This window comes from Rhineura floridana, chromosome 8 (assembly GCF_030035675.1).
Source record: "Rhineura floridana isolate rRhiFlo1 chromosome 8, rRhiFlo1.hap2, whole genome shotgun sequence".
Lineage (NCBI taxonomy): Eukaryota > Metazoa > Chordata > Lepidosauria > Squamata > Rhineuridae > Rhineura > Rhineura floridana.
Window position 1 is genome coordinate 3,916,357 of NC_084487.1, and position 286,919 is coordinate 4,203,275.

General features: G+C 46.8%; 5 protein-coding genes, 1 long non-coding RNA gene and 2 pseudogenes across 11 annotated transcripts in view; 5 read left to right on the forward strand and 3 right to left on the reverse strand.

The window, feature by feature from the left end:
• Window positions 1-25,422: 25,422 nt before the first annotated feature.
• Window positions 25,423-35,103, reverse strand: LOC133390101 (uncharacterized). The gene is made up of 4 exons (XR_009764305.1): window positions 34,520-35,103; window positions 34,182-34,259; window positions 30,081-30,167; window positions 25,423-25,468 (listed from the first exon to the last, which is right to left on the reverse strand). It is a non-coding gene; the product is annotated as an uncharacterized LOC133390101 (long non-coding RNA).
• IRF5 (interferon regulatory factor 5) lies at window positions 34,630-94,582 on the forward strand. 3 transcript variants are annotated; one of them, XM_061638012.1, is made up of 10 exons: window positions 35,015-35,099; window positions 38,014-38,235; window positions 75,002-75,206; window positions 82,187-82,376; window positions 84,241-84,287; window positions 85,528-85,561; window positions 86,440-86,778; window positions 87,550-87,939; window positions 89,936-90,054; window positions 91,660-94,582. In XM_061638012.1, exons 3-10 carry the CDS (start codon window positions 75,033-75,035, stop codon window positions 91,897-91,899), a joined length of 1,533 nt encoding a protein of 510 aa, XP_061493996.1. In that variant the 5' UTR covers window positions 35,015-35,099; window positions 38,014-38,235; window positions 75,002-75,032; the 3' UTR covers window positions 91,900-94,582. The 3 variants fall into 3 exon arrangements, with proteins under 3 accessions (XP_061493997.1, XP_061493995.1, XP_061493996.1); XM_061638013.1 differs by lacking the exons at window positions 35,015-35,099; window positions 38,014-38,235 and adding an exon at window positions 34,630-34,677; XM_061638011.1 differs by lacking the exon at window positions 38,014-38,235 and having other exon boundaries at window positions 34,641-35,099.
• Window positions 94,583-95,428: 846 nt separating this feature from the next.
• On the reverse strand, window positions 95,429-147,779 carry TNPO3 (transportin 3). Its single transcript, XM_061638014.1, has 23 exons — window positions 147,206-147,779; window positions 131,241-131,441; window positions 129,927-130,000; window positions 128,485-128,641; window positions 125,115-125,258; window positions 124,227-124,402; window positions 120,118-120,256; window positions 119,823-119,969; window positions 118,593-118,700; window positions 117,625-117,716; window positions 116,225-116,364; window positions 113,982-114,173; window positions 112,347-112,438; window positions 111,101-111,177; window positions 109,951-110,011; window positions 108,718-108,858; window positions 106,613-106,729; window positions 104,504-104,598; window positions 103,847-104,003; window positions 102,786-102,953; window positions 101,410-101,522; window positions 97,506-97,598; window positions 95,429-96,485 (listed from the first exon to the last, which is right to left on the reverse strand). The coding sequence occupies exons 1-22, from the start codon at window positions 147,380-147,382 to the stop codon at window positions 97,538-97,540; spliced, it is 2,829 nt and encodes a 942-aa protein (XP_061493998.1). The 5' UTR covers window positions 147,383-147,779; the 3' UTR covers window positions 95,429-96,485; window positions 97,506-97,537.
• Window positions 147,780-166,271: 18,492 nt separating this feature from the next.
• Window positions 166,272-203,792, forward strand: TSPAN33 (tetraspanin 33). 4 transcript variants are annotated; one of them, XR_009757641.1, is made up of 9 exons: window positions 166,272-166,489; window positions 179,505-179,562; window positions 182,709-182,836; window positions 186,361-186,435; window positions 188,446-188,541; window positions 190,888-191,016; window positions 194,915-195,076; window positions 200,924-201,373; window positions 202,434-203,792. XR_009757641.1 is itself a non-coding variant. In XM_061582650.1 (9 exons), the coding sequence occupies exons 1-8, from the start codon at window positions 166,382-166,384 to the stop codon at window positions 201,023-201,025; spliced, it is 858 nt and encodes a 285-aa protein (XP_061438634.1). In that variant the 5' UTR covers window positions 166,272-166,381; the 3' UTR covers window positions 201,026-201,057; window positions 201,839-202,291. The 4 variants fall into 4 exon arrangements, 2 of the variants coding, with proteins under 2 accessions (XP_061438634.1, XP_061438633.1); XR_009757640.1 differs by lacking the exon at window positions 202,434-203,792 and adding an exon at window positions 201,839-202,291; XM_061582650.1 differs by lacking the exon at window positions 202,434-203,792 and adding an exon at window positions 201,839-202,291 and having other exon boundaries at window positions 200,924-201,057.
• Window positions 173,291-173,407, forward strand: LOC133363463 (5S ribosomal RNA; annotated as a pseudogene).
• LOC133363474 (5S ribosomal RNA) lies at window positions 184,994-185,111 on the reverse strand (annotated as a pseudogene).
• Window positions 203,793-225,998: 22,206 nt separating the features above from the next.
• SMO (smoothened, frizzled class receptor) lies at window positions 225,999-258,708 on the forward strand. Its single transcript, XM_061638016.1, has 12 exons — window positions 225,999-227,025; window positions 240,421-240,626; window positions 241,401-241,610; window positions 242,254-242,426; window positions 244,295-244,514; window positions 246,100-246,223; window positions 247,344-247,436; window positions 248,503-248,611; window positions 249,728-249,913; window positions 250,085-250,233; window positions 252,730-252,864; window positions 255,008-258,708. The coding sequence occupies exons 1-12, from the start codon at window positions 226,749-226,751 to the stop codon at window positions 255,658-255,660; spliced, it is 2,535 nt and encodes an 844-aa protein (XP_061494000.1). The 5' UTR covers window positions 225,999-226,748; the 3' UTR covers window positions 255,661-258,708.
• A 14,155-nt stretch (window positions 258,709-272,863) lies between these two features.
• The window catches only part of AHCYL2 (adenosylhomocysteinase like 2), a 148,413-nt gene continuing 134,357 nt past the window's right edge, over window positions 272,864-286,919 (forward strand). The window contains exon 1 of the mRNA XM_061638017.1: window positions 272,864-273,458. Within this exon, the coding sequence (XP_061494001.1) occupies window positions 273,036-273,458 (423 nt within the window). The 5' untranslated portion in view covers window positions 272,864-273,035. The remainder of the gene's footprint in view (window positions 273,459-286,919) is intronic.

Sequence of the window (286,919 nt, forward strand, 5' to 3'; positions counted from 1 at the left end):
GCAGTCTAGAAACGGTCTTACAGTGCAATGCAGTGATCTACTCAAAAGCAAATCCCACTGATCTCAGTAGAACTTACCCTTTAGTAAGAGCATTTAGGATTACAGCCTTAAACAAAGAGCTCATCTACACAGCGGTTTACTGTGTGTTTGGTACTATTCACATCTCCTTTAAATTTGCATGGTTCATGCGGTTTCCCCCTTGTAAATCCGTACTAACCCAATCCACTGATCATACGAAAAGAGGAGGAAAAACCGTCTCCACTCCACGTACAATTGTAAATACGGTTCCATGGCAAGCAACTCCAATCAGAAAAAGAGTCCAAGATGGGTGGGAGTTTCTAAAAAAGGAAATTCTAAAAGCGCAATGGCGAGCAATTCCAACAAGGAAAAAAGGGGGGAAACAGCAGAAGAAGCCAATGTGGCTTCACAAAAAGCTTAGAGATGACCTGAAAACAAAAAAGGACACATACAGGATGTGGAAGGAAGGCCAGGCCACAAAAGAAGAGTGCAGGCAGGTATCACGGAATTGCAGGGATGGCATCAGGAAGGCTAAAGCTGAGAATGAGCTGAGGTTAGCAAGAGATGCTAAAAGCAACAAAAAAGCTTTCTTCAGGTACGTCCATAGTAAAGACAGAGAAAAGAAACAGTGGCACAGCTACCCAATGAGGATGGCAAAATGATGGAAAAATGAAATGGACTGCCTTAAAGTTGATCCCGACTTACAGCTACCCTATGAATAAGGTTTTCATGGTAAGTGGTATTCAGAGGGGGGTTACCATTGCCTCCCTCTGAGGCTAGTCCTCCCCAGCTGGCTAGGGCCTGCTCAGCTTGCCACAGCTGCACAAGCCAGCCCCTTCCTTGTCCGCAACTGCCAGCTGGGGGGCAACTGGGCTCCTTGGGACTATGTAGCTTGCCCACAGCTGCACAGGTGGCAGGGCACGTCATCCCTGAGCCACTCACTGTAGGGGTGACCTTCAGCTGGCCCTTGACACCCAGGAGACATGAGTGGGAATTTGAATTCACAGACTCTGGACTCTCAGCCAGGCTCTCCTCCCCACTATGCTATACCAGCGGTCTTGCAAAATGATAACAGATGACAAAGAAAAGGCAGAAGTGCTCAATTCCTACTTTGGCTCAGTCTTCTCCCAAAAAAGGGTCTATGGCCCTCCCCGGAAACATGAAGTAGAAGGGGCAGGATTGGAGCTTGAGATTGATAGACAAATGGTCAAGGAATACCTAATCACTTTGAACGAGTTCAGATTTCAGGGACCAATGATCTGTATCTCAGAGGATTGAAAGAACTGGCTGAAGAGCTCTCAGAACAGCTGTCCATTATCTTTGCAAAATCATGGAGGACCAGTGAAGTGCCAGATGACTGGAGGAGAGCTAATGTTGTCCCTATCTTCAAAAAGGGCAAAGAGGAGGAACCGGGGAATTACAGACCAGTCAGCCTAACATCAATCCCTGGAAAAACTCTGGAGCAGATTATAAAGCAGTCTATCTGTAAGCACCTTGAAAACAATGCAGTGATTACTAGGAGCCAACATGGATTTATGAAGAACAAATCCTGCTAAACTAATCTTATCTCATTTTTTTATCATCTCCGCACTTCAAGAAGGATGCAGACAAACTGGAACGGGTTCAGAGGAGGGCAACAAGGATGATCAGGGAATTGGAAACAAAGCCCTATGAGGAGAGATTGAAAGAACTGGGCATGTTTAGCCTGGAGAAGACTGAGGGGAGATATGATAGCACTCTTCAAATACATGAAAGGTTGTCACACAGAGGAGGGCCGGGTTCTCTTCTCAATCGTCCCAGAGTGAAGGACAAGGAATAATGGGCTCAAGTTGCAGGAAGCCAGATTTCAACTGAACATCAGGAAAAACTGCCTAACTGTTAGAGGCATAGGACAATGGAACCAATTACCTAGAGAGGTAGTGGGCTCTCGAACACTGGAGGCATTCAAGAGGCAGCTGGATAGCCATCTGTCGTGCCCAAGTTTGCTGATGACACTAAATTGTTCAGGGTTGTTAAAACAAAAAGGGATTGCGAAGAGCTCCAAAAAGACCTCTCCAAACTGAGTGAATGGGCAGAAAAATGGCAAATGCAATTCAATATAAACAAGTGTAAAATTATGCATATTGGAGCAAAAAATCTGAATTTCACATATACGCTCATGGGGTCTGAACTGGCGGTGACCGACCAGGAGAGAGACCTCGGGGTTGTAGTGGACAGCACGATGAAAATGTCGACCCAGTGTGTGGCAGCTGTGAAAAAGGCAAATTCCATGCTAGGGATAATTAGGAAAGGTATTGAAAATAAAACAGCCGATATCATAATGCCGTTGTATAAATCTATGGTGAGGCCGCATTTGGAATACTGTGTACAGTTCTGGTCGCCTCATCTCAAAAAGGATATTATAGAGTTGGAAAAGGTTCAGAAGAGGGCAACCAGAATGATCAAGGGGATGGAGCGACTCCCTTACGAGGAAAGGTTGCAGCATTTGGGGCTTTTTAGTTTAGAGAAAAGGCGGGTCAGAGGAGACATGATAGAAGTGTATAAAATTATGCATGGCATTGAGAAAGTGGATAGAGAAAAGTTCTTCTCCCTCTCTCATAATACTAGAACTCGTGGACATTCAAAGAAGCTGAATGTTGGAAGATTCAGGATAGACAAAAGGAAGTACTTCTTTACTCAGCGCATAGTTAAACTATGGAATTTGCTCCCACAAGATGCAGTAATGGCCACCAGCTTGGATGGCTTTAAAAGAAGATTAGACAAATTCATGGAGGACAGGGCCATCAATGGCTACTAGCTGTGATGGCTGTGCTCTGCCACCCTAGTCAGAGGCAGCATGCTTCTGAAAACCAGTTGCTGGAAGCCTCAGGAGGGGAGAGTGTTCTTGCACTCTGGTCCTGCTTGCGGGCTTCCCCCAGGCACCTGGTTGGCCACTGTGAGAACAGGATGCTGGACTAGATGGGCCACTGGCCTGATCCAGCAGGCTCTTCTTATGTTCTTATGTTCTTATGAATGCTTTGATTTGGATTCCTGCATTGAGCAGGGGGTTGGTGGCCTTATAGGCCCCTTCCAACTCTACTATTCTATGATTCCATTTCTCTACTGCTTGCAGATGCTTTGCTCTGACGCTTTTAGGTGGGTGTGTCAATCGTTCCCCTCTCCATGCCCACTGTCTCCTCCTCCCTTCTTTCACTTTGTTTCCTGTAGGCTGACAAGCAACTTTCATCTGCTCTCCTCTGCTGGCCTTTTTTATGTTGCTTCAAACGGTGCCTTTATTTTCTTTTTCCCCTAACTTGTGTGCAAAAGCATAACACTGCTCAAAGAAAGATTGTATTTCAGCTGTATCCAGGGAAAACAGATATTTGCACTTCTGTTTTTTTAAAGGAACCTACTGCAGCTGGTAGAACAGACTGAGCGTCCTTGGCCACCTAGCAGCCAGAGGGAGTGAAAATGTATAATTAGAGAGCCTGGCCACAAGGAAACAGCAAGACTAATCTTCTCCAGAGGAACGCGTACTTGTGTGAATGGGAAAAACCAATTGGCAGCTAACATTGAGCAGGAAGTGCGGATGGTGCAAATCTATTACGAAGGCAAATGCAGTGTATTTCCTATGAAGAAATGCTCCCATGTAGATGAGCCCTAATTTATTCCCTGGAAACTGTGGGTGGTGTTCAATGTTAATCCTACTCACAGTGGACCCATTAAAACTCATAGACATTACTAACTTAGGTTCATTTATTTCAATGGGTCTACTACTCTGAGTAGAACTTACAGTAGTGGAATACAACCCTGACGTTCTGTAAAGGGGCGTAATGGATCTGACTTCAGGGCATTCCTCCAAATACCAGTTGCTGCATAACACAAGTGGGAGAGTGTTGTGCTCTGGTATTGCTTGTGGGCTTTCCATAAACACCTGGTTGGCTACTGTGAGAACAGGATGCTAGACTTGATAGGTCACTGGCCTGCTCTATCAGGGTCTCATCTCTCAGTGTGCCCTCACTAAAAAAAGCATACTACCCCTCCCATTTTTGGAGATTCCCAACCCACCCTAATCTGTTTCTTTATTTCTTCCATCCCACCTTTTTTTGGTTGTTTAGAAACCTTTCCTATTTTTTATGTTTAGAAAACCAAGGGAACAAACATTTGAAGCCTACAGGCCCATCCATACGTACCCTCAAAATCCACGTTTTCCATATTCAGTTGGTGTACTCGAGATCCATTCAAGTTCTGTTTGTGCTTGGATTTATTTTTTAAAACCCAAACTTTCACATCCACACATGCAGGCGTTAATTTTTTTTTGGTCTAATTTGTGTCACAAATTAGTCACACCCCAAGTACACCCCTTTACTGTGATTGGGCCAGAACAGTACTTTGCTTTTCCCACGCTTTTCTGGAAGAGCGCCAGAAACATATATCTGACTTAAATTAGTGCACATGCACAGATTTCCCATGTTTTCAATGAAATCTATTGGCCTTTGCTTGCATAATATCACAAAATAGCTTTTAAGTGGAAATGTGATTGAATAAACATTTGATTTTATGGTTGATTGCAAAAGAGTAGTTTAAAACAAAAAGCAATGTGATACAGCTACAGAAGTCAGAAGTAGGAAGTGCCCCAGTTCAGTACTGGAAGCAGGAATGAACTGAAGGGGGGAGGAGGAGGTGTAGACAAAAGAGTGAGATCTAATATCATCTGCCTATAATACAAAAAAGTGGGGAAAGATGTCCACATTACAGAGGTTAGAGCGGTTAATAATCAGGACAGAACAAATAATTGGTTTATTGCAGGGCAGGGGAAGTGCAGATTTAACTAGGAGAAAGTCTGAAATGGTGGGGAACATCATATGGACGTGTTGGGTATGGAAATATTACTGACTTGATATAAAGTAGATATCGGTTTATTTCCCGATGACCTGACCCTAAACATTCCAGCGGCTAAGTGAATAAAAGCCTGATTGAACTGGAAATGTTCTCCCCTCCCATTTCCTTGTGCATATCTATACTCAATGTCTTGTACGATGTTACCAACTGTATCACAAAAGAATGCCTGTGCTTCATTTACATGGTTGTAGACCTTGACACGCATACTCTTACAAATGTAGAAAATGTAATCTGAGCGTATTCTTAGTTTAATGATCCCACTTGTAACTGAACCTCCCCTGCTCCTATCTATCCTTTGTTCCTCTGACTCTGAGTGCTTATCTCAAGGTCGTATAAACTATGCAAGCCTATGTCTGAAAGAAGGCAAGATGTTCCTGGCTTTGTTATCCTGAGCACCCCTTTTTCCATATCTAAGATGTTACTATGTCTAGCAATGTTTTTCTATTCTTTATGATGTCTGCTCCCCATTTTGTAACCGTTGGGGAAACTATATAAATCTTGTGTGTATCAATAAACGGGGTTCTCACTTCTGAAAGGCAATTCGCTCGCAGGTCTTGGGACCCCTTTGCAAAGGTAATATCGTGTATTATTTCCTGGCCTCTGGCAATAGATTTTTGCTCTCAACTCCGCACCTTCCTGGGTGTGTGTGAGCTGGGTAGACAGTGACAGCTTGCGTGTTGGGTTTGGACCTAACAATTGGGGGCTCATCCAGGATCTCCTGTGCGAACCTCGTGCTGCCGGTGTGTTTCTCCCCTCTTGACAACAGGTGCCACGATATTCTCTTGGTTGTCGTTGGAGGCGAATCGGTTGACAGCACGTGGGTAAAGCAGCAGTTGACAAATCATTGCCAGACGCTATGGGGCAAAAAGGGAGCGTTCCGGTAGAGGACGGTCCTTTGGGAGTAATGTGTAAATTGTGGGAGGAGAAAAAGTTGCCGGTGTTGAAGGGCATGAAAAAGAAAAGGATGATTGAGCTCCAAGCGGAGGTGTGGCTGCGGACAACTGCAGTTTCGGCCCCAGGTGAAAGGTGGCCGAGAGGTGGTTCCTTTGAAGCCGCTCCATTACGGGGAGTTAGGAGGCGGATTGAGGTAAACCACCCAGATCAAATAGATTTCTGGCTCCTGTGGCAAATGGGAGCGCAGAAATGGAAAGGGTTTACAGTTATGGCAGTAAGATCTCTGACCAGTGAGGACCCCCCTCCCAGTTATTTTGCTGATGATGAATCAGATAGAGGAATGATTTTAAGTCATTATACCTTCTGCTCCGCTTCCACCTCACAACCCCAGAGGTGGAACTCCTCAGGCGAGGCACGAAGACTTCTCTCCTGACTCAGATGATGAGCTAGGAGAGAAGGAAAAGGAGGAGGGGGCCTCAGGGGGAATGGTCACGCGCAAGCGAAAAGAAGAGGAAGAGAGAAAAAGGAAGGAGAAGGAACGGGAATTAGATCTGCTCCTAACCACGGAGCTGCCTTTGATTGTGCGCGACCAACCGTATCTAGATACTGCTGGACAGGTCCAGCATACGGAGGTGGTCGAGCACAAAACTTGGCTTGAATGGGATCTCAAGGAATGGAGCAAGTTAGCTGGAACTTTTGGAGAACAACCCAGAAGAATAAGGGACTTGCTAAGCAGATTGTTTGAGAGCCACAATCCCACGTACGGGGATGTGGAGCATCTGCTTAGGAGAGTTTTAACTGGAGAAGAGCGTAGTAGATTGTGGGCATTGGAGGCTGCATGGGCGCAGAATCTTTGGCACGAACAGCCTGGGTGACCAGAGCACAAGCGGCAGCGGCTTGGAGTGCGGGGGACTGGACGCAGCCCCGCCACACTCAGTTGCAGGGCGATAGGGAAAGGATTTTGGGATATCTGAGACAAATGTCACAGAAGCCCCCCAACCAAGCAAAATTCATGGCCATTAAGCAAGAAGCTAGCGAATCCCCAAGGTAATTTTGGACGCGCCTGTTGGAGGGAGCGCATAGCTTCACTAATTTGGATCTGGATAAAGTACAAGATCATCCTACCTTGCACATTGCTAAGAACGTAAAAACCAACAACAAAAAATTCTATAAATACATTCAAAGCAGGAGACCATCTAGGGAGGCGATTGGACCCTTGGATGATAAGGGAGTCAAAGGTGTACTAAAGAACGATAAGGAGATTGCAGAGAAGCTAAATGAATTCTTTGCATCTGTCTTCACAGTGGAAGATATAGGGCAGATCCCTGAACCTGAACTAACATTTGCAGGAAGGGATTCTGAGGAACTGAGACAAATAGTGGTAACGAGAGAGGAAGTTCTAGGCTTAATGGACAATATAAAAACTGACAAACCACCGGGCCCGGATGGCATCCACCCGAGAGTTCTCAAAGAACTCAAAGGTGAAATTGCTGATCTGCTAACTAAAATATGTAACTTGTCCCTCGGGTCCTCCTCCGTGCCTGAGGACTGGAAAGTGGCAAATATAACGCCAATCTTCAAAAAGGGATCCAGAGGGGATCCCGGAAATTACAGGCCAGTTAGCTTAACTTCTGTCCCTGGAAAACTGGTAGAAAGTATTATTAAAGCTAGATTAACTAAGCACATAGAAGAACAAGCCTTGCTGAAGCAGAGCCAGCATGGCTTCTGCAAGGGAAAGTCCTGTCTCAGTAACCTATTAGAATTCTTTGAGAGTGTCAACAAGCATATAGATAGAGGTGATCCAGTGGACATAGTGTACTTAGACTTTCAAAAAGCGTTTGACAAGGTACCTCACCAAAGACTTCTGAGGAAGCTTAGCAGTCATGGAATAAGAGGAGAGGTCCTCTTGTGGATAAGGAATTGGTTAAGAAGCAGAAAGCAGAGAGTAGGAATAAACGGACAGTTCTCCCAGTGGAGGGCTGTAGAAAGTGGAGTCCCTCAAGGATCGGTATTGGGACCTGTACTTTTCAACTTGTTCATTAATGACCTAGAATTAGGAGTGAGCAGTGAAGTGGCCAAGTTTGCTGACGACACTAAATTGTTCAGGGTTGTTAAAACAAAAAGGGATTGCGAAGAGCTCCAAAAAGACCTCTCCAAACTGAGTGAATGGGCGGAAAAATGGCAAATGCAATTCAATATAAACAAGTGTAAAATTATGCATATTGGAGCAAAAAATCTTAATTTCACATATACGCTCATGGGGTCTGAACTGGCGGTGACCGACCAGGAGAGAGATCTCGGGGTTGTAGTGGACTGCACGATGAAAATGTCGACCCAGTGTGCGGCAGCTGTGAAAAAGGCAAATTCCATGCTAGGGATAATTAGGAAAGGTATTGAAAATAAAACAGCCGATATCATAATGCCGTTGTATAAATCTATGGTGCGGCCGCATTTGGAATACTGTGTACAGTTCTGATCGCCTCATCTCAAAAAGGATATTATAGAGTTGGAAAAGGTTCAGAAGAGGGCAACCAGAATGATCAAGGGGATGGAGCGACTCCCTTACGAGGAAAGGTTGCAGCATTTGGGGCTTTTTAGTTTAGAGAAAAGGCGGGTCAGAGGAGACATGATAGAAGTGTATAAAATTATGCATGGCATTGAGAAAGTGGATAGAGAAAAGTTCTTCTCCCTCTCTCATAATACTAGAACTCGTGGACATTCAAAGAAGCTGAATGTTGGAAGATTCAGGACAGACAAAAGGAAGTACTTCTTTACTCAGCGCATAGTTAAACTATGGAATTTGCTCCCACAAGATGCAGTAATGGCCACCAGCTTGGACGGCTTTAAAAGAAGATTAGACAAATTCATGGAGGACAGGGCTATCAATGGCTACTAGCCATGATGGCTGTGCTCTGCCACCCTAGTCAGAGGCAGCATGCTTCTGAAAACCAGTTGCCGGAAGCCTCAGGAGAGGAGAGTGTTCTTGCACTCGGGTCCTGCTTGCGGGCTTCCCCCAGGCACCTGGTTGGCCACTGTGAGAACAGGATGCTGGACTAGATGGGCCACTGGCTTGATCCAGCAGGCTCTTCTTATGTTCTTATGTTCTTCGTTTGTCCATCAGGCGCAACCACCTATTCGTGACTATTTTTTAAATTACCGGCCAGGATGGGGGGTGGTGGAAGCTGTGACAGTGATGTTAGAGGTAGCGGATTTCATTTGGGATAAGGAGAAAGAATGAAGTAAGAAAAAGGAGGATTTTCAAATGTTGGCACTGGCAATTCGAGGCCAGCCGCCGGGTAGAGGTTTCCGAGGCAGAGGAAGAGGATTCCCGAGAAGACCTCGGGCAGGAGATCAAAGAGGAAGGGGACAGTCGCGCCAGTCCTGGCAAGGGGATAGGGCTTGTTATCAATGTGGAGATTTTACTCATTTTAAACGGGATTGCCCGTGGAGATCGGGAAACTCTGATCAATCTCAACAATATTCTAATACTTCATATTCAGATTTTTCAGGTGCGCCTGCGGATTTTCCTCCTCCGCCACCTCCAGTGCAGCAGCAGGCAGCACAGCAGCAGATGCCGGCTGCGTGGGCGCAGTGTAATCGCCAGCCGCCTGCCTCTCAATGACTAAGCGTGGAGGATGGCAATGCACATATTTCAGGATTAATGAATCTTATGTCTTTAGCTGGTCTTTTTCTTTCCTTGTCTTCCCCCACCTCGGAACCACGACTTTCTCTTAATATACAGGGTATCAACATGTCTTTCTTGATCGATACAGGAGCCACCTACTCCCTGGTTAATATCACGCTGCCAGAATGGCTGAGTAAGGACGTGAAGCTAACCATGGGAGTGGATGGAAATCCTACTTCAATGTGTCTCACCTCTCCCTTGACTGTTACTTACAAAAACAGAACTTTTAACCATGTCTTTTTGTATTCTGCTTCTTGCCCCATTCCCTTGATGGGGGGTGATATGTTATGTAAACTTGAGGCCACTTTAACCTGCACTCCTGCGGGGGTGGGGTTGTTAATGAATGTGTTAGGATCATCTGATAGTCAAGTAAGGGAAAGAGTTATAGGATACCAACTGCCGGAAGATCTAGCTGGACTGCCAGTGGAACTTTGGGGGACGGAGGAAACCGATGTAGGATTACTTCGGTCAGCGCATCCGGTAAGGATACAAGTAAAACCCTTTCTTCCCCTGCCACGGATTGCACAGTACCCATTATCGTTGGAAGCAAGAGAAGGCATAAGACCCATAATAGAGGGCTTTATAGAGAAGGACATTATCCGGCCTCAAAGGACTCCATGCAACACGCCTATCCTACCAATAAAGAAACCCCCAAAGAAACCAGGGGATCCGATTCGCTGGAGATTTTGCCAAGATTTGAGGGCTGTGAACAGGTATGTAGTCCCCTTGCATACAATTGTACCCGACCCGGTGACTATCATCAGCCAGATACCATGGAATGCCAAATGGTTTACTGTTATTGATTTGAAAAATGCTTTTTTTAGTATTCCTTTGCACCCAGACTCTCAGTTTCTTTTTGGCTTCGAATGGGACCAAAAATCTTTCGTCTGGACCCGAATTCCACAGGGCTATTGCGATTCACCCGGAATATTCAGTCAGTGCCTTCGAGAGGATCTTGAGGGGTTTATTCCAGAACAGGGTTCGACCCTTGTTTTATACATGGATGATATTTTGATGGCTAATGAACAACAAGAAGGTTTGCGACAGGATGGTAAGACCTTTTTGCTTTATTTGCACTCAAGGGGCCATAAAATTGGCCCGAAGAAAATACAGTGGCTGTCACAAAGAGTTAAGTATCTGGGCTTTATTCTAACTCCAGATGGACGACAAATGGACCCAGGGTGAGTAGCCACAATTCAGAACAGTCCGATTCCGCAGACAAAGCGCCAGCTCAGAGGCTTTCTGGGGCTTATTGGGTTTTGCAGGCCTTGGCTGCCCTCCTGTGGTGAGTTGAGCAAACCACTCCATGTGTTAACTACAAACAAAGCACCAGATCACATAAAATGGGACCGGGACACTGAAAGGGCTTTCCAGTTGCTTAAACAGAGTGTAGCTACATCTATGTCTCTGAAGCCCCCGAATTATAACAAACCCTTCCATCTGTTTGTACATGAGAGGGCGGGGGTTACAAGTGGAGTTTTGACTCAGTTGTACGGCCCTAGCCATTTCCCGGTAGCCTTTTATTCACAACAGATTGACAATGTTGCATGAGGTACACCTACTTGCACGCACACATTAACGGCAGCAGCTTTGCTTCTGACTAAAGTAAACGGACTTACACTTGGACATTTTACGACTGTTTGGACCTCGCATGCTCTGTTGGCATTATTGTGTAAAGGCACTACGCAAGTTTTCTCCACGCAGAGACAACAACAGCTGGAAGTAGAACTCCTGGAGGATCCGAATTTGTGTTTTGAGCGCTGTGGCCCATTGAATCCTGCCACACTCCTGCCTGATTTACCCACTCCGCTTCCTGATCATGATTGCGTGCAAGTTATGCAGTCAACGTTGCAGATCAGACCGGACCTTCCTGATGAACCGTTGCCCAACTCCGAACTCATTTTGTTTACTGATGGCAGCTCTTACTACCAAGATGGGGTAAGATACATGGGCTTTGCCATAATGACCCAATGGGAGACCTTGGAGGCGGCTGCACTGCCTGGGAAGTGGGGTGCACAAGCAGCAGAGATATATGCCCTTGCGCGGGCTTGTCAGCTTGCTTCAGGAAAAAAGGTGACTATTTACACGGACAGCAGGTATGCTTTTGGGGTCATCCATTGCCACATACACCTATGGCGATATAGAGGGTTTACTACAGCGGGGGGGAAACCGATTCAAGATTTACAGTTGGTGCAGAAGTTGTTATATGCTATTCTCAAACCCCTGGCAATAGCTGTAGTACATTGTAAAGCACATACTAAGGAACAAGATCTAGTGACTTTGGGAAAAGCCTTGGCTGATCAGATTGCGAGACAAGCTGCTCTTTTGCCTCTAGCATTACCTACATTGGTGCTAGCCACAACCGCTTTTGTGCCACCTCTAACTGTTTCAGTTCCCCCACTGGAAACCAATCGATGGGCTGCCCTAGCAGCAATATTGCAACAAGGGCTCTGGACCATGCTGGATGGCAGAGCGTGTCTACCGCGTTCGTTATACCAAGTGGCGTCTGGATGGCACCATGCTCATGGAGGACATTATGGCACGCATGCCTTAGTGGAAGCGGTAACTCGGTCCTGGTATGCTCCGGGGATTCAGCCTATTTGCACAGCAATAGTGAAATCATGCCACACTTGCCAGGCAAACGGCCCTGCTCTTCCGAATAGGGCCCCCCAAGGGGGTAGACCGATGCCCGCTGCTCCATTTCTTCATATCCAAATAGACTTTGTTGATTTGCCAAAAGCGGAAGGAAAACACCATTTACTCGTGTTGGTCTGCCCGCTTACAGCTTGGATAGAAGCTTTTCCTACAGCAAATGCAACAGCAACTACAGTAGCACGGATATTACTGAAAGAAATTATTCCTCGATTCGGTGTTCCAGCAGTAATGATTCGGATCGAGGAACACATTTTACGGGACAGGTTTTGGCTAAAATCAAAGAAAGTTTGGGCATTAAACATTTATTTCATACTCCGTACCACCCACATTCATCCGGAACGACGGAGAGATATAACGAGAAATTAAATCGGCTTTGGCTAAGTATGTTTTAAAAGAGCATTACATTCCGCAAAGAAAGTCTTCAAAAGATTCAATTCGTCGAGAACCATTAAAAATGGACCAAGGGGAGAAACAAGAGCGGAAGTTATTGTAGAGTCGTCAGTCATCGTGCTCTTGTTACAGGGAGGAAGCAGAGTTGGTATCAACGAGGAAACAGAAATAGTTTTGAGGCAAGATTGTGGAGGCTGTGCAGGGAGTCTGGAATTGTTTGTAATCCATCTGGATGGAGTGTCAGCAGCTGCCAGCTCCACACTTAAAGGGGTTGAATAGGAGTCATCTCTCCTGGAGGTAAGATCGTTGATGTGATTTAATGACCAGTCCATAATAAGTGGTGTCGATGTAGAAGAAGAAACAGTCTGAGATCTTAATGAGTCGCCTGAAACGAGGGCTGGTTTGTGCAAGAAGAATGATGTAATTTTCATTTGTAATCCGCTTTTAGATGAAGGGGGGGAGTGTGATTGAGTGCTTTCAGCCAACTCCCTGCATCTTTGCCTAGTCAGGACCATTATGCTAGAGCGAGTTACGTAGCAAAACCAGAAGTTTAAATTAAAATTGAGGTCTAATCTTTAATAGATTCAAGTTAGCTTTTCCCAGGGCTAATAAAATAGAACCAATCTTCATTCCAGAGTTCAGAGGGAAAGGAAAGGAAAACATACACCGAAGATAAATTATAGGAGTTAGTTTGTAAACTACGGCCGCAACCACGGAGGCGGCAAAAAGGAAAGTAAATCAAGCTTATCTGGCTGTAAGGTATAAAAACTGAAACCACAGGAAGATAGCAGTCTCAGGAATTGACTATTTACTTAGAATAGGCCCATTTATAGAGCAACTTGATTGGCAAAAAGAGCAATTAAAAACTTCTTACAGGAGGTAGCTTTGTAACGCAGGGAGCACAGCCGCCATCTTCCCATGTGTTTCTCGGCTGTTCTTATGTTTGTATGGTCATGATTGGCTGGTGAGATGGGGCTGTGTTACTGGGTCAGGAGTTCACGAGCTTGTCTTCCTGGGGATCCAGAATTTATCACAAAGAATTTATCACTTTAAGTTGCTCAGATGAAACACGAATCAGCAATATGACATTGTTTTAAAGAAAGCTATCAGTATCAGCAGAAGCCTCCAAGTAGCTTACAGGATCCAGAGAGTAATATTGCTCTTGGCACTGTTAAGACCTCGGCTTTGGCTTATACACAGGAAACAGGGTTAAGATGGCCTCAGGTGCTTCCTATAGTTTTGTTCCATTTGCGTACGCGTCCTACGCGGGCTTTCGGGCTTTCCCCGTTTGAGTTAATGTATGGGAGACCCCCTGTGAAAGGCGGTTCCCTGCCAAGCGTGGATATTTCACTATTGGGGGGGATCATATAACTGTATCCCAGTATCTTTCATTACAGCAAAAGCTGCGAGAATTGTGGAGAACCGCCCGATATTCAAAGACGGTGCCTCTCGAGGACCAGGTGCACCCGTACCAACCGGGAGACTTTGTGTGGCCTAAGAAGTTCATGAGACGCAATCCACAACAGCCGCGATATACTGGACCATATCAGGTCCTGTTATCCACACAGACGGCCATCTTCCTAGAGGGAAGGAAATCATGGATTCATCATTCTCATTTGAAACCGGCAGTAGTAACAGCTTCACCGCCACCGCTAGTTCCTAAACTCCGTTTACGAAGAAGTGGAGGCACAGGACAGTGGCATACGGACCAGTTCCCGTTCCAAGACGCTGATATCAACTGAATTATTTTAGCTTCCATAAGACTTTACCATGCTACAACTTGTTTTTTACTATATTTCAGTTTTATGTATTGTTTTTCTTCTTCTCCTATGTAAGGTGTCTGTGCTGCCCTCCAGACATTAAGATCTGTGATGTTTCAGATTATCATAAATTTGTGGACTGGGGACGAACAGTCCCAAAGACACTTAAATGTCCGGACCCCTTTTGGTATGATGTAAGTATGATACCTGAAGGTTTGGTAAAGGCAGAAATAGCAGGCCGCTTGTGTAAAGCAGCAGTGGTATTGCAACACAATCACACAGGAAAAATGGCCACACATTGTATACAGGTAGAGATAGAATGGCCAATCCGATTGGCGCTGAATTGCAAGAAACCACGTATGCCACCTAACCAGCAGGGTTGCCTCCCTGATGTGGATGAAACCACCATAATGAGGGAATATAATATGATTTCTTAAAGGTCTAAAAGAAACAAGGCTGTGAAAGTTTGTATAGGCATTGGTGATTTAACATGTTATAATGAGTTAAAAGATAAGCTTGAACAGCGAGACAAGGTTACGTCCTTGTCAGATCCAGCCCGGTTGAATACAAACCTTAAAATATTGCAAAATACAAAAACAGTTACAGGATGGGGTGGAAATACTTTTGTGGCACTGTTGGAAGCAACAGCACCAAAGCAAGGCACTTGTTATGTCTGTGCTCATACTCCACCACACGGGCAGGCGGGAGTCCCCCTAACAGGGGCCCCTCTGCCGCTCAAGGAGTACGTTTCCTTTGCCTCCCACTCTAGTTCTCAGGTACTAGAGGGGGGCCTGGTCATTAGTGGGTCTGTGAACAGTGAAGTTTGTGTGAGCAGTAAAAGGCAAGTACAAGGGGGAATGGTGTGTGATAATGTTATATTTCCGCTTGGTAACGGCAATTGGACTTTGATAAATGGAACACGTTCAGTAGGTAATATGACGTGGCTTTCGATTTGGCAGCTTTTATTACGGTTAACATTTGCCGATCACCATGCGGTTCCTTTTTTGCTTGATTTAGCAGACCAGCAAACACCAGCTGGCCTTTGGTGGCTTTGCGGGCATTCCGCATTACGAAAACTACCGGAATATGGCTCATGGACATGTACGCTGGGAAGGGTGGTCCCAGGGCTCCGAGTGACTCCCCTACTCCCGGTAGCTCGCCACAGGAGCTGTAGGGGAACAGGGGAAGCCATAGCAAGAGGAGCCTTCCCTAATTATGGTGCAGCCCAGAATTACCAAGAATTAGTACAACTTTCTCAATCCTTTGAGCGGTTTATGAACGAATCTGCTATTTCTTTTTCGGATCTAACAAATGAACAAGGCCAAATAAGAACTGTAGTTTTACAAAATCGATTAGCCTTGGATTTTTTATTAAGCTCCCACGGCGGTGTATGCGCGTTAATTGGCAATGAGTGCTGCACCCATATCACAGATAATAAGGCTGATGTTTTAAAACATTTAAACAACATTGGGAAAATTTATCACGACGTAGACGGTATCGAGAAGTTTTCCCTATTTTCAAGTGTGTCTGACTGGTTTTCCAGCTGGCCTAGTTGGCATAAAATAGTGTTTTATGTAGTTTTTGTAGTTGTTATGCTTATATTAGGCTGTTGCTGTCTTCAATGTATTCCAAACATAATTCAGCTAGTGTCTACTTGCTTGCACAGGTCTTTGGCTTCATTCTCTAGAAGACCGAAGCCGACCTTAATGGAAATGGCGTTAAGACATCTTTGGGAACAGAAGTAAGGTGTGCAGCTTACTGAGTGAATACAGGTTCACTCAGTGCTGAGAGGGGGGACTGTTGGGTATGGAAATATTACTGACTTGATATAAAGTAGATATCGGTTTATTTCCCGATGACCTGACCCTAAACATTCCAGCGGCTAAGTGAATAAAAGCCTGATTGAACTGGAAATGTTCTCCCCTCCCATTTTCTTGTGCATATCTATACTCAATGTCTTGTACGATGTTACCAACTGTATCACAAAAGAATGCCTGTGCTTCATTTACATGGTTGTAGACCTTGACACGCATACTCTTACAAATGTAGAAAATGTAACCTGAGCGTATTCTTAGTTTAATGATCCCACTTGTAACTGAACCTCCCCTGCTCCTATCTATCCTTTGTTCCTCTGACTCTGAGTGCTTATTTCAAGGTCGTATAAACTATGCAAGCCTATGTCTGAAAGAAGGCAAGATGTTCCTGGCTTTGTTATCCTGAGCACCCCTTTTTCCATATCTAAGATGTTACTATGTCTAGCAATGTTTTTCTATTCTTTATGATGTCTGCTCCCCATTTTGTAACCGTTGGGGAAACTACATAAATCTTGTGTGTATCAATAAACGGGGTTCTCACTTCTGAAAGGCAATTCGCTCGCAGGTCTTGGGACCCCTTTGCAAAGGTAATATCGTGTATTATTTCCTGGCCTCTGGCAATAGATTTTTGCTCTCAACTCCGCACCTTCCTGGGTGTGTGTGAGCTGGGTAGACAGTGACAGCTTGCGTGTTGGGTTTGGACCTAACAGACGCCAGCAAATTAATGGGTATACAAGGGGGTTAAATCACAGATTAAAAAGAGATATGGATGGGCCCTCAGTTAACTTGTTCATTTCTGCCAATTGCAAGCATTTTATTAACCAACTTCTAATCTGTTGGTACCAGAAGGGATATATCCAGAAGGATATATACTAACATTTTCAGATCCATAGCTACAGTACATCACCTTGATTTTATTAAAGAAAATCAACATTGGGGTGGATCTCAATGTGGCCCCTCTTGATTCAGAGATAGCCTGCACTATTTGCCTCCAACAATTAACTGCAATTGGGCATTCCGTCCACATACAGTAATTCCTCAGTTAACAAATCCTCCAGGAAAGCAGCTCCTTTTTAACAAAATCTTTGGGGGGGGGATGAGGAGGCACACACTCTGACATAGTCAGAATGTGACTCCTTGTCTACTGGATTGCAGCTTCTGCAGGCTGTTCTCTCACACGTGGCTGGAATGACGCTTCTTGCCGGGTGGAGCAAGCACCTCCGCAGTAAACAGTGTGTCTGCTCGAGTGTAGGGGAGGAGGGCAGAGAGAGAGAGCAAGCACAGTGGCTGCCCCTCGCCTGCCTCCTTGAGTGTACGGAGAGGAGAACTGGTCTCAAAGCTTTGGATTGCTATAGCAAGACGCTACTTGATGAAAGACAAAAACCAAGGCAGGCATCCCTGGATGCATTTTGGAAGAAGCCTTCAAGTGGTCTGTATGCAAGGCTTACCTGACCTAGTTGTTTCATTTCAGACATGCATACTGTTAGTTCTGAATAAAAAGTATGCTGAACTACGTTGAACTGCTCTTTTCTGTGGTGTAGGAACCTAGCCCTATTATTTCCATGCTATTCCTACCTCTGGTACCAAAGCTTCTGTCAAAGAAGTGATGTTCAGGAACACACGCACTTCAAGTGTGCATCTCCAGCTTGTATTTCCAACATTTAAAACCATTTGCCAAATAAATTATGTTTAGTCTTGCAGGTGTTAGATACCACTTCCGTAGTCATTTATCTTGCGCCTCCCTAACCGATCAACTTAATGAAGATCTTTCTACCCGACTCCAAATCTGATTCCCCTGCTGATCAAAAATGGATCGTCCCAGATCTCTTTCCCCCCTCATTCTGTTCTTGGACCCGGCACTGAGCTAGATGGGTCAGTGTCCTCCTGGGTGCGTATAAGGCAGCTTCCAGTGTCCCATGAGGGAAGCAAGGATCAGAACAGACACAGAGAAGCAAGCAGGGAAAAGCAGACACAGCAGGAAGAAAGATCCAAAGCTTTAGTTTGTTGGCTCTCATCCAGGCCATTAGTGAGGCAAGACACAAATCTAGCACATCCACTGCCACACCTTCAGATGAAAAGGAGAAGCAGAGCTATGTGTCATCAGCATATTGCTGACAAACTCCAAATCTTCAGATGACCCCACTCAGCAGTTTCATGTAGATGTTAAACAGCATGGGGAATAAAATTGAACCCTGCAGAACCCCACACTAAAGGTTCCATGGAACCGAACAATACTCCCCAAACACCACCCTCTGAGACATACCATCAAGTAGGACCAGGACCACCACAGAGCAGCGCCATCCATCCCCAACTTGGACAGCCGCTCCAGAAGAATACCATGGTGGATGGTATCGAAAGCTGCTGGGAGATCAAGGAGGATTAATAGAGACACACTCCCCCATCTCTCTCCTGACAGAGGTAATCACACAGGGCGACCAAGGCAGGGCAATGGCAGGGCAGTGGGATATTTCCATGCAAATGGGCAAAAGGAATGAGGATTCACTTGTCACCAGAGCGTTGTACGAAGAAGAAAAGCTGCATTTCATACAGCCGCAAGTTCCTGGCTGTGCATAAGAAGCGCCAGAAGGTGGCCTGTAGATCAGAGGTCGCCTGGTGCCCTGGAGATACCAACCGGGTGCCCTGGAGATGTTTTGGACTACAGTTCCCAACAGAGCTTGGAAAAGTTACTTTTTTGAACTACAACTCCCATCAGCCCCAGCCAGCATGGCCACTGGATTGGGCTGATGGGAGTTGTAGTTCAAAAAAGTAACTTTTCCAAGCTCTGGTTCCCAATAGCCTCAGCCAGCCTGCTGATCTAGATCCACTCCGAGTCACCTGTCAGACGAATAAGGGCAGACAGAGATTACTGTACCTCTGAACCAGAACAGGTGCTGGGTTTTCAGCTTCTGGGCGAACTCCGCTCCCCCCACCATGGTATTTCCAATCTCTATGTATGGATGTGAAAGTTGGACAGTGAAAAAAGCAGATAAGAGAAAAATCAACTCTTTAGAAATGTGGTGCTGGAGGGGAGCTTTGCGCATACCATGGACTGCGAAAAAGACAAATAATTGGGTGTTAGAACAAATTAAACCAGAACTATCACTAGAAACTAAAATGATGAAACTGAGGTTATCATACTTTGGACACATAATGAGAAGACATGATTCACTAGAAAAGATAATAATGCTTGGAAAAACAGAAGGAAGTAGAAAAAGAGGAAGGCCAAACAAGAGATGGGTTGATTCCATCAAGGAAGCCACAGACCTGAACTTACAAGATGTGAACAGGGTGGTTCATGACAGATGCTCTTGGAGGTCATTGATTCATAGGGTCGCCATAAGTCGTAGTCGACTTGGAGGCACATAACAACAACAACAATCTATATACGACACATTTTTCAAAGGTGGGGAGTCAGGCAGGAGGAATAAGGCAGGTTAGGGGGCCCGTGCAGGAGTGTGACAATCAGGGACCTGATCCCCACAGACGGGGAGACTGGAGGCCAAAGGGAGATGGGCCCAACCCCTTGGAGGTCTTGCAATGACAAGTATGGAGGAATACCATATATTTACAGCACATTCTTTCCCCCAAAGAATCCTGGGAATTGTAGTTTACCCCTCCCAGAGCTACAATTCCCAGCATCCTTAACAAACCACAGTTCCTAGGATTCTTTGGGGGAAATAATGTGCATTAAATGTATGGGGTGTGCACAGAGAATGGGGTAAAAAGAGCAGAATCTTGTGGCATCTGAAAGGTGAGGAGCCCCAGCAGCCCCAGAGGTGCCCCTCCAGGCCTCTCTTTTTGGCTCATGACTCTCTCTAGGCCACATCTCTTTTCCAGCCCTACTTTGTGCCCTCCAGTGCTTTTGAATGGCTGGATTGCATCCCTGAGCTCGCCTGGGGAGGGAAAGGTGCCTCTGCCTCGTCGACTTATTTCATTATGTTTTTATTTAGGAAGCTGCCTTCTACTGAGTTAGACCATTGCTTCATCTAGCTCAGTAGCTAGCAGAGGCTCTTCAGGGTTTCAGGCAGGAAGTTGTCCCAGCTCTACCTGGAGATGCCTTTGGGGATTGAAACTGGGACCTTTTACATGCGAAGCAGATGTTCTGCCACTGAGCTACGGCCCTTGTTGGAACAAAGTGGATCCAACCAGCCTGCCCACCCCTGGTCTACACGGGAGACCTTTAAGTGCACCATCCCACAGGTCCTGTCTTCTGGTCATCATATTTTGTCTAACGTTGAATCCAAACTCTAGAACGTGATTACTAACTTCAAGAGAACCAGACGAAAAGAACAACTTCTTGCATTCTTCCCAGATACAAAACAAGTATGTGATGCCTGGTAATGGGATCTGTCAAGCCTACGCAGCAGCAGTTCTTTGGAGAGATAAGTCTGATGAATATCCAAAAAGTGATGACCCTTGCGCCATATGCAGTTATGCTAATTTACTTAGGAGTAATTCCACTGATCTCCTGAGTCTTACCTGCTCTAGTTATTTATTTGCCTCTGGCACACCCACTACTGGCATGCGGCCCCTGGAAGGGGTGCTCATGAGGCAATGTGGCCCTCAGCCTAAAAAAGGTTCACCACCCTTGTAAAAGATTAACTGATTGCTTGTGGCATAATTTGAGGATAACGCTTCACGCATCCGATGAAATGAGCTATCTGAAGTTCACAAAAGCTAGTATGTCATAATAAATCTACCAGTCTTTCAATTGCCACAAAGTCTTTTGTTCTTTCTCCATGAGCAACACACCTTGGCCTTAACAATATATAGCAGGGGGGGGGGGATATTGAAAGCAATTCACGTATGTTCTCTCAAACTCCAGAAAGGGCAACTGTATTAGCCTGTTACAAAGATTGCAACAGACAGTCTTGCCGTATCTTAAAGACTGACAGATGTTATCATGGCAGAAACTTAAGATAAGACTTCCGGGCATTTGACAACGCAAAACTAGTCCACAAAAGACTGCAGTCCTAAACATACTTACTAGCAAGTAAGCCCCATTTAAAACACCGAGATTTAACTGCATAAATAAACATGCATAGGCTTGCACTGAATGTCGGTTAGTCTTTTAAAGTGCTGCAAGACTCTTGTTTCATTTCATAAGCCAATTAGAGAATCTAATTGGTAGGTGGCCATATAAACAATTAATTTAATAGTAATAATTTTACTGCAACAGTCAACCACATCTACTTTTTTGCTAATTTATTTACAATATTTATTTATAAATATATTTATATACTGTTATTTCATTAAAAACATCAATACTGTTTATAACACTAAGAAAAACAACCACCATACAATAAAAGCATTAAAAATACAATAAAAACAAAGGTCAGCTGTTGCGAAAAGTCATATTCTTAACTGCCTGCACAAGCCTAATGAGGTGAATCATGTCCCTAATGACCCTGCCGCCATCTTAGTTGACAGCAGGTATGCACAAGCAATGCACACAGTATTTACAGCAACAGGAGAGGTAGGTGGGGCATGCGGATGGGTGTACAGGCCTGCGTAGTCTGGAGGGGGGCTAGGAGCTCCCTACCTGAGATCTGCAGCAGGGTTGGGAGTCGACGCTGCTGTGGATTGTGGAACAGGAGTGCTACCCTCCCACCCTAAGCAGGGGCCCTTCAGGGACCCCTCTAGGCCACCAGGGCCCAACCTGGATGTCCTCTGGCGCCGGCCCTGGTGGGGGGTGGGGAGAAGTCAGACTGGATTGCTGAAGGGCAAGAATCTTTTGGCAATGCTAGGCTTCTCAAAATTGTCCCCTCCCTAATCTGCTTTCCCACATATGGGAATCCCCATATTTCTCCCCCACCTGCAGAGGTGCACTAGCAGCTTAGATGGACAATATAAAACAGCCTGCAGGGAAAAGAGTAAATAACCACACACCCCATCCCAAGCACCATTGTTGCAATCAGCTGTGCAGCCCCCCCAAGTCTGAATCCCCCCCCCAGAGTGTGTAGTTTGAGCCTCAAGGTTAGGGACATTAAAAGCTGCTTTCAGCCAACTCTGATCATCCCACCCAGGACCTGCCTGCTCTGACTGGCAGCCGATCTCCTGGGCCTCAGGCAGAGAAAAAGGGGCTTTCCCATCACCTGCTACCGGAGGCGCTTCTAAGGGGACTGGTCGTGCCAGGGATTGAACCTGGGACCTTCTGCATGCAAAGCGGATGCTCTGCCACTGACCTGTGGTCAGGGATGTAGTCGTCTGAGGTCTCGGGGGGGGGGGGACTCAGACCCCTTACTTTTTTGGGAGCTGTTTCCCAATAGGGCCCCTATGTTTCCAGTATCCTACAAACCAATCAGCATGAAAGGATGAAAGAGTGTTAGCCACTGAGAAGAGTCTTCTAACATGCTTCCTTGTCCTTTCCTGCTGATTGGAGCCAATCAGAGTGAAAGGAGATGAGTCAGCAACTGAGAAGACTCTTCTTAGTAGCTAACACTCTCTCCTCTTTCATGTTTATTGGCTCCTAGGGATGCCCATTGTTGTGAAAGAAGGCATTAGCAAGGATCTCATTCTCAAACCCACAACAAAAAAGGGAAGGCATGGCTGTGACTAAATTGAAGAGACTCTGCACTTCTGAATATGCCGCTACACTACTTTCTGTGGTTAAGCAAAGCTTCCAAATGCAAAGTGACATCCCTTGTCCTGCCTCACGGCTTGACAGTCCTTTAAAAGAAGAAAGGAATCCCCTCCACAGAACATAAATCCGGCTGCTTGCAGCAAAGGTCAATCCACTGCCCCTTTCAATCCAGGGCACAATGGCGCTTGGCACTCCTTTCACCCCACCCAGTCCCCACGCCTGCCATAAAACTCACTTGGGCCAGCCACACTCTCGTAGCCTAACCTAATCTACCTCATAGGGGTTGTTGTGAGGATATAAGACGGAAAGGAGGGAACCATGCACACTGCCCTGAGCTCTCCGAACGAAAGGGAGGAACAACAACAACAACAATACTAATTGGTTCACTGGCGTGCAGGAGCGGCAAACGAAGAGCCCTAATCAGAAACCGCTCAGCGCGTGGCACTCTACTTTTTTCCTACGTCTGCGGGCCAGGCCGAGTGGAGCGCGGAACTGCGGGAGACGCAGCTGCGCTTTTGTTTCTGATTCGTTGGTTGCGGCTCAGTGCCCGCCCTCCTCGGCTTTTAAAATAAACCCACTAACGGCTCCTTAGTCCTCACTAGGTCCGCAGTGACCAATCACTAGGAAGGTACGGGGCGGTGGGCGGAGGGCGGAGGCAAGGGCGTGGCCAGCCCATAAAGGGGAACAGCTCTCACTGGGATTCCCAGGCTTGGGAAAGCGGGGAAAAGGGTCGGGATAGCAAGGCAGGCTTGACATCAGAACAGCGTGGGCCCTCCTGCTTGCCCTTTCTTTCCTTCTTTCTTTAGAAATGCTGCGGTGTCTGGAATAAGCCAGAGGGTTGCCACCTTTATTCTGACTCTGTTCTGCATAGCAGGCAAAAATCCAACAGGTGCTGCATCTCCCACCATGATTATCTATTTTATTTATTAAATTTATATCCTGCCCTTCCTCCCAGTAGGAGCCCAGGGCAAAAATAAAACATCATAAAATGTCACCCCGCGACAGAAAAAATTGCACTAGCTACCCATGTGCTACCGGGCCAAGTTCAAGGTTCTAGTTTTGGTGTACAAAGCCCTGTACAGCTTGGGACCAGGATACCTGAAAGACCGCCTTACCCCTTATATGCACAGTCGATCACTGCGCTGTGCAGGTGAGGGCCTCCTGCAGATACCATCTTATCAGGAAGTTCGTTCTGCACAACATAGGAAATGGACCTTTAGTGTGGCGGCACCTACCCTGTGGAATTCCCTCCCCTTAAATATTAGACAGGTGCCATCTCTGTTATCTTTTTGGCACCTATTGAAGACCTTCCTCTTTCAACAAGCCTTTTAAGTTGAGACCTTATCCCAGTCTGCGTCTGTGTTGGAATTGCTTTTTAATATGTTTTTTTTTTAAACAATCTGTTTTTAACCCTTTTTTAAAGATGTTTTTAAAGCTTTTTTAAAAGAAATGTTTTTGGCGTTGTTTTGTTTTGATGTATTTTAAAGTCTGTTTTTATGATGTTTTGAAGTGTTTTTGGCGCTTTGTTTGCCGCCCGGGGCTCCTGCTGGAAGGAAGGGCGGGATATAAATAAAATAATTAATAAAATAAATAAAAACAGACTTTAAAATATATTAAAACAAAACGTCTTTAAAAGTATTTTTTTTAAAAGCTTTAAAAACACCTGAAAAAGCAATTCCAACACAGAAGCAGATTTGGTAAGGTCTCAATTTAAAAGTCTTGTTGAAAGAGGAAGGTCTTCAGTAGGCACCAAAAAGATAACAGAGATGGAAGTATAAGGATAAAAATGATGACTATGTTGTAGCCTTTTTGATTTATGGGTTACATTTATATCCCACCTTTCCTAATGGGAGTTAAATGCCACCCACCTTCCTCCACAATTTTCATGAATTTTCCATTAAAGTTAATGACACAGGACCCAACCAGGGGATCTGAAAAATGTCCTTCCCCTGAATAGGCCTGTTTAACCCCTTAGCTCAGCCTTCACCAGCTTGGAAGCCTCCAGATGTTTTTGGAGGACAACTCCCATCAGCCTCAGCCAGCCCTGCAGATGTGTAGAAACACTGTTCTAAATCAACATTCTCATTAGAGGTTTTGCATCATCATCACTTCATTTGCAAGCCCCTCTCTGGGGCTCATCCCGGCTCTTGGAACTCCTGGTGGATGAGGATGTTGGAGGCCGGGGGTGGTGGGAGGAAGGAATACGGCAGGGCAGGGCATCTTGTTGCTGTGGTTGCCTGGCTGGGCCTGCCACCGGCTGCAAGGAAATAGCACAACCACCCTGGAATTGTGTAACTGTAAAACAAGGATGGCAGCGCCCATAGGCAGAGGTGGCCCAAGACATTTAGGGTATGTCCACATTACAGGCTTAAAACACAAGCAAGGGTGCTTTTTCCTTGCTGTGTTTCAAGCTGATTTTGCAAATCTCAGTACATATCACTGTGACTTTCATGTGTTTCCACTCCCCCCCCCGTTTCCTCCCCCTCCAGCTACCTCAACTCCCATTCCTCCCTCCAACACCACCCCACTGGTAATCATCTTCCCATCTGCAGCCACGATCCTATACATCTTCCAGATGCAATGGGATTTACTCCCAAGTAAGAGTGGGGAAAATCCAACACATCACAGAGTTGAAGTTGAAACTCTTCCTTAGCATTTTGACTTTGACTGACACACACATATGCCTTCCCCCCCCCCATCACCTTTTCTAAAGCCAGCAAACATTTTTACCTGGTGCTCCTCCCCCAAGTCAAGGTGCATCATACCTGGCTGCGGAGGGTGGCCATTTCTGCATTGCCAAATAAAAATGGGAAACATGTCACTGAAAACATGGACAAAAGAAGGTACATATTTGCATTAAATATTTGCATGTGCTAATTGATATGTATAGATGCAGATGTAGAAATAATTACTATAATGTAAACAGTGGAGAGAACTTGGGGCATTTGTTCAGTCTGCTCTCTAGGTGCTAACAGTTGGTGGGCAACTTCAAGGCCATCTTGTCTTTCTCTGTAAGCCAAAACTGAACCAGATAAGCTCTTCAGATAAAGGGCTTTTTTAAATAGAGGACTGACAGCCCTTTAAGTAGAGGGTTGTCATTTGTAAAAATAGGAGGGTGAGAACCAGTACACCACCATGAGTTCCTTGGAGAAAAAGTGGATGTATAAATGTAATAATAAAACACACATTTTACTACATTTGCTCCTTCCATTACTGTTTTTAAATCTCAGCTTAAAACTTGTCTTTTTCCCCAAAGTCTTTGAATCTCGGTCTAGGTTTTACCTTTATAATTTTGCATATCCAAAGTACGTGAACCTGACGTGTTTGTCTTGATCCTTACCTGTTTTAGTTCTTTTCCTTCCTTCCATGTTCCCCTTTTAGTTTTAGTTAGATTGTGTGCCTTTGTGGTAGGGACATGTTTTTATTCATTTTTTTTCTGTACAGTGCCATGTGCATTGATGGCCCTATATCAACAACAACAATAATAATTAATAAAAATGTGGCCCACCCCAGGCAACAACCTGGTAGAAGTACTTTGGACTCCCTGAAGTGTTAGAGCGGTATGACAATGGAACCCATGACCTAGGGAGGTGGTGGGCTCTGCAACACTGGAGGCCTTCAAGAGGCAGCTGCACAGCCACCTGTTGGGGATGCTTGGATTTCTGCATTGGGCAGGGGGTCAGACTGGATGGCCTTAGAGGTCCCTGCCAACTCTACTGTTCTATGATTCTAAGTCTTCAAGGGTAGCCCCACATTCAGCTCATTGCACTGGTCTGCACTCCATATTAACAGAGCATGGATGACGGTCGTGATCAGTCTCTCTCTTGAATAAAGAAAAGCATCAGTCTGAGTTACTGGAAGGTGATACATGCCACAGATGCCGCTTATGTACAGCGTGTTGCCAAATCTACAAGCCTGATTCTTCAGAGCGAGCACCATACCACCCCCATCCAGAACAGGCTGGTCACTACACCTGCCCGGTTCACCAGACCACCCACCCACCAACAGTACTTTCATCTTCTCCTCCCCATTGATCAGCGCTCATGCAGTCTATTATTGATTCAGCCTTTCTGTCGCCTTGCCTGACATCAGATGAAAAGAAGATGCAGAACTAGGTGTCATGAGTATACTAATGACTCCTTACTCCAAGTCTCCAGATGACGACACTCAATAGTTTCACAAATACTGAAAATGTGTCTTTAGTTGTTTTGAATAGTGTTTTAATTATGTTGTGCAATTAATAATGTTGTATGGCCACGCTGCGCTCCTTTGGGAGGGGGATAAAAATCAAACAAATGTTGTTGTTGCATATATATCCAAGGAGGTTTTATCCAAGGAGCTCAAGGTAGCATACGTGGTTCATGTTTATTTATTTATTTTACTTCACCAGATCAGTAACAGGGTGGGCCACAACAAACGTATTACATAACATAATCCAACCCATCCAAAGACAACTCAAAATCTAATGCAAATGTTCGCCCGTTTGTAAATAAAGAAATAAAATCTTAATCAGCAGACTGAACTTCAAAAGGCCTGACAAACAATAAGTTTCTAAAAGTTCATCATTGTCGGTGCCAGCATAACCTTCTGGGGGAAAGTATTCTACAGTTGGGGCACCACTCCCAATAAGGCCCTGTTCCAAGTTCTGGTCATAAGGTATGGCCAGATGGGCCTTTCTGTTAGATCTCAAGCCATGGGCAGGGCAGTATAGGGGGAGGCATACCTTCAGCTAACTGAGTCCCAAGCTGTTTAAGGCTTTATAATCCAACACTAAGAATTGGGCTCCGTTGTGAATAGGCAGCCATTGCAGTTATTTCAGCACCATTATTATGTAGTCTCACACTGCTGCACCAGTTAACACTCTCACAGCTGAATTCTGCACTAACTGCAATCTCTGAGCCATCTTCAAGGGTAGCCCCATGTACAGAGCATTGCAGTAGTCAAGCCTGGAGTTTACTAGGGCATGGATCACTGTGGCCAAGTTACGCTAGACAACATGGGAGACAAAATCAAACCCAACAGAACCCCACAACATGGGCCAGAGCACTAGTCAGCTCTATCTCTCTGTTCCATCTGAATCAGGAGAAACGGTTTAGGTGATGGACCAGTGCTTAGAGGCGGTGGTTGAGGCCAAGTCCTGAAAACTCTCAGGTGTTCTATGTCCCACATTCTCACACCCAGGAGGTGGGGAGAGGGCCTGTTCTAGATGGGGTTGCACTCCCATGGCAGGAGAGGTTTAGAGGTGCTCCTGGATTCAACACTGTCACTGCAAGCTCAGGTGGCCCCAGTGGCCAGGAATGCCTTTTTCCAGCTACATGCATCTGGACAGAAATGACTTAGCCACCGTACACCATGCTCTGGTAACTTCCAGATTGGATTATTGCAATGTGTTCTATATGGAGCTGCCTTTGAAGACAACTGGGAAACTTCAACTGGTCCAAAATGCAGCAGCCAGATTACTGTCTGGGGCTCCATTTAGTGTTAGTGTTTAAAGTCCTAAATAACTCAGACTCTAAATATCTGAGAGACCGCCTCCTTCCCTATAGACCCTTTGGGTGTTAAGAACAGCAGAGGGGGCCCCTCTTGGTAGTTCCATCACCCTCAGGCCCGGTGCCAGCAGGTGGCCAGGTTGGGGACTGGCCGAGGGGCCCTAGTGCTGAGAGGGGGCCCTGCTACTGGGGCTGGGTGCATGTAGCTCACATACTGACATGGATTTCAGAGCAGCAGCCATCCTCCCAGGCACCTCCTGCCACGGATATGGGCTGGCAACACAACTTCTTGTGGCACTGTGACGCTGTGTCAGCATGCTGCATGTGTCAACACGCCTCCCACCATCTTGGGTGATGGCAGGCATGTGCACGCAGTGTGCTAATCCATAAAGCAGCTGGGCCTATTTCAGCCAATGCTTGTGGCGGTAGTGCTGCTACCCTTGCAGTCTTCCGGCTCTGGCCACCCTCAGAAGTTGGGGGGAGGTAGCCCAGGAGAGGGCATTCTCTGTAGCAGCAGCCCCTAAATTATGGAACTCCCTCTCCACAGAAGTGTGACTGGCACCTTAATTTTCCAGTTTCTGGCGATTGCTGAAGATGCACCTCTTTACCCTGGCCTTTGACACAGGCAATGTTTATTTTTAGGACCCATGATATTGTGATTGTAAGCAGTTTATTTTGTGTTTAGGGATGTATTTTAAATTGTTGCAACTCACCCTGGAACCTCAGGGTAAAGGGTAGGTAATAAATTAAAATCATCCTCACCCTCATTTCCAGTTACCACCTTCTGGAAGCAAGCATCGAGGTAAGTAAGAAAGGAAGCACTGAAGCGCACTGCCTACAAAAGCTGCTCCAGATGGCCAATACGGAAGGATATCAGGACGGATGGCGTCAAAAGCTGCTGAGAGGGTCTGGCAAATTCACATGGTCACATTTCCCCTGGTGTGAGTAATCCATTAGGGCGGGGATGGGGAACTTCAGCCCCGGGAGTCAAATGCAGCCCTGCAAGCCTCTGTGTCTGTCTGCCCTTCGGGACTCTCACCAGGCTGTAACCCCTCCCCAGTCACACACTCTCCCCCAGGCCGGAACCCTGCCTGCCCTTACTTCACCCCTGGCTGAAATATGGCCTTGACCTTTAACCATGACTCTTGTGTGCCTAGATGGAGGACTGAGAGGGGTGGGAGAGAGTGCGTAGAAACAAGCCTAAAATTCACATGGGTCACCTGTGATGTTCCTATATTAATGTATATATGGTAAGTGTTGTTGTTTTAGAAGATACATGGTAAGTGGAGTGAAAGACGGGGAGTGAATGGGCAGTAGAATGCGAGATGATTGGCTGAGTGTTTAAAATGGCTGAACGTATAAAAGGAAGAGTGAGAGTGGAATCTGGGGGGGAGAAGAGAAAGAGTGGATTGCTTGGTGGGGTTTAGAGAGTTGTTTGCCAGGAGAGAGTGAAGAAGGAGGGGGGTGGAGTTCAGATTAGTATTGAGTAAAACCATATGCTTATGTGCCTTAAGAAGAAATCTTGTTAATCTTGTTAGCTTTGTTATCTGTAATAAATACTTAATTTGGTTTACCAAAGGCCTGATCCTTGGCTGGGGTTTCACAGACCAGAAGGGAGGGTAAGGTAATGACCAAGGCTGAAGGGGAACTGTAACAAATGGTGGCAGCGGTGAAGAGAGTAACAATACCAGTATTCAGAGTCTCTGGGAATACTAGTATTGGGACGTGACTGGTGGTTGCCTAGCAGGGGGATCTGTTGAGATCTGTGCTAGAGCGGGGAGAGAAACCATAAGAGAGAGCGGTCCGGACTGGTGGAGTCCCTGGTGGTGCCTAGTGACAGGCAGTAGCCACGCGCAGGTAGGAACCTGACAGGGAGAGCCAGGGAAGGACGCATCACATCACCCCACTCACTTTTGCCTCTGGAGCCACTGGCATGTGGCCCTTTGGAGGTTGTCCAGAAGGGAATGCGGCCCTCAAGTTGAAAAAGGTTCTCCAGGCCTGCATTATAATAATAATAATAATAAAATTTTATTTAGCAGACGCCCATCTGTCCAACCGAACGGACACTCTGGGCGACGTACAATATAAAATACAATCTGCTCATATACACAATCATCACATTATTAATATCATAACATCTCATCTGAAGACCATCTTACATTAATACAGTGTAAAACCTAACCCACCCCAGAGATCCCATAGGCCTGCCTGAAGAGCCAGGTCTTCAAGGCTCGGCGAAAAGTCAGTAGGGAGGGGGCATGCCGAAGGTCAAAGGGAAGTAAGTTCCAGAGGGTGGGGGCCACGATCGAAAAAGCCCTCTCCCTGGTCCGCACCAACCTAGCTGTCTTAGTCGGTGGGACCGAGAGAAGGTCCTGTGAGGCTGATCTTGTTTGGCGGCATATTTGGTGATACTGGAGGCGCTCCTTCAGATAAACTGGGCCGGAACCGTATAGAGTTTTAAAGGTTAAAACCAACACCTTGAATTGGGCCCGGTATACAACTGGCAACCAGTGTATTAGGATAACTAGAACAGTTTCCGTTCCAAATCCAAGTACTAAAAATGAAAGACTCTGTTAAGTGGAGACAGCAGGGTTTGTGCCCTCTGAATATATGTTACCAGTCTTTGTGCCCTATGTTACCAGTATTTTCTTGTCCTGCTCATTATTATTGTTGTTGTTTGTTGTTAATGTATTTCTTAAATTTATGTCCTGTCCTTCCTCCCAGAAGGAGCCCAGGACGGCAAATGAAACATTAAAAACACTCCAAAACTTCTTAAATTTCAGAGGGTGCTACCATAATATTTATTTATTTATTTACATTTCTATACCGCCCCGTAGCCAAAGCTCTCTGGGCGGTTAACAAAAACAGAATTGCTCTGTGGGTTGGGTGGAGAAATGTGCCTGCTACAAGGAAGGGGAAATCACTGGTGGCATGATAAGACATCTTCCTCCAATTATCAGTGACATCAGGAGTTTTGCTGATCAGTCGGCTTAGCTATTGCACATTGCTTTGCTGTGTTTCAGAAACTCTTAAGGTAGAAACACACTCACTGCTCTGCCAGTTCTTCTGAAAACGGGGGCACAGGGTGCTAGTCAAACCCTGCCCTTTTTTACTGTAATACCTGGCTTGAGTGTGTGTTTTTTTGAAAAAGAAACTCAGCTTCAAAGAGATTTCGCCACTGATCGGCAGATCAACCCGTTCCCCCTCCAGGCGTGGCTAATGGAAACATTTTTGTTTGGGCGACTGGTGTGTTCTCAGCCTTAGTCACAACAGTGACACCTTTCTAGGGGAATCCCCGATGATGCTGGCAAAGGGTTCTGGAGGATTCTGGCGATGTCTAGCTGAGAAATAGTCAAGCCATCCATTTTGTGCCCAGGGAACTTGGCTCTTCCTCCTAAGCTTCTGGAGTGGGACTTCTGGAGATTCGGCACAAATGATGTCAGTCACAAGGTATCTAAACCAGAGACAATGCTCACGACAGGCCAGAAGTCAACATGGGCAAGGTATTGGCTGCTGCTAATATGGGCTGAAGTGGTTGTGAGAACAGGCACTCAGTGTGTTCCAATGGTGGGACATTTGGACACTCTCAAACAAGCCATTGTGCGCTGGAAGAGGAAAGCTGTAGTTATTATTATTATTATTATTTATTACATTTGTATACCGCCCCATAGCCGAAGCTTGTTACCCAAAGGTCTCCAAGCAATAAAATGTAAATAAACAAGTAAATGTATTATACCATACAACAGAGACAAAAAATACCCCCAAAACCCTTAACAGCAACATAAAACTTTGGCAGCAGGTTAATAACAAGCAATACCATCTTAGTCTGTCAAGAGCCTGCAGACAACAAGGTACTTTTTTTTGTTACCTGGCACCAAAAAGATGCCAACGTAGGCGCCTCGCTGGGGGGTGCAATTAGCTGCACCAAAACCAAAAGAAAGGGCAATATTCCCCACCCCACCCAAATGCTTACAAGAGAGTAAGTGCAAGGGTATGACGGAAGAATTGTGAAATAACTGGCCTTTTGAGAACAGCTTGGAGACGCTTCAGGCAGTTATCCCAACTGCCGTGTGGCACGTAGAGGCAGAGTAAGATTGGGGCTGGCATGGTAAGCAGCATTGTGGGGAAAGGGGGGGCAAACAGACCGGGCTCATGAGAAGTTTTGTGCAAGAGCACTACTTGCAATGTGCCCCATGGTGGCCTGTGGGAGGGGGGTGTCAATGGATTGTCCATCTGATGGTGTCACTATCTTTGGACAGTCCCGGATTTTGTTTTGGATCCTGGATTAAATGATCTGCTGGGTCACTTTTGTCAAGTGTCCAAGAGGCCAAAAGATTTGCAACACAGGGCTGGCTGCTGGATACTGGAGGCTCCTCAGGGCAAGGACCTCTCCTGCCATGTGTTGATGGTAATAATGACGAGGATGATGATGATGATGCAAGGACCTTCTTTGCTTTGATGAAACAGTAATAATGAGGAAGTAATGTTTGGAAGCCTCCTCTTCAGATGCACACCTTAACGTGGTGAGGGGGTTTGAGTGTGTTGAAGGAGCTGAGAGCAATGCCGTCAGGAGTCTAGACCAAGAGGCTAGACTCCTAGCAGGGGCACCCAAGGCGGAATGGTCAAAGCTGAGACACCAGACTAAGATGCATCCAAACTCAAAGGAAGGCAATGGTAAACCACCTTTGAATATCTCTTACCATGAAAACCCTACGAACAGAGTATCCAAAATGCAACACAAGATAGTGCTGGAAGATGAGACCCCCAGGTCAGAAGGCACTCACCAAGCTACTGGGGAAGAACAAAGGACAAGTACGAGTAGCGCTGTGACTAATGACGCAGCTGGATCAAAGCCGAAAGGAAGCCCAGAGGCTGATGCGCACAGATGCGAAAGGAGAGTCCGGAGTTGTACGACGCACACAATAGGAACATGGAATATGAGAAGCATGAACCAGGGAAAGTTAGAAATTGTCAAGCAAGAAATGGAACGCATCACATTACAGTACTTGGTGTGAGCTTACAAGACTTACAAGACCTGAGCAGGGGGGTTCAGGACAGATGCTCTTGGAGGTCACTGATTCATAGGGTCGCCATAAGTCGTAGTCGACTTGCAGGCACATAACAACAACAACAATGTTTGGAAGACAAAGGACATGCACAGGGATAAATCACACCTCGCTAATTTTGCTTGGCAAAAGAGAGGCTGGCAGAGATCTGCAGAGTGCCCAGCTGCCATTGGCTATTGGGGAGACACAGCTGGTATAGCACAGTGGGGAGGAGAGCCTGGCTGGGAGTCCACAGTCTGTGAGTTCAAATCCCCACTTGTGTCTCCTGGGTGTCAAGGGCCAGCTAAAGATCACCCCACTGTGAGTGACTCAGGGATTACGTGCCCTGCCACCTGTGCAGCCGTGGGCAAGCTGCCTAGTCCCAAGGAGCTCAGTTGCCCCCCAGCTGGCAGTTGCGGACAAGGAAGGGGCTGGCTTGTGCAGCGGTGCCAAGCTGAGCAGGCCCTAGCCAGCTGGGGAGGACTAGCCTCAGAGGGAGGCAATGGTAAACCCCCTCTGAATACCGCTTAACATGAAAGCCCTATTCATAGGGTAGCCATAAGTTGACTTGAAGGCAGTCCATTTCCAGAGGGGAGACATACAGCCTGGTTCAAGGGAAAGCCAGGCACAGACGAAGTTGGCAAAACTGCCCAACTAGGCAAGAGCCCAAACAGGGCTGGATTTAAGCAGGTGAGGAAAGAAGACCTCTGATGAGATACGCCTGGTGCCTTCTTTATTATCTTTTCGGCGCCAGGTAAAGACCTACCTCTTTGCCCAGGCATTTTAATTTAATTTAATTTTAATTTGTCTTTGTCTTGATTTTGTTTCTATATTTTACAGTGTATTGTTATCATGTTTACTGTATTTTAATCTGTTTTTACCTTTTGTACACCGCCCTGAGAGCTAGAAAGCTATAGGGCGGTTTAAAAAATCTAATAAAAAAAAATGTATTTCTAGGATTTCTTACCAGCTTTTCATCCTGAGATGCCAGGGTGGGATACGAAGGCGTGATGCACAATTAGACAAACAGAACAAAACGTTAAACCTGTAAAAAGCAAGGAAAGAGGTTGCTGCAAGGGCAGAAGTATAAATTCAGCAAAAAGAGTTGGGCCTTTCAAAACTAAATACTTGAACTGTCAAAGACCAAAATGGGAGGGGGAATAGCGGGCTCTCACCCTTAAAAAAGGATGCCGGCGAGGATGGCATGAGCACAGCTAGCCCCCAAGAGGTCTAGATCTGGGCACGGGTGGGCAAGGAGCTGGTGGGTTTGGGCAACAACCAGCGAAGGGGCCCGGAGGAGCGCACCTTGGAGCTGGGAAGAGCTGCAGCCGAGGAAGGTCTCTCCAGAGGAGGCAGCACGTGGGTCTGCCCAGGCGTTCCTTCGCAGGGCAGCGTGCGTCGGTAGGTGTGAGCAGCAGGGCCCGAGGGGCGTGGCCTAGTCCAGGTGAGCGCCGCCCGGCCAGGTAAGCGGCTGTCTCCTTGTTCTCGGCCGGGAGGCGGCCCCTCCCAGGTGGGGGGCCCGTCGAGGGGGCCAGCTCTCCTTCCCGGTTTGGCAGCAGCAGCGCATGCCACAGCAGCCCTGGGGCGTCCCGGGCTGGCAACGGCCCGGAAGGGAGGCACCTGCTTGGTCTCCCGCGGGCCGTCGGGGGCGGGCCGGCTCCTCCCCGCGGAAGCTGCGCGGCGGCTCGGAGCTGAGCGGCGGGGCTCGCTTGGCTAGCGGCGGCTCGGAGCCTCTCTCGAGAGGGCAGCCCCCGAAGAGGACGAGGCAGGGGCTTCCCCGCGGCCTGGACAGCGCCTGGCCCCCTGTGCCCCTCTCGGCCGCCGCTGCCGCAGCGAGGGGAGACCTGCTTCCTCCCCCGACGGCTCCAAGGTTCTCCTTGCTCAGGTGGGCGTCTCGCCTCTTCGGATCGGGCCCCTGGGCTTGGGGGCGGCGGGATAATCGTGGCCCCTCCACCCCTCCCGACGGCCCCCTTTCCCCCTCATGCCACGACGCGTCGATGATTGAGAAGCGATTTCCCGTGCAATGGTTTTCTTAAAATATCCCCCGGGCTGCGGCTCCTCGAGGGCGGCGGGCTTTGCCGTGAGAGCGGCCTCTTTTGCGGGGAACTCAGCTGCCTTCGAGCCGCGGCCCCCCGGCTGGTGCGCCCCGGAGCGAGCGAAAGCAAGGCGCGCGTCCGAGTAGTTCGGAGCAATTGCTGTAAACCGCCCAGAGAGCTTCGGCTATGGGGTTGGTATATAAATGTAATAAATAGATAAATAGCAAAGCGCATCCTGCCGTCGCGTCAACCTCGTCGCTGTGTCGGGCCTCCTCTGGAGGAAGCCCCGAGTTCAAGGGGACTTTCCCCAAGATGAAAGTGACCAGTCGGATCACCGCCTACAATCTTTAAAACATCTCCCCTCTCCCCCTTTGGTGAGCTGGATGGAGCTCCGAGGTGAGGCTGTTTGGAAAAGGGTTTGTTAGCTGTTTTTATGGTCCGTTTGTAAATCGTCGCGAGACAAAGGTAAAAAGAGATTGATTGAGTGACTGATTGATTAACCAACCCACCACCACCACCACCACCAGGAGAGCACAGGACTGAGGATGTGAGAGCAGGGGAGAAGGGGGGAGAGGGGCCCTTCGGGTCTAACTGGGCTCCTGAAGTGTCCGAAGGGCGATTGCGCAGCATCCTGAGCCGTTCCGAGGCATTTTCGGGGCAGGCAGTTCAGAAAGACCCTGTCAGTCTAAGAGGCAAAGGAAGGATTCCTGGGCTGCGGGATGGATTGGGGGGGGGACCCTGGCCTCCCTTCCCAGACGGCCTTTCCAGTGGTCCCTGGCCAGATCCAGGCCCCACTGTGAATTAAAGGGCTTTGGCCTCTTGTGGGGTGTCCTGGCTGGCACCATCTGGCTTTTCTGTTCTCTCAGCTGCGCAGAAGAGTTTTTGCTTTGCAATGGCTTTCCCTGTGATTTCGAAGCAGAAGTTAAAAAGGCGCCAACATCCCGATGTTTAGAAGCCAGAGCCTTGCTTCTTTTCGCAGGCATTTTAAGTATTGTATTCTGGGTCTTGGTCTGCCGCGGTGATGTTGGCCGATTATTTTATCTGGTTCCTGTTTGAATTTCTGTAAACCTCCCTGAGATCTGGTTTGTGGTAGGGTGGTAAGCTAACCTTTTAAAAATAAATGAATATGTAGCAGCAGGAGCAAGTTCACCTCGGGATCGAGATTGTGTTTTTTTAAATTATCTGTAAGCATATATTGTTTTCTGTTTTTCAGTCTGGGGGGCCCTCTGAGTAGTTATATATATATATATATATAAAATAGTAGTGCATGTGATGCTTTTAAGATGCAAAGTGCTTCAGAACAGTTGTATTATTAGCTCTTAAACAGCCCCCCTTGGAAGGCAGGTCAGTAGGATTCCTGTTTTATGGATGGGAAACAGGCAGAGGGAGGGATTGGCCAAGCCACTGTAAATAGACCTGGAATGGGCTCTGGAGCTCCTGTCTCAAATTCAGTTATCAGTTGGGCCCGAAAACTAGGCTAAATCTGCTCTCATCTACCTGCTGCTTCACACCCCAGTGCCTCTCTTTGTGGTGTGTGTGTGTTAATAATTATCGATTTCTTGATCCAGTCTACCTCGTGCTTAATCTGGAGATTTAGACAAGAGCAAAGGAGTCTTATCTCTTAAAAGCTGGAAAGGCAAACTTTGGAAAGGGGGGGAATCACTTGTGGTTTCAGTCAATTGTTTTACCAGTTTTGATAATCCAGGCCCAGTTAACTGGCCAACTAGGGGCAAAGGATGGAAGATGAATGTTCTGCATGCCTTTTGTCCGTTTGGACCACGTATCCATGCCGTCGTGCGCTGGGTCCAACTGGACCTTCATGCGTCATATAATGGATTTGTGGAGTTCACAGCCACGTGGTCAGGCGGTGGCCACTAGTTTATATGGCTTTAAAGAGGATTAGACAAATTAAGGGAGGATAAGACTACTGACAACTGTTAGTTGTGGAACCCATGTTCAAGGGTAGTGTACCTCTGGATGTTAGTTGTAGGGGGATCTGGGGGGGAGCTCTTGCCTTCATTCCTTGCTTGTGGGCTTGCCAAAGGCGTGTGGCTAGTTATTGTTGTCAACAGGGTACTGGACTCCATCATGTCTTGATGTGATCCTGTGCTGTGCAGGATTGAATGCTTGGGATGGGTGAACTGGTCCAGTTTTGGTTTCTTATTTTTTCTAATCTTCAGTTCTCCACATTTCCACATCAGCTTTCAATCTTTTTTTAAAGAAAAGTCCTTGTGCAAATTGAACAACATTTTAGTGCTAATTTTTCTTAACATACACATTTCTGCAAGCAATCATTCATAATATAATGCTTGTTTGTATGTTATTTTCATGGCTATGTGCATCGTTATGCACATTTTACTCTACCATGTGCATATTACCCTAATATTGGTACACATTCCTGGGCTGGAAAATTGCACTGTCACATTTGGAGAAACGCAAACGTTGCAGGATGGCTGTGTTTCAGTTTGTTGTTTCACAAAGCATGAATTGCATTAGGGTCGTCTTTAAATTTTTTTAAATGTATTTCTTACATTTATATACAGTACTACCTTTTTCATTCAAGGAGCTCAAGGTGGTATACATGGTTCCTCCCCCTCCCCATTTTATCCTCACAACAACCCTGTGAGGTGGTTAGGCTGAAATGAATTTGTCCCCCCACCCCAACAGTTAATACTACAGTGGATGTTTTTGCTCAAGCTATTTAGATTTGCAGATGTGGACAGGAAGAAGAAGTGAGTGGGTTCTTTTCTTTTTTTAATGCAGGGCCAATAATGAGATGCAAAAAGGGAGGGGCAATTTGGAATAGCAGAAGAGAAACTCTCTTGCAGCTGACAGCAAAATGGGAAGACGAGGACCACAGGGCTGATGGAAAGTCTTGTTGTAACTTAGATCAAGGGATATGGAGGGAGATCCTTGCCTGTTCACCAGTCACTGAACTGTAGTAGGACTGGAGGGGAAGTATATCTCAAATGTCTCTTTGCTAAGGTATGTTCCTTTTCTGAAATAAGATTGGAGGCTTGTTTGCTCTCAAAATGTTTTTGCTATAAAGCGGAAGAATTGCCTGCTTTTAGAGGAATCTTTTTCCTGTTATGTTTTTCCATGAGTCCCTGTTCTGGGCTTGCCTCTCCTATTTGGAAGGAGGCCCACACAGAGTCACATTGGGCTTTCTCTGAGGATAGGAAAGCCTGCTGTCTCTGCATCAGGAGTGATTGAAGATGCAATTACCCCCATGAAGAGGTGTCCAGGTAGAGGAGGTTTGGAAGGGGGCAAGATCAGAGTGATGAACTGTGCAGAGATACAACAGCAACCTCTTCTTGGGATGGGTGAGCGAATAATTTAGATTCAAAGGAGATGTATGTCCACAATCTTATTGTGATGCCATATTTGTGTTGTGGTTTTTTGTGTGTTTGTTTGTTTTGTGGCCAGGCATGCATTTTTACCCCTTTCCAAAAATCTCAAGACTATTTGGTACTGCTATATAATTAGAAGCTAAAATGATGAAACTGAGGTTATCATACTTTGGACACATAATGAGAAGACAGGATTCACTAGAAAAGACAATAATTATGCTGGGAAAAACAGAAGGGAGTAGAAAAAGAGGAAGGCCAAACAAGAGATGGATTGATTTCATAAAGGAAGCCACAGACCCGAACTTACAAGATCTGGACAGGGCGGTTCATGACAGATGCTCTTTGAGGTCACTGATTCATAGAGTCGCCATAAGTCATGGTCGACTTGGAGGCACATAACAACAACAAACATAATTTGGATGTAAACCCACCAGCACGTTTTATTTTTAGATGGTCTTTATATTGCAATAGCTGGGCTATATATTATAGTCTGGAAGGGCTTAATTTAAACTGGGATAAGACCTAGAATTAAATAGCCAGGGCTGAGTCCCAGACAACAAAGAGCATGTACAGAGCTCTTGCCCCTTGCTGAGTCACTAAACTGGTCCTCTCCTTCCCCCATGTGAACTGAGGGTGTCCTGATCGGTTTCCTTGAAGAGTTTGACCTCCAGGACTGATCTTGGTGCCAGAGCTGTGAGATACAGGTGAGCCACTCCCTCCTTTTAACACAGTCCACTGGGAGAGTCACAGAGCAGACTGACCAGCTGCCTTTAAGACTTGCTCAAAACCTGCCACCCCCCAAAAGCTTTAGTGTCCCTTTGCTGAAACCTGACATGCCTCTTTTTAAAGACATTCATTGCAGGATTCTGGGTCGAAACCAGGGGTGACTAAGCCGTAGCTTGGGGGCCTAATTCCCCCCCCGCTGCAAATGTTTCTCTTTTCCCCTTGAAGTCTAATTTTGGCGGAGGTGGCACGAATGAAAAGTAGACCCAGTACATGGGTGGGTGGAGATCTCTCTGCCAAGCCCAGCGATCTGATGAGGATGCAAATAGCACCCCACCCCTGGTTCATTAGATCATTCGTTTTGATGAGCTGGGAAGGGACCCTCCTTGGTTGGTCTGTATGGATTAACTGAGAAGGGGATGCTGTTTGCCCGTGCAACCTGACCGTGCCCAACATCCCCTGGGAGCGGGGGGGGGGGGGCTGAGGGTGAATGAGGCCCTCTGGTCAAAACGATTTAGTGGTCAGTTCCCCTGTTTGGGAAGTTAAGGGAAGAATTTCCTTCTCTCCAACTGGATCAGCTGGTTATCTGTTGTGGCATGCAGCCAAGCTTGCTCACTCAAGACCTGATTCTGCCTTGTTGTGGTGCTACTAGTTCCCATCTGCTTTTTGCTTGTGTCCAGGGGTGTAGTCATCCAAGGTCATGGGGGCTCTTAAGATCCCTTACTTTTGGGGGAGCAGGGTCCCTATGTCTCCAGCATCCTATGAGCCAATCAGCATGAAAGGGGATTGTGGTGGCCACTGAGAAGAGTCTTCTAACACGTTTCCTTGTCCTTTCCTACTGATTGGAGCCAATCAATGTGAAAGATCCTCCGTGGCGCAGAGTGGTAAGCGGCAGTAACGCAGCCGAAGCTCTGCTCACGGCCGGAGTTCGATTCCAACGAAAGGAGGAAGTCTAATCTCCAGTAAAAGGGGTCGAGGTCTGCTGTCCGGATTGTGTGGAATAATGTGAGGTTGTGTTGATACACGGTGGTGGCAGGTGATGCTGGGCTTGAGGACATGATGGTCTCTGGCAGCCGAATGATTCTATGATGTTTGCTTGAAATATTGTGCCTCCGAACCACCTGTGCATTGAAATACTTTGGAAAGAAGGGTGAGTTAGAAAATAAACAATAAAAAATTGCTTCTGCCTGATGCATGGGCCTTCTGCCAACTCTTGGACAGGAGGGACATTAATTTAAAAAATTAATGGATGCCTCTGCACAGACCTTTGTGCTGTGTGTGAAGACACCAGAGACAGGGCTGCTTGGCGTGTAGGATGTTGGGATGGAGGCAGTTGCTGCAGCCCTGCACCCCTCTAGCGTATCAGTCCGGTGGGTGAGGGATACTTCTGAACCAGGCTTATGTTTTTCTGGTATCTTGCAATAAGATCATAAGGAGTTGTATTCTACTGAGTCAGACCTGGGTACATCTAGCTCAGTCCTGTCCACACCGTGACTTGCGGCAGCTTCTCTCCAGGGTTTCAGGTGTGATGGGGTCTATCCTAACCCTACCTGTAGATACCTTTGGGGATTGAACCTGGGACCGTCTGCATGCAAACCAGATGCGCTGCCACTAAACTGTGGCCCTTTCCCTGAGCTGTACAGCACATCCGGAATGGTTTCAAAAGCCAAGATTGCACTTTTATTTTGCTTAAAAGCAATACAGCTGGTATAGCACAATGGGGAGGAGAGCCTGGCTGGGAGTCCAGAGTCTGTGAGTTCAAATCCCTGCTTGTGTCTCCTGGGTGTCAAAGGCCAGCTAAAGATCCCCCCACAGTGGGTGGCTCAGGGGTTATGTGCCCTGCCACCTGTGCAGTTGTGGGCAAGCTGCAGAGTCCCAAGGAGCCTAGTTGCCCCTCAGCTGGCAGTTGCAGACAAGGAAGGGGCTGGCTTGTGCAGCTGTGGCAAGCTGAGCAGGCCCTAGCCAGCTGGGGAGGACTAGCCTCAGAGGGAGGTAATGGTAAACCCTCTCTGAATACCGCTTACCATGAAATCCCTATTCATAGGGTAGCCATAAGTCGGGATCGACTTGAAGGCAGCCCATTTCCATTTTTGCTTAAAGCTCTATCAAAGATACATAATTATCTGACAGTACGCTATTATTTATTTTTTATTTATTTATTACATTTATACTCCGCCTTTCTTTTCATCATAGAAACCCAAGGCAGCTTACATATGGTTCCCAGGCGGTCTCCCATCCAGGCACTGACCAGACCTGAGCTGGCCTCATGTGCCTTCAGACTATAGCCTGGGACCAATGCAGAATGTGTGTAAAACGGCAGGCTTGGCAAATGCAAATATACAGATTGCTATTTTTGCACTGCCTTGATGTATAACTGTTCTTGGAGTCCATCGTGCGCTAGGGATCTCTTCTTTTTCAGCCTGAGGGCCATATTCCCTTGTGGACAGTCTTCTGAGTGACACATTCCAGTGGTGGGTGGGGTGAGCAGCAAAAGTGGGCAGAGCAACAGATGTGAATCTTACCTTTGACCAGTAGACTGCACACCAGCTGCACCGAAGCCAGAGGTTTGCATGCACACACATCTCCAGGCAAGCAGGAGGCATTTATTACAGTTCAAGGACACATGCAAGCAAAGCAAAAGCATTTGAGGAGGGTGCAAAGCAGGGCCAGATAAAGCCCTGGAGGGCCACATTTGGCCCCTCGGCCAGAGGTTCCACACCCCTCCCTTCAGTAGAAAGCAGTGAAAGTTTTCAGCCCACCCATTCTGACTTCTCGTCATGCTATCCCCGGACAAGGACCACTGACACAGCTGGAAGCCAGCGCCTGGCTGACTCACCGGTGCCGAGACCTGACAGGGCTGTTGAGGAAGGCCTCCAGCCGGTTTAGCTGCTTTGCTTCTGAAATGGCATCCTGCAGGTTTGGGGCTGGAAGCTGACTTGGAAAAGGTCATCTTCCAGCATAGTGCCCTCCTGCCCCCAGGGAGTAGAGATTACTGGCAAAGGATTCCTGAGCCATCACTGGGAGATGTTTATCTATTTAAACTTTTAAAATTTTTTATGATGCTTAGAATGAAACTTTGGGGAGAGGGCGGGAAAGAAAGGAGGTAAGCCTTGGTTTGGAGAGAAGATAACTGCGCCGATTTCAGGAGTGTTTGTTCAAGTTACAACCACACAACCAAGTTACGATCAACCAAAGTGTGGGGCGGGCTTTGCCCAGAGCCTCTTGTAATGAATGAGAGGACCCTTACATAAGGGAAGAAGGTGAAATGGTGGCAGCTTACGTTATTTGCCTCACCTGTTATTTGCTGCCCTGGGCTCCTGCTGGGAGGAAGGGCGGGATATTTATTTATTTAATTTATTTATTTATTACATTTCTATACCGCCCCATAGCCGAAGCTCTCTGGGCGGTTTACAGCAATTAAAAACATTAAAAACAAATATACAAATTTTAAAACAATTTAAAAAAAATTAAAAACAATTTAAAAACACGTGCTAAAATGCCTGGGAGAAGAGGAAATAATAATAAAATCAATAAATAAATCTGGTTTGTATCTTTCTTTTGAGACTGACGAGGCTACTGCTTCCTGCTGCAGTCTCGCCCAACCTGGCACCCTCCAGATGTTTCGGACCACAGTTTCCATTAGCTCCAGCCAGCGCAACTGGGACTGATGGGCATTGTAGTCCAAAACATCTGGAGGGCACCAGATTGGGGAAGGCTGGTCTGTGGAGCCAAGGAGTGTGAAGACAGAAGTAGGCCCCCTCCAGGCATCCCTTTTGCTGTGCAATCATGATGATTTGTGCTCAGGATGATGTCAGGGTGGTTATATGAAATCATGCTTTCAATACTCTTTGCACCTGCAAACGTTTCAGGGTGGGCCGAGATACCGCTCCACTTCCAGTCTGTATTTCAGCTTCCTGCTGAAATCCTGTGACTTTTTAGTACCCCAAATGTTTCTGGGTTTGTTTTTGGTCGAACCTCTGTTGTGCTATAGTGCATAATTGCCCTTCTGGATGGCAACAGTCTGGTAATATCGGGGAAGCATTGCAAAACTACTAATTAAGTGGAATGATGTGTAGACAGTCCAGTATAAATCCTCCACTAATGGGCTATTATTAAATAAGTAACGTGTTGCAGGATACACCTACAAACAAAAAAAACCCCCACCAGTCTGGAGGGACCCATAAAATAAAGCCAGTCATGGTTCCTCCATCAGCTGTGGGGGTATGTGGTGAGCTTCTCTTTGGTTTCAGAACCTGAAATGAAAAGATGGGCATGCTAGCTGGGCTTCTTTTGGGAGAAAGGGTGAGATATAAATTTAATAAATAATAATAATAAACAAGAGGCAGGAGGTTACTCTTGTCCCATCCTCCGTGCTTCAGGAAAGTCACCTGCCTTTGCAAGTTTTGTAAAAATGTCACATAAACAATCCGTTCATTTGTCATGGGATTAATTTTTTAAAAGCGAACTGCTTTTAAAAGTGCAAAACTGCTCTGGAGATTGGAAGTTTTCTGCTTGACACAGAATTCCCACCCCCCACAAACAAAGGATTGACCCTGGAGAGGAAAGGGTACATTTGGACGGTGTGGGTGGGTGGGTGTGCATGCACTTTTCCCATTGCTCTGGGACATTTCCATGTGTCTTCATTTACCTAGTGAATGTTTCTTTTGCTAGGTGTTTATTGAAGCTTGCCCTGATGCCCTAGATAAGGAGTAAGTAAGGAGTAAGCAAGGAAAAGAAAATGAAAGGAGATTTTGGAATGGAAGAGGAAAGGAGTGTACTGGGGCTGGCTTTGCCTCTGCATTGGATCCATGCCCAGGGCATGTTGCTGTCTCCCAGCCTCCGTTCCCCATCTGTAAAACAGGGACATTGTCAGCTTCCTTGGTGAAATGGTAAATATTGTAAAGCACTTAGAGTTACAAGTGGTTGCCAAAGCAATTAATAGTGGTGCATGGCGGACTCGGATACACCAGCCAGATCACTGCGGTCATTTGGAAAAGCTCTCCTGGTTGTTCCACAGTTATCTCTTAACCATTTAGTTTCTGTGTTGGCGGTTCCCAAACGTTTCCCCCCACAGAACAGTTGAAAAGTGTCGAGGGTCTTGGCAGACCACTTAACAATTTTTCTGCCTGTTGTAGTGTTTGTAATGCGCTGCACTAGTTGCTGCATGAATTTTAATTGTATTTTGTAGACATGCTGCAGAATACCTGAGTGAAGCTTGGTGGAGCCCCTGTTCTATGGGAATTGGGGTTTTTAGCATCATGCACCAATAATTTGACACACTGTTGTTACTGAAATCAGACAGGCACCTACAATCCAGGTATTCCTTTACCTGCTGAAAATGTTTTTCATCTGCCAATTGTAGTTAGTGAATCAATTTGATTCAGTGTTTGTTTTGTATCTTATTATTTTTGATTTTATTGTACCCCAGCATGATACTTTTTATGAGTTGACAGTTTATAAATAAAATAATGAGTAGAAGGTGCAGCAAACTAGGGCTTGCATCCAGTGGTGCCGTTCGACTTGCACAATAGGCTTCTGCTTGTGCAATGGAACATCCCGTCTGTTCCCCGGTGCACCCTCAAAATAGGCCCCAGAGGACTGGGGGACCTTCCAGAGCAGATGCTGGCTGTGCACAGCAAGAAGAGAGAGAAAGGGGAAGTCCCTTCATTCATGCAACTTTGGATACAACCCTAGGCATAGACTGGTGGTTCTGATGTCAGTGGGGCAGTAAATCCACTCCAGGTTTTAGTCTGATCTTTCAAGGAGTTGTCCAAGGTGCTGGAGGTTTTGTCACTCTATACATGAAAGAGGGCATTGAATCCAGCAAGCTAGAAACCCAACAGAGGCAGACTCCTCCACAGAATCTTTGTGGGTAGTGATACCGGGCCCCAAGTTAGCTCTGGGGATGTTCTATTGTCCCTCTGATCAAAATGCTGAGGGAGATCTTGAGATGAAAAATGAAGTCAAGGAAGTGTCCAAAAGAGGAAATGTTGCAGTAATGAGTGACTTCAACTACCCAGACATAGACTGGCTACATATGTGTGTTCCAGTCATGACAAAGAGGTAACATTTCTAGATACCCTAAATGACTGTGGTCATGGAACTGACCAGAGGATGGCGACCCTGGACTTAGTCTTAAGTGGGGCCCAGAACCTGGTGCGAGATGTAAGTGTAGTCAAACTGATTGGGAGCAGTGACCATAATGCTATTAAATTAAACATGCATGCAAGTGGCCAATTGCCAAGAAAATCCAACACAGTCGCATGTCACTTCAAAAGAGGAAACTTCCCATAAATGAGAGGATTGGTTAAAATAAAGGTGAAAGGCAAAGTCCAGAGGGTCAAATCACTTAAAAACACTTAGGAGTTGTTTAAAAATGCAATATCAGAAGCGCAACTGGAATGTATACCACAGATCAGGAAAGGTACCACCAGGGCCAAGAGGATGCCAGCGTGGCTAACAAGCGGAGTCAAAGAAGCTATTCAAGGCAAGAAGGCTTCCTTCAGAAAATGGAAGTCTTTTCCAAATGAGGAGAATAAAAAGGAACACCAGCTCTGGCAAAAGAAATGCAAGAAGACAATAAGGGATGCTAAAAAAGAATTTGAGGAGCCCATTGCCAAAAACATAAAAAACAACAAATTATTTAAATACATTCCAAGCAGGAGACCATCCAGGGAGGTTGTTAGACCCTTGGATGACAAGGGAGGCAAAGGTGTGCTAAAGCAGGACAAGGAGATTGCAGAGAAGCTAAATGAATTCTTTGTATCTGTCTTCACAGTGGAGGATATAGGGCAGATCCCTGTGCCTGAACTAACCTTTGCGGCTAAGAAGGGAGCCTGAGGAACTGAGGCAAATAGTGGTGATGAGATATGAAGTTCTAGGCTTAAGAGACAAAATAAAAACTGACAAATTGCAAGGTCTGGATGGCATCCACCCAAGAGTTCTCAAAGAACTCAAACGTGAGATTGCTGATCTTCTGGCAAAAGTATGTAACTTGCCCCTCAGATCCACCTCCAAATCTGAGGACTGGAAAGTGGCCAATGTAACACCAATCTTTAAAAAGGGATCTGGGGGGGATCACGGAAGTTACAGGCCAGTTAGCTTAATGTCTGTCCTGGGAAAACTGATAGAAAGTATTAACGATAAAATAACCAAGCATATAGAAGAACAAGCCTTGCTAAAGCAGAGTCAGCGTGGCTTTTGCAAGGATAAATCTTGTCTCATCAACCCATTGGAGTTCTTTGAGAGTGTCAGTAAGCATATAGATGAAGGTGATCGAGTTGACGTAGTGTACTTGGACTTTCAAAAAGCTTTCAACAAGGTACTTCATCAAAGACCCCTGAGTAAGCTAAGCATGGAATAAGCGGAGGTGCCCTCTTGTGGAACAGGAACTGGCTAGGAAACAGAAAGCAGAGAGTAGGAATCAATGGACAGTTTTCCCAATGGAAGGCTGTAGAAAGTGGAGTTCCCCAAGGATCAGTATTGGGACCTGTGCTTTTTAACTTGTTCATAAACCATCTAGAGTTAGGAGTGAACAGTGAGATAGGCAAATTTGCTGATGATACTAAATTGTTCAGGGTTGTTAAAAAGGGATTGCAAAGGACCTCTCCAAACTGACTGAATGGGTGGTAAAATGGCAAATTCAATTTAAGGTGAGCAAGTGTTGGGGGAAAAAAATCTTAATTTCACATGTACCCTCAAGGTGTCTGAACTGGCGGTGACTGACTAGGAATGAGACCTTGGTGTTGTAGTGGAGAGCTTGATGAAGATGTTAACCCAGTGTGCGGCAGCTGTGAAAAAGGCAAATTCCTTGTTAGAGATCATTAGAAAAGAGATTGAAAATAAAAGTGGTAATACCATAATGCAGTTATACAAATCTATGTTGCATTTGCATTTGAAATACTGTGCATAGTTCTGGATGCCTCACCTCAAAAAAGGATATTGTAGAATTGGAAAAGGTTCAGAAAAGGACAACCAGAATGATCAAGGGGATGGAGTGACTCCCCTACGAGGAAAGGGTTGCAGCAAAGGTTGCAGTTAGAGAAAAATTAAATTATGCACGGTACGGAGAGAGAAGTTTTTCTCCGTTTCTTATGCAACGCTAGAACTTGTAGGCATCCAATGAAGCTGAATGCTGGACGATTTAGGACAGATAAAAGAAAGGACTTCTTCACACAGAGTCACAGAAGAGGTAGTGATGGCCACCAGCTTGTTTAGCTTTCAAAGAGGATTGGACAGATTTGTGGAAGATAACGGGCTCCTCTTATGCAGTTCTTACGGGTGTGAAAGTAGGCTTGAAAACGTGTGGTTGTCTTCTGCTTTCTGCTTCTTGTTCAAAATAAAACTATTTCCATCTCAGATGGCAGGGGAGAGACTGCTGTGGAATTGAAAATGTTAATATTAAGTGAAGGTAACTTCACGTGATCTAAAACAAATAGTTTCCAGTCAACAAAGCAGCAAGGTCAGAGTGTTTTGGTACTAAAAACAACAACCAAAAACTAAGTAATGCTGGCTAAACTGGTTAGGGGGATAAGGGCCTGAGGCTTGTTGTAAAGTTAAACTTTGGAATCTGTTGAAGAGAGTCAGAGAGACTATAATTTAAAGTTTTGCACTGAGGTGAATGTGATGTTCCTATATTAATGTATATATGGTAAGTGTTGTTGTTTTAGAAGATACATGGTAAGTGGAGTGAAAGAGGAGGGGGAGTGAATGGGCAATAGAATGCTTGATGATTGGCTGAATGTTTAAAATGGCTGACAGTATAAATGAAAGGATGACAGGTAAATCTGGGTGAATGTGAGGTGGTGAATTGTGGAATCTGGTGGGAGAAGAGAAAGAGTGGGTTGCTTGGTGGGGTTTGAGAGAGTTGTTTGCCAGGAGAGAGTGAAGAAGGAGGGAGGTGGAGTTCGGATTAGTATTGAGTAAAACCATATGCTTATGTGCCTTAAGAAGAAATCTTGTTAATCTTGTTAGCTTTGTTATCTGTAATAAATACTTAATTTGGTTTACCAAAGGCCTGATCCTTGGCTGGGGTTTCACAGACCAGAAGGGGAGGGTAAGGTAATGACCAAGGCTGAAGGGGAACTGTAACAAATGGTGGCAGCGGTGAAGAGAATAACAATACGAGTATTCAGAGTCTCTGGGAATACTAGTATTGGGATGTTACTGGTGGTTGCCTAGCAGGGGGATCTGTTGAGATCTGTGCTAGAGCGGGGAGAGAAACCATAAGAGAGTGCGGTCCGGACTGGTGGAGTCCCTGGTGGTGCCTAGAGACAGGCAGTAACCACGAGCAGGTAGGAACCTGACAGGGAGAGCCAGGGAAGGACGCATCACAGTGAACTCCCAAGAATGCAAAGAGATTTCAAGAAGGTCACTGGCACATATCGTCTAATTTTGATGGCAACTTGAATTACGGTGTTGCAAAGCAATATGGTTCAGTTTAGTCTTGGCAGGAAAATGCTCCTATTTATATAGCTAAAATGGTATTGGCCTTTCGTGCTGTAGGATCACAATACTGGATCAATTTGTTTTCCATTGTAACGTAAACTTTCTCACTTTCTGAGCAGAAAATGAAAAGCAGACTTTTGCTTTTTACAGATTTCCACCACCTGCAATTCATAGGTCATTTGTCAGAATTGGGAATGATTTGACCAAAAGAACCATGGAATATATAAGAACCATGGAATATATATATTTACTGGAGTATGTTTCAAAAGGCCCAACATATACATCAATCTTAGCTTCATTTTATACCAGTTTACACAAACGATTTTAGCAGTTGCTGAGAACTCTTAACCAGTGCTTTTCTAGCTTCCCCTTTGTAGAACTACAGTTCTCAGGATTCCTTGGGAAAAAGGAATTATTATTAAACTACTTTGGTGGCCATGTTTCCTCTGTGTGGCTAGTGCAGGACAAAAGCCACACAACCACATTCTGGACCAGCTGTGGTTAACGTAACAACATCAGTAGACAGATCAGGCTACAGGCCCGTCTAGTCCAGAGCTTGGAAAAGTTACTTTTTTGAACTATAACTCCCATCAGCCCCAGCCAGCATGGCCACTGGATTGGACTGGTGGGAGTTGTAGTTCAAAAAAGTAACTTTTCCAAGCACTCTAGTCCAACAACCTGTTCTCACAGTGGCCAACCAGATATCCCAAGAAGAACATAAGTGCGACAGCAACCATCCCCACTGGTGATTCCTAGACACTGGTATTCAGAAGTATACTGTTTGTCTCTGACACTGAAGGTAGAACCAACCTAGCTGTTTTGGCTAGTAGCTATTGATAGCCTTTGTCTAATTCCCTGTGGCCATTGCTTCTTCTTGTGGGAGCAAATTCCATAGTTTAGCTATGCACTGTGTAAAGTACATTTTTTTAGCTATCTTCAAAGCGCATGATGTAGGTGATGTTCCTTTAAGAGTGTGTGTAGTCCCCCCCCTTTTTAAGAGAGATAGTTTCATTTCTGTGCAAGTTTGACTTTTTCCTCATTTCAAGAGCTAGACCCCATGCAATGAGTCATAGGGGGAACAATAATCAAAAGCATACACATCACACACAGTCGTGCTCTCAGTTCCTTTATTCTCCTTGGGAGGAAATCCCATGGGTCACATTGGAGGTCATAGACCCCCCCCCTTTTAATAGCTTCTGTCAGAAGCTCTCCCTACTTTAATTGCTGCATCTGCAAAGAAGGGAGTGAACAGGCAAAGGAATTTATGAAGTTGCATCCAACAGTGTCTGTGCGCAAGTGGAATGGACATCTGGTCATGCAGTGAGACCTCACCTTCCTTTCCACGCCTTGCACGTTCCCAAAATTTGCTCCAGAAGGTTGAGAGACCCTTCAGAGTAGATTTGGGGAGGGGGCTGCAGGGGTGGGAGAGGAAGGTGAAGTCGTATTTATGATTTCATTTCAAATTTATAACCCTCTTTTCCTCCCAGGAGGGGGCCCAGGGCAACTCACGATAATAAAATTGCATGAAAACAAGTTAAAAACAGGACACAAGATATTGCAGGCAGCAGTCGTAGCCGGCAGAGTAAAAAACTTCATAAAACTATCTGCCAAAAGGTTCAAGAAATAAGGAAGTCTTTACGTATTTCCTGAACGCAAATCAGGACCTGCGCTGCCTGATCTTCCTTGGGAGGTAGTTTCATAGCAGGTGGAAGTGTTTTGCATCCTGTTGGATCTTCCTCTTGGTGGCAGGGTGGGGAGGCATTTTGGGATGTATTTGAACTAACCATGGTTTTTATGGAGAATGCAGCTATGGTTTGCCTCCACTGTCAGAGGTAGCATGTCTGAAATGCCAGTTGCAGAGAGGAATCACAAGTGGGGAGAATGGTGTTTCACTCAAGTCCTGCATTTGGGCTTCCCACTGGGACATCTGGTTGGCAACTATGAAAACAGGATGTTGGACTAGATGGGCCCCCATTGGCTTGATCCAGCAGACAAGCTCTTCTGATGTTGTTGCCAGACAAATCTTTGGCTGCTACTTCCTTAAAACGCATTTAAATTTAAGACAAATTTCTGTAGGGGTGTGTGTCCAGCTGCTGGTCTTGTGGTTCTCCTACAAAAATGTAGTTATGGTAGCATGCACCATAATTAAGTCTCAAGGGCAGTAACTTTTAAAAGCATTAATATCCTGAGAGAGAGAAAATTATGTATATGCCTATAAACAAACCACTGTCTCTGTGTAACACATACTTACGTTGCGCCATTTCATTTTGTTTTTAAAAAATCGCATTACAAATGGGACTCAACCACAAAATGTAATGAGTAGTGTGACAGGAGAAGCCGCTGTTTGCAGAGGACTGTGGCAGAGTCAGTCGCCGGAATACGCTGGAGAGGGGCAATGCAGCAGGGCGGAAAGCCAGAAAAGAAATGGTTACGCTAGCTTGAAGGACAAAGCTCTGCTGAGCATGGAGAAGAGTGTTGAGAGGAAGATGCTGTGTGACTAGACATCCTCAGGGGTAGCTCTCTTGTCCCCGAGCAACTTATTTGCCTGCATCTTCCTGCTAAGTGCCAAGCAGAAGGTTAGAATCACAGAATAGTAGAATTGGAAGGGGCCTATAGGGCCATAAAGTCCAACCCCCTGCTCAATGCAGGAATCCAAATCAAAGCATTCCTGACAGATGGCTGTCCGGCTGCCTCCTGAATGCTTCCAGTGTTGGAGAGCCCACTACCTCTCTAGGTAATTGGCTCCATTGTCGTATGGCTCTAACAGGTAGGAGGTTTTTCCTGATGTCCAGTCAAAATCTGGCTTCCTGCGACTTGAGCCCATTATTCCGTGTCCTGCACTCTGGGACAATCGAGAAGAGATCCTGGCCCTCCTCTGTGACAACCTTTCATGTACTTGAAGAGTGCTATCATATCTCCCCTCAGTCTTCTCTTCTCCGGGCTAAACATGCCCAGTTCTTTCAGTCTCTCCTCATCAACTCTCCTCATCAGGTTGCTATGCATCTGGTCCAGGTGTGTGGTAGAATGGTCATCTGTCTGGACTCAGTCATTTGAAGTACTCACTAAGGCTTTGCCAACCTGGCGCCCTCTCGATGCTGTGGATGACAGTTCTTCTCAGCCCTAGCCAGCACAAAACATCTGGAAGACACCAGGGTGTGGTATAAGGTCTGGAAAGCAAACTGTATGCCAAAAAGGTTGAAGGAACAGTTTAGTTGAGCAAACATAGAATCGTAGAGTTGGAAGAGGCCTGTAAGGCCAGTGAGTCTAACCCCCTTCTCAGTGCAGGAATCCAACTTAAAGCATACAGTACCCGGCAGGTTGCCCAGGTGCCTAATGAATGTCTCCAGTGCTGGAGAGCCCACCACCTCCCTAGGTCATTGGTTCCATTTTTAAATGGAGAGGGATGCTGTGAACAAAACGAACACTCAACAGGGAGCTGGCATTGGATGCAATTCCCCACAGAGTGTACAACCCTAGGTTTGTCATTGCATAATGTGCAAAATGGCTGCCACGCACCTCCCTGACAGCTTTCAGGGTCACAGCTGAACAAGCTTTGGACCTGAGGGATCAATTCCAGAATCGTCTGTGTGAGGACCGTGGCTTAAAGATGGTCAACCCAGAGCAGGTCACCTGTGTCATGCCCCAGTGGGTGCCCTCAGAGGCTAGAGTCCCAATCCCAGGAGGTTTAAGCCTCTTAGCAAAATGCTCACCAACAGTGGCAGCCTTACAGATGCAGCACAGTTCAAACAAACCAAACCACACTTACTGTTCTGCCGGTTCCAGCGTGTCTCCACCTCTCTCTTCTGAAAATGACACATGACGCTAGTCAAACCCTGCCCCTTTTTTACTGTAAAACCTGGTGGGAGCAGCTCGAGTGCATTTTTTTCTTTTAAATCAGCTTCAAAGAGATTCCACAACTGATCTGCAGATTGACCCGTTCCTCCTCCAGGTGTGGCCAATGGAAATGCTCTGCTGTAGGCGCCTCGTGTCTTCGCAGCCTCAGGCTAGGTCCAAAAGGTGTACCAGAGGAAACATCATGCAACACTCCAAGGTCAATATCACAGGGAGTTTAGGCAATGTTCAGCACAGCAAGGCAGGGGAACTAAGTTCAAGCATCAGAGACTGGTATTGTTTCCAACCTCTGGAAGGCTCCAGAGGGAGACCTTATATACTCTGGCCTCCCAAACCGTACCCTGACCACAGCTGCTGGTTGTGAAGAAGATTCAGGGATTGCTTACTCAAAAGGAGACCCCTTACTTAATGCAGGAATCCAGCTTATAGCATACCCGACAGGTGGCTGCCCAGGTGTCTAATGAATGCCACCAGTGATGGAGAGCCGCGTGATGATCAGGTTCTATAGATGCATCACTTTTTGGCCCAGACCTGGATCTTTTGGCATTCTTGAGGACTTAGGGTGGTGGCGGCTGCATCTCCCCTTCTGACAGCTCCCAGGATTCTTCAGCAAGCGTTCCTCCACACACACACACACACACCCAAAAGGCTCCTTGGAAGAGGATCCTCAGCACTAGTTGCAGGGGACTCTGCCTGCTCCTAAGGCCCTTGACCTGTGGGGTGCCTGGTTCATCCTCTGAGGACTCCCACGTCTGACACCAGGCCAGGGCTCAGGTTGACACGCAGCAAACTTGAGGTTGGATTTGAACCGAGACCTGCCTCACAAGAGGACCGGCTGCCTCCCAGAATGTGGCTGTGGGATGTCAACAGATGTACAGGCCTCTTCGTTGGGGATTGTGTAATAGGGAGGGTGTCAAACGCCGAACACCTCCGCCTCTCCCAACAGGAGAAGGTGAAGGAAAAGGCCTCTCGGTACTGGTGACTCCTATGAAAAGTGGAGTCACACAGAGAGTGTCCAGAGTTGTCAGGTTGGCCTTCTCTGTTGCCTGAGGTGGCACCAAGAAGTCAAAAGGTGCACGTAACATGGGTGCTCTGTGTAAAATGTTGTCATAGATCATCATTTTTTAGTGGGATGCTGAACACAGGATACGGATGTTCACAAACACAGTTGCTCCGGTGTAGATCAGCTGAGGAGGGGGGTTCACATCTGGGGGCTTGTCCAGAGGGCCCGTTCATTGAGCATTCATCCTGATGTGCTTGCACAAAGTTTATGGGGCAGTTAGGCAATGCCTGCTTCTTATTGCTTATTTGTTCCAATTTGTTTATGAGGCAGTGAGACGGCAACGAACGCTTGTCCTGCTTTCATCCTGATTTGCTTTCAGAGGGTTTATACATCCTCTCGCTAAATATTTGTTCATCCCACACTTTTCAGTGCATTTCCCTGTCACTTTCCAATCCGCAAAAAGTCCAGTTTTTTTTAAACGTTGACTTAGGGCAAGAAAGTGCTTTAATTGCGCAAACCTAAAGGCGCGTTTGTTGCATTTGTTGAAAGCCAGTGTAGTGTAGTGGTTTGGAGTGTGCGACTATGACCTGGGAGACCAGGGTTCAAAGATCATCTCAGCCATGAAGCTCGCTGGGTGACCTGGGTGGCCAGTCACAGTCTCTTGCAGCCTAACCTACCTCACAGGGTTGTTGTGTGATGGTAAAATGGAGAGGGAAGAGAACCATGTCCTTGAAGTCCTTGGAGGAAAGGCGGGATATAAAAGTATAATAAATAAATATTTTCTGGCTCTAATGCCCATCCCCCAATCTGGAAGTGTGTTGTCATAGGTGCCTTTTCAGCATGTTCCAGGCTAGCTGCAGCTACTGCTGGGGGCTATAACAACAGCAGTGAAGGAAACACCCTCTGGTCTGCGTGTGTTTTTCCTTCCATTTGTCCTCTCAAGGAGGCCTGCCTGGGACGTCCAGCCCAGTGAGTGGCGGAGACTGTTGTGCCTGCCCCCGACCCCAAAGTCTGTCATCAGCACCTCTTGTGGGCCTGTCCTCGGCAGGCTAGGCTATAAAGCTGCAGCCTGTGGAAGAGGTGGGTCAGGCCCCACTGGTGGCATGCTCCAAAGAGAACTTGCGTAAGGGGTAGTGAGGGGGTAGGGCGGAGGCAATATGGCTCTGAATGCCAGTTGCCAGGAATCACAAATGATGAGAGTAATATGGTTTCTTTAATAATATGTTTTTAACCCTTTTTTTTTAAAAAAAGATGTTTTTAAAGCTTTTTAAAAAAATGTTTTTAATGTTTTGTTTTAATGTATTTTAAGGTCTTTTTATGAACTTGTCAAGGATTATCAATACCTTGGCACAATCATTAACCAAAATGGAGACCATAGTCAAGAAATCAGAAGGCGGCTAGGACTGGGGAGGGCAGCTATGATAGAACTAGAAAAGGTCCTCAAGTGCAAAGATGTATCACTGAACACCAAAGTCGGGATCATTCAGATCATGGTATTCCTGATCTCTATGTATGGATGTAAAAGTTGGACAGTGAAAAAAGCAGATAAGAGAAAAATCCACTCATTTGAAATGTGGTGTTGGAGGAGAGCTTTGCGCATACCATGGACTGTGAAAAAGACCAATGATTGGGTGTTAGAACAAATTAAACCAAAACCATTACTAGAAGCTAAAATGATGAAACGGAGGTTATCCTACTTTGGACACATAATGAGAAGACATGATTCATTAGAAAAGATAATAATGCTGGGAAAAACAGAGGGAAGTAGTAAAAGAGGAAGGCCAAACAAGAGATGGATTGATTCCATCAGGGAAGCCACAGACCTGAACTTACAAGATCTGAACAGGGTGATTCATGACAGATGCTCTTGGAGGTCCCTGATTCATAGGGTCGCCATAAGTCGTGGTCGACTTGGAGGCACGTAACAGTAACAACAAAATTTTAAGGTCTTTTATGATGTTTTAAAGTGTTTTTAGCATTTCTCTTTGCTGCCCTGGGCTCCCGCTGGGAGGAAGGGCAGGTTATAAATCAACTAATAAATAAAAATAATAAATAATAATGTTGCATTTGGAGGCTTCCCACTCAGGCATCTGGTTGGCCGCTGTGAGACCTTATCCAGTGGCCAGGCTGATCTGGCGTTTTTACGCCTTCTTTTTTGGCCTCTGTTCTTCCCTGTGGTAAAAGGGCAGATTTGCCATGAAAGCACAGCCCCCTGGGAAGCGAACGTATCTGGTTAAATGGGACTGTGCTCCCCGCCCCCCCAAACTTGCCATACTATAATTGTTAGTCTCTGCCACAAGACTCTTGATGTATTAATGGGTGTGTATGGAGGAAGGCAATGGTAAACCACCTCTGAATACTGCTTACCATGAAAACCGTATGTATAGAGTCGCCATAAGTGCAAGATGATGGAGGATCTTGTGATAGTCTGATCCAGCTCTTGTTAGCCACTTTATTATTGCAATGTTCGAAGTTTAGGGATGTTGTGATTCAATCAAATTTGTATGAATGTTCCACTATGATAATTGCATTGTCCAACATTTCCAGAAGGAATTCGACTGCATTTTATTGAAGGCGTCTTTAAAAAAAAGTTTAATTTTTTGTTGTTGTATCATTTATTTTGGTAAGCTGCCATTGGCCATTTTGGGCTTCTTTATTCATGCCTTTTGGACTTGTGCCTTCCTAGTTATACTTCTCCTTGTTGTGCAACATGAACAATAAATAAGTTTGTTAAAAGAATATGGAATGAAACGTGGAAAAGACAGAAGGAAATACATACATATATTTAGAGACCTTCTTGGCCAAAGGCCAAGAGATAGAGGAGAGGGCAGTGAGTGTTTCATTTTACTTTGCATAGCACAAATGCAGACAAAACACAGTCTGATGGTTGCGGGATCCAGTCCACATCGGTCTTGACTCTCCGTTTAGGTGATCATTGCATGCATCTGGTTAAATGGGCCTGATCGATCTGTGGAATACAGAGATGACCCGGGTGATCACAATTGAACCTGAGTGTCCTCTCCTAACTGGCAGAGCTCAGAAAGCACTGTGGTATATTCAAGAGCTAAGAGTGATGAAGTGAAAGTGGAGATGGCTAATGAATGTAATCGAGCACCGGTGCATACTCGCATTCACATCTGTTCAATGGCAGTGAAGGTGACAAAGAAAACTTCTCTGTCTCCTTCATGTCCTTGGATTGCTGTCCAGTAGAGCTGTTTAGAGTGACTGAATGATTATTAGATTCTGGCCCAAGGGAGGAGATAGAGCCATTCACAAAACCCACAGTGACATGTTTACTAAACATTGTGAGGATGCAATAGTTTCCATCTGCCAGGATTGGACTCCATCATTAATGCTGATGATCCTGGTAAGGTCTCTGGAGTGCTTTCCTGTCCGATGTCATTGGATGAACTTTAGTTGTTGCAGGCTGAGGATGTGGACAAAGTCCTTGAACAGGTCTGTACAACCAGTTGTGTCTTCGACTCTTGCTAGGGAGGTAATTAATACTTCAAGAAGGCCACTGGAAGCAGGTAAGATTATTCCTGAAGATCCCTTCCCTTGACCCAGAACATAAGAACATAAGAACAGCCTGCTGGATCAGGCCAGTGGCCCATCTAGTCCAGCATCCTGTTTTCACAGTGGCCAACCAGGTGCCTGGGGGAAGCCCGCAAGCAGGACCCAAGTGCAGGAACACTCTCCCCTCCTGAGGCTTCCGGCAACTGGTTTTCAGAAGCATGCTGCCTCTGACTAGGGTGGCACAGCACAGCCATCATGGCTAGTAGCCATTGATAGCCCTGTCCTCCATGAATTTGTCTAATCTTTTTTTAAAGCCATCCAAGCTGGTGACCATTACTGCATCTTGTGGGAGCAAATTCCATAGTTTTACTATGCGCTGAGTAAAGAAGTACTTCCTTTTGTCTGTCCTGAATCTTCCAACATTCAGCTTCTTTGAATGTCCACGACTTCTAGTATTATGAGAGAGGGAGAAAAACTTTTCTCTATCCACTTTCTCAATGCCATGCATAACTTTATACACTTCTATCATGTCTCCTCTGACCCGCCTTTTCTCTAAACTAAAAAGCCCCAAATGCTGCAACCTTTCCTCGTAAGGGAGTCGCTCCATCCCCTTGATCATTCTGGTTGCCCTCTTCTGAACCTTTTCCAACTCTATAATATCCTTTTTGAGATGAGGTGACCAGAACCGTACACAGTATTCCAAATGCGGCCACACCATAGATTTATACAACGGCGTTATGATATCGGCTGTTTTATTTTCAATACTTTTCCTAATTATCCCTAGCATGGAATTTGCCTTTTTCACAGCTGCACACTGGGTCGACATTTTCATTGTGCTCTCTACTACAACCCCGAGGTCTCTCTCCTGGTCGGTCACCGCCAGTTCAGACCCCATGAGCGTATATGTGAAATTCAGATTTTTTGCTCCAATATGCACAATTTTACACTTGTTTATATTGAACTGCATTTGCCATTTTTCCGTCCATTCACTCAGTTTGATCTTACTCAGAAGATCTTACTCAGATCTTACTCAGAAGATCTTAAGTTTAGCCCAGTAGTAAATGTCCCCTGTTCCAGATGGAGTCACACTCCCTTTGAAGGAGTGGGTTCATAGTTTGGGGGTTCTGGATCCAATCCTGTAATTTGAGGCACAGGTGGTCTCAGCAGCACAGAATGCCTTCCTTCAGCTTAGGCTGGTGGGCCAACTATACAACCCTATCTGGACAGGGATAACGTGGCTGCAGTAATCAATGCTCTGGTAACTTCAAGGTTGGACTACTGCAATGCGCTTTACATGGGGCTGCCTTTGAAAACAGTTTGGAAGCTTCAATTTAGTGCAGAATGCGGCTGCCCGAATGTTGACGGGTTCAAGGCAAACAGATCATGTAACACCAATTCTGTTCCAGCTACACTGGGTTCCCACAAGCTTCCGAGCCCGATTCAAACTGCTGGCTTTGACCTATAAAGCTCTTTACAGCTTGGGACCCCAATATCTTCTGGAACGCCTTTCCTGATATGAACCTACCTGGATCTTTAGATCTTCTTCTGAGGTCCTCCTCTAGGTCCCCCCTCTGAGGGAGGCTTGGAAGGTGGTGACAAGGGAAAGGCCTCCTCAGTTCTGGCTCCCCATCTGTGGAAAGTGCTCCCCAGTGAGGCCCACCTGGTGCCTTCATTGAAACGAGGCATTTGATAGACTGAGATTATGTTGTTTTGTTATTAGTGTGCTGTCAAGCTGCCTGTGGCTGTTATTGGGGAGGTGCTTGTTCTCTTTTATGGTATTTTGTATTTATGTTTATGTTTTTAATGCATTGTAAGTCTCTTGGAGACCTTTGGGTAACAAGCGACAAACAAGTCCATAACAACAGCAACAATATATGGAAAGGCTGCTTGCTGTATTCCTAATTGTTGAGTCTTTAGAATGCCACAGAACCCTTTGTTGAAATATATACAAAGGGTGTCAGGCAAATCCAGCAGTCGTGCACTGCCCAGAATAATTCTGATTAGGGGGATAGGGAACCTGTGTCCTTCCAGATGTTGCTGGATTACGCCTCCCATATGTTGACGTGTGTGCGTTGTTGCGTGAAACAGCATACGTTACGTTGGACTTAAGTTGCTCAAGAAACTTCTTCAGAGCATTAGAGCATGTTAAGAGTCTTTATTAAGACATTACGGCCAAAGGCTTAAGAGTAAATACATGTAGAGTTTCTTCAGTCACCCCCTTTCTGGTACCTCTCTCTCCAAAGGTAAACACAGAAGAGAACCTCTCAGTTCAGAGGCAATACGCAGAAGACCAGCCTCACAGTTCAGAGGCAATATTCAGAAGACACAGCTTAGCACAGATAGCTGCTAGAACTTTTCCCAGTCTATCGCGATGGTTACTATAGCAACGGCCTTGGCAGTCCGTTCCCAGACTAGGCAAAGACATAACTCCCCCTAGTTACAGTTTTTCAGACTTGATGGAAAACAGACTCAGTGACAGTGCGGTTCAATGGTCAACAATCCCCCCTTTTTTCCCATCATGTCTGGCTGTAGGTGGTGGGAGCTGGAGTCCAAGGACATTTGTAGGGCCATTGACTGAAAATCCCCCTGACCCACATCTGGCCCACCCCCACCCCCTTCTAGCCATTGCCTCACCCCCAGCCAGCTACCCAGGTCACCCCCTCCCGCCTTGCTGTCGTTTGCACTGAGAATTCTAAAATAAATGCAGATGCTTCTGCATTCCCAAAGGGGAGATTTCCAGAGCCTGTATTTTGACATATTTGATGTATTTTACTATTTTGGGAGTATTTCTGGATCAGGTGATGAAGAATAAAGCACTGGTCTATTGTGGACTTTCCCTTTATAAACCTGCCTGCTCTTTGGCTGTAACTGAGTTCTCAGTAGCCCAAGATTCCAATTTGCATAACAGATATTTAGAATACAATTTAGCAACAACACTGAGCAGGCTAATTGGTCTAAAAGATTTTGGATCTGCCTTAGAACCTCTTTTATGAATGAGGACAACTATACTTACTCTCCAACCCTGAGGGATTTTCCAATGATGGTTAATATATGTAAACATAGTAGCAAAAACTGGCCGCCACCAGGCAGGATTTGATTTAAACAATTCTGCAGGAAGCATGTCCTCCCTGGGGCTTTTTTTGGAGGCAGAGAGTTAATCAAGATATATATTTCATCTGGGGTTACAGGGTCTCATTCAGGGTGAGGGGAGAGCAGTCAAGAATCTACATCAGCATTTCCCAACCTTTTTCGACCCAACGCCCCTTTGCAAAATCTTTTTGTGCCCAACGCCCCCCTCAGGTTAAGTATATGCCAATGCTTCCTATTCTTCCCTTAAAATATGAGTAATTCATAAAAGGTATTTTCAATTATTATTACTGATTGTTTCTGTCATGCCTTTTTATTGCACTTAGATTGCACATTGAATTCTTAGTATGATTTATTAATATACAGTGTCCACACAGTATGAATCAATAGAATTCACTGTGTTACTTAACAACAAACTCATTCAGTTTACCGGCATTGTTTCGTTAAACAAGTTCATTTAAACATCACAGAAACAACGGGTAGCGAGTGTGTCCCATTCCTGAAGAAAACCAGTGAATAACTGACTGTCTACGTCACCCGTTTGCACACGGCACTCATCCATTGGAAGAATGCGCCCTCCACCAATACACCCAGTTTATCAAACACTCTCTTGTGATTGGTTCCAACATCCCTCAAGACAGCATCGGAACATTACCTAGTGCCGGGGCGTGGCTAATATCCCCATTTCTTGATATGACACTGGCTGCTATTCAGTTTAAAACAGTTTAAAAATTAATGATTTTTGTATTAAATAAAATTAAACTTAAATGCTTCAACTGTCGCATCAAACCACCAAATGTCAATGCCCCCCTAATGAATCCAAACGTCCCCCTAAAGTTTGTAGTCATGCCAACGCCCCCCTGAAAGGCTGTAACACCCCCCAGGGGGGCGCTACCGCCCATGTTGGGAATCACTGATCTATATTATGAGGAGTACCTAAAGGTACCCTGGATAGAGTGAGTAAAAAGGGAGGGAAAATGTATGTACCATTGTGATGAAGTAATTGGATTGTCAATGGAGCCTTTACCTCCTTTTGTCCCTCTTATTACCAAGGTCCAAAATCTAGCTAAATTCTTTTCTAAGGTTGCCAAACCTAACTCTGTCCACAACTGGTGTATGTGCTTATCCTTTTTATCACGCAGCACATTTTTATACTCTCTACGCAGTTGTATGTAGGAGTTAAAATTTTCTAGGGAATCCACTTTCCTTAATTTCCTTATAGCTTTTGCTAGGATGCGTTTGTGAGCAGCGCACTGCTCATCAAACCAACCGTGATTTGGCTGCCTAACTGAGTGGCTGGCTTTGGAGCCAATCACAAGAGGCCTGATTTCTTTCACTATTTTATCAAAATTTTCTAAGAGATCTGAAAAGGACAAAAGTTGATCCAGTAAAGTTAATATCCTAGGGGACATTAAAAATAGATTTATTCCTTCTTGTACCTTCCCACTCCAGCGGACCCTTTTGTCTCCTTGGACTGTCAGGTTTTCTGGAAGGGTTGGCACTGAAGGGATAAATCCAACTGGAAAGGAAAAAAGGGATTGAATTGGCACATGGTCACTCTTGGGCCTTGCAAGAACTTTAAAGGTCACAAGGTAAGGAACAAGTGGTTGAGACAGGATCATAAAATCTATAACGCTCTTACCCTTTGATCCAATATATGTGAATAATTCTGATTCTAGGCTTTATCTGTCCTATTACATGTATGCAGATGAAACTTGAAGACAAGAGCAAAAAGGGATTGGCCAGCTTTGTTGATACCTAGGTCTTTTGAATTTCTAATAGGGAAAGAGGTTAAGTATCCTGGAGAAACAGAAATCAGTCCTCCAGGTTTTTGAATTTTAGGGCAGCAGAGGAAGTGAGGGAGGAGGAGGGTAAAAAATTGCCCAGTCATTGAGAGTAAAATGGAGGATAAAACCTCTTCCCACATATTCATTCCCAATTGTCTGGGGTTATTTAAGGGGAGGGAATTCCAATGGCGCCTGTCTAATATTTAAGGGGAGGGAATTTCAAAGGGTCGGTACTGCCACGCTAAAGGTCCGTTTCCTGTGTTGTGCGGAATGGACCTCCTGATGAGATGCTATCTGCAGGAGGCCCTTCACTTGCAGAGTGCAGTGATCGACTGAGTATATCAGGGGTAAGATGATCTTTCACACAAACCTTGTTTCCATGCATTGTACATATATTTTCTCCCCACTCAGGCCTCTGGCTCACCCTCAAAGCAGATGCATAAGTTGTAAATAGCCCTGGCCCTCTTCATGAGAAGCTGAGGCTGAAAAAACAGTGGTGGTTCAACTTACGGCAGCATTCCCCAACAGGTGCTCCGCATCAGCCCTAGCCAGCATGGCAAATCGTAAGGGATAATGAGAGTTGCAGTCCAAAACATCTCGAGGGCACCAAGCTGGAGAAGGCTGCCCTAAGGATGCTTTCCGAGTTTTGTAGCTAAGATCTGAATGGGGAACTCTTCTGCTTCCTAAACTCCATTTTTGCTAGTAATAATAATAATAATAAAATTTTATTTTTAGGCTGCCTATCTGGCCGAATGAACGGCCACTCTAGGCGGCGTACATAGATTAAAATTAAGATACAACATATAAATACAATTATAACATCAGTCTTCAGATAATCAGCCCACCCACATTTGTCTCTTATAAAACTAAAATTACCTAGGAATCCTGTATGCCCGCTGAAACAGCCATGTTTTTAATCCTTGGCGAAAACCTACCAGGGAGGGGACATGGCGAAGATCATATGGGAGAGCGTTCCAGAGGGTGGGGGCCACAATCGAAAATGCCCCCTCTCTGGTCTGCAGCAGCCTAGCTGTTTTCACTGGTGGGACCGAGAGAAGGTCTTGTGAGGCCGATCTCGTCAGGCGGCATATTTGATGATGCTGGAGGCGCTCCTTTAGATAAGCTGCTCAAGCATAGTATGCTCAAACAGCACTCTCTTTCACACCTGACAAGGGTTTTTTTTTCCGGGGTTTGACAAGAGCTTTGTGGACTTCGGAGGCTAGGACTTCACCTTATGAGCTACTCACAAATATGAAGCATAACGGTAGCTTGTCTGAATATTTTTCAAGGTGGAAAAAGAAGGCTGGCTAATCAAGCTGCAAGGTGTTGTGGAGGGCAACTCCAGGGAAGGGGAAAGGGAGATCTGGTGCCAACTCCTGACTCAGGTCGCACCAGAGGATTTGTGTTCCTGTTGCGTGTGTTGCAGGCAGCTGATGAATTTCAGGGACTGCCCCGCTGCATATTTGGTGGTATGGTCACACCTGCGGAACCAGAATTGGGAGGTTTTGAGTCATCCAGGGAGGTTTTGAGTCATCTCTGAGTTTGTTTGTTTTTAAAAAGAGAGTAAAATGTGTGGGATGCATTAACAGCTTGCCACAACACAGACAGAGAGAAAAGGAACCATTTGGGGTTATCATTAAGTGAAGCATGAGGGAGGAATTGCATTGTTTTTATCTACTCTGGTAAGATTGTATTTTCTGGACCCAGCGCTTTTTTCAGGAAGGGTGACAGCAAGATACCAAGCCAACATTTATGGATTGGCTGCTGCAGTGCGAGCACACTTAGACTGCCGTTCAGGAGAAGGTGTTTCGTTGCGAGGGAACTGGCTAGGAAAGTGGGTGCAGGTTTGCAGAACGGCTTCGTAATGGTTCAGTTTGTTCAGATGATGGGATTGTTCTGCTTCCCGGCTGGAAGATTTTAAAGAGTTTAAGGGCAAGCGTCTAGACCGTCAGCATAAATTTAAGTGCCCTGGAACAGAAGCAGAACGCTTTCTTCCAAGTTGCCTTTGGCAGTGTTGGGGGAGGTTGTGGCACATAATGACTGCTTCTGCCTACCTGTACGTAGTGCCAACAGAGCCTGAGGCACTGAACAGCTGCAGAATTAAACATCCACTTATTTTTCAAACTAAAGTTTTGTTGGAAGTGGGGCAAGAGCAACTCCTGTTTTGTTCTTTTGTTTGTGCTCCAGAGGGAAGATAGAGCTAGGGTCCTCCAGATGGATAGGCTTGTTTACCTTTACCTGGGATGCTCTGACTGACTTCCTTCTGTCGCTAGACTGTGACGCCTTTAGGGAAGCTTACCTGCCCCTCCTCCTTCTGCCCTTTTCATTCCATTCTTCTCTGGCTGGCTGTGAGAGAGGAGCATCCCTTTGTCTCTCTCTCTCAGAGCATGGGGCTGACTCCTACACCTGGGAGTTATGCCTCCAACTTAGCTAGTTAGTTAGAACTAGGTATGCCTTTTCTATCTACTATGTATTTCTCTAAATAAAGTAGCTTTTCTTACTTTACTAAGTCTTCAGTCTCAGTGATGCCGATGCTGGGTAAAAGCCTGCTTTCTTAGGCAAACGCACACACACGCTGGCACATTCACATTTCAACATCTGCTGTTACTCTCTGCTGCTGTGGTGCAGCTTTTAAATGAAATTAAGCTACACAACTACACACAGCGCAACAAGTTTCTGGTTTGCATTCCACGGTTTGGGTCTTTAGCATTGAGATTGTGTGTGTGATACCTGGCGGAATATCTAAAAGTCTAGAAAGAGGGCAGGGTGAGGTGGAATTGAGGAAATTGGATTTGCTGTGGTTGGGCGTCGGATTTCTATGCCCTCTTTGCATCACTCCATAACTACAATGAACATAATCCCTGTTTTGAAACAGCTGCATTGGTTGCCTGCCAGTTTGTTTCTGCCAGTTCAAGGTGCTCGCTTGGTGTTTAAAGTCCTAAAAGACTTAGGCTCCAAGTATGTGAAAGACCACCTTTCCTACAGACCTTCTTGGGTGTTATGATTGGCAGAGAGGGCCCTCTTGGTAGTTCCACTGACCTTGGAGGATCAGGGCAGGGAGTGGGGTAGAGAAGGCTTTCTCTGTGGAGGCCCCTAAGCTGTGGAACTCCCTCCCCACAGAGGTGCGTTTGGCACCTTGATTGTATAGATTTTGCCATATGCTGAAGACGCACCTCTTTACCCTGGCCTTTGACATTTCTTGAGATATATATTTTAGGACTCACTCTATTTTTCTGACTGTTGTTTCGGTTTATGTTTTTTGATGTAAATTCTCTTAATTGATTTTAATGCTGTATTCATGTGATGTGGCAATCCGCCCTTGGACTTTTTGGTAAAGGGTTGCTAAGAAATTAAATTATTCGATCAAGTTATGCAAAATGAGCAAGCTTGTGCAAATTGACTTCATTAGAATAATTTATGTAGGTTGCAGAATTCTGTTTTTTTTCTTGGTGCAGAACATACATATTTTAAGAGTGTTCATATGAAATAAACAAGAAAGATACCAGGGTTTTTGGGGGGAGGGGTAATCTGGGTGTAAGACAGAGAAAGGTGGCAGTTAAGGAAGAACAGTTACATCTTTTCTCTTTAAGAGGTTTGCATCCTTGCCTTTGCATTAGTGGTTGTCACGACCCCTCCTGTGTGGTCTCCACCCCGTCTCGATCCCACCTCAGGGTCCTGGTCTCTTAACGGTTCTCCCACTGCTAGGCCACACCATCACCTGATACTCTGTAAACAATATTGTCTTGAGACTGTGCCATCGTCTCCTCCTGGCTTATTGCTACTTTGTGTCTGGGTGCACTTACAGGCCTCAAACCCCCTGTTTCTTTGTGCCTATAAAAATTACAGCCCTGGGTTGCTCCAGATACCTGATGATGTTACACTATCTCTGCACCACTGCCACCATTGATACTTTTTCCCAACCTTGGTATATGCCCTGCCCACCCTTCTGGTCTGTGTAAACCCAGCCAAGGATCAGGCATTAGGTAAACCAAGAAATATTTATTTATATATACAGGAATAACAAGATTACTTAAAGGTATAGTCAATAAGCATGTGCTTTCATAAGATGTGTTACTCTTTATATTTCTTAGTCATAGATAACCTGCCTCGTTACTCACCTAAATCCAATCCACCCAGCAACGCTCTCCAAAAACCCCTCTCAGAACTCCCACCCAGAACAACTGTCATCCTCTCATTTATACCTACCCAGATGCTCAGCCAATCATCATGCAACAGTCATCAACATTCCAACCCATGTGCTCCTCCCTCTCACTCAGTCTACTTACCACATATACTCTAATAAATACTTAACCATATTTATAGTATTACATTTACAGGAGCATCACAGTGGTCAACAAGGCGGTTTGCATAACCCAGATTAAAAACAAATGCAAAGATTAGACACAAAGCAATTGGAACTGACAGCAGTCCTGGCATCAGCATTCATATGCATTTTGCCATTTGAAAAATTCTAAGCAGTTCTGTATTTATATCACATCAGAAGCTTTGGGGGAATTGGAATGGCTTTCATCTGGCACCTATTATATTTTGTATTGTTTTTATGGTGTTTTATGTTCTGTTGCAAGTGTGGGGAACTTTTGTCACTGCAGATGTTGCTGAACTGCAACTCCAGTCAGTCCCAGCAAGCATGGCCAGTGGCCAGGGATGGTAGGAGCTGTAATTCAACAACAACTGGAGGGCCAAAGGATCCTCATGTCTGTTCTATTATATTTGCATTCATTGCTGTTCCCACCCCCTTGGTGTTTTATACCAGTAGCCAGTTTCCAAATATTTTTACAAATAAACGAATAAAAATCAGGGGCCATCACCACGCCAGAGGTCTCTGGTACCCTTGGATAGAGAGGTCACTTGAATCAAAGCCTCCACTGATGCTCACGGTGGTAGCCAAGCAAGTTTACGTGGAAGGAGACGTTTCCTTGAAGACTAGGCTGCCGCAGGGAAGAATTGGCTGAAGCTGTGGCTCCTGAGGAGAGAAAGGCATTTGCTTGAGGGGTAGGGAGCCATCCCAAAGCACCTGGCTTCATAGCTTTGTTGCTTTCACTGCGGTCGCAATCTTCTTTTTATTCATTTCTTGTTCTACGCGTTTGGCTTCAAGCTGTGCAGCTGGGCTTAGTCTCACTTGCACCAGCATTGAGTATGGAGCTGGCCTCCTACCAGACTAGGCTTAGACCTCTTTGTAGAGCTAGTGCCTGTTTTATACCGTGGCTTCCCCGTAAAGAATCCTGAGCGTGGTAAGTAAAAGTACTTAGTATTCTCCATTAATGATCCCCAATGCCTGCCTAGCGCTGGCTGGGGCCGATGGGAGTTGTAGTCCAAAACATCTGGAGGAAACCAGATTGGCGAAGGCTGGCCTCACTGTCTCCGAGTTATTAATTTGGGTGGGGGTATGTGTGGTGCTTCATTGTGTCATGATTTTTTTAGAGATTTCTTTTTTTGTAATTCTGAATTGCCTTGGACGACACAGTTGGAAAGACAATATATACAGTTTTTAGAATTAGTACATTTAGGAATGAGAAGATCTCTCTTATGGTAACTGGATTTCTATCCTTCCCAGGTCTACAACAAAGCTGTTGCCCTCCTTCCTCCTTAAGTTGGTGTCCCCTCTCTCCCCCCCCATGCCCCCCACCTTGTCCCTACTGTCTGTGGCATGAACCTGCACAGCCAGAGGCCTTGCAAAGATCCCTGAGGGTTGCATAAATGGCAGTCAGGCCAGAAGCCTCTCCTGGCAGAAGAACAGAAAAAAGCTCTTGCTTTGTATTTCATCTGACGCTTGGTGCTGTACAGTGAGTGGCTCTGGCAAAACCAACCAGTTGGGGAGGCATGCCATCAGGCTCTTAGAAGCTGAGAGACCCTCTAGATGTCCTTTTTTTGTGCATTCATGAGGATCTGTGCTGTTGATGATATTGGGGTGGCTGTATTATCCTGGTTTCAATGCTGTTTGCGTCTGCAAAAGTTTTGGGGTGGGCATACAGCTTCGTTTCCAACTGGTGCATGTCCTGGTTGCTGAAATCCTGTAACTTTTTCAAACAGAAATGTTGGGCCGGGGGGCGGGGGAAGGGGTTGTCCCATTTTTGTTGTTCTAAAACGCAAGACAGCAGTGATGCAGTAACACTGGGAAAGCATCGCAGAACAATTAATAATTTAACAATTAATTGTTGTAAACCACCTAGAGAGCTTCAGCTATGGGGTGGTATATAAATGCAATAAATAATAATAATAAAGTGAAATGGTGTGTGGATGGTCCAGTATAAACCCACCACTAATGCACTATAGTTGCATCTATGACAGGTTGCACAATACACTGGCCAATAAAATGGCAGTCTGGAGGTTCCTGAGAGTGAAGCGTAAGCCAGGAAGGAGAGGCTTCCGTAGTAAAGCAGATATTTTACATGCTGAAGATCCTCAGTTCAGTCCCTGGAATTGCCAGTTAAAAGAATCTCAGGTGTCATGGCTGGGAAAGTTATTCCTCTGCCAGAGATCCTGGGACTGGCTGCCAGCCAGACTCAAAATCATTGGACTAGGTGAACTGATATGCATTTATATCAAAATCTAAGGTTCCAGTAAACACTTCAGGTTATATTTCATTGGTTTGCTGGCATTGATTACACTCCATCCTATGCCGTTTCTGTCAATTTTGCTCCTATGGGCAATCCCAGTTTGTATTGTGATGGGTGATCCTCATGCATGCAAGTTTTTTTTTTTTGGCAGAGTCCAGTTCTCAGCATTAAAATACCAGTCTGTGTTTAATCCAGATTTACCCTTTCCAGGGGAAATCCAATGAGTTAAAACAACAAAAACACCCACCTTGTCAATTACCTGTTTGCAATATTTATTTGTTTGTTTACTTCCTACCTATCACCTGAAGGTCACAGTATGGGCCAGGACACAATACAATAAATAATACCACATATATAATTTAATGAAAAATGTGTTAAAATAGTAAAAATAATGTAATACACAATTACCTCTGACATCTGAAAATAAAACAATCCTAATCCCTCCATCGGGAGGCACCCTCAGTGAAAAGGGAGAGACGCACTCTCTTTTAAAGAACTGTGATTTGACTTGGTGTAAGGTGTCTTCATGTGTTCAGGCACATAATTTATTTTATTTATTTATTTATTTAATTTAATTTATATACCGCCATAAGCCCGAAGGCTCTCTGGGCGGTGTACATAAAAGATAAAACAAGCACAGTGTATAAGTACAATAAATACAATAAATCAAGAACCAAAAACAAACAAACACAATAAAAGAACCAAACAACGTCCAAAATACAAGATAATAGTGAAATACTGTTAAAATACACTTTAAAATGCCTGGGAGTATAAAAAGGTTTTCACCTGGCGCCGAAAAGATAGTAGCGTCGGCGCCAGGCGACCTCATCGGGAAGACTGTTCCACAGTTCGGGGGCCACCACTGAAAAGGCCCTAGTTCTAGTCACCACCCTCCGAGCTTCTCGATGGGATGGCACTCGGAGGAGGGCCTTAGATGTTGAGCGCAGTGTACGGGTAGGTTCATATTGGGAGACGTGTTCCACCAGGTATTGCGGTCCCATGCCGTGTAGGGCTTTATAGGTCAAAACCAGCACTTTGAATCTAGCCCGGAAACAAATAGGAAGCCAGTGCAGACGGGCCAGAACAGGTGTTATATGAGCGGACCTTCTGGTCCACGTCAGCAATCTGGCCGCTGCATTCTGGACTAGCTGTAGTTTCCGAACAGTCTTCAAGGGCAGCCCAACGTAGAGCGCATTGCAGTAGTCCAATCTAGAAGTTACCAGAGCATGAACAACTGAGGCGAGGTCATCACTGTCCAGATAGGGACGTAGCTGGGCTACCAATCGAAGATGGTAAAAAGCATTCCGTGCCACCGAGGCCACCTGGGCCTCAAGAGACAAGGAAGGATCGAAAAGAACTCCCAAGCTACGAACCTGTTCCTTCAAGGGGAGTGTAACCCCATCAAGAACAGGATGAACATCCACCATCTGGGCAGAGAAGGCACTCACCAACAGCGTCTCATTCTTGTCTGGATTGAGCTTCAGTCTGTTAGTTCCCATCCAGTCCATTATCGCGGCCAGGCAACAGTTTAGCACGTTAACAGCCTCACCTGAAGAAGATGAAAAGGAGAAACAGAGCTGCGTGTCATCAGCGTACTGATGACAACGCACCCCAAAACTCCTGATGACCGCACCCAGCGGCTTCATGTAGATGTTAAAAAGCATGTGGGACAGTACCGATCCCTGTGGGACTCCACAATGGAGGGTCCAGGGTATCGAGCAATGTTCCCCAAGCACTACCTTCTGGTGGCGACCCACCAAGTAGGAGCGGAGCCACTGCCAAGCAGTACCCCCAACTCCCAACTCCATGAGTCTTCCCAGAAGGATACCATGGTCGATGGTATCAAAAGCAGCTGAGAGATCAAGGAGAATCAACAGAGTCACACTCCCCCTGTCCCTCTCCCGACAAAGGTCCTCATACAGGGCAACCAAGGCTGTTTCAGTGCCAAAACCGGGCCTAAAACCGGATTGAAATGGATCAAGATAATCAGTGTCATCCAAGAGCCCCTGGAGCTGGCCGGCAACCACCCGTTCCAGCACCTTGCCCAAGAACGGAACATTCGCCACAGGTCTATAGTTGTTCAGGTTATCTGGGTCCAAAGAGGGTTTCTTCAGGAGCGGTCTCACTACCGCCTCTTTTAGGCAGTCAGGGACCACTCCCTCTCTCAAAGAGGCGTTTATTATCTCCTTGGCCCAGCTGGCGGTTCCGGTCCTGCCAGCTTTCACCAGCCAAGAGGGGCAAGGGTCCAGCACAGATGTGGTCGCCCGCACCAGTCCAAGGATCTTGTCAACATCCTCAAGCTGCACAGACTGAAACTCATCCAATAAATAAGGACAAGACCATGTTCTGGATGCTTCATTAGATCCCGCTGCCATAATATTGGAGTCTAAGTCCAGGCGAATGCATGCGATCTTATCCTGGAAGTGTCCAGCAAACTCTTCACAGCGGGCTACAGATGAATCCGTAATATCCCGAGGGCCAGAATGTAAAAGCCCTCGTACAATTTTAAAGAGCTCCGCCGGGCGGGAGAGAGATGCCTTAATTGTGGCAGCAAAATATCTCTTTTTTGCTGCCCTCACCACTACTATATACCGCTTAGAAGAAGCACTTACCAAAGCATAATTGCATCCGTCAGGAGTCTGCCTCCATCTGCACTCAAGCCGCCTCCTCTCTTGCTTCATCACTCTCAGCTCCGGGGTATACCATGGGGCTGCATGAGCTCTGCATAGGAGGGGGCGCATGGGAGCGATCGTGTCAACCGCCCGGGTCATCTCCGTATTCCACAATCCAACCAGGGCTTCGACAGGAGCGCCAGTCTTCTCAGTCGGAAAATCCCCCAGAGCCCTTTGGAAACCCTCAGGATCCATTAGTCTCCGGGGGCGGACCAATTTAATAGGTCCCCCACCCTTGCAGAGGGAAAGGGTCGCTGTGAGCCTAAACTTCGGCAAGCAGTGATCTGTCCATGACAATGGGGTAGATGAAAAACCCCCAACCACCAGATCACCATCTCCATGCCCAGTGGCGAAGATCAAATCAAGAGTATGTCCCGACACATGCGTTGGGCCGGTAACAACCTGAGACAGCCCCATGGTTGTCATGGAGGCCATGAAGTCCTGAGCCACCCCAGATAAAGCAGTCACGGCATGGATGTTGAAGTCCCCCAGTACCAATAGTCTAGGGGATCGCAACAATACCTCCGAGACTACCTCTGTCAGCTAATGGGAGCTCTGTAGCTGGGTCCTGCATCCTCTTCTCACAATGGCCAACTGGATGCCCAGATCGGAAGCCCCCAAGCAGGACCTCATTGCAACAGCACTCCTTTTCAAATCCTAAATAGGAATTTGCAAACAGGCCTATGGCAGCTCTACCTGGAGATGGATGTGAGAGCTCATCCAAGAGTTTACTAAATGACCTTAGGCAAACCACTATCTCTCGGAGCCTCCCATCCCCTTCAGTAATAGAGAGAAACTAACACTCACTTACTCCCATTCAGTTCAGCCTTCCTAATTCCCAGAGCGCAGTGGGCCAATGTGAATATACAGACTGATCCAGTACATAGGGCAGGGCACACCCTCGACTTGGTTTTTGCTCCAGATGGAGGAAGGGGTGGTCTGGAGATGGGGGTGGGTGGAGGTAACCCACTTCCTGGTGAACTTTAGACTTATGGCTCCAATCCTCCCCTGCAGGGGTGGTGGACAGATTAAGATGGTTTATCCCTGGAGACTAATGGAATCCACTGGATTCCTGAATGCCCTGGGGCAGTTCCCAGTAGATAGAGCAGGTGACTCTGTTGAAGCCCTTGTCATGCTGTGAAACTGTGAGGTGCATCGGGCTCTTGACACAGTTGCCCCCAAGCACCCTCTCCGGCATTGTGGAGCCTGGTTTGCAGCTTGGTACACCAGTGAACTAAGGGCAATGAAACAATTGGACGACGGCTAGAGCGCAAGTGGCGAAAGACATGCTGTGAGGCTGATCGGGCACGAGTAAAACATCATAACCGTGCCTACTGTGTGGTGGTGAGGGTGGCGAAGAAGGCCCACTTCTCTGCCTCCATCGCATCCTCAAGGAGCTGTCCAGTGGAGCCTTTCCATATTGTCAGGGGTCTGTTGACATCAAGTCCAGGAAATGGAGTTTTAGATCCTTCAGAGGCCCACAATGAATTGTTTGCAAGGCACTTTGAGGGTAAAGTTGCTTGTTTCCCTAGCAATCTTGATGCCCCCTCCACATCTACTGTAGTCCCCAATGAGGTGTCCAGTGCAACGTCTGCTGCAACTTCTTGGGAACGGTTTCAGTTGATGTGGGCTGATGACGTAGACAAGGTGCTTGCGTTGATGCGGCCAGCAATGTGTCCTCGCGACCCTTGCCCTTCGTGACTTATTAAAATTTTCCAAGGGGGTATGACTGAGTGGATCCAGGGTATGGTCAACAAATCATTGCAGGAGGGAGTGGTCCCAGCCACTCTGAAAGAGGCGGTCATCCAACCACTCCTGAAAAAGCCCACCCCTCCTCGTCACAAATACCCCCTTTTTAGGGAAGGTGATCAAGAGGGTTGTGGTGCAGCAGTTGGATGAAACAGATTTTCTCTTGGATGAAACAGATTTTCTCTTGGATGAAACAGATTTTCTTGACCCATCCCAGTCAGGGTTCAGGCCTGGTTATGGGACTGAATCGGCCTTGGTTGCCTTGATGGGTGAGCTTTATTGGGAGAAGGACAGGGGGAGTGCGACCCTGTTACTCTTACTTGATCTCTTAGCGGCTTTTGATACCATTGACCATGGTATCATTCTGGGCCAACTTGGTGAGATGGGTATTGGAGGCCCTGTTTTACAGTGGTTTCGATCCTATCTCGAAGGTCGTTCTCAGAGAATAGCATTGGGTGACTGTTTTTCGGCCCCCTGGCAGTTGTGCTGTGGGGTGCCGCAGGATGCCATCTTGTCCCCCATGCTGTTTAACATCTATATGAAGCCCTTGGGAGCAGTCATCAGGAGATTTGGAACGAGGTGTCAGCATTATGCTGATGGTACCCAGCTCTATTTCTCCATAACATCTGAATCAGGAGAGGCCGTGCAAGCCCTGGACTGGTGCCTGGACTTGGTGGTGGGCTGGATGAGGGCCAATAAACTGAGTCTGAATCCTAGCAAGACAGAAGCGCTGTGGGTTGGTGGTTCCCGAGTTCAGATAATTGGTCAGTTGCCTGCTTTGGATGGGGTCATACTCCCTCTGAAAGAGCCAGTTGATAGTCTGGGGGTGCTCCTGGATCCATATTTGTTGCTAGAGGCCTGGGTGACCTCAGTGGCTAGGAGTGTCTTTTTCCAGTTTTGCTGGTAAGACAGCTGCAGCCATTTCTGAACTGGGATAGCCTGACTACTGTTGTCCCTGCACTGGTAACTTCCAGGCTGGATTACTGTAATGTGTTCTCTGTGGGGCTGCCCTTGAGGTTGGTCCGGAAGCTGCAACTGGTGCAAAATGCAGTGGCACGACTGCTCACTGGGGCAGGGTATTGCCAACATGTCACCCAACTGTAGAAAGAATTGCACTGGCTGCCTATTTGCTACCGGGCCAAGTTCAAGTTCTGGATTTGGTGTACAAAGTCCTGTACAGGTTGGGACCAGGATACCGGAAATATTGTCTTACCCCTTACGTACCCAGTCGATCACTGCGCTCTACAGGTGAGGGCCTCCTGCAGATACCATCTTATCAGGAGGCCTGTTCCATACAACATAGGAAGTGGACCTTTAGTGTTGTGGCACCTACCCTTTGGAATTCCCTCCCCTTAAATATTAGACAGGTGCCATCTCTGTTATCTTTTTGGCGCCTTCTGAAGACCTTCCTCTTTCAACAAGCCTTTTAGGTAGAGACCTTATCCCAATCTGCGCCTGTGTTGGAATTGCTTTTCAATATCTTTTTAAAGCTTTTTTTAAAAGATGTTTTGTTTTAAAATGTTTTGTTTTATAATGTTTTTAAAGATGTTTAGTCTTAATATAGTTTAAAGTCTGTTTTTAAGATGTTTTAGAGTGTTTTCAATGTTTTTGTTTGCTGCCCTGGGCTCCTTCTGGGTGGAAGGGCAGGTTATAAGTTTAATAAATAACAATAATAATTAGGCCAGCGTTGCCTACTGCGGCTGGAAGCAGCCCTCCAAACTCAGAGGTAGGCCTTTGTCAAACATGCAGCCTAAGACTCGTTCAGCTGGAAATGCTGGAAATTGAAACTAGGGGCATGTGTGTATGTAGCTGCGCGTGATGCATGCAAAGATTGCGCTCTCCCACAACTAAGCTATGGAGCCCATCCCCAAGAGGTGCCAGAGGAGGGTGCAGCTGCACACAGAGAACATGCTCACCAACGAAACTCTGCTGGTGATTTCTGGCTAGTGTCTTCTGCTTCCTGACCACTTCTCGGTTCTCCTTTCAGGTTGGGGTTCCCTGCAGCCAGTGACTTCGCCATGAGCTCACATCCCCGCCGCATCCGCCTGAAACCCTGGCTGGTGGCCCAAGTGAACAGCGACCAGTATCTGGGCCTCCGCTGGGTGGATGCTGGGCGGAAGCGCTTCTGTATCCCCTGGCGCCATGCCACCCGCCACATCCCCAGCCAGGATGATGAGAACACCATATTCAAGGTGCGTGTCAGATGGAACGGGGTGGGGATGAGATCCGGGGAAGGCCACTGTAGTGTTTTTTGAAAGTAGGAATAAGGACTGCAGCCTTTAATTAGTTAATTAATTGATGAGGATGTTGTACTTGTGAAGGATTATCAATACCTTGGCACAGTCATTAACCAAAATGGAGACAATAGTCAAGAAATCAGAAGGCTAGGACTGGGGAGGGCAGCTGTGAGAGAAAGGTCCTCAAATGTAAAGATGAATCACTGAACACTAAAGTCAGGATCATTCAGACCATGGTATTCCCGATCTCTATGTATGGATGTGAAAGTTGGACAGTGAAAAAGGCAGATAAGAGAAAAATCAACTCATTTGAAATGTGGTTTTGGAGGAGAGCTTTGCTCATACCATGGACTGAGAAAAAGACAAATAATTGGGTGTTAGAACAAATTAAAGCAGAACTATCACTAGAAGCTAAAATGATGAAATTGAGGTTATCATACTTTGGACACATAATGAGAAGACATGATTCACTAGAAAAGATAATAATGCTGGGAAAAACAGAAGGGAGTAGAGAAAGAGGAAGGCCAAACAAGAGATGGATTGATTCCGCAAAGGAAGCCTGAACTTCCAAGATCTGAACAGGGTGGTTCATGACAGATGCTCTTGGAGGTCGCTGATTCATAGAGTTGCCATGAGTCGTAATTGACTTGAAGGCACGTAACAACAAACCACAATTGACTAAAAATTGCATCAACAATTGTTTGTTTATTTTTTAAAATTAAGTATTGATAAAGATTGACGGTGGGCACCATATTGAAAGCGGCACTTCATCTCTCAGATGAGATTTCTTCCCAGATGCTTTGATATATGAAAAAAAAGAAGGCACGTTTGCTTCCCAAACTGTTGTTTTAGTCCAGAGCTAGGGAACTTGTCGCCCTCCAGAGGTTGTTGGACTCCAACTCGCATCGGCATCAGCCACCATGGAATGCCAGGACAAGGCTGATGGGAGATTAAGGCCACATCCACACCATACATTTATTCCAGTTTAAACAGCTGTGGCTTCCCCCAAAGAATCCTGGGAAGTGTAGTTTGTGTAGGGTGCTGAGAGGTGTTTGGAGACTCTTCTCCTCACAGAGCTACATTCCCTGAGTGGTTTAACAGTCAGTCTCTCTTCCCAGAGAACTCTGAGGATTGTAACTCCATGAGGGGAACAGGGGGGTCTTCTCACAACTCTCAGCACTCTTCACACATGACACTTCCCAGAATTCTTTGAGGGAAGCAGAGATTGGAAAAGTTTCTTTTTTGAACTACAACTCCCATCAGCCCAATCCAGTGGCCATGCTGGCTGGGGCTGATGGGAGTTGTAGATAAACCTCAAACAAAACTATGCAGGTAAGAAGCCAGCAGGCGTGTGGGGGCTTTCCAGTGTTTTGCACCGCCTGCAGCATGTACGACTATCTGCCTGTTGGACAGCAGTCATGGGTGTGCTCTCGGTGCAATGAGCTCCTGGCTCTCCGGGAACGACTTCATTTCCTTGAGGCCAAGGTGGCAGACCTGGAAAAGCTGAGAGAGGCAGAGAGGTGTGTGGAGGAGGCCTTCAGGGACGTTATAGCTGTGTCCCACTCCAAGGATGATAGCTCTCCTGCTATCATGGAGAACGATGGTCTCGGGGAAGGACAGCATCCAGCTGAGGAAGAGGGAAACAATCCCTTAGAAGGGACCCATTCCTTGGGGGATGAGCAGCTATCCTCTCATGCCGAGGATATATCTCCAGGGGGTGGAGGGATCCTTGTAGTGGGTGATTCGATCATTAGGAACATAGACAGTGAGGTGTGTGATGGGCGTGTAGACCGCAAGGTGTTTTGCCTGCCTGGTGCGAAGGTTGCGGATATCGCCCGTCGTTTAGATAGTTTGGTAGACAGTGCTGGGGAGGAGTCAGTGGTCGTGGTGCACGTTGGCACCAACGTCATGGGGAAATGCAGCCGTGAGGTCCTGGAAGCAAAATTTAGGTTGCTAGGTAGGATGCTGAAAGCCAGGACCTCCAAGGTGGCTTTCTCTGAAATGCTACCGGTTCCACGCGCAGGACCAGCCAGACAGTCCCAGCTTCGCAGTCTCAATGTGTGGATGAGACGATGGTGTCGGGTGGAAGGGTTTGGATTTGTTAGGCACTGAGTAACATTTTGGGACAAGCCGGGCCTGTACAAAAGGGACGGGCTCCACTTGAACCAGAATGGAACCAGACTGCTGGCCCTTAAAATTAAAAAGGTAGCAGAGCAGCTTTTAAACTGACTGAGGGGGGAAACCCGACAGGAGCTGAGAAAGGTCCGGTTCGGTATAAACCTCCCCCCTGGGATAAAAACCAAAGAAATGATGAAATTTTAAAAGGGGTAGGTCTAGAAGTAGGCATTGTGAGAGCAGGGGCACAGGATATAAATTCAGAAGAGCAAAATTACCACAGGCCAAACCACAAGTGCCAAAGACACTTGAAGAGAGACACTGCTTACAAGTGCCTGTACGCTAATGCTAGGAGCCTGCGAACCAAGATGGGAGAACTGGAGTGCTTGGTCTTAGAGGAGAGCATTGATATAGTGAGCATAACGGAGACCTGGTGGAATGGAGAAAACCAGTGGGATACGGTTATCCCTGGATATAAACCATATCGGAAGGACAGGGAAGGACGTATTGGTGGCAGAGTCGCTCTATACATGAAAGAAGGCATTGAATCCAGCAAGCTCGAAACCCCAAAAGAGGCGGACTCCTCCACAGAATCGTTGTGGGGGGTGATACCATGCCCCAGGAGGGACTTAATACTGGGAACGATCTATCGTCCCCCTGATCAAAATGCTCAGGGAGACCTTGAGATGAGATATGAAATTGAGGAAGCATCCAAACTAGGAAATGTGGTAGTAATGGGTGACTTCAACTACCCGGACATAGACTGGCCGCATATGTGTTCCAGTCATGACAAAGAAGCAAAGTTTCTAGATATTCTAAATGACTATTCCCTAGACCAGTTGGTCATGGAACCGACCAGAGGGACGGCAACCCTGGACTTAATCCTCAGTGGGGACCGGGACCTGGTGCGAGATGTAAGTGTTGTTGAACCGATTGGGAGCAGTGACCACAGTGCTATTAAATTAAACATACATGAAAATGGCCAATTGCCAAGAAAATCCAACATGGTCACATTTGACTTCAAAAGAGGAAACTTCACAAAAATGAGGGGATTGGTAAAAAGAAAGCTGAAAAACAAAGTCCAGAGGGTCACATCACTCGAAAATGCTTGGAAGTTGTTTAAAAACACTATATTAGAAGCTCAACTGGAGTGCATACCGCAGATCAGAAAAGGTACCGCCAGGGCCAAGAAGATGCCAGCATGGTTAACGAGCAAAGTCAAGGAAGCTCTTAGAGGCAAAAAGTCTTCCTTCAGAAAATGGAAGTCTTGTCCGAATGAAGAAAATAAAAAAGAACACAAACTCTGGCAAAAGAAATGCAAGAAGACAATAAGGGATGCTAAAAAAGAATTTGAGGAGCACATTGCTAAGAACATAAAAACCAACAAATTCTATAAATACATTCAAAGCAGGAGACCATCTAGGGAGGCGATTGGACCCTTGGATGATAAGGGAGTCAAAGGTGTACTAAAGAACGATAAGGAGATTGCAGAGAAGCTAAATGAATTCTTTGCATCTGTCTTCACAGTGGAAGATATAGGGCAGATCCCTGAACCTGAGCTAACATTTGCAGGAAGGGATTCTGAGGAACTGAGACCAATAGTGGTAACGAGAGAGGAAGTTCTAGGCTTAATGGACAATATAAAAACTGACAAATCACCGGGCCCGGATGGCATCCACCCGAGAGTTCTCAAAGAACTCAAAGGTGAAATTGCTGATCTGCTAACTAAAATATGTAACTTGTCCCTCGGGTCCTCCTCCGTGCCTGAGGACTGGAAAGTGGCAAATGTAACGCCAATATTCAAAAAGGGATCCAGAGGGGATCCCGGAAATTACAGGCCAGTTAGCTTAACTTCTGTCTCTGGAAAACTGGTAGAAAGTATTATTAAAGCTAGATTAACTAAGCACATAGAAGAACAAGCCTTGCTGAAGCAGAGCCAGCATGGCTTCTGCAAGGGAAAGTCCTGTCTCAGTAACCTATTAGAATTCTTTGAGAGTGTCAACAAGCATATAGATAGAGGTGATCCAGTGGACATAGTGTACTTAGACTTTCAAAAAGCGTTTGACAAGGTACCTCACCAAAGGCTTCTGAGGAAGCTTAGCAGTCATGGAATAAGAGGAGAGGTCCTCTTGTGGATAAGGAATTGGTTAAGAAGCAGAAAGCAGAGAGTAGGAATAAACGGACAGTTCTCCCAATGGAGGGCTGTAGAAAGTGGAGTCCCTCAAGGATCGGTATTGGGACCTGTACTTTTCAACTTGTTCATTAATGACCTAGAATTAGGAGTGAGCAGTGAAGTGGCCAAGTTTGCTGACGACACTAAATTGTTCAGGGTTGTTAAAACAAAAAGGGATTGCGAAGAGCTCCAAAAAGATCTCTCCAAACTGAGTGAATGGGCGGAAAAATGGCAAATGCAATTCAATATAAATAAGTGTAAAATTATGCATATTGGAGCAAAAAAATCTTAATTTCACATATACGCTCATGGGGTCTGAACTGGCGGTGACCGACCAGGAGAGAGACCTCGGGGTTGTAGTGGACAGCACGATGAAAATGTCGACCCAGTGTGCGGCAGCTGTGAAAAAGGCAAATTCCATGCTAGCGATAATTAGGAAAGGTATTGAAAATAAAACAGACGATATCATCATGCCGTTGTATAAATCTATGGTGTGGCCGCATTTGGAATACTGTGTACAGTTCTGGTCGCCTCATCTCAAAAAGGATATTATAGAGTTGGAAAAGGTTCAGAAGAGGGCAACCAGAATGATCAAGGGGATGGAGCGACTCCCTTACGAGGAAAGGTTGCAGCATTTGGGGCTTTTTAGTTTAGAGAAGAGGCGGGTCAGAGGAGACATGATAGAAGTGTATAAAATTATGCATGGCATTGAGAAAGTGGATAGAGAAAAGTTCTTCTCCCTCTCTCATAATACTAGAAGTCGTGGACATTCAAAGAAGCTGAATGTTGGAAGATTCAGGACAGACAAAAGGAAGTACTTCTTTACTCAGCGCATAGTTAAACTATGGAATTTGCTCCCACAAGATGCAGTAATGGCCCCCAGCTTGGATGGCTTTAAAAGAAGATTAGACAAATTCATGGAGGACAGGGCTATCAATGGCTACTAGCCATGATGGCTGTGCTGTGCCACCCTAGTCAGAGGCAGCATGCTTCTGAAAACCAGTTGCCGGAAGCCTCAGGAGGGGAGAGTGTTCTTGCACTCGGGTCCTGCTTGCGGGCTTCCCCCAGGCACCTGGTTGGCCACTGTGAGAACAGGATGCTGGACTAGATGGGCCACTGGCCTGATCCAGCAGGCTCTTCTTATGTTCTTATGTTCTTAGATCAAAAAGTAACTTTTCCAAACTCTGCATTTGTTGTTGTTGTTATGTGCCTTCAAGTCCATTATGACTTAGGGAAGCGATGTCTGTTTAAAGTGGGATAATAGTGGAATGTGGCCGTAGTCTAAAACATCAGGAGGGTGCCAGGCTGGGGAATGTTGGACTACAGTTAGGCCAAAATAGTTGTCACGGTTACAAACATTAGGGTGTTTCTCTGGAGTGACGGCCATTTTGTAGAATTCTCTCCCTGAAACGGCTCGCCTGGCCAGTTCCCTTCAGGTTGCCAAAAGGGCACTAAAGATGCTCTGGAACTCCCTTCCTAGGGAGGTTAGACCGGCTGCCTCGCTGCTGTCCGTCATTCAGCAGGTGAAGAGTTTTCTGATACAACAGGCATTTGGCAACTCTCTGCAATGGTTATTAAACAACATACTGTTTCCTGATTTTTTATTTTGTGTTTTTTAATCACTATATTTTAAATGGTTTTAATTCTACAGAATTACATTTTAATTATAATTTTCTGTATATGTTTTTGACTGTATTTGTTTTAATCTTTGTAAGCCACCTTGAGTCCCAGTTCTGGGGGAAAGGCAGGATATAAATGACTAGAATAAAAGAGAGAGAGAGAGAGAGAGAGAGAGAGAGAGAGAGAGAGAGAGAGAGAGAGAGAGAGACAGATAGATGCTTTTGTCCCGTCTTTAGAGATAGCTGAGGGATGTGTTCATCAGGCTACTCTCTGTGATATTGCTGTTTCGATCTTGTTTTATCCTTTTACAGTGGAAGGTCTTTAAAAATATTTTAATATTTTTATGTACTTTTATTTTTCTGTTGGCAGCCCTGACAGGAATGGTGGTATGGATATCAAATTTTAAAATTAACAATGTTGTGGTGTGTGGTGGACGTTTTTAACATTTCATATACTTGCTTGTTTATACATTTTTATTACATGTAAAAATGCATTAACAAAACCTATTAACAATAATCAATAAAAGAGAAAAGAATATGTTAATCTACCCTTAATACACATTGCTAGAAAGGAAAACTATTTATTTATAAATATTTATGGATTGCCCCTCATATAAAATATCAGAGCAGCAAAATTTACAAGTGCAAACAGCATAAAATACCATAAAAACAATACAGAATGATCATAAAAATAAAATTAAAAAGGATTTAGTGGGTTGTATAGAACTAATTTTACTCAGAGTAGACCCACTGAAACGAATAGACCTAAGTTGGTCATGGTCATTAATTTCAGTGGTCTACTCTGACTAAAAGTTAGTTGAATACAACCCATTGTTGCTGATATTATCATAGTGGGGTGTGTATGTGTATATATCTATATCTATATCTCCACCCATCCCTGACAGGGTGGAAAGGTGGCACCAGATACCACTTTTAAAAATAAACACCATGTCGTTGCTGTTGCTGTTGCGTGTTTAAATGTTCTTCCCCCGTTCCCCCTCGCTGTGCCATCCTTCTGTCTTTTGCAGGCCTGGGCCAAAGAGACTGGCAAGTACAATGAAGGGGTAGATGAGCCGGACCCTGCCAAGTGGAAGGCTAACCTGCGCTGCGCCCTCAACAAGAGCCGTGAGTTTAGCCTGATCTACGACGGGACCAAGGACACTCCGATGCAGCCCTACAAGATCTACGAGGTTTGCGATGTGCCACAGCCCAATGGAGGTACCAGCTGGTCTGTGCAGTTGCAACCCAACTCAAGGGCTGCTTCTCACAACCTCTTTTCTCCGTTATGGAAAGCCAGCAAAATGTGACACTGCCTATTTGCTTGCTCCGGAGGACAAACAAGAGAGGGGCACTCCCCCACCCACCCCGAAGTGTATGGTTAGAGGTTCCTTTGCCTGGGATGTACACATGCTTGGTTTTTCTTGCCCCATTGTCATATCTGGGCAGGGTTCGGAAGCACTACAAATAGTGGGGCAATCGTGCCATGAGGATGTACACCACAGGCAGCTATTTTTATTTATTTATTTATTTATTTATTAAATTTATATACCGCCCGACTAGCGATAGCTCTCAGTCTTACCTCTCTCTATTCTTTGGAGAAAAAAGGGATAGTTTGTCTCTCCAGCTTCCGCAACCCCTAAGGAAGTGTAACCTCATCCTTACGGACTGCTCCTGCCAATACACTCCAGCATTTCACAGATTAAGACATTTACAGCTCTCTGCTCTAAGTTCACACGTTGCCAGAGGCTCCGCTTTGCTTTCTCCATGCTATATGCATTTGCTTTGTAATTGCTGGTGTCCTACAGATTTAAAAGCCAGGAGCCTTTTTTTGCTCTTGATTAGAGAGGTGCTAGGAAAAAAACCCCACACAATTGTTTTAGAGAAGGGTTGTCACAAAAAATACTCATGTAACTGTAGTGCATGAAATAGGAGGGTGCGCACTGTTTTGTTTGGGAGCTGAAGAGTGACAACTCTAGTCTAGGGGGCAGGGAAACCCCCAGGCCCAGGAGCCAAATGTGGCCCTCCAAGCCTCTCTGCGTGGCCCTTGGGACTCTCTGCAGCCACACCCCCTCCCAAGCCCTGATTCACAGCTTCTTTGAGCCTTTTTGCTTGGCCGAAATAAGTCCTTGAACTTGCCTGGATGGAGAATGGAGAGGGGTGTGTGAATGTGTGTAGGAACTAGCCTACAGTATGAAGGTAAAATATACATTGGTTTCTCCAGCCACTTTTTCATCTGGCCCTACCTACCACTGGCATATATGGCCCTCAGAAGGGAATGTGGCCCTCCCCTCCCCTGTCTCTAATAATTCATACTGCACATTTTCACTAGGAATCTCCAAACTGGAAACACAAAGGAAGTGTTTTACCAGGGAACAGGGCCAGAATAGTGGCTGTTCCTAGTAAACAGGGACTGCGGCATCTTTGCGCTCCAAGAGGCAGCTCTTTCGGTGCAGGCATGTGAGGTCTGCGACGGGTACTCAGGATGCCTTGCTGTGTCGCAATGAATTATGGGATGCAAGTTGTGAATTGCATGCGGAGCATCTGCTTTGGCACCAAAGTGACTTGACCTGGTCCCTCTCTTCTGCTTCGTTCGCCTTTCTCACCTCTACAGTCAAGTCAACCTTCTGCTGAAGTTACCTGAGCTGCCTCTCTGCAACTTGGGTTTCTGGCCTGCAATTTAAAAACTCCTCTCTGTCTCTGAGTTTGCCCAGTTTCCAGATGAATGTGCTTTTTGGCAAAATTCATTTTCTACAATTGTGTGCGTGGCGGGGTTTGAAATGTCTTTTGTAACACATTCCCCAATATATTCACCAGCTCCTCCTCCCCCTGGAAATACATGATCTTTAACAATTGTCCAGATAAGTCTCACGGTTGTGATCATGGATGCTGTGTGGAATGTAGGTGTGTAGTCACCTCTTGATGAAGTTGTCCCCCAAGAGCAAGATAAGTCCCCTCCTCTCCTCATGCCCCTGTGCCATTTTCTTTCCATGTTTATGTTTAATTTACGGGCAGGGGAGACCGTGTAAAGAGGGAATGTTACCAGGCTTTGGTGAACTGACAGTATTTGCTTTTTATCCTTCAGAGTCCTTTGCTGGAGATGAACATGCTGGCTGTGAAGAAGAGGAGGAGGTGAGGAAGAGCATCTTAATTAACTGCCTCTGTGCATTTGTGGTCACTTTTATCCATTGGGAAGATTGCCCTCTGCGTATGTGCCTGGACACAGCGCTGAGTCTTCTTGGTGATCCAGCAAAATCTATGGATTTGCATTGATTTTATGGAGAATGCTTTGCTACCAGAAGCCATGGGACTTTGTGGTTCTCTTTTTTTTAAAAGGATGGTTCCCCCTTACACTCCTTCAGCTTTGCATTCGTACATTCTGCAGATCAGGGGATTTCTCCCCTCTGAGCAGCCGTAATTGCAAACAATCCTTTAGCACAGGAGTGGGAAACCAGCAGCCCTCCAGATATTTGCTGGGCTACAACTGGCATCATCCCTGACTATTGGCCATGCTGGCTAGGGGTGATCACAGAATAGTAGAGTAGGAAGGTCATCAAGTCCAACCCCCTGCTCAGTGCAGGAATCCAAATTAAAGGATACCCAACAGGTGCCTGTCCAGTTGCCCCTTGAATGCCTCCAAGGTTGGAGAGCCCACCACCTCCCTAGGTAATTGGTTCCATTATTAAATGGCTCTAACAGGATGTTTTTCCTGACGTTCAGTCTAAATCTGTCTAAATGGGCAACTTCAGCCCATTATTCCGTGTCCTGCGCTCTGGGACGATTGATAGGAGTTGGAGTCCCACAACATCTGGAAGGCCACAAGCTAGCCGTCCCTGTTGTGTCGGGTTTTCAGACTCAAGATCCTTCCTAGTCCAGTACCTTGTCCTCAACCCCAGCTGAGGAAATACCTCAGAGAAATCCATAAACAGGAGACAAGGATGGAGCCTTCAGCCCTTCCGCTCACCACATTTTTCTGTGTGTATATATGTTTAAATTGTATTATATTACTGTGTTGTTTATTATGGGTTCTTATACTTCGCAAACCATTTAGTTTATTTATTTTGACATTAAGACGTATATAAAAGAACGGCAGTGGCAGTAATAATAGTAGTGTTTTTGCCTTGGGTGCTAAAGCCAGCCAGAAATGGTTGACGCCTGAGCCTTCTTGTGTCAGAGGTATCATGCCTTGGAACATGGAAGTTCCATTCCGTGGCTGATAAGCTACTATATGTAGGGAGTTGGCTTTGTACCCAAGGCAGAGCATTGATTCCTCCATCTCTGTGATCGTCTTTTGCAACCGGCGGCACTTCTCCAAGGTCTCAGCTTGAGGTCTTTCCATCAACATCACTAACACTGATTGCTTGATTTGCAGTTGCAGAAAATGATGCCTACGCTGCGGATTGCAGGTGGGTGCTGAAGAGCAGGAGGGGGTAGGCTGTGGCGTGGAGAGGGAGGCGGGACACAGCTGGCACTAGCCTGGCTGGGGTAGCGCTTGCTCTCTTGCACACTCCTATGTGGCCTTTTAATGTTCCCATAGCTAGAAATATCCAGAAATATTTGCAAAGGGTGGGAGACTTTGAGGAAGGGTTAGACCACCTTTCATAAAGAAGAATGGAGTGGAAGTAAAATGACTTACCTCTAAGATTATAACCAAAATCACATGGATATCTGTGCCTAAGTCCCATTGAAAGCAATGGAACGCGAGCTCTTGTGGCTAACTGAAGGCCCATTGTTTTTGATGGGACTGTCAGCAATTAGCCATAGCTGCATGGGAGCCCCCAAATTAAATATTATAAATACAGAAGTGAGACCTGTGGTGCAGTGTCATGAGGTCTCCTCGACTTCTAACCAGGATGTTCCTGTTCAAGGTGCTAGCCAGCCAGCCAAAACCTCCTCCAGGATACTCCATTCTATTCCTCCCCGCTGCAAAGTTCCTTTTCCAGCCGACTCTCAACATTCTGTGGCTCCAGAGCAGAGGGGCATTCTTCTGGTGTCTTACTGGCTCTGAGCCTAACATAGTAGAGTGCATTCAGCCGTCGAATATCAGTGGTGAGACGAAACTCAGAAAGCCAGCAAGTTTTTATTTTTGCAAAACATCTCTGAGCAGCAGCCGGCTGTCAGTGCAGTGAAGTGCTTTACAGTTTAGCACCCTCCCCCGATGTATGAATAGCAAAAGACAACCTGCTTGGCTTCTGCTGTGGTCTATATTGGGGAGAGGCCCTTTGGCATACCTGGCCTCGAGGTCCCTTTCTAACGTTTCGCATGTGGTCGACTCTTTTTGCAGATCCAGCCCACGGCGTGGAGCCTCTGCCCCCTTACCCGTGGCTAAAGCAGGAAGTCCTTTTCTCCAACGCTTGCGGCAATGGGTCCTTTCCTCACTTGGCCCACCCGGATGTCCCCGTCGGCCCCCCTCCGCCCCCTCCTGTCAGCGCTTTTGCGGTCGGAGGGGAGCCATCAGCACCAAACTTTCCCGAACCTGACAGCAGCATGCCGCTTGCCCCCCTCGTCCCCGGGACCCTGGCTATGCAAGCGGAGCTGGAGGCGCTGCCCCAGAGGGGCTGCCTGGTGACGCCCATGGAACAGTTCATCCCCGATTTGCTGATCAGCCCGCACATGCTGCCCTGTAAGGCTCGTTGCTGCAATGGGGTTGCCTCGTCTGGTTGGGGTGGGGGGAACTGGGAAACCCCTTGGGAAGTGAAAAGTGTTACAGATTAGCAGATTGTGATTCGGGGCTGCAAAGGAAAACACACACACACTCAATCACTCTCACTCTCTCTGTGCAGGCTGCCATCTTCTTTTGTTGCATGGCTTCACTTGCCACCCTTCCAATTCTCTTTGGTTTTATTAGTGCCCTGCTTGATAAGATTGTCATGCAGATAGGCATGATGATGATACTTTAACACATTGTCGGCTTCCCAAGAGCTTGTGTATGCGTTGTCCTTACAACAGCCCGTGTCACTTTGCCTGGTGTTCTTACCCCCATAGCGCAGAGGGGAACACTGAGGCCTACTGAGTTCATGACTGGGACAAAATTCAAAACTTTCCCAGCTCCCTCACCCAGCCACTCTGTGCTCCGCCAGCGCTCAAGAGGTGGGCATTAAACGTTTAACAGAAATGGCGATTCTTTAAACCGGGGTAGGGAGCCTGTGGCCCTCCAGATGTTCTTAAAACTACAACTCCTATCTTCACTGGCCAAGTACTGGACGATGGAGTCCAACAACACCTGCATTTTAAACTGTTGTAACCCACCCTGGGGCCTCGGGGTGAACGGCAGGTAATTAAAATCGTCGCTGTGAGCTGCACCTTCCCCACCCCCTGCTTTAAATACTAACCGTTCAGAGGATGGCATGATCTTCTCCCAACCCTCTTTCTCCCCCCCCCCCCCCCCGCGCAGTGACCGACTTGGAAATCAAGTTCCAGTACCGAGGCCGCTCCGTGGGGTCCCTGACCATCAGCAACCCCCATGGCTGCCGCCTCTTCTACAGCAACCTGAAGCCCACGCAGGAGCAAGTGGAGCTCTTTGGCCCGGTGACCCTGGAGCAGGTGCGCTTCCCCAGCACGGAGGCCGTGCCCAACGAGAAGCAGCGCTTCTACACCCACCAGCTGCTGGACGTCTTGGATCGGGGCCTCATCCTGGAGTTGCAGGGCCAGGATATCTACGCCATCCGCCTCTGCCAGTGCAAGGTCTTCTGGACGGGGCCCTGCGCCAGGGAGCTGTCGGGGCCCAACCCCATCGAGCGGGAGAAGAAGATCAAGCTCTTCAGCCTGGAGAGCTTCCTCAATGGTGAGAAAAGGGCCCTCCCCCCCATCTCCCCCCCCCATCTCCCCGAGCGCTTAATTCGTAGGCAGGAGGAGCGGTGGGGTGCCAGCCTCGCCTGGTGACGCAGCGGCCCACTTGATCCCAAAGGTCGGGTGGCAAAATCCAGCCACGTGGAGGAGTGAGAACAGGCCTCTGCACATGCTCAGAAGCTCCATTGCCCAGTTACCCTGCAGAGGCCAATGAACACGTGGGAAACCTCAAAAGCATCTAGGAGAGGGTCCTGAGAACTCACTAAACTGTGAATTCTGGTCTGTGGAAATGATGGCACCTTTGTCCCCAGGACATAATGGATGTTACTGTGCATTCTGTGTACCGTTGCCAACCTTTCCACATGCTGGCTGGGGCTGATAGTCAAAAACATCTAGAGGGCACCAGGTTGGGGAAGTCTGATTTACTTTATTTGCAGCAGTGGTTGTTGGCATTTGGAGACCAATTTAAAAGGTTCAGAAACATTTCACCTTCCTTCTCTTGGGGCCAAACAAAACATGACACGGAGAACTTACTAACCTTGATGGCAGTGTTTTCCCTCCACTGCTGGAGGCAGCATGCTTCTGAATTCCAGTTGCTGGAAACCAGAGAACCATACAATTGGAAGGGGTCTAAAAGGCCATCAAGTCCAACCCCCTGCTCAGTGCAGGAATCCAATTTCAAGCATACCCAATAGGTGCCTGTCAGTCTTCCTCTTGAATGCCTCCAGTGTCGGAGAGCCCACTACCTCCCTAGGTCATTGGTCCCATTTTCATACTGCTCGAACAGTTAGGAAGTTTTTCCTGATGTCCAGTCGAAATCTGGCTTCCTGCAACTTGAGCCCTTTATTCCGTGTCCTGCACTCTGGGACAATCGAGAAGAGATCCCGGTCCTTTTCTGTGTGGCAACCTTTCAAGTACTTGAAGAGTGCTCTCGTATCTTCTCCTCAGTCTTCTCAAGGATAAACATGCCCAGTTCTTTCACCCTCTCTTCATAGGGGTTTGTTTCCAGCCCTGATTATCCTCATTGCCCTGGTCTGAACCAGTTGGTCTGCATCCTTGTTTAAGTGCAGTGTCCAGAACTGGATGCAGTACTCAAGATGAGGCCTAACCAGTGCCAAATACAGGAGAACTAATACTCCTGCGATTTTGAAACTATATTTCTGTTAATGTAGCCTAATATAGCATTTTCCTTTTTTGCAGTCACATCATGTTGTTGGCTCATATTCAGCTTGTGAGCAGCGACAATTCCAAGATCCTTCTTGCTGAGTATTACTGAGCCAAGTATCCCCCATCTTATAACTGTGAAATTGCAGTTTACAAATATTTTTATAAATTAGAACGCATCAGGGCAGGTTTGGGGCATCTTTGGCCATCCACGTTGCTGACCTAAAACTCCCACCAGCCTTAGGCAGTATGGTCAATGATTAGGGATGATGGGAGTTTTAGTTCAGCAAGAGCTGAGGGGGGGGGGGCAAAGTTTCCCTACAACTGATCTGGAGGGTCACAGATTCTCAGCCCCTGCCTTTAAGGCAAGATGGTTAAACGGAGACTCTACCTTCCAAGGCAGTATGGCAGTTGGTGGGGGACAGAAAAAAGGGGAGGCAGGGTGGTTGCTTACATGCCTCGCTTTTGGGCTTCGCAGAAGCATTTGGCCACAGCCAGAACTAGGAGACTGGGGTAGATGGGCCAACTATAGGGCTGTCTTCTGCTGTCCAGTGCAATGAAAGAGACATCTTTACAGGCAGGGAGGACTCTGCCTCATCAGTGCCAGCCTTGTCTCACTTTGCAGCATCCACATCCTTCAACCATCGCTGGGTCAGGGATACCAGAATGCCCCCTTTTCAGTCCCCCTGTGGTTTTCTCCTCCCTCCTTCGTCCCGTTTCTGGGTCTCTGAACACCCCTTGCCCGTGTCTCCCCTCCAAAGGGTTGCCAGTCCTGTCCTTGCTCCTCCCGTCTTTGTAAAAACTCTCTTTTCTCCTCCTCGCTGTAGGCCTTATCATGTTTCAGAAGGGGCAGAGTGCCACACCACCCCCCTACGAGATTTTCTTCTGTTTTGGAGAAGAGTGGCCAGACCAGAAGCCTAAGGAGAAAAAGCTTATAACAGTCCAGGTAGGTAGGTGTGTCTGTCTGGCTCCTGGCCCTGGAGTAAATACAAGTCTAATACGAGTTTTGCCAAAAACATAGAGAGCCTGGTGGTTGTGGGAGTGTGATGGGAGATCTAGAGGATCAAACACCTTCCGCCTGCCACGGCGTACCGCTGCCATCCATTCCCTCCTGTCTGAATCTGTGCCTCGGAGCCTGAAAGTAAATTCCAGCAACAAACTTCTTCCAGGACATCTTATGAGCAGAAGAGGATGACAGTAGCCATTATTTAGAAGCACATGCATCTGTGTGTGTGCATGAGTGTACAAATGTACGTACACACACCCAAAATATAAACCCTTCAGAAGGTAAGGTATGGGAAGATCCTCCTCTGTTCACTGGTGCAGCCTCCCTTTTGGGCTGCCAGATTTACTAGGGCTGCAAACCTGAAGATGAAGTAAACCCAGTGAACATAGCGGGACTTGCTTCTGAGTAAGTATGCCAAGGATTGTGCTGCTCTTCAGTATATTTTATATTCCCTTTTGATGTGGATGGACTACTGTGGCATTTAAGTTCCATAGATTATGGGGTTGCCAATTTTAAAGTGTGTATTAGCTTAAAAAATGAACCACTATGCATTGTGAGACACCCTCCTCTAACCTCTAAAATGCTGCCCTTTTTTTATAGGGGTACCCCCTTGTTTTAATTAATAACTTGGATCTAAACCTCTCACGGTTATACACTGCTGTCCTTTTACTCTTAAAAGCTGCTGTCCTTTACAAACCTAGGAAGCTGCCTTGTATTGAGTCAGGCCATTGATCCATCTAGTTCAGTACTGTCTGCACTGACTGGCAGCAGCTCTCCATGATTTAAGACATGGAATCTCTCCCAGCCCTACCTGGAGATGCTGGGGGTTGAGCCTGGATCCTCCTGCATTCAAAGCAGCTGCTCTGGGATTCAGCTAGAGCACTTTTCCTTCTCAAATGGCAATTTGAGCTATCTATGCCTTTGCTCATTTTACAACTCAGTTATTTATTTATTATTTGATTTATATCCCACCTTTCCTCCCAGCAGGAGCCCAGTTCTGTAGATGTTTACTCAGCCGTAAGTCCTACTAAGTTGAATGGGTTCTTCTCCTAGCTAAGCATACATGGCTGAAAGTACATTTATTTATTATTTATTAGCTTTATATCCCGCCCTTCCTTCCAATAGGAGCCCATTTTGAATATGTATTTTTCTTCCACCTCTGCCCTATCCTTTGCTGGAGTGTGGGAGTGACCAGAACAGCAGGCAGTGATCCAGTGGTGCTCACATTTCAGCCTTTAATGTTTACAAATAAAAGATTAAGGGCATTTGTTGTGCTGTTGTCCCAGATTGCTCTTGCAAACATTAAAGAGACCCCGACTGTCAGCTATGCATGAATGCTGTATAGGTCTTCCATGTACAAAGGCAGCCTACCTCTGAACACAAATGGCTGGGGCAATATCAGGTGATGGCTGTTGCCCTTACGAGCTGCTTGTGGCCTTTCCTGAGGTGCCTGATTAGCCACTGTGCGAGAGAGGATGCTCAACGTAATTCGGTCTCATATGTTTTGGACCGTGCAGGAAATTATATACATCCTTTCCTTCCCAGGTGGTACCGGTAGCTGCCCGCCTCCTGCTGGAAATGTTCTCTGGGGAGCTATGCTGGTCAGCTGACAGTGTCCGTCTCCAGATCTCTCACCCGGATCTCAAGGACAAGATGGTAGAACAGTTCAAAGAACTGCACCAGCTCTGGCAGATGCAACAGAGTGTACAAGTCCAGAACCTCGAGCCAGCTGAGCCTGACAGCTGGCCAATGCAGACCAGCACCACCACCACCATGCAACAGTGAGGGTGGGCAGACGGATGCCACCCGAGTCGCTGGCTCTAGGGCGCTGGGAGGTCACTTTGCTATTGTGGGGCTATGACGGTGCAATAGGGACTGGTAGCTCTGGATTCCACCTCCAGGTCTGAGCCAGCTGTCAATATGCTCCAGGTGGAGTTGGCACTCATTCTGCTACCTGGCAGCTGTTCACTTAACAGAGAAAAGCCACATTGGCTCCTTGCAGGGAACAGTGCTGCTTCCAACTGCCGTAAAAGGACAAGCTGTCAAATGGAAAGGGAAGATTTCAACTGAACATCAGGGAAAACTTACTGTTAGAGCAGTATAATGGAACCAATGACCCAGAGAGGTGATGGAGACATTCAAGAGGCAGCTGGACACCACCTGTCAGATATGCTTTAACTTGGATTTCTGCACTGAGCCTTACAGGCCCCTTCCAACTCTACTATTCTATGCTTCTAAGAGAGCCATGAGGAACTTGCAAGGCAAGTGCTGGCTGTGAGTGCTTAGAGCAATGGGGGGAAATTCTGTTGACCAGGACATCCTAATGGCAGGTGGTATTACTTAAATGTGTCACAGCAGGAAAAGCCAGTCCCCTGCCCCTGGGAAGCTGAGAAGTAGGGCACAGTTGGAGAGACCCATGTGCTGCTGGGTAGGCCCCAGCACTATAGTTTTTGGGGCCAGGCCTGCCGTGTTTGGTGTAGAAAGCTTGTGTCCCAAGGATCAGATACTTGTCTGACTCTGGCACTGAAATTCTTAAAACAGGAAAGAGTGAAAGTCTTCAGCCGGTATGGCTGTGAAGGGATTTTGCAGGCACATGAACAATGCCTTGTGAACTCTCACAAGCCTGGGAAGTATCTGAAACAGATTCCTAGGGGTGGAAGCCACTGCTGCTTTGAGGGCCCTGCAGAGCCCAGCCTCCCCCTCGCCCCAGCTGTTTTGGACTCTCACTCCCATCAGCTGCCCAGCCGTTGGAAGGTTGACCCAACAGAACCAAATGGGTGTGGTTTTGCACAATCTGAACAGGCTGTGGATTTGAGTTTGCCTTGGCAGAGAATCTGTGTGTGTTGCAGTTTTCCTCAGCCTATGATGAAGTGTGGCCCCTCACAGTTCCATGGGCCCAGTACTTGTACTGCACTGTGCAGGCATGCCAACACTGTGAGCGCAGGATGTGGCTCTAGGCCACATAGCTCAGCAGCCAGACAGCATTCCTAACCTTCCTTAAAATAAAAAAAATAGAAGGCTGTAATCCTTATGCCTACAGCAGTATGTTTAAAAGTGGGGCAGGTAATTCTGCCACAGAGAATCACTGAAGGCAACAGTCAGGACTTTGGTGGTGGGGCTTCTTGCTTTTCCCCCGACCACAACCAAAATCTACGCAGCGCAGAGAACTCAGCCTTCCTCAGCAAAGCAGAAGAGAAGCCAGGGCAGGGAGAACCCCGTTCCGTGGAGAAAGCCTAAGCAAAAGACAGACAGCAGCCATTTGTATTAAATAAACTGCCCCAACAAAATGATCAGGTATGCTGTCCATCTTTGCCTTGCACCTCCCCCTCCAAAAAGATGGTGAGGTGGGAAAGGGCGCGTCCGACGGCAAGAGGTTCCTGAACGGGAAAGTGTGGGAGCTGTAGTCAGCCACTCCCACAGTGTAGGTGTACCTGGCCTTGGCCTTGTCTGTGAAATAAACATGTCTACAGCTGTCTGCAATGGCTGAATCGTAGTTAAGACGCTGTGAGAACATGGAGACCTCATCCAGGGCTCCTTCCGCAATCCTACACCCACAATTCAGCATCGGGTATAAGCGGGAGGGAAGGACCCTCTGGGTGGGAGACGAGACCTCCCTGCATCTTGCTTCACCCACAAGGCTACCAAGCAGTCATCAGGAGCACTTGCATCGAAGCTCTGTGGCTTCCCCAAAGGACCGCTGTGTCAAGGCACTTACATTCCAACACTAGTTGAAATACACAGTCCTCCTTCCTATGGAAGAGTTGGGCTTTCCTGTGGCAGCTGCTGGAACGCTTTCTGCATTGGAGGGTCTTTTCCAAATATCAGGAGCCATCTTGTTTGGCCGAGGAAGTGGCATAAAGAGATTGGAAGGGTTAATGAGCAAGGCTGACACAGTCCACAACTGAAGCAAGGTAGTTCCTTTGGTGTAAAAACACACCCATCCCAGGAGGAAGGTGATCTTTCACAGGCCTATTCCAGACAGCAGGTGTCAAGGCAAGGTCGGTGCCGAGGTCAGGCCCTTCAGAACCAGGGATGCACCCGGTTACTTCCAAGAGCGTTTCTGCTTTTTCTCAATTCAGACATAGGAGCCGACCGCTTCCTCAAATTCCTTGAGTTAGGAGTGCGCTGTCTATTTTAACTAACTGCTACCTGTATATAGCAACATGTTTTCTGAGACATTCACAGAGCGATTCCAATTAAATTTCCATCTGTCTATTAGGCACGTTAGTGCAGGCTTCGCCAAGCTGGTGTCACTCCAGATATCTTGGACTAGAACTCCCATCAGCTGTAGCCATGCTGTGAAATGCCTTGCAGTTTTTAAATAAAGAGCCGTATAAAACCAGTTTACATAATAGTACAAACTATTTGAGGAGGGGAACAGGTTGGTGAAGCCTGCTGTACATATGTACACATATACGCATCTCTCTTGACTAGGGTTGCCAGATTCTTGGCCTGAGACTGATCCTTTATCTTTAGGAGAAGTCAGACAAGGTCAGGTGTTCTTGTAACACTGTAATGGGAAAAACCACGAGGTGGAATTCCCCCTTCCACCTGCGCAACTTTTAAAGATACAGAAGACCTCTTGGTTGCGAGGCCCGGCCTCCCAGAGGTCTTCTGTATCTTTAAAAGTTGTGGAGGGGAGAGGGAGAATTCCACCATGTGGTTTTTCCCATTACAGTGTTACAAGAACACCTGCCCTTGTCTGACTTTCTCTTCTCCTAAAGATACAGGATCAGTCTCAGGCCAAGAACCTGGCAACTCTACTCTGGACTCACTATGGAGAGACAATTCACTTCACTTTTACTCTCCCCCCTTTCCCCGCCTACAAAATGCTCAATAGGTAGTGAAGTTCTCAACTCCACCTCCTTCCTTGGCTTTGCTAATTTTCTCTAGCAAACAGGTAGCTTAGTGGCGCAATCCCACTCCTATCAGACAGAGGTTCCATCGATACAGAACTGGAGCTTAAATCTCGGAAGTGCTGGCCCAGGGGATTCAAGTTGCCTGCACAGAATAACTGAGAACTGACTGAGCTGCTTTACCCAGGGTGGCTGGCTGCTAAAAGGACCCACCATGGCTGGCCACAGCAGAGCACTGGATTCCGCTAGTAAGACTGACAAGTACGCACCAATCTGCATCTTCCCATCCAAAACTAACAGTCAAGTAGGCGCCTCCCTGTCCTCGAATGCTCGCATACCCCCTACAGAGTACTGTGATTGTCAATTCAAGCTGCCTCTGGGAGAGGAGGCATCATGCAAACGGAAAACAGCAACCACTCAGCAATCCGTAGGCAAAAATGCTACTGGAACACCTGCAATTTAATCTTTTCGTCTGTTTTTATTTCTTTTTTTGTGCGTGTGGTTTTTTTCCTTGTTCTCGAGATGGCTACAACACCAGACGGAACAGCACCCCCTCCTGTCTTTAACGTCTGCACGGGTCCCGCGACTTTTTCTCCCACCTGAGTCGTTGCCAGATTGGTGTAACGAAATAGTCTGCCCGCCCCCTCCGTTCTCCAGAGCCCCTCCCCCCAGCTGTAAGAAAAATTCCAAACAAATTTAAACAATTTTTTTTTTTGAAAAACCCAAATCAACTTTTTAAAAAAGAAATATATATAATATATAACAGTTTATCAAAGTAAGCAAGACGCTGGTGGGAGCAGAGAGGCTCAAGTTCTCCTTCCCCTCTCTGCGGGCAGCGGGGGGAGGTTGGCCCGTTCCTGCCCCCCAAAGGTTCTGTGCCCCACGGCAGCTGCCCAGCGTCAAGCAATCTTCCCTTTTGCACTCAGGGAGGGGAGGCAGAGCTCTGGAAATCTAGAAGGCGACTTTACCAAAACAATGGACTATTCCCCCCCCCCCCCCGCGGGGCAGACTATTGGGTTTTCTTAGATTTTTAATCCCCATGAATCCTTAAGTAATTATTTTCATTTCACAGAAAGTTTACTACTTTGTTTTTTTTCCATCTTTTTTGCTGCCAGGCAAATTAGTTTTCTATTGTTTCATATTTTTGTTGTTTTTTAAAACATTTTATTACTATTTTCCTTCACGTGGTTTTTCTCGTCTGTTTCTCTCTCTCTCTCTTTTTAAAGCAAGTCCATCTGAAAAGCAGGCTCCCCCTCCCCCCGCGATGCCGTAGGTCAGTTGCAGCCATCGATAGTCGCGGATAAGTTGCGCGCCCCCCGGGATTTTTTTTTTCGCGTTTATCTCTCTCGCACTCACAAGCAGGAACTTCACCGACTCGTTCTTGCGGCAAAGTGTCTCTTCTGGATTGGCGGGACACAGCAGAGCAAGTCAGAGCCCTCAGCCGCAATGAAGTTTGCTGGTTGTGGGACACACTGTCTTGGTAGTTTTATTTCCTCTTCTGAAAATAAGACATTCCTGGAAAAGTTGGGAGGAGGCACAAAAAAATCAGCGTCACTTCCGCATGTTTCTTATATGAGCGGCCCGTTTAAAGATTAACAACTATTCCATGCAAACAGAGGCTTTTTAGAAAAGTTTTACAGAATTATTATTATTATTTCCATTTATAGACCGCTTACTATCTAGAAGATCTCAAAGCAGTTTACAATAGAATAGAGAAGGCACAATAAAAAAGCATGATCTTTTGCAGGTGCTTTCAGATCTGCTGTACATTTGGGAATCTGATCAAAGTAGAATTTTGTTTTCTATGCAATCGGTTACAAATGTTCTTCTGCTCAAGGCGTGCAGAACTGAACCAACAAAAGTCCCATTACACAATTTTTAGGCCACATTTGTAAATTGTCCCTTCGGCAAAAACTCAGGTTGGTGAACACAGGAGGCACTTTGCTGGTGCTGCTATATGTGAAACTCCCCTTTTGCAGGAGGCTACAGAAGCTCCAATGTGGACCTTGTGTGGATCTCACTGGTCATCAACCGATGGGTCAGGAGGACCCACAAGTGGGTCACTGACTGACCCAATACAGGGAATGGGGGGTGGAAGAGAGGGGGGAAGATGGTAATAAAGAGTATAGAGGACAAGAAAAACACAAGACATTTATTTCAGGAGTGATTTCTGGGGGTAAGGAAGGTTGAACTGTGTGCATTCCCCACTTCTGTGTTGTGGGTGAGGCCTGCCCGCCCCCCGGAGGCGTCAGAAGTGCCTCCCCCTTCTCCCTCCCAAAGGAATGGGTGGGTGGAAGTTCAGATTCAAGCTAATGGCAACCCCATCATCAGTTCAAATCCAGCACCCCAAAAGCCTGTCAGGAGAGAGAGGCTTTTACAAAAAGGCTTAACACAACCTGAAGGATGGCCTGATGAGCTTCTCTGGATAGCGAGTTCCAGAAGGCAGAGACCATCGTAGGAAAAAAGCCAGAATAGTCAGGTGCTTGGCATCCACCCCCAGGAAATCTGAGAACGAGGAGGGAGGGCTCTGCTTACCTGGGAGACAGGCAAAGTGAAGGAGGCGCACGCTACCGGAACAGTCTGGTGAAGTCCCTCAGAGCCCAGCAAACCTGTTTGCACTCCTCAGCACTGGGGGCGGGGCAGGGAAGAGAAGAGAAAGATGGTCATTATTTCAAGAGGGAAGGAAAGAGCACTTTGCACATGGCCAGAAAATGTACACCAAACCATCATGGGGCTGTGCACAACCCAGCAGCAGCAGCTCTGGACTCAAACCCCAGCTTTTGGAGAGCTAACAAACCAGTTTGGGACAGAGAAAAATAGATTAACAGAGGCCTGGAACTGGAGAAACAAATCCATGTTCAAATCGCCACTTGGCTGTGAAACAAACTGGGCAGTTTTTGGCATGCCGCTTGCATGCTAGCCTTCCTGGCAGGATCGTTGTGAGCTTAAAATAAAATGACAGTTGTACAAGGACTTTGTATGCTGGAGCTATAAAGAACAAGAATGCTATCCTTAGCATGTTCTGAAGTGTTTGCTCCCTGCAGGAAAGAGAAAGAAGAGGGGAATCCCACACCCTCCCTTCACTGCAATATGTTCAAGGGGTGGGTAATATATGGGGGGGGGCACGGCTGAGCAGTGTGGTGAGCACATGACTTGCATGCACAAGGGACTCTCAGGTTCAGCTCCGGGCATCTCCAATTAAAAGAGGTCAGGCTGGGAAAGACCCCTCTCCACTTGAGACTTTGAAGAGCTGCTGCCAGTCAGAGTATGCAATACTGGGCTACACAGACCAATGGCCTGACTCTGTATAGGCAGCTTCACATGTCCTTTTCACATGACAAGCAGCTGCCCTTTCAGTTTGGTTCATGCACAAGACTGTCTCCCATCAGCACTTGGGGCCATTTGGAGCCGAAGGGAGACTGAAGCCCTACGTGTCGCTCAGAACTCCTCAGCCTGAGATGGCTGCCAACTTGAAAAAAATGGAAATGGACGGCCTTCAAGTCAATTCCGACTTATGGGCGACCCTATGTATAGGGTGTTCACGGTAAGTGATATTCAGAGGGGGTTTCCCATTTCCTTCCTCTGAGGCTGAGAGGCAGTGACTGTCTCAAGGTCACCCAGTGAGCCTCATGGCTGTGTGGGGATTCCAATCCTGGTCTCCCAGGTTGTAGTCCAACACTCTAACCACTACACCACACTGGCTCTCGACTGCTAACTTAGATTAAGACAATTCCATGGCGCGGGTGAGGGAAAACGCAACATCTGTTAGCCATGACAGGGCTATGGAACCTCCTTGTAGAGAGGTAGTCTATCTCTAAAAACCAGAGGATTGAAACAAATCACAAGAGGTGGCTCTGTTTGTAAAGGCCAGATGGGAGTGGAATGCTAAGACTGGTGAGGTTCTTCTTGAGCATCTCAAGAAGAGAAACGAGGCCCTGCAGATGCTTTAGGGTTAAGCAGGTGGGGGAGAGCCTTTGCAACCACCCCTTTTGGGGAGAACGCCATCTCCTTATGGGCTGCCTTCCACTCCTTCCCTGGGAACTCAAACCAACACTGAGATGCGGCCACCAGCAGCACTCTCTTGCTCATCTAACCTCAAGGCTTGCCAAATGCAGGGACTCTCTGCAGACGCAGAAAGAGCAAAGTTCCTGGCCTGGGGTCAGGGGCGGACAGATGGGGATGCCCGAGGAAGAAAAAGGGAGAGCCTGACAAGAGCCTGTGCCCTCTAGCCGGAAGTCACGTCTTTGCACGCAGGCATGCCCACACAAGTTCCTCGCCACAAGATGCTGCCTCTAGGCAGCTCCTGCCTTTCAAACCAGAGGCAGGCAGCAACACCACACACAACTGGCTCAGCAGCTCTCTCAAGGTGTCTGCGCCATACGCTGCCTGGGGGCACAGATGCGCCACCTCCTGGACAGAGTCCCTGTCATGTTTTCTAGCACATTTACTCAAAACTGAGGACCAGAAACTTGAGAAAAACAGCCAGCCAGCAAGGGCAGCTGCAGATATTAGGGAACTGTTCATATAAATTGACGCTGAGGAACCTCATGGCCCACTGTGGCCCTCAGACCTCTCTCCAGACCACACCCCGCACAGGCCCTGCTTTGTACTCTCTTTGCATGCTTTTGCCTGCCTGGACTTTGCCCTGGAACTCAAATAATGGCTCCTGCTTGCCTGGATGGAGAGGGGTGCGCAAGTGTGTTTGTAGAAACCAGCCTACTTGCTGTACTACGGTAAAGTGCACTCGCTTTTGCCTCCAGCCCTGCCCCTGGCCAGATGCGCCCAGAGAAAACCTGGAAGTTCAGCGCCCCTAACCCTTTCAGCATCCATTTATCTTCCACCTCCGCTCCTTTACCGGCACGTGGTGGAAAGACTCACCTTGGGACTCTAAAGGATCCGAATGCCAGGCCCTCCACCCAGCAGGTCCTTGGTGAGCATGCAAGCACCAAGCAGTCTGGCGCGGAGTCTGCCCCAGCTGGAGGAACACCGTGGCATGGAAGCACGGGCAGGCTGCAGGCAACGCTGCCTGACAAGGTGAGGCACGGAGGAGCAGGCCAGGGCTTGCCTCAGCTCCTGGGAGGGGAAACAGAAGGAGCCTGGGATTGCCACCTGGCAGAGCTGCAGGGCCCCGGAAGTGGAGGGTATTGACAAGGCTAGGCACGGGCTTGCCCAAGCCAGTCACACTGTGCTGACAAGATGCCAAACAACTGTGTGGTTTCCCCTCCCAAAAGCTGCACAGTGCAGTCAGAGGCGGGACCAGAAAAACCTGACTGGCAGCAGAGAGGAGAGAGACCCCGGGTGAGGGATGGCGCGACCCAGTGACCCTTTGGCCCTGCAAGTGGAAGGGTCCCTCCACACACTGCAGAGGGTTTCCCTTGCCGCAGAGAGACAGGCAGCCAATCTGCAGCTCCCAGCATGTTCTGAAACGGAAAGGTTGCATTCTCGGCATGCTTGTTGCGTGCCCATCTTGCTCGCACAGGATGTGCGAACGCACACCAACACATCTTCCTGAGAGGAGGCCATGATCGGGGCTGGGAGGCTGGAAGCCGCCAGGAACGGTTGAACACGGAGCAAGGAGGAAGGAGGGGAGGCCGCCACTCAGCAGGACAGTCAAGGGGGCTGCCGCCTCTCATGAGGAACGCGGGATGTATGTCACAGTAGAGAAGGTGAAGCACAGATACTAGAACTGGGGCAGAGTAAAGCCATCAGCTAGAACCCAGGGGCAAGGAACTGGACCTAGCCGGCTTCATGCCCCTGCGGGCCCAGTGGGCAGGGCCGCCCGGCTGACATCAGATGGCTCATGCAGTGTGAAAGGAAACCATGTTGGCAAGGCATGGCCCACAAAGCACCGACAATCAGCTGACTGTTGGGGCTTGTGAAGCCTTGCCTACAGAACCCTTTGCAGGTGCCTGCAAAGCCCCTTTCGCCTCAGCCTTGCCTTTACTTGCCCAACACCTGGCATCGTATAGGAGCATCAGGCGTAGGGCTCAGCAGGCAAAGTAGGGGGTCTTGACAACCCTTTTCAGGCCTGCAGGCTGGAGACTCTCCACTGCTGCCAAGGCAGAAACATTTGGGCTGTTAATACGCGGGCTGGACCACCTTCTCTCGGCACGGGGGGCTCGGTTCGCATTTGCCTGTGTTTGGGTGCCCCTCACACACGCGCTGCTTCCCTCCCATCTGTCCCCCTGCCCCACACAGGGCAGAGGGCACCACTTTCCCAGTGGCTGTGGCAAAGGGTGGAGCCACACAAGGTGTGTTAGGCTGCGAGTTAAACCGGTTTCTTTAAGGAGGGCACAGTTAGAGAGGGGAAGGGAGTATGACAGCACCTGCTGCCAGCGATGACCCCCCCCCACGGTATCCCCTCTTCTTCTCTGCCACTTCAGCTTCCTGGCTGAGCCCACTCTTCTCCTAGCCATAACCATGAGGACCCTCTACTGACCTCGTGACCTGCTTGTGGAAGTCTGTCAGCTGCTTGTGCGTCACTTGCACGGCTCCCCCTGTTGTTTCCTTCGGCAAGCCCTTCAGCGAGTTCTCCAGCCAGCGGCAGAAGGTCTGCGGTTGCAGGGACAACGGGAGGAAAACCAAGAGAGAGAAGCCACTCCTAAGGTAACAATCGTCCAAGAGACTATCCCAAATAAGCCTCACAGCATGCTGCGCGTGCGGAAGGTGCCACATTCAATTCCCGGCATTTCAAGGTAGGGCTGGGAGGAGACCCCTGTCTGAAATCCCTGGAGAGCTGCCAGTCAGTGTAGACAGCACTGAGCTACATGGACCAAGGACCTGACTTCAGTAGAAGGTAGCTTCCAATTTATCCTGAGGCTTTTGAATATTGGATGGATTTTTTCAGCTAGACTATGACGATGCAGCCATGCAGATTCTCAGCGCTGATGGCTTCTCTCTCCCAGGTCAAGCTCTCATAAAAGTTACTTGAACTCCTGTTCCAAGAAGGCCAGGCCCTTAGCTCAGGAGTAGAGCCCCTGCATTGCAAGGTCCCAGGCTCAACCCCTGGCACCTCCAGTTAAAAGGAATCTTGGGCAGCAGGAAAGGCCTCTCTCCACTCCCACTGAGAAGAGAGAACACTGGGAGAGAGGCGCTGTGGCCTGACTCAGTTTTCAGGCATCTTTATAGGCTCATTATTAGAGAAAGCAAGTTTCATTTAGTACAGCAGCATCACAATGGCACCATCGCTGAGGCCTCTCAGCAGGTTACTGCCCACACATTTCCACACCTTCCTCTGTCACCCACGAAGCCTATAAACTGGTGGGGAGGGGGAAAGTTTTGAAATAAAAGCAGAGATTTCCAAAGATGCCCCACAGAGGGTGCAGCGATCTGGAGGTTGCTCCTATTAGCAAACATTAAGCTAGTGAGTTGGTTCAGTCAGCCTTAACTAGGGACTGATCCTTTAGTGTGGCAGGCCCTGCCCTTTGGAACTCACCATCAATAGAAGTTTGACAGACATTATCCCTGTCTTCTTTTGAGATGTCTCCTAAAAACGGGTGTTATTCAGACAGGTGTTTGAAATGTGAATTTCTTTTTACCAGCCAGTGTTTTCTGGATGCTTTTACTCATGTTTTATTACAGTTTTGCATGGCGTACACCGCCTTGTTGTGTTAAAAGTGTGGTTTATAAATATTTAAATAAAATCAATGAGGCGACTGGCCAAATGGGAATCCTCAAGGTGAAAGCATCAAGAGCGTTGGCCGCAGCTGTACTGATCAAGCCAAGCACTGCCCCACTGGAAGGCCCCAGACTGTGCCGCCCACAACCACTCTGAGCCTCTCCTGCCTGCCCCCCCCAGGCCCCCCATCTCCTTACCGGCCTGTCGACCTGCATGATCTCCCACAGCACTTCCGCCACGTCCGGCAGGGTGTACGGCGGCAGGCAGAAGCAGCTCGTCTGCAAGAGCTGGCTCACCAGCTGCTGACCGAGCTGCGTCGTCACCTGCGCTATGAGCTCTTTCCGGGCCTCAAAGTCTTCCTCGTGCTGCAGAAAGAAAAGACACCAGCAGAGCCGCCTCCGTCACCCTGTCGCAGAAGCCGGGGCATGGAGGAGAGAGGGGCATGGAGGAGAGAGGGGCATGGAGGAGAGAGGGGCATGGGGCGGGCAGCCCACCCGGACCACAGACCTTCCTTGACACGCCTGCCTCTCCCGTCTCCCCTTCCGTGAGGCAGGCAACCTTGGCGTGCCCCACCCACGGCGTTGTCTCTCAGCACCCTCCCCCAAAGACCATGTGTTCAACCATGCCCTTGCTCTGGTTACCCCTAAATTTGGGCTTCCCTGGTCAGGACAAGGCCTCCATCACTGTGATCATGCCGGCCTTTGAGGCCTCTGCTCCGAATCCCTCTCTCTCACTTGGCTCCAAGCCTTAAAGGTTCTATTCTTTGTTTTTTGAAGCCTTCTACACCCCTGGACCCCAGGCTTCTTGCATCTAATGTAGACCGAAAGCCCTCTGGGGCAGGGCCCTGTCATTCCCGGGTCTTGCACAGCGCCAAGCAAACAGCTAGCGTTAAAAAAAGGAGCAAAAGCAACAGCGTCTGTTGGCTCAACCACAGAACCTTGATTCAGCATCAGGGCTCTCCTTTGGAACGTGCAAAGAACATCTCTGAGCACATACAGAGTGCATTTCCCACACCACTGAGAAACAACAGCCAGCCTCTGCAAGCTGAGATTTACAGGTATGAATGTTCAAAGCAGGAGACTGACTTGACAGAAGGCTCAAAGACATTGCCCCTCCAAAAAAATATTTGGGATAAAAAGCTATGTCTTGCTGGGTCGCTGAGCCCATATATCTATAATATATATAAACATAAACAAAAGGTGGCAGGTTTAACACAAAAAACGCCCTTGCCAGTGCCCTCCTGGCACCTGCCACTCACGTCATTAGCCACTCCCGTGTGGACGAGGTCACGCAAGAACTTCATGACGCTGCAGTTGGCATCGCGGTGGTCCAGGGTGGTGGCAGCGATGGCCCACTGCAAGATGGGGAGGATCACCTGGCTGCGGAGCAGGGTGATGGGGCTGCGCTGGATGAACCTGGGCAGAGAGAGCCAGCATTGGCCCGTTAAGACGGCGCGGTTCACAGCAAGTCACCCTCCTCGCAGGCAACCGCAAACGGACTCAACCTGCGTGGCACCCCATTTGCATCTGGGCCACAACGTGAGCAGCCAGCATTGGCCTGAGCAGCTCTTCATAATCTGGGCCTTAGACACTCCAGAGTGCACCTCTGCCCCCAATTAAATCTACTGCTTAGGGTCCCCATGTTCAAAGGAAGCGCAGCCACAGCGCTGGGGGGTGGGAGACAAAGCAAGAGCAGCCCCTGTATTTTGCAACAGCCTGCCTTCCATGGCTCAGAAATACTGACCTCTCTAGGACAGACTACAAAGCGTTTTTGCTGCAGTGGGCCTTGCAAAGGGGATGGGATTGGTGTGCGGTCTCTGCTGGGATTGCAGCAGACCAGACAAACCCATTCGGACAGAAACTGTCTAGGCTGGCCTGGAACGAGCCACCCAAGAGCCAGCATAGGGCACAGATACCTGGTTGCCAGCCGGAAGAGGTCGTCCACGGTGTCCGGATGGTTCTGAAGGCCGTTTGGTTGCTCGATGAGTCTGAATGTGGGGACGCACAGAGCCTACGGCAAGAGTTACATGGAAGCCTTTAGCACCCTGGGGCAAGAACTAGCTAAGAATCTAAATCCACTCTGGTAATACATATTCCCAGAGAGTGGCTGCATTTGGAATACCGCGCCCAGTCTCTTCTGATGACCCATCTCAAAAAGGATAGCCTAGAGCTGGAAAAGGTGAACCTACACGACTCCACAGGTTGGAAGCATCTCGTAAGCATGCAAGAAGAGCCTGCTGGATTGGGACCAGTGGCCCACCTAGTCCAGCATCTTGTTCTCACAGAGGTCAACCATCTCCCCCCAGACAGTAAAACAGCAACCGGGGGGGACAGGAAGAGAGATACGATAAGAGGTTTACAAAAATTATGGCTGGCAGAGTAACTCTCTCTGCACTGCCATCGTTAGGAGAACATGTGCCGCCCACCAAGGCTGATGTGCAATTGAGTTGGGAACGCACGGACACGACTGAGTGCATGGCCACGAGCTCAGGTGCCTTTACAAAAGAGATCAGGCACATCTGCGGAGTCAAGGCAAGGCTATGCATGGCGATGCCGCAGAGTCCATTGGGTGCGTGCTGCGATCTACAGGTACGGAACAGCAGCAGCGTCTCCAGTTTTTAACACCTGGGTCACAGGAGAGTTGTTTCTTTCTTTTCTGTATCCAAATGGGAGATACACCTTCAACCTTTAAATTTGCAAAGACAGGCATGTATTTTCTCCCTCAGTTCCCATGCGTAAGAGACTGGCATCTTATCTTCCCTGCAATGCAGAATAGTCCAGCCCGTCATAAAGACATAAGTGTCCTGATGCAGGATCAGCCCCAATGGGGCCCATCTAGTCCAGCGTCCTCACAGCGGCCAGCCAGATGTCCCAGTGGGAAGCCCAAAAAAAAGGACCCAAGTGCAACCACACTCTCCCCACTTGCGATTCCCAGCAGCTGGTATTGAGAGGCATCCTGCCTCCCACAGAGGAGCTAGAACATGACTACTAGGGCTAGTGGCCATCGATAGCCTTATACTTCATGGATTTGCCGAATTCCCTCCCTTTCAAACCACCCAAGCTGGTGGCCATCACTGCATGCTACTGGAGCAAATCCAACAGTGTCAAGAGTATCAGGAACGGGACGGTGTTTTGGGGGTAATGGTGGCTCTTCCGAGATTCTGCCATACTGAAGTGAAGGCTGCGTTGGGGACTCACTCACCCTTGAGAATGATGTCCCCACCCATGAATTGGGAGAGGGAGAGGGGGACGGAGTGGAGGGGGTGGAATCGGGGCTATCCAGGGCCTTCCTGCTGCAACAGGCATGGGGGGAAGGACTCATTTACTTTGTCAAGACAGAGTTCCACCCCATTCTTCGCACGCTGGAGTACTTTGGCACGTAAACTCTGAAGACTGACGGATGAGTGCCCAGCACAGAGAAGCTGCATCAGAACCAACTGCCAAACTAACCCTTTGTGGAAAGGAATCCCCCAAGTACAGTAGGGCCCCACTCGTACGGCAGGTTAGGTTCCAGACCCCCACCGGAAAGCGACAACTGCCGAAAAGCGGATCAGCTGTAGCGCGGGGGTCTGGAACCTAACCTGCTGATCACACCAGAGAAGAAGATCAGATCTTCCCCTCCTCGGGCGCGATCAGCTCGAGCTGGAGTCTGATTGCGCCAGAAGAGGAGAAAATCAGCTGTAGCACACTACAGCTGATCTTCCCCTCCTCTGGCGCGATCAGCTGGAGTGTGAGGAGCTCCAGCCCGCCTCCACCTGATCACCCCTGCTGGCGCCGTATTAGCAGAATGCCGAGAAGCGGGGCCCTACTATAGTGGATCCAACATTGGAATCCCTGCACCCTCCCTCAAAGGTTACATTCAAAGGGATATTGGACGTCTCCTAAAGCGGGCAGAGCTCCTCATCCGGACAACAGCATCTGCTTGTCCACAAGCGTTCGGATGCAGAATCGGCAGGAGCCAACCCTGCACAGGCCAGGCCCCAACCAAGCCCCGGGAACCAGCAGAACTTCCAGGTCTGACCCACCTGCAGCATATCGAGCAGCCCCTGCCGACAGCCTTCCTCCATCCCGTACTCATCCACGAGGATGCTGCCCAGGTAGAGGAAGCAGGAGTGCTGGTGCTCCTGGTAGACGCTCACCATCTGCCAGAGAGGAAGGCGCACAAGGGGGGCGGGGGGTCAGCGGAGGGAGCAACGGGCCAAAGCAACAGCCCAACGGACCAGAAGAAACTGTTCAGTTCTTGCTGTAAACCGCTTTCAGATCATTCACTTTCATCATCATCATAATCATCAATTAGATTTCTTACCTGCCCTTCACCGTAAGGTCCTAGGACAGGTTACAACAATATAAAAAAAAATATGATATTTCAATCAGTTAAACCACTTTACAATAAGGAGGACAGGGAGTGGGTTCCAAAAATCATCTGTCTCGGGTGTCAAAGGCCAAGCCTTTTAAGTTGAGACCTATCCCAGTCTGCGCCTGTGTTAGAATTGCTTTTAATATGTTTTTTTTAATAATATGTTTTTAACCCTTTTTTAAAAAGATGTTTTTAAGTTTTTTTAAAATGTTTTTAACATTGTCTTGTATTAATGTATTTTAAGGTCTTTTTATGATGTTTTAAAGTGTTTTTAGTGTTTCTGTCTGCCGCCCTGGGCTCCTGCTGGAAGGACGGGCGGGATAAAAATCAAATAATAAATAAATAAGGTACAGAGGTGCATCTTCAGCATATGCCTAAAGCGCTGGACACACCTCTGCAGCAGGGCAGCATTTCAGCAGCTGAGGGGCTGCCACAGGGAATGCCCTCTCCCAGGCAGCCGCCCCTCGAACTTCGGAGGGTGCTGCATTTACCAAGAGAGCCCCCTCTGCCACTCTGCCAAAAGGGCCTGCAGTGGAGGAGAGTCAGAAATGAGTAAGCTAAACAAGGCGCTCAGTGGCACAGCAAGGCCCCAGGCTCTGTCCCTGGCAGCATCTCCAGCTACAAAGACCCCAGCAAGCAGCTGATGAAGAGGAGCCTCTCTGCCCAAGACCCTGGAGAGCCATCTCTTACAGCAGACAATCATCCGGCTCAACAGAAGGCAGCGTAATGGGAGGATCTGCAGGGAGAGGGAGTCCAGCACAGTGTGGAGTCCCAAGGCTTTGTAATGGTTCGACTGGCTTCTTGGGTTAGCTTGGTATACACCAGCCTTCCCCAACCAGGTGCCTTCTGACTGTTTTGGACCCCCAACTCCCATTAGTCCCAGCATCACATGTGGGGTGGGGCTGATGGCAGCTACAGTCCAAACACCAGGTTGGCAAGAGCTTGTGTGAACAAGCCTTCAAAATCCATTGTGGACATGATTCCCAAGGGCACTCTGTGTGTGTAAGTATTTTTAAATTTCAGTTGTGGTAGCCTATGGCTCTGAACAAGAAAGACTTCATTCATTCATATTGTTAAATTTATATCCCACCCTTCCTCTCAGAAGGAGCCCAGAGCAGCAAACAAAACACTAAAAATACTCTAGAACACCTTAAAAGAGACCTTAAACTATATCTTAAAAAATCTTTAAAAACATCTAAAAAAATCTTTAAAAACATTTAAAAAAGAAATTCCAACATAGATGCAGACTGGGATAAGGTCTCTACTTAAAAGGCTTGTTGAAAGAGAACGGTCTTCAGCAGGCGCCGAAAAGTTAACAGAGATGGCTCCTGTCTAATATTTAAGGGAGGGAATTCCACAGGGTCGGTGTCACTACACTAAAGGTCCGCTTCCTATTCCTATTCCAATAATAGGTCAGAGCCAAACAAACAAGTTCAAGACCCATCAGCACGGCAGAAGATCAAGATACACAGTGCACACTGGCAGTCATTTCAATGGGGCACTGCCACCTTCAGTGCTCTGTGAGGCTCCTTGCCACTGATAAAAACAGAAATACACACAGTGATCTTACCTAAATAAATTTTGCTAAAATCAGCATCATTCACTAACTTGGAATGTTTTTGGTAGAGCCCTACTCCCAAATGAGCACACGCACACATGCATTTTAGTATGTATCTGTACCTTTGTACGGATTGTCCTTTCCTCCCAATGGTAAGATCCTATTCCCAATATCTGCTCCTGCTTTTTTAATCCTCCCTCATTCCCAATTATTACCTGTGTAACCAGCGGCTGCAAGAGTGCCGCTGACCCTTTCCCTACGCAACGGACAGCAAAGCGCAGGCACCGGCAGCAGCGTTCCACAATGCGGTTGTCGGCACGGTGTTTGTTCAGGGTCTCTGACAGGACTGGCCAGATCTGGGGAGGAGGAGAAGAAAGGTGATGACTGAGTGGAAGCAGCCAGCTGCCACAGTCTGCTGGAAACAGCACCTCCAAGGGTGCCCTGGAGCCCACTCTGGCCTCCTACCCATCCCCTCTCCTCTGCATGCTCCAGGGGAAAGGTGCTGGCCTCTGCCCCTGAACACTTCACGGCAGGATTTGTTTTGCGTCAGCCTCCCACAGGGGCATGCAACTGGGGCAGCAGACGCAGGGATCCACTCGGCCCCACAGGGCCACGGAGCACGGCCTCCTATCCCTGGAAACCTAGTCCCACTGGCACCAGGCAGGCCAAATTCCTCACAGCCAGCATTAGCAGGGAGAAAGGGGCCTATCAGCAAGGCTCCATTCCCACAACATCCAGGCTGTGTGCGTGTCTGGGGCGGTTGCTTTGCTTCTCGGCAATTCTAAGGAAGGAGCAGCAGCGTGAAAGCCTGACTAGGAAGGTGGGAAGGGGCCTGTGCCAGAGGCCTTGATGCCGCAAGGTGGCCAAAAAACCACACACAGGAAGCTGGGGCCGTGCAATGGCTAAGAAACCGGGCCGTGGATCAGTGAAGTCTCCCGTTCAAATACTGCCATGAATTCAATTTTTGGTAAGCCTCAGTTCCCTCCCCTGCCAACTGCAATATGGGGACAACAATGACCTGCCTTACAGGGCTGTTGTAAGGATTGTGCAGACAATGCAAAGCACAACGTGAACGCTCTAAAAACCCTTACGCTACATAAATAAGTGGCACTGCTCTATACAGAAGCATCACAGAACAGGGAAGATGAGTACAGGGAACACGTGGCTGCTTCCTTGACCCCCTCCTCCTGTGCTATTCGGGGGTGAAGAGAGACAAGCTCAACTGGAATCCAGCGGTTAGCCTGCGATTGTGAAAGCAGACTCAGAGTTGGTAGCCCCCTCATTTCCCCCTTGACCAAATGCAGGGCTGGCCGGCCGGCCACCCCTCGACAGACCAAAAAGCTCTTAGAGATGACTTGGGCTAGTAAGCCAAGCTGCTCCTCTCCCTCACACACACTCACTCTCTTTCTCTCTGGAACAAGCAGGCAGCAAACCCAATCCCCACCTACCTCCTGGATGACTTTTTGGCACGGATGGGTCTGCCCATTTTCTACAATAGGGTTGGTATGCCTGTGGGAAAAGAGGCAAGAGGAATGAAAGTCAACTCACAGCAACGCTGGGTTGGAATGGCGGGCGCCTGCCATCCCTTTCCTCTGTACCACTAACTAGCGTGCCCCTGGCCATCTGAAGGGGAGGACAAGTGTCCCGGGACAGAAGAGCCACAAAGCCACCATCCTTGTTCCAAGGAAGCAGCCAATCAAAGCCCACCAAAGGGCTGGCTCGTGTGGACACAGCCTGAAAAATCAAGCGGTGGCATGCATGGGTGAAAGGCCTGGCTTAGATCGAACTGCCCCAAAGGGCAATACGTGAGAACGGAGTACAGGCAGCCCACGCCATCAGCAGCTCATCACCAAGCAGAGGACAAGAAGTCCAGGGATACGTGAGCATGTGCGAAGGCGGGGGCCAGATTGTGAAGGAGATCTCCGCTTCCCCCCACCCCAAAGAACCCTTGATGCAACAGAGATTGGCAGCATCTCTGGGGCAGGTCTGCAGAGTGAGTGAGCGGGGAGAGAAAAGGTGGGAAGGCGAGGCAAGTCCAGGAGATGAGCCTGGAAGAGGAGAGGAAAGGACAGGAGAGGACCTCCCAGGCTTAGCAAGTCGCACCAGCAGGTGGAGCGAAGGAGCAGGCCGTCCACACGGCAACCTTCCATTCGCTTGCCTAATATTACAACTTTAACTGCTATGGCTGCCACCAAAGAATCCGGGGAACTGCAATTTGGCAAACTAAGCTTTCCAGGAGATTCCACCATGTAGTGCGTTATGCCGTCGTCCCCGCCCCCAAAATACAGGGCCCACACAGGAACGGCAGTGATTACAAAACTAGCCCTGTTGTGTGGATCAGCCCGCAGTGGAGCAGAAGAGACCGTGCGGAAGGGAGGGAAGCAGAGAACAGCCAGCTAGGGGAGGAGGCGGCTTGCTCAGGGCTTCCCTTCTCTCCTGCCGTGCTCAGCTCATTTCCTGACCCCTGAATGTCTGCTCTGTTGTGTGTCTGGGCGGTCTTGATTAGAGGCCACATGAAGAAGATCTGCCAGCTTTTTGGGGTACATCAGAACAGCAGCTTGATAAGCTCTTGCCTCCCACCCTCCACCAGCTTCTCACCTGAATATAACAGCAAGGCGATCTAGGGGCACAGTGGGGTCTGAGGAGAGGCCGTTGCTTGGCTCCTGAGAGAGCAGCTGGAGAACAGAAGAGAACACAGACTCAGTGAGGTACACAACACTCGCCTTCCTCGTGCCTTGCTGCGGCCACTACTTGGGGATCTCAACATTTAAAGCCTGTTTTGCACTCTGTGAGCTTGGGGCAGAGCCAACAGAGGTAGCCTCGGGTCAAACACCCCTGATCACAATCCAGATAATGGGGACCATGACTCGGGGCAGAGGGGGCACTTATGACCTTAATTAAGAGCCCTGCAGTTTGTTCAGGCCAAAGGCTCATCTAGCCTAGTATGATCTCACAATAGCCAACCAGATGCCCCGCTGGGAAGCCCCCCCAGCAGGGCCCGAGTGCAACTGCGCCCTCCATGCTTGCCGTTCCTTCCAACTGGTCCTGCAGCCGTCAAGGCCAGTAGCCCTTGTCAGCCTCAGCCTCCTCTGTCTAACCCTCTTTTAAAGCCATCCAAGTGGGTGATCCATCACTGCCTGTAGCGGAGCAAATGGCGTTGTTTTAACTGTGGACTTCAAGCAAGGACGCCATTTTAAGTGGCAGCCCAGCATTCTTTGTAAGGTCGAGTCCTTCCTTCAAGCTAAATAAGCAAGACACCCCTTTTGAAAAAGTACTTGCGCCTTTGTTCCAAACGCTGGGATTTGCCTTCTGAGTTCTCCCTAAAGAGGCAGCTGCTACCGTAAAGTTCATTGTCCCCCTGTGATCCCACCACAGGGAACCCACACCAACCAACCAGGGCTGTGGAGTCGGTACGCCAAACCTTCGACTCTGACTCCGACTCCTCAATTTTTCTACTGTCCGACTCCAACTCCACCCAAAATTGCTTCTGACTCCACAGCCCTGGAATGTCTTTTTAAATTGGAAGATGTCGTAGGAGCATTTGTCTTCATCTGGGTCCTGCGTCATACACTGACACACAAAATGTTTTCCATCCTGAGTTATGGTGAAATGCTCAACTACAGCTGACTTCGTGGGAAGCTTCTTTGACATTGTGAATTTCTATTTTTTAAAAAATTGTCAATCAAAATTTATTTTGAAGCCAGAGTCGGAGTTGGTACATTTCTACCGACTCCGACTCCACCCAAAATTGCTTCCGACTCCGACTCCACAGCCCTGCAACCAACACCCCAGAGCAAGAAAGCCGCACACAGCCAACGCTGAGTCTGCCCTGCAGGCCATGTACCTTTTTCAGCGCCATCACCTGAACGGCACAAAGCTCACTGAGACATGCCGAGATCTTCTCCAAGGGCAGCCTGGCCAGCACCAACGCGGTCCCTGCAGAATAAGTAGGGGCAGGAACAGCTCCATAAGCAGAGCCAGGCCAGGGGACCACCACAGCTCCAAGCCAAGCACCTGCCAAAGTGACAGCAGCCCTCCATGGTCTCACGCTGGGGGGGGGGGGAAGAGGAAGGCATCCCCTGACAACCAGTGTGATGTAGTAGTGAATGTGGAGGACTCTGATGGGGGAGACCCAGGTTCAAATTCTCACACAACCATGAAGCGCACTGGGCGACCTTGAGCCAGTCACCTTCTTTCTACCGCACAAGATAAAATGGGGAGCCCGAGAGGAAAGGCAGGAGAAAAATGCTGTAATGCTTCTCAGCTAGGGATGGATGGAGCAGCCTAAGCCTGTTCTGTGTCAATTTCTTTTGCCCCAAAATGTAAGTCTGTTCCATAGGCTTTGTGCCAAATTTCCAAAAGAACGCAGGGGGAAAACCCATGTAAACTGCATGCATTTTGTATGTGTTCTTCCCGTAATTTTCAAGGCCATTCATGGTTTGTAATGGAGTTCCCCTCCAACATGAAGATCTTGCACACATTTTTTTTTAACATAAAATTGCCCATGCACTTTTTGGGACCAAAAATTCATCAGAAAATCCAAAAGAGTGCATAATCCGACTAACAGCTGCAGCCCAATCTGCACAGAAGTTTGGAAGCGTCAAATTGGGATTGCTCGCTGCAAAAAGATGGAATGAATTCTTCTGCCATCGCCTTTATTTTCCTGCCCCACTTCCTGTTATCTAGGGACTGAACCCAGGGTCTTTAGGTCAGCCTTCCAGATGTTGCCGGACTTCAGCTCCCATTGTCCCTGATTCACCATTGGTCATCTTGGCCAAGACCAGTGGGAGCCCAACACCATCCCGAGAGCCACAGGCTGGGGGAAGGCTGCCTTTGACAAAGCTATGATGATGATGATGATGATGAAATTAAATTTATTACATTTGTATACCACCCCATAGCCGAAGCTCTCTGGGCGGTTTACAACAATTAAAAACATTAAAAACAAATATACAAATTTAAAAACACTTAAAAAAAAAATTAAAAATACATCCTAAAATGCCTGGAAGAAGAGAAGACATGATACAAACAAATCACAATGCATGCTCAATAAACAATTATTATTATTATTATTATTATATCCCACTCTTCCTCCCAGTAGGAGCCCAGGGTAGCAAACTGAAGCATTAAAAACACTCTGAAACATCATAAAAGCAAACTTTAAAATATATTAAAACAAAACATCTTTAAAAACATCTTTTTTAAAAAAAGTTTTAAAAACATATTAAAAAGCTTTGGGAGCTTGAACCACTTCAGGCAGGCGTGTGTGCCTGTTTGAATGCCCCCCTTTGGAAAACATGCCCTGCTCATAGAAAACTAGCATGTCAGATAGAAGGCAAGACATGCTGACTTTCCAGAGGTAGGGAGCCTTCAAAAGACACTGTTCCATCAGACGCAGCTTGAACAGAGGTGGTACACAGAAGCCATCCCTCCTCTCCAGGACTGCTGCTGCTGCTGCTGCTGCTGCGGAGGCACCTACCTTTCAGGAGCCCCACAGCTGCCTCTGGTGAGACCATGAAGGAGTCGAGGGAACGGGCAATTTCCAGCAAACCGCTGAAGTGCTGGGCCATGTGGTCCCGGCACACCGAGCAAATGTTGTGGATGGCTTTGGCAGCGACCGAGGCCAGTGACTTCTCACACAGACCCTTCATCAAATAGCCGAGCACGGGATCTGGGGGGCGCGGGGAAGAGAGGGAAGCAGAGGGAGAATGAATGAATGAATCTAGGTGGCAAGCAGTCAACATAGGGAAGATGCTTATAAGGGTGCCAGTTAGCCAAGTTCAAAGTGCTTGTGCTGACATAAAAAGCCCTACAAAGCTTTGGAATTTGGTAGATCGACCACACCCTATACACCAGCCCACGCTTTTAAAATCAGATGGGGACACCCTCTAAAGAGCTCCACATTTGCCAAATGCATAGGATGCAGCGACATGCGGGATGGTGCTCCCGAAAGAGGCGCCGCGATCATGGAAAGGACCTACCTTCACATATTAGATTAGTGTTGAGTTTTAGATACCTTCTAAAGACACATCTGTTCACCTAGGCATTAGGTAAAATTGGTTGGAAGTGGAGTAAGAGCCCACCTTCCGAGACTTCGATTCTGATTTTGATTTGTTCATGGTGGTTTTGATGACTTGTTAAGGTTGGGTTGTATCTAGCTGAGTTTTACTCAAAGTACACCCGCTGAAATTAATAATCACATCCATTTATTCAGAGCTTGGAAAAGTTACTTTTTTGAACTACAACTCCCATCAGCCCAATCCAGTGGCCATGCTGGCTGGGGCTGATGGGAGTTGTAGTTTTAAAAAAGTAACTTTTCCAATCTCTGCATTTATTTCAATGGGTCTCCTCTGCAATGTCTAGACACCACCCGTTGTTTTTCTTGCTGCGCATGCAGTACAAGTTCTCCTTATCATAACCCTCTCTGGGACTGATTTTAATGAAGAGCAGGCTAAAATTGACTTAAATAAATAAAAAGGTCCAAAGAGGAAATCCCCTCCCCGGCAGCGGCAGAGCAAAAGTCCCTTGGAAAGCCAGAGTTTCCACACTACGAGTGAGAAGAGCTGTGGAACAATTAAGAAGAGCTTCCAGCCAATTAACTGCCAGGGTTAGGTGGATAGAATAGATGCCCAACACTCTGGACTGCAGATGAAGATCGCCTCCCTTAGGCTCCTTCTAGGAGGAAGGGCGGGATATAAATTTAATAAATAAATTACAAAATAAATAAGATGTCTACAGCCGGGGCTAGAACCTCTCCTTCCTGATGTGCTCATTTTCACTTTGCAGGGAGGCTAATTTATTCTCATACAGGGCACATTTAAACTACCTGTAGTTTTACAGTCCTCTCTTACCACTCCATTCTGATGCCGGTGTAGAGTAAGCCTGGGTTACTCAGGTATGAATCAGTATATGGGGTTGGCAAAGCTCTTCAGCGGTGTCACTTCTGACTGCAGTTGGGGGAATTGCATTTTTTTATGATTCCCCCGAGAGAGAAACTCTCTGCCTCTAGAAGACTAGCACAACAGGAGAAAGGCTTGGCATAGCCTTTTCCCTAAAGTATAACTTTACTACTAGCAGGGAGAGTTTACGCAGAGAGGATTGATTCTGGCACTGAATGCAAACCATCCTGCTTTCAGCTGTGGTTGGATCCCCTTGAGAGCTCTCAAGCAGATCCAAACCCAGCAGTATGGCTCACATTTGATGCCAAATTTAAGCACCACCAAATGCAAGACATGCATGCAAAGGCACAATCGAGAGCACACTTGGAGGTGCTCGACTGTTCCTTGTAAGTGCGGCTTGCATTTGGCACTGCTTAAATTTAGCGCTGAATGCAAACCACGCTGCTTCGCCCTGAGGTTGGATCCACCTGACATGAGGTGATGGACAAGTAAGTGGCCCCTTGGAGAGTTGGCCACAATTGGATTCTTTTCTCCAAGTCACTTTGGGACTTCCTTTGGCTATGGGATGCAATAAATTCAATGAAGTAAACTAAAAACATTATACAAATGTCAAGTGTACTATTATTTCCTGACTGACAGACCAAGGTTCAACCTACATTGAAAACTTTATTCTGTTAATCCAACCTCGCACCTGTCATCAACACATCGGTTGGGATTTGTGCCATCACTTCCATGCTGGAGAAAGTCTGCCCAAACCCTGGGGGGCGGGAGTGAGAGGGCAGAAGACAGAAGCAAACAAAAATGGTCTCGTTCTTGCCCTCACCAAGGAAATGGGGATTCCTGTCCACGACTTCGCTCATTTCGCCAACCAGCTCAATGCTCGTGTATCGGACAGCCGTGTGCACCGATTCAGGCAGGCGCACCACCCCGTCCAGCACCTCCACCAGTGTTGGATTGTTCTCCCTGAGGGTGGGAACAGCAGTTACTCAGCAATCAAAGAAACAAACACTCTGCAAGTGTCAAGTCCATATGGACTGTCTCTTTTTTGCTGAGTGTAGAAACTGCCTGGAAAAGAGAAACCAGGTTTCAAGTTTCTAGTTCTCACTGAGGAGGGTATACGTAGATATATGTATGCAGATAAGGAATCAAGCATTTAGAGAGTGGTGGTTCTGTGTATGTTGGCCTTATCCAATCCCGGTGGCCCCAGGCTGATGGGAGTTGTAGTCCAAAACATCTGGAAGACATCAGGGTTGGGGAAGGCTGCCAGAGTTTCTCCCTACCTCTTCTCTTTAAGTCATGGGGGAAAGACGCCCACCCTCTACCGATAAAAAGTGAAGAGGGAGTCTGCCAGCATTTGGGGCACTTGACAAGGAGTGGATACACATGACCATATATTCCTGGTCTGCTCCTGGAACCCCGTGCTGGGAAGTTGCTGCACAGACACAATAAATGAAACTGACTGGATGCAGCCAGATGTACGATGCACCCGCCAGCCCTTGGAAGAACGTTTCCACACAGAAGGTACACAAGCCTCTAGTCTCCCTTGCTCTCTCCAGTTCCTTTTCTTTTTCAAACTTCTCTTTGCAAGTGGCCTTTGAAGGATTACTTTACCTGTCCAGCGACTATTACCTGCCAACTAAACTGCTGCTGTTACCTGTCTTCAGGATGGGACAGGTTGACACACATATATCTGTGTGTGTTGCTCCCATTAAGTTCTTCCTCCTGCATCTTCTATGGCTGCAGATGCACTAACCTTGTTCTGTAACCTAGAAGATTTGTCACCGTGCAGAGCCCTACCACTTTCATCAGGAGTCCACACAAGGTGGGCATGAATGCAAAGGACACACCCTCTACCCTTATACTACGTGAGTGATCAGCAAGGAAATTGCCCAGAGGATTGGTAGAAGGCAAGGGGAGAAGGCCCTCCCCCTCCTCACTTTCCCCAAGACAGTCATATCTGAATGAGGCTGAAAGCTGAGGGCTACCTGTGAAAACATGTGAATGGGGAAGCCTACACAACCCCTGGGAATTTCCCCTCCCGGAGTGAGCTGTGAAAGGTCTTCTTAAGTCACTCGCAAAGAGTGGGGCACAGGAGCCCAATGGCTGATCCTCTGTGGGCTGGATTTGACCCATGGGTCACTGCCTACTGACTAGGATATAGACACAATGCAACAACCGGTGGTCCAAGGCCCAAGCACCAAGATGGGGCCTGCCAGTACTCACTGATCAACGCTTTTGGCTATCGCGGCCATGATGAAGAGGACGGCTTCTGTCACCTCCCAGGGAGGGTTGCCCTCTTTCAAGGTAGCGTAAAGCTGCAAAGAAGAAGAGATGGGCTTAGGCAGGCTCAATCAGAGAAGAGCTTTGGATAAGAAGAGGGAAAATTAAATATCCAAGAACACTGGATCTAAACTTTCCACATCCCCATGGACACTCGGGAGCCACAAAGTCACTGTTAGCAGGATGGGCTTTTGGGCCAGCTTAGAAGAGGAGCAGACCAAGGGTTTGGAAGCAGAAGGGGGGCAATCTTAACACAGTCACATGACTGGAGAGGCCAGAAAGGTAAAGCCCATATATGCTAAGCGGGCCCTCGAACACTTACATGGGGAACACTAGCAAGAGTGGAGTGTGTTTTTTAAAAAATTATTCAGCAAGCTTTATATGCTGCTTAAGCAAGAAAAGTCACGTACACAGAATGATATAAAATAACAGTAAAGACAGACTTTAAAAACAGTAGACATAATTAAAAACTGTAAAACACGGCGTAATAAAAACAGATGCCAAACTATGCAAGCAGAATTGAAGTGAAGGTACAGGCTTCTGGTACGCTTCTTTCACTTTCCTTTGAAGAGCCTCAGAACAGTTTCCATGAGATTTCCACCAGGCAGTACACAATTAAAACCTGCACAGCTTTAAAGCAGGGATAAGGTACCTGTGGCCCTCCAGACGCTGGTGGATCCACCTCCTGGAAGTTCCACTCCCCATGGGCAGTGGTCAAGGACTCTGGCAGTCACAGCCCAACAACACCTGCAGGACCGCAAGATTGGGGGGAGCGGGGCCAAGATGTGCATTGATGTGCACGTACTGAAGCCCCAACATCTCCACCCAGAGTGCCCTCGAGCCAGGAGGAAACGCTGATGGCATTTCAGGCAACGCGGAAGCCAGACAAGACCATCCTGCTTCTCTCTCACCTGGGCAAAACATTCCACAGAGCCAACCAGGAAGATCAAGTCCTTCACAAGGTCTGACACCCTCATCCGGAACTCTCCGAAGTCGTCTGTCTCCTCAGGGATTCCTTCCTAGCAGAGGAAGTCCAGAGGGAAGGGTGTGGCAGGGAAGAGAAGGGGAGGAAAGCTGTCAGCGAAAGAGCCTTGGGACCACACAAAGAAGGAGTCAACGCTACACCCAACAGCCAGAAGCTGCCCGACGCCTCCCACTAGGGCTGGTTCTCTGATGTAAGGTGGGCATTCTTCTGCTGGAGTTTCATTTATGTGAAAACTTTGACAATTCTTTTCCAAAAGCTCAAAACCATGAAAATTTTGCCTTAATGAGTTTCCCCTCTTCTCATAGCACTGAAGAAGATACCTGAAAAAAGGCGGCACAACCGCTGAAAAGCACTTTCAAGGCATGTTGGAAATGTGTTTCTTTTGATCTGACCCCGTTACACGGGGCAGAGGAATGAGCAAGCAAGTCGCCTGTTTTCACCGGGAGACACACCGGAGCACAAAAAAAAAAAAAAAAAAAAAGGTTCATTCTAGTTTAGTAATTATGGCAGAAGGTTCCATTTTAATGCTCACAGAAATGCTCGTTACAAAAAGTAATCCAGGCTCAAACTAGCTGAAGATGCAAAATGCAGTCGCCACCACCGCTGTCCCTCCCCACACACATATAAGGGGTAAGATGATGTTTCGGATATCCCGGTCCAAAGCTGTATAGGACTTTATAACACCAAAACCAGAACCTTGGCCTGGTAGTTAATGGGCAGCCAGTGCAATTCTTTCAGCAGAGAGGTGACGTGTTGGCGATACCACCAGCGAATTGCCGCACCACCATGCAGTGTGATTTTCTTCTTGTGCGAATGGCACTTTGCTTCATGGGTAAACTTGTTGGTCTAAATTCCTCCTCAACATACATAGGCATAATTTTCTGTTTACTTTGGATCTCTCTGCCTGCAGGAGAATGTGGGAGAACCACACCTTCTGAAGTGGAGAGAGATGAGGTCAGTAAAGCCATGGTGTATGTATGTGTGCCTCTGCCCGTGCGTGCGAGCCAGCAAGAGAGAGAGGGGGAAGGGGTCCTGAACAACAGTCCTGCATGTGATCCCGGCTGCATCACCAGTGCCCATTTCCTTCAACCCAACAGCAAAAGGTTTTGGGTAGGCAGGGCAGGGAGGAACAGGGTAACAAGGGAGACAGGCTTACGTGGTCTGGATCCAGCTGACAGTGCCGAGCCAATGCGTGAAGGAGCCTCTGAATGTAGGCTTTAAAGATGCTGTGGATAACGACATCTTCTGTCTTATAAAGGTGCTCTCCCAGTCGGTACCAGAAGTTGAAGGAAATTTCCACCACCTGTTGTTGGAAGACCCTTTTAAACCGGTGGCTTCTCTTCCCTTCTCTGCATCGTAGCACAATCCAACACCTCCACTTCCCTGCACCGCTCCCCCCCAAGCATCTCCACTGTGCCAACAAACCCAGAAAAGGGCAGAGGGCTTCCTACCTCATACTGCGGGTGGCCTGCGCAGATCAAGAGCAGCTCTATTGTCCGCAGATCCCCCAGGCCATGTCCTGGAGTACAAACGATTCTATCCAGAAATGTCTCACAGAGTTCGGTGAAGATCCGGCAGTAATTGAGAACCCTGGAAAGAAAAGGGGAACGGGGTGCTACAAGTCAGCAAACCAAACTCATGTCAGGTGGGCAGGCAGGGTAACAGGACAACATCCACTGCCCCCTTTATCACCGTCTCCTGCTCCCATCTCTGCACTGGCTGTCACTCTCTTCCTTACAAAGGACAGGCCGCAAACTCAGTAGAAGCGTGTGGCAAATATTCCCACTTCTAACCTAGATGCACCCAGAGACAATGGAGGATTCAGAGCTAATGTTCATATCAACAATTTCCCTCAACCAAATGGGGCGCAATTAAATCCGATACACAGGGAATGGTCATTCTTTCGTCTCTTCATGATGTGCCCACCATCGTGGCATCTGACAGGAGACCAGAACACCTTTCGTGCCACACTAAAACGTCTCCACCTATAAAACCCATAAACATCAAGCTTATCTCCAAGACGTAAAATCTCAGAGTGATGACCATCAATTAGGAGTAATTAAATCACGCTGATAAGGCCATTAATTACCTATATTGTAAATTGTTACGTGGTTCCACTATGTCAGACAATTGTTTCTATAAACATTGAAAAACATTCCTAAATCAACAAGTTCAGATGCATACCAGATATCTTCCCATATCAAAGAGATTTAATGTTATTCTGCAGCTGAAATTCATTGTATTTCTTTCATATATTTAGATATATATTAGCTTGGTATCGGTTACACCTTATACGTAGGCTACAACCCTACCTCCCTGTTCAACAGCTCCCACTCGTAGTACATGCCCTGGTCACCTCTCGATTGGACTACTGTAATGCGCTCTACGTGGGGTTACCCTTGAAAACGGTCCGGAAATTGCAACTTATACAGAATGCAGTGACGCACTTACTTACCAACAGCCACCGCTGTGATCACATTACGCCGGTGTTATTTGATCTACATTGGCTGCCGGTTGTTTTCCGGGCCCGATTCAAGGTGTTGGTATTAGCCTTTAAAACCCTGTACGGTTTCGGCCCAGTTTACCTGAAAGAGCGCCTCCAGCGCCACCAATTATGCCGCCCGACCAGATCAGCCACGCAAGGCCTTCTCTCAATCCCACCAACCAAAACAGCTAGGTTGGTGGGTACTAGGGAGAGGGCTTTCTCCGTGGTGGCCCCCACTCTCTGGAACTCCCTCCCGTTTGATCTTCGACATGCCCCTTCCCTGGATGTATTCCGCAAGGCCCTGAAGACGTGGCTATTTCAACAGGCCTTTGAGATCCTTGGGATGGGTTAATCTCCATGATTTGTCATCTATTATATGCTGTAAATGTAAATGTTTTATAAATGTATTGATGACTGTCCAGTATTTTATTTATTGAGACTAATGTGACTGCATTTGATACTATTGTATTTTATCCTATTTTAATGTACGTCGCCTAGAGTGGCTATCTGCCAGATAGGCGACACACAAATTAAATATTATTATTATTATTATATTTAGATATATTGAGGAATGTACCATCTTGTTATATTTTAGAATAGTTTATTTTTCTGACAATTGTGATAAGCAGCAATCAAGCTAGGAATGTTTCATAAATTTGTGATCTTCAAAGAAAAATTTAGTATAAATATCCCTGCATTTTAGTATCAAATCGGTCTTCTCCTAGGAAAGGCTCACTAACGCTTGCATCCCCAGATAGCCTTGTAAGGTCCAGGTAACTAAGCAAGGTACCTCAGCTCTGCATCACACAGGTTGAATCAGTGTGTTATATCTATGCTATATATCAGGATTTTAGATCTGTTATGCTGTAAGAAATTTAATGCTTGCTTTTATTTTGATTTTATGCTAATTAACTTCTATTCTCTTTTACTGAACTTTCAAATAGTTTTATACGTAAAGGATACTTGTTCCACTGATCTTATCTGTCTGACCACTTGTTCCCGAATCCTAAATTTCCTCTGTACTAATAACAGGAGGGACAGCTGGTATAGCACAGTGGGGAGGAGAGCCTGGCTGGGAGTCCAGAGTCTGTGAGTTCAAATCCCCGCTCGTGTCTCCTGGGTGTCAAGGACCAGCTAAAGATCACCCCACTGTGAGTGACTCAGGGATTACGTGCCCTGCCACCTGTGCAGCCGTGGGCAAGCTGCAGAGTCCCAAGGAGCCCAGTTGCCCCCCAGCTGGCAGTTGCGGACAAGGAAGGGGCTGGCTTGTGCAGCTGTGGCAAGCTGAGCAGGCCCTAGCCAGCTGGGGAGGACTAGCCTCAGAGGGAGGCAATGGTAAACCCCCTTGGAATACCACTTACCATGAAAACCCTATTCACAGGGTCTCCGTAAGTCAGGATCGACTTGAAGGCAGGCCATTTCTCTCTTTTTTAATATGAGGAGGAGGAACTCACTCTCTCCCCTTTGCCGTGGCATCTGCTTCATAAGAACATAAGAAGAGCCTGCTGGATCAGGCCAGTGGCCCATCTAGTCCAGCATCCTGTTCTCACAGTGGCCAACCAGGTGCCTGGGGGAAGCCCGCAAGCAGGCAAAGCTAAGGTGCAGCTTCACTGCCAGGCTCGCAGCCTGCTTGTGTGGATCCAGAATTGGCCTCCACAGTCACTTACAGACCCACCTTAACCTGGAAGACAATCTTACTCGGCCACGAGTGATCGCCAATGAATGAATGAATCACGGCCTGCTACGTAGACAGCATGCTGCTACTTCTACCCTGAACACAGCAAATCTGGCACAAGTGCACTTGCTTTGCATGCAGTCTTTGGCACCTCCAGGTGAAAGGGTCTTGGGAAGGAAGGCTGGGAAAGACCCTCTGCCCAAGACCTTGAGAGCTGTTGACAGTTAAACAGGCCAGGAAGAGCGAGATGGATCAATGGCCTGACCCAGCTATGTATTCACTATGTTTCATATTCAACATGTTTGTATCTCCCTTTCTTCCATGAACTCATGGCAGGAAGCACAGACAATCCAATCTCCAATCTAGATCCTGACAAGATCCCGATCTACTTAGCTTCAGCAAGCATCAGGTGCCTTCAGATCCTTAACTCTGGCCCAGCACAAGACAATTTCACATGTTCGTATATCCCAGCCTTTCCCAACCTTTGTGTTGCCAGATGTGCTGAACTACAATTCCCATCATTCCTGACCTTTGGCCATGCTGGCTGGGGCTGATGGGAGTTGGAGTCCAACATTTGCGGATCCAAAAGTTGGGAAAGGCTGATATACCCATTGCCACCTGACTCTACACAAGCCCACTCTCTTTCTGCCCCCCCCCGCCTCTCACCCCTAATGTCAATTAGACATTCTCCGGCCCAGGACTGCATCACTTCTCTGCTCTCTGCAACTCCTAACGTGCTTTTGAGGCCAAGTGTTACGCAGTAGTTGACATGGTCACCTTCTAGTAAACGTCGGCTGTCATTGTGAACTACAGAACTTTCAACACACAAAACACTTTTAAAACTTGCTATTTTATAGAAAGGGAAACTGAATCTGAGCAAGTTAAGTATCTCTACAGACGCTAGAATGATGGACTTAAAAAAATTGATCAGAGTGCCTGTTACTTTACAGGAATGGTTTTTGCGGACCCAACAGGGTCAAGAATCTTCTTTCCAGAAACAAAAAATGTTGCTTGAAAATATAGTCAGGATATAAAGAACTGTGTGTGTGCCCATCAGATTTTAGCTTGTATTAATAAATGTTTTAATAAGCCTTTATGATTGTTAAAGTGCCATTCATCAATTAGATCAGGGTGGTGGGCAAAATAGAGCCACCCACTTTTGAAGCAAAGGACTTTCAAAAGCAGGCTGATATGGCACGGGGCGAGGCGGCAGAGTCAAAAATCCAGATGGGAAAGCTGTTTGGATCTAGCCCTAAAATGCTTTAAAACAAAAAAACACAGCTGAGAACAGAAATTCAAAAAAGAGACACTTTTGATCTTTGCTCTGTTGAACCCGTGCCAGAGACAGAACAGACTCCCCAGAAAACGGTTCCTGCATGCAGGGTCTCTGGCCAACTCACTTGTCCAAATCCTCGCGGGCCACGGCCATGTGGTAGGCCGCCTCCAGCGTCAGGACCCCCTGGAAGAGCTGCAGCGCCAAAGGCAGGTTGGTCTCCACGTTCTCAATGGCGTAGAGTGCAGAACAGACACAGTCCGACGCTGCTTCGTGCAGGTTCGTCGATGTCTTGTCCTGTTGCTGAAAGGCACCACAGACAGGGAATCTGGCTTAATCCTCCCCTGCTGGAGTCTCGGCCAAGTTGTGGCCTCCTGACCTGCGCCTTTTCCCACCGACACACACACTAGCCGTGGTTAGCCACACTTCCCTTCCATTAGGATTGCTATGCAACATTTGTTTAGAGTACCAGCTGATGCATGGAACATAGAAATGACCCGAAAATATACTCAAGCAGCATTAGACAGAAAGGGGCAGGTCGGAAAAGTAAAGTGAAGCAAGATTGATGCAAGATAAATAGTGCGGAAGATGAAAGTCTCTGGAAAAGGGGAAATACTTGACGGGAGAGGAGGAGGAAGGTAATGGAACTCTTTAAAAAAGAGCCTTTGCCAACCTGGCATGTATGCTTTTGACTACAGCTCCCATCAGCCCCAGCCAGCATCTGGATGGCACCGGGTTGGCAAAGGCTGCTTGAACATGTAACTGCAGGATCATACTACCTACCCCCCCACCACACACACACACACAGAGCCATGCATACTTTGGCCTACTTGCATTCATTTGTCATTGCGTCCAAGCATAAGACTGGGTCACTCTCAATTCAGAGCTGCCCACAGGAGGCCTTTGCAACATCCAAGTGTCCATTTAAGCCCCCCTCCCAACGATCTTATTCTCTGAAACGTTTCCACTCAGTCAGGTTGCCCCTCAGCAGAGATGGGGGTCCTAGAAAACTCACCAGAACCTCAAAGAGCAGCGACAATAACTTGCTGTTGGCCATGAAGGTGCTGTCGAGGACCCCCAGGTTGAACCAGCTTCCCAGACAGCGGAAGATCTTAATGAGCATCTTCTCGTCATTGCCTGCCTTCTCCACACACGTCATCTGTAGGGAAGAAGCAGAAGTCTGGGGCTTCAAGAAGAGCCTTTGGCATGGGACTTAGCACATCCCCAACAATGCGATCCACAGCTCGCATGTGCTGCGTTCGTGCAGCACCAATGTGCAGACCACACCCGGAGGGTGAGGCTGATGGGTACACACTCCAAGGCCTCTTGGTTCCCTTCAAGCGGAGTGCTGCTGCAGCTGTTGCCATTTACCTACCCTGCCTTCTTTTTTGTCTTCTGCTGCAGGTATATGAAGGGGAAGAGTTGCCTGAGGCAGTGCCTCGGCATTGTGCCAAGTGCGACGCTAAGTGCACACTTAGTGTCACACTTGGCGTTGTCTTGGAGAAAAGACAACAGAATAAATGTTTATAGCGCTATTGGTTGTAGAAGATGGGGTTAGGTGGGAGAAGCACAATGGGACACTGGAGAATATTTTTAGATATTTTTATAATTGTTATATTTGATTTGTTTTATTTATTCTGTTATGTATATTGTTGAGATTTATTGTTTACTTATGTTTATTTAAAATGTGATGTATTGTTGCTCCTTGTAATTGTACCAAGGCAGGCTTTTGGGGTGGGCTAGGTTTTATTATTGTTGTTGAGATTTCTAATGTTTTAATGTATTTGTATGTTTTTATTTTGTACGTCACCCAGAGTGGCTGGACAGCCAGCCAGATGGGTGACTAATAAATTTAATAAATAAATAAAAATAAATATTATATATACTGTATATTGATTTTTTATGTTGTAAACCACCCAGAGAGCTTCGGCTATGGGGCGGCATAGAAATTTAATAAATAAATAAATCCTTTGAGAAGGTTTAGGAGTACTCCACCCATCTGTGGCCAAGCCGCAGAAACAGGTAACAACTGAGCACTGACGGGGCATTTCTGGTGGTTCCCCACGCCAAGGTTTGGCTGGCCTCCACCAGGGACCGAGCCTTCAGTGGGGCAGTCAGGCCCTGTGGAACTCCCTACCAGTTTAGCAGGAACCCTCCTTGCTGTTTTTTAGACACCATCTGAAAACAGTATGATTTAAATACGCTTTCCAAACATGAACTTCTCTTTTAACCATCCAGTATCTACTGATGTTTTATTGATGTTTTTAATTTATGGATACTTTTACTGATTGTTTGTATGTTGTATGGAAAATGAAATGGACTGCCTTCCCGACTTATGGGCGACCCTGTGAATAGGGTTTTCATGGTAAGCGGTATTCAGAGGGGGTTTCCCATTGCCTTCCTCTGCGGCTGAGAGGCAGTGACTGGCCCAAGGTCACCCAGTGAGCTTCATGGCTGTGTGGGGATTCGAACCCTGGTCTCCCAGGTCGTAGTCCAACACCTTAACCACTACGCCACACTGGACCACTTGAAAATTGCTGAGGGTCTTGGTGGACCACTTAACCATTATTTTGTGTGTGTGTGTTGTAGCAATTGTAATTCCAGAGAATTCAAATTGTAATACAACAAAATATATCAAGCAGATTTGTAAAAGCAATCCTGAGCATTTTCTAGCATATTTAGAAAGTCTAATCAAATCAAAGGCTGAAGATGAACGGTACATATTGTCGTCTCTTACTTTGGGGAAGGAAATATAAGTGATATAAATGTAAATTACTGCCTTCAAGTCGATTCCGACTTATGGCACCTTGTGAATAGGGTTTCCATGGTAAGTGGTATTCAGAAGTGGTTTACCATTGCCTTCCTCTGCGGCTGAGAGGCAGTGACTGGCCCAAGGTCACCCAGGGAGCTTCATGGGTGTGGGGATTCAAACCCTGGTCTCCCAGGTCATAGCCCAACACCCTAACCACTATGCCACACTGGCTCTCCACCTTGAAAACTAATGAAAGTATGGATTACAGATATTTCAACAAATATTTTATTTATTTATTCTATTTCTATGCCTCCTTAAGGCCCTCAAGGCAGCTCACAAAAAATATTAAAATACTTTTTCAAATTAAAAGAAAAAACACTTGCCTTATAGCTTTTACCTTCAGCTATGTTTGGTAAAGTGTGCTATTTAATAGACAAATACACACTGTCCCTCCCCGGACAACGTTCTGAGAATAGAAGTCATGTATCGTAATAACTTCCACAGGTGCCCACAGCATGACTGCAACTGTTGGCCTCAGTCTGCATGACAGCAGACTCAGAACAGTGGCCAAGGTCTGAAGTGGCTGCAGTGCCCTCAGGGATTCACAGAGGGAACCAGGAAATGCAGGAAGGACCCTAAGAGGAGGCGCATCTTGTCAGGAGAGAATCGGTCAGTGGCCAGTTATTCCAGGGAGCCACGAGCAACCTGAAATTGGAGCCTCAGCAAAATCAAGCAGAGAGAAACAGGCCCAGTGCTGTCCTCAGCAGCTTTGCTGGCTTAGTCAAACACTGAGCCTGGATCACTGCAGGCACCAAGGCAAGGAGGGAGCCCTTGTCATTTTACACAGATACAGCCTGCCCTGTCTTCGTTTGATTCGTCCCCGAATCAAATTTTCTTGAGAGGCTGCCATTAGTTGCATGAGGGTTGAAAGCTTTCAACACTTAATCAACCGAAGCTTTAAATGAAGCTTTTAAAAAAAACCCAAAGCCCCAACTACCCAGTTAATTGACTGAGTAATCTTTGGTTAATCGATTGGGAAACTGGTAGCCCGTTTCAAGCAGCGCCCGGAGCGCAAATCTCCAATCCGTCTGCAATTCATCCAGGGTGCAATTCTCCATGGAAAGGGCTGTTGCTCAGTGGCAGAGCAAAAGGTCCCAGGTTCAATGACAGGCGTCTCCAGGTATGGTTGGGAGAAACCCCTGCCAGAAATCCTGGAGAGGCGCTGCCAGTCAGTGCAAGCAATACTGAGCTAGATGGATCAATGGTTTCACCTGGCCTATGGCAGCTTCCCGTGTTCCCAAGATATTTTAGCATCAAGGGGTGTTAAGACAACAATTCTGGGAGCTCAAAAGAAACAGGTCCCCTTTCTTTTGCAGGCATCGTAGGAGCTTTACCAAGTCCTTCACCCACCCACCCACCCCTCCCCCACTCTCTCTCCCCCCCCCCTTACACACAGATGTACCCCAGGATCATCCCATGTTATGCTCGGGCCAATCTTGAGAGGGACAGCTGGCCCCAAACTGCCCACTGAACAGGCTGTGTGGCTGGGATTTAAACCTAAGCCTTGCTCTTCCAAGTACTCTAAACCACTCCATTCCACTGAGGTCCCAGGCCGGGTCTCCCAGCCACTTACCAGCAGAGAGACCACCGTACTGGAATAGTAAGCTAAGTCTTCGATGATCTCCGTCCGGCGGTTGGCTCCAATGCGCAAGGACCGGCTGTGGACCTCCTCCGGCAGCACCGTCAGGATTTCCAGTAAGAAGGGGAGCGACATCACGTCGTTATTGTACCTGAAGTGCAAGGCGGTGGATTTAGGGAGGGGAAAGGAAGGCACAGGAAATGTGGAAAAGCCATGAAAGGGGACTGCTAAGAGTGTGGAATCTGGATTATTCATTGGAACATGTGCGGCTGCTGTCTAGAAGCTGCAGCTGGCTCAGAATGCTATGACTAATGGGGCCCACTATTCAATTATACTCCATATTCTCATTAGTAAGCTACTTCTGTACAGGTTAAGGCAGGTGTGGCGGGAACTCTGACCCTCCAGATGCTGAACTACAACTCCCATCAGCCCCAGAAACCATGGCCAATGACCAGGGATGATGGGAGTTGCGGTTCAGCAACATCTGGAGGACCAAAGTTTCCCCACGCCCGACTTTAAGGATATGTCTTAAGAATAAGCAAATGTATTTACAAGAACTGAAGAAATAATTTTGCATGTAGAATGTTATTAACAGAGCCTGACTGCTGGTTGTAGCCTTTAAAGTCCTATGCAGTTCAGATCCAGGATATCTAAAGGACCACCAGCTCCCACATGATTCTGCCTGCCTATTAACACCTCTAGGCAGGCTCCAGTCTGCGTCGCATGGTACGCAGAGGCACCCACAGTGAGCATGTGGTATAAGACGTTGTCTGTGGTGGTGCCTAGACCCTTTCTCTCTCTGCCTCTCTGGAGGATCATTTAGCCTATCACCCTCCCAGCTTTGGGAAAGGTCACAAACAATGTTTTATTTAAATATTCCTTTCATGGCTGTCTGTTCATAAGCAAACTCTGGGGATGCTGCTGTTTTTACTGTTAGTTGTTTTAAATTGGTTTTATTCCTTAGGGTTGCTTATTATCTTTTGTAAGCCACCTTGGGGGTCCCACATGGGGTTGAAAAGCAGCATATAAACATGACATGAAAAAACAAGGCAAAACCAAACAGGCAGCCCCAGGCCCACTGAACCTCTCCCATCTGTGATTTGTAGCCCTCTATGAAGTCTGCAAGCCCAGGCACATGGGCAGAAGCTGCTTGTGAAGACCCTGAAGAGCACTCAATGAGAAAGAACATTTACAGCGAACCACTTCCGTTGGGTTGCCCTGGAACATCACTTCGCAGACAGGCATCTCACAGCACTAACGCACAACAATCTTTCTCCTCTTGGAGACATGGACACACACTCTCACTCTCACTCTCTCCATACAAATATGTCTATCAACAAACAAACAATTTGCAAAACCGTTGTAAGTGATATAAGGTCTAATCGGTTTTTTGAGGGGGGGCAGGAAAGGGAAGCTCTGAAAAGCAAGTTACTTACTTCTCAACCAGTGTGTGTACACAGCCCTTCCAGGAGGCCATCTGTAGGGCGAGGTCTGCGATGGCTAATGCAAGCTGTGAGGAGAGAGAGCAGGAAGAAGAGGGAGAACGCAAGGCAAGACAAAGGATGAGAAGGCTTCACTCCCCACCCTCAAACAGAACAGCCCGTTGCCTTTTCTTTTCTCCATGCTTTGCTTTGTGTCGCTGCCCTGGACTCCTTCAGGAGGAAGAGCAAACTTTTAATAATAATAAAGTAATACTAATATTTATTTATTATTACATTTATATCCCATCCTTCCTCGCAAAGGAGCCCACAGCAGCCAACGAGCGATAAAAACACTTCCATCCAGCTTTTAACTGATGTAACATAAGAGCTCTCTGCTGGGTGAGTTCAGACCAAGAGGGTCCATCTAGTCTAGCCCAAGAAGCCTGTCTGACACTGACCGGCCAGCAAGCCCCTTAGATGAACATGAAAGCCAACAGGCAAGTCCTGCTGCTGCTTTCCTGCAAGTGGTATTCAGAGGCCTCTGGAGGTGCCATCAATCTACCAGGCCTAACAGGTCACAAGGCCTTCAGAAGAGCCCCGCTGGATCAGGCCAAAGGCTCATCTAGTCCGCGATCCTGTTCTCTCAGTGGCCAACTAAATGCCTATGGGACACTTGAGAGCACGGCTGTGGAGTCGGTACGCCAAACCTTCCACTCCGACTCCTCTATTTTTCTACTGTCCGACTCCACCCAAAATCGCTTCTGACTCCACAGCCCTAGAAAGGGCTGTAAATGTCTTTTTAAATCGGAAGCTCTCGTAGGAGCATTTTTATCGCTGCCTGAATATGCGCTGATCTTGGCATCACAGCATTTGTCTTCATCTGGGTCCTGTGTCATACACTGACACACAAAATGTTTTCCATCCTGAGTTATGGTGAAATGCTCAACTACAGCTGACTTCGTGGGAAGCTTCTTTGACATTGTGAATTTCTATTTTAAAAAATTTGTCAATCAAAATTTATTTTGGAGCCAGAGTCGGAACGTTTCTACCGACTCCGACTCCACCCAAAATTGCTTCTGACTCTGACTCCACAGCCCTGCTTGCAAGCAGGGCCTGGGTGCCACTGCAGCACTCTTCCCCAGCAAGTGGTGTTCAGAGGATGCATTCTACAGTGAAGGCAGAATATAGCCACCATGGCTAACGGCCACTCATAGCCTCATCCTCCATGAATTTGCCTAATACCCTTTAAAGCCACCCAACTTGGTGGCCATCGATGGCTGCCTTCCGCAACAGCCACTTGCCCACCCACCCACGGCGCTTGCTGCTTACCTGGGTGACAATGACAGGGGACATGTCTTTCAAGTTCTGGATGTGGGAAAGCAACGAGTCCCGCAGTGAGACGTGCGAGTCTGTCGGGAGCTCGTAGAACGAGGTCTGGATTTTCATCTTCATGGTTTGAGCTGCAAAATAGCACGATTCCACGTCCTGCCGGATCTGCAGCAACTGATCCGATATCTCCCAGGCGTGAACCTTAGGGGACAAAGCGGAATGATGCCATCAGGCCAGGAAAGGCAGGCCGGGGAGCGGGGAAGGAAGTTTATCAGCAGCTTCAAGCGCTAAAGAACCTGTTTTATAGATCAGATGCGAAAGAAAAACAGGTGAGAGTGTTCCCAGATCCCTTGAAAAGTCTTAAGAATTTGTATTGACAAGAATGTTTGTTTATTTATTAAATTTATATCCCACCCTTCCTCCCAAAGGACCCCAAGGTGGCAGAAATGCTACTCCTCAATGCTGGTTGCTGTCACAGATTTGCAAGTAGCTGGTTTCATTCAAACGCAAGTTTCTAACCCTCAAGATGGCACAGAAGGCCCAAGTACACATGGTTAGTTGTGGGCACGTCCTAACCTTGCAACTGAAAAGGAGTGATGGACAATTTCAATCCTTGGATACGAGCCCGACCAGAACCTCTGAAATGCTCCATTCACGGACACACAAATGCACCTTTCTGCAGAATTCTTGCCAGGAAAGACGGAACCAGCAAGTTCAAGATGGTCGGTAGACTTTGCCTTCACCAAGACAGTGTTTCCAAGTGCAGCCCTCCACGCCCCACCCCAAAATCATGAATGGCAGCTCTGCCCCTTACACCGGTGAAAGAAAAGGGGCTCTGTTTACAAATGCCACTCGGGTGGGGGCCAAACCAGCACTCCACCCTGTGTAGCCCCAGCAACTGAGAACCAAATCTGCTCTTAACTGCATGACCACGCCTCCTCATTTGCATGGCCCCACCCTGGTTCAGTTCCTCGATCACAACGGAGCAGAGCAAGGGAAGCTTTTCAGCCCAAGAGTCACACAAGTCGGAGGTTTCCACGCAGGCACGCGCATGTCTGCAGGCAAGCAGGAGGCATGCTCACAATTCAGTGACACATTCCAGCCAGGCAAAAGTACCTGAGGGGGGCGCAAAGCAGGGCCAATGGGGGGGCATGCCTAGGGAGAGTCCAGCGGGCCCTGGAGAGCCACATCCTTGCAACAGAATGAGGCCCAATGTGGGGAGCTTTAGATAGAGCACTTGGTTGCACCAGGAGGGGGAGCACTGCTTATACTCAAATGCTCATTCCCAGATTTGGTGACCAGCATGCCACCTGCACTCCCTCTGCCACTCCCAGTTGTTACCTTTGCCTTTCCCTGGCCACAGTCCCCTCCGCCCCTCTGCTGCGTATCAAAAGCTGCCTGGCAGAGCAGGAGTGCATCAGACAAGGCAGCGTGCCAGATTAACAGCTCCGGTCCCATACGGGCCAGCGAAGTGGAAAGAAGTCTTGCAGGCTGGAGGCAAGTTGCGTATATGTTTCATTTGGGGCCCGGAATGCTTCTGCACTGCACAGAGCCTGGCCCACCGCTATCACTAAAGAGGCACTCAACGGCATTACTCCTAACGCAGGAGCACGGAAAGAATGCCGATACGAGACCCGGCACGGCGAGTGTCTCCTTTCCCTGCCCCCAACCCACACAGCTGAGTTCAAGGCTGGGCTTCTGCCACAGGGGAGCCGCGTTTCCCCAGACCCAAAGTGAAATATTTGATGCCTGAAAACAGCAGGTGACTCCTGCCCCACAGACACTCAACAAGCAAGGTTTGCAATGTACCCAGCGACGAGCCCCACCCTAACTCTACCCCTCCCCTCTAATGCCCATGCAAATTCCTCCGTTTTCTTTGGGAATACTTTGACCTTTTGCACAAGCTGCTCAGGAACACAGCAAACCGCCTTATCCTGAGTCAGACCTGTTAGTCCATCTAGCTCAGTACTGCCCACACTGGCTGGCAGCGGCTCTCCAGCGTCTCAGGCAGGGGACCCTCCCAGCCCTCCCTGGAGGTGCTGGGGATTGAACCTGGGGCCTTCCGCATGCTGGCCGGTGCTCTGCCACTGAGTTGTGGCCCTGCTCACAAAGGGAGGTGCCTACATATGGCAAAAGAAATAATAACAATCAGGCGTGGACAGCCCCAAATTATGCATGTATAATAATAATCATAAAATTTAATTTCTGTGTCGCCTATCTGGCCGATGGCCACTCTAGGCGACGTACATGTAAACAGTTAAAACACAATGTGATAAAATACATTAATACAATATATAAACAATACAGCAACAACAACAATATTAGTGCAGGGTAAGAGGCATTTCAGTCATAAAAGTTAACCCTCCCCGGAAATCCCAAAGGCCTGTTGAAAGAGCCAGGTCTTTAAGGCTTTACAAAATACATTTAGGGAAGAGGCATGCCGTAGATCTTGTGGGAAGGAGTTCCAAAGGGTGGGGGCCGCCACTGAGAATGCCCTCTCTCTAGTTCCCGCCAATCTAGCTGTTTTTGTCGGCGGGACTGAGAGAAGGCCCGGTGTGGCTGATCTTCTCAGGCGGCATAATTGGTGGCGTTGAAGGCACTCCTTTAGATAAACTGGGCCGAGACCGTATAGGTAATCCCTGTGCTGCGCCACTGAAAGAGTGCCATCAGCTCTCCCTGGTCCCACCCTGAGCAGCAGCAGCCCACCAGGCCTTGTGCTCAAGTGCTTGCTCTGCACTGACCAGCACCCGTTCTCCACTTCCTCCTGCTCCTTGGTGGGTGGTGGGGAGAGAGAACAGAATTCGGTCCCAGAGCAGTTGTTGCAAGGACTGCGGAGGCCCGCAAAGTTCTTTGCCCAGAGGAAGTGCCATAAATGACTGACAGTCATTTCAGGACAGCCTTCACCAACCTGGCACCCTCTTGATATTTTGGACCCCAACTCCCAACAGTCCCAGCTAGCCAACAGACCACCAACACACACTCCTCCCCCTCCAACTCTGCTTTTTCCTCTGCTAGGAAATGCCTTATAGGGCATCGCCCCTTCATGCAGGAGAGACACACAAGGTGGGTTGGTATGACCTTATCTGCAAGGTGGCCCTCTTCATAGCAAAAGACTGATCAGCAAGACCACCACCCCATATCGGCTCAGGCTGGGCAGTGGCAGAGTTTCTAAATGCCACTTTGATGAGTCTTCTCTTGGGCCTACTTCTGAGGTGGCCAACTAGAGCCTGGCCTGTGCCACTTTGGACTACAAGTGACGGGGGGAGCTCAGCTCACTGAATTTTTATTTATTTATTTATTTATTTATTATTTGATTTATATCCTGCCCTTCCTTCCAGCAGGAGCCCAGGGCGGCAAACGAAAGCACTAAAACACATCAAAACATCATAAAAATAGACATTAAAATACATTGAAACAAAACAATTTTAAAAACATTTTTAAAAGCTTTGAAGATTTTTTAAAAAGGTTTAAAAACATATTGTTTAAAAAAAGGTTTAAAAGCATATTAAAAAGCAATGCTCTTCTATATAGAAACTACTAGTCAGAGAGAAGGGTCAGTCAGAATCCAGCAGGCAAGGATTCTCCAAGCAAGAATTTCCCCCCACTGCGGAGGGGCATCTAATTATTTAAGCCAGCAGCAGTGGTATGAAATGGTGCAGCTCCTCCACTTCCGTGACGAGGGGACTCATCCAGCACTGCTCAACCCTGCAGGTTCCCAGGAAGCCTTGCGACATCTTCCTGTTCTGACAGGCCTCAGCCATTCACTGCTGATCATCCCCTTCTCTCAACATAGTTACTGCTTGGCTCTAAGTGGAGTCAAACTGCTTCTGCACAGACCTTGTTTCCACATGCAAGGAGTGATTTTTGTAGAGAGGCCTTCCAGTGTGGAGACCCCTCTTCCTTACAGCCTGAAGTGGGGGGAAAGTCCAGGATAAGCCCCAATGTACAATTCCCCCAGCTGGCCCTCTGCCTGAGCATTTCGGACAGCACCCCAAGGCCTGGCTGACACAACACTTGATGCCTCTTGCCCCAGACGACATGCAAGTCATCAAGTGGAGGTCCTGTACATATGACCCAGACCCAAGTCCTAGTCATCCAAATGTGGGAGCACCAAGGCTCCTGGACCACTTCTGCTTCAGCTAGATTCTTCATCTCAAAGCTCAGCCTTTGACAATCTGCTGCTCTCTGGCTATGCAGGCTGGGGCTGACTAGAGTTTATTTATTTATTAAATTTATGTCCTGCCCTTCCTCTGAGAAGGAGCCCAGGGCAGCAAACAAAAATACTAAAAACTCTCTAAAGCATCTTAAAAACAAAAGACTTTAAAACATATTAAAACCAAGCATCTTTAAAAACATGTTAAAATAAAACATCTTTTTAAAAAAAGCTTTAAAAACATCTTAAAAAGGAATTCCAGCACAGACACAGACTGGGATAAGATCTCAACTTAAAAGGCTTGTTGAAAGAGGAAGGTCTTCAATAGGCAACAAAAAGATAACAGAGACGGCTCCTGTCTAATATTTAAGGGGAATTCCAAAGGGTAGGTGCCATAAGACTAAAGGTCCACTTCCTATGTTGTACGGAACGGGCCTCCTGATCAGATGGTACCTGCAGGAGGCCCTCACCTGCCGAGCGCACGAGTCTATAAGGGATAAGCCGATCTTTCAGGTAACCTCATCCCAAGCTACTGTTTAATAGCAGTAACTACAACAACAGCTAATACTTTTTTCATTTATATACCACAGTGCCAAAAGAGGCTTCTAAGCAGTTTACAGCATATAAAAACAAGCTACACAAACTTTAAACTATAAACATCCAAACTTAACATGCACAAGAGAGCAAGCCCATTAAACCGTGTACTCCAACCCCTCTGGAGAGTGCCAAGTTGGAGACGGCTGACCCAGGCGCTCCTCTTCCCCATCCCTGCCCCTGCCCATCTCCCACATAGGTCAGACCATTCCCCCTCCCCCATTTATTTAAGCAGCTTCCTTCCCTCCCAACCCTCCGACTCTTCAGCCAAAAGGGCTCCCAGAACACTCACTTAAAATCAGTAACAAACAAGACAGTTCCTGCCCATGGGCTTACCTTAAAAAACATGTACAGACATGACACAAAAGGAAAAACTGAAGAGGCAGACGAGTAAACTCCATCGCCCATCCTTAAAGTCCTCATAACATCCGCCATGAATGGAAAAATCCAGGGGAGAGGAATACGCAGTGGGGCTGGTCTCTCAGCCAAGAGGAGGAGGAGGGGGGCTGCTCTTCATCTCACCCTCTGGGGCAGCCAGGCTTAATGGCTCCTGATCAGGCAACTCATGCTGGAAGGGATGGAGGCACTGCTTGCTGTCAGTCAGGGGCCAAAAAACTCAGAACCTGTCATAGCAGGGATGGGGACCCTGTGGCCCTCCAGATGTTGCTGGACCACAGCTCCCATTATTCCTGACCACTGGCCAGGCTGACCGCTGGGCCTGAGGGGAGTAGGGAGTCTGAATGTTTGTAGGCCACCGGATCCCCACCTCCGCGTGACAGAATCCGAGGCACAAGTTGCAGCCTGGATCTTGTGCATTAATGGGAACTGATTCTTCATGTCCTAGAGTCAACCATGCACCTGACCATGTCGAGAGTACCTTTTATTCATCACCAAGAAATTGTCACTTGCTCTCAGGCTGCTGGCTGTTGCCCTAGCACCCCTCTAGGGGTGCAATAAAATAAAATAAAATCTAAGCACCTCTGGCAACTAGAACATTGAGCTTGGCAATTTTGGGTTGCAGAAGAGGCCAGAAAGGAGCTACAAACTCCCCTGTTTTGCACAGGACCTGGCTGCCACCTCCTCTTGCATCCTCATTTCCTCACAGTTTCTTCCTGCACATCTTCTCCCCCTCACCCACAAGTGCTTCATTTGCTTTCTCCAAAATGTTGTTTTTTAAAACGTTATCATTCCTTCTAATAGCAAACTCAGGTGGTGAGAACTGAAAATGGAAATGGACTGCCTTCAAGTCAATCCTGACTTATGGTGACCCTATGAATAGGGCTCTCATGGTAAGGGGTATTCAGGGGGAGTTTACCATTGCCTCCCTCTGAGGCTAGTCCTCCCCAGCTGGCTAGTCCTGCTCACCTTGCCACCGCCACACAAGCCAGCCCCTTCCTTGTCCACAACTGCCAGCTGGGGGGCAACTGGGCTCCTTGGGACTATGCAGCTTGCCCACGGCTGCACAGGTGGCAGGGCACGTCACCCCTGAGCCACTCACTGAAATGGAATCAAAACAGGCATGCTGAGAAACACGAGGGAGATTATCAAGAAGCTCACGGGAACACTGAGCTTTGCAGAATTACAAAATATAGATCTAAAAACAAACCACAAAATTGGGAAGGAGAGAATAACGGGGGGGGGGAACAGCCCAACGACAACTGAGCATGCTCACTAGCAATGGAATGTTCAGGATCAACTGGAAGAGAAAAATAGAAAACTGGAGGAGGGGGAGAAAGAGGAATGCATGGAGTGCCCTGCTTGAACTCTTTGGCCAACCTGATGCTCTCCAGTTGTTTTGGCCTACAGCTCCCATCAGCCCCAGCCAGCACATCGCGCTGGGGAGCTGAAGTTCAAAGCATAATTTGAACAAGACCTTTCAACAGAACAACCCAAAAATATTTTTTCATTGGAGCTAGGAGTCAACTTTGCAAGACTTGAAGCAACTGCAGTAAGAAGAGTAGCTCTGAGCGTGTGCAAAGTGTCCTTCCCTCACCACTGGGGGACTGCAGTCGGCAGCCACTCGCTGGAGGAAGAAAAGCCATCGCTTAGTGACAGAGCATCTGCTCTGCATGCGGAAGGTCCAAGGTCCAATCCCCAGGTAGGGCTGGGAAAAGACTCCTGCCTGAAACCCTGGGGAACCAGTGGGTCAGAGGGAGCAACGGCTCTGACTCAGCAGAAGGCAGTTTCCTATGAGGGGCTCCCGTGTCAGATGATGTCCAGGTAAGCCTGAGCAGTGCCCGGGTGAGAAGTCACCATTGCAAAGACAGCCCCTCTCCTCGCTGGCACATTTCGGTCTCAATTGCCCCCTCCATCAGGGCTGGCTCTTAAATGCTGCAAAAACACCTGCAGTTCTGGCATACATGCTTCGGTCACAAACAAGATTGCCATGCCCACACCTCTCAAAAGATTATGGGTAATAAAAATATATTGAAAGGCTTGAATGGAACTCAGTCTTGGGACCAGGATGGAATGCCACCCAAGCTTGTGTTCTATGAAAACACTCAGCCGGCTCTCCTGATTCACTCCCGTGCAAGCACCAAATGCCACAGAAAATGCATTAATCTGGACGCTGCAAGCAGGCCGGGCTTTGTCCTGAAAGCCATGCGCTAGGCAAATGGGTGAAAAAGCCCAGGGGAATACAGAGAATCAAGGAAACTGAGGTCTCCACAGACAAGTCGAAAGAGTGTCTTGTTTCTCTGAAAGTGGAAACGGGATTCTTCAAGTAGATCAAGTTTGCCAACCCTCCTGCTCACACCAGTAATCAAAGAGAGGCCCTGTTCCCTCATTCTTAATGTACATAGATGGCACTATAAAAACAACAAGAAGGTATTTCCTATAGAAGAAGATATCTAGGAGTCAGCGTGGCCCAGAGAACTTTGGCCCTTAACAAGCACGTCTCCCTTGAGAATAAGGAGGTCCTAATGTTGTCCCTATCTTCAAAAAGGAGGAACCGGGGAACTACAAACCAGTCCGCCTGACATCAATCCCTTGGAAAATTCTGGAGCAGATTATAAAGCGGTCAGTCTGTAAGCACTTTGAAAACAATGCAGTGATTACTAGGAGCCAACATGGATTTGCAAAGAACAAATCCTGCCACACTAATCTTATTTCATTTTTGATTGGGTAACCTCCCTGGTGGATCATGGGAATGCTGTGGACATAATATATCCCACCTTCAGCAATGCTTTTGACAAAGTACCCCATGATATTCTGATTAGCAAGCTAGCTAAATGTGGACTGGATAGAACAACTGTCAGGTGGATCCACAGTTGGCTACAGAATCATACCCAAACAGTGCTTATCAATGGTTCTTCTCAAATCTGAAGATGATACAAAATTGGGAGGGATAGCTAATACCTTGGAAGACAGAAACAAAATTCAAAGGGATCTTAACAGGCTGGAGCATTGGGCTGAAAACAACAGAATGAAATTTAACAGGGATAAGTACAAAGTTCTACACCTAGGAAAATAAAACCAAATGCAGAGTTATAAAATGGGGGATACTTGGCTCAGCAATACTACATGTGAGAAGGATCTTGGAATTGATGATCACAAGCTGAATATGAGCCAACAGTGCAATATGGCTGCAAAAAAGGCAAATGCTATTTTAGGCTGCATTAACAGAACTATAGTTTCCAAACTGCATGAAGTATTAGTTCCCCTCTATTAAGCACTTGTTGGGCCTCATCTTGAGTACTGTGTCCAGTTCTGGTCACCGCATTTCAAGAAGGATGCAAACGAACTGGAACGGGTTCAGAGGAGGGCAACAAGGATGATCAGGGGACTGGAAACAAAGCCCTATGAGGAGAGACTGAAAGAACTGGGCATGTTTAGCCTGGAGAAGAGAAGACTGAGGGGAGATATGATAACACTCTTCAAGTACATGAAAGGTTGTCGCACAGAGCATGGCTGGGATCTCTTCTCGATCGTCCCAGAGTGCAGGACACAAAATAATGGGCTCAAGTTGCAGGAAGCCAGATTTCGACTGGACATCAGGAAAAACTTCCTAACTGTTAGAGCCATACGACAATGGAACCAATTACCTAGGGAGATGGTGGGCTCTCCAACACGGGAGGCATTCAAGAGGCAGCAGGGTATTCTTTGATTTGGATTCCTGCATTGAGCAGGGGGTTGGACTCGATGGCCTTATAGGCCCCTTCCAACACTACTATTCTATTATTCCTCTCCTATCGCAAGAGCATGGAGATAAAACCATCTCAGCTGTCCACCAGGGCGGACCATTTAATGCCACAGTTTTCCAAGTCTGCCAAATGGGTAATATTACAGACAAATCCACACGAATTACACAATTGAATACACATGGTTATGGTGTGCCTGGGGCTGACGGGAGCTGTAGCCCAAAGCATCCGGAGGGCACCAGGCTAGGAGAAGGCTGTTTCACACTATAAGCCATCATGGCATTTTGTGATAAGAAGTTCTGCAGGTCAATGTTTCTTGTGACAAAAGAAGAGGGGTTGTAAAATTCTTTGCAAAGCAGAACTGGAACGGAATTGAACAAAACAGAAAAGAACACACCACCATGCAGAACAAACAAGGATCCGTTTACCAGAGTCAGCATTTTTTTTTAGTAATCTCACCCATCACAGTTGCTCATCTTTGGTCCAGTTCCCCTCCATGGGAGAAAAAGAGAACACCAGGCTCCCCCTCAATCACGGCCTACCACAACATTTCTTCCTTAGTCACAGAGGGCTCCATCCAATGCTGGGCAAACAGCATTTCACTAGCTCAAAGGGACCCTCTCCTATCCCCCAAAATTTGCTCTGGAGGGTCCCCCCAATTCTCCGGAGCAGATTTTGAAGGTATGCAGCAGAGGGGAGGAAGGGGAAGTCTGTTTGCACATGAGGCCAGCTCCCTGCTGAAGCTAAGCAGGGTCAGATCTGGTCAGTGCCTGGATGGGAGACCGCCTGGGAGCCATATATAAGCCGCTCTTCAGGACAGCTTTGAGGGTGGCTAATGAAAACCAGGGGAAAATACACATTAAAAAAATATACAGAGCCCTCAAGCAGGTTTGATCTGGGAGATGGGTTGCTCCTTCGGGTATCTGGGTCCTAAGCCATGAATCTGCACTTTTGTGTTCAGAAGCCCATGGGTTCTTTCAGTACCAGCGAGATGTGTTCCCATTACCCATCCTAGTCAACGGGTATAAGGAATCCACAGCCCTCCAGATGTTGCTGGACTCAAACTCCCATGACTCCCATCCAGCATGACAAAAACTCAAGGAGTCCAACAAATATCTGGAGGGGCCACAGGCTCTCCATCCCTGCACTAACCCAAGTTTAATGTCCCTCAGTATTTTCTGTTTTTAAAGCCACAATCCATGGTATTTTATTAGATTTCCTTCCCATGGTAGCAAAAGGCCTCCAAGCAAATCTTATTTTATTTAAAATATTTCTTAGCTGTATCAAAAAGCTCCATGGCGGCGTACAAATCTCTGCACTTCCTTTCCCTGTTTGCACCCCACGAGTAACCTGGTGAGATGGATTAGCCTGAGCAAGAACAAACTGCCCACGGCCATCCCAGCCTGGCACGCAATCCTTGAGCCTACTCTTCTAGAGTCAGCCTTGCCCAGGAGGAGAGCATTAGGCTCCATACACACACAATATGTTTCAAGCACTTAGCTTCCCCAGAAGAATCCTGGGAACTACAGATTACTCCTCACAGAGCTACAATTCCCAGCATCCTTAAACTACAGTTCCCAGGATTCTTGGGGGGGTGTAAATCATGTGCTTTTAATGTATGGTGTGTACATAGCATTAGAGTGGGGAGGAGGGCAAATGTTATCTACATTGGATCTAGTTACAGGTCTAACGTGGGGAGACTTCAGTTAAGGCAGCCTTTGCCAACATGGTGCCCGTCAGATGCTTTGGACTACAACTCCCACCAGTTCCAGCTGAAGGGCACCAAGCTGGCAAATGCTGAGTTAAGCTGTCATCCATATCAGCAGCAACGCCAACTGTTGGCGCCCCCGAGAGTGGACGGCTTTGGGCTAACGCCATGCAGTTGCATCTGATCCTACATGTTTGGCGGGAAGTCCATTCTGGTGCCCAGACAGACTTCACAGGCGGAAAGACATTTCCCCCCCAGCAGCAGTCAGAACTGGTACAGTGGCGACTCAAAGCATACTGCCACTTGCCTCCCTTCAATGACTCTGGCCCATATAGACTGCTCTTTCCCCCTTTATGACTGCCATGGGGGGGGGTAAGAGAGACCCAGTGCACCCGGTTGCCTAAGCTCTGAAAAGTTTACAGCTGGCACCCAAGAACCAAAGTATTTTCTCAGGTCTCTGCAGAAATATTTGCAAACAGATTCTTTGAAAGTTCAGAATAGACATTTCAGGACTGTTTTCTCTGAATTGTATCCAAAGCAGAGCTCAGCACAAGGACCTCTGCTTGCACAATGAGACTTCCCCCTCCTCCCATCCCCTTGGCCCCTAATTCTGTTCTAGGGGTTCCCCCAACCCTCCAGAGCAGATTTGGGGAGGGTGGGGGCGCACAGGGGGGAGGAGAGGGAAGATGTCCCATGGCGCAAGTGGAAATCCTTGCACTGACGGGACAAGTTAGTTGGATTCCATCCTCTGCAACCACAAGGAGTAGGAACTTGTTCATAAAAGGAAAGCAGAAGGAAAGCAGAGAGCCTCAGAACGGCCAGCAAGTTCTTTAACGTGCTTAATTTAGGGACTGGAAAAAACATTTCTGATTCCTAAGATGCAACTCTGTGCAAGAGAGCCATGCTTATGGTTAGCATTCCATTCACTGGTAGAACTGGGATTCTACCAGCCCTTATCACTAACATTATCAAGGTGCAAAGAAAAGAAGTAAAGGATTTCCAAAGAAGGAGAGAGTAATAATTTCTCTTGCTGTGGTCCAGTCACTCTCTGGCTAGCCCAGGTCACGGGGTTGTTAAGGGGAAATGTATGCTGCTCTGAGCTTTTGGGGAGGAAAGACGGGAGATTAAAAAACGCAAGAATCCTCAGCATGCGTATAGCGCTTTTTGGGTGTTCATTATGGACAGTGTTTTAAAATAATGCTTAAAACGACTCTGCATATCAACTCCATGTCATTATTCTTGTATTGCACTCAGTATGGTCATAGTGGCTAGCCGGGGTGTTGGACGCAGGATAAGAAGGCCCAGGTTCAAATCCCAAAGTAGCCACAAAGCTCCGAGTGATCTTGGACCAGTCAATTTGTCTCAGCCTAGCACACCTTGCAGAGTTGTTGTGAGGATTAGGGCTGGGGGACCCCGTATGCTGCCCTATGCCTCTTGGAGGAAGGGATAGGACAAAAATGTAAAAAAAAATAGAATGGTGGAGGGGAAGACCGAAAGAACAGTGTCTTGCCTAAGGCCACCAAGCAAGTTTCTGGCAAAGGTAAGATTTGCACCAAAGACTTTAATGGCTCACAGTTCACATTCTTAGCTATTCTCAATTGTGGAGGCCTCTTTGACTTGCATCTCTAGCAAATGAACTTTTTGTTTCTAGTTATCTGGAGCAGAGTCTTATGACCACCTTAAAAGGTAAACCTCCTATATTATCCACATTTACCTGAAAAAGAAGCTCCACTGAACTTAGTGGAAGGACTTTCCAAATAAGCACACACATAAATGTATCTACATAGATTCTGGGAATGCTTGAACATCTACGCCTATGCTCTTGTAGATGCCTTACAGTGGATCCGAACATGTGTCTGTTTTCAGTATATATATATTAACTCCATTTTAATCTCACTTTGCAAAATGTTCCCCCTTCCTTCCACCGTAGGTTCTACATTTTACTCACTTCCCTACCTACAAAAGTCATGCCACAATAAATTTCTGAGCCATTACAATACCCAAAGACACAGTTATTGCAAGTATTCAGCCTTTGATCCTGAAGGTGGACAACTCTACACTTTCCCTATTTGTAGCAAGAAGATTTGGACAAGTCTAAATCCTTCAAAGCATGTTATTTTGAAAGATAAAAGGGTAAATGAGATTTAAGCAGTGTCTCAAGATCCCAATAGCACACCTTTCTTATTCATAGAATGACTGCGAGAAAAAGCGAAGTAACAATTTCCTAAACAGATAAAATAAGACAACGCACTGCAGAATACACTCACTTATCGCTGAAAACAAGAAGAGTGTCACAAGTTTGACATGAGTTAGACAGTAAATTATTAGTTTGCAAAGTGTACTGACATTCTGTTGTAGGAATTGGCTTACAGGCAGCCCTTGGCATCTGACCCTACAGCTGCAAATTCAGAGGCAAGAAGAACACAAGGAGCACAGATGTGAAGGCCTGGGAGGAAAAGAATCCCCCCCATTTTTCCAGTTTTTTCCTACATGTTCATATCTCTAGGAAGGAGGCTGTACCCATAGTATATTCAAATTACTCTTTAACAACTTTTTAAACACTGGCACCTTTATTATATAATTTCACTGTCATTTAAGCATTTTCAGTGCTTTTATAATTGTTTTATTATTATACATTGTATTTTATTGCTTATGGATCTTTACTATGAGTTGCCCTGGGATATGTATTACGAATAATGACATATAAAATGTAGATGTACTGCCTTCAAGTCAATTCCGACTTATGGTGACCCTGTGAATAGGGTTTTCATGAGGCTGAGAGGCAGTGACTGGCCCAAGGTCACCCAGTGAGCTTCACGGCTATGTGGGGATTCAAATCCTGGTGACATATAAACCCTCCAAATAAAGTAAATAAATAGCATTTGTCAGAAATGAGCGGGGGATGTGCACTGTGGCCCATCACCTTCTCAAAGCAGCCTCCAAGAAAACTAGTTGCAGACCAGGACTTTATACCATGTTCGGATTCACAATAATCCTAAAGGGTAGGCCGCTTGTTTCATAGAATTTCTGATGCTCTAAAACAGTGAGAATGGATCCATGGCAGACCTGTCTTCATGCCCAGCCTCTAACTGGACCACACTTGCTTTTCAAATATCTTTAGACATGGGTGCAACTCCCAAGAATGAATCCAAGTCTTATAACTTGCACAGGGGAGCTCCCTTACTTGGCCTCCTCCTATAGTGACTTCTTCCCAGCTCCCTAGACTGGACCCATGAGAGGGGCAGATTCTCAGCTGCATTCAAGCTATAAGAAACAACAGCTCAGGCTCCAACAGCTCCAAGTTTCCCTGCCTGCAATCCCTCACAGTCTCTGACAAAACCTGTAGCTCAGGTCTTGGTCGGTGACTTAAGGCTTCACAGGGAGGCAACACCAGAAGAGGGAAGCAATGCACAAGCAGACTTCCTTATCGCACCACACAGTTTCGCAACAGGGCAAAAATGCAGGCTCAAGGCCTGTGGCAAAGTAAGGAAGGCTCCCTTTTTCTTCCCGTCCTCCATCAAGGAAGCCTGGGCTTCCGAGCATTCTGAGAGACAGGACTAGAGTTTCAAAGGCAAAGTTTAAGCTACCACAATACAAACAAGCCCCCAGTTTCTGAATAATCAGACATGCGAGTTTGAAGCTGAAGACTAAAAGGAAGTTACATCTCCCCCTGGTGTCACAACCCAGAGCAGCTAGACAGAAACACATCACGGCAAAAGTTACTGATAAGGAAAAACATCAGAACGGAAGCCAAGAAGGACAACTTCTCCGCAACTCCTGGATTTCTGGGGAGTATGACGGAGGCTGCCAAACAAGCAAGCTTTGCTTGTTAATGCAAACAATTTGTCAAACTGCCCAAGCTACATCTAAGTATCTGTGTGTCTCTTTTTAAGCCAAGTATTTTGAGCGAAGCATTAGCACCATGATTCAGTTTTTATGTTTATGGCACAGCATGATTTGACAACGCACACATTTGCTTAGCTCTGTATAAATGTATGCCAAGTGCTGAAGAATCTACATGTGATGCCAAGAGATCTGTCACAACAGTTAGGTCTAAATGCAATCGCTTCTACTGTAAGTCTTCAACTCCACAAAATACTGGGCTGGGATCAAACTAAGGTGCTTCAAATGCCCGTTGTAAAATGAAATCTCCCTTTTCAGAGTACAGTGGCAATGACTGGCACCACAAAGTGTGTGGCCAGTTAAATCTGATGCCCAAAACTTATGCCATGCATCCAACAAACAGCTGCAGGTCTCCAAAAGGAACATTGTAACTTATCTACAGAATGAGCCTCCGGGCCTACTTCTCCAGCGCCCATGAGGTGAAAGTCATAGATGAGAAAGGGCACTGGGTGTGTGCACAGCTCCAGCGAGACCGATACAGCTAGGAGCACAAGAGAAATATCTTGGCTTCTGCCCCACTGAGAAGCCACTGCTTGGGAAACAACCTTTGCCCAGGACAGAACAAGGCCTCAGATAAGGTGTTAGAACTTATCATCCACAAATGGGTTTCAGCAGCAAAACGCAACCAAGGCCTGTTCCTTTTAACACCTGCACCTTCACCCACTCCCAAGCACTCGCCCGCATTCTGTGTCTCCCATTCTGAAACCCCTTCCAACTTCTTGTCCCTGCAGATCCCCCTTAAGACTTCGAAACGGCACCCATTCAGGATGCCTGCCAAGCCTCTTTGCTAATCCACCCGCTCTCCCATCCAGTCCTCCCGAGGACACACACAGGCGCCTGCCTGTCCCCTCACTCTGTCTGCCTCCTCCCCACTGCCCTGGCCTTTGCTTCTCACACCGCTTTTCTGCCAGCCCCAGCCCTCCATTCCTATCCCTTCCAGGGCCTCTCCTCTGCCCCTGATCCATTCTGAACGTGAGCCTGACCCTTTGACTTTGCGCCCTTTACCCCGCGGAAGAGGCTCAGCCCCTTCCACCCAGTATCCCCATCCCATCTATCGCCGTTGCCCGCCTCGACCCGGACCCCAAGCACGGAGACACCCCACTCTTGCTCCACGCCGCCGCCTCTTCCTCCTCTACGCACGTGCTCCTGCTCTGGGCAAGGCGTTTCTCCTACACCTCACCACTTCTCACCCCACAGATCTTGCCCCCCAGCCTCCAAGTCGTGGCCCTTCAGCATCCCGCTCCTACCCCAACATGCTCGCCCCCCTTTCTCCCACCCAGGCTGGGCGCTTCATCTCCTCTCCTCCAGGCTCCCCACCATGCCCCGGCCCTCCCCTGCTCACCCGGCTACCCTCGCTGCCTACAGACGCTCCCGAAGTTACTTCCCCCTCCTCTCTATCCCCGCCACCGCTCCGGCCCGGGCCCGGCCCCCCTCGCCCCCGCGGCCTTCTAGGCCTCTCCCCACTCACCGATCTCTGGAGCTCCCCGAGCCAGAGGCTGGCGCGCTCTTTGCCGCTGGGGTCCGGGTCGTGGTAGAGCGCCTGCACGGCCTGGTAGACCACTTGCAGGCTCGGCTTCCCGCCGCCGCCGCCGCCAGGGCCGGGGCAGCCGCCGCCGCCGCCGCCACCCCCGCCGCCAGGATCCATCCCGCCGCCGCCTCTTCCTTCTCCTCAGGCCTCCGGAGCCATCGCCGGGCGGCGCCTCCGCCGAGTCCGTTACCGGGAAGGAAGCGAGCAGGGAAAGTAGTGGTTGGTCGGTGGGGGGGAGGGAGAAGGAGGGTGTCACCCGGAGGTCGCTCCTCGCGGAAACCGGGCCCCGCGCGCGCAAACGTTCCGGCCACCGGGCCCCGCCGCGGGGGTGGGCGGGAAGTACTGGAGGCCCCAGCGACGTCCGTGCCACGAAAGGGGCCGAGGGAACGCACCGGCTCGCCAGAGAAGGCCCCGTCCCGTCCTTTGCTCTCTCGCTGTGCTCCCGCCCGGAACCGACGACAACCAACGACGCACTTCCGGCCGGGCGGCAGGGGCCATCGGCAAAGGCGTCCGGGCGGCAACACGCGCCAACCCGGAAGTGGCCCGCCCAGGCTAGGAGGCGGGAAGGATCCTCCCCTTCGCAGGCTTGCCAGTTCAGCTGAGGGAAGTGACTTTCTCCTCTCACTCTTTCCCATTTTCTTCCATTTTTAAAAGCAACACCTTTTTATTTTATTTCTTTTTCACTTCTTACCTGGCAGGCAGAAGTTCGACAGGAATAGCCCCCCACATTATTGTTGTCTGGCTTCCGTGGGAAGCTGCGCCGGCTGGATTTCAGTTCACATGCGGCTACTTAAAAGCGTAGAAGCCAGGCCAGGAAAAAGGAGAGGGTTAAATTTTCTACATATGGAGTAATTCTAACTTGAAGAAAAGAAGTTGATTTGTTGTTTTTCCGTTTTTTTTAATATGGAGTGAATTTAAATGAAATTGTGATATAGGTATGGTGCACAATCCCGCCAAATTTTAAGTCCCATTGATTTCCAATTAGAAGGATATGAACACGTTTTAGCTCCCATTGAAATCAGTGAGACTAAATATGCTTACGTTTGGATACATGGCACCCTTAATCTTGGGCTGTTTTACAAATTGGTTTTATTGCAGCATAGTTACACTCCCAGCCAATCACTAAGATCTTCAGAGGAGAATTTGATAGCTATACCATGATCAGTTGAATGCCCCCTTATGACATCTAGGTATTATTACCCACTGTGAGCCAGAGCTATAAGCAGGCTCAGCAGATAAAACAGCTAATCTTCTACCCCTTCTTTTGTTAGTCGTTTTTCTTCTGGGGTTCATCAACCTACAGATCCCACTGAGCAAGCCCCAGTGATTTCAGTAGGATTTATTCGCACAGATTATACCACAGTGGCACAGATTGCATATATTATCCATATATTTGCCTGGTCTGAATTGAGTAATTGGGTTTTTCCCAAGAGACTTTAGGACAAGGGTTGTCAAGATCACTGGGTCCCCAGCCTCTGAGAACCAGCTCTTGTAGGCAAACAGCAGTTGCCAACTTATCAGGGTATGAAAGCCAGCTCTGTAAGGTAGTACACTGCCAATTCCCCTTATGTCCTCCAGACTGGACGAGGAGATTCATAAACCTTAAACCAGGCATCCATGAGATTCGGAGGGGAGCAAACACTAAGAAACAGATTCCCTGCTTCCTGAAGCCCCAACCAAACAAATTACTCAGTAGCAGTTAACCAAAATTGTCAGGGTACTTGATTTAGTACAAAGGTTTAAAATTAAAAGAACACACAAGAGTATATACAAGGTAGCTTTATATTTATTTATTTATTACATTTGTATACCACCTTTTCCTCCCAAGGAGCTCAAGGTGGTGTATGTGCTTCTTCCCTCCCCATCTGATCCTCACAACAACCCTGTGAGGTAGGTTAGGCTGAGAGGCAGTGACTGACTCAAGGTCACTCATTGGGCTTCATGGCTGATTGGGGAATTGAATCCTGGTCTCCCAAGTCAACCCTAACCATTATTGAAAAAATGGAAATGGACTGCCTTCCAGTCAATTCCGACTTACGGCGACCCTGTGAATAGCGTTTTCATGGTAAGCGATATTCAGAGCTGGTTTACCACTGCCTTCCTCTAAGGCTGAGAGGCAGTGACTGGCCCAAGGTCACCCAGTGCACTTCATGGCTGTGCGGGGATTCAAACCCTGGTCTCCTAGGTTGTAGTCCAACACCTTAACCACTACACCACACTGGCTCTCTTTATACCACACTGGCTTTTATATTATTATTATTTATTATTATTGAAAAAATAATTCAGAATAGCAGCATAACAGAGCACCAGTAAGGAATATAATTAGAAAACACCAATAGGGCCTCATTTGGGGATTATAAGAAAGAATGAAAACAAATAAGCTCAGCAGTTCCAGCTCTAATACATGCCAAACAGAACATAGAAGCATTGACCCCCACCAGGACCAACAAAACCCAACACACAAGGTGTTGCAAGGATGTGCGGCAAAAGATGCTAGCTTTTTAGTAAAAAGCATAGCAACTAATCCTAATAGCCAATCAGAAGGCTCCTAAACTGGAACTTTCTGGTGCCTTGGCGGACGTGCATTCCCACAGCGAACCAACTTTCCCTATTAGCATGGCCCAGTACTGACCTTGGAGTGGTGATCTCCAGATAACGCAGACGTCTCCAGCGGAGATCGTATCTTTTAATGAGAACAAACTTCCTAGCAACAAGGTTTTACCCAGAGGTCTCTTGCAAAGAACCATTTTCTCAGGCCAAGAAAACATTTTCTTGACGGGTTGCCAATGTGGTACTTGTGAGATCTTCCCCTGGGGCGCACCAGGCCTCTGAGCCCCCACATCCAAAACTTGGTCATCCCTTTGAAGAAAAGAAAAAAAGGAGGAAGTTGCAAGAATGACACTCTTTCCCACTTCTTTCCGCTCTATGTGCTTTTCAAGGCTCAGGTTAATTCTACTGGATCCAGCTTCTACCCATTTCTCTTGGAAAAGTGAAATATGTATTTGCACGCTTTGTCTCCAGGAAGGGGAGAAAAGTGATCAGAGAGGGTGGCACCCATGGCACTCGTTCGAAAAACCCCTGTCAAACTGAATTCTGTGAATACATGAGCTTATCAGGGCTTCCTCAATGAGAAGATCAGTATGACTGATAAAGCTTCCATAGATTACGGCTTGCCCATCATTAGTCATCTTCTCCTGCAATGCACAACCTCAGGACCAATGAGTGTGTTTGTGGGCACAGGGCAACAGCGAGGCCTTCCAGGTCAGTGACACAGATTGCATAAAATGTGCATGTGCTTATTTATATGTATAGATGATGCAAGTTTAAATAGAAGTACTAAAATGTAAATAGAAATGCATCGCACGATCGTGGGGAAGAGTGTGACCAGGTGAGCTGTGTGCCTGTTCAGTCTGATGTTTGGGCGCTAAGTGAGCCAGCGTGGTATAGGGGTTAGAGTATTGGACTGGGACCTGGGAGACCAGGGTTCAAATCCCCATTTGGCCATGAAGCTCACTAAGTGACCTTGGGCCAGTCACTGTCTCTCTCAGTCACTGTCTCCCAACAACCTTGCAGGGTTGTTCTGAGGATAAAATCGGAAGGGGGAGAGCCGTGTTTGTATGCCACCTTGAGCTCCTTGAAGGACAGGTAAGATACAAATGACGTAACAGATAAATCAATGAAATATGTGCTGCTGGGCAACTGCAAGGCCCTTGTGCCCCCTGTTTGTGGCTTCAAACCAGACTGGGACCAGAGAGCCCTTCAGACAGAGGACCCTTTCAAGCAGAGGACTGTCCTCTGTAAAGTGGGACACGTGGCCACACTCTCAGTCCCTGTATGAACCGAGTGCCTCCTCTAAATATGGCTCAGAACTTGCTGCAATAGCCAGAAGTGCAGCAGGGCGCACAGTCAGTCCACAGGTCCAGAAAGGTGTGGCCCTTCAGTCCATTCCTGGGGTCAGCATTTGCCAAAGAGGTGGCATTTGGTGACCTCTGGCGGACATAACTGAAAGATTCCTCTTAGCCAAGGCAAACACCACTTCCCCCTTCGTTTCCTCCTCATTACAATTCACGTAAGGGTTCTCTCCCCACCCCCTTTGCATGCTTCTCCTCGCTAGCAGAGGTGTAGTCATTCAGGGTCTTGGGGGGGTGTCTTAGACCCCTTACTTTTTTGGGAGCAGGGACTCAGCCGGGTCCCTATGTCTTCAGCATCCTATGAGCCAATCAGTATGAAAGGGGAGTGTGTTAGCCACTGAGAAGAGTCTTCTAACACGCTTCCTTGTCCTTTCCTGCTGATTGGAGTCAATCAGAGTGAAAGGAGGTGAGTCAGCCACTGAGAAGACTCTTTTCAATAGCTAACTCCCCTTTCATGCTTATTGGCTTCTAGGGATGTCTGTTGTGGTGGGAGAAGGCGTTAACAAGGATCTCATTCTCAACCCAGCAGCAAAAGGAAAAGGTGTGGGGAAGGGAATGTGTCTATGATTGCTGTGAAGGAACCCTGCACTTCTGAATGCGCCACTGTGTTACTGCTCACAAGCAGCGGTGTTTTGAGATTGCCATGAGTCCAGGAGAAAAGCAGGCCCTGCCAGAGTCACCTCAACAATATTTTGCTGCCCAGTGATGGCTGGTGCCCATTGGGGCTGGTCGGGTGGAACGCAGGAAGCCCATTTGTAGGTGGGACCAGACCCAATTACTAGAGGGAGCCGGCTAATTCTAGCTCTGTCCCCATCTTCTTCCCAGCTGAGCTCTGCAAGGGCAACACGGAGGCTAAAGAGGAAGAAGAAGCTGGCAGGCAGGGCCAGCCCTTGGACATGTGTATGTAAGCAGGCAGGCAGGTGGGGTCAGACTGAAGTTGGTGAGGTGTCACCCCATTCAGCCTAATGAACTAGCCTGCAGCACCAGTGGCAGCTGGTAGCTCCATCTCACAGTGGGGCAGTGGAATCCACTTCAGCTGAAGCACCCTGGATAGATCTTTGAAAGTTCAGACTAAAACCTGGAGCAGATTCTACTGCCCCACTGACAGGGAGCCACCAGTGTCCAGTAACCCTAAGCAAACCTGTGCTCCATGTGCTTGCTCATCATGCTTTACAGAGGACAAAGGTACAGGTCTCTGCCCTGAGGGGTTTACAGTCTAAAGTTCAACACAGGAGAAACAACAGAGGAAGGTGAGACAGAGTTAAGCATGGAAGCAACAGGTGGTTGTTTCGGTTGCACGTGCTTAGGCTAAGTAACAGTAGTTCATAGCAACTCTTCATTCATTATATAACAGATTCACAACCTGCTTTTTTATTTATAGACTCCACAAAGTGGCTTACAAGTGGCTGGAACATACAAATGTAAGAGTTTCCCACTTTCCCTCTGGCTCCACTCATTGCTAGCATGTGGTCCTTCTAGCTGAAAAAGGTTCCCACCTTGAATACAACTTCTTTTTTTCTGGGGAGGCTCCTATGCTAGAAAAAAAGCAGAGCTTGGAAAAGTTACTTTTTTGAACTGGCTGGGGCTGATGGGAGTTGTAGTTCAAAAAACTTTTCCAAGCTCTGAAAAAAAGCTTCATTCAACCTGTACTTCTGCTTCTCTCAGCTGTAAAACACAACCTTCTTCCCACCATTTATGGCATAATCTTGTACATGTCTGCTCAGAAGTAAGCCCCGGTCAGAAAGAAAAAGAAGACAAAGTGTAAACTTTTTATTGGACAAGAACTTAACCATCCAAATTCAGCTGAGATCATTCAAGACCCAATAATTCCATTAACTCCAGAAGCTGAAATTGAAAAGCTAAAATCTCCATCGTGTGACGTGGCTGTATTACATCTGGAAAAAACTACCAAGAATATAAACAATATAAACTCTTCACTTTCCAAGCTAAATGTCAGAAATTGGAAACTAGTATTAAACACCAAAAAGTTGGCTCTAATAAACTACCCCAAAATGAAAGGATATTTAACGCAGGAAGAAAGGACACATCATCTTATAAAGATCGTCAATGAAATATCGCCCAGTGTTATATGTAAGAAAGATGTTGTAAATATTGAATATCTTTTTTATAATTATACTAATGCCAGAGCCTTGATAACTTTCCATGGGGTAGATAAGGCTAAACGTTTCTATGATAAGAAAGATTTATTTTTAAAAAACGATCTAGGCATTTCTCGGGTTTATGATAATTTGGTTAAACCTCAGAGCATTATTGCATTTAACCATAGTAATTCAAATGTGTCGCTTGTAATGCAAAACTTATCTGTAATGCAAAATCTATTTACTGCTAATAATGAAAAGGAAGAATCACCAGTAGTGCTACAGCCAAATATACCAGAGGAAGGTATAAACACATCCCCCTGTTACACTGTCCATGGAGCCAAATCAGACATTGGAAACACATGGACCTTCTAAATCACCGTCTAGACAACCTGACTTGGTCTTGAGAGTTGCCCAGAAACAGAGGGACGCAAATGATCTGCCAATTGTATATGAAAATTTTATCTCAGAAGAATTAATACTTCTGGAATCTTATTCTACCTTACCACTAGAGGCTAAATTTGATATTATGAATAGCCTTGAAAATCTTGTGGTGGCATTAAAGAGATTAAGTCCCACCGAGTGCCATGTTTCTCCAAATAATGCTCAATTAACTACTGTTAACAACAGAGAAAAGGACCCCACTCCTAGAACGTTAAATTGACTAAGTGAGGGGAAGTCCACCCAAAATTTAAAAATTATATCTTGGAATATTGCTGGGTGGATTAATAAAGTCCAACTCCCGACGTTCTTGAGTACTATTTCACAACATGATGTTATTTTAGTCCAAGAAACATGGATGGCTGATGTCTTGCACCTCGATGGTTACTCAACAGCCATATTGGATGCTGCCCCAAGCAAAAAAGGGGGGAGACATAAAGGGGGTATTTGTGTGTTTGTTACAACCAAAATTAAGGCTAAGTTTATTCATTTAAAACCCCTGCCTGACTTAGCATTGGCCGTAATATTAAAGTTTTCACATATTTCTTTGCTTCTTATTAATGCCTATATTTCACCTAGTCAAGATAAAAGCTCTGTCAATAAAAAACTTAAAAAATTAGAAGCCTATTTAAATGATTTAATAAAATCCCATCCTCAAGCCATGCTAATTTTAGCTGGCGATTTTAATGCTAGGATGGGTATATCCGACCATGCATTGTTTGCTAAATTTAAATCGGAGGTTCCAATATTTGACGGCCCTATGTCTATCCCTTCTAGACAATCTATAGATAAGGGTATAAATTATGCTGGATTATGTTTAATGCAATTAACATCAAAACAGAACTTAGTGCTACTAAATGGACGTGCGCGAGGCGACTCGGTAGGAGAAACGACCTATCTATCAACTAGAGGAGCATCTCTAATAGATATGATATTTGTGTCTCAACAACTGTTCCCTCTGGTTGATAGTTTTAAGGTCACGCCTCGACCCGAAAGTGACCATTACCCACTTATTCTAACGCTTGCTTTGAATCAGGGGCCTTTACTCTTAGATCAACAAGCCTTTGATATAGATGATGTAATAATACACCCAGCACGGATAAAGTGGCTACCTAAATTGGAGGAAAAGATTTTGAATAGACTAACTTCTACAGAATTACTAATCATAAAAACTCAATTAATGTCTACAACTCAAACTTTGGAGGTTTATAACTGCTTTAACCTTTTGTTGACCAAAGTTTGTGAACTGCTTGTTGCTAAATCTACGTTCAAACTGAGTGGCAGATTCCCTAAGTCGAAGCCCTGGTTTGATCAACAATGCCTGGCATATAAAAGACAACTAAATGCCAAACATCTAATCTATAAGAATTCTAGAACTCAGCAAAACTTGGTCAATTTTTGTGAAACTAGAAGGCAATTTAAATCCCTAATAAAAAAGAAAAAACGCCTAGCCTTAAAACAATCCTGGCAAAGCCACTTGCAAGCTTCCAAATTAAAAAATTCGGCTATTTTTTGGCGCCAATTAGCCCTTCAATGGCCTAAATCATCTTTTAAGTTTGAGTGTACAATTGCCTCAACTGTATGGGAAGATTACTATGGTAATCTGTTCCAAGCGACTAGTTCTGGATTCTCGCAACCATTGCAATTACCATCTGAAATTCCTTTTTGGCCGCCTGTTACAATCGTCGAAGTGATGGAACTTATAGAAGATCTGAAGCCAAATAAGGCCCCTGGTCCGGACAGTATACCTCCGGAAGTCTTTAAGGCCAATGCTGAGTGGTGGGCCCCAATCCTAGCAGTATTGTTTACCACAATAAACTTTACATTACAAATTCCTGAGGGTTGGGGAACTGCAATTATTGTACCCATTTATAAGAAAGGCTCCACTTTAGATCCGGCATATTACAGGCCTATAAGCTTACTTAATATAATAAGTAAATTATACTCAAGTTATCTGTATAAAAAATTATCATACTGGATAAATCAAAACGAAATTTTAGCCCCAGAACAGGCTGGGTTTCGTTAAGGGCGTTCAACTCTTGATCACGCCCTCGTTTTGCAACATTTGGCAACTAAGTATGCTTGTAAAAAAAGAGGAGCCTTGTTTGCTGCTTTTATCGACCTTAAATCGGCATTTGACCTGATATCGAGAACAAGATTATGGTCCAAACTATTAGACCTGGACATAGATAGGCGCCTATTGATATTAATACAGGGTCTTTATGATGATACGTACCTACAAATTCGTTGTAATAACAAGGGGCACCTAACAAATCCAATTCCTGCTTTTAAAGGGGTAAAGCAAGGATGTATATTGGCACCCCTACTGTTTAATATTTATATTAATGCAGTGGTGGAAAACCTTGCTTCTATTTCCTCTCATCCTCCGAATTTAGTTGGCTCACCGAGATTCTGCCTCTTATATGCGGATGACATAGTACTGTTATCCCAATCACCGATTGGTTTGAAAAGACTTTTGAGGGCTTTTGCTTCTTTTTGTTTGAAAGAAGAACTTATTATAAATTATGAGAAAACAAAAGTCCTAATTTTCACAAGGAGAAAAATAAATCATGTATGGAGAATTAATAACTATTGTATAGACCAAGTCAAATCCTTCAGATATTTAGGAATTGTTCTTCAATCAACAGGCTCATTGCAATTGCACCTTAAATACTCTATGCTAAATGCTAAGCGTACAACTAAGGCTCTATTATCATTCTTTTATAATAAGGGTGGACAACTTGTTCCACCCATTATAAAAATATTTGTAGCAAAAGTTGTCCCTCAATTACTCTATGGCTCACAAATAACCACAAGTGAGAACATTTTAGTTTTAGAATCTATCCAAAACTCATTTCTCAGAGCTATTCATGGAGTACCTACATGTGTGCCTAGTTTTATACTGAGGTTGGAAGTTGGTTTACAATCCATTGAATCCCTTGTTTGAAAAATGAAACTATTGTTCTGGCTCAAATTGCTATTCAATCCGAAAGGTCTGGCCCCGCAAGTTTTATTGGATTCTTTTGGTTCCCCTTGGGTTAAAACTGTTCTCGCTAAAATATCTAATTTGGGATTTTCCCTTCCCAATATTTTACAGATGGGCTTTAATTTGGCAAGCGCAACGATTAAAAAGCGTCTTAGTGATATTGATTTTCAAGAGCATTTAATGCAAATTAGGAATCAAAGACATAACCCCAAATTTTGCACTTTAATGTCTTATTTAATTTTAAAAATGTTTATTGTATTGTTGATTGTATTTTAATATTATTTTGTTATTCATTGTATTTTTATACTATTTTATGTTCACCGCCCAGAGAGCTATCGCTAGTCGGGCGGTATATAAATTTAATAAATAAATAAATAAATAATAAAAATAAATAAATAATTTATCGGCTTTGGACTTACCTAATTATAGGAGAGCTTTTACATTAATTAGACTAAATATACTCCCTTCTGCTCTCCTCGAGGGCAGGTATAATAAAATACCTTACTTAAAAAGGCTATGTCCTTGCAGATACGACGAGATAGAAACTAGCGAGCATGTGCTTTTTCGTTGCTCCTTTTATCAAGACTTAAGACAACAACTAATCGTGCCCATTTTAAAGTCATTACCCAGTAGACCAGAAAGATTTTATGTGGATTATTTACTAGGGGATTGTTCTCCCCAAGTTACTCTTGTAGTTGCCAAATACACAGTTGCTGCAATCCGTTGGAGAAAAATATGTATCCCTGATTGTTAAATGTGTGCCTTTTAATTTTTAAATATTTAAAAACTTTTATACCTCTTCGTGAATTAATCTTTTGATATTGTTGCTAATATTTTATTGTATCTGGTTTTTGACTGTAATAAAGTATCTATCTATCTAAGCCCCGGTCAGTTCAGTGGGATTTACCTCTGGGTGAGCAAGTGCAAGTGCCTTCATTTCTGTATGCAAGCGTGAAGGAGGGGAAGGTAAGGTGGTAGTAGGCAGCAACTCTGCACCAGCAAAAAAGATTGAGCTGCCCTTCTCCCTGAAGTTGTATCTACTCCTAGCCCTGAGGACCTTCATTTATGCAGCATGGCTTTCAGAAGAGAAAAAAGGGTGGGTTTTTTTCACAGCTTACATCAAAACGGTGAGTAGTTGCAAGCAGAGGCGCCATTGAACTGGGCTTAAGCAATCTGAGAAGGAACACAATCAATTCCACCCAGGCGAGAAAATACAAAGCCGAGTGGAAATAAGAGAGATGAACTGTAATGAGGAAGAAGAATGGAAGCCCCCCCCCAAAGGATGAACTGTTAAACCCACGCCAGGATCAGAACAGCATCGTGAGAGATGAGCTGACTAGCAGCACAGTGACCTCAGCCAAACTTTCTTGGAACACAGGAATTTTGAACGCTGCCTTGTACCGAGTCAGACCATTTGTCCATCCACCCCAGTATTGTTGACACTGACTGGCAGTGGCTCTCTAGAGTTTCATACCTGGAGATGCTGGGGACTGAACTTGCGATTGGACCTTCTTCATACAGAGCAGAAGTTTTACCCCTGAGCAGCATCCCTTCCCAAATAGGAACTTGAAAAGCTGCTTTATGCTGAATCAGACCTTCGATACGTTTAGCTCAGTATTGTTGACACTGACTGGAAGCGGCTCCCTAAGGTTTCAGACAGGGGACTTTCTGGAGATGCTGTGGATTGAACCTGAGATCTACGTGCAAAGCAGATGATCTATTGTTGAGCTATGGCCCTTTGTGTGGGTCCAGTGGTTAGCCAGGTCACAGGCACGGATCCACCACCCCACATCAGAAGCCCTGAGAGAGGCTCTCAGCATCCAAAGATTATTTCAGCCTTCAGCTGTCTCTGTGTATCTCTCTCTCTCTGCCTCTTCTAAAACTACTTATGTTGTAGTCTCACTCACCCAAACACACATGTTGTTGTTGCTATGTGCCTTCAAGTCGATTTCAACCCTATGAATCAGTGACCTCCAATAGCATCTGTTATAAACCACCCTGTTCAGATCTTGTAAATTCAGGTCTGTGGCTTCTTTTATGGAATCAATCCATCTCTTGTTTAGTCTTCCTCTTTTTCTACTCCCTTCTGTTTTTCCCAGCATTATTGTCTTTTCTAGTGAATCAGGTCTTCTCATGATGCATCTAAAGTATGATAACCTCAGTTTTATCATTTTTGCTTCTAATGATAGTTCTGGTTTAATTTGTTCTAACACCCAATTATTTTTCTTTATCGTAGTCCATGGTATGTGCAAAGCTCTCCTCCAACACCACATTTCAAATGAGTTGATTTTTCTCTTATCTGCTTTTTTCACTATCCAGCTCTCTCATCCATACATAGAGATCGGGAATACCATGGTCTGAATGATCCTGACTTTAGTGTTCAGTGATACATCTTTGCATTTGAGGACCTTTTCTAGTTCTCTCACAGCTGCCCTCCCCAGTCCTAGCCTTCTTCTGATCTCTTGACTATTGTCTTCATTTTGGTTAATGACTGTGCCAAGGTATTGATAATCCTTGACAAGTTCAATGTCCTCATTGTCAACTGTAAAGTCGCATAAATCTTCTGTTGTCATTACTTTAGTCTTTTTGACGTTCAGCTGTAGTCCTGCTTTTGTGCTTTCTTCTTTAACGTTCATCAGCATTCATTTCAAATCATTACTGGTTTCTGCTAAGAGTATGGTATCGTCTGCATATCTTAAATTATTGATATTTCTCCCTCCAGTTTTCACACCTCCTTCTTCTTGGTCCAATCCTGCTTTCTGTATAATGTTCTGCGTATAGATTAAACAAATAGGGTGATAAAAAACACCCCTGTCTCACACCCTTTCCAACTGGGAACCAATTGGTTTCTCCATATTCTGTCCTTACAGTAGCCTCTTGTGCAGAGTATAGGTTGCGCATCAGGACAATCAGATGCTGTGGCACCCCCATTTCTTTTAAAGCATTCCATAGTTTTTCATGATCTACACAGTCAAAGGCTTTGCTGTAATCTATAAAGCACAGGGTGATTTTCTTCTGAAATTCCTTGCTCCGTTCCATTACCCAACGTATGTTTGCAATATGATCTCTGGTACCTCTTCCCTTTCTAAATCCAGCTTGGACATCTGACATTTCTCACTCCATAAGTGCCTTTGTTGAAGAATCTCGAACATTACTTTACTTGCATAGAATATTAAGGCAATAGTTTGATAATTACTGCATTCTCTGGGATATCTTTTCTTTGGAATTGGGATATATATTGAATGCTTCCAGTCTGTGGGCAATTGTTTAGTTTTCCATACGCTTCCTCCCTGAATGAATCTGTCATCTTTGCATCTCTTTTATATAGTTCTTCAGTGTATTGCTTCCACCTTCCTTTTATTTCATCTCGGTCAGTCAGTGTGTTCCCCTGTTGATTATTCAACATCCCTACCCTTGGTTTAAATTTCCCTTTCATTTCTCTAATCTTTTGGAATAGGGCTCTTGTTCTACCTTTTTTGTTTTCCTCTTCTATTTCTATACAGTAACTATTGTAATAGTTCTCTTTGTCCCTACGTACTAGTCGCTGTATTATTGCATTTAGGGTTCTGACTGTGTTTCTATCTCCTTTTGCTTTTGCTTTCCTTCTCTCTTTAACCATTTGAAGAGTTTCATCAGTCATCCATTAAGGTCTTTCTCTCTTTTTAACTAGAGGTATTGTCTTTTTGCATAAGAACATAAGAACAAAGAAGAGCCTGCTGGTTCAGGCCAGCGGCCCATCTAGTCCAGCATCCTGTTCTCACAGTGGCCAACCAGGTGCCTGGGGGAAGCCCGCAAGCAGGACCCGAGTGCAAGAACACTCTCCCCTCCTGAGGCTTCCGGCAACTGGTTTTCAGAAGCATGCTGCCTCTGACTAGGGTGGCACAGCACAGCCATCATGGCTAGTAGCCATTGATAGCCCTGTCCTCCATGAATTTCTTCCCTGATAATGTCTCTGACTTCATAGTTCTTCTGGTTCTCTGTCAACTAAGTTTAACGCCTCAAATCTGTTCCTTATTTGATCTTTATATTCTTCTGGGATGTTATTTAAATTGTCTTTTGGCATTATGATTGCTTTGTTGTTCTTTAGCTTTACTCTGATTTTTGATATTACCAGTTGATGATCAATACTGCAGTCTGCTCCTGGTCTTGTTTTTGCAGAAAGTATGGAACTTCTCCATCTTCTGCTACCAATTATATAATCAATTTGATTCCTATATTGACCATTTGATGATGTCCACGTGTACAGTCATCTTTTCGGTTGCTCAGAATATGCATTTGCAAGAAACAAATTATGGCTTCACAGAATTCAATAAGTCTTTCTCCTGCTTCATTTCTGTCTCCTAAGCCCCATTTCCCCACAATTCCTAATTCTTCTCTGTTCCCTGCTTTTGCATTCCAGTCCCCCATGATTATCAGCACATCTTGTTTTGGTGTGTGATCAATTTCTTCTTGTACTTCTGCGTAAAATCTCTCCAGTTCTTCTTCTTCTGCGTTTGCAGTTGGAGCATAGCTTGGATGATGGTTATAGTAATATGTTTCCTGTTAAATCTCATTGATATCACTCACTCGTACCTTGCGCTGTAGCTCCTAATTGCTTTTGCTACATCACTTCTCACTATTAAAGCAACCCTATTTCTTCTTAATTTCTCATTTCCTGCATAAAATATTTTGTAGTTGCCTGATTGAAAATGTCCCATTCCAGTCCATTTTAATTCACTCAAGCTAAGTATTGTAATGTTGATACGCTCCATTTCTTGCTTGACAATTTCTAACTTTCCCTGGTTCATGCTTCTCACATTCCATGTTCCTATTGTGTGCGTCGTACAACTTTGGACTCTCTGTGCGCATCAGCCTCTGGGCTTCCTTTCGACTTTGACCCAGCTGCATCATTAGTCACAGCGCTACTTGTACTTGTCCTTTGTTCTTCCCCTGTAGCTCGGTGAGTGCCTTCTGACCTGGGGGTCTCATCTACCAGGACTATCTCGTGTTGCAGTTTGGATACTCTGTTCATAGGTTTTTTGTGGTAAGAGGTATTCAGAGGTGGTTTACCATTGCCTTCCTCTGAGTCTGGATGCATGTTAGTTTGGTGTCTCAGCTTTGACCATTCCGCCTTGGGTGCCCCTGCTAGGAGTCTAGCCTCTTGGTCTAGACTCCTGACGGCATTGCTCTCAACTTCTTCTACACTCTCAAACCCCCTCACCACACTAAGGTGTGCATCCTAAAGGGGGCTTAACAAATAGCCAGCTTTAACAATGCCCTCATCTCCTTTTTTGCATTTCCCTTCCTTCTGACCTCACTATTTACAATTCCTCAGCCCCAACCATGTACATATGTACCTGCAACTCAAGAGAACACTTCATGCATCTGATGAAATGGACTGTAGTCCATGAAAATGTATGCCACAATAAATCTGTTAATCTTTGTACATATTCATGGAGGATAAGGCTATCATTGGCTATTAGCCACAATGGCTATGTTCTACCTTCACTGTTGGAGACAGTCCACTTCTGAATACCAGTTGCTGGGAATCACAGTTGGGAAGGACAGGGGCATCACTAGGGCGGTGTGGCAGGTGCGGGCCGCACCGGGTGACACCACCAGACGGGGTAACACCCAGAGCCGCCCCCCCCAGGCACCGCCTAGGCACCAACGAGAGTCTTTGCATGTCGCACCGGCTGCCTTCTTTGGCTGTTAGAAGGTTGAAGCGGCAGCAGACAACGAGGCGGTGGCGTGATCCTGGGCCCTGTTGTTCGGCTGTGCACTCCGCTGCACACGCGATCGCTCAGAGTCTGAGAGAGAAGGTGCTGCGGGTCGCACCGGGTGACACTAACCCTAGTGACGCCACTGGGGGAGGATGCTGTTATACTCAGGTCTGGCTTGCATCTTCCCTTTGGGGCATCTGGTTGGCCACTGTGAGAACAGGATGCTGGACCAGGTGGGCCCCTTTTGGCCTGATCCAGCTGCAGGCCTCTTCTGATGTGCTTCAAACTTAAGGTGCCAGAAGACTTTGTTGCTTTTGCTGCAAGAGACTAACACCCCTCTAGGAAAAAAACACAATAAAAGGTGCAGCCACGAACCACTGTTATTCACAGCAAAACCACTTGTTGCTTTCAAACTTGCCGTTATCAGATAGATTTTGCACTCTGTTTTCCTCCCTGTGTCCCGATGCCCTAATGTTATTTTTGTAAAGAATCCTGGAAGAGGGGGAAGGGGTTAGGAGCATTCCTGCTTCCTATATGCAAATTCTCCCAGGCGCAATGACAAATACACATGCACACACAGCCACTGTATCCATGTGACCTCGGCAAATGCAGGTTAGGAGATTTGCTGTGGTAGCAATTCTAGCCCTGCTGCCCTTAGCCCAATTCAGGGTGATGATTTCCTCCCATGCCATCCCCGAGAAGAAGTCTTAAACTCAAGGTGGTGGCACAAATACAGTATAACTGAGGAGACGGTACCTAGGAATGGAAACATTGGTGGATTTTGAAATGCTAAAGATTTTAGGGCCCGATTTACGTTTGTGGTGCTTTTCACACAGCACTGCTGTCTTGCAAAGGTGTTTCCATCACCAGCCCTATTGGCCTCCTCTGGAGTACAGAGACCTCTACAGCCTGCACTTTGCATTTAAAGCACATGACTTCCCCTCAATAATCCTGGGAACCATAGTGGGTCAAGGGGTGCTAGGTATTGTAGTTCTGTGAGAGGTGAACTACAGTTCCCAGGATCCTTTTTAATGTGTTTGAAATGTTTATGGTATGTATGCTGTCAGTGAGACCTGGGTGCAGAATGAGTGGTGTTTTCAGCATGACTGAAACACATTTCTTTGGGTGCACCCAGGACGCATCCCTTAAGAGTGAGCATGAAGATATACTTGCAGAAGAGCTTCGGAAGCTGGTTGCTTGTACAAATCCCAATTCTAAAATAGACACACAGCATCAGTAAGTGGCTTCTGTGTGCATCAGATCCCCTCCATGCCAAGGAAAGCCAGCAGCATTTGCTTTGCATGCATGAAGGTCCCAGGTTCAGTCCATGGCTGAGTGGTTGGATATCCTCCCAGATGGGCAACTAATAAATCCAATAAATAAATAAAAAATGGCATCTCCAGGTAGGGTTGGGAAAGATTCCTGTCTGAGCCAATTGGAGAGTCGCTCTCACTCAGTGTAGAAGGTACTTGCCTAGACTAATGGATCAGCACTAGATAGGGTTGCCAGGCTCAGGGCCTGAGACTGATCCTGTATCTTTAGGAGAAGAGAAAGTCAGCCAAGTGCAGGTGTTCTTACAACACTGTAATGGGAAAAACCACAAGGTGGAATTCTCCCTTCCCCCTGCACAACTTTTGCAGAAGACTCCTTGGTTGCCAGGCCCGGCCTCCAAGAGGTCTTCTGTATCTTTAAAAGTTGTGCAGGGGGAAGGGAGAATTTCACCTTGTGGTTTTTCCCATTACAGGGTTGCAAGAACACCTGCACTTGGCTGACTTTCTCTTCTCCTAAAGCTACAGGATCAGTCTCAGGCTAGGAACCTGGCAACCCTAATCGCAACAGGCAGTAGAGAAAGCTAGGCAAGAGCCTGGCTCTTTTCCATCTCCCAGGCCTTTTTCCCAGGAGGCCGTGGGGCTTTGCTTTTGTCTTGCAGTGCAGTGAGTTTCTCCCAAGCGCCTTGAAAGTCAGCTGGAAAGAACATTGACGCAAGGAGGTGCCCAATGATCCCAGAAGGAGGTGGGATTCTGGGAAAAGGGCACCTTGGCACTGAGGACCAAGAAACTAAGCAAGGAGAGGGGGGAGAGAAACCCTGCCATGGAAAAACAGCACAAAGAGTTGAGGATGCCCATTGGCAGATGCCCATTGAGGCTTCTTGCTCAGTTGATGCTGCCATATCTTATTTGCTCTGTGTTTTTCATGATAATGAAGGCCACAGAGAGTCTGGGCATAACAACATATTTTCAGGGAAATGCACTGCAGATCCCATCATGGCCTTGTTTGCAGGAATTTCTCCCTCCAATTATTTCATCCTCTGTGCATGCACCAAAGTGTCTCAGAAATTAGATGCTGTCATGTAAAACAGAAGCTTTTGGTTCTCTAGTTTATTGGTTGCTGTGTATTTTATTGTTATATTTTATGTTGCAGCCCACCCTGGGATTGTGAAATAATGAAAAGTGGGAGGGGAAATAGAAATAGAATGAATAAATAAGAAACAAGACAAAAATGTACTGCTGAGGGCTATTACAAGCCTTTTTTAAAAAAAGAACAGCAGCACTTCCTTCTTCAACCTTGATTTCAAAAATGCAGCTGAGTTTTCCCCCAAAATGTCATAGAATCATAGAGTTGGTAGGGCCTATAAGGCCATCAAGTCCAACCCCCTCTCAATGCAGGAATCCTCCCCTCTAAATATTTTGTTATGTAACACTCAACATTAGTTGTGCCCATTGTGTGTGCGTGTGTTATGTGCCTTCAAGTCGATTACGACTTATGGCAACCCTATGAATCAGTGACCTCCAAGAGCATCTGTCGTGAACCACCCTGCTCAGATCTTGTAAGTTCAGGTCTGTGGCTTCCTTTATGGAATCAATCCATCTCTTGTTTGGCATTCCTCTTTTTCTACTCCCTGCTGTTTTTCCCAGCATTATTGTCTTTTCTAGAGAATCAGGTCTTCTCATGATGCATCTAAAGTATGATAACCTCAGTTTCATCATTTTTGCTTCTAATGATAGTTCTGGTTTAATTTGTTCTAACACCCAATTATTTTTCTTTTTCGCAGTCCATGGTATGCGCAAAGCTCTCTTCCAACACCACATTTCAAATGAGTTGAATTTTCTCTTATCCGCTAACCAGGGTTCAAATCTCCACTTGGCCATGAACCTCCCTGGGCTACCCTAAGCCAGTTATTGTCTCTCAGCCTAAATGCCCTCACAGGATCGTTGTAAGGATAAAATGAAGAGAGAGAGGAGAACCATGTATACCCCCTTGAGCTCCTTGGAGGAAAGGTGGAATATAGATGTAATAAACATTGTATTTATTGCTTTGTAAACCACTTAGTCCAATACATGTCTACTCAGAAGTAAGGGCCATTGGGTTCAATGGGTATTACTCCCAGGTAAATGGGTATTGGATTACAGCCTTACAGAGAAGCGGAATGTGAAGATGTTAAATAAACAAGCAAACTTTATAATAGATTTGTACTTATTTGATGAGTGTAATTTTATGGCTAGTTTCAAGCTGTTTCACCTCCATTTTTTTATTTTTTCCTTAACGTGAACGGTATTATATAGGAATTTTTGCAAATAAAATCCATCAGTTAATTGAACCGGCGTACCCTCCGGGGGTTGCATGGAGGGTGAGTGGGACTCGGCCCCTTTAAGAGGCTCTTCCTCCTCCCTGGGCTTAACAGGTGGTGCCTTGAAAATGATACACAACGTTCTAAGGCAGAGTGGGGAGGAGGTGAGTGAAGAGGAGCGAGGCCAATAGGAAAGAAGGTGGCGGCCAGCTTAGCCAATGGGCGAGTAGCCAGGCGAGAAGGGGGCGGGGCGTACCTTGCTGGGCTCGAATACTGGAGCTGGTGCAATTTCAGGTTAATCATCAGCCCCCGAGTCCGGATCGGCTATTGCTTGGCTGGTTTGGGCTGGCTACGCGGAAAAGGGGTCCCGCCAGGATGGATCGGCGCCACCCGGAGTAAGATCGCGGCCATGGCTAAGAGGCTAGGCGGGGGCTCCGCTGCTTCCTCTGGGGAGGACTTCTCCTTCGTCAGCCCGCTGGTCAAATACCTGCTTTTCTTCTTCAACATGGTTTTCTGGGTGAGCCGAATAAGAACACAGGAAGCTTACCTTAGACGGAGATCTATCTAACTCGGTGTTGCCTACACGGGCCGGCAGCGGCTCTGCAGGCTTTCAGGCAGGGGTCTCTTCCCGCCGGTAGGGATTGAACGGGGATCTTCTGCGCGAAGGGTAGATGCTCTGCCCTTCCCCCCTCCTGAAGGGGGGTCCGGCTGCCTGTGGTCTCCGGAGTGGGGGGAAGCGGCGTCTGGGGCACGTGAATATGTGTGCACACGTGCAAGGGTATGTACTGAGGCTGGCGTGTGTGTCGGTTGGATTCCCCGGAGAGGGCTGGGGTTTCGCTTTTGCCCTTGAGAGGGTGCGTGTCATCCGCTTTAATTGCTTGTCCTCCATTAAAAGCTTCGTGGGAATGCGCTCTTGTGCCCTGGAGCTGATCATAGGGGGTGAGGAAAGACGGTCTTTAGGTGATATTGCGCCTGATGAAGAGGACGGCAGCCCGCAGAAGCGATTGCTGCTGTCGATTTGTTGGTTGTTAAGGCGCCACGAGACTCTTGTGTTTGCTGCCGCACGGGGTAAAGCCGCTACTCCTGTGGCCAGCTTTCGCCAACCCGGCGCCCTCCAGATGTTTCGGACTGCAATTCCCATCAGTTTCAGCTAGTCCAAATCATCTGGAGGGAACCAAGGAGTGGAAGGCTGGTGTGAATGCTTTGTCTCTTTTAAATTTCTTGGTTTTGCTGTGGATTTTCCTCTAAAACATTGCAAATCCTTCCAAGGGATATGTGCCATCTGGAAACTGAATATGGGTCTTTACCTCCTTTTCCCCAAGTCACTGAAGATTGGAACAGTGCTGGTCCTATCCGGACCACTTTAGAACCTTGCTAGGCCTTTAATTCCCAAACTGTGTTCCAATCCCACAAAAGCAATGTGCAAGCTCTGTTGAAAAGATTAGGCTGCCAAGGTGGTTACTACCAGTCCAAGCCCTCAGAGCAGAAAGTAACCCTTTGCTGCATTTATCCGCCCCATCCCCATTGATTATATTGATTACTGTCTTAGTTAGGGCAGTTTTGTCTTCCTCTTCAGTCACAAGGCTTCCCAGAGTGGCTGATATAAGATCAGCAGCAAACAAGGCAGACAGACCCTGCCTGCAGGCTCACAATCTAGAAGACACAACACAAAAGGAAAAAGGGAAGAGGAGGTAAGAGGAAAACAATCAAAGTCAGGCACCAGTTCTTAAAGATGCAGTATATAGGAACATAAAGGAAGCCACAGACCTGAACTTACAAGATCTGAACAGGGTGGTTTGTGACAGATGCTACTGGAGGTCCCTGATTCATAGGGTCGCCATAAGTCATAATCGACTTGAAGGCACATAACAACAACAATGTATGAACAGCAACATTGTCCCAAGAGGAGAAAGTAAGGGGAAGGCGGCCGTATTTCAGCAGCATAGCGTCTGCTTTGGCCCCAGGTTCAATCCTTGGCATCCCCATCTGGGGCTAGGAGAGGATAAGGCAGCTTCCTATGCCTGTGATCTATGGGGCCTCAGAGGTGCTGCTGTACAGAATCCTGGAAACAGCTGCATTTTTGCCAAGAAGCCCAATCTCACTCAAGAGTCCTGAATGACTGAGGAAGAGAAAAAGGCGTGTGCGACTTCCAGGCCAGGATGCAATGCTAATATTTATCTTGCAGAAGGAAGCCAGTTTGCTTCTGTGCCCAATTCAAGGTGCTGGTCTTAGACTGTGAGCTGCTTTGGAACAGCATTTCTAAAGGACCCCACTTGGGAACATAAGGATCAGCTTTATACTGGAGTTAGGCCATTGGTCCATCTAGTTCAGTATTGTCTACACTGGTTGGCAGTGGCTCTCCAAGTCTCTCCTAGCCCTAATTGGAGGCACTGTGGACTGAGCCTGGGACCTTTTGCATGGAGAATAGGTGCCCTACTACTGAGCTGTGGTCTTTTCCCACCTGAATCTGCCCAGATGTCCACACTATTGGGGGCGCTTCTCCAAGTGATTCTGCCCCGAGAGGTTCTGTAGGTGGTGGCTGGAGGTGTAGAAAGGCCTTTTCTGCAGTGATTTTCCAAACTGTGGGATGCCTCTCCCACGTTCGTGTTCACCAGATGTCTTGATTCATATTTTTTTATATGGCTGGGAAGTCTGTCCAGAGCTTGCAATGGCGTTTAATAGCTTTTAAGGGGTCTTCCCACCCTCCTAAGGTTTCTTGGCCATTTCTATTATTTTTTCCTCTGCTGTTTTTAGTTTTCCCTAGTGTGGCTTGTTGGGGTTTTTCTTTCTAAGTATTGACTCCTGTTAGCTGCCTTAAAGCTTTTCCAACAAACAAGGTATAAATCTAAAATATAAATAAAGTTAAAGGGTGATCTCCATCATTTAGTCATTCTCGGAGCAGACCTGCTGGAATCAGTGGAATTCAGACCGTTGATTTCAGTGAGTCTTCTCTGAGTGTGGGTCTTCTCTAATGTTGACTATCACCTATTTATATGCCACTTAAACACACACAATTAAAATACACAATAAAACAATTCCATCAAAACATTCGGTGTTATTCAATGCTTCTCTGACTCAGAGTTGAACCTCTGAAGTTTTATTTTATTTATTCATTTATTAAATTTATTCCTACCCTTCCTCCCAGCAGGAGCCCAGAGCGGCAAACAAAAGCTCTGAAACATACTCTTAAAATGTCATAAAAACAGACTTTAAAATATATTACATCAAAACATCCTTAAAAACTATTAAAACAAAACATCTTTAAAAACATCTTTTTAAAAAAACTTCAAAAACATATTAAAAAGCAATTCCAATGCAGACGCAGTCTCTACTTCAAAGGCTTGTTAAGTTAATGGACAAAATTAGGTTTGTTAATTGCAGTGGGTCTACTATGAGCAGGGCTGAGCTGAATGCAACTCATAAAAATAAACATCCAGTATTAAAAAGTGCAATAAAACAAGCCCATTAAAACAGGTAAAAAGCAATTATATATGAAGGCAATGTAAACCTTTTTTGAATAAAAGCATGAAGCATGTCTCCAGTTAAAATTCAGGGGGAAGGGGCAGGGAAGCCCATGCCCCAGTTATCAAAAATTTGGAAACGCTGCTCCCAAGATACCCTTTCCAATCTAAAACATATCCAATCATTGCTGTTTGAGCATAAGATTTTCCTCACCAATTGCCTTGTCCGCCTTCTAGGCCTCGTTGGTCAATTAACTCTTTTCTTTAGAAGGTCTCCTTATCCTGATTGGTTTTAATTTAGTCCTTAGTTAACTGTTTCATCCGCTTCTGCAGGGGATAGATAATTACCCGAACTCGGCTCTGTGCGTAATTACTCCTGGGATGCAGTAATTGGCTTTTAGGTGAGTGTGTTGATTCCATTTAGGCTGCTTTAACTCTCCAGGCAGCTTCTCTTAGTTCCCCTTGCACTATTCCTCCTTTTGACTTTAGGGCTTCCATTAAAGGAAAGGAATGGTCCAGACGGCCATAGCTCACTTCCTTTGCATCCGGAAGGTTCCAGGTTCAGGCTGCAGAACCTGCAGTTGAAAGGACACTGATGGGATGGGTAATGGGAATGGACTTTCTCTTCCTGAGACCCTGCAGAGCAGCGTTTTGTCAGGGGCAGCCAATGTGCTCCCTTTCAGATGTTCAGAGCTACAACTCCCATCATCCCTGAACATTGGCAATACTGGCTTTGGGCTGATAGGAGTTGGATTCTTCAAAGATCTGGAGGGTATCATGCTGGCTATCCCTGGGACCGACAGTACTGGGCTGGGTGGTAGCTTCATGTGATTATATGATGGGGAAGTTATTTACCTGAAGTGGAGCTACAATGTGGGAATGGGTTGTGTGCATTTTTAGAAAAGCGTGGGAACGTGATGGCTGGTGACTCCATGTCAGTGGGGCAGTGGAGTTCGCTCCAGGTTTTAGTCCAGACTTTCAAGGAGCTGTCCAAGGTGTAGCACTTTGGACAGCTCCTTGAAGGTTTGCACTAAAACCTGGAACGGATTCCACTGCCCCACTAACATGGAGTTACCAGACACCACTGGCATGGGATCCTACGTGAACATCTGGTCTTTCCAAGAGAAAAATCAGGGGAGGTTGTCAATATTTAAAGCTTCCTCCTCCCCCTTCAGAAGGAGCATTGGTACTGACCTTCTAGCCATCTTTTAGGGGAGAGTTCAGTAATGAGGGACTGACCTGCTTCCATGTCATGCGCAGGGTGATGAATCCTAGAGTTGGAAGAGACCTTCAAGGTCATCTAGTCTAACCCTCTGCCAGTGCTGTGCTGAAGCATCCCTGATAGGTGGCCAGGCAGCCTCTGCTTAAAATCAAAGAGAATCCACCTCCCTGGGTAGCCTGTCTTCCTGTCAGAAGAATGTCCTGATGGTTCGAGCTCTTTCAGTGTTTAGTCTAAACCCTTGTTCTTGTAATTTGAGTGACTGATTGTATTGTATCACCACTTAATAATCAGTTTCCCAGGCTAAAGGCCTAACTCCTTCAATCTTTCCTCATGGGGCAGGGGTGGGCAGAGCTTGGAAGATTACTTTTAAAAAGTAATAAATTACAGTTACAGTTACATGGCCCAAAAAAGTAGTAGTTACCATTACAGTTACAATTGCTCTGAAAGTAACTGATCACTTTACTTTTCCTCCAAAGTAATCACTACAATTACATTTCGGTTACTTTAAAAAAAACCGCCTATGAGGTGCTGCCTTGGCTGCTGCACATCTAAGTAGCCTAAAACAACATTAAAAATAAACACATACAGAGGTAGTAGAATAATTATTTTTATTCATAAGATAGCAATGGTGGTCTCTCCGCTGGTAAGGGTGGTGGGGAGGGAGGCTGAGGCCACTACTCAGATCTTTGCACGCCAAACCCAGTGCAACCCCCCCACTCAGCCAGCCAGCATAATCTCTCTCACTTAACCACCTCCCGGACCCTGCCCTGCCACCAACTAAGGGACACTCACGCAAGCAAACATTTTCCCCTGAGACGCAAAAAAGTTAAAATACTGCAAATGGAGCACAGTAGGCAGAGAGGGTGGTGGAGGCCACTTTGTGTGCCAAGTGCAAACACAGTATTCTCTCTCTCTCTCTCTCTCCACTCCACTCCACTCCACTCCGTCGCACTCTCTGCCTTCTCCCTCGTCGCCTCCTGCCCATCCACAGAGCATGAGGAAAGAGCGACACTGCACAGAAGCCCAGTTTGGGGCACATGATTTTCATCCACAAATCAGAGGAGCAGAAGACTTCCCCTGCTCCCCCCCAAGTAATGCCCAAAAGTAATTCTGGAAATGTTACAATTACTCCACAAAAGTAGTAAAATTACTCCTAGTTCTATTACAATTAAAATGTAAAGGAATTACCCACTCGTTACTCAAAAAAGTAATGAATTACAAGTAATTCGTTGCTTGTAACTAGTTACTTCCAAGCTCTTGGGGTGGGGAAACTTTTTTTCACCTCGAGGGCCGGATTTCCTTCTGGGAAGCCTTCAAAGGGCCACATACCAGTGGTAGGCGGAGCCAAAGACAAAAGTGGGTGGAGCAATGAATGCAGATTTTACATTGGTGCAGTTTTCACTTACACACCCCTCTCTCTATTCCCTATCCAGGCAAGCAAGAAGCACTGGAGTGGGGAACCTTGGGCCCGGGGGCCAGATGCGGCCCTTCAAGGCTCTGTATTTGGCCCTTGGGACTCTCCCAAGGCCATACCCATTACCAGGTCTGCTCTGCATTCTCCTAGAGTGCCTTCTGCCTGCTTTAAGGTGTCTTTGAACGGTGATAAGGCTTCTTGCTTGTCCAGGTGGAGAGATGGGGTAAGCGGGTGTGTGTGTAGAAACCTGTTTCCCTTTTATTACAACTTCCCCCCCTCCAAATAAAATTGTGCTTATCGCTGTGATGGTCTTCCATGAAGTGCTTTGTGAGGCCCACCTGAAAACCAGTACATAAACACCTTAAAATAAAAAAGAGTATGCAACATTAGAATGTTGCTGATCCCACCCCACCCCTTCCAAGGAAGCGCCGTTCGTGACTCTCTGGCTAACTGATGGTGAATCCTCCCTTCTTCTCCCTTGTGAGAGAAGGGAAATTTACTTCGGGGTTGTGGTAACACAAGCCTTCAACGACTGGCACCCTCCAGATGTTTCGGACTACAACTCTCATCATCCATAGCATCACATGGACATAGTTGCTGGGGCTGATGGGAGTTGTAGTCCGAAACATCTGGAGGGCAACAGGTTGGCAGTGATAACCTGCACCCAAACTAGGTGGGTGTATGTGATGCCTTCCTCAATGCTCTGTACCTGCTGCTCGTCTTTAAAAAAAAAAATCTAAGGGATTAAATTGGCCAAGACTGCAATTGTATACCCGCTTACCTGGGAATAAGCCGAACTGAATGCATTAGCACTTACCTGAGTAGACATGTGTAGGATTGCGCTGTTGCTGTTTTGTTGATGCTATCGTTAAAACAACTAGGGGTCAACAGCTCTTGCTGATCTACTGCAAATCACCTGGAGATCTACCAGTAGATCCCAATCTGTCTCGTGTCTTCTCCTAGTTGTTTATCTCCCATCTTTTTTCTTTGGACCTCAAAGGGTTGGTTAATGCTAAACTATGGTTTGTTTAACCAATGAGTTGTCTCACAGGTGAGCCAACAGACTGCGGAAACATCTGATTTGTTTTCCAGTTGCTCTTGCTTCATGCCTTTGTAGCGTGGTGAGTGTCTGAGCTGGGGTGGCCAAACAAACCACAATTAAGGTAGGGTGCTGGATTAAAACATAACACCAGACCACAGCTAAAACAAATCAAGGCTCATGTCTACGGCCATACTACCATGAACACGCCCGATCTCGTCTGATCTCGGAAGCTAAGCAGGGTCAGGCCTGGTTAGTACTTGAATGGGAGACCGCCTGGGAATCAAGGTTCATAAGCCAACAACAAACTATGGCTTCAGATTGTGGTTTGTTGGCAAGTAAACAAAGCATGGTTAAGGGGCTGGATGGAGCATAGACAATAAAAAAACATGGTTTAATGTTACGTGTGAACCAGGTCAAGGAGTCATATGGAGTTCCCAGGAGTTGGAGACACTGACCAGATCTGCTTGTCTTCGGCAAAATTGCTGCCTTGTCTTAATGTTTTTAATTACATGGCAATTTGCTTCCTTGGTCATAAAATGTTTTAACAACTCTCTTTTGATCTGTAGGTCATAAACTATATATCAACAACTGTTGTGCCTGGGGCCACCTTGCAGTGGTACCTGCAGACTCAGTGACTGCAACTTCCAAATTTCTAGATTCCTATCAAGTGACTGGTTTCACGACTGGGAGTCAGGTGCAGGTCAACTTGATATTATAACATGACAGGCTGATGTTAAATATCACTCCATATAGAGCATTGGGTAGCCTTCACCAACCTGGTACCGTCCAGATGTTTTAGACTACAACTCCCATCAGCCCCAGCTAGTATCCACTCTCAGTGTTGAAATCCTGTGAGCGCTAATGTTATACAACTGTGAAACTCAAGAGTCTGTGGAAAATGGAAATGGGCTGACTTCAAGTCAATTCCGATGTATGGCGACCCTGTGAATAGGGTTTTCAAGGTAAGCGGTATTCAGAGGTGGTTTACCATTGCCTTCCTCTAAGGCTGAGAGGCAGTGACTGGCCCAAGGTCACCCAGTGAGCTTCATGGCTATGTGGTCGTAGTCCAGCACCTTAACCGTAGCAGTTTTTTAATGTTAATTGAATTGTCTTTAAAGAAGACCTGATAAAAATTAAACATTTAAAAGTAAAAGCTAATTCTTAAAATTCTAAGTGTATAACTTTTGCAGTAGGCTCTGGGTGATGCATCTTGAGGTTCTAGCAAAACAAAAACAAAGTAGATCCCCCAAGCCTGAAGTCTTAATCCACACCCTGGTATAAGGGCTTCCTCCAATCTGTAGCACCGGCAATACCCTGTGTCTTGCAATTTCATGGCTCACTTGAAACGGCAGAATTAGAACTAATTAAGAAAAGAGCATTTTGGATCCATTCCTCAGTCTCCAGGGATGGAACATGAAACCTCTGCAGAAAGGGAGCCCAGTTTACAAGTCTCAGATATAGTACTGACACCCTGTGTCAGCCTTTGCCAATCCTGGTGCCCTCCAGAAGCTTTGGAATACAACTCCCAATGGCTGTTGGGACTGATGGAGTCCAACATTTGGAGAGCTCTCTGTTGGCTACCTCTAACCTAAACTGTCCAGTCTGAAACTAGCTCATTTTTGTTCCATGGAACTTGGATGATATTTGCTCACCAGATAATGGCTGATCTCCTTCGAACAAGTCTATGATTCTAGATAGATCCTGATCTTCCCATTTTATAGTCCGGAGGTTCCCAAGTTTTTCCCCCAAGGACCACCTGAAATGTGGAAAAGGGTCTTGGCTGACCATGATTTTTCTGCCTGTTGTAGCAATTGCAGTATGCTGTGCTGGATGATGCACGGTTTTCAATTGTCTTTTGATTGCTTCTTTTAATACTTATTCATTGTGTTTGATTATATTATATGCTTTTGCTTGGGAGGCCAGGGTCCGAATCCTCACACAGCCACGAAGCTCACTGGGTGACCTTGGGCCAGTCACTGCCTCTCAGCCTCAGAGGAAGGCAATGGGAAAACCACCTCTGAATGCCGCTTACTGTGAAAACCCTCTTCAGAGGGCGCCATAAGTCGGAATCGACTTGAAGGCAGGCCATTTCCATTTTTTTTGCTTGCTACCCTGGGCTCCTACTGGGAGGAAGGGCGGGATATACATTTAATAAAATTAATTAATTAAATAAATAATATTATATATATATATATATATAAGGAATAAAAGCAGCAATAAAATACAATTTAAAATCAATCTGAATATTTGATACAATGGATATTCCATCTCCCATCTTCAGCCACAAGGCCACAGATATGCTGTGGACCATCTGAATGAAGCTTGTGGGTCTCTGATGGTCCACGGACCACAGTTTGAGATCCACTGTTATAGACTGCTGTTACTTGTTAACAACAACAAAATAATAAAACGATGATCTCTTGGATATGCACTGAGAGGTGGTGCAAGTTTATGCCCCCAAGATTTCCAAACAAGAACAGTTGCTCCTGTGAAAGGAGAGTGAAAGGGGAGCATTTAAAAAAAATGGAAAAACAATTGATAAATGCAAGGGGGAATCTTAGGCAGCCAATTGTGATAGCATTTCTACCTCTGGGAAGAGGCCCTGTTTGCAGTTTCTCCCTTGAAGAAGGAAGTGGTGTCCACCCATTGAAGTGGTGTCAGCCCTGGTGATAATACTCTTGCCTTTATGATCTCTGGACACTGTGCTGGCTGAGTCTGATGGGAGCTGTAGTCCTAGTTGGGAAAGGTTGCCTTTTAAAGAGTCTCCAGCTTAAATTGCTGTGGCCACAAGCTTGCAAAGAGAACTCTGGCAAGCTCCTCTCTCAGGCTTTCATCTGCAATATGAGCAAAATAATACTGACTTTGCCTTGCAGGGCTCCTGTGAGCGTACCTGATACTGTGTAATCTCTGTTGGATTACTGCAAAGCACTCTGTGTGGGGCCACCCTTGAAGGCAGTGTGGAAGCTGCAGCTAGTGCAGAAGGCAGATGCCTGGCTCTTAACTGGGGCAACGAGACAGGAACATGTATTGCCACACCTTTTACACTTAGGACTGCCCTGCCTGCAGTGGCTGCTGGTGCCTCAGTGTCAGTGGGCAGTGGAATCTGCTCTAGGTTTTAGTCCAAACTTTTGATGAGTTGTCCAAGGTGCTGAAGGCCACTGCCTGCCTGTGAACTACTGGGCCCAATGCAAAGTATTGGGACTACTTTACAAATCCCCGAATGGTTTGGAGCCCGAGTATATAGGGGAGTGCTTTCCCCAGTACCTATCAATTACCCTCTGTTTTGAGATCATAAGTGCACAAGAACAGACCTGCAGGATCAAGCAATTAAAAAAAATAGAAAAATGGAGAGGCAGATTGAAGCCCCCCCCCCAAAAAAAAACTTTGAGCATCATGGCATCACTGCAGGGGACATTTTGGGGGGAGGATATGGCCTGCAAGTTAGCCACCCTGTCAGAGGGCACAAACTTATGCATGCTTACCTGGGAGTAAGTCCAATTAGTGGGGGTTACTTCTGAGTAATCATGCATAGGATTGTATAGCAAGTCTTTATGGTGCCGAAAAGCTCTATTGGGTGTGATTATCTATGGCACAGTTTTTTTTTAAAGAAATGTATTTTATTGAGGTTTTCGAATTCAAACAATAGTCACTAAGGGGAAAAAACCCTGCCCCTCCCCGGTTGAGATGATTATGAAAAAAACCACAAGCATTTTTAAACAACAGCACCAACCCAAAGCTGTTTATAGTGGAGGAGTCCAGGCCTGCTTATTCTCAGATGTACAGGTTTATTTATTTATTTATTATTTAATTTGTATCCCGCCCTTCCTCACAGCAGCAGCCCAGGACGGCAAACAAAGCGCTAAAAACACTTTAAAACATCATAAAAACAGATCTTAAAATACATTAAAACAGCGTTAAAAACATTAAAAAAACTTTTAAAAAGGGTTAAAAACATTATTAAATACATATTAAGCAATTCTAACACAGACGCAGACTGGGATAGGTCTCAACCTGAAAGGCTTGTTGAAAGAGGAAAGTCTTCAAAAGGCACCGAAAAGATAGCAGAGATGGCGCCTGCCTAATATTCAAAGGGAGGGAATTCCACAGGGTAGGTGCTGCCACACTAAAGGTCCATTTCCTATATTGTGCAGAATGAACCTCCTGATAAGATGGTATCTGCAGGAGGCCCCCACCTGCAGAGCGCAGTGATCGGCTGGGCATATAAGGGGAAAGATGGTCTTTCAGGTATCCTGGTCCTGAGCTGTATAGGGCTTTGTACACCAAAACTAGAACCTTGAACTTGAACCTAGAAGGTTATGAATGGGTACCATATTTCCAAAAAGCTGTCTTCACTTCGATGGTCGTTCAACGCTTTTGCTTGTGTTACGGTCCACACTTTTTGCCTCTGACTATGTATAGTCACATTGTCCCATTTTTTCCCGATGTTGTGCGATAATTTGTCCTTGGCACAGGATTTGAGGTAGAGTGCAAACTTTCACAGGCTTTGCTTCTGGCAAATGGGTCTGTAAGAATAAAAAGAAAGCAATTGCTGCCAAGGCAAAGGGGGGGGCATTCAGGCTTTTGTCTCAATCCTCCTCCACTCTTCTCGCCTGTCTTGTTTCTCCAAAGGGAACCAGGTGTCCGGACGAAAGGTTGCAATTGCGGCAGCTAATTGCCCACTTAACTCTCAATGCCCCCATCAAATCCCACGCTTGTCAAAGGCAGGCGGAAAAACATTCTCCTGAGAAAGGATCACTCTGCTGCTGGCCCGGAGAGAATTTCTGACGTGGCTCACACCCTTTCAGATCACATCAGGCCTTTGCCAAAGACCAGGAGTTGTTAGGATGCTAACCAGCATTTGGTACCTGATAATGGGGAGGAGTTAATTCAAGGGGAGAGGCTTGGATGGGGAAAAGAGTGTTGGGGTTTTATGCAATAAAAAACAACTGTAGTTCTAGCCCCAGCAGAGTAAAATTGGCAAAATGGAATTGAGCTCTAACCAGCCCACCTCCCCCTCACACAGGCTAGCTGAATAAGAGAAACAAAGTCTTCTTTAGTAAATATATATATATATACATAAAGCAGTTTACTCATGACCTTTCATATGTTCAGGAAACATAGGCTTTAGCTTGGAGTGGAAAGGTAGAAGTAAGTTTAGGCCATGATTAGAAAGTGTCCTGTTAGAACAGCCTTCTTGGCTGTGCTGTCCTGGGGCTAATGGGGGATATGGAGAAAACCAACTCACAAGCAAAGGGAAGGAAGAGAAGGGAGAAAAACAGGAAGTTACATCACAGTAAACAAACATAAAGTTGTCCCCAAATTAACCTGGAGGGGACATCTCCCTACAGTTGTACTAAAGCATACAAGCTTGCTTATTCCCAACAAAGGGAAGATAAACTTTTCTGCTCTGTTTTCTGCTTGGCCTCTCCAGTGGTGTGGATCTGGACCCATTGCAGGCACCCTGTGGAGCCCTCTTGTAAATGAAAGCCAGTGTGGCATAGTGGTTAGAGTGTGGGACTAGGACCTAGGAAGCCAGGGTTCAGCCTTACCAACCTCACAGAGTTGCTGTGAAGATAGGGAAGAAAGGTAGATATACATGAAATTAAGGGGGGAAATGAAAATGGTGCAGAGAATTGACAATCCTAGAATGTGTATTCTCTCTGTGTCCAGAAATTATCCTGAAATGATTTATTCTGTCTGAAAGTAAACTAGGATCTCCTTCCTGGTTTTTGCATTCTACCTCTCTTATAATTGGGTTGGGAGTGGCTTCCCCTGTTCTTTTTTTAACCTCCAGCTCATCTGCCCCATGGCTCATCTGAGGAAGGGCAGTTCTTCCTGTGGTGAAGCAGTTAGACTCCAGATTCTAACCTGTAGGGCAGGGGTGGGGGGGCCTGCAACCCTCCAGATGTTTGCTAGACTGCAGCTTCCATCAGCCCTGGCAGTTGGAGCCCATCAACATCTGGACAGTCACAAGTTCTCCAACTCTGTTGTAGGGTTTGACTTCAGTGGAGACTGATGGCCCCAGTGTCAGTGGAGCAGTGAATCCAGCCCAGGTTTCAGTCCGAACTTGAAAGTTCTGACTGAAACCCAGAGTGGATTCACTGTCCCACTGACATTGGAGCTGCCAGCCTCCACTGGTTGACGTATGTCACAGATGGGAGAACCTGGCCCTTCACCAGATATTGTTGGACTCCAACTCCCAGCAGCCCCCATGGCCCAATGGTCAGGGATGATGAGAGCTGAGCCCAGCAACATCTGGGGGGCCACCGGCTGCCCCCATCCCTGGGACAGGGACCAGATGTGATGACGGCCTGGTCCTTTCTAGCCTTAAGACCCAAAGACCAGCAGAACTTGATCTGGGCGCTCTGACGTTCTTGGCTTCTTTGTCTGCAGATGATATCCATGGTGATGGTGGCAGTGGGAGTCTACGCCCGGCTGATGAAGCACGCAGGTGAGAAGGCAGGCAGCAGGAGGTGAAGCCAAGGCCAGCGGACTCAGTGGCAGAGCTGGGCCTTTCCTGTTTTCTGACGAATGTGTGGACAGGAGAGCTAATGCAAAGGAAACAGGGCAGAGATTTGGGAGTAGAGCATGGGGTGACCATCTATCCTACTTTACAGAGGACAGTTCTCTATTTTGAAGGGCTGTTGGGGGACAGTTCTCTATATGACTTTCTCCTCTGTTTTCAGGCTGTGCTGGCTCGGGCTAAGGGGAGTTCTGGTCCAAAACGTTTGGGGGGTAGCACCAGGTTGGTAAGGCTGGTCAAATTAATTTAATTCCAGCCTTGCGTACAACTTTTGTGTGTATACCAGACCTCAGGTGACCTGTGGAGGGCTATTGTCCACTCCAGTGGGAAAAAAACATGGTACAGTTTGTCTTCACTTACAACGCCGACCTGTGTAGCCAGCATTGCGCAGATGTTTGTTTGTAGTTCATGGTAAATTTATAGTGAGGTCAGCACCTGTGCGCATGTGAGTGATTGTGATCAGATCTCAGGGTTTGATCCAGATTTGGTCATACTTAGGCTGTGTACATGTTAACCTTTTTAATTTTAAGGTTTTAATGTGAATTATATGTTTTTATCTTGTACGTCGCCCAGAGTGGCTGGTAAACCAGCCAGATGGGCAACTAATAAATTTAATAAATAATAATAATAACCTCCTTGTGGTGGATAAATGTGGTTTTTCTCAACCCAGAATTGTTCATCCTTGTGCTCAACATGCTGCTTTCAATCTAGATTGATTCTACATCCTGCTGTCCTCAAGGGTGAGCGTGGTTTCTTGATACGCGTTTGAAAACCCTCCCCTTGTGATTAGGTTATCCATGCCTTTTCATCCCTGCATATGCCCCAGGTGAATGAAAAAGGACGTGGTGACTGCAATCTTGGTATACGCTCATCTGCAATGTCATTGGGCAGCTGTAGGACACATGCACACAGAGCTAGGACCATCTACATCAGTTTCCAAATGGATACACTGTAGGACAACACAGAATCAAACTGCAATGAGCTTTTATTTTTGGAATGAAACCAGTTGTTTAAGAAGTGGTTTTCAGGGGCAAAACTTTTTTTCAATAGATCTAAACTGTGTGTGGATTACATAGAAAAAAACAAGTACTTGGTCTCCGTTGATTCTAGAATAAAATATGTGTACACAGCCCTAGTCTTGAGTTGAAAGTCTATTTATTTATTTATTATTTATTTATTTGATTTATATCCTGCCCTTCCTCCCAGTAGGAGCCCAGGGTGGAAACTCTAGTCTACTCTAACTTATGTTCTGTTGATTTAAGTGAGTCTATTCTAAGCAAGACAAGTACATGAAAGGTTGTCACATAGAGGAGGGCCGGGATCTCTTCTCGATTGTCCCAGAGTGCAGGACACGGAGTAATGGGCTCAAGTTTCAGGAAGCCAGATTTCGACTGGACATCAGGAAAAACTTCCTAACTGTTAGAGCCATACGACAATGGAACCAATTACCTAGAGAGGTAGTTGGCTCTCCGACACTGGAGGCATTCAAGAGGCAGCTGGACAGCCATCTGCCGGGAATGCTTTGATTTGGATTCCTGCATTGAGCAGGGGGTTGGACTCGATGGCCTTGTAGGCCCCTTCCAACTCTACTATTCTATGATTCTACCCATGCAGCCCCAACCATGTCTACTCAGAAGTAAGTACCACTGAGTTCAGTGGAGCTCATTGCCAGGTAAATGGGTTTAGGATTACAACCCAAGTCCTGTGTGTCCAAATTTACCATATTCTGTGGCAAGGATAAACCTTACATGTGCAATAAACAAATAAGGTATTCAAAAAAGTGCAGCAATTGGAGGGAGTGCCAAGGGTGGGCCCCCCCTGCAGTGCCAAGTGGTCTCGGGTCAACCCTGCATCCAGGACTTCAGTGTGGTTGTTGCTCTGATACAAAACCAAAACTCCTTCACACACCATGCTGCATACCTGGCCTATGATGCCAACCTGACTTCCTTGGAATAATTGGGGAGCAAACAGTCCAGAGGAGAAAGGAGATTGTCAGTTAACTTACCTGTGTTTCTTATCTCTGAATGACATCCACTCGAAGTATAGGGAACAACAATAGAGCCACAGGTAACATTAACTGCTGAAAACAGGCAACAGTTTTCTGACCCGGTGGGTGGGAAGATTTCAAAACAACTTTAGCAGTTAAGAGCAATTATGACAGCAGTGGGAGGCTTCCAGCCCGTGGGCCAATCAGGTGTCAGACAGGTAAAGATGCAGATGAGCCAAAAAGGGATTTGCAGGCTCCACCAACCCGTTGATCAATGGTGCCTGCAAAGCCCCATGCAAGATGCTTTGCAACCCAGTCAGTTGATTGTCAGGGCTTGCAAAGCACAGTGCCCTTGTCTATATGGTTTGATTTCAAACCACGTGGTCCAAACAGGTCACCTGACATCTTTGTGATGTCAGGTGATTGACAGGTGGGTGACCCTTCTCGCCTGCAGATCTTGGCCAGTCGGAGAGATGTGGCTTCCTCACCCCTGAATTAAGAAAAGAAGATAACATGGGGAAATGCATCTATCTAAACATAGTCTAGATATTTTCTTCCTTAAGCCAAGACCTAGCAATAAAGCAATTTCAGCTCATCCTGGTCCATTGGCACTGTACCTTCCAGCTTTGCTTTCAGTTCAGCTTCTTTTGTTCCTGGAGTCTGTTTCCTCTGCAACACTCTCCATCCTGGCTTCTTCTGTTTGGGAATCATACCCATCAGCAGAATACTGAACCTAGTTCACTGAGTTCATGCAAGGAAAGCTGGAAAATCACTGGTTTGGGATTTAGGGGGATTAGTTTATTGTTGTTATGCCTATGGTGCCACCTGTGTACTTGCTGCTGCACCCCTGAAATACCTGCTACTCATGGAAATACATGTTATTCCACAGGTCCCATAAATCTCTAGTGTTCCTGTCTCCAAAGGAAGCCTAACTAGAAAATGCTGCTGTGGACATCCCCGTGTTTAAGTGCAGGGGAGCATGAAACATGATTGTTGGGACTAGGTGTGCTTAAGCATGGTTAGCAGGTAGAAGCTGTAGCTACTGAACTAAAATGTGTGTCTGTCTGTGCTTCCTTTCCTGCTGCAGAGGCTGCCATGGCTTGCCTTGCCGTGGACCCTGCCATCCTCCTCATCGTAGTTGGTACTCTGATGTTTTTCATCACTTTCTGTGGCTGCATTGGCTCCCTGCGTGAGAACATCTGTTTGCTGCAGACGGTGAGGACACCTGGGCACAACCACATCCGCAGGAGTAAACTGGGGAAATGCAGGGTGGCACTGACCCCGGGGCACTTCTCATACCTTTGGCATTCTGATAAGGCAGGGTGGGGAACATTTGGCCCTCCGTATGTTGTTGTGGTTGCCTCCCATCAACCCCAACTGCCATGGCCAAAGTCAATGATGAGAGCGGCAGTGATAAAACTGAGATTATCGTACTTTGGACACATCATGAGAAGACATGATTCATTAGAAAAGATAATAATGCTGGGGAAAACAGAAGGGAGTAGAAAAAGAGGAAGGCCAAACAAGAGATGGATTGATTCCATAAAGGAAGCCACAGACCTGAACTTACAAGATGTGAACAGGGTGGTTCATGACAGATGCTCTTGGAGGTCGCTGATTCATAGGGTCGCCATAAGTCGTGGTCGACTTGAAGGCACATAACAACAACAAATGTTCCCCGCTCCTGTCATAAGGGAGGGAACCTCTAGCATTGGAAATGTGTGTTTGTACTGTGATTTTGGCAGATTTGGTTACTATTAATGCATCTCCCACAATGTGTTTTTCCCCATAAAATGTCTCCTGATGGAAGTGAGGGATTGAACAAAAGATCATGAATGTTTCTTGATAGCTCAGAATGTTTCTCTGGCCTTGGAATGCAATACCCATTAAAGTTGGGAAGATGGCACCTTCCAGCTGATGGGACGGGACAGAGAAATGGAATGGAACCAATTTCCAGTTTGGATTAAGAAAGGATATGAGTGGCGTGGGAGTAGAGTTTGAACTGGCAGCAGGTGGTAGTGTTCCTCTGCAGGAGTGGTGGATTTGCTGCCTGCTCTAGACACATACACTTGCTTCCAATGTGCTATGGTTATATTTTGTAAATGAAGCGAATACTAAGACACCTTAAGTTCCTAATGTGCTCTCATTCAAAGGAAACTACAGTTAAAGCCATAGTATTACTCTTGGACTTTCAAATAAAGTTAAGGAATCTTGGGGAGAGTGCTGTTGCACACAATATGATATTTATTGCCTGTAGCCCATAGGCCTTTGCAAGCGCAATAAAATCCACAAACATAAAGCACATGTAAATATAATCTCCACTTGAAATAAGATCAAAATTAAAATCAACCTGGAGACTTCTTGGGGTTGCTCTTAGCTTGCTCAAATTAGCTCCAAATTCTTGCTCAGATTTTCTTTGCTGCAGACAGTGTAATTTGATAGGTTATATACTCCTATTCATCAAATAACAGATGAATCACTATGTCCTGAATTGGCCACCCACTACATTGTGATACGACATGCAATAATTTCTTTGTAGGGCGGGCATACAAATGGCAATGCGATAAATAATGATCTGAATGCCCTATACAACCATTTCTACAGGTACAAAATCTATTTCTTACTAGGATAATAGCTGCCATCCAAATAAGCAGAAGAAACCTGAATTCTTTTAAAGCTTTTCTCAACTGTGGGTAGGTAATGCCCATGAGGAACTCTGCTTTCCCATTGGCACATCTGGGTCCGTTGACCTGATCCAGTAGCCAGGCTGTTCTGGTGACCTTATTGGTTGCTAGGCTGGGTAAGATTCTCCCCAGCCCTTCCAATTTCCAGAGTTCTGTGGGAAGAAGGACTGCCTATTAAACCACTCAGTGAATTATAACCCTGTGCTGGGAATAGGGGTCTCCTAACAACTCTCAACACCCTACACAAACTACACTAGTTGATCACTACACTCTGCACGTGATACCATCTTATCAGGAGGTCCGTTCCACACAACATAGGAAGTGGCACTTACCCTTTGGAATTCCCTCCCCTTAAATATCAGACAGGCGCTGCCTCTGTTGTCTTTTCAGCTTCTGATGAAGATCTTCCTCTTTCAACAAGCCTTTTAAGTAGAGACCTTATAGCGCTCTGTGTCTGTGTTGGAATAGCTTTTAAAGATGTTTTTAAAGCTGTTTTGTTTTAATATGTTTTTAGTGTGTTTATTTGCCGCACTGGGCTCCTTCTGGGAGGAAGGGTGGGATGTAAATTTGTTGTTATATGCCTTCAAGTCGATTATGACTTATGGCGACCCTATGAATCTTTTGGTTATATTCATAGGGTTTTCATGGTAAGAGGTATTCAGAGGTGGTTCACCATTGCCTTCCTCCAAGCCTACGGCACCCGGTATTCCCAGGCAGTCTCCCATCCAAGTATTAACCAGGCCTGACCCTGCTTAGCTTCTGAGATCAGATCAGATTGGGCGTGTTAGGGTAGTATGGCTGTAGGCATAAATTTAGTAAGTAAATATATAAATAATACACTTCCCAGGATTCTTTGGGGAAGCCAAGACTGCTGAAAGTGGAACAACAGTGGAATAAATGCATGGTGTGAATGTGACCTGGGTGCCTGGTGCCTGGCCCAGGGTAACCCTGTGAGCTTCATAGCTGAGAAGGGATTAGAACTTCCCCATCCTGGTCAGAAACTCTAAACTAGCCTTCACCAGCCTGGCATCCTCCAGAAGTTTTGGACTACAACCCAAAACGTTTGGGGAGCACCAGGTTGGTGAAGGCTGCTCCAGTCACTATTCAAACTTGCTGGGTGAACTCAGTCTCTGTCTCTTCCCGTAACCTACCTCACAGGGCTGTTGTATCCTTACATTGTAAGGCTTATAACAGGAGGACCATGAATGCCATCTTGAACTTCTTGTGGGGTAGAAATATAACAAATAAATAACAGAAACTGCCCCAGCTCCTTTTGAACATAGCAGGAGTCTTCCAAGTAAACATGTTTAGGGACATTACTGTTAATCACCTTGGACAGCTCCCTGAGAATTTAGACTAAAACCCAGAGCGAGTTCCAGCGCCCCACTGACATAGAGCCACCAGCCGCCACTGTGGGAGGGTTAGAAGCGAGTGGTATATAAGCTTTGAAGGGTGGGGTATATATGAAATAAATCACTAGAACGATGGTAGTATCTTCTCCCATGACTGGTGGTGGGGATGATTCATTGATTTGGGGTAGCCTCCAGTTGTTTTTGACTCTCAGCAGCCTGGCCGAGAGCCAGTGTGGTGTAGTGGTTAAGGTACTGGGCTACAACCTGGGAAACCAGGGTTCGAATCACCACACAGCCATGAAGTGCACTGGGTGACCTTGGGCCAGTCACTGCCTCTCAGCCTCAGAGGAAGGCAATGGTAAACCCCCTCTGAATACCGCTTACCATGAAAACCCCATTCATAGGGTCACCATAAGTCGGAATCGACTTGAAGGCCTTGTGTGTTGAATAAAAAGCTGCCATTTTGCCCATCTCCATCTCATGATCGACATCGCAGGGGTCCATAGGAGAGGCTCCCCTGCCCTTGAATGGGCATAGAATCATAGAATAGTAGAGTTGGAAGGGGCCTATAAGGCCATCAAGTCCAACCCCCTGATCAGTGCAGGAATCTAAATCAAAGCATTGGCCTAAGCGGCAGAGAGTGGCCCTTGGTACCTGCTGTCAGCTCTGTGATCACCCACTTAAGGGATTCTCTCCCCCGCAGTTCTCAGTCTGCCTGACGGTCATCTTCCTGCTGCAGCTGGCATCTGGCGTCCTGGGATTTGTCTTCTCCGATAAGGTAGGTGCACGGAGCCCACCTTGACGATTGTTTTGGATGGGAGGAGCGGAATGGTGGCTTGAGGGCACGACAACAGGAAGCGGCTAGCATGTAAAACTGGGGGAATAGGAGGAAGGAAAACCAAAAGGCTAGAAAAATAAATATTTATTTGTAATCCAAGCCCGACGTGTTTCAGCCTTTGTATATTTAGGCCTTCATCAGGGGAATAGGCCGAAACGCGTTGGGCTTGGATTACAAATAAATACTTGTTTTTCTAGCCTTTTGGTTTTCCTTCCTTCTATTCCCCTGGCTTGAGGGCACGGCCTTGAAAGGGGCAACAGACTCCTTGGGAAAGACTGGGGCAAGGAGGGAGGTCAGAATGCAGGAGAGGAGAGGGTGTCTACCTGGCTGGATACAAGGACCACTTAGCCCTGGTCTTTGACCTGGAGCAGACCTGGTTCCAGACTTCACCTCTGCCCAGGGGAGGAGATCCCATGACTTTCCGTTCCTCCATACAAAAATATATTCTTGCATCTAGAAAGCTTGAGGGTGGTATTCCATGCTAGTCGTACTTATGAGTAGACCCACTGAAGTTTAATGGACATGACTAAGTTAGGCCCCATCGCCACTATACATTTAAAGCAGTATTGTACTATTGTAAACTGTCAACAATTTTTAAACTGTTTTTAAAAAATGTGTTTTTAAATTTGTATATTAGTTTTTAACGTTTTAATTGTTGTAAACCACCCAGACAGCTGTGGCTATGGGGCGGTATACAAATGTAATAAATAAATAAATGGCTTCCCCTAAAGAATCCTGGGAAGTGTAATTTGTGCAGGGTGCTGATAGGAGACACCAATCATCATCATCATCATCATCATCATCATCATCATCATCATCATCATCATCTGCCCTTCCTCCCAGTAGGACCCTAGGGCGGCAAACAAAGACACTAAAAACACTCTAAAACAGACTTTAAAATATATTAAAACAAAACATCTTTAAAAACATATTAAACATCTTTTTTATAAAACAACAACATTTAAAACATCTTAAAAAGCCATTCCAACACCAACACAGATGCCTCTCACAGAACTACATGTCCCAGAGTTCCCTGGGAAGAAGGATTGACTGTTAAACCACCCTTCGAAGTGCAGCTCTATGAGGAGAATAGGAAGTCTCCTAGCAACTCTCTGTACCCAACAAACTACAGTTCCCAGAACTCCTTGGGGGAAGCTATGACTATTAAAAGTGGTATGATACTGGTTTAAATGTATTGTGCAGATGGGGCCTCTAGGTTCATTCATTTCAATGGGTCTACCCTGAGTAGGACTTCATTGAATACAACCCAGTGTGTCAGAGAGAAGGACAGAACCCTTACTCCTGACACATTTTACAGAGAAGCATTTAGTCGTGAGAATCAGTAGTCCGGATCCAGGGTTACCAGTCCATCCACTGTTTTTGAGAACTAGACCATAGAGGGAACCCTGCAAAACTTCACCAGCCCCTGCCCCCTGCACAACAGAGTAGTTGTCTAAACTCTCATGCATTAGTGGGAATCCTGTACTCCTGAATCAGTTCTCTCCCTGTCAAGTTTAAGTATTTTTGGTGTTGTTGTTGTTGCATTCAATGAAATATGTGAAAGCAATGCTTGGGACTGATCCGTGTTGAAGAGATTCCCTACCACTGAGCGACAGCCTTTCTGAAATTGTGTCCAGGGTTGTTGTCAATGAGTGTTGTTTACTTACCGCATTGGGGGGACATCCCTCTGAGTCTGCTCAGGGATGCTGTTTATTGCCGCTTTGGATCTTCCACAGCAGAGCATTGGTGCTGGTGACCAAGTTCTGGGGAAAGTCGGAGGGTAGACTTGAGGCCCCTTTTGCGTGGAGGGAGGGGGCGGGGGCAGTTCTTCAGTGGTGTTGCATCTTCCCTGAATTCTTCATTTCTGCACTGCCCCCTCCAGCACAACCTGCATAATTAAGCCTTTTTGGCCCAAACTCCCTCAATATCCGTGTTCGCTTTTTCTTCCAGGCACGTGGGAAGGTGAGCGAGATTGTCAACAATGCCATTGTGCATTACCGGGATGATTTGGACCTCCAAAACCTCATCGACTTTGGCCAGAAGGAGGTGGGTCTTAGCTTTACCTAGACGGCTGCCCCCTACTTTCAGATGTCTGGTGGCAGGTTGTGGTTGTCCAGAGAAGGCCGTGCACTCTGCACAGGCCCAGAGGCTCGGACAACAGTCGATACATCTCCTGTTCCAAGGCCCGAGCACGGCAAGCTGGTTTTGAGGGCTGACCTTTCAAAATTAAGCCCTAGATTGCCCCCAGATGTAGAAGTTTAGATTTCCAGATTGGGCGGCTTCTTTTCTTTTCCACCATTCAAGTTTATTTTGCATTGGGGAGGGCATGAATGATGGGGGAAAGGGCACTTCCTTCTCTGTCGAGTTTGAGGGTCGCATCCAAGTCCAAAAGATGAGACGGCCCACAGGGGTGGGGAACCTGCAGCCCTAGGGCCAAATACAGCCCTCCAGGCCTCTCTGTCTAGCCCTCAGGACTCTGCCTAGGCTACACCCCTTACCAATTCTGCTCTACACTCTCCTCAGGTGCTTTTTCCTGGTTGGAAACCAGCCCTCATGCTTCTTGCTAGCTTGGGGGAGGAGATGTGGGGGGTGTAGGTGCAGAAAGGAACCTCTGGATTTCTGTGGCTGGGATATACCCTTCTAAACAAAGGTTAAGAGTCATATCTGTTGCTCCGCCCATTTGCCTCTGGCCGTGCCCACCACTGGCATGCTGGCCCCGGGAGTTGCCCAATGGTCTTCGGGTGGACAAAGGCGAAGAAGATTGTGCATAGTATGGAGAATGTGGGTAGAGAAAAGTTTTTCTCCCTCTCTCATAACACTGAAACTTGTGGAGAGTCAGTGAAGTTGAATGTTGGAAGATTCAGGTCAGACAAAAGAAAGGGCTTCTTCACACAGCACATGGCTAAGCTGTGAAATTCTTTCCTGCCAGTGGCAGTGATGGCCACCAGTGTGGATGTCTTTAAAAGAGGGTTAGATAAATTCTTATCACTGAACACCAAAGTCAGGATCATTCAGACCATGGTATTCCCGATTTCTATGTATGGAGGTGAAAGTTGGACAGTGAAAAGAGCAGATAAGAGAAAAATCAACTCATTTGAAAGGTGGTGTTGGAGGAGAGCTTTGCGCATACCATGGACTGTGAAAGACACAAATAATTGGGTGTTAGAACAAATTAAACCAGAACTGTCACTAGAAGCTAAAATGATGAAACTGACGTTGTCCTACTTTGGACACATCATGGGAAAACATGATTCACTAGGAAAGACAATAATGCTGGGAAAAACAGAAGGGAGTAGAAAAAGAGGAAGGCCAAACGAGAGTTGGGTTGATTCCATAAAGGAAGGCACAGACCTGAACTTAAAGATCTGAACAGGGTGGTTCACGACAGATGTTCTTGGAGGTCACTGATTCATAGGGTCGCCATAAGTCGTAATGGGCTTGAAGGCACATAACAACAAAGATACATTCTTGGAGGAGGAAAAAGCTATCAATGGCTACTAGCCAGGATGGGTCTGCTCTACCCTCCACTGCAGGAGTACTGCATGCTTCTGAATATCATTTGCTGGAAACTGCAGGAGCGGAGAGTCCTGCTGTTGCGCCCAGGTCCTGCTTGCGGGCTTCCCATTCAGACATCCGGTTGGCCACTGTGAGAACAGGATGCTGGACTAGATGGGCCACTGGATTGATCCAGCATCCAGGCTCGTCTTATATGAAGGTTCCGTATCCCAGTTATACCTGATGGGGAGTCTCAAAAACACCAGCCCTCCCTGCGACATGGCCCAGGTGTTGGGGCCCCAATTGGAACCAGGGATGAGAGACAAACCCCAGTTCCTCAAGTAGAGCTTGGAAAAGTTACTTTTTTTGAACTACAACTCCCATCAGCCCAATCCAGTGGCCATGCTGGCTGGGGATGATGGGAGTTGTAGTTCAAAAAAGTAACTTTTCCAAGCTCTGCTCAAGCCTTGAGGCCTCCATCTCAAAGGAGGAAGAGGAAGGGGGCGATTTGGTGTGTTTGGGGTGAGCTTCGTGTGGTCCCTTCCAAAGGGGCTCTAAAAAGGTGTCCTGCCATTAAGCAGAAGCCGTTTTAGCTGCAGCGGGTCATCACCTTTCCTTCGCCGTAAAGGAGACAGGTGAGCAAAAGGTGGCCCCTCTTGCAGCTACAACTGCTTTTGCCAAAAGGCCAACCACACTTCTAGAGAAGTGCGGCCAGTGTGGAAGTTTATGACGGAGGCCGGCTGTGCATGGCACCGAACGTCTTGGCCTCCAAGGAACATCTCATCCGTTCCCAGAGATGTTTGCACTGCTGGAGACAACCAGCCTGTGGCCAGGGCCCTCTCCACCACTTGCCCCTGTCCATACACCTCTATACCTTTCTCTCTCTCTTCCTTGCAGTTCAGCTGCTGTGGGGGCATCTCCTATAAAGACTGGTCCCAGAACATGTACTTCAACTGCACAGCCCACAACCCCAGCCGAGAACGCTGCTCCGTGCCTTATTCCTGCTGCCTGCAAACTGATGATCAGGTAAGGGCAGCGGGAGGGCTCCTTCCTCTGGGGAAAGTCATAGCTCAGCGCCAGAGCATCTGCCTTGCATGCATCTTCAGACAGGGCTGGGACAGGCCCCAGTCTGAAACCCCCGGAGAGCTTCTGCCACTCAGTGTGAACAATATTGAGCAAGATGGACCAAGAGTCTGGCTCTGGAAAGGGCCGTAGCTCAGTGGTAGAGCACCTTTTGCATGCGGAAGGCCCCAGGTCCAATCCCCAGCATCTGAGGGTAGGGCTGAAACACTGGAGAGATTTTTATTTGCTTGTTTGTTTATAAACAGAAAACACACAGCAAGCAAGGAAATAAAGATTAAACCGCCAACTGGGTATCAAAGGCCATCAAGAGCATAGATGGCAAAAATATAGTAATCATAGAATCATGGAATAGTAGGGTTGGAAGGGGCCTACAAGGCCATCGAGTCCAACCCCCTGCTCAATGCAAGAATCCAAATCAAAGCATTCCCGACAGATGGCTGTCCAGCTGCCTCTTGAAGGCCTCCAGTGTCGGAGAGCCCACTACCTCTCTAGGTAATTGGTTCCATTGTCATATGGCTCTAACAGGACATTTTTCCTGATGTCCAGTCGAAATCTGGCTTCCTGAAACTTGAGCCCAGTATTCCGTGTCTTGCACTCTGGGACAATCAGGAAGAGATCCCGGCCCTCCTCTATGTGACAATCGTTCATGTACTTGTGCTATCATATCTGTGCTATCAATGTGTACAGAGCCCAGAGAACACATCAATCCCAAACCCTGGGGGGAGGCTGCCCGTCATTGTTGACAGTACTGTGCTAGATGGAGCAATGGTCTGACTCTGTGTATAAGGCAGCTTATACAACCAGCATCTCTGGATGTTTGATGTTTTGGGAGTATTGGGAGTTATAGAGAAACTTAGTTCCTACAGATCTCTAAGGAACAAGGTTGCCAATTTTTTTTCATGGCCCTGTTCCTGCGCTATTAGGAGCAGCCTGCCTGACACATGGCGAAATCTTTCCTGGTGTGGAGATAAAGGGGGGGAGAGGGAGGGAAGATTCCCATGTTCTGATTTCTGTGTATCGGACAGCTTGGTATACAGGAACAGGGATTGTTTGTTTGTTTTGGACTAGCAACGTCTTAGAAAGGGATTCTGCAACTTCCCCGGCACCTCCTTATATCACCGCTGTCTGCAGATGTTTCTATCTGTCTTGGTCTTGATTAAGCCTCCAGCATGGACACTAGATGGCGCTTCTGCATTGACTCTTGGGGGGGCAGGGGCTGGAATTCACTTTTCTGCCGGTTTGGAAGGGTGGGCAGGCGCAACATGTCTGGGTCCCCTTTGGACCACTTGTCCCATGAGCCCATCTTAGCTCTGCACCCAAAAGAAGGTCCTGCTGGGGCTAGAGTAGGACCCAGTCCTGACAATAGCTGTCAGGCTTTTGTGCTGTGGTAGGAAGGGTTTGACCTGAGGCCTGGTAACCCTTATATAGGACACGAGTGGGTGGAGTTGTTACTGGACCTGGCAAGACCCCAGTGGCTGGTGCCTGAAAGCTGACCAGACTTCTACAGCCAGGAAGCTGCTTCTGCCCTGAGGGGAGTCCTTAGTAGAGGGAAGGACCACAGCTCAGTGGCAGAGCATCTGCTTGGTATGTAGAACGCCCCAGGTTCAGTCTCCATTGTGTATGGGTTATGTGCCTTCAAGCCGATTTCGACTTATGGCGACCCTATGAATCAGTGACCTCCAAGAGCATCTGTCTTGAACCACCGTGTTCAGATCTTGTAAGTTCAGGTCTGTGGCTTCCTTTACGGAATCAATCCATCTCTTGTTTGGCCTTCCTCTTTTTCTATTCCCTGCTGTTTTTCCCAGCATTATTGTCTTTTCTAATGAATCATGTCTTCTCATGATGTGTCCAATGTATGATAACCCCAGTTTCATCATTTTAGCTCCTAGTGATAGTTCTGGTTTAATTTGTTCTAACACCCAATTATTTGTCTTTTTTGCAGTCCATGGTATGCGCAAAGTTCTCCTCCAACACCACATTTCAAATGAGTTGATTTTTCTCTTGTCCACCTTTTTCACTGTCCACCTTTCACATCCATACATAGAGATCGGGAATACCATGGTCTGAATGATCCTGACTTTGATGTTCAGTGATACATCTTTGCATTTGAGGACCTTTTCTAGTTCTCTCACAGCTGCCCTCCCCAGTCCTAGCCTTCTTCTGATTTCTTGACTATTGTCTCCCTTTTGGTTAATGACTGTGCCGAGGTACTGATAATCCTTGATAAGTTCAATGTCCTCATTGTCAACTTTAAAGGCACATAAATCTTGTTGTCATTACGTTAGTCTTCTTGACGTTCAGCTGGGAGAGATCCCTGTCTGAAATGCTTGAGAGCTGCTGCCAGTCAGTGTGGACAACATTGAGCTAGATAGACCAAAGGCCTGACTTGGTATACAGCAGCTTTGGCTTTACCATGCTAGGCTTGGTGCTGGTGCATTTCCTCATGGAAATGGTTGCCCTGTCTCCGGTGCAGGCTGGTCCCTTAGGGCAAATGGCACATTGCCCCACCATCCCCAGCCTGCCCCCACTTGCCTGCCTTAGTAAGATAGGAAGCTGCTTTCTCCTGAGTCAGGGGGTTGGGCCATCTGGCTCAATATTGTCTACTCTGACTGGCAGAGTCTCTTCAGGGTTTCGGACAGGGGACTGTCCCAGCCCTGTCTGGAGATGCTTCTGTGGATTTAATGTGGGACCTTCTGCATGCAACGCAGATGCCCTTCCACTGAGCCACAGCCTTTCCCCTGCTTATCTTACAGCTAGCCCGCGGGGTGTCATTGCCAATCTGCTTCCTCCTACGCAGAGGGTGTTGCCCTTTGAGAACTCAGCGGGGAGGAGGAGGAGGATGGGAACAAAGCTGGAATGAGTTGGCTCTGCCAGTCATTGGCTCTGGCTCCGCCTACAGTTGGGCCTCTTGCCTTCTGCCCCACCAGTCCCAGTAGGCACTCCCTATGTGCAGTAGTTGGTCAGTGGGGAAAAAAAGTTTGCATTGGCATGGAAAAATGTCTTCCTACCTGTGCAGTGAGTTGCTGCACGTACAGTTCAGGGATGGGAAACCTGTTGCTCTCCAGTTGTTGCTGGACTCCAATTCCCAGCATCCCTGATCATTGGCCAGGCTGGCTGGGGCTGATGGGAGCCCAGCAATATCTGGAAGGGTGTGGCTCCCCATCCCTCAATTGTCCCTGGCTTAAATTATGAAAACAGACTGTAAAGGCGCAAGTTAGTGCCTAAACCACACCACCAACATCATTGGAGGTGGGGTGGATGGTGTTAAGATATGGGGCCTTCTCCTGTGTGGACTCCTAACGTGGCAAATATTTTTTTGGGAGATTTGCCTGTTTTCAGTGGTGACTGGTGGCTCCTTATCAGTGAACTCGACGAAAGTTCAGACTAAAACCCGGAGTGGATTCCACTGCCCCCCTGATATGGATGCCCTTGCCTGTTTTTGTTTGAGGTTTTTTTAGTGCCAGGTTGAAAGCTTGCCCAGGCCTTTAAGATCTTGGAGTTTTCTTACTGAAATGCTCTCTTTCTAAAATTCCTAATGCTTTGATTGCTGTTGGTTGATGTTGTACAATGTTCTGGGCTGACTGAAGAGCAGGGTAGTAAAGGTGACAATAAAATAAGAAGATGGCAAGCTGAGTACCGTCTACACTGGCCAGCAGCGGCTCTCCAGGAGATGCCAGCAGGGATTGAACTGGAGACCTCCGTGCGTCAGGGACACATAAACCAGTCCTCTAAGTTTTAGGTGCAGAATGGCGAAGTCACGCCTGCCAACCCTGTGCTTGTTGGGCCACTGAGCAGGCTGCCCTCCTCCATGTGACCCACGCTTGTGCTTCCTCCCACACAGTCGGTCATCAACACCATGTGCGGCCAGGGAATGCAGGCTCTCAACTACCTGGAGGCCAGTGAGTTCATCTACACCAACGGCTGCATCGACAAGCTGGTGAACTGGATCCATAGCAACCTCTTCCTCCTCGGTGGAGTAGCCCTTGGCTTGGCTATTCCACAGGTAATCTACCCTCCCACTCCCCCACCCTACCTGCGGGTGGTGTTGCCGAGGGTCATTTGCACTGGGGCCCAGGTTTCTTTCCCCTTTTGCTCCTGAGTTAGTCAGTTAGTTCTATCTGTCTAATCTATCTATATCCCGTCCTTCCTCCCAAAAATTGAGATTGAGAAATTGCAGAGAAGCTAAATGAATTCTTTGCATCTGTCTTCACAGTGGAAGATATAGGGCAGATCCCTGAACCTGAACTAACATTTGCAGGAAGGGATTCTGAGGAACTAAGACAAATAGTGGTAACGAGAGAGGAAGTTCTAAGCTTAATGGACAATATAAAAACTGACAAATCACCGGGCCCGGATGGCATCCACCCGAGAGTTCTCAAAGAACTCAAAGGTGAAATTGCTGATCTGCTAACTAAAATATGTAACTTGTCCCTCGGGTCCTCCTCCGTGCCTGAGGACTGGAAAGTGGCAAATGTAACGCCAATCTTCAAAAAGGGATCCAGAGGGGATCCCGGAAATTACAGGCCAGTTAGCTTAAGTTCTGTCCCTGGAAAACTGGTAGAAAGTATTATTAAAGCTAGATTAACTAAGCACATAGAAGAACAAGCCTTACTGAAGCAGAGCCAGCATGGCTTCTGCAAGGGAAAGTCCTGTCTCAGTAACCTATTAGAATTCTTTGAGAGTGTCAACAAGCATATAGATAGAGGTGATCCAGTGGACATAGTGTACTTAGACTTTCAAAAAGCGTTTGACAAGGTACCTCACCAAAGACTTCTGAGGAAGCTTAGCAGTCATGGAATAAGAGGAGAGGTCCTCTTGTGGATAAGGAATTGGTTAAGAAGCAGAAAGCAGAGAGTAGGAATAAACGGACAGTTCTCCCAATGGAGGGCTGTAGAAAGTGGAGTCCCTCAAGGATCGATATTGGGACCTGTACTTTTCAACTTGTTCATTAATGACCTAGAATTAGGAGTGAGCAGTGAAGTGGTCAAGTTTGCTGACGACACTAAATTGTTCAGGGTTGTTAAAACAAAAAGGGATTGCGAAGAGCTCCAAAAAGACCTCTCCAAACTGAGTGAATGGGCGGAAAAATGGCAAATGCAATTCAATATAAACAAGTGTAAAATTATGCATATTGGAGCAAAAAATCTTAATTTCACATATACACTCATGGGGTCTGAACTGGCGGTGACCGACCAGGAGAGAGACCTCGGGGCTGTAGTGGACAGCACGATGAAAATGTCGACCCAGTGTGCGGCAGCTGTGAAAAAGGCAAATTCCATGCTAGCAATAATTAGGAAAGGTATTGAAAATAAAACAGCCGATATCATAATGCCGTTGTACAAATCTATGGTGCAGCCCCATTTGGAATACTGTGTACAGTTCTGGTCGCCTCATCTCAAAAAGGATATTATAGAGTTGGAAAAGGTTCAGAAGAGGGCAACCAGAATGATCAAGGGGATGGAGCGACTCCCATATGAGGAAAGGTTGCAGTATTTGGGGCTTTTTAGTTTAGAGAAAAGGCGGGTCAGAGGAGACATGATAGAAGTGTATAAAATTATGCATGGCATTGAGAAAGTGGATAGAGAAAAGTTCTTCTCCCTCTCTCATAATACTAGAACTCGTGGACATTCAAAGAAGCTGAATGTTGGAAGATTCAGGACAGACAAAAGGAAGTACTTCTTTACTCAGCGCATAGTTAAACTATGGAATTTGCTCCCACAAGATGCAGTAATGGCCACCAGCTTGGATGGCTTTAAAAGAAGATTAGACAAATTCATGGAGGACAGGGCTATCAATGGCTACTAGCCATGATGGCTGTGCTCTGCCACCCTAGTCAGATGCAGCATGCTTCTGAAAACCAGTTGCCGGAAGCCTCAGGAGGGGAGAGTGTTCTTGCACTCGGGTCCTGCTTGCGGGCTTCCCCCAGGCACCTGGTTGGCCACTGTGAGAACAGGATGCTGGACTAGATGGGCCACTGGCCTGATCCAGCAGGCTCTTCTTATGTTCTTATGTTCTTATGTTCTTAAATATCTATAAATGTGTGCCTGAACTTGCCTGTTTGAATTCCTTGCCCTGCCCTTTGTATTAGCTGTTTCCTGAACCTCTTAGGTGCTCTAGTCCAGAAGTGAAAAGGGCTGTGCTTCAGTGGAAGGGTGTCTGTTCTGCATGCAAAAGGTCCCGAAGTTCAGTCTGAAGCCCCCGAGAGCTGCTGCAAGTCTGCGTAGAGAATACTAAACTAGAAGGCTCAGTAGTCTGACTTGGTGTATGGCAACTTCCTGTGCTCCTATTTGGGAAGGGCCACAGCTCAGTGGACGAGCACCAGCACTGCATGTAGAAGGCCCCAGGTTCAATCACCGGCATCTCCTGGTAAAGCTGCGAGAGGGCCCCGTCAGAAACCCTAGAAAGCTGCTCCCAGTCTGTGCTAACAATAATAGGCTAGAGGGCCAATAGTCTTGACTCAGCATAAGTCAGGTTCCCACGTTCCTCACTTCTCAGAGGCAGGATCCTTCCCAGGCACATGCCAGGTAATAACAGAGCAGGTCAGCACGTAGAGATGCACAGAGCCCATGGGGCGATGAGCCAGGCAGCAAGACTCTCACCCAAACCCCAGGGCTGGCAAACAGAACTGCACAGAGCCCATCTCCCCATTTCCCCAAACTACAAACAGCGAGGGAGCTCTGCCCCTGTCCCCCCTCACAAACACAGCCAAGTGGTTTCCACTGCCTAATGCCGGCGCACTCAAGTGCATGCATCCACAGCGTAAGCCAGCCTGTGTGCATGCACACAGGCATGCGATCTTCCACCAAATCCCACCCTGCCTCCTCTTCGCCCACTTCCACCCCAGAGGGCCTTGGCTCACCCGCTTCTACTGCCGTCAAAGGACCCTCTTGCTAACCAGGTCAATCTATCCATCTATCCTTCTATCGTCTGTCTATCTTCTATCTGTCTTCTTAATCAAATTTATCTGTCTATCTACCTATCTATCTAATCAAACCTATCTATCTAATAAAATCTATAATTTGATTTATATCCTGCCCTTCCTCCCAGCAGGAGCCCAGGGGGGCAAACAAAAGCTTTAAAAACACTTTAAAACATCATAAAAACAGACTTTAAAATACATTAAAACATTTTTTAAAAGCTTCAAAACATCTTTAAAAACAATTTCAACACAGACTGGGATAGGTCAGCGGTCAGGGCGACGGGAGCTGCAGACGAAGGGAACTTTGAAACATATAGGGACCTAGGAAGCTGCCTTAAAACTGCATCGCCCTCTAACTCAGTACTGTCCACATTGGCAGAGTGGCGAAATTGGGAATGGAGAGACTGAGTGAGCCTTTATGTGTTTGAATCTTTGCTAAAGATTACACCTTCCCTGGAAATTAGTCAGAGACTTTAAGCTTTAAAATAAGAAATAACTACTTAAGAACATAAGAACATAAGAAGAGCCTGCTGGATCAGGCCAGTGGCCCATCTAGTCCAGCATCCTGTTCTCACAGTGGCCAACCAGGTGCCTGGGGGAAGCCCGCAAGCAGGACCCGAGTGCAAGAACACTCTTCCCTCCTGAGGCTTCCGGCAACTGGTTTTCAGAAGCATGCTGCCTCTGACTAGGGTGGCAGAGCACAGCCATCATGGCTAGTAGCCATTGATAGCCCTGTCCTCCATGAATTTGTCTAATCTTCTTTTAAAGCCATCCAAGCTGGTGGCCATTACTGCATCTTGTGGGAGCAAATTCCATAGTTTAACTATGCGCTGAGTAAAGAAGTACTTCCTTTTGTCTGTCCTGAATCTTCCAACATTCAGCTTCTTTGAATGTCCACGAGTTCTAGTATTATGAGAGAGGGAGAAGAACTTTTCTCTATCCACTTTCTCAATGCCATGCATAATTTTATACACTTCTATCATGTCTCCTCTGACCCGCCTTTTCTCTAAACTAAAAAGCCCCAAATGCTGCAACCTTTCCTCGTAAGGGAGTCGCTCCATCCCCTTGATCATTCTGGTTGCCCTCTTCTGAACCTTTTCCAACTCTATAATATCCTTTCTGAGATGAGGCGACCAGAACTGTACACAGTATTCCAAATGCGGTTGCACCATAGATTTATACAATGGCATTATGATATCGGCTGTTTTATTTTCAATACCTTTCCTAATTATCCCTAGCATGGAATTTGCCTTTTTCACAGCTGCCGCACACTGGGTCGACATTTTCATCGTGCTGTCCACTACAACCCCGAGGTCTCTCTCCTGGTCGTCACCGCCAGTTCAGACCCCATGAGCGTATATGTGAAATTCAGATTTTTTGCTCCAATATGCATAATTGTACACTTGTTTATATTGAATTGCATTTGCCATTTTTCCGCCCATTCACTCAGTTTGGAGAGGTCTTTTACTTCATTCTGGAAGTACATACTTGATAGGAAAGAGTTCTACATCTAGCTAACTAGCTAAGTTGGAGACGCAAACACTAAGCCTAGTGTTTGCCCTCATGCTTGGAGGAGAGGGAGAGACAAATAATATGTCTGCTCTCCCTCTCAAAAGAAGAAGAAAAGAAGGAGATGTGGTCAACATTCTAGCAGGAAGGGAGAGTCAGCAGGAGATCAAAGGACAGGTATAGCCTAGCAATCAGGAGGTCTCCTCTCTAGCTACCCTTTTTAACCCCATGCAGCCTCAACCCACAAGTTGCAGTTGAACCACATATTCCAGCACCGGCTGGCAGCATCTCTCCAGGGTGTCAGACTGGGGACATTCCCGGCCCTACCTAGACAGGCTGAGGATTGAACCCGGGGTCTTTTGCAAGCCAAGTGGGTGCTTTGCTGCTGAGCTATGGCCTTTTCCAAACAGAAATTTGGGAAGCTGCCTCATTTTAAGTCAGACCCTGGAGGTCTACCTAGCTCAGTACTTATACCGACTGGCGGTGGTCTTCCCCAGCAGGTCCTGGAGATGCTTTTGGGGCCTGAACCGCTGACCTTCTGTAAGCAAAGCAGAGGCTCTGCCACTGAGCTATGGCCCTTCCTTGCATCTGGAGGGTGCGACGTTGGCTATCTCTTGTGCAGAGATGACAAAGCAGCCAGAGGGGCGGAGTCCACCCGGCCCTTGCTGGGACAAATCTGTTCATGGGTCAGCAAGTCTCCAGCCCCACTTAGACACTTCCCTTAAGCTGGAGGTTGCAGAAACCTCTTTGCATATCACCCCTGTGCTTTATCAACTCCACTGGCTCCCAATTTGTTTCCGGGTCCAATTCAAAGTGCTGACCTTTAAAGCCCTAAACGGCCTTGGACCAATGCACCTGAGGGACCGCTTACGCCCATATGTACCTGCCCGGGATTTAAGATGATGTGCCTCTGGTCTCCCGTGTGTGCCTGGAGTGAAAGATGTTAGACTGACAGGCATGCGGGAGAGAGCCTTTTTTGCTGTGGCCCCCAAGCTTTGGAACACCCTACCCCAAAAAGCCTGCTCTGCTCCCTCCCTGATGGTTTTCTGGAGACTTCTGAAAATGATCATGTTCCAGAGAGCCTTTGGGAGGAACTGAAGGTAGAGCCTGACACTGATTTTGTATCTTCTACGTTAAATTTTACCTTTGTAGTCCCTATAGTACCAATCCCTATATATATGTGTGTGTGTGTGTGTGTGTGTATATAATGTATTTTAATTTATTTTAATGTTTTTGTATTTTACTGCTTACAATTTTATTATGTACGTGTTTGATTTGATTTTTGTCAGCCGCCCTGAGTGCCCTATGATAGGGTAGAAGGGCGGGATAGAAATATTTTAAATAAAATAAATAAATAAATTGCTCCCCTTTTCGCTGTGCTTGCAGCCCTGCCAAATGTGTGTCTTCCCCTCTCTGTTCCAGCTGGTTGGGATCTTGCTCTCCCAGGTTCTCGTCAACCAGATCAGAGACCAGATTAAGCTGCAGCTCTACAACCAGCAGCATCGAGCCGACCCCTGGTACTGAAAGGACTTGAGTGCAGGGAAGGAGCCCCTCTGGTGAGGACCAGATTTTTCTGAGCAAGCTTCCTCCTGCAAGGAGTTTCTTGGGGGAGCCTCACTGTCTCTCGCAAGAGCAGAAGCGAACTTTTCCCAACCGCGTCTGCAGGAAGCTTGAAAACTGACTTTTCCGCTCCCGAAAGTTAAGTCTTTTTTTTTAAAAAAAGGATCATAGCGGAGGATGGCAGCGTAAAGAGGCAGAGCTCTTGGTAGCCCACCTTCCATCGGCATTTGCCATCCTAGGGATCAAGCCTTCTGTCGCGGAGGCTGTGGTGGTGATGGCTTGAGATGGGAGAGGCTGGCTTTGCACTCAGAGGTGAGATGATGGGAGAGGCTGGCTTTGCACTCTGGGCAGGAGCTGGTGATGCTTCTTGGCTCTTTCATTGGGGAGCAAAGATGGGACAGGTGGGGGCAGCCTCTTGGATGTGGTAACATTTTCGAGGACCCACATGCCGCCTCCTCTATGCTGGTGGAGACAAGGTGCTTTCTGGACCCTGGATCCATCCTTACTAACACTGCTCTTAATTTGTAATATATCAGGAATGTGTTCCTTTATTTTTTGTTTAAAAACACTTTCTTTAAGGGACTTAAAACAGCCAGGGAGGAGGAATAGGAGAAAGGCAGGGCCGACCAGAGAGCCTTTGGGTGGCAGATCATTCCTTGTTGTGACTGAGTCTCCCAGTGCTTGTAACGACCAGAATGCTTTTGTCTTGACCTGGAAAAGTGCCAAGTGCTGTGCCAGTTATAAACCTGCCCCTGGTGTCATCCTCCGTCTCAATAGGGCCCCATAAGAGCAGTGACGTTCAAATGTCGGAGCTTGAAGATGGAAATGCTGTCTGCTTCTCTGGCCTCAACCTGATCCACAGCAGGATAGCGGAGGGAGCCTGAAAACAGCGGCCCTCCCCAAATTGCACCTGGTCCCACTGACTAGCTCTGCGTGAGCCACAGGGGGAAGTAACGGGGCATCTTTGAGAGGCAGAAAAACTCCTGGGCTCGTTTTGGGGGAGGATGCTGGCAAGAGAGAAAGAAGGTAACTTACTGCTCACTCCTCCACCCTGATCCGCCCGAGAAGGGGACCTTCAGCATCTTCAAAGTAAGCCTTGTCCATCCACCAGACGCCCAACGCCAGGGCTGGCCTCACCCTTAGGCAAAGGCATCAGGTGCCAAGAGCCTGAGAGGCTGTTCAGGGGCAGCAGGTTGTTGGTTAAGCAGTTAATAATTAGATTTTCACTCAGGTGTGTGTGCGTGTTTTGAGTTTTCTGTTTCAGGCACCAAAATCTCCTGGATTGTCTCCATCCATAGCACTTTCCACACTCTCGTGTGGTGAAAGCCATAAGGGAGATGTCTAGTTGGCAAATATCTCTGTTTCTCTGTAGGAGCAAAGTCACCCTCTGGGCCTCCAGTGAAATTGGGACTCTGCTCCCTGATGGGGAAGTCTCAGAGCAAGCCAACAAATTACGCACAGCGTGGAGAAAGGTCCCCCCCCCATAACACCAGAACTTGGGGACATCCAATGAAGCTGTGATCGTTGGAATATTCAGGTCAGACAAAAGAAAGGACATCTTTACACAGCCTGTAGTTAAACTATGGAATTTGTTCTTGCAAGCTGTAGTGAGGGCCACCAACTTGAATGGCTTTAAAAGAGGATTAGACAAACTCATAGAGAATAAGGCAGTCGGTGGCTACTAGACATGACAGCTGTGCTCTGCCCTCCACTGTCGGAGGCAGTAAACTCCTCTGGAAACCAGTTGCTGGGAATCGCAAGTAGAGGCAGCGCAGTTGTGTTCAGGTCCTGCTTTTGGGCTTCCCAGGAGAGGCATCTGGTTGGCCGCTGTGAGAACAGGATATGCTGGACTAGATGAGCCCCAGTTGATCCCCAGTTGATCCAAAGGCAGAGCACTTGAGAGTGGAGCCCAGTGGATGGGTGGGTGAGTCTTTGCTTCTTATGCTTGATGAGCCAACTGGGACCTTCAATGGAGTCAGCATGAATGCAGGAGCTGGAAGGAGGTTGCCCCGGTGGGCTAAGAGAGGCCTCTTCTCTGAATGCCTCCCAAGAAGCAAAGGAATGGCCTCCCAAACTTTCCTTGGGCTCCCTGAAGATGTTTCCCCAGAGGAAGGGACCCCTTGCCAGGGGCTGGCAGAATGAGGATGAAGTGGGAGAGGGTCGCTCTCGACAGCTGCTCTATAGGGGAAGGGTGGAATTCAGTGCTAGTCCTACTAAGAGTAAACCCACTGAAGTTAACGGACATAAGTTGTGGTCACTGATTTCAATAGGTCTACTTTGCATAGGGCTTAGTTGAACACAACCCATAATAAATACTTCCCAGTGCAGCTTCCATTTAGAGACGTGAAGACTAGGAGGGAAAAAAACCAAACAAAATGGGCTTTCCGGTTTTGTTTTTCAATGTTGGGGGGGGGGAGCATGTTGGTTATTTCCCCGGCCCTTCACATCTCTGTACCTGATGCTGGGTGGCTACCTTTGGTCACCCCCTCTGGGCTGCTGGGTGGCTTCCTCAATGGCTGCCTTGCCACTGATGCCCTAAACTTCAGTATAATCTACCTCACCATTGACATGTGGTCTGTAGTACTCTCCTCATGTGTTACAGAGGGGCAATATTTACACAAAAGGGCCACCCATTTTGCCCCACAGCCCCCCATCTGTTGAGAGGTAACTTCTGAAAAGGGGAGCCTTTTCTATTGGTGGAGGCTTCCTATACGAAACCTGCGAGATCAGTTTTCTATTTTTTTTTTTTCAATAATTTTTATTCAAATTTTCATAAAACATACAAGACAAAATCATAAAACATTCAAAGACAAAAAACAAAATCAAAAATAGTTAAACAAAAAAAAAAAAATAAAAAAAAAAAATAAAAATAAAAAATAAAAAGTAAAATATTGACTTCCCATTTGTCAAAGATCAGATCAGTTATAAGTCTATAATATATAACAATCCTGTCTCTTAAGTCATATTATAAAATCACTTTCCTCCAATAGTTATCTTACTTAATCATCAAATCTCATAAACATTACTTTATTCTTTCCACAAAAAGTCAAAGAGAGGTTTCAATTCTTTAAGAAATATATCTATCAATTTTTTTTTTCCAGATAAGCATATCGATTAACCCATCTCATTACTAATTATGATAATCTTATTGTCATAACCATAGTCAAAATAAACATTTCAATTAATCCATCCCATCAGAATCTGTTAGGTTCAGTAATTTCAGTAGCCATTGTTCTATTATCCCTATTAGTTCCATTTTCCATCTTCCATCTTCAGTAGTCTTGTTAAATCCAGTAATTTCAGTATCCAATCTTCCATTATCAGTATTCCATAATAATCTTGCTGTCAAAGCCATAGTCATATAGTAAGAGTCTGATGGGAATTACCTCTATCCCAAATATTTTCTTGCCATCCATTCTGAATAGGTTGCTGAAATACTGCTGTAAAATCATATCTCTGTTCTTTTTTTCAAAATACACTGGGTCATCTCTTGAAAGTTTTTCCATTGTCACATGGCTGCAGTTAATTCCATAGATTTCCTCTATATTGGGCTCCATCACATCATTCCAGTCCAGAAGATTATCCATGCCATTGATAACTTTATCTCTAGAATCTTCATTAATTTCTTCAGAGATAACATTGAGTTCCAAACAATAGATTTTATTTCTAAAGTCCATAGACTCCAAATCTTTTTCCTGTTCCACGTTTGTTCCAATCTCCGGGGTCTCCTCTCTCACAGGGACCCCTGTTCCAGTCTCCAGGGTCTCCTCTCTCACAGGGACCCCTGTTCCAGTCTCCAGGGTCTCCTCTCTCACAAGGACCCCTATGTCTTTAATCTCCTGTGTCTCCAAACAATAGATTTTATTTCTAAAGTCCATAGACTCCAAATCTTTTTCCTGTTCCACGTTTGTTCCAATCTCCGGGGTCTCCTCTCTCACAGGGACCCCTTCCAGGGTCACCTCTCTCACAGGGACCCCTATATCTTTAATCTCCTGCGTCATTTTACTCAATTCAATTTTCAGCTCCTTACAACCCTGTCGCAGGTTTTGTTTCGTTATCTCAATCTCATCCATTATTTTCTGAAACATAGTTATTTCCAGATTCTCAGCCACTTTCTTAATTGCCATTTTAAAAGAAAAATATAGGAAAACCACTTCTTATTTCAGCAACAATTGGGTTAATACTCCAAACTTGGTGACATCACAGTATAAACAGAGCAGACAGCCTTATCTCTCCATAGTTAAGTAAACAAAATGCAGTTCCCAGGATCGAAACAATTAATGGCAGTCGTCAGAAAACAGATTCGTCAAAATAAAATAGACCAAAAAGAGAGTAGTCTCAGACAATATAATATTCTTCAAAATAAAAATCTGGAATAGAAATCCCTCTTCTGTGTATATCTTTAGAATGCAAATCCAGGACAGCTTTTTGCAACAAAAACAGAGATAAGCTATTAATTAGTGCGTAGCAGAGAGAAGTTATGGCTCCCCAGTGAGATGTCAAAAACCGATCAATCTGGCAAATCTCTTTTAAACAGCAACAATTTAAGTCAAGTGAAAGAAAAATATAGAAAGAAGGGTGCTTGCCTGTTAGTGCGTTCTCTCTTAGAAGATAAGGTGAACGTTCGCTTTATCAGATAGAGCTTGCTGTTGAAAATCCGTCCCACCTTCGTCGGCTGGACCTCGTCCCATAAATTAATGAGATCTGGTCGTCCCAACAAAAATAGGCTTTGAGGTTAATCTCTTCGTTTCTCCCTACCCGGGAGAAGTTTAATCAGCCAAAAAAAAAAGAAAAAACTGACTGATATATCTGAATAAGCTTCTTTTGAGGCAGGAGCCCGTCTCAAAAGCAGGCACAGGCTAAGTCACCCTTCCCGGAAGTCGCGAGATCAGTTTTCTAGATGGCCAGGGCAGCCTACGTAGGTGGAAAAGACTCCCTGCTTGTGAATTTATCCCACAACACAGATGCTCTGCCAGTGAACTACGGCCCTTCTCCAGGTCAGGCTGAAGCGGGCCACTGAAAGGCAAGCACCATGGTGTCAACAAGCCCCCACCCAATCAGTTAAGCCAGTGTGGTCAATAGTCAGGGTGATCAAAGTTGGAGTGCAACAACAGCTGGAGGGCATCATGTTGACTACCCCCTGAGCAGTGGTGGCCAATGACTCCATGTGAGTGGGGCATTGGAATCTGTTCTGGGTCTTAGCCCAAACTGTCAAGGAGCAGTTGAAAATTTGGAGTGGATTCTGCTGCCCCACTGACATGGAGTCATCAGCCTCCATTGCCCCTGAGTTAGTCTTTAAGGTGCCATGGGCCTCCTTTGGTGCCATACTAATCTAGTTGCCCCTCTGGAGTTGGTCACCATGCCAGTAAAATGGCTTCTCCTGTAATCATTTTTTTTTAAAAATTAACAAATTAGGAACAGACACAGACAGAGGATAGGCTCAAAATGACAAGTACACAACAAAGATAACAATGACAACGATCTAACCGTTAGAACTCCAACTAAAAATGGCGCAACCTCCCCTGCCCTGCCCAAACATAACGAACGGCACTGGCAATCCATAAAGCAGTGGCAAAGCAGTGGCGACTGGTGGCTCTGTGGCACCGGGGCAGTGATATCCTCCCTGGATTTCAGTCCGAACTTTCAGCTACCCCTGCAAGAGAGTCAAAAGCAGGGTCCAAAAAGGGAAAATTTGCATTGCCACCAGAACTCGAGGAAAAAGGAAGGTCACGTAACCATTTGAAAACAGGGATCTCCACATACAAGGTGCTTAGAATGGAGGAGGAACTTGGGTTTGGTTGCGTTTGAATGCAAGCCAACTGCATCCTTGCACTTCTCAAAATGTTATGCAAACTGGAATGAATTTTGAAGATCCTCCAAAATTTGCACTCCTCTGAATTTTGCACTCTAACCAGAAAAAAGTGCATATTAGGGGAAAGTGTGCATAAAAGTGCATATATTGATGAAAATAACATGTAAATACATTTTACTGGGAGGGAACGTTGCTTGCAAAAATGTTTCAGTTTGGCAAAATTGTGCTATACAAGGAGAAACGTGCACTTAAATGCGGATTAGTTTTTGTGATGACTTTTTCTTTAATCAGACTGATACAGAAATGTTATGAGCTGAAGTTAAGATTGGAAAAAATGAGAAGCAAACTGATAGATTTGTCCATCCCGAAGAGGTGTCGCCACCAAGAGAGCTCTCTCCTGCCTTGCCACCAGCTGTGCCTCAAAAGGCACCGGTTCATGCGTGAGATGAACTTAAATTATATTATTATTATTTATTACACTTCCACCTCACCCTCCCAGAAGGAGCCCGGGGCCGCAAACAAAAGACAAAACACTAGAAACACATTAAAACATCTCAAATACAAAACATGAAAGTAACACATCTTTAAAACATATTTTAATTAAAAAATATATATTAAAAAGCAATTCCAAAACAGATGCAGACTGGGATAAGTCTCTACTTAAAAGGCTTGTTGAAAGAGGAAGGTGCCAAAAAGATAACAGAGATGGTGCCTGTCTAATATTCAAGGGGAGGGAATTCCACAGGGTCGGTGCCGCCACGCTAAAGGTCCGTTTCCCATATTGTACAGAACGAACCTCCTGATAGGGTTGTATCTGCAGGAGGCCCTCACCTGCAGAGCGCAGTGATTGACTGGGTATCTAAGGGATAAGACAGACTTTCAGGTATCCTGGTCCCAAGCTGTATAGGGCTTTGTACACCAAGACTAGAACCTTGAACTTGGCCCTTTAGCAAATGGGCAGACAGTGCAATTCTTTCAGCAGCAGGGTGCCATGCTGGCGATACCCTGCTCCAGTGAGCAGTCTCGCCGCTGCATTTTGCACCAGCTGCAGCTTCCGGACCAATCTCAAAGGCAGCCCCACATAGAGAGCATTACAGTAATCCAGCCTGGAGGTTTCCAGTGCGTGGATAACAGTGGTCAGGCTATCCCAGTCCAGAAATAGTTGCAGTTGTCTTACCAGCCGAAGCTGGCAAAAGGCACTCCTAGCCACTGAGGTCACCTGGGCCTCTAGCAACAAAGATGGGTCCAGCACCACCACCACTCTTTGGACTTGCTCTTTCAGAGGGAGTACGACCCCGTCCAAAGCAGGCAACTGACCAAATATTTGGACTGGATGATTCCAATAGGTAGATTTATAGAAGAGGAGGCGGACCTGCAAGCTGTTTCTTTTAAAGCTACTTAGGGCTTTTTAGGTAATAAGAATATTGGAAGAGCATTTAAGCCTAGCCGCGATAATGGACTGGATGAGAGCTAACAAACTGAAGCTCAGTCCTGACAAGACTGAGACGCTGTTAGTGGGTTCCTTCTCGACCCAGGTGGTGGATGTTCAACCTGTCCTGGATGGGGTTACACTCCCCCTGAAGGAACAGGTTCGTAGCTTGGGGGTCCTTTTCGATCCATTCCTGTCTCTTGAGGCTCAAGTGGCCTCGGTGGCACGGAATGCGTTCTACCATCTTCGGTGGGTAGCCCAGCTGCGCCCCTATCTGGATAATGATGACCTCGCCTCAGTCATCCATGCTCTGGTAACCTCGAGATTGGACTACTGCAATGCACTCTACGTGGGGCTGCCTTTGAAGACAATTCGGAAACTACAGCTAGTGCAAAACGCAGCAGCCAGACTGCTGACGAGGACCAGACGGTCCGCACATATAACACCTGTTCTGGCGCGTTTGCACTGGCTACCTATTCGTTTCCGGGCCAGATTCAAAGTGCTAGTTTTGACTTATAAAGCCTTACACGGTGCGGGACCACAATACCTTGCGGAACGCCTCTCCCGCTATGAACCTACCCGCTCACTACGTTCAACATCTAAGGCCCTCCTCCGAGTCCCGTCCCATAGGGAAGCTCGGAGGGCTGCTACTAGATCCAGGGCCTTTTCAGTAGTGGCCCCCGAATTATGGAACAGTCTTCCCGATGAGGTGCGCCTGGCGCCTACTCTTCTATCTTTTCGGCGCCAGGTGAAAACCTTTTTATTCTCCCAGGCATTTTAATTTTAATTGTTTAATGTTTAGTTAATTTTATATCAAGTTATTAAATGCTTAAGTTGTCTTTTTTAGGGATTTTATCTGATGTCTATTTTATAGTATTGTATTTTATTCCTTGCTGTGAACCGCCCAGAGAGTCATTGGCTAAGGGCGGTATAGAAATGGAAATAAATAAATAAATAAAATAAGCTAAGTCAGGCCAAAGGTCCATCTAGTCCAGCATCCTGTCCTTGCAGTGGCCAACCAGATGCCCCAATAGGAAGTCCAAAAGCAGGACCTAACTTCCAGCAGCACTCTCCCCACCTGTGATTCCCAGAAACTGATATTCACATACATACTGCCTCCAATAGGGGAGGGAGAACATATCCGTCATGGCTAGTAACCGTTGATAGCCTTATTCTCTATGAATAACCGGCGCCTTGAGTTGCACTTGGAAATGAACTGGCAGCCACTACAGCTGATGCACTACAGGGGTCACATGATCACAACATCTTGCCCAAGTTAAGATTTTGACAGCACCTTTTCACACCAATGGAAGTTTTCAAGGGTAGCCCCACACACAGCCTGTTACAGTAGTCCACCCAGAGCTTGGAAAAGTTACTTTTTTGAACTACAACTCCCATCAGCCCCAGCCAGCATGGCCACTGGATTGGGCTGATGGGACTTGTAGTTCAAAAAAGTAACTTTTCCAAGCTCTGAGTCCACCCAAGTCAAAACTAATGCATGCAGGACCATGTCCGGGTCTGGCCATACCAGGAAGGGTGCAACTGGCAAAAGGTGGGCTTATCTGCTGATGGGATCTGAACATGCTGTGGCTCTTAAGGAAAGCCGTCCTGGTGTCACTGAATTATTGACAAGTAAAACATCATTAATGTACATCAGCAGTGGAAAAGGCAAATTCCGTGTTTGAGATGAAAATGAAGTGGCTACGGCTGTGCCTTTTTATATACGCCTGTGTTGCAGGAACATTTGGAATGGTGTGCATGCTGTCCTGGTCACTCCATATCACACAGTGTGGCAGAGTGGTTAGAGTGTGGAACTAGGACAGCGTTTCCCAACTAGTAGCCCACCAGATGTTGTTGGACCACAATTCCCATATTTCCTGACCATTGGCAATGCTGGCTGAGGCTGATGGGAGTTGTGGTCCAACAACACCTGGTGGCCCACTAGTTGGGAAAGGCTGAACTAGGACCTGGGAGACCAGGGTTCAAATCCCCACTCATTCACAAAGCTTCAGCCTAACCTACCTCACAGGCTTGTTGCAAGGACAAAATGGGGAGGGGGAAAACTGTATATTACGTCATCTTGAGCACCTTAGAGGAATGGTGTGGGGGGGGCTATTAATGTAAAATGAATAAATTAATACTGTAGAGCTAGGAAAGGACAATCAGGACAACTGAGGGGCTAGAGCACTTTATTTTATTTATTATTTGATTTATATCCTGCCCTTCCTCCCAGCAGGATCCCAGGACAGCAAACAAAAGCACTAAAAACACTTTAAAACATCATAAAAACATTCCAGCCTTTCCTAACAAGGAAAGGCTGGAATGCTTGGGACTTTTTAAGTTTAGAAAAAAAATACAAGTGGAGGAATATGCATGGTATGAAAATTGGGGATATGATCCCCCACCTCCAGAATATAGAAACCCAAGAAAAGGATGAGCGCAACATTCAGGATGTACAAAAGTAAGCACATCTCCCCACAGCCCATAATTGGAAAGGAAATGGGCTGCCTTCAAGTCGATCCCGACTTATGGCGCTCCTATGAAGAGGGCTTTCATGGTAAGCGGCATTCAGAGGGGGTTGACCATTGCCTCCCTCTGAGGCAATTAATACTTTGAGTATATTGGCCACGGCATTTGTATAGGAAGGCACTGTCCAATATGTATGGATGCTGGAGGTGTAACATTCAGAATGCCTTGTTGAGGCTTATGATATGGGTGTCTAGTGATATATTGATTCTGGTCTGAAGTTGTTGTCCATATTAATTTTGTACTGGTGAAATCCTTGATATTTGCAGATGTTCATGCACTTTTAAATTATATTCCAGTAGTACAGGGGTTAACAAAAGTGGATTTTGCAAGCCCTTTTGATTTCTAAGAGACTTATATTTCAATCCTGGGAGGATAGATGAAATGGAAATGGACTGCCTTCAGGTCGATTCCGACTTATGGCGACCCTACGAAGAGGGTTTTCATGGTAAGCGGCATCCAGAGGGGGTTTACCATTGCCTTCCTCTGAGGCTGAGAGGCAGTGACTGGCCCAAGGTCACCCAGTGAGGTTCATGGCTGTGCGGGGATTCGAACCCTGGTCTCCCAGGTCATAGTCCAGCACCTTAACCACTACACCACACTGTCTCTCAGCCCATGATTAGGTTATGCAATTTGCAGCCACAAAATTGCCACAGACTTAGTCTACTTACATGTGCAGAGGAAGGGCTATACCACTTTGGACTGCACCTGGGGTGTGTGCAGTTTTTTCATTCCCCACGTAAAAATGCCAGCAATAATAGTAGTAAAAAAACCTAGCACAGAAGAAGGCTTGACCTACCCCAGGTTTCTCTAACCTGGTGCCCTCCACATGTTTTGGACTGCAGCTCCCACCAGTACAGCCATGTTTGGCTGAAATTTGGAAAGTAGGCCATTCCTAAAATGGTTTCGTGAAAAGGTTCGACTCTGCAGTTGCATGTCTAAAGGCGAGAGCATCTGCATCACAGTCAAAGTGACGCAATGTGGATGAACGGGATCCATTCCAGTGCCAGTTTATTTATTTATTATACTTGTATACCACCCCATAGCCGAAGCTCTCTGGGCGGTTTACAGTAACTAAAAACAAATACAATTTAAAATACATCTTTAAAAAAAACAATTTAAAACACGATTTAAAAATGTAAAACAATATAAAACACATGCTAAAATGCCTGGGAGAAGAGGAAAGTCTTGACCTGGCGCCAAAAAGATAACAGTGTTGGCGCCAGGCGCACCTCGTCAGAGAGGTCATTCCATAATTTGGGGGCCACCACTGAGAAGGCCCTCTCCCTTGTTGCCATCCTCCAAGCTTCCCTTGGAGTAGGCACCCAGAGGAGGGCCTTTGATCTTGAACGTAGTGTACGGGTGGGTTTGTATCGGGAGAGGCGTTCCATCAGGTATTTTAATACCAAGACAAATGGCCCAGCGGCCTGATTCAATATAGGAGAGTTTCCCATGTTTCTATCTAGGAAGCGCCATAGCTCAATGGATGTCAGGTTCAGTTCCCCGCACCACCAGTTGCTGCCAATCAGTGTAGACAATACTGAGCTAGATGGACCAACAGTCTGATAATGCAGTATCCTAGGATCTTAAAAGAAATAACTTCATCTCCTCCTTGCAAGACTGCATTAGTTCAGGACTGCATTTCCCCTCTCTAAGAGGAGATGTTCAGACTGGTCACAAGGAGTCAGTTTGACTTCCATCCCTCTTATATTGGTCACAATTGCTGCTCATAATGAGGTTGAAAAAGGGCTCACACCTGTATCTACTGATTGACTGCAATCTATTTGATACTCCTGGTACCATTTTGTTTGTTTCACCGAGTTTGCAAACTCAAGATTCGACACCATAGGAAGTCTTCTATGTGTCCTGTTTCGTGAGAGCACAAATTCCAAAAATAGCACCGTATGATCCCTTTGTTGCTCTACTGCACTGTGGGAATGTTTGGGAAGCCAAGTCAATGAAGATACCAGCCAGCAATCGTCCAACTCACCACGGAAATTCTCATCCAACTGATGGCAATGAGTTGGGCAGCCTGTTGACAAACAATGCGGGACACTGGCAACTGGTGGCTCCATACCAGTGGGGCAGTGGAATCCACTTTGGGGTTTAGTCCAAATTTTCAAGGATCTGTCCAAGCACTGATGTGGAGTAATAAATTGGCCTCTCCTGTGTTACTTCACCAATTGTAAAACTCTACTGGCCCTTAACCTTCCTCTCTTTGTTATATAAAAACTAGGGGGAGGATGGGCTGAGTGTCAATTATTTTTTAAACACAGGAGATATCTTTGTGGCTGAATTGTAAGCGGTCTGTTCAATGTGGCCTCACGTTTCTGTGAAAATAAAAACGCACTGTGAAAATCAACATGCACACTTGCTGTTCCCCCCCTTGTCCTTTAATTCAGCCTTCTTCAACCTGGTGCTCTCCAGGTGTTGTGGACTACACTTCCCATCATCAGCCCCAGCCCTTCTGGCTGGGGCTGATGGGCGTTGTAGCCTAATATAACATCTGGAAGGCACCAGGCTGAGGAAGGCTGCTTTAATCCAATCCATGGGGCAAATATAAAACATAATGCTGGGAGTTACAAAACAACACTACTTAGTAACACAGGGTACAAAGAGCAACAAACTGGATTATATAAACAACTCAAGTTATTTAATTACCATTGACAATCATACAAGGTCTAGTCCAGATGGCCAAGTTAATTGCCTTATCTGAACCCTCAAGTAAAACAGTCAGAAGGGACTCAAAAGAATGGCTTGGAAAAAACTGCATAATAGGGTATATTAGGTCTTTTCTGGCCCCTTGCTAACAGCTACAATTAAACTGGATGTGTGAAATAGACTCCACTTCATAATTATCACAGGGGCAACATCTGTTGTTTCTTGGAGTTGTTTTATATCTGCCATCCAAAAGTTTAGAGGATAGGACATTAAATCGAGCCAAAGAGAATGCGCTCCTATACTTGGGAATAAATAGCCAGCTTAGGTAGGGCATCCCGTCTTTGCGAAGAAAACCGGATAGACCCAGAGACTGGGGAGAACAAGGAAAGCAAAAGCACTTGAGGAGAGTGTGGAGCCGGGCCAGTCAGGGGTCTTCTGGGGAAAGGGAGGAACATGGACTGGGCAGAGTCCTGAGGACCAGATAGCAAGGCCTTGGGGGCCACATTTGGCCTCTAGACCCAAGATTCCCTACTCGGGCCAATACAGCAGTACCACCTATTCCAAGATCTGCATTTTGTCAAAGATGAGCTGGAATGTTTCCATGTGGGTAGAGGGGAGGGGAGGATTTTGCATTTCATTCATAGTTCTCTGTCTGACTCATCTGTCTTGTAGGTGGAAGACACAAAGCACCTTGCCTACAGGGCTAGTTCAGCAGCAGGTCATGATAAAGAGGTCGGTGTGCACAGCAAGGCCTTCCTTCTTAAATCCTGGAACTTATTAAAATACCAAAAAGAAATCTAATTTGCAGGCACACTCAACCAATCAATGCACACTGCATATACAAAGCCTTCACCTTAAAGGGACAAAACCTCTGAGTTCGGCAGGAGGTCAGACAAGCTGGTTTCCATTTTTTCCATGCCTCTTCATTGTGGTGGTAAATATAGCGCCTGTGATGAAAATGGCCCAGGTTGGCCTGTTTTCCAAAGTTTGCTCAACTTATGTGCCTTCAAGTCAAGTTTGACTTATGGTGACCCTATGAACCAGCAACTTCCAATAGCATCAGTTGTGAACCTCCCTGTTCCGATCTTTTAAGTTCAGGTCTGGGGCTTCCTTTATGGAATCAATCCATCTCTTGTTTGGTCTTCCTCTTTTTCTGCTCCCTTCTGTTTTTCCCAGTGTTATTGTCTTTTCTAGTGAATCATGTCTTCTCATTATGTGTCCAAAGTATGATAACCTCAGTTTCATCATTTTAGCTTCTAGTGATAGTCCTGCTTTAATTTGTTCTAACACCCAATTATTTGTCTTTTTTCACTGTGCATGGTATGCACAAAGCTCTCCTCCAACACCACATTTCAAATGAGTTTATTTTTCTCTTATCCGCTTTTTTCACTGTCCAACTTTCACATCCATACATAGAGATTGGGAATACCATGGTCTGAATGATCCTGACTTTGGTGTTCAGTGACACATCTTTGCATTTGAGGACCTTTTCTAGTTCTCTCATAGCTGCACTCCCCAGTCCTAGCCTTCTTCTGATTTCTTGACTATTGTCTCCATTTTGGTTAATGATTGTGCCAAGGTATTGATAATCCTTCACAGGTTCAATGTCCTCATTGTCAACTTTAAAGTTACATAAATCTTCTGTTGTCATTACTTTAGTCTTTTTGATGTTCAGCTGTAGTCCTGTTTTTGTGCTTTCCTCTTTAACTTTTATCAGCATTCTTTTCAAATCATTACTGCTTTCTGCTAAGAGTATGGTATTGTCTGCATATCTTAAATTATTGATATTTCTCCTTCCAATTTTCACACCTCCTTCATCTTGGTCCAATCCTGCTTTCCATATGATATGTTCTGCGTATAGATTAAACAAACAGGGTGATAAAATACACCCCTGTCTCACAAACTTTTCTATTGGGAACCAATCAGTTTCTCCATATTCTGTCCTTACAGTAGCCTCTTGTGCAGACTATAGGTTGCGCATCAGGACAATCAGATGCTGTGGCACCCCCATTTCTTTTAAAGCATTCCATAGTTTTTCATGATCTACACAGTCAAAGGCTTTGCTGTAATCTATAAAGCACAGGGTGATTTTCTTCTGAAATTCCTTGGTCCGTTCCATTATCCAACATATGTTTGCGATATGATCTCTGGTGCCTCTTCCCTTTCTGAATCCAGCTTGGACGCCTGGCATTTCTCGCTCCATATATGGCAGGAGCCTTTGTTGTAGAATCTTGAGCATTTACTTGCATGGGATATTAAGGCAATAGTTCCATAATTACTGGAAACGGCCGCAGCTGTCTTCCCAGCTGAAGCTGGTAAAAGGCACTCCTAGCCATGGAGGTCACCTGGGCCTCTAGTGACAAAAATGGATCCAGGAGCACCCCCAGAGTATGGGCCTGCTCTTTCAGAGGGAGTACGACCCCATCCAAAGCAGGCAACTGACCAATTTTCTGATCTCGGGATAAACTAAATTTCCCTTTAACTTCTCTAATCTTTTGGGAAAGGGCTCTTGTTCTACCCTTTTCGTTGTCCTCTTCTATTTCTACACAGTAGGGCCCCACTTCCCGGCGCTTCGCTTCCGGGCATTCCGCTAATGTGGCGACTATCGTTTTCCATTTTAAAGCTGATTTTTGCTCTTTTGCGACGTTTTGCGAAGTTTCCGTGCCGTTTTCGTGCGACGGCCCCATTATAGTCTATGGGTTCCGCTTTACGGCGGAGGCCTGGTCCCTAACCCGCCATATAAGCGGGGCACTACTGTACAATAAGTATTGTAATAGTTCTCTTTGTCCCTATGTACTAGTCACTGTATTATTGCATTTAGGGTTCTGACCGTGTTTCTATTTCCTTTTGCTTGTGCTTTCCTTCTCTCTCTAACCATGTTAAGATTTTCTTCAGTCATCCACTGAGGTCTTTCTTTTTAACTAGAGATACTGTCTTTTTGCATTCTTCCCTGATAATGTCTCTGACTTCACTCCATAGTTCTTCTGGTTCTCTGTCAACTAAGTTTAAGGCCTCAAACCTGTTCCTTATTTGATCTTTATATTCTTCTGGGATGTTATTTAAATTGTATTTTGGCATTATGATTGCTTTGTTGTTCTACTTTAGCTTTACTCTGATTTTTGATATTACCAGTTCATGTTCTCTACCGCATTCTGCTCCTGGTCTTGTTTTTGCAGAAATTATGGAACTTCCCCATCTTCTGCTACCAATTATATAATTATATAGGGTTTTCGTAGTAAGAGGTATTCAGAGGTGGTTTACCATTGCCTTCCTCTGAGTTTGGATGCATCTTCGTCTGGTGTTTCAGCTTTGACCATTCTGTCTTGGGTGCCCCTGCTAGGAGTCTAGTCTCCTGGTCTAGACTCCCAACAACATTGCTCTCAGCTTCTTCAACACTCTCAACCCCCCCTCACCACATTAAGGTGTGCATCCTAGAGGAGGTTGCTCAACTTTTCTGGGCTCCATCTCTTCCAAGACCCTCAGTCATGCCCCTTGATAGCTAAGAAGGGCTGTATCTCGACAGTGGAGCATCTGACTTGCATGCAGAAGGTCCTAGGTTCAATCCTCAATGGCATCTCCAAGTAAGGCTAGGAGAGATCCCCATCTGGAGTGCTGCTGCCAGTCAGTGTAGATGATACTGAGCTAGATGGACCACAAGATTCACTGAGGCAACTTCCTAAGGGGTATCCAGTGGAGTAACGAAGGGAAAGGGAGAGTCATGAGATTCAAAAGAATCTCTTTAGCACATTTATACCACTTTAACAGTCATGGCTTCCCTCAAAGAATCCTGGGAACTGCAGTTTATCCTGCACAGGGCTACAATTTCCAGCATGCTTAATAAAGTACACTTCCCAGGATTCCTTAGGGGAAGTCATGTGCTCTAAATATATGGTGTGTATGCAGCCATTGTCACAGGCACTGTTGAGAGTGGTGCATGCCTTTGACTAGCAGTTGCTGGGAATCACAGGTGGGTGGAGTTGCTGCTGTGGGCTTCCCGTTGGGGCATCTGGTGGGCCACTGTGAGAACAGGACGCTGGACTAGATGGGCCCCCTTTGGCCTGAGCCAGAAGCTGGGCTCTTCTGACATTCTTAGGCATTCCCTTGACCTGAATCTGCAGCCGATTCCTGCTCTCTGCCAAGAGGGTCTGCATTATGCAGGTTGTTCCAAATATGGATTTGTCTCATGCAGAAGTTACATTTTTGGGTGAACAAGGAAGGGGGGGGAAGTAATGTGTGAAAGGGTCATTACATGTCTAAAGGAGCCACCACAGATGAAATGGTACAGACATAACTTAGACATCAGCATAGATGAAAAGGAGTTTACACACACATCAAACTGATTCATGCAATCAGGTCCCAGGCTATGGTCTGAAGGCACATGAGGCCAGCTCCCTGCTGAAGCGAAGCAGGGTCAGGTCTGGTCAGTGCCTGGATGAGAGACCGCCTGGGAACCATATGGAAGCCGCCTTGGGTTTCTACCATGAAAAGAAAGGTGGGGTATAAATGTGATAAATAAATGCAATGCGTTCATCTGTGAGTCATCAAGCGCCAAGGAATCAAGTGGCGCCCATCTGTGTAGGAACTGGTCCTCGCTTGCTGAGAGGTGTGCTCCCAGTTGGTTAAGGGAGGGGCAATGCTCAGGGAAGGGCTGCAGCTTAGTGGCAGAGCATCTGCTTTGCATGCAGAAGGCCCCAGGTTCAACCTCCAATGGCATCTCCAGGTAGGACTGGGAATGTCCCCGTCTGAAACCCTGGAAAGCTGCTGCCAGTCAGTGTAGGGACACATGGACCAGCAGTCTGACTCAATATAAGGCAGCTTCCTCTGTTTCTATCTGGGAAGTGCCATAGCTTGACGGAGGTGCATCTACTTGGCATGCAGAAGGGCTCAGGTTCAATCCCTGGCATCTCCAGGCAGGGCTGGAAAAAACTCCTCTCCTGAAACTGTGCAGGGCTGATGCCACTCAGCGACGAAGACACTGAGCCTGGTCTGATTCAGTATGAAGCAGTTTGCTGTGCTCCTGCCTCTGCTGATGTCATTTAAGGGGCAAACGCCTATCCTTGCAGCTGCTCTTTACTCTTCAGTTTCAAGCAAGGCGTTTCTGTCTACCCACAGCACCCTTTCCCACCGTGATAGCCGCAGCATTGCTCAGCGCTGGAAAGATTCTGGGCACAGGCCCGTGAAACAAATTTGCCTCTGGGTGTGTGAAGGTGACAGGTAGCTGGGGCCTCATCAGCACTGTCTTTTGCTGTCAGAAAAGAAAATATGGTTTAAAAGGCAGTGGGGGGGGGAGGGAAAAGAAGAGATCTGTGGCCCCAGTGTAAGAGCACCGGTGCTTGGGCCCCCTCTATCGACATCCCCGGGTGACATCATCTGTCTCCAAAGTTCTCCCCTCTTGTTGTTTTGTGCCTTCAAGTCGATCACGACTTATGGCAACCCTATGAATCAGCAATGTCCAATAGCATCTGTCGTGAACCGCCCTGTTCAGATCTTGTACATTCAGCTCTGTGGCTTCCTTTATGGAACCAATCCATCTCTTGTTTGGCCTTCCTCTTTCTCTACTCCCTTTTGTTTTTCCCAGCATGATTATCTTTTCCAGTTAATCATGTTTCCTCATTAAGTATGATAACCTCAGTTTCATCATTTTAGCTTCTAGTGATAGTTAATTTGTTCTGTTGTGGTTGTTATGTGCCTTCAAGTCGATTTTGACTTATGGCAACTCCATGAATCAGCGACCTCCAATAGCATCTGTTGTGAACCACCCTGTTCAGACCTTGTAAGTTCAGGTCTGTGGCTTCCTTTATGGAATCAATCCATCTCTTGTTTGGCCTTCCTCTTTTTCTACCCCCTTCTGTTTTTCCCAGCATTGTTGTCTTTTCTAGTGAATCTAGAGTTTCTCCCCTCTAAGGGAAACTAATTCCAAAATGGGACTTTCCACTGCCGCAGGAAAAGAGAGCCCAAGCCGTCATCAGAAGGGTGATGCAATTTGTCTCCCCAGCTACACGGCTTCTAAACTCCCCTTTTGCCCCCTCACTCCTGCTGCCGGAGGGTCTCAACTGACCCCTGCTCAGGAGAGCCTAATGCAGTCGACTTCTCCTTGGTTACGTACATGGAAAAATGGCTCAGCAGCTGCACTCGAGGAGGAAGGGAGGGAAGGCTCCAAGCAGGACCACACACAGGCTCCCTGTGCTGGCAGCTCCAGAGCCTCTCCTCCGTCTCCCAGAGCGCCAATGGAGAAGAACGGAGGAAACCCACCCACGTTCAAGCTCCGAGGCCAAATGCAGCAACGTCAGAGCGCGGCTGGGCACAGACGGAGCCTGTTTTGTGGAGGACGTGGCCACCGAGGCTGTAGCCTGGCCTACGACAGTGCCTTGACTAGTGACACAGGCAGAAAGCCGGGGCAGCCGTTTAATCGGCTCTTCCCAAACCTTCTGCAGCTCTTCTGGGGTGCTGAGATGAGATGCATACAAGGGGCCTCACTGATAGGGTTGTGCACTGCCAGGAGACAGAGAGAGAATGAGAGAGAGAGGTTTGTTTTGATGGCTGATCTCCAAGCCCTGGTTTTGCAGGGCAACAAGCAAAACAGGCCCTCCACGCTGATGCCTGATCACGCTGAGGACTGTGTGATTTCTCTTCTCTCTCCTTGATTCTTTTAGGGAGAATAGTTAGTGACTTTGAAGGAAAGGCACTTTCACATACTATTATAACTTATTCATAAATGGGGACAAAATGAGTTTGCAGGCTCATAAACATGCTTACTTAAAAGTTAATGCCATCATAATTATTATTATTACTATGATTTCATTTGTGAATCACTTCCTATGAAGCATCTCAAAGCAATTATGCAATACAATAAAAACATATATAACAATTGCATATATAGACAGACAGATATAAACATAAAAACAATTTTAAAAATTGCATATAGGAAAAAAATCAACCGGAACACACATGGTGGCAGCAATAAAGGTCTCCAGATGGAAGGCTTGTTAAAAATCCACAGGATGCTGGTTTCAGAGTGAAAAAATATGTTTAGGATGGGAGCTTTGGTGTGACATATAGACACGACTGCTCTTTCAGAAATCCCATGTGGAGAAAAGGATCGCCCATCCCCAGGGTGGGTGTGGGATGGGTGGTCCTCGTGCAAGCACCTTTTTTGCGCATCTTGCCATCAAAACGCCAGCCTGTATTTCCCACCCACCCCATTTATCCTTTTGGAGGGGGGGGGACCAAACCTGTTGCCAAATACCTCTTGGTGATATCTCAAGTTCCCTGGGTGACCTTGGGCCAGTCACTGCCTCTCAGCCTCATGAAAACCCTCTTCATAGGGTCACCATAAGTCGGAGTTGACTTGAAGGCAGTGCATTGCTCCCCCTCCACCCCTCGTTTTTTTCCGCCAAGGAGCTCCTACTGAGTTGGCTTCCAGCACAACCGGAATATAGGAAACTGCCTTTTATCGAGTCAGACCATTGGTCTGTCTAGCTCAGTGTTACCTTCACTGAGTGGCAGTAGCTCTCCAGGGTTCAAGTCAGGGAATCTTTCCTGGCCCTACCAAGATTTAACCTTGGACCATCTACATACAAAGCATGCGGGACCCTTAACAAACTACAGATCACAGGATTATTTGGGTGGGGGGAGAATGTGCTTTAAATGTGTGGTGCATAAGCAGCTTGAATGCTAATATCCCTGGAATGAGCATAGCTGATCTGGGAAGCCTGGAGTTTGCAGCGGGCCAGGACTGACTCTCTTAGGGCAACACATCCATTCCCAAGATATAGAGCATTCTGGCCTGAGTATTCTGGCTTTAACTTCCAATAGACCTCTGTCCTTCCCGACCCCCTTTCGGATACCACTTAGTGGGGGTGGAGAGGAAACATGGGGGGGAGGAGACTGTTACATCAGTGGTTCCCAAACTCCTCCCTCTGGGACCACTTGAAAATTGCCAAGGCTCTTGGCAGACCACTTAATTATTTTTCTGCCTCTTGTAGCAATTGTAATGGGCTGTGCTAGATGCTGTGCAGTTTTTAATTGTAGCATCATAGAGTTGGAAGGGGCCTGTAAGGTCATCCAGTCCAACGCCCTGCTCAATGCCAGAATCCAAATAAAGCATTCCTGACAGATGACTGTCCAGCCGCCTCTTCAAGGCCTCCAGTGTTGAAGAGTGTTCTATTTTGATTGCTCCTTATATTTCTTATGTATCGTATTTTATCAAATTGCCATACAGTAATGTACAAAATAACAGAATAAAAATACAATTAAAACCAGTGTCTCTAATGTGTTAGATGTGCCACCTCCAACCACAAATCTGCCAACATGCCACGGACCACCGGAATGAAGCTTGCAGATCACTGGCCATCCAGTGTCCAATCAAAGCCCAGGGTTACATTAGTCCTACTTGTGGGCTTCCCAGAGGCATCTCCAGTTGAGCTCTGCTGGAAACAGGGTGATGCATTAGATGAAGCCTCCATCAGGACTGATCCAGCAGAGCTGGGCTTATGTTTCTGCCTTATCTGCCAGGTGATGGTTTGGATGTCCATTTCAGAAGATTACTTTTGCTTGCCAGTTGCTGAGGACAAGCTATAGTACAGCCTTCCCCGACAAAGTGCCCTCCAGATGTTTTGGACTACAACTCCCATCAGCCCCAGCCAGCACAGGGGTAGGCTGCTATAGTGGATAGCTAACTCCACTGTGCCTAGCATGTGGAGTTTACAGAAATATGTATCTGGTTGTCGCTGGAGATATTAGGGTGGAGATGAGCCAGTTTTCTTTCCTCCAATGAAAGGAGTTTTCTCCAATAGTTGCAGTGCCTTCTGTTGGAAGAAAAGAGCCTTTGAATCCAACCTAGGATGATGGACCAGGTGGGCTTTGCTCTGATCCAGGAAGCCAATTTTAGTGTTCCTGCAAATCATATTCCTTAATGCACAATCAAAGCAAAGAACATTTCAGAGGCTCCACTCTTGTAAGGCTGGAGAGTGGATTCAAATATAATCCTGTTCTGTCAAACAGTTATAATCTAGGTATCTCCTGTTTCCTGGCAAATGAGCTAATTAAGGAGATATTAGAATAACTTTATTAAATACAGTGCATTCATTTTAAGGACAACTTTAGTCAGTTCTTAATGAGTTAGTGATTTATTTCACCAAGATTCTGGCCTTTGAAACTTGGTTGGTAGTTTTGTAATTGTGTGTTGTAATAATGCTTTCTTCTGAATTTGGATTTTTTTTAAATCATCAATTTGTAAATTACCTAGAATGGGGTTTTGTTTTTCGGTATGGCTAACTATAAGTCAGTTAAAGAAAATTAACTAAGCCTAAACTGCTAGTCACTCAAATCTAAAAGTAAAAGTAGCCATATTAGCAAAAACAAGAGGTTTTGTGATATCTTCAAGATTGGAAAACTGTGACATGCATCAAACTTGCAGAGGCAGATCACGTATAAGAGGCACTTTCTTATGTTCCTGTGTTATGCAGATATAATTCTTTTTTTTAAAGAGGCAAATGTCCTTGAAATATAACGGATGTGATTAGGATTGGGTATAATAGTTCTGTGCAGTGTTGAAGATAGATTTGAGGAGTGCTTTATTTGTTAGTTTGTTGTTATGTGCTTTCAAGTTGATTATGATTTATGGCGACCCTATGAATCAGCGACCTCCAAGAGCATCTGTCATGAACCACCCTGTTCAGATCTTGTAAGTTCAGGTCTGTTGCTTCCTTTATGGAATCAATCCATCTCTTATTTGGCCTTCCTCTTTTTCTACTCCCTTCTGTTTTTCCCAGCATTATTGTCTTTTCTAGGGAATCCTGTCTTCTCATAATGCATCCCAAGTATGATAACTTCAGTTTCATCATTTTAGCTTCTAATGATAGTTCTGGTTTAATTTGTTCTAACACCCAATTATTTGCCTTTTTCGCAGTCCATGGTATGCGCAAAGCTCTCCTCCAACACCACATTTCAAATGAGCTGATTTTTCTCTTAACCACTTTTTTCACTGTCCAACTTTCACATCCACACGTTGTTATGTGCCTTCAAGTCGATTACGACTTATGGCGACCCTATGAATCAGTGACCTCCAAGAGCATCTGTCATGAACCACCCTGTTCTGATCTTGTAAGTTCAGGTCTGTGGCTTCCTTTATGGAATCAATCCATCTCTTGTTTGGCCTTCCTCTTTTTCTACTCCCTTGTTTTTCCCAGCATTATTGTCTTTTCTAGCGAATCATGTCTTCTCATTGTGTGTCCAAAGTACGATAACCTCAGCTTCATCATTTTAGCTTCTAGTGACAGTTCTGGTTTAATTTGTTCTAACACCTATTTGTTAGTTAGTAATTTATATATTTATTCGTTTATCATTTTCTTTGTAATAAGTTATGATAGGAACTTTCTGCCTCTGGAGGTCTGACCGTCACCTACAGCGACTCAGTTCCAACTCCAGTTGGAAACATGCCCGTTTCCCTGGCTTTGGGGATCCATCAGCCAAGTGGCGAGTTTGCTTTCTGAAGTCATATGGTTGTGTGATCTGTTTCTTCTGCTGTTGCTTTTTGTATGCTGCTTATATTGGTGGGTGTTAATTGCATTTGTTGATGTTTTTATTGTATTTGTTGATGTTTTTATTGTATTTTAATGTTCTATTCTGTAAACTGTTCTAAAAGAAAGAAAATAAATGACCCCTCTGTCAAGACTCTCATATATTCTTGACTCGTCTTATGCCAATCTATTGATCAGATTTGCTGTGTGAGTAGATATTGGGGGGGGGTGATGAGGAGACTGTACCCGGCTAGGTTTTACTTAAGTGTAGACCTGCTGAAATTAACAGACCTGTTAGTTATGTCCACGGTGTGCTCCTAATATGATTAAAACCAGATACAACCCATCGTTTGTAATAACTTTTGTAAAATTTTGGAACTTCTTGCCATTTTGCTGGACATCTTCTCCAACTGCTTCTATTGTGGAAATGGGCAATTCCTGGCCAGGCTCCGGCTATGGTCCCCTTTAACAGTGAACTCAGGTAGTGAGTGCCAACATGTCTGCAGTCAAAACTTAAGGGGGGCACCATTAGCATGATCAGGGGAACCCCAACATTGGCAGAAGTTCAAAATAATATTTAGGAGGGAAATCCCTAGGAGAGCAAAAGAATCTCACTCCTCTCAAATTGCTAAATAAGGGCTGAGAGTGCTCAGTGGCCACAGAATGCTGATTTTTTTGGAGGGGGGAACCAGGAGGAAGAGGGAATGGGATGGCAAATCCTGGCAGAGGGGATGGCTGGCTGGAACACTGAAGAAGAGTATTCCACACTGCAACATTTTGTTACAGGCCCCACTTGTGATTGTCCGTTTCCCATGTGAGGCTTGTCCGCACATTCAAGATGACAGCCTGGGATCCTCACAAAAGGGTTCATTGAAGCATTCTAAGGCTGGGGCTTGGAGCCCTTGCAAGCATTTGCAAATCTGGTTGGCAGGCTGGGGGTGGGTGGGAGATGTCCCCCACTCTGCTTTGGAAAACAAAGGATACAGAAGTAAACCCAAAGTACATCCCCAGCTGCGTTGCTTGGAACTAGCTTTGCCCCGCACCAACGTTCACAAAGGTGAAGAAATCGTTCTCTTTTTCAAATGCTGGCAAAATACCTGCCTGTCCATAGGGCAGGGGGTTGGTTGTGTGCACAGAAACGAAGGGTCCTCTGCAGTGTGCCATGGGCAGAGGTTGCAGGGCTTGACCCCTGGCATCGCCTGCTAGGGCTTGAAACCCTAGAGAGCTGCTGCCAGCCAGAACAGGCAATCCAGACATAGACAGGCCAATTGTCTGATGCGGTACAAGGCAATTGTCATGCCTGACACCTGTGACCGAGAGTGGGATGGAATATTTGAACTGGCTTGTACATGTGTGTGGCCACCCATGGGTGGGGTGGACACGGAGGACACAAGAATGTTGTGGCAAGCCCTGGGGACCACATGGCCAGCGCCAGCACCGGCAGAGTGGCGCAGTTGTCAGGACCCACCATGGATGCCTGTCCTGGGGCCCCCATAAAAAAACAACAGCCAAGCCTTGCATTCCCAGCAGCAGCGCACACATGGGTCTAGCTGCCATTTGAATTTCCCAAAAGACCCCCTAACATAACATTGCATTGTGAGAAATTAAAACGGGGGCCACCCCACCACCCCCAGTGCTGCTGAGAGCATCAGAAGAGCCCTGCTGGACCGGGGCCAATGGCCCATGCAGGCGGGCATCCTGTTCTCACAGAAGCAACCAGGACTAGCTCAGTTCCGGAACTGGCCCTGGGGAGCGGACGGGGCAGACCTTACCACTAGGGAGAACGCGGGGCAGATGGTCGGGTCGGGGGGGGGGGGTCCAGCCTTAGAGCTTCCTTCGCCAACCTGGCGCCCCCCCAGATGTCTAGGACTACAGTCCTACCCATCTGGGGGGCGCCAGGTTGGCGAAGGCCGCCTTTGAGACTCCAGCCTGTGCCTTAACCTGCACGGCGCCGTCCCTGGATCACGCTAGGCCGTGACCGACGGGCGCTTCACTTTTTCCCTCCCTATCGCGCGTCAACAGTCTGGTCGGCTTCTGGGTTTGCGGGGAAGAGAAGCGGGCTGTCTCCGTCCACGCGGCTCCGCCACGCTGCGCTCCCCCAACTGTGTGTGCGACGTGTGTGTTTGGCGGGCGTGGGGGGTTTTCTCCCCCCTCGCGGAGGAGGTCCTCTTGGCCGGAGACCCCCCGCCCCTCTCGGCGTCCTTCTGCTGCGCGTTCCCGGCGGCGGCAGAAGGGGGAGGCGGCGAGGGCGGGCGCCGTCTTGTTGGCTCCCTCCGCCGTCCACGCATTCTTGAGAAAGGAGCAAGAGCAACAAAGGAGGCCCGCGCTGAGGAGCAGGCGGAGGCGGCCAAACATCGAGGCCGCTCTTCTTCGCCGCGTCTTCGGAAGTTTGGCAAAAGTTGGCGCAAAGTTTTGGGGAAAGCTGCGGAAGGCGAAGAGCGCGATCTGGCGGCGCGGCGCGGCGCGGCCCGGCGCCCTCCCCTCGGACACAAAAGCCCCCCCTTTCGGGGGGAAGGGGGGAGACGAGGAGAAAGGAGGTCGGGGGCTGCTGCTGCTTCCGCCGCCGCCGCCTTTGGGAGGAGAGGGGGTCTCGCTGGATCATGGCCTCCGGCGGGGCCCTCGCCGAGGCGCCGTTCCCCCGCCTGGCCGTCCCGCCGGCCCTGAGAGTCCCGGGACGAGGCGCCGCCATCGGGCAGCCCGGTGCGCCTTAGGCGCACGGCGGAGGGAGGCGGCGGCTCGATGGCCCGCCTGGGGCCCGACCGGTGCCTGCCCTGGGGGCTCGCCTGCCTCTGCTTCTGCCTCGGGCTGGGCGGCGGGGCGGCAGCAGCAGCAGCGACGCTCAACGGCAGCGCGGCGGGCCGGGACGAGGCGCGGTGCAAGCGCGAGGCGCCCTGCGAGGCGCTCCATCAGAGCGTCTGCCTGGGCTCGCCGCTGCCCTACGCCGCCACCTCAACGCTCCTGGCCGAAGACTCCAGCTCACAGGAGGAGGCGCACGACAAGCTGCTCCTCTGGTCCGGTAAGGGGCCGGGGGCACCGGAGGGAGGGAATGGGCGCGGGGGGGGAAGGAGGCAACTCCGGGTTTGAGGGGAAGGGGGCGCGGGGGTGGGAGGGGTCGATTCCAGGGGATCCATGTCTGGGCAGGGCCTGATTCGAAGCGAGGACCCCGCCAAGAAGCCAATCTCCACCGCCAGCTTGTTCGCCTGGAACTTATCAAGGATTCGTACGCGAGAAGGCGGCCTCTGAGCTCGCGCAGAGTGCAGGGCCCCGCGGCCTCACCGAATAACTGCAGGAGCTTGCAGCGAGTCGGCTCCGACGCGTGCAGCTGTGGATTGGCCGTTAGGATATGCGCGTTGCTCTCCGGATCAGCCCCGTAGGCTGGACATCAGAGCCATGAGCTAAACAGTGTGGGGAGTTATTTATTTCTTGCATCGTTCTGTGAGTTCTCCTTGGTATATTGTTTTGATATTTTTGTACTGGGTTTGACTTTTTATATTTAGCGAAAGAGGGAGAGAGAGATTCTTTTGTAAGTCACTTTGAGTTTCATTCTGGAAAAAAATGGCTAATAAATATCATTACTATTATTAATAATAATAAGCTGCATGTAACAGGTATTTGCCACGCATGACATGCGCACAGGTAACAGTGACATCAAAACACCTGAAGGTAATGTGACTACCAGGTATGGCCAATAATCTGTAGGTGGCAGCTGCACTTCTGTGGGACCTTGCGCAAGTTTCCTACATGGAGATGCTTTCTGTGTAGGATCTAGCTCAGGCTTCCCCAATGTGGTGCCCTCCTGATGTTGCTTGATTACAGCTCATCGTTGGCCATGCTGGCTGGACCTGATGGGAGTCTGAAACATCTGGAAGGCAGAGGGAGTGTGTAGGATCCTTTATTCCTCTAATTCCATAGTTCTTCCAGAGATGATTCCCCCCCCATCTTGCACAAAGATCCCTGGATTCATAGAAACTTGAGGGTCTCTCAGCATGCAGTTATTCTGTCCCTTGAGTGCTAAACATTCCTGTCCACGCTTTCATATCTGGACCGTGCTGGATGAGCCCAAGCGGGGCTATAGTCCAAAGCATATGGAGGGCCCCAGGCGCCATCAAGGCTGTGCCTCTGGAGCGCTTGGCACGGCTGTCTTTGGACAGGCCAAGCTGGAGAAGGCATGCATTTGGAATGTGTGTGAGCCTGCCAGGCATCTCCTGCGCCCAAGGTGGTTTGCTAGCAGAAGTAAAATCATAACATCCTCTCTGCGAGGAACACTCAAGTTATGCAGAAATAACTTGGACCACACCAGCGCAGCAAGAACACTGAGATGTGGGAAATTGGGGGGAGGGGGGAACCGGTGCCAGTGTGGCATAGTGGTTAGAGTGTTGGACTGTGACCTGGGAGACCAGGGTTCGAATCCTCACTTGGCCATGAAGCTCAGTGTCTGAAACCCTGGAGAGCTGCTGCTAGTCAGTGTACAGTACTGAAATAGATGGACCAATAGTCTCACTCAGTATAAGGCAGCTATTATTGCTACTACTACTACTACTATTATTATTATTATTATTATTATTATTATTACCTGTCCTTCACCCTAAGGTCCCAGGCAGGTCACAACAGTCTTAAAATACAGCATTAAAAACAATCTAAGATCACAAAATAGGGTTGGTCCTAAAAATACACATCTCGGATATCAAAGGCCAGTCAGCATTTGCCTAAAACTATACAGTGAAGTTTGCCAGATGCACCTCAGCATGGAGGGGGATTACACAATTTAGGGGCCACCACAGAGAAGGCCCTCTCCCGGGCCACCTCCTCCCCGAGCTCCCAAGGGTGGCGGAACCACCCAAAGGGGCCCCTCTGCTCAGCACCCGGGAGGGTCTGTGGGGAAGGAGGTGGCCTTTCAGTGTTCCCATGAGAGGGGCCCTAACTCAGTGGTAGAGCACTGGCTTTGTGTGCAGCAGGTCCCAAGTTCAGTCCTCAGTGGCATCTCTGGGTGGGGCTGAGAGAGACTCCCTCCCTGAAATCCTGGAGAGCCGCTGCTAGTCAGTGCAGACAGTACTGAGGTAGATGTGACTTGGCATGAAGCAGCTTCCTGTGTCAACCCAAGCCTTTGTGTTCCTTGAAGGGCTCTACCCTAGTCTGAAGAAAAAAAGAAACCCAAAAAGAAAGGGGTAGAGGAGATGTGCACTAGTGGCACCCGGACTCTGGAGGGAGCTGTGGCAGGTAGGGTAGAAGAGGGTGCCATTCGCAAGGCCTCTGGGTGTTAGTAGGAGCAGTTAAGGATGCTGCTTTTCAGTGGGGAGGAGCCAGACGGTTGGATTTACTGACTTCAGAGAATGTAGTTTGTGGCTATCGGCTGCGTGTCTGACTTTTGGTCTGGCAACCTGAGGGTGAAGGGCGGGACTGACATTCTGATCCTCGCTGGAGCCAAGAGAGGTCCCAGGAGGACAGCGCATTGTGCTACCTGGGAGAAAAGGTGCGCCAGATTCGGACTAAGGGTAGAGCGGGGGGGAAGGCCACAACCAAAGGTTGGCTTCCTAAAGGACCGGCTTGGAGGCCAGTTGCTTTGGCTACAGGATGGATAGGGCAACCTCAGGGAACGAAGGTGAGAAAATAGGTATTCCTGACTCCAGGTTGCACTTAGCCTATGGGTTTCCATGCGCCGAGTGGATGGGGAGGATCCTTTCTTAAAGAGACGCAAATAAAATTGATGACCAGTTTCTCTGCAGGGACGGTGCTCTTTGGGAAGAGGCATTTGTTCTTACCATGGCTAATTGAGGGCCAAATGTATTTTGGGAAATCTTTTGCAGTGCTTTCCCATTTGGAATTTTTCAGAAAAACCCAAGCTGCTCCCTTCCAAATGTGTGGGATTACAGGTCCCATTAGCCCTTTGCTTTACAAAGACTGGACGAGTCTTAGCAGGTATAGGCTGACCTCACCCAACTGGTGCAGGAAGGAGAGGGTACAGTCTGTAATCAAAGCCCCCCCCCGAAGAAACAGAGAAGGCTGAGGCTTTTAGGGAGAGGCCCCCAGTAATCTGTGTCTCTCCTGATGTTGATGGTCTCCCACCAGCCCCAGTGGGCAGTCCTGATGGGGATTGGAGTCTGGGAACGTCAGGAGGGCCACAAGTTCCCCATCCCTGAGATGCCCAGTCAGGATCCACACAACCACCCCAGGCAACTTGCGCCAGCAAATTACAGAGCGGGGCTGAGCCCTGGGATTCCTCTTCCGGTCCTTCTTCCTGTTCCAGACGCCACCTTCCCTCAGGCGCAGCATCATCTCTCGGGGTGTTGCAGGTTGTGACAGTTTCTGTTATTTCCTGATGGGTCCATTGGGAGGTGAGGGCCATTGGGGGATAGAGCCTGTGGGCCAGAAGTTAACCCTGGGGATGGCAGCTGAGATCCTGCGTGGAAGCCTGCTGAGCTCCGTGAGGTGCAGTTTGGAGTGGATGGTGCTGCATCACCTCGAGGGGTTCAGGAGGCTTTCACGCAGAATCTCAGCTGCCAGATATGCCTGGGTGTGTGGAGCTTCCGGCCCACAGGCCATTTCCCCCAACGGCGCTCGCCTCCCCACCAGATGATGCCAGACAATGGGCAGGGCAGGCTTGGATCCTGCCAGGTGCTGCTTCGCCACCCCATTCTCTGCGGTAATGCGCTGGTAAAGGAGATCCTTGCAGCCCGCAGGATTGGACCCTCTGCTCAGTGTAAGGTGCAATCCTGCTGGGTGCTGCCAGCACATTAAGAGCATCAGAGGAGCCTGCTGGATCAGGCCAAAGGGTGCATCTGGTCCAGCACCCTGCCCTCACAGTGGCCAGCCAGAGACCCCACTGGGAAGTCCGCCAGCCGGACCTGGGCTCAGCCCCACTGTGGCTTCCAGCAGTGGATGTAGAAGGTGGCCATTGGGTTAGTAGCCACTGACCAACTTGTCCCCCGTCTGTTATCTGTGGGGGACAAAGCAGACCCCTCCTCCCATAGGTCAACGTTGACTGGGGGGCAAGGCGGTTCACCAGTCGGTCACCTAACATCATCACCATTGGGGTTGTTCGTTCAATTTCTATCCCGCCCTCCATGCCAAAGGGAGGCCAACGAATGAGGAAGCACTCAAAGCATCTTAAAAACAAAACATCTTTTTAAAAAAGCCTTTCAAGACAATTCTGGTACAGATGCAGACTGGGGAATGGTCCCAACGATGTCGCATGATTGTGATGACTCATGAGTGACGGAGGTGGCCCCGCCATCTCTCAACGTGAGGCCGTGGGGGGTGGGAGGCAAAGATTCGGCCCACTGGGCCGAAAAGGTTCCCCACCCCTGAAACTTTTCCAACCCCTGCTCAGTGCAGCAGATCCACAGCTAGAGTGTCCCTAAGAGATGACTGTTCCAGCCTCTGAATTGAAGCCCCCACCAGCCCTCTAAGTAATGGGCTCCGTTGCTGAACTGCTGTTGCCGTGAAAAGAGATTTCCCCTACTGTTGAGCTATCTGCCTCCCTGTAGCATAATCCCTTAGGACTTCCCGTCAGGGCCTCTGATTGGCCACTGTGAAAACAGAGTGCTGGACTAGATGAGCCTCCTCTGGCCTGATCCAGCCACTAGGCTCTTCTGCTGTTCTTATCTAGCAGAGAGCTACATCTCTTTGCTCTCTTCTCTGTTTCAGGACTTTGGAGGATGCCATTGCTCTTCCCGCATAGCCTCTTCTGCAGGCTGAACAGACACAATTCCTCGTTTTTTTCCTCATTGGTCTTCTTAGACCATCTCTCACTGCCCTCCTCTGAAACCCGTTCCAATTTGCCTACATCCTTATCAGAGTCCAGCAGCATCCAAACCTGGACACAGCGTTCCAGATTAGATCAGTCTGGTGTGGAATAAAATAGAACCACTGCTTCCTGTGACTTCGAAACTCTGGTTAGATTGTTGTTGTTGTTACGTGCCTCCAAGTCAACTACGACTTATGGCGACCCTATGAATCAGTGACCTCCAATAGCATCTGTTATGGACCACCCTGTTCAGATCTTGGAAGTTCAGGTCTGTGGCTTCCTTGATGAAATCAATCCATCTCTTGGTTGGCCTTCCTCTTTTTCTACTCCCTTCTGTTTTCCCCAGCATTACTGTCTTTTCTAGTGAATCATGTCTTCACATTATGTGTCCAAAGTATGATAACCTCAGTTTCATCATTTTAGCTTCTAGTGACAGTTCTGGTTTAATTTGTTCTAATACCCAATTATTTGTCTTTTTCGCAGTCCATGGTATGCGCAAAGCTCTCCTCTAACACCACCTTTCAAATGAGTTGATTTTTCTCTTATTCACTTTTTTCACTGTCCAGCTTTCACATCCATACATAGAGATTGGGAATACCATGGTCTGAATGATCCTGACTTTAGTGTTCAGTGATACATCTTTGCATTTGAGGACCTTTTCTAGTTCTCTCATAGCTGCCCTCCCCAGTCCTAGTCTTCTTCGGATTCCTTGACTGTTGTTTCCATTTTGGTTCATGACTGGACATGGAACTGAAACAGCCTTGGTCGCTCTGGTGGATGATTTGAGGAGGGCGTTGGATAGGGGAGAACATGCCTTCCTCGTCATCCTGGATCTCTCAGCGGCTTTCGATACCATTGACCACGGTATCCTCTTTGATCGCCTGGAGGGAATGGGAATGGGGGCACTGTCTTACGGTGGTTCCGTTCCTATCTCTCAGACAGGCATCAACAGGTAGCATTGGGGGATGAGGTTTCAGACCCTTGGCCTCTCAATTGTGGTGTGCCACAGGGTTCTATCCTCTCTCCCATGCTATTTAACATCTATGTAAAGCCGCTGGGGGCCATCATCAGGAGATTTGGGTTGCAGTGTCATCAATACACGGATGACACTCAGCTCTATCTCTCATTTAAGTCCTCACCAGAGTTGGCTGTGGATACCATTTCCAAATGCCTGGAGTCCGTAAGTGAATGGATGGGAGGTAATAGGCTGAAACTGAACCCCGACAAGACCGAGGTACTGCTTGTGGGAGACAAGAGGAGGTTGGGTGATATTGACCTGGTGTTAAATGGGGTAAGATTGCCCCTAAAGGACCAGGTTCGCATCCTCGGGGTCATTCTTGACTCCCAGCTGTCCATGGAGGCTCAGGTTTTGGCAGTGAGCCGGGCAGCTTGGTATCAATTACATCTAATACAGAGGCTGCGTCCCTACCTTCCTGTCCATCTGCTCCCGTGGGTAGTGCATGCCCTGGTCTCCTCTCGCTTAGACTACTGTAATGCGCTCTACGTTGGGTTACCCTTGAGGACAGTCCGGAAACTACAGCTGGTACAGAATGTGGCGGCACGGTTGATTAAGAACAGCTGCCGCCGTGATCATATAACTCCAGTGCTAGAAGATCTGCACTGGTTACCAGTTGTTTACCGGGCCCAATTCAAGGTGTTGGTGTTAACCTTTAAAGCCCTACACGGTTTCGGTTCAGTTTATCTAAAGGAGCGCCTCCAGCATCATCAAATATGCCGCCTGACGAGATCAGCCTCACAAGACCTTCTCTCGGTCCCGCCAGTCAAAACAGCTAGGCTGGTGCGGACCAGAGAGAGGGCATTTTCGATTGTGGCCCCCACCCTCTGGAATTCTCTGCCATGTGACCTTTGCCATGCCCCCTCCCTGGTAGGTTTCCGCCGAGAATTGAAAACCTGGCTGTTTAGGCGGGCCTATGGGACTTTTGGGTAATTTTGTTTTATTCTGTAAAGTTGTGGGTGGGTTTAGATTAAGTAGAGTCTGATGTTGTATTTGTATTTATATGTTATATTTTAATCTTCTGTACGTCGCCTAGAGTGGCCGTTAATTCGGCCGGATAGGCGACTTAGAAATAAAATTTTATGATGATGATGATGGTGATGATTGTGCCAAGATATTGATAATCCTTGACAAGTTCAATGTCCTCATTGTCAACTGTAAAGTTGCATAAATCTTCTGTTGTCATTACTTTAGTCTTTTTGATGTTCAGCTGTAGTCCTGCTTTTGTGCTTTCCTCTTTAACTTTCATCAGCATTCGTTTCAAATCGTTACTGGTTTCTGCTAGTAGTATGGTATCGTCTGCATATCTTAAATTATTGATATTTCTCCTTCCAATTTTCACACCTCCTTCTTGGTCCAATCCTGCTTTCTGTATGATATGTTCTGCATATAGATTAAATAAATAGGGTGATAAAATACACCCCTGTCTCACACCCTTTCCGATGGGGAACCAATTGGTTTCTCCATATTCTGTCCTTACAGTAGCCTCTTGTCCAGACAATCAGATGCTGTGGCACCCCCATTTCTTTTAAAGCATTCCATAGTTTTTCATGATCTACACAGTCAAAGGCTTTGCTGTAATCTATAAAGCACAGGGTGATTTTCTTCTGAAATTCCTTGCTCCGTTCCGGTATCCAACGTATGTTTGCGATATGATCTCTGGTACCTCTTCCCTTTCTAAATCCAGCTTGGACGCCTGGCATTTCTCGCTCCATATATGGCAAGAGCCTTTGTTGTAGAATCTTGAGCATTACTTTACTTGCATGGGATATTAAGGCAATAGTTCGATAATTACTGCATTCCCTGCAATCCCCTTTCTTTGGAATTGGGATGTATATTGAACGCTTCCAGTCTGTGGGCCGTTGTTTAGTTTTCCATATTTCTTGACAGATTTTAGTCAAAATTTGGACTGATTCAGTCTCAGTAGCTTGTAGTAACTCTTGGTATGCCATCTACCCAACACCTTCACAAGTGCTACTGGTGGGGACACGAGATAGGGCCTTTTCAGTGGCTGCCCCTAGGCTCTGGAACTCCCTCCCTAGGGAGGCAAGAATGGCCTCCTCTGTGCAGTCCTTCCGCCGACAGCTAAAGACTTTTTTCTTCCGGCAGGCCTTTGGAACTGAAGGTTTTAAGGGTAGTGACTGAAGAGGGTGCTGTATGTTATTGTTTTACTTGTATGCTCCTAAACTGGGTTGCAGTAGTTTAAGTGTCTATCTAATTGGTTTTAACATCTTAATAGTTTAATCCTGTTTTAATGCTGATTTTATATGTTTATATGTTTTATATTTTTATAGGTTCTTAATGATATGTACTTTTATCTGGAAGCCGCCTTGAGTTCCAGTTTGGAAAAAGGGCGGGTATAAATAAAGATAACAACAGCAACAACAACAACAACAATAATAATAATTATTATTATTATTCCTGGTGATTTGTTTCTTCCAAGTATATGAAGAGCAGCTTTCACCTCGCATTCTAAAATTTCTGGTTCTTCATCATATGGTTCCTCCGTGAATGAATCTGTCATCCTGGCATCTCTTTTATAGAGTTCTTCAGTGTATTGCTTCCATCTTCCTTTTATTTCATCTGGGTCAGCCACTGTGTTCCCCATTATTCAACATCCCTACTCTTGGTTTAAATTTCCCTTTCATTTCTCTAATCTTTTGGAACAGGGCTCTTGTTCTACCTTTTTTGTTGTCCTCTTCTATTTCTATACAGTAACTATTGTAATAGTTCTCTTTGTCCCTACATACTATTCGTTGTATTGTTGCATTTAGGGTTCTGACTGTGTTTCTATCTGCTTTTGCTTTCCTTCTCTCTTTAACCATTTTAAGAGTTTCATCAATCATTCATTGAGGTCTTTCTTTTTAACTAGAGGTATTGTCTCTTTGCATTCTTCTCTGATAATGTCTCTGACTTCATTCCATAGTTCTTCTGGTTCTCTGTCAACTAAGTTTAAAGCCTCAAACCTGTTCCTTATTTGATCTTTATATGCTTCTGGGATGTTATTTAAATTGTATTTTGGCATTATGATTGCTTTGTTGGTCTTCTTTAGCTTTACTCTGATTTTCGATACGACCAGTTCATGATCTGTACCGCAGTCTGCTCCTGGTCTTGTTTTTGCAGAAAGTATGCAACTTCTCCATCTTCTGTTTCCAATTATATATTCAATTTGATTCCTATATTGACCATTTGGTGATGTCCATGTGTATAGTTAGATTAATCCTGGTTAGATTAATCCTGCCTAAAATTGCATTGGGCTTTTTTGCAGCTGCCTCACAGTGCTGGCTCGTGTTCACCTTGCGATCGACTACAGTCCCTAGATCCTTTTCACATGCACCTTTGCCAAGCCTGGTTTCTCCCATTCTATACCTGTGCATTTTTCAAAAAACAGTTTTTGGCTGAACTTTGCTTTTATTTGTTGTCCCTTTCTTCTTTTTTTTACATTAAGCTTTAAGATCTTTCTTGATTTTTTAAAAATTAAAGGTATAAAATGAGCCTGGTAATGTTTGTTTGGGTTTTTAGTAATGGTTACCCCTAGGTAACGAAACTGTTTATAGCAAAAAGGGGCCCCCAGGTCTCTTCATGGCATTTTTAATTTTTGGAGCTATATTGAAGAACATAACACTAGATTTGTTGTAGTTCACTTGCAAACCAGATACCTAGCTTTATGAGGGCTTTTGGCTCTGCTGAGTGCTCTTTTGCAGACAGTTTAGCATGTTTCCACCCATCCCCGAAATCAGGTCTCAGACTGCCCCTCCTAGGAGTCAGAGTCGCGAGCACAACTTGTGGCTGAGGTTATGTCTCTTAACAGACTTGCCTGCTGTCACAAATAGAGCAGCTGTGTACAATTTCTGCTTTAGACTTTTCAAGATGAGATGTTTTGAACGGTCCTACTCTGAAACCGACATTGGAGCCTTGAAAGGACAGTTTGACCGAATGCTTATTGTAAGCTGTAGTATCTCTGGAATGGAACAGGGCTGCAAACTTCCCTTCGTGTATATATGTATCCAAAGTCACCCCAGATGACTTCGAAAGAGCATGCATTGCAGAAGCTTCGATGAAAGCTTTGCGGTTTCCTTTCCACTTGAGCAATCTGCTTCCAATGGATTATATTTTGCTGATTTGTTTTTGCTATTGATCTTTCCCTCATTACATGAAAAAAGCAGACGGCCACAGCAGACGGGTGTGGCCATATCGATACCAGCCTCTTCTGCCTGTCTCGGTGTCCCAGCAACATCTTGGACAGTTGTTAAGATCTGGCCATGCCCCCAGGGTTACCAGGGCTGCTTTGCCAGAGCGCACAGCCAAAGAGAATCTCTGTCCATGGATGTGCTCTCTTTCAGAACAGCAGCACACTTTGGGAAACAGCAGACGTCCTTGCGCTGGGTTCATACAGCTGGAAGAAGGTGCCCTGTTGCACTGGAGCAGAGGTCAAGTTGTAGTCCAGGGCTGGGGAACCGGGGCTGCTGTCCAGATGATGACGGCCTTCAACTCCCACCAGCCCCAGACAGTGAACAGGGAGGATGGGAGCTGAAGGTCAACAACATCCAAAGGGCCGCAAGTTTCCCAAGTAGCAAAGTGACTAACTAGATGCTCCTGGGATGCCTGCAAACAGGGCAGGAAGAGCAACGGCCCCCTCTCACTCTTGCAACTAGGAAACTGCAGCTTGTGCAAAATGCAGCGGCCAGATTGGTAACAGGGACCAGACAGTCCAAACATATAAAACTGATTCTGGCCCACTTGCATTGGCTGCCTGTATGTTTCCGAGCTCAATTCAAGGTGCTGGTTTTGACCTATAAAGCCTTACATGGCTTAGGACCGCAATACCTGATGGAACGCCTCTCCTGACACTAACCCACCCATACACTACGTTCAAGATCAAAGGCCCTCCTCTGGGTGCCTACTCCGAGGGAAGCTCGGAGGATGGCAACAAGGGAAGAGGGCCTTCTCAGTGGTGGCCCCCAAATTATGGAATGACACCTGTGACGAGGTACGCCTGGCGCCAACACTGTTATCTTTTCTGTGCCAGGTCAAGACTTTCCTCTTCTCCCAGGCATTTTAGCATGTGTTTTTAAATTGTTTTTTAAAAATGTGTTTTAAAATTTGTATATTTGTTTTTAGTGTTTTAATTGTTGTAAACCGCCCAGAGAGCTTTGGCTATGGGGCGGTATACAAATGCAATAAATAAATAAATTCAGGAAGGTCCTGTGTTCTTGTCCCATGGAGGAACCTGCAGAGTAGCCAGGAGCAACTTGCTCCAACCAGGCCCGGGAGTGAGCGGAGCCCTTTTGAACGCCCACCTCCAGCCCATTTTTCCTAGGCTCTGCCCCATTTTGGATAGCTACAGTGGCTTGAAGGGCCAGTCTGCAGGCCTGGAGACGGGCACTTCTTCTTTGCTCCGTGGCCTGGTGCCCTCCGTATGCTGTCGGAGTGGCAGCATCCAGTGGGAGGCAGCTGGTTCCTCGGGCCTGGGAAAAGGTGTCCAGGCGGGTCCTGGCTCTGGTTCTGTGGGAGCTCCTGCCTGCCAGCCTCAGAGGTTCGACGGCGTCACCCAAGCAGGGGGGGGGAAACATGGAACCTCCAGCACTCCCTGGTGCAATCAACCTTAAGACGTAGCTCGACGCATTGTGCCTCTACAGCTTACATGCGCAGGGAGAGGAAAGAATTTGCCCTGCTCTGATATTTTGCCAAGCCACTTCTGCAGCTGGTTAGGCTTGAAAAATCGTTTACTTTTAGAATTGGTGGAACTGGCAAGTTTTTCAAGCTCCTGTTGTCCTTGTGCTCCAAAATGCATTGAGCCTACACTGAATGGTTTTTGTACCTGTGAGCACTAGAGTCTCCACCTCCCCCTTTTCCCCTGCTTGGTGCATTTAAGGTGTTCTTTTCCTCTTCCATGGACCCATCATCTTTAGGCTCTGAGTGAGGAGCCTGGTCTTGCTTTCTAACCAGTGACACTGTAGCCTCCAGCTTGACTAAATGGGAAGTATGTTCTAAAGTCCTGTTTATAAGGTTGATTAAATGGCGAGGTCAGCTGCAGTTCAGTAGGGAGGGACTTGCACAATTTGGGGGCCTCCATAGAAAAGGCCATGTCCTGTCGGTGATACCGGCTTCCTTTCCATCATTCATTCCCTGACCCTAGTTCTCCCACAACCATTCAAATATACATATGTTCACCTTGACGTCTGGCAAAAAGGTTGGTCTGGATCAGCTGTGGCTAGCTGGAAGTAGTTTTGCTCGGTCTTTGAGAGGCCTGACTAATCTTTACTGAAGGAGGGGGAAATGTTTTGCCTGTACCTTGTGCATGTGTGTGAGAGAGCCCATATTGAGCCTTGATAGCAGAATCCTTGGAGTTTCTAAAGCAGCTTTTGGGCTTCCCATAGGAGCACCCTGTGAGAACCAGATCCTGGACCAGAATCATAGAGTTTGAAGAGACTTATAAGGCGATCCAGTCTGACCCCCTGCTCAGTGCATGAATCCAACTTAAAACATCCCCGACAAGTGGCTGTCCAGCTGCCTCTTGAATGCCTCCAGTGCTGGAGAGCCTGCCGCCTCCTTAGGTCATTGGCTCCACTGTCTACCACTCTTAACGGTTGGGAAGTTTTTCCTGATGTTCAGTTGAAATCTGGATTCCTGTAACTTGAGTTCATTATTCCATGTCCTGCACTCTGGGGCGATTGGGAAAAGATCCTGGCCCTCCTCTGTGTGGCAACCTTTCAAGTACTTGAACAGTGCTATCCTATCTCCCCTCAGTCTTCTCTTCTCCAGGCTAAACATGCCCAGTTCTGTCAGTCTCTCCTCATAGGGCTTTGTTTCCAGTCCCCTGATCATCCTTGTTGCCCTCCTCTGAACCTGTTCCAGTTTGTCTGCCTCCTTAAAGTGTGGTGTCCAGAACTGGATGCAGTACGCAAGATGAGGCCTAACCTGTGGCAAATAGAGGGGAACCAATAATTCACGCGATTTGGAAACTATAGTTCTGTTTATGCAGCCTAAAATAGCATTTGCCTTCTTTGCAGCCGTATCACACGATTCGCTCATATCCATCTTGTGATCAACAACAATCCCAAGATCCTTCTCACATGTAGTATTCCTGAGCCAAGTATCCCCCATCTCATAACTGTGCATTTGGTTTCTTTCTCCTAGGTGTAGAACTTTGCACTTATCCCTGTTAAATTTCATTCTGTTGTTTTCAGCCCAATACTCCAGCCTGTCAGGATCCCTGTGAATTTTGTTTCTGTCTTCCATGGTATTAGCTATCCCTTCCAATTTTATATTATCTGCAAATTTGATAAGCATTCCCTGCACCTCACCCAAGTCATTAATAAGCATGTTAGATGGGCTAGATGGGCTTTTGGCCTGAACCAGGAGGGCTCTTATCATGTGTTACGTTTTTGGTCAAGAGCTCCCTTGGGTCTTGGCCATTAGAGGGACTGTTACTCTTCTGTGTTCAAGCAGTCAGTTAACTGCCCATGAGTTCACAGTTTTTGAATAGCCAATCTGCTGGTGTACCAGTTTTGTTTATTTGAGAATTGTAAAAATATGTACATTTTGCTTTCATGGACTCCGGAGATAAATTTCTAAACAATTGATAGCAAAAAATTGCTAATAAGAGATGCTCAAGGGATCTTTACTCTTGTCTCTCTTTTTGTTTGAAGGTTTACGAAATGCCCCTCGCTGCTGGGACGTGATCCAGCCCCTCCTCTGTGCTGTGTACATGCCCAAGTGTGAGGATGGCAAGGTGGAGCTGCCCAGCCAAACTCTGTGCCAAGCCACACGTGGCCCTTGCACCATTGTGGAACGGGAGCGTGGCTGGCCTGACTTCCTCAAATGCACCACCATTCGCTTTCCAGAGGGTTGCCCGGTAAGGAAGCAAAGGGTGGCAGACCCCGGCTCCCAAATATCCCAGAGGAGAGCTGTGGCCATGTGGGCAGGGAGAGGGTTAGCTGAGGCTGAAAGCCACTGAACTGTGGGGGAAAAGGGAGCAGGGTCAGTGGGAGGGGTAGTCCAAAACGTCTGGAGGGCACCGGGTTGGCGAAGGCTGAAATACATAAATAGAGGTTGCTGCTTTTACTACTATTAATAATAATGTTATATCTAACTGAAAACTTCCCTTTGTCCCACCTTTTAATTGGATTGTAGTTGAATGTGCTTGGATATGCAATTGTAGCACTTCCTTTTTACTATCTTGGTGTTGTATAACTGGTGTAGTTGCATTTCCTACCCTTACAATAATTGAGATTGTACCCATTATACCTTTAGTAAAATTTTATTTATTTATTTGATTTATATCCCGCCCTTTCTCCCAGTAGGAGCCCAGGGTGGCAAACAACAACACTAAAAAAACTTCAAAACATCAGAAAAACAGACTTTCAAAATATATGAAAACACAACAACCATTGAAAGCATATTAAAACAAAACTTCTTTAAAAACTTTTTTTAAAAAACTTTTTTTTAACATTTTTTTAAAGCTTTAAAAACATATTAAAAAGCAATTCCAACTCAGATGCAGACTGGGATAAGATCTCTACTTAAAAAGCTTTGGGGAGAGGGGAGAGTCCTGAGCATCTTGGCTCCCCCAAAAAGGATATTGACAATCCCTTTTCTCTTTACTTTCCCCTGTGGCTGATTCATACAGAATGAGGTCCAGAACATCAAATTCAACAGCTCAGGACAGTGCGAGGCCCCCCTGGTCCGGACAGACAACCCCAAGAGCTGGTATGAGGATGTTGAAGGCTGTGGCATCCAGTGCCAGAACCCCCTTTTCACCGAAAAGGAGCACCGTGAAATGCACGTCTACATTGCCGCCTTCAGCTCTGTTACTATTTTTTGTACCTTCTTTACCTTGGTAAGTAGCATTATGCTTTAGATTACTGTAATGCACTTCACATAGGGCTGCCCTTGAATACAGTCTGGAGGCTGCCGCTAATGCAGAATGCAGCACTACGGGATTGGCCAAGGCTTCTGACTCATGCTGTATAACACCAGCTTAGCGGGATGTACATTGGCTGCCTGTAAGCCCCGATTCAAAGACCTAACATTTGCATATAAAGGCCTTAACTACTTGGAACCTAGGTACTTGTTGGAGTGCCTTCACCCTTACCATTAGCTCCTCACGCCTTTTTAAATTTGTGGCTTTTTGAATTTCTGAGGGTTTTTAAAAAAATGAATTTATCACTGTGCTTTGAGTGCTCCATTTTTAAGCGAAATAGGCACTCAGTAAGGGCGTAATAAGAGCCCTGGTGGATTAGGCCAGTGGCCCATGTAGTGCAGCATCACAGTGGCCAACCAGTTGCCCATAGGAAGCCCGCAAGGAGGACCCGAGCGCAAGAGCACCCTCCTTGCCTGCGGTTTCCAGCAGTTGGCATTCAGAAGCGGGCTGCCTCTTATTGTATGATGTGAACCTCCGAAATGAACTTGCTGTTTTTCTTCTTCACCCCTCAAACCCTAACACTGACTCCTTGTGCCTCCTACCCCTGCTCTCCCCGCAGGCCACTTTTCTCGCTGACTGGAAGAACTCCAACCGGTACCCAGCTGTCATCCTCTTCTACGTGAACGCCTGCTTCTTCATGGGCAGCATTGGCTGGCTGGCCCAGTTCATGGACAGGGCCCGCAGCGAGATTGTGTGCCGTGCCGACGGAACCATGCGTTTGGGGGAGCCCACGTAGGTTCCTCTTGGGGGGGGTCACTTGGGAGGGTCATAGAATCATAGAATAGTAGAGTTGGAGGGGGCCTATAGGGCCATCAAGTCCAGCCCCCTGCTCAATGTAGGGATCCATATCAAAGCATTCCCGACAGATGGCTGTCCAGGTGCCTCTTGAAGGCCTCCAGTGTCGGAGAGCCCACTACCTCTCTAGGTCATTGCTTCCATTGTCGTATGGCTCTAACATAGAATCATAGAATAGTAGAGTTGGGAGGGACCCATGAGGCCATCAAGGCCAACCCCCTGCTCAATGCAGGAATCCAAATCAAAGCATTCCCAACAGATGACTGTCCAGCTGCCTCTGTCTGTCACAGGACACATCAGAAACTGCCTTGCACCGAGTCAGGACATTGGTCTGTCTAGCTCAGTATTGTCAACACTGACTGGCAGCAGCTCTCCAGGGTTTCGGGCACAGGACATGCCCAGCCCTACCTGGGGATGCTACTCAGGATTGAACCCGGGTAGAAATGTGAAAGCCTGGGGAAAAACCGGAAAAATTCAGGAAAAAAGTTTTTTCTGAAGCCTTTTTGGGGTTTTTTTTCCTGAAAAATTGAAAAAAAAATGGATTATGGAATGTTTTATTTTAGCATGATGAATAACAAGTTTCATTGAATCTTGGTTCCCCCCCCTTTCCCCCCCCCTCAGTTCTTTTTATGGGAATTGATGCTTTATGTCTGCATGACACTGGAGGACTAGCGGAGACATAAATAATTTTCTTTATTATTAATGTTGATGGTCCATTCTGGTTTTTTTCTTAATTGGTTTTTGCCTGCTCTTCATAAACTGGCAAAATGAAAGAGGTTCCTTACAGTTCAGGAGCTTGTAGATCCATTTGTTAAAAAAAAACAAAAAAAACAAAGTTTTAAAAAGTAAATTCAATTTGTAATAGTTGTTTGAATAAAATGTACTTTTAATATACCAAATGTGATAATTTTATGCCAAGCCAACCTGTACATAGTCACATTTGATGCTCCTGAAGTAACAAAGTGACTTTCAATCTGTAAAAAGTGCTAATATTGCATTTTTTCAATTTTTCCAAAAATTGAACTGTGGCAACACCTGTGAACCAAGCCTTGGAGCCCAGAGGGTTCTTATGTCAGGATGTTGGCAGCGTAAGGGGGAACATTTTTGAAATTGCATGGCATCAGCCTTCTTGTAAAGGTGGGCTGGGCTGGCTGGTGCTGGTGGAAATTGTAGTCAAAAATATATAGAGGGCACCGGGTTGGTGAAGGCTGCTCTAAGCTGTTTCCGGAAGCACATGGGGAGAAGTGAGTATTTGGGCTTGACCAAGTGATGTGCTTCTTTCTGGAAACCAGGTTTGGCCCGAGGGTGGCCAGTTGCTAACCCTTAAAAGAGATAGTTGATGGGAAAGTATTTTGGCCTGCAGATATCAGTCCAACCCCGTGAGTTATTTCGGTCACATCCACCCCATGGGTTGTAGCCGGTGTTACTGAGTCTCAGAGTAGACCCATTGAAATTAAAAGACATGATAAACTTAGGTCCATTCATTTCAGTGGGTCTGCACTGAGTTGGCTACAACCCCATATATTTAAAGCTCATTTGTACCACGGTAACAGTTGTGGCTTCCCCTGAAGCATCCTGGGAACTGTGTCCCCCCAGAACTACAGTACCCAGCACCCTTAGCAAACAACAGCTTCCAGGATTCTTTGGGGGAAGTCATGCACTTTAAATGTGTGGTGTGGGTGTGACCTCGTTCTGGGTCATGCTCGGATGTGACTGGGTGGTGGAGGGTTTTGGAGGGGCTCGTCTGCGTTTCTCTTTCCCTAGAAGGGGAACGACTGGCTGCCATCCACTTCCTCCCTCTGCAGCTCCAATGAGACTCTTTCCTGCGTGATCATCTTCGTCATTGTCTACTACTCTTTGATGTCAGGCGTCATCTGGTTCGTCATGCTGACCTATGCTTGGCACATGTCCTTCAAGGCGCTGGGTACCACCTACCAGCCGCTGGTGGGCAAGACCTCTTACTTCCACCTGGTGACCTGGTCCATCCCCTTTGTCCTCACGGTTACCATTTTGGCTGTTGCCCAGGTGAATGTGCTGTGTGCCTCTGTGTGTGTGGTGTGCACGGTTTCTTCCAATGGATGGGACCATTGACCTTATCCCAGGGAAGAGGTGGACAGATTTTCTCTGTCTGTTTCTCCACCTATCTCAGTATAGCGCACTTGTCTAGCAGAAGGGTTCAGGCAGGGAGTCTCTCGTGTTACACGCTCTTTGACCCTTTCAATGGGAGATGCCAGAGACTGAGTCTGGGACCTTCTGCACACAAAGCAGCTGTCCTGAGAGTCAGCCACTGCCCTGACGTCGTCTACACATCTCTCTGCAGACAGGCACACCTGAAGGCAGGGACATAGTCGTCCAGGGGGGGTCTTAGACTCCTTGCTTTTTGGGGAGCAGGGCCTCTATGTCTCCAGCATCCTACGAACCAATCAACATGAAAGGGGAGTGTGTTACCCACTGAGAAGAGTCTTCTAATGTGCTTCCTTGTCTTTTCCTGCTGATTGGAGTCAATCAGAGAGAAAGGAGGTGAGTCAGCCACTGAGAAGACTCTTGTCAGTAGCTAACACTCTCCCTTTCCATGCTTACTGGCTCCTAGGAATGGCTCTTGTTGTGGGAGAAGGATCTCATTCTCAACCCAGCAGCAAAAAAAGAGGGGAGGGGTGTGGCTGTGACAATCACGAAGGGACCCAGCAGTTCTCAATTTGTCATTACACTGTTGCCTGAAGGAGCACTACTCCCGCCAACCCCTGGTAAAATAATGACGTAGCACCAGGAAATAACACAGAAGTGAGCTGGTCTGTGGATTGCACTTCTGCCCTGCCATGCATCTAAGCCAGGGGTGTGTAAATGCTCTCAGTGCAAGGGCTACATTCCCCTGTGGGCAGCCTTTCAGGGGCCACATGCCAAGCGGAGCTTGGGAAAGTTACTTTTTTGAACTGCAACTCCCATCAGCCCAATGCGGTGGCCATGCTGGCTGAGGCTGATGGGAGTTGTAGTTCAAAAAAGTAACTTTTCCAAGCTCTGGTGCCAAGGATGGGCGGGGCCAGAGGCAAAAGAGGGCGGAGCAGGTTGAGCTGGGCGCAGGGGTGTGCTCTGGGAAGAGCTCCAAGGGCCAAATAAAGCGGCCTGGAGGGCTGCATTTGGCCCTGAGTTTCCCCACTCCTGATTTAAACATTTAATGAGCTGTAGGGAAGAGATGATAGGGGCCTGATTGGGAAATGTCTTGTTTTAGGCACTTAGAATCATAGACTAGTAGAGTTGGAAGGGGCCTACAAGGCCATCCAGTCCAACCCCCTGCTCAAAGCAGGAATCCAAATCAAAGCATTCCCGACAGGTGGCTGTCCAGCTGCCTCCTGAAGGCCTCCAGTGTCGGAGAGCCCACTACCTCTCTAGGTAATTGGTTCCATTGTCATATGGCTCTAACAGTTAGGAAGTTTTTCCTGATGTCCAGTTGAAATCTGGCTTTCTGCAACTTGAGCCCATTATTCCGTGTCCTGCACTCTGGGACGATCGAGAAGAGATCCCGGCCCTCCTCTGTGACAACCTTGACAACTTGTTTTACAGTTAGCTTTCTGACAGATCTCTCTCTCTCTTTCTCCCCCTCTTGCCTTGCCAGGTGGACGGGGACTCTGTCAGCGGCATCTGCTTTGTGGGCTACAAGAATTACCGCTACCGAGCTGGTTTTGTCCTGGCTCCCATCGGCCTGGTGTTGATGGTCGGTGGCTATTTCTTGATCAGAGGTAAGTCTTTCCATTCAAATTGTTCTGACCTGATTCTCTGTGCCTAGAGATTCGGGCTTTCTGCAGAGACAACTACCAAATGTTGCATCCATTGGGAAAAGATTATCGATGATTATTTATGATTTATTGAATTTATATCCTGCTCTTCCTCCCGAAGGGACCCAGAGCAGCAAACATAAACAAAGCAATCTAAGAAAAAGAAGAAAAACATATTAATAACAGTGAAAAACATTTGAAAGCACAATTACAATTAAAAACAATTAAGGGTCTCTGATTACAATTAAAAAGATAATGGTCTCTGATTCTGGGTTTCAGGCCCAGTGGTAGAGTCCATGTTTGGCATGTAGAAGGTTCCAGGTTCAATCCCTGGCATCACTAGGTAGGGATGGGAATATCCCCTGTCTGAAATTCTGGAACGCTGCTGTCAAGTTGATTAGTTTAATTACATTTTAATTGTCACGTTTGTATGTTTTACTTTTATGTTTGAAACTGTATTTGTTTTAATTTTTGCAAGCTGCCTTGAGTCCCAGTTCTGGGGAAAAGGCAGGATAGAAATGACTAAAACGAATAAATAAAAGGCAGCGTAGACAATTTCGTGTTCTTGGTGGTTGTTGAAATGTGCCATTTTCTAAAGGCGTGCATACATGAAAAGAAAAGACTCGCAGTCAAATACACACAATATAAAAGGAAGGGGAAGGGAAGAGGAGACGAGAGTAAGGATTGGAACAATTGCTCCTTCACTGGGTGATGGATGGGGCCAGGTTGCTCTCTCCTTGGCCATGATGATCTTCCCAGGCAGCAAGTGGTGCAGCCTCCTGGCAGATCTTAAGGCCCTGGCCGGGGACAGACTACAGAGCATATTTTCCTTTTGTGCTGGGGCAACTGTTATTTGGAGCCAGAGTGCTCTGTATTAACAAGGTTATTTTCCCCATGAGGCCTAGAATCATGGTGGATTGATTTATTTTAAATGCTGACAAATTGTGTGCAGTCTGGATGGGAACTCCCAGTTCCCACAGCAGGGAACATTAGATCTTTTCCTGCCGTTTCTCACCTTGAGAGAGCCTCTGTCCCATCGGGGCTTCAAGTTATGACGGGGCTTCTTTTGTTGGCTGACTCCTAGGTGTGATGACCTTGTTTTCCATCAAAAGCAACCACCCGGGCCTCCTGAGCGAAAAAGCCGCTAGCAAAATCAACGAGACGATGCTCCGCCTGGGTAAGAAGGCCAGACTTGTGTGGCGGGATCCAAGTTTCCGGAGGGCAGTGTTCCATGTGGGGACAGGTAGTTGGGGCTGTCGTACCTGCTCAGCTGCAGAGAAAGAGGATGAGGGCCGGCATCTTGGTGAGGCAGCACAGAATTTCCAAGCAAAAGATGCCATTTTCTGTCCCACTTTTAAGGGAAGGCCCTTGTGGTTCAGTAGCAGAGCGCCTGCCTTGCTTGCAAAGTGGGTTCAGTCTCCACTGGCATCTCCAGTTAGGGCTGGGAGTGTTGTTTGTCTAAAACCATAGAGAGCCGCTTCCAGTCAGTGTAGACAATATTCAGGTGGATGGACCATTGGTCTGACTCTGTAGTCCTGTATCCTGTTGTTACTGTATTTTTAATGTTTTTATTCTACGGTGTGTGTTTTTTTTAATGTGTAGTTATACCACTTTGATGTTTTAACGAAATAGCAGTCTGCAAATGTTTTTTATAAATAAATAATAAAATAAATAAATATTAGGCAACTTCTTATGTTTCTTAATCCTCAGCAGTTACAGTTAAAAGGGTCTCCAGAATCAGGGTTCGTCATTCTGTGCTTGAAACTCCTGGGGACCAACCACGAGTTGGAAGAGGCACTGCAAGGCTAGATACGCCAATGATCAGATCGTATAAGGCAGGGGGACCTTTTTTCCTCTCAAGGGCCACATTCCCTTGGGAGTCCACTGTGGGGAGCTGCATACTGACAGTGGGTGGGTCTGGAGCCAAAAGCAGATGAGGCTGGAGTCCCCAAAGCAGGCGGGGCCTTAACGAAAAGCAGGTGTGGCACCCCTTTCTCACTCTCTGCCACCAACATAAAATTAGGCGAACTTTCAGCCCCGGGCTCGCCACCCCTGACCTAAGACACACCGTGATACTTGTCAGGCCAGGACAGAGGCTGTGAGGGGCCAATCAGGCCTTCTACAACCTGAGCACCGCCCTGACAGGAAGTCGCTGTTTGTGCTTCCTGGGTGCCCTAAGGTGGATGAATGTGTGCTGGATCCAAAATTCTTGACCCCTCCCCTCTTTCCCATTCCCACGACAGGGATCTTTGGCTTTCTAGCCTTTGGGTTCGTCTTCATCACTTTCGGTTGCCACTTCTACGACTTTTTCAACCAGGCGGAATGGGAGCGGAGTTTCCGGGAGTATGTCCTGTGAGTAGAGGGCTCACCCCGCCCCGGCCCCCTGGCCCTTTCCTCTTGCTTTAGGAAGAGGATAATGGACTTTCTTGGTGGGTGATCTGTTATAGCAGCATTCGGCTGTATCCCAGCTTCTTGCACTTGGGAGCCCTCCTGATGACTACAAATCCCATCATCCTCAACCAGCACAGACACACTCTTGTCATTTCTGTAACAGAAATGGGGAAGCTTGGGGGGGTATTGGTCTACAACTCCCATCTTCCCTCGCAGTTGGTCATCCTGGGACTGCTGGGAGTTGTATTCCAACATCTGGAAAACCATAGGTTTCCCACCTCTGTTTTAATACGATGCATGTGTCATCTCAGAGGAGATAGTCCAGCTCCAGCCACAGGAGAAAATGACTCTGCTAAGGGGGGGCACTTGTTAGGGGGCAATCCTAATTGTGTCTACTCAAGTCCTGTTGGGGTGTGTTTGTCGTTTTTAAAAAATGTATCACATCTGTATAAGAAGCTGACTTTGATACAGGGTCTATTTCTTCAAGTTTGACACATGTCAGAATTTTCTAATCTTGAGGATGCTACAAGACTTTTATTTTTGCTTTTATTTTATTTTTTGATCTGAGTGACTGGCAGTTTAAGTTTAGATAATTTTCGTTAACTGATTATAGTTAGCCATACCAAAAAAACAATGGGTTGTTTTCAGAGTAGACCCATTGAAATTTAATAAACGGAAGTTAGCCATGTCTGTTAACTTAATGGATCTACTCTGAGTAGGGCTAACATTGAATACCACCCATTGAATCCAATGGGGCTTACCCCCAGTAAGTGCTGTTAGGACTGCAGCATTAATATTGCAGCTCTAATATCCTAAGATTTCTTTAGTTACAGATAGCTGTTGGTAGATTTGAGGTTTCCTCCTTACAATGGAGACTGTTGGCTCTGATGTCAGTGGGGCAGTGAATCCACTCCTGATTTTAGTCCGAACTTGCGAAGAGCTATCCAAGAAGCTGAAAGCTTGTACTAAATCCCGGAGCGGATTCACTGCCCCACTGATATCGGAGCCACCAGCCTCCACTACTCCACCTATTCTGCCCCCCCCCCCCAGTTTCAGCTCGGCTCTCATCCATCGCAGGTGTGAGGCCAACGTGACGATTGCTACCCAGACCAATAAGCCAATCCCTGACTGCGAGATCAAGAACCGTCCCAGCCTACTGGTGGAGAAGATCAATCTCTTTGCCATGTTTGGGACAGGTATTTCCATGAGCACCTGGGTATGGACCAAAGCTACCCTCCTCATCTGGAAGCGCACCTGGTGCAGGTAGGAGGTGGGGCCCTCCAGCCTTGCAGGCCTGGGTTTGAATTCTGGATGGGGTCTTGGAGCCCAGGCTGCGGGTTACAGTACCCGGGTACCCAGGCTGCTTCTGTCCTCTTCTGCAAGCTCTAAGTGTGGCTTCCGGCTAACACAGCGATGCCCCCTCTTCTCCTCCAGGCTGACGGGCCGGAGCAGCAACGAGCCCAAGAGGATCAAGAAAAGCAAGATGATTGCCAAGGCCTTCTCGAAGCGCAAAGAGCTGCAGCACAACCCCAACCAGGAGCTCTCCTTCAGCTTGCGCACTGTGTCGCACGAGGGGCCTGTCGGTATGGATCTCTGGGAGAAAGGGGTGGTGTGGGGCTTCACATAGGCACGATTTAGGGCAGCCATGCCTCATCTGGGGCCCCTTCTAGACTGAGGTAGTTGGGCTCCCGGCTTCCACCATCCCTGACAACTCTTCATCAGCATTGTGCTTCTTTGTCTGCCACTTTTCCACAAAATCTGCCCAGCGTGCCCCAGTACACAACAGTGGACAATAACCATTTAAACGCATGTTAGAAACTGATAGAAATAACCGGAAGACCAATAAGTAAACTCACAGAAAAATCAATCCACACCACATTGCATGATACGATACTGTTAAGCTGACCTAATTTTAATTGTTTAAACCGTGGGCTCCCAAACTGTGGTCTGTAGACCACCCGTGGTCAGCGAGCTTCATTCAGGTGGTCCACGGCATGTTTGTATTCAATAGTCGTCTTGATTTTTCATTGTCTTTTGATTCCCTTCTTTTATTTCTTACATCGTATTACCATTTGGATTGTACGATTTATTTCTATGTCAGAAATAAAAGCAGTAATAAGAAGTACAATTAAAAACCGCACAGCATCTAGCACAACCCATTACAATTGCGACGGAAAATCATTAAGTGGTCTGCCGAGACCCTCAGCAATTTTCAAGCGGCCTGTAGGTGGGGAGAAGTTTGGGAACCCCTGGTTTAAACAGAACAGAAGAGTTTATAATACTGCCAACCTAGCCGATCATACCCTGCTGTTCTGTATGTGATTGCATTTTTGTATTTGATTAGCTTAAGTTTTGAGACTTTATGTACCTTTACAGTTGACAATGAGGACATTGAACTTGTTAAGGATTATACCTCGGCATAGTCATGAACCAAAATGGAGACCATAGTCAAGAAATCCGAAGAAGGCTAAGACTGGGGAGGGCAGCTATGAGAGAACTAGAAAAGGTCCTCAGGTGCAAAGATGAATCACTGAACACTAAAGTCAGGATCATTCAGAGCATGGTATTCCCGATCTCTATGTATGGATGTGAAAGTTGGAGAGTGAAAAAAGTGGATAAGAGAAAAACCAACTCATTTGAAAGGTGGTGTTGGAGGAGAGCTTTGCGGATACCATGGACTGGGAAAAAGACCAATAATTGGGTGTTAGAACAAAATGATGAAACTGAGGTTATCCTACTTTGGACACATCATGAGAAGACATGAGTCACTAGAAAAGACTGTAATGCTGGGGGGGAAAGAACTATAATACGGGAGGAAGGGTGGGATATAAATCAAATAATAAATAATAAAAAGAGGAAGGGCAAACGAGAGATGGATTGATTCCATAAAGGAAGCCATAGACCTGAACTTACAAGATCTGAACAGGGTGGTTCATGACAGATGCTCTTGGAGGTCGCTGATTCATAGGGTCGCCATAAGTTGCAATCGACTTGAAGGCACGTAACAACAACAATTGTTTTGAAAATGTTTATAAAGAATACATGCAAGAGAAGAGAGAAATAATAACACAAAAATTGAATCCTAGCATAGAAAACATCGCCGTGTTCCAGATGACACCCCTGTGTTCCATAGTTTGGATCTGGGACTCAGTTTTCAAGCATCCAAGGACCCCACCCCATCTCTCACCTAGGGTAGTGCAGACACTCCCACTCTGCTTTCACCTGGAGGGGCCTTGCACCCACTGTTACTGTGGGCTTTCAACTCACACGGGAGCAAAGAACCTCCCTTCCATGGTGTCCCACCAAGCAACGTACATTCATCCATAAACAAGGTCCCAGGGAATAGCGCCCTTGTGAGATGCCCCCAAAGGGACAACCATTGTCCATTCTGATGGGAGGGCTGATGGGAGCTGAGAGTCCAGCCACTTCTGGAAGGCCATAGATTCCCCACGCCTGACTTAACACAAATGTAGTTATTCTTGAAGGGCCAGCATCAGAGGTTGGCTTGTTGGGGCTTCTGTTGTTGGTCCTGGAGCTCAGAAGGGCCCGCTGACAACCCTGCTAACCTGCCTGTTGATGGGGAACCTGTGGCTCTTGACGTGTTTTGGACTACAACTCTTATAACCCCTGACCATTGGCCCTCCTGGAAGCTGGAGCCCAACAACATCTGGAGGCCCAGTTGCGGAAGACTAATTTTGCAGACTAAGGATAAGGACTTGGGGTCAAACAAGCCCCTCATGGTGTTACGGAGTTTCTGTGCTGGGTGTGGATTTCTACCTGGGTTTGTTCTTTGAGGACACAGACTTTAAGAAACTCATTGTGCGTTTTAATGATGAATGGTTTTAATTCTTGTGTAGCTGGTTTTTATATTTGTGAACCACTTAGGAGCCTATTTTGGCATTAAGCAGTATAAGTTAATAACGGTTAGTCCTACTCAGAGTGGCTAACGTAGGTCCATTAATTTCAGTGGGTCTACTCTGAGTATAGCTTAGTTGGGTGCAACCCAAGAATAATTGTTATATTTTCCCTCTAATTTTATTTCTATACTCTTACTATTATGAATTATTTTACATTTTCAGCTGGTTTGGTTTTTGATATCAACGAGCCGTCGGAAGACATGTCCTCTGCTTGGGCTCAACACGTGACCAAGATGGTGGCCAGAAGAGGAGCCATCTTGTCTCAGGACGTCTCTGTTACGCCTGTAGCGACACCTGGTAACACTTCTTGCGGAAAGGATGGGGAGGGTGTTTCTGTGTGAGGGGCAAGGTTGGGCTGGTAGGGATTGAGATCTAGCCCAGCCAAGCAAAACTGGGCTCCCTGTTACCCTTTGCCACCTCGGTTGCAGGCCGGAGGGCGGAACTACAAGCAGTGCCAGCTGGGAGACTCGCAGAGCAACCCATAATCCTCTTGGCCTGGGAAGTCGGGTGATAAGGGAAGACCAATCTGGTATTACCAAGAAGTAGAAAGACTTTTGGGACTACTGGGTCAGCCATTGTCAGGGGAGACTGTGTGGTTCTCCCTCTGTTGAACCAGCATTCAATTTTCCTACCCTCCAGCCCAGTGTTCTTCAACCTTGAGTCCTAGGATGTTGTTGGACTACAACTCCCATCATCCTAGCCACCTTGGCCAATAGCCAGGGATGAAGGGAGTTGTAGACGAACAACATCTGGGGGCCCAAGGGCTGAAGAACAGTGCTCTAGCCTGAGGACACAGCTTTGCCACCCTTGTCATAGAACGGAGGCCTGGGAAGCAGGAGCTGGGAATGTTGTGTAAATCTGTATAGATATTAGCAGATTGTCAACGGCCTGAATTGCCGTGGGCCAGTGTGTGTATTTACCTAAGGAGCAGGCTTTTACCCTGCATTGAGATCACTGAGACTTAAGGCTTAGTAAAATTAGAAAAGCTACTGTATTTATGGAAATACATAGTTGATAGAAAGGCATACCTAGTTCTAACCAGGGCTTGGAAAAGTTACTTTTTTGAACTACAACTCCCATCAGCCCAATCCAGTGGCCATGCTGGCTGGGGCTGATGGGAGTTGTAGTTCAAAAAAGTAACTTTTCCAAGCTCTGGTTCTAACTAACTACCTAAGTTGGAGGCGCAACGCCCAGGTTTGGGAGTTGCCCTCATGGCTCAGGAGAGAGAGCAGAGACAAATATGTCTTCTCTCTCTTGGAAAGTCGAAGAAGGGAAGGGCGGAAGGAGGAGGGGCAGATAAGCTTCCCTGAGCATATCAGTCTAAGGTGGAAGGAAGTCCGTCAGAGCATCACAGGTAAAGGTGGTCAAGCCTATCCATCTGGAGGACCCTCACTCTATCTCCCTTCTGGAACATAAACAAAAGAACAGAACAGGAGTTGCTCTTGCCCCACTTCCAACAGGGAGCCGGAACCCCACAGTGGGGCTCCCGTTTACTTTTTGCATGGGGAAGGGCCGTAGCTCAGTGGAAGAGCACCTGCGTTGCATGCAGAAGGTCCCAGGTTCAATCCCCAACGGCATTGCCAGGTAGGGTTGGACAAAGAGCCCTGTCTGAAATCCTGGAGACCGGCTGCCAGTCAGTGTCGAGAATGCCGAGTTAGAAGGTGACACGCAGTGCAAGGCATCTGCCATGCCTGCTTTAAAAAGAAAAAAAGCCACATCTGGGGGGGATCCCATGACTCGAACCCACCGCCAGCTGCACAGAGCAGTTCCTTAAACACTTGGTCGCAGAATTGGACACATCGTGGGGCATAGGTCTCTTTCGTGCCCCTCAAGCCCCCAGCCTCAACACTCGGTTGTAGACGCCAGGTGCAGAGGGGCTGCTTGTTATGTTACGCGCCGGAAGCCGCTGGCTCAGACATGGGCTACAACTCCACACCAGGAGAGGTAGAGAAAGGCCCAAATGGCTAATCCTGAGGCAATTGGGAGGAATGCTGTGCGGGTCAGCAGCCTGGCTCCTAGATGGGCAAACTTCGCCCCACCCTGCAACTTATGTGCTCGTTGACCAGATTTGGTTTGGTCCCTCCCACCTTTTTTGTAAAAAATATCCAAGGCAGCCTGAGATTAAAAATGCACAGCCAACTATACAAGCAGAAGAGCATAGGTACATCACAACAACAGCCTAGAACAGGCGAGGGGAACCTCTGGCCCTCCAGATGTTGCTGAACGACAACTCCCATCATCCCTGCCCATTGACCATGCTCGCTAAGGCTGATGGGAGTTCAGCGACCTCTGGAGGGACCAAAAGTGACCCCGCACCCGGTCTAGAAACTTAAAAAGTCTGAAAGGAGGCAGCAATGAAGAACGCAAGTGATGATTGGCTGCATGGGGGGGTCTCCTGCCTTCCTAACTCTTGCCTCCTCCTTGTCTTGTCCCCATGTAGTGCCCCCTGAAGAACGGGCCAACTTGTGGCGGGTGGAGGCGGAGCTCTCTCCCAGGCGGGAGAAGAAAGCGAGTGGCAAGAAGAAGAAGAAGAGGCGGACGAAGAAGGAGGTCTGCCCGACGGGGCCCGACGGCGACCTCTGCAACCTGGACCGCTTTGCCCCGCAGCGCCTCAGCTCCGTCCCACGCCTCCCGCAGCTCCCCAAGACCAAGTGCTTTGTCTCCAGCCCCAGGGAGTCTCAGGCCTTGAACAACATCCTCTCACCGAGGGCCTACCCAGAATGGCGGCCTGGCACTCGGCCCCAAGAGGACCCATTCTCCGAAATAAACCGGGACCTGCACCCTGCCCTCGGCTGCCGACGAAACAGCACTCTGAATCCCATCAGCCATCCCTTCTGCCCGGATAATGGCCCTCAGGAAGAGGGGGGACCCGGAAGCAGCGCCTGGCTGTACCCCGGGCATCAGCAGGCGCTCCCTCACGGCGCCCATTTCCAGCTTCCCTCCAGGGGTGTGGCTCCGGCCTCTGTCTTTCTTGGCAGCACCCCATACTGGGCACCGCAGGCTCAAGGGGGGAGGCGAGGGGGCTTGCCCCCCATCCACTCCAGGACAAACCTCATGGATGCAGAGGTGCTGGACATGGATTCCGACTTCTAGGATTTGGGAAGAACCCCTTTTCCAGGGTTGGGTTTTTTTGAGGGGGGGTCATTTGGTTGTAGATCAGCCATGAGTGTCTGTTGGGGGCGAGAAGTGGATGTTGGACCTTGACGTCTGATCCACCCACCTTCTCCTCAGAATGGTCCTCTTGCTTCTGCTCCGTCCGGAGGCCACTTTCGTGCTGAAATTCATGAGTGAAGAGATTCTTTTTAGAGCTCCTGTTTTTGGCCTTTGCACGAAAGGCAAAGCCTTCATTTCTGAATGCCGAAAGCGGGGTTTGTCGTGAACCTCAGCCCATCCCTGGTTGCCTTTTGAGAATTACTCTCCTTCTCAGTCCCTCGAGGGAACTGGATTCCTGCTAAATTTTGCATGCCCCAGCACATCTGAGGTCTCCCCACAGTTTGCTGAGGAAAGCAGGCAGGCAGGCCAGGGGTTGGCATTGCTCAGCTTGGCCCAGGACCTGCATGGATCTCGCAGAATTTATTTATTGCTTTGAGGCGTCGAGGGCCAGGGAGGATTCCCAGCAGCACCAGCAGCCGCCTCTGTGCGGCAAGACGTTAAAGAGGGTCACTAGTCTTCTCTCTGCCCATCCAAACAGAACCTCGTGGGGGCTTGCTCACGCCCCCAAATGACTCTTTCAAATGGAACTTCAGCGCTTGCTTTAGAGCAGATCGAGATTCTGTGTCCCATCAGCAATGAGCTTTTGCAGAGGGGGGACACCTCCCACCCCAATGACTGGGTACAATAGATTTTGCAGGGAGGGTGTCCTGCAAGGCGCTGGTCACAGGACTTCTGCAGGGGCAGAAGAGCAACAGTTGGCGATCCATACTAGTACAGTAGCTGGAGACACAGGGCAGGTGTGGAGAACAGTTTTCAGCCCGTTTTCAGGGCCGCATTCCCTTCTGGGTAGCCTTCCGGGGGCTGCGTGCCAGTTGTGGTTGGAGCCAGAGGCTCAAATGAGCAGAGCAATGAATATAATGTTTACCTTTGTACAGTAGGCTCCTTTGTACACGCACTCACGCTCCCCTTTACCCTCCATCCAGGCAAGGAGAAGGACTGTCAGAGTTCAAGGACACATTCGAGCCAGGCAAAAGCACTCTAGGAAGGCATGAAGCAGAGCCGGTGAGGGGTGTGGCCTGAGGGGAGTCCCAAGGGCCAGCTGGAGAGGTCTGGAGGGCCACATTCAGCCCCCGGGCCTGAGGCACTCCACCCCAACGTAGGCTCTACGCTGTGTATCATAAGCATTTTACTTTGGACATCCAGCTCCGCCTTGCCTCTTGCAAATTAGATATTCAGCAGGTATGGGGTTGCAAGAAGGTCAGGAGGATTCCAAAAAGGACAGTGATTTGACAAGGAGAATTAGAGCAAGTTACAGATGGGCATTGGGTATATTTGTGATAATTTCCTGAAGTGCCCTGTTGACAGATCCTTGTGGAGGGAAGGGTCTGGGCTCTGGGCTAGAGCACCTGCTTTGCTAGAGAGCTCAGAAGGCCACACATTCTGTTCCTAGCTATAGGGTTCCCCAGATCAGAGCTTGGAAAAGTTACTTTTTTTAAACTACAACTCCCATCAGCCCCAGCCAGCATGGCCACTGAATTGGGCTGATGGGAGTTGTACTTCAAAAAAGTAACTTTTCCAAGCTCTGCCCCAGATCTAATCACTGCTTCTGGTTGAAGGCCTCCGCCAGTCAAGAAGGAACAGTGCCAGACTCTCTGTAACAGGGCTGTACCCTCCCAATGTTGTTGCACTCCACTTCCCATCAGCCCTTGCCAACATGGCTAAAAGTGAGGGATGATGGGAGTTGTTGTCCAGAAATATCTAGAGCAGCCTTTCCCAACTGGTGTGCTTCCAGATGTTGTTGGACCACAACTCCCTTCGGCCTCAGCCATTGGCAGTGCTGGCTGAGACTGATGGGAGTTGTGGTCCAGCAACATCTGGAGGCACACTGGTTGGGAAAAGCTGGTCTAGAGGGTCGCAGGTGCCCCAGCCCTGTCCTGTGAGACGGCTTCATGTGGGACAAGTTTACAATGGGGTTCACCCTATTCTGAGAGCGTTTCCCATAGAAAAGATTCCTACGGCTTGGGCCACTCTGGAGGACTACACATCCCAGCATGCAGTGCTCTCCACCTGTGTCTTGGCTTACTGCCCTTCTCGCTGCCTGATGGGAGTTGTAGTCCTGATATCATCTGTAATGAAGGCCTTCAGTCTCATGCTGTCATGCAAAGGATGGGGGGGGGGAGCAACTGCAGTATTAATGAATGCATTAATTAACAAATGCCCCAATGGTTGGTGAAAAAAACCCTGCTTTGGTAACACATTGGAAGTATTTCTGTTGGGATTGTTGCTTTTTTCTCTTTTGTACTGTCCTTTAACATGTCGACGTATCGTGACCAGAGACTTTTTTGTTTTGATAGCGCCAAAGCTTAGACATACTAGCCTTTGCATAGGAAATGAATTTTAAAAGAGAAGGTAACAGTCTCCTATCTGAAGAAACAATCTCTTTCCTTTCCTAGTTCCAGGGTGATGGTCTGAAGGCACATGAGGCCACCACCATCTTGCTGAAGCTAAGCAGGCCTGGTTGTGGACAGTGCCTGGATGGGAGGCTACCTGTAAACCACACGTAGGCTGCCTTGGCTTCCATGATGGAAGGAAAGTGGGATATAACCGTAAGGAAACACAGAAATGTCAGTAATACCCATAGGGCTTCCTCATAAGTTTTTTTCATGGAGAAAGGTCCAGCTAAAAGGGGGGAAAGATAGCTTTATTTAAGGCTACTTTCCTTTTTATACTAGCCCCATTGATCTGAGATGGCTTTATCCACAGTTTCCTAAGCCAAGTCTATATTATCACCCTCTGCAGAACGGGCATAATTGTACTGACCTGCCATACAGGGGTGATACTTAGGGTCATACTTAGGGTGCTGGTTCGATTTTGATAAAAATTAATTGCTGCAGTGCCCTTCCTAAGAAGAGTGATAAGAAAAAACTAGTCCATCTGTTAAGCAAGTAAAGTTGCCATCTCTTGAAATAAATTGTAAAAGATCTGAGACATTGCGGGGGTGTGTGTGCGTGTGTGCAGAGCCAGCAACAAAGAGGCCTGTCCCGCTGAGATGTACAGCTTACGGAAATTGCTCTTTCAACCTGGTTTTTGTGGCAGTGGCTTGAATAAGGGTGGGAAATGGCCGGATCATTTAGTTGTGAGCTGTAAGAGCAGGAGAGAACTTGCAGGCATGTTTCAGGCTGTGGGTGAATTCTTTTGGTTTAAGATTTGTTTGTGATGACCACTGCAAAGAACAGGAAAAAGGGATGACCCCTTCCCCAAAGGGTTTACAGTTGGAAACAAACAGCCATCAGAGCATTGCAGCCTGCTCTGCAAATCATAGAATCGTAGAGTTGGAAGGGGCCTATAAGGCCATCAAGTCCAACACCCTACACAATGCAGGAATCGAAATCAAAGCATTCCCGACAGATGGCTGTCCAACTGCCTCTTGAAGGTCTCCAGTGTTGGAGAGGCCATCACCTCTCTAGGGAATTGGTTCCATTGTCGTATGGCTCTAACAGTTAGGAGGTTTTTCCTGATGTCCAGTCGGAATCCGGCTTCCTGCAACTTGAGCCCATTATTCCGTGTCCTGAACTCGGACGATCGAGAAGAGATCCCGGCCCTCCTCTGTGTGGCAACCTTTCTTTTGGTTTAGGGTCTCTCTCTCTCACACACACACACACACAGCTGACATTTCTGGTGCATTGTCCTTTTGTGGTCCCAGCCCCATTTGTTCCAGTTGCAAGGAAGTGGGAGGGATGGGGTCAATAGCCCACTGGCCAGAAAGTTGGTCTGTGCCACCATGCTAAGCTCTAGTGTGAGCCGCTGTATATTGACAGCTCAAGAGCACGTTCCTGCTTTGTAAGTAACTTAAGTATCTGGTGCAGAAAAGAAAGAAATAGTATATTTTCAATATGCAGTTGCCAAATAAATACCTTTTTTTACTCCAGTTGATTTCCGTATGTATGAAGGCATGGGGGTTTTGCAGGTGGGGGGAGGAATTAAAGAACATTTTCCAGACCCAATTTCCATAGACTAGAGTGCTGCTTTTGCCACTGGCAGAACACTTTTCAATGACAAATAAACGTATATTGTCAATACAGATATTACTTAAAATACTTTTCCTTCAAGAATGGTCATCTTTTTGTTGAGCAACTCAGACTCATCTAATGTGAGGGCACATAAAAATTACTGCTGCAGTATGACGGTTTAAAAAATCAGCACAGTCCTTTTCCGCAAGCTTTTAATGTTGAATGGACTGCTTTCAAGTCGATCCCAACTTATGGCGACCGTACGAATAGGGTTTTCATGGTAAGTGGTATTCAGAGGTGGTTTACCATTGCCTCCCTCTGAGGCTGAGAGGCAGTGACTGGCCCAAGGTCACCCAGTGAGCTTCATGGCTGTGTGGGGATTCAAACCCTGGTCTCCCAGGTCATAGTCCAACACCTTAACCATTACACCACACTGGCTCTCTCCCACAAGTTACCATTCGAAAAAAACAAAACACGTGACCCAGAAAGGGGGGTTTGTCAACACTTGCCTGGTCAAGGCCTTGTGATCTTTAGTCCAGGAATGGTGAACTTCTGGCCCTCCAAAAGTTGCTGGACTGAAACTCCCACCATCCCTGATCATTGGCCATGCTGTTTGGGGCTGCAGGTTCCCTGTACCTGCATTAGTCCCAGTTGTCTCCCAACAACAACAGGTACACACAGTTAAACCCTTACATTTATATACTTTGCATACAGCACAATAGGCTTTCTAGGGCATATGGGGTTTTTGCATGTCATTCTCTGAGCCCGCTCCCTGTCTGCATCAGGCAACAGGGTAGGCTTCCTGAACAGAAGGAGCCAAGGGGCCGAATCAGTCACTCCTGGAGAGAAGCAACAGAGAGCCTCCACTGACCCATTCTTGGGCATCATAACGAATTGAACTAATCAATACAAAGAAGCCACAGAATCCCCGCCCCAGTCATGGAAGCTTATCGGACGGAGGTGAGCCAAGAGCCACGAATTAACAGACGAGTCAGCTATGTCCTCTCAGCAGTCACTGGAAGACTGGTTGTTTAATTAATTTGGCTATTGTGGCATAGTAGAACATGCCAGCCTATAGTTTACAAACTACTGTCTTTGTTGTTACATGCCTTCAAGTCAATTGCGACTTATGGCGACCCTATGAATCAGCAACCTCCAAGAGCATCTGTCATGAACCACCCTGTTCAGATCTTGTAAGTTCAGTTCTGTGGCTTCCTTTATGGAATCAACCCATCTCTTGTTTGGCCTTCCTCTTTTTCTACTCCCTTCTGTTTTTCCCAGCATTGTCTTTTCTAGTGAATCATGTCTTCTCATGATGGGATAACTTCAGTTTCATCATTTTAGCTTCTAGTGACAGCTCTGGTTTAATTTGTTCCAACACCCAATTTGTCTTTTTCTCATTCCACAGTACCCGCAAAGCTCTCCTCCAGCGCCGCATTTCAAATTAGTTGATTAAACTACTGTCTAGGAGTCATTAAAGGTTTGAACAAACCCATTGGTTGTGGATGGTCTCACCTGGAAGCCCCCCTCCATTCAGAAATTGTGATTGCTCACTTTGAAAGTGTTTTTACCCTGTCTAGGGCCATTGTCATATGGTTGTTGGGAAGGCTGAACAGAGGAACATTCTGAAGCAAGAATCCTTTCGGTCCCTCCTTGCTGATTCTGAGTTTTAATGGGGAAAAAGACTGCAGCCCTAACAAAAGTTAAAGCCCATATGAATGCAGGTAGTGCAAAATGCTGAGAGACTGCTTGGTGGGGGCTGAATATTCATTTGAGGTCCTTCCTTTTCACTCCATCCTCTCTCGGCATCATTTCCCCCTCAAGTGGAGTTTACTGGTCCCTTCCATTGTGGGAGGCAACGGAAAAAAAAGCCTGATGCAAGGTGTCAACCTTTAAAAGGTCCACAGCCCTGGAAAGCCAAAGGGGAAAACCAACAGCTGATGTCTCATGATTTTAAAGAGTTTTTCTTAATATGTAGTTACAAATTACAGAAAGGGTCATACATAGCTCAGTGACAGAGCATCTACTTCGCGTGCAGAAGGTCCCAGGTTCAGTCCTCAAAGGCATCTTCAGGCAGGGCTGGGAGCGAGTCCATGTCTGGGACTCTGCCAGTCGGTGTAGCCCAGCTATGGAGAATCTTTGGCCCTCCAGGTGTTACTGAACTACAGCTCCCATCAGTCAAAGCAAGCGTGGCCAGGGATAATGGGAGTTGGGTCCCAGCAACATCTGGAGGGCCGAAGTTTCCCCACACTTGGTGCAGGCAATACTAAGCTAGATGGCACAATGGCCTGATTCGCTATAAGGCAGGTTCCTGTTTAGGAAGGGTTGTACGTCACTGGTAGGGCACCTGCTTTGCTTGCAGAAGGCTGCAGTTTCAATCCCTATTATCTCCAGGTAAAGACAGTAATGCTGGGAAAAACAGAAGGATATGCAAAGTATATAAATGTAAAGGTTTGATTTAACTGTGTGCCTGTTGTTGGAGATAACGGACTAATGCCTGCGGCCCCTAACAGCATTGCCAGTGATCAGGGATGGTGGAAGTTTTAGTCCAGCAACTTTTGGAGGGCCATGGATTGATTCCATAAAGGAAGCCCCAGACCTGAACTTACAAGATCTGAACAGGGTGGTTCACGACAGATGCTCTTGGAGGTCGCTGATTCATAGGGTCGCCATAAGTCAAAATCGACTTGAAGGTACATAACAACAAAAGAACAAATTAAACCAGAACTGTCACTAGAAGCTAAAGTGATGAAACTGAGGTTGTCGTACTTTGGACACATAGTGAGAAGACATGATTTACTAGAAAAGACAATAACGCTGGGAAAAACAAGGGAGTGAAAAAAGAGGAAGGCTAACCTGAACTTACAAGATCTGAATAGGGTGGTCCATGACAGATGCTATTGGAGGTCGCTGATTCATAGTGCCGCCATAAGTCGCAATCGACTTGAAGGCACATAACAACAACAACGTGAGGGGTCTGCCTCGCCTAAGCACCCATGTCTCTACTTGTAAGGCTATACTGTAAAGGGAAATCTTGCTATAGCAATAGTTCTGCCAGCAGGTGGCACTGCAGAACTGGATTGAGCAGCTTTTATGACTAAGAAATGGACTCTTCCCACTTTGTCTGCAAAGCAGTATCTCCCTACAAGAGGGGCCAGTTTGCTTTCTTCAGACTAGTGAACCATTCATGAGGTGCCTTCACACTCCATACATAGGCCAGGCATTTATCAGCGCAGACATCCGAGGCAAAAGGTTTGCAGCAGCAGCACAGACAAGTGGCAGACTGGATCGTGTGCACGTGATTTCGGCACCTGGCAAATCCTCTGCAGTGCCTTGCAGATGCTGTTGGACTCCAGCTACATCTGTCCCACCCAGCATGGCCAGTGGTCAGGGATTTTGGGTGGAGGTCAGCGTGTTGGCTACTCTGAAGGAACTGACACAAGGGATATTTGCAGGCTGTAGGTCCAGATGCAGCCAGAACTAACTCCCATGAGGAGCATCCAGTGGCCAAAGGCAGCAGGAGGTGCACCTTGTTGCCTGGCTGGTGCTTCTTGAGAGTTGGCATGCTGTAGTGCCAAGGACCTGGATTCAAGTCATGCTTTTGCCATGAGCTCACAATGGCCGTTGGAAAATCATAATCAGGGAACTGGAAACAAATCCCTATGAGGAAAGACTGAAAGAACAGGGCCTATTTAGCCTTCAGAAGAGAAGACTAAGATATGATAGCACTCTTCAGGTACTTGCAATGTTGCCGCACAGAGGAGGGCCAAGATCTCTTCTCGATCGTCCCAGAGTGCAGGACACGGAATAATGGGCTCAAGTTACAGGAAGCCGGATCTCAGCTGAACATCAGGCAAAACTTCCTGATAGAACAGCAGGACAATGGAACCAATGACCCAGGGAGGTGGTGGGCTCTCCAACACTGGAGGCCTTCAAGAGGCAGCTGGACAGGCACCTGTGATCATCTCACAGCCTCAGCCCCAAAGCCGCAACAGATCTTCCATCCAGGGCAGCATTGAAGTAAAGTAAGCACAAGAAGAGCTCGTCTGGAGCCCACACAAAATCCCCCTGAGCACAGCACCCTCTCGCCAACAGTAGCCAGCCAATCCCCTAAGGAAGCACTACAGCAGGAGTGGCCAATCTCCCTCCACCCCGTCATGGGGATGCAATGGCGAGGAAAACTGTTGAGCTGCTCTGAAAACATGTTGCTGTTGAAGAGCACGGGACCTCTGCCAGGAACCAAGTGTCAGCTCAGGATTAGCCTTCCCACAAAAGCTTCACCACTTCCTTGGGCAACTGATGGCAACTGGTGACTCCTTGTCAGTGGGGCAGTGGAATCTGCTCTGGGTTTTAGTCCAAACAAGCTGGATCACCTTGGACAGCTCCTTGAAAGTTTGGACTAAAACTCAGAGCAGATTCCACTGCCCCACTGACATGGAGCCGCTGGCTGCCACCATGATGGAAGGAGTGAAGTCTGTTTTCCCCTCCCCCAGCCACTCTTCGCCCAGCCACACCATGGGAGATGGCCAAGCGGAGCCACAGAATCTCCCTGGCCAAAGTCATGGTTCCGACTGAGTCTTCCCATCCTGCCAGCCCAGGGAATGATGTGATGCCTGCCACAGCTTCTGGAGACCACAGATATTGTTCTCTTTGCCTCCTTATTTATTATTTATTTATTTATCACATTTATACCCCACCTTTCTTTTCATGATAGAAACCCAAGGCGGCTTACATATGGTTCCCAGGCGGTCTCCCATCCAGGCACTGACCAGACCTGACCCTGCTTAGCTTCAGCAAGGAGCTGGCCTCACGTGCCTTCAGATCATAGCCTGGGATACTGTTAGTTAAACTCTGCAGGGGTGTTGTTAAGTACATAAAGGGCTGAAGGCACAGGCCATTAGCACAAACGTACATGAAATTTGCATGTACCTATTTATTTATGCATATTTATATACTGCCCTCTCATAGACAATATGAACAGTGGGCAGCAATACATGCAAATACAATAAATGCATGGGTGTAGTCATCCAGGATCATGGGGGTCGTAGACCCCTTAGTTTTTTGGGAGCAGGGTCCCAGCCAGGTCCCTATGTATGAGCCAATCAGCGTGATAGGAGAGTGTGATAGCCACTGAGAAGAGTCTGTCTTTTCGTGCTGACTGGAGCCCATTGGAGTGAAAGGAGGTGAGCCAGCCCGAGAATACTTTTCTCAATAGCTAACACGCAGGCTCCCCTGTCATGCTGATTGGCTCCTAGGAGCGTCTGTTGTAGTGGAGTGTGGACTCACAAGGTGACAGGGAGAGCAAGGGAGGTGAGGAGATGAGAGAAAGTGGGAAAGGGGGCTTGGCTGTGATGTGACTATCATTTTGAATTTGCCACTACACTATTGAATAAACATGAGGTGCCATAAAAACAATACCAGATAATAAGAAGAGACTGGGTGCTGGCTCAGGCCAAAGGCTCATCTAGTCCAGCGTCCTGTTCTCACAGTGGCCAGCCAGATGCTCTAATGGGGAGTCTCCAAGTAGGACTTGAATGTGACCACACTCTCCCCTCCTGCGGTTTCCAGCAACTGGTATTCAGAAGCATGCCACCTCCGACAGTGGAGGAGGCAGAGCATAGCCATCCTGGCTGGTAGTCACTGACAGCCTTGAAATGGACTGCCTTCAAGTCGATCCCGACTTATGACGACCCTACGAATAGGGATTTCATGGTAAGTGGTATTCAGAGCGGGTTTCCCGTTGCCTCCCTCTGAGGCTAGCCCCAGCTGGCTAGGGCCTGCTCAGCTTGCCACAGCTGCACAAGCCAGCCCCTTCCTTGTCCGCAACTGCCAGCTGGGGGGCAACTGGGCTCCTTGGGACTCTGCAGCTTGCCCACGGCTGCACAGGTGGCATGGCACGTCACCCCTGAGCCACCCACTGTGGGGGTGATCTTTAGCTGGCCGTTGACACCCAGGAGACACGAGCGGGGATTTGAACTCACAGACTCCGGACTCCCAGCCAGGCTCTCCTCCCCACTGTGCTATACCAGCTGTCCACTGACAGCCTTATCCTCCTTTAATTTGTCTAATCCTCTTTTACAGCCATCCAAGTTGGTGGCCGTCACCGCCACTTGGGGGAGCAAATTCCACAGTGCAACTATGCGCTGTGTGCAGAAGTCCTTTCTTTCATGAATCTTCCAACTTTCAGCTTCAGTGGATGTCCCCGAGTCCTGGTGTTATGAGAGAGGGAGAAAAACTTTTCTCTGTACACTTTCTCCATGCCATGCATCATTTTATAAACTTCTCTCATGTCACCTCTTTCTACCCTTTCCTCTAAACTGAAAAGCCCCAAATGCTGCAACCTTTCCTCACGGGGGAGTCACTCCATCCCCTTGATCATTCTGGTTGCCCTTTTATTTTTTATTTATTTATTACATTTATACCCCGCTTTTCTTTTCATGATTGAAACCCAAGGCGGCTTCCATACGGTTCCCAGGCGGTCTCCCCATCCAGGCACTGACCAGACCTGACCCTGCTTTGCATCAGCAGGGAGCTGGCCTTGTGTGCCTTCAGACCATAGCCTGGGACTTTTCTGAATATTTCCCTTGACACATCCAGGAGAGAGACAGGATTCCTCCCTTTCCTCAAGGTAGGTGGGCTTGTCTGAATTCCAGGTGCTCAGCCCCATCCGCGGGTGTTTTTCTTCATTGATGTTTGAACTTTCCTTCCCGCTGCTTCGCTTGGCAGAGTTGCCCATGAGAGGGATCTGTGGGTGTGAAGGAAGGGAGACATTGGCAGCCAACTATCTGCAAAACAGAAGCCACTGGGGTGGGCAGACGGGAGGGGTGTCTGCTAAAGAGTCCTCTTCTCCACAGCGGCGGAACTGTGCCATCAGCCATCCTGATTCACAGACGTGGGATGTTCTGGGGGCAAGCAGAGGGTAGGTACAGTTCCAATTCTAGGAACACTGACAAGAATTTCACCCATAGATTTCTCCTAGATTTCCAGTAGCAGGTCTCTGAACAAAGGTGCAATTGCATCATCATCATCGTTGTTACTATTTCACAAAACTTATGTACCACTTACTCAAACCTCTAAGGCAGGGCGGGGAACCTTTTTGGCTCCACAGGCCAGATCTTTATCAGGATCAGCCTTGCGGGCCAAATTTCACAGGTGGGTGCAAGATGTCAGCTGCAATGTGATTTGATTTTTCCTTTGTTTTAGCAGGGGATTCTGATGCAAACCCCTTCCTGAATCAGGAAAGGGTTTGCATGGAATCCTGCTGAACTGAGCAGAATGTAACCTCCTGGTCATCAGCTGATAAGTGGAGGTTAAATCCTGATGGGTGTGGCTGTACTTGCCCACTCCCTGCTGGGAACAGGAGCGTGCAGCCAACACAGGATTTAAGCTTGTTCTCCTGCCCATCAGATGAGATCACAAATGGCATCAGCTGGTGGGCATGGTTTGGGGAAAATGGCCTCATGGGGCAACTTGGACCCCTTGCTGGACATGTCTGAGCAGCTTACAGAAGACAATCTCAAATATTAATTTAAAAGATACCAATAAAAACAAATGTTAAAAGCCAGTTACATAATTTTAAAAAAATCTAAAATAAAACCAGTAATTATAAAACAATTACTACTACTACTGGGATTGCCTTCAAGTCAATTCTGACTTAACCTTATGAATAGGGTTTTCATGGTAAGCGGTATTCAGAGGAGGTTTACCATTGCCTTCCTCTGAGGCTGAGAGGCAGTGACTGGCCCAAGGTCACCCAGTGAGCTTCATGGCTGTGTGAGGATTCGAACCCTGGTCTCCCAGGTCGTAGTCCAGCACCTTAACCACTACACCACACTGTCTCTCTATAAAGCAATTATACTTACTAAAATGACTTGTCTGGGCGCTACTCGCTTAACACTGTGCGGTCATCCCCACTGAGGCCGAATCTGATGGGCAGCTGTTTGCATTAGCTGAGCCCTGCCAAAAGACCCAGCAGGAGAGGAGGGTTAAGTACTTCGGAGGAAAAGAGGCAGGGTGGCCAATGGAGAGAGCAATGTGCCCCAGGCCTCCTGAGCAGAAATAATTAGATGTCCCTCTCGAAGGCTACAACTCTGCATGAGGGCCAAGCAAGTAAGAGCGTGCGGTTTCCTCCCTCTGGGTATGGCAGGGTGAGCTGCGAAGAAGTGAACAACATATCCTCAGGAGAAGCTGCCTTCTACCGAGTTGAAACATTGGTCCATTTTGGCCAGTATAGTCTACACTGACTGGCAGCAGCTCTCCAGAGTGTCAGGACCAGAGTCTCTCCCAGCCCTACCTGGAGATGCCATTGGGGACCGAACATGAGACCTCCTGCATGCAATACAAGTGCTCAACTATTCAGCTGCGGTCCTAGTTAATTTGAAAATAGTGCCTATTATTTATGTCTTTATTTAAAGAAAGTGCTGATGGTTGTGCCCACACCTGCAGATGTGGAGGTCGGCTAACTGGCCTCTACTTGGAGAGGGGAAAGTACTCTGCACATGCTTAGGTCCTCGGCCTTATCGAATCCCTTGCACATTAACAGTAAAGGCCAAGGAGCTGAGAATGTGCAGAGTACTTTTGCCTCTCCAAGCAGAGGCTAGATAGTGAGCCTTGACATAGCTTGGAAAAAGTTAATTTTTTGAACTACAACTCCCATCAGCCCCAGCCAGCATGGCCACTAGATTGGCTGATGGGAGTTGTAGTTCAAAAAAGTAACTTTTCCAAGCTCTGCGATATGCTAAACACATGACTGAGTTACTCTGAGGAAAAGTCGTAGCTCAGATATACAGCACATGTTCTTTGCCTGCCAAATAGCCCAGGTTCAGTCCTAAGGCTCTCCAGGTATGGCTGGGGAGACTCCTGCTTGAAACCCTGCAGGGCTGCTGCCAGTCAGAGTAGTAGAGAGTCCTGAGCTAGATGGACCTGTGCTCTGTTGCTTCCTCTTTGGAATAAAAAGATCACCAGCTGAATAATATCCACCAGCATACACAGAATATGTTCCGGGAGGGCTGTGTCACTGGGAAATGGTGGGCAACTTCTGCAAATTCCTTAGAGCAGGGGTAAGTATTATTATTATTATTAAATTTATTTATACCCCACCTTTTGGCCAAAGGCCCTCAAGGCGGCTTACACAAGTATAAAAATACATCAATAAAAGCAATTCAATTTACAAAAATTAAACTAAGTAACAAATAACATTATTAAGAAAAACAAATGTCCAAGAAAAAAATTGAACAAGTGAATTTAAAATGGATCACTCTCTGTCTTTGCCAGCACACAATATTCCATGCTCAGAGTCTCTCTCAGACACAGTTTGCTCTGTTCCAGTCCCAGCAGACTGTTGGGATTGGACCCCAGTTTTGAGACTTCCGTTTCTAAGCCAAACTCAGTCATCGGATGCAAGCCGAAAGGAGGCAGCTACCTGGGGATGGTGATGCACTTGGTGTTGACGCTCTGGGTGGTGACGGCCTTCTCCAGCTCGTCCAGCTGCCCAGACTTCTTGAGCTTCTTCACCAGGCTCTTGACCGCTTTCTCACACCAGTTCTCCTTCTGCCTGTTCTGCTCGCCTTTCTTCCAGCCCAGCCGCCGCTTGACGATGGGCGGTATGAAGGGCAGGACGGATGACATGGCAGCAACGGGGAGGAGGTAAAAGGTCCGTAGCTCAATGATAGCGCATCTGTTCTGCATGCCAAAGGCCCCAGGTTCCATCCCCACTGGCAGTTCCAGGTAAGGCTGGGAGAGACTCCTCCTAGAGATCCACTGCCAGTCAGTGTAGACAATACTGAACTAGATGGACCAATGGTCTGACTCAGTATAAGGCACTGGTAGATCTCTGGGTAATCTGAAGTAGATTGGCAAGGGCTACTGACTCCCAGCTGCTTAGCAATGGCAATAGCCGAATGGTAATCTCCTGCCCTTGCAAATTATACTGCTGAAATAAGATAGAAAAATAGCTAAAGTGGATTTTGGAGCGTGGAAGGACCGTGAGCTCATTTCAATTTGGTACTCAAGACAAATTTGAAGTACAGAATTAATTGTAAGGTTCTGTTTGGTGGGTTATATATATATAAAGAGTAACCCTTTAAAAAAAAGTTTTAAAAATGTTTTTTAACTCTGTTTTGTCTTAATGTGTTTTAAGATTTGTTTTCATGATGTTTTAAACTGTTTTTAGTGACTTGTTTGCTGCCCTGGGCTCCTGCTGGGAGGAAAGGCGGGATACAAATTAAATAAATAACAACAACAACAACAACAAAAGAGTAGATCCGCAAGCCTGAAGTCTATCCAGTTGTGGTGTAGAGCAGGGCTGGCCAAGGTTTTAGTGTACAGCCAATAATTGAAACATTCTCTTTTTTGAAAAAAGAGTATTTTTTAAATTTGTTTTTCAGAAAACTAACAACAACCCCAAGAAGAAGTACATGCACCATTATATAAACAATGGAGGAATCATCTTTATTTGTTCTCTTAGCCCAAAGTGCTGGAGGGCGGGATGGAACCCATGGCTCTTTGCAACTGCGTGTGGAATAAAACCAATCCATGTTGCATACAAATTGTCAGTCATTTGGTTATTTCAGCAAGCCCAGACTTGATGAGCCAGTTTTTCCAAGAGAAGCAACAGAAACCTTTCCATCCAGAAGTGAACATAAGCAGAGTCCGGCTGCTGGATCTGCCCAAAGGCCCATTCATGTCCAGGATCCTGCTCTCACAGTGGCCAGCCAGATGCCCCAATGGGAAGCCTGCAAGCAGGACCCGAGTGCAAGACCACTCTTCTGTGGCTTCCAGCAACTGGCATTCAGAAGCATACCACCTCTGACAGTGGAGGGTATAGCATGGCCATCCTGGCTAGTAGCCATTGATAGCCTTATCGTCCATGAATTTGCCTAGCTATCGCTAGTCGGGCGGTATATAAATTTAATAAATAAAAAAAAAAATAATCCTTTTTAAAAGCCATCCAAGGTTTCTAAACCTTTTCTGACTCTACAATATCTTTCTTGAGGTGAGGCGACCACAACTGTATGCGGTATTCCAAATGCAATTTCCACCATAGATTTGTGTATCTGCATTATGATATCAGCAGTTTTATTTTCAATACCTTTCCAACATTCGGCTTCACTGGATGGCCCCAGGTTCTAGTACTATGAGAGGGGGAGAACAACTTTTCTCTAGTCACTTTCTTGACACCAGGGATAATTTGTGCAAGTTGTCTTGCTCTGAGAACTCCCTGCCAGGAACGTGTAACACAACTTCCAGGCAACAACATGCATAGACATAAGAGCAGGCATTGAGCGCAACAGGACCTGAGCGCAAGAGCAGTACTCTCCCCACCAGTGATTCCCACCAACTGGTATACTACCTCTAACAGTGGAGGGAGAACATGACCATTGTGGCTAATAGCCACTGATAGCTTGTATCAATAGCACTGATAGCATACAGAGTTTCCACTTTGGTTCCAGGGTGGCAGGTGAGGGTGTAGTCATCCAGGGTCTCAGGGGAGTCTTACTTTTTTGGGAACCAGGTCCCAGCAGAGTCCCTATGTCTCCAGAATCCTATGAAACAATCAGCATGAAAGGCAACTGTGTTAGAATCTTCTAACTTGCTTTTTTGTTGTTTCCTGCTGATTTGAGCTATTCAGAGTGAAAGGAGTTCCTATTAGTTCCTATTTCAAAAAAACCAAGTTGTGGAGAGTGAGAAGTCTGTAATTGCAGAAGAAGAGATAGTGAATCTTGATGATAGCACTCCTTCTACATCATCAAGCAGTTTGGTAGCAGCAGGAGATAAACGTGTAAACACTGAACTCAGTAATTCAGGCAATATCTCTGACAGAGAGAAAGGTCAAATGGCGACAGTGATAGAGAAGCAAAAAACAATATTTGAGCCTGGCCAGATTATTCTCTAATCTTAGAAGGGGTATGTGTGTTTGTGAGTATTATGAAGGGACCCTGCGCTTCTGAATTTGCCACTACACTACTGGTGGCAGGCAGATATTGAACCAACGGCCATCTTTTTAATCCTATAAGAATCACCTTGCTGGATCAGAGCAAGACACAGCTCAGCGTTCTGATCTGACCACTGGCCAGCCTTTGCTCATGTGCTGATACAGATGGGGTGGGTGCTCTTGCTTCAGCTTGTCATGTTCCAGTCTGGTCTGAAGACACATGAGGACACCACCTTGCTGAAGCTAAGCAGGTCTGGATCTGGTCATGCCGAGATAGGAGATCGCCTGGGAACCACATTATGTGGTGCCTTGAGCTCCATGGTGTGCAAGAAAATAAGGGGTGTACATGTAAATAGCCAAGAAAGAATGTTACAAGCACAGAAGCTCTGTCAGAAAAAAAGTTGGCAACCTTAACCTGGAGGTAAATTTTATTATGGAATTAAAGCTTTAATTGTTGTTATTATTTGGACAATTTATATATGGCTTATAGTTAAACAAAACTCTATTTAATCACAAACTGACTTAAAAGTTTGCAAACTCTAATTTTAAAAATGGGCTCACCAGGAATCAGTCTGGGTACCTGTTTTATGAGCGGGGAAAGTGGCTCATCTAGCTCCATATTGTCGACACTGACGGGAAGCGCCTCTCCAGGCAATGGACATTCCCTGCCCTACCCGGAGATGCGTTTGGCGATTGAACTTGCGACTTTCTGCATGCAAAGCAAACGCTCTACCACCGAGCTAAGGCTTTTCCTTAATGCCAGTGCGTAACCCTGGAAAATATGATATCATAGTCCAAGACGTGAGCGCCTCTGAACATGTGCAGAGTGCATTTTTCTGTCACTTTCCACGACCGCATCCTTGACGTGCAGAGTTTAATCTCCGTTGGGAAACTGAGTGAGATCAGGAAGGAAAGGGCAGCGGTGCTGCTGAGCATAACCCCAGAAGGGACGTTCAGGCCGGGCACTGGTATGGGAAAAGGAAGGCGAAGGAGGCGCCTGATGGGAAGGAAAAGGGCCGAGGCAAGAGCCTACAACTCCCAGGCCTCTCTTAACGCCCTGAGGGCTTCCCAGGCAGGAGCGTTCCTCGCGGTGCCTGCTGGGAGTGGTAGTCCTCCGAGCTGGAGCTTCTTTTTTCCATTTCTTCCCCTCCTGCCGCGGTCGCGGACTGCGTGTCCCATGACTCCTCGCGCTCCCCCAGGGAGGCGGGGCCGGGTGAGCTAAAGAGCGTGCGTGCCTGCCTGTCTCCCCTCCCTTTCTCCCCGTGCGCGCGCCTGCGTATGGCGTGAGGGGAGCCGGCGCCGCGTCGTTTGTGCTCGTTCGGGCTGCCTGAGGAGTCGTCGTCGTCGTCGTCTGAGGCGGCTCTGAGGGAGCGATGATGTCGGTGCGGGTGGCGGCCCCGCCGGCCGTGGAGCTGAAGGAGCTGGGCGGGACCCTGGACAAGGCCGGCGGCGGAGGAGGCGGCGGCGGCGGGTCTGGGCCGTGCGCTCCGGCGGCGGCGGCTGCTGCTGCGGCGGCGGCTGCCTCTCTGCCGCCCAACGCGGCATCGGCGCCTCAGTCTCAAGCCGAGCCCGGCCCCACAGCCGGCGGAGGCGCGGCTGCGGCGGCCCCTAAATTGCCTCAGGCTTCGGCCATGAAGCGCAGCGAGCCCCCGCCGTCCTCCTCGTTATCTCAGGCCCAGCAGCAGCCGCCTCGGCTGGCGGGCGACGGGGGAGACGGCAGCGCGAGCGGGCAGCTCGCCGAGGCCCTGGTCAGCCCCGACGGGACCGTCACGGAGGCCCCCCGCACCGTCAAGAAGGTACTGGGGCTGCGGCGGCGAGGCGGGCGGGCTGGCTGGGCGCGGGAGGGCCCTTCCGGGAAGCCCCTTTCCTGCTGCTGAAGAAAAGCCCCTTCCTCTTGCTCCCTTTGTGCCTGTGGGGCGGCCAGCCCCGGCCTTATAGGCTCCGCTGCTCAAAAAGGTCTTTACCCCCCCCATCCTTTGCTCGGTGGGCTCTTACTCCCAGGTAAGAGGCCGCCATCCTGGGCACGTGGGGTCTGAACGGAAGACTTTCGCCTCCCCTGCCCGCTATGGCAGCCTTCATCGACTTGGAGAAGTGCCACCGCTCCCTGGCAGAGCATCTGCAGATGGCCCCAGGTTCAATGAATGATACATTAAGTTGTTGTTGTTGTTGTTATTGTCCTGGTATACTTGGCCACCTAGGTAGGGGTAGGCAAATCTCCTGTCTGAAACCCTGGAGAGCTACTGTCAAAACAGTGCAGGTGCTACTGAGCTGAATGGACCAGGGTCTGGCTCAGTGTAAGGCAGCTTCCTGTGCTCCTGTTTGGGAAAGCTCAGAGCTCAGTGGTAGAGCACCTGCTTTTACATGCAAAAGTTTTTAGGTGCAATCTCTGGTATCTTCAAGTAGGGCTGGTAGAGACCCCTGCCTTGAAACCCCGGAGGAGGCAATGCTAAGCTAGATGGGCCAATGTCCTGACTGGGTGTACTGCAGTTGCCTACTTTGGGAAGGGTTGTAGCTTGGTGGTAGAGCTTCTGCTTTGCACCCAGAAGGATCTAGGTTCAACAGGTAGGGCTGGGGGAAATGCAGGAAAGCTACCAACAGTCAGTGTTGACAATGCTGGGCTAGATGGACTTGGAAGCTACCTTATACATATGATGGTGCCTTCCCAGATGTTTGCACTCCACTACATGATGCTGGTTGGAGTCCAACAGCATCTGGAGGGTGCCACGTCTGAGAAGGCTGCACTAATAATAATAATAATAATAATAATAATAATATTTTATTTTTAGGCCGCCTATCTGGCCGAATGAACGGCCACTCTAGGCAGCGTACATAGATTAAAATAGATACAACATATAAATACAATTATAACATCAGTCTTCAGATAATCAGCCCACCCACATCTGTCTGTTATAAAACTAAAATTACCTAGGAATCCTGTATGCCCGCTGAAACAGCCATGTTTTTAATCCTTGGCGAAAACCTACCAGGGAGGGGACATGGCGAAGATCATATGGGAGAGAGTTCCAGAGAGTGGGAGCCACAATCGAAAATGCCCTCTCTCTGGTCCGCACCAGCCTAGCTGTTTTCACTGGTGGGACCGAGAGAAGGTCTTGTGAGGCTGATCCTGTCAGGCGGCATATTTGGTGATGCAGGAGGCGCTCCTTTAGATAAACTGGACTGAAGCCTTATAGGGCTTTAAAGGTTAACACCAACACCTTGAATTGGGCTCGGTAGACAACTGGTAGCCAGTGTAGATCTTCTAACACTGGAGAGATATGATCCCGGCGGCGGCCGTTCTTGAGTGCATAGACATAGTTTTTTCCAATTATAGGAATTCTTTGCAGGAAGTGTTTTCACGACCTGGTCTCCTAACCCAGAAATTCCAGAGGAAAGTGCAGGAAAAGGCCGTTTTGTGAAAAGGCCCCATCCCTCCCTTTAATAATTAGAACAGTGTAAAGAGTGGCTCCCCTTGATCTACTTAACAACAACATGACGACCACCATCCTCTTTTCATGGAAATTGAGTCTGCTGTTACCCATATTGGTATTAAATTGTGAGCTGCTGTGGGTGGTATGATAGAAAGGCTCTGTGTGTGTGTGTATGACATACCTTTAGGAGAAGCTCCTGCTTCTCCTGCTCCAAGCACAATGAGTCTCCTTGCTCCTGTCTTGCCAGATTGTGTTCGACCAGCTTCTGCAGTATGCAGATTAGTATAAAAGAGTAGCTTTTTTCACACAAGTTCCTTACTTCTCTAGCAGAAGAAAGACTGTTGCTGTCCTCAAAAGCCTATTGGGAAGAGTTATTTCTCCTCCCACTCCATTTTTCATAGGATTGACATTCTTTACTTTTGATCTTTACTTTTGCTTTTCCCAATAGGAGCCTCTTTTTCAGATATTCTCCGAGCATTTGAGAGCCATTTTATTGAGAGCCACTTTATTTGCCCTGCCTCCTGTTGAAACAGCTAGCTGCTCTTGTACAGAGATTGCTTCCTTGTCTTTTTGCAGTCTTCTGCTAGTTGAAAGGAGCAGCTACAGACTGTATTCAAGTATGACCACACAACCTCTCCCATCTTGCCTCTTTTTTCCCCAGCGAGAAATGCAGTGTTGGATATACGTTTGCTGACATCATTAACAATTTTTGTTCCCTTAATATAATATATCTTTTCCCTAAGATTTGTTTTAGTCTGCAATTGCAGTTGTTTTCCACAGCAGACAAAAGCAATACAAGCAGTTGTCTGGGTTCATTAGATGAAAATTCAAGCGGCAGTAGTAAATATCTTTATTTGGACCAACTGAAAGTAAAATAATTAGTAAGCTAGCTTTTAAGTTTTACAGAACTCCTCTTTAGGCTAAATACTAACCAAACAAAAGGTAAGGGAGAAGAGAAACAGATGTTAATGGGCCTAGTTTTGTCTGCATTATATTTGGTTTTAACATCCAGCTTACAGAAGAGTTTTGTGACACTTGAAACCTGCCTTCTATTTTCTGATTTTGTTATTCCTAATAAAAGTATTGTGCAACTGCTGCTGTTGAGATATCAGGTCTGTTTCCCATGCCAATTAATTATTTGTGTATTATTTATAAAAGTATTTACATACCACCCTCTTACAAAATATCAGGGTGGTGTACAGTAATACAAAAACTATTGAAAGTTGTACAGAACAATGATTAAAATGACTGGTTACTCAAGAACATTTTAAACAACTGCATAGGCCTTTCAACATAAAAAGATCTTCAAGAGACTCCTGAAAGTCAAAAGTGAGGATGCCTATTGAATCTCTGCTGGAAGAGCGTTCCACAGTATGAGAACAGTGACGCTGACTTCTAGTGGAGGCCAGTCAGTCCTCTGTAACGGGGACAAATAACAGTGCTCCTCCTGATGATCTTCAAGATCAGGCTAGGATATAAGGGCTTGAGCAGTCCTTAAGATGTGCTAAACCCAAGTTTTTCAGGGCTTTGTATATCAACACAGCATAGGTAATGTTTGAATCAAATTGATTTGTGCAGTTGTAGTAGGTGAGATGTACTGAACTAGGGTACATGCAGTATGTTCTGCAGCGGCATTTTTTCTTACCCATGGTTTCATTGTGGGAGCTTGTTCCAATGATTGGAAGGGGTTATGCTTATGTTTATTGTACAGGGTTTTTAAGTCTAGGTCCTACTCTCCAAGTAGTAAAAAAAAAAAACTTTTAAGAGAGACATTAGCATAAATACACAATTCCTAGTAGGCATCCAAAGAAAATATTCCCAGTTTTAGTGTGAGCAGTCAAGGGTTTGTGTAGTTTGCTAGGCTAATGCATCTTTTGCAGTGGAGTCTAGTGCAGGTAAACCTGTTGGGTTGTATTTATCTAAATCCTATTCATTAAACCCACTAAACTCCCTAAACCCACTAAAATTAATAAACCTAAGTTAGCTGTGTCTGTTAACTTCAGTGGGTCTACCCTGAGTAGGACTACCACTGACTCACCCGCTGTAAGCACCAAAAAACTATGTATTAGAAAATTTGTCTGCGAAGATCTAAGCCAGTTTTTTGTGACATTCCTAAAGTTTGAAAGAATCCAGCTAGCCTTTGAAAGGAAAGACCAAGGTGTGCTGTTCCTACAGAAACTAATGTGGCCATGAAGAATTACTTCACTGATATTCCTAGAGGCATCTGGCTGACCACTATGTGTATGAGAGAATGGTGTGCTAGATAGGCATTAGGATCTTATTGGAAGACACCAATGTTCTTGCTAAACAGTTTTCAGTATTGATAACTCATATTTGCTGTTGGCAAATGTGTTTTGGTATCTCTTAATTTTTTTAAAGTAATGCTAATGGCACAATATATAAAATGGTAAGAAAATGTTTTTGCTGAAGTCTTTAAAGCATTGAAGATATATTTTGATTAGCTAAATGAAAATAGCTGTTTAACAAGCTGATAACACTGTTCAAACAGTGTTTGGTAGCATATATTCTTATTTGAAATACCATTCCCTCTATTAGCAGTGTTTTGGGGTAAGTGATGACCCTTATGTAATCAGAAATGACATAACCCACAGATAAGCCGGACATATAGCAACCTTTGGGGAACTCTGTGGCTTGCAGAAGTACAGAAAATCTTGATGGAAGACCTACGTGGCTGGGGGGGGGCAGGGACCCAGTACAGCCCAGTGAGGAGTGAACATACTCAGTGCCCATGGAATATTGACAATGGGGTGCGGGGAGGAATGCGAGTATCCTGGAAGAAGACATGGCTGCTGGAACCCTGATCTGGAGCACTCCACAGTGCAACATTTCATTTAGATACCACTTGTTTTTATTAATCTCTATAAAAATCAGTAAAATACATTTCTTGCATAAATGCCAATAATGATGAGCAAATCTGATGTCTGAGTTAGGATTGGTTTTGACTTCAGCTATTCAGTGCAAAAGCATCTTGGCATCTCATCATCTTCCTAAGATGTGGATAAGCAGTTACGCATAACTTGTTGATCTACAAGTCTCAGTGATGATGTGTCTGTAAATGAACAAAATGTAAATGTTTCTTTATTGGAGCCTTTGTGGTACTGCTTTTATTTTGCAGCGCTGCTTCCAAGCTAAAGTTGGGATAAACTTCTTGAGCACTGGAATCTAGTAATTATAGTGTCTGATTGTGGATACCCCTATTGATTTTGAAAGTATTATATGGGGCTTAATTTTCAGAGATGGAAAGTCATGTTTAAATAATGCTTTTATTGAAATTATTTCAGTATCTTCCAATGGCAGTGCCCAAGACTGGCTGTCCAACCAGGAACCTGTATGTGTTGGGAACCTGTGGTTCTTCAGATGTTTTTTTTTTTTTTTGCTGTACTACAACTCCCATCATCCTTGGTCATTGATTGTGCTTGCTGGGGCTGATGGGAAATGTAGTTTAGTGACATCTGGAGGTTCCCCACATCAGCCCTAGCGCTTGCAGTTCAAAGTCCAACATTCATCAATTAAGCTGCTAGATGGATTGCAAATGAAGTTATATATATTGCATTTTATGTATTTTAATTGCATTTTATGTATTTTAATTTACTTTAATGTTTTTGTGTTTTTAATTGTGTACAATTTTATTATGTATGTGTGCGATTTTATTGTAAGCCGCCTTCAGTACCCTATTATAGGGTAGAAGGGCAGGATATAAATATTTTAAATAAATAAATTCAATAAATAAATATTCAGAATTTGTAGCTACTATCTCAAGCCTTATTGTCTGTTCTGATCTGCTTATTAGAACAGAGAAGTAGTATATTCCCTGATTTTTCTGCCACCAGATGCATTTAGAAGCATTGAGCATGTTGCTACCATTGGACAACTGTTTCCTTATCTATCTGTAAGCTCAGAGTTCTTACATTTGCTAAATGCTGGTGCTTACCTCCGATTCTTAATCTGTATGCCATGGGAGAAGGGTAAATTTCCCACAATGAATTAAACAAGCACTTTCCATGCCCAAAGAACCAATCCACAGAGGATGTTGCGACTTTGCGTCAGGAATAGGGTATCTGTGGGCCTGCAGATGTTGTTGGTCTCCAGCTCCAATCAGCCCCAGCCAGCAAGGACATTGGCCAGGGATAATGGAAGCTGTAGTCCCAACTACATCTGCAGGGGCACAGTTTTCCCATGCCCACTCTGTGTGCTGCAGTACTGTGGCATTTGTCTCCTTGTAGTGAGGCTTTTGGGAGTAGCCAATTCTGTCATATTTTTGCATCATTTGTGATTGGACATTTAAGTGACTCCTCACACAGTAGAATGATTAACTCTCGAGGAGGCTGCCTTTTGTGTTTCTGCATGAGTCACTTTGGTGCCTACAGTACTAACTCAGGGGAAGGAAATTGTGCTGGAGCTGTCAAAGCTTGGGAAACGGTCTCAGTCTAATGAGGCTTATTAAATGTTAAGCATACTGAGACCTTTCCATAAAAAGATTTTGCATTTTGGAAAAATTTCTACCTTAATAAAATATGAAAAAATGGAAATGGACTGCCTTCAAGTCGATCCCGACTTATGGCGACCCTGTGAATAGGGTTTTCATGGTAAGCAGTATTCAGAGGGTGTTTACCATTGCCTTCCTCTGAGGCTGAGAGGCAGTGACTGGCCCAAGTCACCCAGTGAGCTTCATGGCTGTGTGGGGATTCGAACCCTGGTCTCCCAGGTCGTAGCACAACACTCTAACCACTACGCCACACTGGCTCTCTTAATAAAATATACACCCTCTTTAACCAAATGCAACCCTGCATTCTCCCCTAATAGGCAGCACAACTATAGCCTGAAAAGCCAAATTACATTGTTGCTGCTTTTTAAAATATATAGTCAAAATAATTCTTAAACTGGAACCAGTGTAACAGGCCGCAGTTTATGCCTCTAGAAATGAGTGTTGTTGTTAAACTGGTCAAACACAGGGCTAGACAGGACGGTCACATATTCATGTATCATGTAAGATAGAACATCCTGTTAATCTGAAAGGCATGCTTGATAGAGCTTAATATGTGAGCTGGCAAATGTTTGCAAGATTTGTGAAATTTCTCTTCCTTTCTAAGGGCTCAATCCAATACATTTCTACTCAGAATAAGCTCCATTGGGTTAATGGGACTTACTCACAGGTAAGTGTATATTGGATTGCGGCCTAAGAAAGGTGCTTTAGTTTGAAACTGAATCTGGCTTGTAGAGGTGTTAAAGATAACTGTTTTGAAAAATAAACTCAGTCATGATTGCTTGGTGTTGTGATGTGTGTTGCAGGGAAGGATGTTCAGAAATTCAGTGCTTTTAATATAGATTTTATTTTGATCATGTGTTCAGTGTTTGTCTTCATTCTAATCTATAGTAGTTGGTTTTATATTATGTTAATAAAAGTTTAAGAGTGTGGTTTGTTAGAATTCTGCTCATTAGTTATTATTGGAGGCAAATTTACTTGCTACTTACAGCATTCGTAGACCATCTCCTATTATTATTATTAATTAAATTTCTATTCTGCCCAGAAGGAGCCCAGGACAGCAAACGGGTAAAACTCTCAAAAGTCTGAAAACATCTTAAAATGTCTTAAAAACGAAACATCTTGAAAGCATTTAAAAAAAATATTTCTACAAATCTTACAAAGCAATTCCAAAACAGATGCAGACTGGGATAAGGCCACTGCTTAAAAGGCTTGTTGAAGAGGAAGGTCTTCCAGACGTGCCAAAAAGATAACAGGGATGGTGCCTGTCTAATATTTGCATGTACACAGTTTAATTTTCCGAGTCATCTCTGAAGCATCTGCAACTGGATGCAAAGACTTCATGAAACAGCAGCTTTCCTTCTTTCTGTCAATAATAGGAATATGTAGACATTCAAGATGTGTAGATGCACCTGGATGGGAAATGGATCCTTACTCGTTAGTATCAGACTGTCATGAACTCCAGTGACTTCTACATATCTGGTAGTCATAACTAATTAAAATATGCACAGCTTCAGTTGTATGGGCCAGTAGCCCAGGTACCTACAGTTTAGGTGTTGCACACTTCCACTACGTACCGCAAGTCTGCTTGGTTTCTTCTACTGCCGCTTGCTTCCTTCCTTCTCAGTCTGAATTTAGTATGGCTCTACAGTGATGAGGTAATAGGCTGGAAGGAGAAAAATAACCGGAGAAAATGAACCACTGCACATGCACGCATACACATGCATATGTTTGACATTCACTCTTTATTGAAGATTTGATGAGCGAAGAAAGATGTAAGTAGGCAAAGAAAGCTTGAGGTTTTGATTTTGCAAAATGACATTAGCTGAAGAACATAAGATTGGTGAAATATATTTGTAATGTGTCAGTTGCAGTGTAGGAAATGGAAGAAAGTTCATTGTGGAGAGAGATGGAAAGATCATATAGCTGGAGGAAGAAAGTATCTATTTGATGTGAAGGCAACAGCCAGGGAAGATGATAAGCCTGGAGGCTTCCTTTTAGCATGAAGGCATCTAAATGAAGCTAAAGGGTGTCATTGTGCCACAAGATATGAGGAAGAATGAATAACTGCAGATGCTACACTGAAATACTGTAAGTCATTGGTGGCCAACCTGTGGCCCATCGGATATGGTGGGACTCCAACTCCCAACAGCCCCAAGCAACATGGCCAATGATTGATTGATTTATAAGTTTTCTTACCCAGCCTTCATCATAAGGTCCCAGGGTGGGTTGCAACAATATAATAATAAAAGAGGAAAACCATTCCAAATGGAACAAAACAGTATAAATTCAATAAGAGAGGTGGGTCCCATAAAACAAGATACCTTAATAGTTGAAGGCCAGGCAGGGTGAGTCTGTTGAATCCAGCAAAATCTGGAGGATCACAGGTTATCCACCCTTGCTGTGAGTGGTCGAAGTAGATGAATGTGGGGAGGCAAGTGTGCTAATAATAGGAGGTGGCGGTGGACTGTTCTCACTAGAGTGTCCTTGGTGAGTTGGGTCTGAAATTGATTAATGGAACAACGGATGCTTGAACATTGAGATGGAAGAAATGTTTGTATCCTCTTTCCTCCCACCAAATATGCAGTGAAATCTGAAAGGGTTTCCTCACTCACGGTCTTTCGCCATCAGTTAAAAACATTTTTGTTTCTTCAAGCTTTTAATGTTAACATTTAAATTGTTATAACTATTGTATAATTGATTTTCTTAATTTTATCTTTTAATTGTATATTGTTTTGTATTAGACATTGTCTTATTTGTTCGCCGCTCTGAATTCTAAGAACTAGGGCGGGATATAAAATGTTTAAATAAAATAAATAAATAAAGGAGCAGTCCCTTCCCTTCAGCATTAAGATTAGATGTTCCTGGATTCAGTGGGGCTTCCTGGTGCTGTAGCAGGCTTGCAAATGTCCACAAAGCTGCCCACATGTATGTATATTCTTTTTGGCTCTAAGTGGCTATTGGAATGTTTCCCCTGCCTGGTTTCCCGAAGCCAGTTCTTACTTGTCACAGGTGACAGTAGTTGGCTGTTCACAAGCATCTACAATAGCCATGCCAATTTTGTGTATCATGTTCAAGGAGACAACTTATGTTGAGAGAGTCTGGGAAAAATGTATAGCATTATATGTTTTTTCTAAGCAAGCTTTGGCATCGTATCTGCAAAATATTCCTTAGCCTTAGTCAAATGCTTGATGACTGCTTTTGGAACAGTACTGCTGTCAGTTCCTGTTCTGGGTTTCAGAGGAGGCATTTTACTGTCCTTTTAAGACAAAGCTTGTGAATCTATTATTACTAGCCAAGTTCCTAAGTTTGGGAACTGCATTTTGCTTCTTTCCGTTAAGGGTATACCAGAAACCTTTTGATTGGGAAGCACAGGGCTACTCAGTCCTTGAAAGGCAGAGGCTGAGCTGGCGGTGGTGCTACTTTTTTTGCCTTCTCATAGTAAAAGGCTTCCTTCCATTAAATTGTGATATTCTGTTTCCAAGCCCGGGCTATTGAAACCTGCTGTCAGGACAGAGGAATAGTGGCATACTAAGCTCTTCATTTAACTGACCAATACAGGAGATGCATATATATTTTATAAGTTTAACATTGTGCTCTTGGCCTTCCAATACAAAGTTGAATCATAATAATACTTGCCTGGTGTGTTGCCTTGCAGGAATAAGCATATTCAGTTTGAGCGACTGGAATGTTAGTCAGGTATAACAATATCTCCAATTAAACACTTGTTGAGTCTTTGGCTTCTGGACTTGATTTTTAATCAGATTTTAACTGGTCAGGGAACGAATGCGGCAGAAAGCAGACTGTGTGTATTGTATTTTCAGGTATGATTAACAGTGAGATCCTGTGCATGTTTACTGAGAAGTAAATCCCACTGTGTTCATCGTGGCTTACTTTCAAGCAAGAATCATAGAATACTAGAGTTGGAAGGGACCTATAAAGGCTGTCGAATCCAACCCCCTGCTCAATGCTGAATTCATTGAGCCTTAAGTTTGGCTTTACAAGAAGTACCTGAGAAATTGAGCCAACCAACTAAAAAGTAGTTGGACTTTTAAGTAGCAAGCAGAAGTTTTTTTCCTTAGTTTTATTCAGCAGGGTGATTGTTTGCCCCTTCCATGGGTTGTACGTGCATGCTGGGGTGTGGGAAGCAAGTGAGATGTTTACTGGGCTTCAGTGATGCCTGTTCTGATTGTATTGCTTGTGCTCCCTGCAGTGATTTTTAAGTAAAGTAGCATGTTGATGAGATTTAAAAGATCCAGTAATCAAGGAAAGAAGCCAATAAAGTGCTTCAGTTATTAAGCATTAGTGTGTCAGACTGAAACTTCCTATTGTGGAGAGTTCCACATTAGCATGTTCTTGGTTTCCTCTTGGGACTTTGCTTCTTACTTTGTAGAAGTTGATTCAGCTCTTCTTATGAGCTGGAGATCCTTTATGCCTGGAACATCTAAAACAGGTTTGGTGCCACAGTCACACGGAAAGTGTGACACATGAATATTGTGCACATTCTTTTAATTTATACATGATAAGGATTTGAAATCTGGCTGGGAGCAAAATTATTAGAATAGAAACACATATAATGCTTATCTTAAGTGCTCAGTGTGCCACACTTGGCAATTCTTAGAGCAACTACCCTTTAAGCCTGAGGTGGCAAGTCCTGCAGGCCTGATGTGCTCTTCCCCCCCCCACAGTAGTTTATTTTTATTTCCCAGCACCCAATTTTTTAAAAGTACGTGTTGTATTGGGCTGGGGCAAGAGAGATTTAAACATCTCTGCCTAGTATTGGAATGAATTTGTAAGCCTATGTGGGTGTCCTGTGTATGCAAAAATGTGAGGTGGCAACACCCACTGTTGGCATGTGCTTCCTGGAGGGCTGGTTGAAAGTGAATTCAGCCCGTGGACAAGAAAAAGATCAGCCACTCCTGCTCTAAGCCTCACCATTGCAGATATGCTAGTATTATCCTCATATTGCAGACTGAAGCTGAGGTCAAAAGTTGGAAACTGGATTGTGGTTGCAGCGTCAGTATATGGCTGAATTGCGATTTGAGCTGAGGATGTGGTCTTAATTACCACACTATAGCAGCTGGTTGACTCCTGCCTTTCTCAGGCCCCATTCTGCATACCAAAGACAGGCTATTTTAAATTAACACTTGTGAAGTTGCTGTGCAAACATATTGTGCACAGTATAGCTGGAAGGTAGATGGCTGGTGGATTTTAACAAACTTTAAAGTAGGCCCACGTACCCATAGCTTATGGTGATGTGTTAGCAATCTGTTAACTGTTGTGAACATCGCCCCATGTTGGCTATTGCCCTGATTAACTCTTTTTCTGTCTTGTCTGTTCTGAATCACTTGCCATGTAAATAGATTGTCCAAGGCACTTGTAGACCCGCCTTTGGCAAAAGTTTAGCAATTCTATTCTAAGCAACCATGCTTGTGTATGAATAGCATGAAGTTTTATGGCAGTCTCTTACTATGTGCTGTAATGTGTCGATAGGATCTGATGAAAAACTGATATGATTACATTTGCTCCAAGAATTGCTATGAGGCACAACTAAAAGAAGTGTCTACCATTTCAGGAGCTTATGTGCTTGGTTAGTAACATTTGTCTTACGTAAAAAAGAAATCAGAACACCTCAGGGAACACCTTCTTCCAGGAAGAGAATTTATCAGTAACAATTCAGTTAGATAATCTGTTGCTTGATCTGGTCTCCACAGGTACCATGAGAATGTCCTTGAGAAATAGGAAGTTTAGGATTGACCAACACAGGTATCTGATTTGATATAATTGTAATTAACATTTTAAATTGACAACTGTGGAGAGTTAAAGCCAGGGCTGTGGAGTCAGTATGTCAAACCTTCAACCGACTCCAACTCCTCTATTTTTCTACTGTCCAACTCTGACTCCTACTCCTTCATAAATGGCAAATGTATATTAATTTTTCTACTGTCTGACTCCGACTCTCTTTCATAAATGGCAAATGTATATTAATGTATTAATATCAATAAAAATATTAATATTAAAATATTAATTTTATTTTGAAGTCGGAGTCAGTACATTTCTACCGACTCCACCCAAAATTGCTTCCGACTCCACAGCCCTGGTTAAAGCTATTCCCTAGGGGCTTAAGTAAGTAGATGTCATAGTTCTTGATGTACCAGATCAGGAATGATGCTGGTGCGTAATTTGCCCAGTATGCACGTATCTTGGGAACTGTACTGCAGGTCCTTTCCCTAGCAGGTGCTAATCTCTGTTTACTGCAGCATAAATGAGGCTTACACTGTAATTCACTATACAACTTGAAACTACTGTGTTTGCTTACCTTGAGGCCACTGGCGAGTCCTCCCCCCACGCTATAAACAAATGATCATTTCTGTGGCCCTGACCAATATTTTAGACAGAAATCATGCACAGGAAATCAGAAACCATTTTTCATTTTTGGACAAATTGATTTTGGGATGAACAGTTTAATATCGACTCAATTTGTTACTGGGAGGGCTATGGAGGATGTCCATTGCCTGGTTTTATTTGTCCCTGTTTTACAAGAGCAGCTTATGACTGTAGGCAATAGAGTTTATATAAATCAGAGCTATGCTCATGGGGGAATCTAACAGCGGTAAGAAAGTGTCAGGCCAGACTGGGTTCTCTGTGCTTAATGGTTGTGGGGACAGGAGTGTTTTAGAGGCAGTTAGTGTGGGAGCCATCACATGCTACTGCTTTGTTAACCAGTTATGGCTCATTAAGTTTTAGGAGGAGAAGGTCATTGAGTTAAAGGAGATGAGGTCTGCTCATGAAAGTTAAATGTTCATTGGGTGGCAATATGTTTTTTGTTGCCTGTGTGCACCTGGTTCCTTGTGTTGACTATGTATTGGGTGGTGATGGTCATGAAAATGAAACTCTGAACTTAAGGCAGAAAACAATGACTTCCGTGTGACCCAGAGTAGGGGCAAAGGTATGTGGCTAAAATGTGCTGAATTAACCACTGAGACAACCAATTATGTAAAGAAGAGGCACGGTTATACCTTGGCTGTTCCTGCTCTTTGCCGTCTATCTTTGGATGGTTATAATCTCATAATAAGACTAAAACACATATCTGAGGAAGATTCTGATTAGATAAGCCCCTACCTTAGGAAGTTTGGGGTATGAATGGATAATGCTGACATATTCTGGCCAAGTTCCAAAGGTGCTCTAGTCTAGGCTGATGAGCACTGTAGTAACTAAGCACAATATAATATGCAATATGTGGAACATAGGCTTTCTAGAATCTTTCTGCTCTCTGGGTAAACCTGGGAGACATAAGTGATTGAGTCTTGGTTTGCAGAACATAG

Coding starts and splice junctions, on each gene's coding strand:
- IRF5 (XM_061638011.1), top strand. CDS start 34,780: ATGCCACAGCAGCCCTGGGGCGTCCCGGGCTGGCAACGGCCCGGAAGG. Junction 35,100..75,001: donor CCAAGGTTCTCCTTGCTCAG/GTGGGCGTCTCG, acceptor TTCTCCTTTCAG/GTTGGGGTTCCCTGCAGCCA. Junction 84,288..85,527: donor GCTGTGAAGAAGAGGAGGAG/GTGAGGAAGAGC, acceptor CTTGATTTGCAG/TTGCAGAAAATGATGCCTAC.
- TNPO3 (XM_061638014.1), bottom strand. CDS start 147,382: ATGGATCCTGGCGGCGGGGGTGGCGGCGGCGGCGGCGGCTGCCCCGGC. Junction 119,970..120,117: donor CAGGCCACCCGCAGTATGAG/GTAGGAAGCCCT, acceptor TTCCAACAACAG/GTGGTGGAAATTTCCTTCAA. Junction 106,730..108,717: donor TGCAGCCGCTGGTTACACAG/GTAATAATTGGG, acceptor CCTCTCTGGCAG/ATGGTGAGCGTCTACCAGGA.
- TSPAN33 (XM_061582649.1), top strand. CDS start 166,382: ATGGCTAAGAGGCTAGGCGGGGGCTCCGCTGCTTCCTCTGGGGAGGAC. Junction 179,563..182,708: donor CCGGCTGATGAAGCACGCAG/GTGAGAAGGCAG, acceptor TTCCTGCTGCAG/AGGCTGCCATGGCTTGCCTT. Junction 186,436..188,445: donor GATTTGTCTTCTCCGATAAG/GTAGGTGCACGG, acceptor TTTTTCTTCCAG/GCACGTGGGAAGGTGAGCGA.
- SMO (XM_061638016.1), top strand. CDS start 226,749: ATGGCCCGCCTGGGGCCCGACCGGTGCCTGCCCTGGGGGCTCGCCTGC. Junction 227,026..240,420: donor CAAGCTGCTCCTCTGGTCCG/GTAAGGGGCCGG, acceptor TTTTGTTTGAAG/GTTTACGAAATGCCCCTCGC. Junction 250,234..252,729: donor GTCGCACGAGGGGCCTGTCG/GTATGGATCTCT, acceptor TTACATTTTCAG/CTGGTTTGGTTTTTGATATC.